The sequence below is a fragment of the Leopardus geoffroyi genome, chromosome A3 (genome assembly GCF_018350155.1).
Source record: "Leopardus geoffroyi isolate Oge1 chromosome A3, O.geoffroyi_Oge1_pat1.0, whole genome shotgun sequence".
Lineage (NCBI taxonomy): Eukaryota > Metazoa > Chordata > Mammalia > Carnivora > Felidae > Leopardus > Leopardus geoffroyi.
Genome location: NC_059336.1, coordinates 9,887,053 through 10,175,410, shown reverse-complemented (window position 1 = coordinate 10,175,410; position 288,358 = coordinate 9,887,053). Strand labels below are relative to the sequence as shown.

At 46.0% G+C, this 288,358-nt stretch overlaps 1 protein-coding gene and 3 long non-coding RNA genes across 10 annotated transcripts; 2 read left to right on the top strand and 2 right to left on the bottom strand.

The window, feature by feature from the left end:
- Positions 1-139,748: 139,748 nt before the first annotated feature.
- Positions 139,749-232,761, bottom strand: ZFP64 (ZFP64 zinc finger protein). 7 transcript variants are annotated; one of them, XM_045444206.1, is made up of 9 exons: positions 232,142-232,754; positions 228,411-228,644; positions 213,466-213,627; positions 212,340-212,402; positions 208,680-208,931; positions 153,898-154,044; positions 153,387-153,449; positions 144,382-144,633; positions 139,749-141,641 (listed from the first exon to the last, which is right to left on the bottom strand). In XM_045444206.1, exons 1-9 carry the CDS (start codon positions 232,185-232,187, stop codon positions 140,932-140,934), a joined length of 1,929 nt encoding a protein of 642 aa, XP_045300162.1. In that variant the 5' UTR covers positions 232,188-232,754; the 3' UTR covers positions 139,749-140,931. The 7 variants fall into 7 exon arrangements, with proteins under 7 accessions (XP_045300162.1, XP_045300161.1, XP_045300164.1 ...); XM_045444205.1 differs by having other exon boundaries at positions 228,411-228,650; positions 232,142-232,751; XM_045444208.1 differs by lacking the exon at positions 208,680-208,931 and having other exon boundaries at positions 228,411-228,650; positions 232,142-232,761.
- A 20,690-nt stretch (positions 232,762-253,451) lies between these two features.
- LOC123579997 lies at positions 253,452-269,710 on the bottom strand. The gene is made up of 3 exons (XR_006703061.1): positions 269,164-269,710; positions 262,083-262,152; positions 253,452-253,841 (listed from the first exon to the last, which is right to left on the bottom strand). It is a non-coding gene; the product is annotated as an uncharacterized LOC123579997 (long non-coding RNA).
- On the top strand, positions 254,484-258,399 carry LOC123579999. The gene is made up of 3 exons (XR_006703063.1): positions 254,484-255,880; positions 257,317-257,494; positions 257,862-258,399. It is a non-coding gene; the product is annotated as an uncharacterized LOC123579999 (long non-coding RNA).
- Positions 263,489-268,688, top strand: LOC123579998. Its single transcript, XR_006703062.1, has 2 exons — positions 263,489-265,275; positions 266,359-268,688. It is a non-coding gene; the product is annotated as an uncharacterized LOC123579998 (long non-coding RNA).
- Positions 269,711-288,358: the final 18,648 nt, after the last annotated feature.

Genomic DNA, 288,358 nt, shown 5'->3' with positions numbered 1-288,358 from the left:
GAAAGGAAAAAATAACAAAAACAAAAACAAGAATGAAACATAAAATAAAGTCCGAGGAGGTAGACTCACACCAAGGTGCTAAAGATAAGATGAGGTACAGACTTCTACACCTGGGCAAGTAAGGTTATTGTCTTTCCTTATCTTTAACACCTTCCTTAGCATTTTGTCTTGTGTTCAAAGAAAAGACTCAAGAACAGAGGCTACACTATCATTGAGTGAATGATCATAGAGATAATCAAGCATCAGATCAACACATGCCAGGTCAGGGTGTCTGAAATTCTAACCTCTGTGTGCTTACATGATCACACTTGGGAACCAAAATTATACTGTTTATCTATCTATCTACCCATCCCTCTAGCATCCATCCATATCCATCCACCCATCCACCCATCCATCCATCCATCCATCCATATCCACCCATCTATCCATCCATATCCATCCATCTATCCATCCATCCATCCACCCATCCACCCATCCATCCATCCATCCATATCCATCCATCCATCCATATCCATCCATCTATCCATCCATCCATCCACCCATCCATCTGTCCATCCATATCCATCCATCCATCCATCCATCCATCCATCTATCCATCCATATCCATCTATCCATCCATCCATCCATCCACCCATCCATCTAGCCATCCGTTAAAGATATGACATAACAGGGAAGGGAAGACAGTGGACTCTGGAACCAAATTTCTTTAGTTTGAAACCTGACTCTACATCTTATTAACTCTCTGGCCTAGAATGAGTGACTAAATTTCTTGGATCTATCCTCCGGACTCATGGATCTATATATTGTGAGTCATTTTTCTCTTCTCATAAAAGGTAGATCTTATTGGCAGCTAAGTAGTTTTGCAGCCTGCTTCCTGCCTGTAGAAGTTTGAGGGTTCAAAGGTCTCTTCATTTTGTATTGTCTCTATTCATTTCTCTTATTTAAAAAAAAATGTTTAATGTTTATTTTTGAAAGAGAGAGAGAGGGAGGGAGAGACGGAGTGTAAGTGGGAAAAGGGCAGAGAGAGAGGGAGACGCAGAATCCGAAGCAGGCTCCGGGCTCTGAGCTGTCAGCACAGAGCCTGACGCGGGGCTCGAACTCACGAACCGCGAGATCATGACCCGAGCTGAAGTGGGACACTTAACTGACTGAGCCACCCAGGTGCCCCAATAAATGGTATGTTTTAAAAAATGGATAAAAATTTGTGTGTGTGTGTGTGTGTGTATATATATATATATATATATATATATATATATATATATATAGCATTGGCCTCTTTTTGGAAATAAAATATATGCATGTACATTTGCACATAGCAAGAGTTAACAATCTGGAGCCCACTGGCCAAATCAGGTCCCCCTTTGGTTTTGTGACTGTCTATTAGCTAAGAATGGTTTTTACATTTTAATCGTGAAGTTAAAAAAAAAAAAAAGACTATGCAGTCATTTGGCAAGAACAGTTGCTTGAGGCGTTGAGGACATTGCCTCTTGGACCACAAAGCCTAAAATATTTACTATCTGGCCCTTTACAGGAAAAATTTGCTGCCCCCTGGTATACACCAAACAAACAAACAAACAAACAAACAAACAAACAAACAGAAGCTCTCATGGGTTGTATTGGAATAATGCAAAACAATCTCTCCATCTCAAGATCAGTTGAGAGGCAACCCTAAGTCCATCTGCTACCTTGTTTCTCCTTTGCCACGCGACGAAATATAGTCACGGGTTCCCGGGCCCGAGACAGGCACATCTTTGGGGACTTGGCGGGCTACGGAGAGAGAGCTGTGTTGCCACAACCAATAGGGTGCAGATTCTTTACAGATAGTATTTTGTTTAAGCCTATAAGGATCCTGGAATGTGTGTATCATTATCTCTACTTTGCACTTAAGGACGCTGAGGCTCAGACAGGTAAAGCAATTTGCTGAGGATCACACAGCTAGAGGGTCAGGGTTGCCTTAGAGGCCACGTCCGTGGGGCTCCGAAGTCTGGGTTCGCAAGCAGGCCAAGCCTGGCCGTCACTGACGTGTGCTGAGCAATCTCTTCCACTTACTGGCTGCACTAGAAAGAGTATGGAAGCCTCGGTGAAATTCAGTTGTTCAGCTTCGTAGGTTTAGGAGCAGAGACGAGTAAAGGCAGGGCACACTTCGAAAGGCCTGGTCTAAATCCCCCTGAGGCAATTGACGCCAGCTTTCTGAGCCTCAGTCAGCTTCCCAGGGGGGTAATGGGCCAGCTCCGCATCTTACCATCCAGGAGTGTTTGAGTCATTCACACAACAACAACAAAAAATAGTTACTCCTCTAGGTACCACACTCCGTTCTAGAAATTTCCAAAGCCCACAAAAGCAGGATCAGATCAATTTATTTGAACCATGTAGGTAATTTTGCCAGTAAGTTGTATTAATGATGATAGTAATGGTCAACGTGACTAAGAGTTCACGGAGCACCAGGCACTGAGCTACGGGCTTTTGCGAACATGGACAGTTCGGGATCGCAATTCATTCTAACAGCTGGACTTCAAAAGAAACTGCACACTTCCCTCCCCCTTGTTCAAGTGTGGTTATGTCCTTAATGAAACCCCAAATTAACAGCCAAAGAGCTCATGATCATAAGAAGAACCACCGGGCTTGCGGCAGGGCGAGAGGCTCCTAGTGGGACACTAATTCTCCCCATTTCCCGTCCTGGAGTTGAGCCTTTGATCTCCCAGCTCGCAGATGACGAGCTGCCTACGGTCATCAGGAATTGCTAAAGTGGGTTTCTGTCTCTTTGAGTATGAAGGTGTGCAGACACTCAGGGCTTTCTTGCTCACTCTCAGATTTTATGAGCGTTGAACTGTGAATTTCGAAGGCCCCGTCTCATTTCGGATTGCTCTGCTTTTTTGAAGTAAAAGCAGTTTGCAGCTGTCCTGTGCTCATTGCAAAAGGGGAGGGGGCACCAGGAATGTCGATGACCGAAGTGTTTTTTCCAGGGGACAACTCCTGCTTAAAACTCGTGGAGTCTCTCCTTGTTCCCAGCGTGGGCCCTGCTGGGACTTGCCATTTGACGTGTTCCCTCTCAGGATGAATTTATGACAAAGAGAGAGAGAGAGAGAGACAGAGAGAGAGAGAGAAGGAAAGAAAAAGAAAACAACCAAATTTTAGAAGTTTCTGGAACTTGCTAACAGAGTGGAGATGAAATGAAAAACAGCAGAGATCGATACCCTACAAATAGTTTTTCCATAATTTGGGGAAAACCATCCCAATCCTTTAGGCCAGCCTCTATATTTGGGGTGGTGCTGGGAACCAGCAGGGAACGCTGTTCGTTCAGAAACTCTTAGAAAATGGGTCCTGTGGGGGCGCCTGGGTGGCCCCGACAGTTGAGCATCTGAGTCTTGGTTTTGTCTCAGGTCACGATCTCGCAGTTTGTGAGTTCGAGCCCTGCGTCGGGCTCTGTGCTGACAGCAAGGAGCCTGCTTGGGATTCTTTCTCTCTCTCCCTCGCTCTCTGCACAGCCCCCCCCCCCCCAATAAATAAATAAACTTAAAAAAAAACAAAAAGAAAATGGGTTCCACCTGATCAACATCCAGCCATCCATCCATGCATCCACGCATCATCCATCGAACGACATGATGACTTCAGCTAAAAGCAGCCCGCCCAAAACAGCAAGAATAACTACCAAGCCCACATAACTCGGCACTGATACCTCCCAGTAAGAAAAAGGCACCTGGTTTTAGGTGCATCAACTCCACACCTAGCATTTAAGCCCACAAAAATCAGACCGGGGCGAGGGCACTCACCAATGCACTGTGAGAAAGACTGGCTACAACGCACCATTAATAGGACTGTAGGTGATTTTTCTCAGCCACTTAACTGCCTAGTTCCTCCATTTTCCCTGGAGAACAAGGACAGTCCAAATACTTATTGGTTGATGACGAACACAAAATAAATGAATGGTCAGACAGGGCTGAGAATTAGGCTGGGCACAGGCTACATGCTAATAATTATAGCCATTATTGTTATTGCCAATAATAGAAATCAACTTTTTTTAATGCTTATTTTTGAGAGAGACAGAAAGAATAATTATTAGTATTTTGTGTGCGCGAGCAAGGAAGAGTTAGAAAGAGGAGACAGCAGATCCGAAGTGGGCTCCCTGCTGTCAGCCCAGAGCCTGACGCGGGGCTCGAATTCACGAACCGTGAGATCATGACCTGAGCCGAAGTCCGACTCTTAATCGACTGAGTCACCCAAGTGCCCCTAGGAGTCAACATATTAAAAAAAAAAACAAAAAAACCCAACCCTATTTGTTTTGAGAGAGGAAGAGAGAGAACTAGTGGGGGGAAAGGCAGAGACAGGCAGAGAGAGAATCCCAAGCAGGCTCTGTGCTAATCAGTTCGGACCCCAGCTCGGGGATCAGTCTCCTGACTGGGAGATCAAGACCCGAGCCGAAATCAAGAGTTAGGCACTCAACAGACTCAGCCACCAGGGGCCCTGAAATCAACATATTTCTTAAACAGACCGAATTTGAAACATATTACTGAAATAGCCCTATTTATGGTTCAGTGAAAAAAGCCCACAAAACTCACAAATGGCAGATTATGTAGAATATGGTGAATCACATTTGTGCTTTCAACCAAGAACGGGCCTCATAATAGGTTTATTTGTAGATGAAGCACTTCAGGAAAGATATGCAAGAATTGGTGACCTATAAAAATGTTTCTGTTCAGACTCTACAGAGTTAATGTGAAAACACAGCAGAGAAATCTATGCTCTTTAAAAGGAAACATTTTTTTTTAATGTTTATTTATTTTTGACAGAGAGAGAGACAGAGCATGAATGGGGGAGGGTCAGAGAGAGAGGGAGACACAGAATCTGAAACAGGCTCCAGGCTCTGAGCTGTCAGCACAGAGCCCCACGCAGGGCTCGAACTCACGGACCGCGAGATCATGACCTGAGCTGAAGTCGGATGCTCAACCGACTGAGGCACCCAGGTGCCCCAAATCTATGTTCTTTTAAAGACATCTGCCGCCTACCAACACATCTCATTTATGGCTTATGACACATACAGGGAAGGAACAGTTTGAGTCTAATATGGTCTAATTTTACACTAGTGGGTTTAATTAATTTATGATTTGAACCAGTAACTAAGAAACACTAATAATAATACGTCTTAAGAAAAAAAAAACCCATACTGAATTCTACTCCTGAAATCAATATTGCACGGTACTTTAACCACCTAAAATTTAAATTTAAAAAAAGGGAGAAAAAGAAAAAAAAAAGAAAAAGAAAAAAACCATAGATAGCTTCACCGGCGAAAAGAATTTAAGTTTGCAAACGATTGCTGAATCGTGAACATTTATAAAATGTGGTACATTTCTGGAATTAAAACCTCTGAGCCCTTGAAGTACATTTTAAGTGGTCTTCAGCGTCCAACGCCAGGTACACATTAATGATAGGAAATTAAGGAAAATGTTTCTGTATAAGAAACTAGTCGTTTCTGATATTAGTTAGACAGCCGTTGCTTACATGCCTTACTGTATACAAATAACACAATTAAAAAAGGGGAGGAGCCTCGCGCAAAATGACGCAACCACGGTTGTGTGGTCGTAGTATTCGCTCATCCTTGTTCATCATCCCCCTGTGCTCGTTAGAGATTCTCCTGGGTGTGTGTGTGTGTAAAATCCGGGTCATTGTACCCACACAACGATTTCTGGGTCCATCTGAGGGCTCACCGTGTTTCCATAGATCTCTCCCCCCCCCCCCCCCCCCGCCGACCAAATTCGCTCCTTTTCTGAAACGCCGTTTGAAGGTTGTTCATTGTAAAGTTATCTAATGAAAAAATGCCTGTGGAGGGTGACTTACAAGCCATTTGGCTCCCTCCTGTCAGGGGAGGAAAAGAATAACACTGAGCAAGGCTGAAGGTTTTTATTATCACGTCGTAAATGGGCAAATGGCATCTATCAATACAAAGAGACTCCGAGGGCCCTGGAAAAGGAAGCTGCACTTGGGGGAGGCTGTCGAATGACAAAATGGATTTTTATTAACCTCCTGGTCCAAAATCTCTTTTCCTATTTTCTTTTGCCTCATTCACTTGGCAACATAATAATGCTGTAAAAACACCCAAACAGGAAGCTGATAACCCTGGAAACCGCAAGGCCCCCGCCACCCCCCACCCCTTACTGAAAAGCACAGGAGAGGCTGAAGGAGGCCCAGGCACTTAGAATTGTAAACAGGTATGCCAGCACTCATGCATGTTCCCATACAGGCCCTGCCTGCTTTGGGTTTTCCTTAGAAGATGTTGCTTTCCAAGAATAACACAGCCTGTTTGCCCCAGCGTTAATTCTCACAAAGTTTTCATATTTGGGTCATAAACATCTTTCACGACGCTGGTAAAATGGCCAAGGTGTTTATGAGCTGCAAGAAATATTTACACCAAATGCATAAAAACAGAAATGGAACCGGTGCACCTCAAACTGGGATAAACCGCACTGGCCTGGGGGAAGGGGGGGGGGGAGGAGGGAAGGGAACGAGGGCGGGGCCAGAATGATTTCCCTGCAGGTTGTGAAGGCGGAGGGCTCATAAAAATGTTTAGTAAATGTTAACAGTAATTCAGGCCTGAGCAGGTGTGAGAGCCGCACACACGGCCAGGGCGACGGGAGCATGAACGGGGAGGGGGGGGGGGGCCCAGCCGGCTCCAGAGAAAGCCATTCCTCTCCTTTGTGCCAGGGAGGGGCACAGACCCAGCAGCTCGGGTTCTGACATTCTGACCGTGCGGGCACATCAAGTTTTCCAGACATTTAGAGCCTGGGCTGAAACTGGGTTGCTATTTCCCCGGCAAGTCAACAGCTACAGTGTAGCTGTCTTACCGGAAACATTTTCACACTGCAGCAGGCCTAAGTCTGTTCTAATGTGGCAAGATGCCCACGGTTGTCTTTTTTTTTCTTTTTTTTAAGTTTATTTAGAGAGAGAGACCACGCGCACTCACGAGTGGGGCAGGGGCAGAGAAAGAGGGAGACACAGAATCTGAAGCAGCCTCCAGGCTCTAAGCTGTCAGCCCAAGAGTCCTATGCGGGGCTCGAACTCACCAACCCGGAGATCATGACATGGGCCACAGTCGGACTTAACCGACTGGGCCACCCAGGTGCCCCGAAAGGTAATCTTAAATATAATATACAGTTCAGAGCATCCTTTCGTGTTGTTACTGTTTTCAAAATCCTCAGATACGCAGAGAAAATAACCCCAAACATCACACTGGGTTGGACTATTTTGCCCTTTATATTTCTGTATTGATTGCATTTTTTAAATAGGCCATAAAGAGATAAAAATGTCATAGATCTAGGGCACCTGGGTGGCTCAGTTGGTTGAGAGTCTGACTCTTGATTTCTGGCTCAGGTCATGAATTCACGATTCACGGGTTCAAGCCCTGTATCAGGGTCAACGCTGGCAGTGCTGAGCCCCTGCTTGGGATTTACTCTCTCTCTCTCTCTCTCTCTCTCTCTCTCTCTGTTCCTCCCTCCCACTTGCACACTCTCTCTCTCAAAATAAATAAATAACTTAAATGCCACAGATCTGGGGATACCTGGCTGGCTCAGTCGAAAGAGCAAGTGACTCTTGATCTTGGGGTCATGAGTTCGAGTCCCACACTGGGTGTGGAGATTACTTTTTTTTTTTAATTTTATTTCATTATTTATTTATTTTTTTGGAGATTACTTAAATAAATGCTTAAAAATGTAATAGATCTACACGTAAAGACATATTAAAAAATTAAAATGAGTGCATGTCAAACTAGTGAAAACTGAGTAAGGCCTGTAGTCTCCTTAAGTATATTACGCCAATGTCAGTTCCCTGGATTTGATAAATGTTCTGTAGTTACAGGGGGATGCCACCATTGGGGGAAGTGAGGGGATGGGACCTTTTTGCGCCATTTTTATGCTTCTGGTGGTCTATAATTATTTAAAAATAAAAAAATTTAAGAGGGCGTCTCTTAGTTTGTAAAGGAAAGGATAAATACGGTGATTCGTACAAAGATGCCATAGCATCCTGTTGAAATTGGAAGATACAGACGGCAGAGTGGTGGGGACACAGGATGCACCCAGCAAGATGAAACACACGCTCAGCATAACGCGTGACGAAAGGCTGCTAGGATGCTAATAGTGATTCCGTTTGGATGGAAGCTTTTCATTTCGGGTGGGTACTTATTATTATTTTTTAACTTATTTTTGAGAGAGAGAGAGAGAGAGACAGAGCGTGAGTGGGGAAGGTGCAGAGAGAGAGGGAGACACAGAATCCGAAGCGGGCTCCAGGCTCCAAGCTGTCAGCACAGAGCCCGATGCGGGGCTTGAACTCACGGACCGCGAGATCACGACCTGAGCCGAAGTCGGACGCTCAACTGACTGAGCCACCCAGGTGCTCCTTGGTACTTAATTTTTTTTTTTTTAATTTTTTTAATGTTTATTTTTGAAACAGAGAGAGACAGAGAATGAACGGGGGAGGGTCAGAGAGAGAGGGAGACACAGAATCCGAAGCAGCTCCAGGCTCTGAGCTGTCAGCCCAGAGCCCGACGCGGGGCTTGAACTCACAGACCGTGAGATCATGACCTGAGCCCAAGTCGGACGCTCAACCGACCGAGCCACCCAGGCGCCCCAAGTACTTAATTTTTTAAAAATGTGGCTGTAGGTTACTTCTAACAGTACTTGTCATTTCCTTCATTCTACTCTCCTAAGGTTTATTTTTTCCCCCCAAACTTATACAAACACATACATGTACACACATATACGTGTGTGTTTCTGTACTGAATTTTTGCCCTAAGCAAGTTCTCCACTCACTGCCTACTCTTTCAGGTAAATCATCACTAAGTCCTTTTATCTATAAAAATGGAAATAAAGACTATTTATTATCTCATAGATTGGAACTGGCTACAAGCACTCTCAGCGAACTCCTGGCCTGGTATATACCATGTCTGATCTCTAAGGAGAAGGGTATCAAAATATGCTTTGGACCTACTGTGTGCGAGGCACACTACATCCTTTATCTTATTTGTTCCTCAAAACAACCTGATCGTGTAGATAGTTTTCATCACCTTTCAGCAGGCGAGGAAACTGAGCGCTTAACAGAGGTCACACAGCTAATGATCTGGGGAGCTGGGATTTGAACTCGGAGAGCTTAGCTTGGGTATCTGTGCTCTCAAGCACTCCTTTACACTGCCTCAGGATGGAAAGTTGAGACCTCGACATCATCATCATCATTGAAGTGACTTATAAATAATGGATACACTACTGCTTTTGGATCGATAACCAGTAACATAACCGATAAATGATAGAGGACCCAGCATTGCACACGGAGAATGCAGTGAGTAACTTAGCACTTTCTATTATCAGGCTATTCTATAGGAAAAGCAGCCAGATCAAGAGAATAACTGGGCCCTGCGTGGGCTCTGCGCACGAGAAACAGGGTCAGGGTGGAAACACCCACCTGAAGCTGCAGGGTCCCCTGCTGGAAACAGAGCTCCGGCAGGACAGGTGGGCAAGGGCAGAAGTCTCAGTGGATCATTCGGGGGGAAACAGGGGCAGAGCGTGGGGAAGAAATTTGCAGGGCTTGGTAGAGCAGAAGGCAAAATAATAGGGACTGTGGTAGGCTCAATAATATCCCTCCCTATGAGGTCCACATCCTAGGGGCGTCTGGCTGGCTCAGTTGGTTAAGCATCCGACTGCGGTTCAGGTCGTGATCTCGAGTTCGTGAGTTCGAGCCCCGCGTCAGGCTCTGTACTGACAGCTCAGAGCCCGGAGCCTGCTTCCGATTCTGTGTCTCCCTCTCTCTCTGTCCTTCCCCCACTCCCGTGCTCTCTTGGTTTCAAAAATAAACATCAAAAAAAAAAAAAAAGAAGTCCACATCCTAATTCCTGAAACCTGTGAGGATGTCAAAAGTGGCTTTGCAGATGTGCTTAAATTAAGGACCCTGAAAAGGTATCCTGGATTAGTCGGGCAGGTCCAAGGTTATCATGAAGAGTCTTTGTAAGAGGGAGGCAGCAGGTCAAAGAAGGAAATAGGAGATGTAACGACAGAAGCCAGAAGTTGGGTGATGGAAGGAAGGTTCCAGTAGCCAAGGGGTGCTGGTGCCCTCCGGAAGCTAGAGTAAGACAAAGGAAAAGGATTTTCTATTAGACACCCCGAAGGGAACCAAACCTGCGGGCGCCTTGCCTTTAGTCCAACGAGACTCCTTTTGGACTTCTGGTGTCCAGACCTGTAAGAAAGTAAACTCGTGTTGTTTCAAACCACTGAGCTTGTGCTGAGGTGTTAAAGCAGCAACAGGAAACTGATACAGGGACTGTGCGTGGACTGGGGAGAAGAGAGGAAGTCGTGTTAGTCCTTTTAAAGTCCCTTCTTTAAGTGTTGGTAGACAGGGGGGAAAAGGTAAGCCTTCTTTGTAAATTACCTTTCTGTTGCCTTTTTGTGCTTCTTTAAATGTGTCTCCTTGCATTGGCGAGACTAGGAAGAGCCTCGGGTTTTATTTGGGTTATGCAGTTGTTAATGAACCGTGGGCCGTAATAACCGAGCAGGTGAATCTACTTCACAGAGTAGAAAACCATGGACTACGCAAATCCACGCTTCTCTAAAGAACCAGATCTGAAGCTGTGTTCATATTGTGAAGTTTTGCCTTCCCTGTTATTTTATTTTATTTAAAAAAAATTTTTTTTTTAATGTTTGTATTCACTTTTGAGACAGAGAGAGACAGAGCATGAGCAGGGGAGGGGCAAAGAGAGAGACAGAGAGACACAGAATCTGAAGCAGGCTCCAGGCTCTGAGCCATCAGCACAGAGCCCAATGTGGGGCTCGAACTCACAAACTCGAGATCATGACCTGAGCTGAAGTCGGACGCTTAACTGACTGAGCCACCCAGGCGCCCCTGTACTTGCCTATTTTTGCAAAAAGGTGATCCTACTGCACAAACTTTGTTGCCGCCGCTTTGTGCATTAAACTATCATAAACATCTTTCCGTGTCAATCAATAAACTTCCCTAAAAGCATCTCCCAAAGTGGTTTCCAAAGAATGTTAACAGGTGTTGAAAGAAACTCTAGGGTGGGATTATGCTGCAACCCTGGGTTAGAGGAAGCTAGAGAATTTGCTGTAAGACTTCTCAGATGCTGTGGTGTAAGAGACGCGGCACACAGATCTGGCAGGCTACACGATGGAATGTTTCTCCAAGCTATCTCACCACAGAAGCCTCCCCCCACTTTTTTTGTTATTGAAAATAAGTACACATAAAATCAACCATTTTAAAGTGAACAATTCAGTGGTATCTATTACATTCGCAATGTGGTACAAACCCCATCTCTATGTCGTTCTGGAACATTTTCATCAGTCCAAAATAAAACCCTGTACTCATTAAACAGCTGAGTCGTCCTTATCCTGGGATCATGAGCTCCTGGCTCTTCCTGGTGTTTGTTGAGTGAATAAATAAAGATATGGTTTAAGACTATAATAACAGCTCTTTCGACTTTGATCTGTTGGGCTACCTATTTACAAGGGTACAAAAGCCTATGGACATAGATCCACACTCAGTGGTAATCCAAGAGTGTCATCTCTCAAACCCTAGAGCAAAAAAGAGCCTGCTAAGATTTGGGCTGTTACTACGGCAGCTCAACCAAACAATATATTTACCCACATTATTGAAGCCTAAGTAGAGACTATTTTTTCCAGGAGCATTTGGCAGATTATAAACACTCGAAAGGGCTACTTTTCACTCAACATACAAATCATCCTCGGCATCTACGTGGCTAGAAAACAGTTATCTTGTATCAAAATACCTCTCTCCATACAGGGGAGAGGAAAAGGAGGTGAGGCTTCATCGTCTCCAGCAGGAAATCGAGAGATTACATTCTTCAGTTGATATTCCACAAGCGGAGATGGAACCCTAACACTCAGATTTCAGAGGTAGGAATTAGAACAACTACGCTCAGGAAGAATTCAAGTGCTTTTCTCAGAAGCCTGAACCTGGGGGCGGGGCAGCCTTGTTTTTCATCATTAACCTTTCGCAGTTGATTGCGTTTTAATCACCAGAGGGGAATTCTTTCCCTTCAAATTGTTTTTTAGGTGAAGGGGGTTGAGAGGTATAGACTCCCAGTTATAAAATAAATAAGTCACGGGGATGTGAAGCACCAGCGTAAGGAATTTAAGTCAATAATATTGTAATAACTTTGTATGGCGACATGTGGTAATGAGACATATCCTGGTGAGCGTTTCGTAATGGGTATAAATGTAGCATCACTATGTCATACATTTGGAACCAATATAATATTGTATATCAACTATTTTTTTTTTTTTGGTCCATGTTCAGCTCTGTTTTTTTTTTTTCAACTATTATTTAAAAAATAATAAAGGTTTTTTTGTTTTTGTTTTTGTTTTAAAGAAATAGGTGCTTTGGGATGATAACAGTGGTACCTGATAATTTTGCTTTAGGAGAGTGCATGAGGGGCACCTGGCTGGCTCAGTCGGTGGAGTGGGACACTCTTGGCCTTGGGGTTGGGGTTCGATACCTGTGTTGGATGTAGAAATCCCTTAAAAATAAAATCTTTTAAAAGGGGGGGGGGAGGGGAGAAAAGTACATGAGATCTAGCCACATTGAGTTCCAGACTGAAGACAAGATAGCATAAAATATCTCCACAATGACACACAAGAAACAATGAGGCTGGTTCCTTCCAGGGCAGGGAACACTATGGCCAGAGCAGAAAAGCAAGAAGGGCCTTCACTGCACACCCTCTCATAGTTTTTACATTTTAGAAGATGCAGATATATTACTTTTTACAAAATGACCATTTTGGGGAGGAAAAAACGGCCCAAGGGGCCAGCGTTTACATTTATTTGCAGTCCTTCATTTCTATTGTTATAAAGGTATTAAAACGGATAAAAGTTACTACACGGAATCATAAAGTGAATTATTCAAAGCAAACGTGGCTAAATGTCAACCATCAAGGTGAAGGGAATGAACTTCATTTCACTATCCCACAACTTCAAGTTTTCCAATATAAAGGCTTGAGGGAAACTATTATAAAATTGAAACAATATGATAAACACCCAAGAAGCTTAAAAAAATCCTGGTGCTCAGGCCATACCCTGGAATAATAAAATCAGAAAATCTAGGAGTGGGATTCAGCCATTAGTATTTAAAAACAATTTTTGGAGGGGGGAGGCTGGCCGGCTTAGTCAGAAGAGCATGTAACTCTTGATCTCAAGGTTGTGAGTTCAAGCCCCACATTGCGTGTGGAGACTACTTAACAAATAAATAAATACGTATTCTTTCCTTCTTAGATGATTTCAACGTACAGCGAGGTAGAAACCAGTGCTCTAGAGAATTTCAAAAGGTTCGTTTGCTTTGACTTTTTATAATCTTTAGAGTGGTTTCCTGTCTCAGCAAAGTAAGCTCTGAGACACCCGGAATGACTCCTAACCTATATTCTGTTACTTTAAAGTAACAAGAGCAAATAATACAATGGTAATGTTAGAAGCAGGTACGTATCATTATAAGGAAACAAATAGTAGCCTGCTCTCTGAGACGCCACTTGAAGCAGACAGGTTTGGGTTGGATACCCAGTGATACCCTATATTTTTGTGTTTTTATTTGACCTATTGAGTTTAACAAAGTTCCCTTCTTACTCTGCTCCATACTCAGAGCCTAGAGAAAGTTCTAGATGTTTCAGTATTTTGGAGAAGCTGGAATGTGACGAGGGGTTAGCTGCAAATAATGGAAAACACAACTCAGCAGGGCCTGAACAATCAGGTCATTGATTAACCATCTATCAAGGATTTTCGCAGGGTAGCCTCCCCCAGGGCTGGTGATCTGGTTAGTTAATTTGGGAGCCTGGGTTTTTCTCTTCTTCCCACTCTCCCATCTCTAGCTTGTTTTCCGTCTGCCTCCCATCCAGGCCCCCAGGCTGCAGGGATCTGGGAGTCACAGGGGGATGGTGATGTCGAGGGGCAACAAAAAAAGTCCCCACGTTTTATCCCCCTTCGAGGGTGAGGAGCAAAGCCTCGTAGCAGGCTCCCCTTCATACCTGTTGGTCGAAGTTGTCTCATGTACCTTTTCCTAAGGCAATGACTTGGCAAGGGGAACAAGGCCACCATGGTGGGGCTCACATCACGGGAGTGTTGTCTACGCACACACACACACATACCCAAAATGATATAAATGACTTTATATTCCAGGGTCTTCTCTTTACTTTTTGATTTTAAGTAATCTCTATGCCTAACGTGGGGCTTAAACTCATGACTTCAAGATCAAGAGTCACATGCCTTATTATTGCTGTTTTTTTTTTTAATTATTTATTTATTTATTTTAAATGTTTTTTTTTTAATTTATTTTTGAGAAAGAGAGAGACGGAGTATGAGCAGGGGAGGGGCAGAGAGAGAGGGAGACACAGAATCCGAAGCAGGCTCCAGGCTCCGAGCTGTCGGCACAGAGCCCGACGCGGGGCTCGAACTCTCGAACCGCGAGATCATGACCTGAGCCGAAGTCGGACGCTTAACCGACTGAGCCACCCAGGTGGCCCCGTGATCTCACAGTTTGTGAGCCTGGGCCCCGCATCAGGCTCTGCAATGACAGTCTGGAGCCTGTTTGGGATTCCCTCTCTGACCCTCCCCTACTCACACACAAGTGCTCTCCCTCTCCTCCTTTTTCTCAAAATAAATACAAAATATTTTTCAAAATCTTAAAAACATAGGGGACCAGCGAAACAAGTTATGGTCCTCTGCACAAGAGGAGGGGGACTCTATGTGCTGATATGAAATGAGTTTCAAGGTCTATTGTTTATATATACAGAACTAGCATAAGCTACCATTTGTATATTAGAAAAAAATACGCACCTCTGTTAGATTATGTACGCATAAAATATCTCTAAAAGCACAGGTGAGCTTCGTTCCAGGGCCGATGGTCAGTGGGTAGACTTCATTCCCTCCTGTACCTTGCGTACCTTTTGATCACGAACCCTGTGAATTTTTAACGTATTCAAAACAATTAAGTTTATGCACACCCGGCTGGCTCAGTCGGTTGGACATTTGACTCTTGATTTCGGCTCGGGTCATGATCTCATGGTTTGTGGGGTTGAGCTGTGCATCGGGCTCTGCACTGATAGCGTGGAGCCTGCTGGCGATTCTCTCTCCCTCCCTCTCTCTGCCCCTCCCTTGCTCGCTTGCTCTCTCAAAATAAATAAATATTAGAAAAAAGAAAAAAGTTTAGAGGCACCTGGGTGGCTCAGTCGGTTGAGCGTCTGAGTTCAGCTCAGGTCATGATCTTGCAGTTGGTGAGTTCGAGCCCCGCGTCGGGCTCTGTGCTGACAGCTCAGAGCCTGGAGCCTGCTTCGGATTCTGTGTCTCCCTCTCTCTCTGACCGTCCCTTGCTCACGCTCTCTCTCTCTCAACAATAAATAAAACATTAAAAAAAAATTTTTTTTAAGTTTATGCACCCCCCCACACACATCATAATTGGCGGTCTGAATTTGTATATGAGTAAAATGTAATGTACCATAAAATAACAAACTGTCACAGCTACCCATGCCATCATCCTGTGCCGGTTGGTTTGCACGTGGCATCTCACTTAAGTGTCACCAAGTCAGTAATGGGATCCCAGGAACTCACAACATGCTTCTCTGTTTCTTTTGGCCTTTCCCACTCGACTCTCCCACAAAGGCACTCCAAATACACTTATCATTTAAGTATAAAGAGAAAGCTCATCACAGAAACACAGTTTCAAAACAAGCCCCTTGGGGCGCCTGGGTGGCTCAGTCAGTTAAACATCTGACTTTGGCTCAGGTCATGATCCCACGGGTTCGTGAGTTCGAGCCCTGCATCGGGGTCTCTGCACAGAACTCACTTCGGATCCTCTGTTCGCCTCTTTCTCTGCCCCTCCCTTGCTCCTGCGTGCCCCCCCCCCAAATAAACATTTAAAACAAAAACAAAATAAGCCTCTTAATATCTGCACTCCCACCCCCCACCCCCACCCCCAGCCCCACGACAAGACTGCAGCCCTGAGCCCCTTGCACACAAAACTCAGGCATGGCTGCGGGCTCCTTGATCATGATCCCTTTTTGCACAGATGAAACCTTTGGGGCTCTGATCAGTTGCATGGTGTGGCCAACATCATATAAATCATGGCAGTGGGGGTCTAAACGTGGTATGTGTGACCTCAAAGGCCAGGATTTCTCAAAGATTTCCTTGAAATCTGTTATTGAAAGTCATCTGATTTTCTTTAAGAAACGATGAAAAGAAGGCGTTGTGGAGGAAAGCGGTCATTCTAAAGTTCACTCTCCTGTTCCAGCATTTGGGAAATTGATATGTATATGTGCACACACGTACACATACACGTACACGGACTGGTGAACTTTCCCCCTTGTGTTTGGACTTAAATGGAAGTTAAAATGAGAATGACTGGGGAAATTAGTGGCATTTGATGAGAGTATTAAGGAAACTGCCTGCTTAGAAAATCACGCTGTGGGGGCGCCCGGCTGGTTCAGTAGGTGGAGCGTGTGACTCTTGATCTCGGGGTCATAGGTTTGAGCCCCACGTTGGGTGTAGAGATTACTTAAATATAAAATCTTTTCAATAAAAAAATCATGCTGTGATGCGGCCATACGCTCGGTCTCTGAAACTGGTGGGGAGAGAGCCCTGGGCACTCAAAAATTTCCAGGTCTCTGCCGAAACAGGGAACTATTCCTTGTACTTACAGTTCATGGCTAAAAGCAATTAAAACGCTTCATTCTTAAGCATAAATGCATTATTTGTTCTTAGTATTTAAATCTCTCAAAAAGTATATAGGTCAGGGGCACCTGGGTGGCTCAGTCGGTTAAGCATCCGACTTTGGCTCAGGTCATGGTTAAGTGCCTGACTTTGGCTCAGGTCATGATCTCAAGGTTCGTGAGTTCAAGCCCCGTGTCGGGCTCTGTGCTGACAGCTCAGAGCCTGGATCTTGCTTCGGATTCTGTGTCTCCTTCTCTCTCTGCCCCTCCCCCTTCTCAAAAATAAACAAATATTTAAAAAAAAAAGTACAGGTCAAACTCCCTGTCATCGTGGATTTCTTTTGGGGCAAAGAATTGAAGCCCACTCTTCCTTTCTATTTAGGTTTTTAATTTTTGTCAAGAGAAAAAGTTAAAGAAGGTGAGGAAAGCCAAGATTTGTGACGCAATGCATCTTTTCCCTGTTCCGCAGAGATTTATCCCTGAGCACACAAAGTGTAGAAGAAATGAACAAAAGATTGGAGCTGAAAACCTGAAGGGCTTGCTTTTTGCCCATTGAGCAGATAACTAGAACTATCTGCATTATCTATGCATATGGGGTTTTTATTATTTTTACCTAAAGGTGGCTCTTTCTGGTAATGACAAACGTGTTTAAAAAAAAAAAGAAGAAGAAGAAAAAGCCTGGTTTTTCTCAATACACCTTTAAAGGTTTTTAAATTATTTCATATCTGGTCAAGTTGAGATTTTTAAGAACCTCATTTTTGATTTGTAATAAAAGTTTACAACTTGTGATGTGTTCAAAAAGTCAACAAACAGCAAGCACCTGTTTAATAAATGTGTTAAATTAAAAAAAAAAAAGAATAAATTCTCTTGGGGATTCTCTCCCATCTCTGTAAGCAAAAAAAAAAAAAAAAAAAAAAAAAAAAATCATTATAAAATATCAATAATAAAGTTAATGCAGGCTCATTGAAGAAAATCTGAAAAATAAAACCTACCCAGAATCCCACTTCCAGAGATAATTATAGCAAATGTTTTGGTTCATTTTCTTCCAGTCTTTTTTCAAGGTGGGGAGAGAATGAGGGGGGATTTACAAGAATTTATTAATCAAGTCTCCACAGTTGGGAGCGTATTTGGATTGAGAAGCAAAATATATTATAAAATGAAAATACTCATTCAGTCCCTGTCTTTAAAAATTTTTTTTTTAGTGTTTATTTATTTGGGAGGGGGGAGGGGGCACAGAGAGAAGGAGAGAGAGAGAATTCCAGGCAGGCTCTGTGCTGTAAGCAGCAAGCCTGACGTGGGGCTTGAACTCACGAACCGTGAGATCACAACCTGAACCGAAATCAAGTCAGATGCTTAACCAACTGAGCTACCCGGGCGCCCCCATTCAGTCCCTGTCTTAGGTCACGTTTTCTAGAAGCAGACTCTCAGATGGAGACTCGCCCATGGAGTTTATTAGGGAGTGACTTTGAGCACAACACCTGCCAAGAGTGGAGGGAGAGGCGGACTGGCAGTGTGTTTGCCGAAGAAGCCTCAGCGGATCCCATTTGGGGTCTGGAACGGGGACGCCCTTCACAGCTGTCCCGAGGCTGCGTGTTTGTATCCAGTTTTTGGACGTAGGCTGACCCTGGGGACTGGGGTAGAAGGTCAGGAGAATCATCCGAATCCAGTCAAGAGCAATTCTGAGCACCGATCGCCGGGAATGAGGGTGTCGGTCCTTCCTGGTGCACAACATCCATCCTTCCCTGGGTGGTAACAGCCTCCCCTTAACCTCCATCGATCCAACATTCTCTCCCCACACGGCTAACAAAACAGTACAAGCACAAGGTTTGGTCACTAGCAGAGTGACAATGTGGATCTTAAGAAGAATGCAAGATTTCACGAAGTCAGTGAGAGTGAGGTTGGGAGCCATTCCGATTGTAGGCAAAGCCATTTCAGGGCTCCTGGGTGGCTCAGTTGGTTAAGCATCTGACTCTTGATCTCGGCCACGGTTTACGGGTTCAAGCCCCACCCTGGGCTCTGCAGTGACAGCTCGGAGCCTGCTTGGGACTCTCTTTTCCCCCTCTCTCTACCCCTCTCCCGCGTGTGCTCTTTCTCTCTCTCTCTCTCTCTCAAAAATAAATAAATAAAACATTTTTTAAAAAATAAAGAGGGGCACCTGGGTGGCGCAGTCGGTTAAGCGTCCGACTTCAGCCAGGTCACGATCTCGCGGTCCGTGAGTTCGAGCCCCGCGTCGGGCTCTGGGCTGATGGCTCAGAGCCTGGAGCCTGTTTCCGATTCTGTGTCTCCCTCTCTCTCTCTGCCCCTCCCCCGTTCATGCTCTGTCTCTCTCTGTCCCAAAAATAAATAAACGTTGAAAAAAAAAATAAAATAAAAAAATAAAATAAAAAATAAGGAAATGCATTCCTTGAAACAAACAAACAAACAAACAAGCCAAGCGATGATCTAGCCTCGTGGGACACAGAAGAGAAAAGCCAATAAGGACAATGAAGACAAGCGTTTTCTTCAATAAATATATTGCCAGGGTTCAAAAAGAGAGGGAGCCAATTTCTTGGACTTTATTTGGATCCCATTTCAAATAAGCAAACTGTAAAAAATAATGACATCGAGGAGACAGAAATTTGGATATCGATTGGATATCTGATGACATTGAGGAAGTGTTGGGTAATAACGCGTGGTGGTTCTAGCGAGGAAATAGTCCTTCTCTTTGCGAGATATATACTAACGTGTGCTGATAAAGCAATATGGTGTCTGGAGGTCTGTTGGTGATGGGGGGCTGGGGTGCCTAAGAGTGACACGGGCTGGTAGTGTTGAAGCTGGGTACATGTGGGTTCATATACTTGTCTGTCTACTGTTGCATGTGTTTGAACATTTTCCAGAATAACTTTATGAGATATTTTCCATTTTTTTTTTTTTAAAAAGAGAAAGAGTACAGTTTCAACCTGAAAAGATCACCAGCGTCCCTTAGGAAAACCAGTTATGCCTCTGAGTATTATTTTTTCAATGTTTTTTTCAAAACCGACCTTCTTTATGACCCAGCGCAAAATTGAATGTCAAGAGAATAAGATCCTGCGATATTAACTTCCAATTCCGTCCGGAAAAGTAGCTAACCCCCCAAACAAAAGAACAAACACCTTATTCATGCTCAAGGACGTCCTCAGAATTAATGTAGAGCTGTCATTACGAGCTGCATGCAGTTAAAAATAACATTAAATCGCTTATTTTTGTAGCCTTGATGTTCGTTTTTGGTTTTGGTTTTGGGTTTTTTTGATGTTCGTTTTTAAGATAAAGCCCCAATCAATTCCCCCCTTTATATATTAGAGAATTTCAGTCACCAAAGTGGATTCATTTGAACAATTATTCTCCAGAACAGACAAGGCATTTTGTCCCCCTGCTCTTTGAAATAGAAATATACAATCCAAGTATAAAACCACAACTCTGGATGCCTATTTCTTTTTGATAGAAAAGTACATACAACCAGAAACTATCTTCTTGAGTTTACCAGAAAATGCTGCTTTCCCAGATGCTCGCTCTGCTTTGCAGCTTTAACCCACGTGGGCTTTCGTTTTGTTTGTTGTGTGTGTTTTATTGCGAAGGGACAAGAGTCACAGCTAGCATTTCAAGGAAGTCAATGCCTTGTAACTTCTGTCTTCCTGTGACCTAATAACATAACCGAACACAGCAAGGTGAACGGTTAAAAGTCAGCGCACAGGGAGATTGGGTGACTTCGCAGGATTTCTTCCTTGCACGGACTGTATCTTTGCCAAGAGGTGATATTACATTCCATTTATTCCTGCCGAATATTGACATCCAGCCATGGAGACAAAATAATCTCTTTGCCTCCCCCACCTTCAGCACTCCTCCATCAGGAAGGCGATTGACAAACTAATGTATGGAAAGTGAATCTTTTGTACTCCTTATAATGACCAATTTTTCCTTGGGGCTCACCAAAGCTGTGCAAACAAGAGCTCCATTGTCCCTTTCAGCGGAGAATAATAGAAAACTTAAATGAAATCTGGAGGCCATTTGACCTCCTAGGAAACACGGAGGTAGACGTGCCGCTTGAAAACCGGAGCCTGTTAACACGTGACCTGTTCTATACCCTCTTATTTCCAGAGGACTTTCGATGTGCACGGAAGTTGTGGGAGAGCCATTTCCTCATTTCAGGATTCTGACTCTGAGCCACATCAGAGAACTCACCAGACAGACTTGGTCGGAAACAAAAATTAAAGGAATTTAACAGTGATCGTCGTAATAGTGAGTGTAATGACAGGTACCGTTTACTGAATGCTTAATATCTAACCCCCACTAGGACCCTGTGAGGTGGGCATGACTATCGAGCCCATTCTACAGACGAACAAACTGAGGCTCCGAGAGAGAAAGTAGCTCATCTAGGAAGTCTTAAAGATGGTTGTTAAAATCTAGATGATTTTGGAAGTTTCTTTCTTAAATTGTGCTGTTTTCTCTCGTAGACTTTTTTTTTTTTTTGAAATGTTAAAAGATTTCCCATGTATTTAATTACATAATAAACATTACTGCAAATTATAAGCTGGGTCCGTGAGTCAACCCATCTAGGAACCCTTGGATTGAATGCTGGCAAAGTACACAGAAAATCCATGAACTTGTAAGACCTTGCCCGTTGTGACTGGTTTCTCCTGAGTTCTCATGATTGTGATTCGGGTCTCTTAGTCCGTTCCGGGAGACCCTTCGGTCCAGTGCCCTCGTCCAGACGTTGACCAAACACAAGAGAGAGAGGGAGTCTTAGGGGAGAGAGGTCTATGGGACCTTTACAGGCAGGACCAGCCTTCCCTGTGGCAGAAGGAAATTTGAAATCGGGAGGATGAGCCTCACCACTCTGCTCTGACACGCTGGTGAGCAGAGAGGGGGGCATGGCACGGCAGTGCTTGGACCCTCCAGGCTGGCGGCATGGCCGAGCACAGCTCCCGGCTGCAGTCAGGCCCTCCCACTTTCCCAATGTCCCGAACACGTAATATCACTTGCTGTCTGTGCAGCGAGGAAGCAATTAGAAAGCACTGTTTTCTAGAACCTGGCTGGCTTCCCTCTCCCCCGGTGCTAATCATGGTCTCTCCTGGTTGCTGGACACTCGTTTGTGTTACAGACAGGGCACCCCTCAGGGTTCCGTGTGATCAGGTGTGGCCCACAGGACACTGGCCATCAGAGGAAGAGCTTCGGTGCCTATGGGACTGGGGAGGGCCTGATGCCCGCCACCGAAATGCCTTCCCCGTTGGTCCTGGAACAGGTGTGAGGTGTGCTGCTGGTGACGTCTGTAGACTTGAGGTCTCTTGGGGTTTCCCTGGGAGCCCCTGCTCTGTGCTGCTATGAGGTTTTAATACATTTTTTTTTTTTCAACGTTTATTTATTTTTGGGACAGAGAGAGACAGAGCATGAACGGGGGAGGGGCAGAGAGAGAGGGAGACACAGAATCGGAAATAGGCTCCAGGCTCTGAGCCATCAGCCCAGAGCCTGACGCAGGGCTTGAACTCCCGGACCGCGAGATCGTGACCTGGCTGAAGTCGGACGCTTAACCGACTGCGCCACCCAGGCGCCCCTAGAACCCCTCTCCTAAGAAACAGAGGGATGGAAGTCCAGGGGGACAGAAACTGCAAGTCGCAGGAGGAGGGCTGGACCACTCAACCACACAGATGCGGCAGATCCCAAACCAGAAAGGGAGCCGGTTGAATCCTTGAGTGGACCCCTACTGGAGACCGCGCACGGGCCCCATCTCCTTAAAGAAGGCCACGTGGAGGCTGGGAACTTGGAGGGAGAGGAAAAGAGAGAAGCAGGAACCCAGACTGTCTGTCGGCAGCTGAAGAGGCTCCCTTTCTGCTGCCAACTTAAAAGCGTCCGTTAACAGGCGCGGAGAAGAGAAGTCTCCACACTGAGCGAGCGTCTTCGCGGTCTGAGAATTCACAGCCCGAAAGTGACACGCCGACGCCTGAAACTTCACACGGTGCCCGGGTGACCTCAAGGGCAGGGAAAGCGGCTTCTGAGAAAACCACCCCGGGGAGGAAACCCGCTGCCTGGAAGCCGAGAAGAAACGGCTCCAAGCGCACAGACACGTGAACTCCCCGCGTCAGATGCGCCACGTCTGGAAGGAGGGCGCCCGCGCCGTCGACGAGGAGTCGCCGAGAACCGCCTTCTCCCATCCAAACAAGACGCTGTCCTCGGAGATCTGCTTCTCCGCATGCCCAAGCACGCGGGACACAGGGAAGGGGATAAATAGGGGCCGGGCAGTGCGTGGATGCATCTTGGAAAGACCCTTGCCGTCACGTCCGCTTCTGGGAAAGGTGGTTGGCAGCTTTGCCCACGGAGAGGAAGCTCCAGTGAACTAAGACGGGACAATGACCATATCAGACAACGACCGGCCAACGTCCAGGTCAGGTTCCAGCACTTCCCACGTGCAATTTGGCTGTTGCTGTTCCACCTGCAGCCCGGAGAGGCCCGGAGTACCAGGGAATCGCGGGGAAGGAGGAGGGTCATGCGGGAGGGCTCAGAGACCGAGGGTCACGCCCCGGTTTGATTCCAGCAGCCGGGCCTGGACACCCACAGCCGTGACAAGACGCCTGCCCGGGTCTTCTCTAGAAAAGGGATTTTGATGGATTTCTTCTTTCCAGTCTCACGGCTGGTATGTAATTCAGGCTATAATTGCTCATGATCTCGTTTTATAGCATGATAATGCCTGGGTGGTGATTTTCAAATAAAGATTCACTTAATATACTTACTTAAAATTTTTTTTAAGTTTATTTATTTATTTTGAGAGAGAGAGAGAGAGAGAGTGCGTGAGTGGGGTGGGGCAGAGAGAGAGAGAGGGACAGAGTCCCAAGGAGGCTTTGCGCTGTCGGCACAGAGCCTGACGTGGGGCTTGAACCCACAAACCGTGAGATCATGACCTGAGCTGAAATCAAGACTCAGATGCTAAACCGACTGAGCCACCCAAGTGCCCCATTTAACACAATTCTTGTGCATACATTATTTCCACATCATTGGCTCCTCTAAAGTTAAATAGTATAAGTATTGCATTTTGATTTCAATATAAGGTCCACTTTGACTTAAAGCATCATTGAAGTTTGTCATGGACAGAGACTTTAAAACAATAAAGGTTACCTCTGTAGGCTACGAGATGTTAGAAACTGGTAAAAATAACTTCATAAGTTTTAATTGTTTTATTAAGAAATGCACAGAATGGGGGGGGGGCGTGCCTGGGACGTTCTGTCGGTTGAGTGTCCAACTTCAGCTCGGGTCATGATCTCATGGTTCGTGGGTTCAAGCCCCGCGTCGGGCTCTGTGCTGACGGCTCAGAGCCTGGAGCCTGCTTTGGATTCCTTGTCTGCCTCTCTCTCTCTGCTCCTCCCCTGCTCATGCTCTCTCTCTCTGTCAAAAATAAAAAATATACACATAAAAAAAAAGGCACAGAAGGGAGCCTAGGTGGCTCAGTCAGAAGAGTGTGAAACTCTTGTTCCCGGGATTGTGAGTATGAGCCCCAGGCTGGGTATAGGGATTACTTAAATAAAAAAAAAAAAAACCCACAAAAACATCTAAATAACAACCCAAGCCCCTCCAATGGCTTCCCTCCACGTGCAATCTGGCTCTGACCGCCCTGGGCTTCCTTGAGGAGCTCCAACTCTAGCGTGTTTCCTCCTCAGGGCATCCGTCCTTGCTGCTTGTCTTCCTCAAGATGTTCGCATGGCCTTCATTATTCAGTTTCAGTTCAAATGACACCTCCTCCAGGAAGCCCTCCCTGACCACCTTGCTGAAAATGGTCCCCTTCCCCTGAGTCACTCTCTATCACTGTTTCTTCAGTGCACTTTTGCCGGCCAACATCATCTCCTTTACCCTTTGCATTTTGGGAAAATCCTTGCCATTAGGCACTTCTAGCTTTGCTCCAGTTTTTGGATGAGGAGACCGGGCACGCTTTGCCCAAGACGAGACGGTTCCGGGTGGAGTCAAATATAAGGGGTCCAACTCCAGACGCCCCACTTGACCATCTCAACTTCAAGGTGAGATCAGAAAGGAAAGGGGGGCTTCCCAGTTTGTGGGCCCCCACTTTTATCTGGCTTTCCCATTCTTTGCCCTTACCTCCATCTACCTAGAATTAGCCTTTCGCTCATAGCTCTGTCCTCTGAGAATTAAGCTATTAGCTTAATTAAATATTAGCTTAGGTGGCATCAATTAGAGTAAAACCTAGAAGGCTCAAGATGTCACCCATCAGAGATAAGATGTGCCTCTACCATTGAGACAATGTTGGGCTGTGTCAGATCAGTGATAGGATGTGTGTGTGTTACATTATTACATTATTATATATATTATGTTGTACTTATATTATTACAATATAATCTATTAATATACATTAATATTATATATTATATCATACACACACATTATATATTATATATAATATAAACACACTATATATCATATATAATATATATTTGTTACATTATATTTGTGTTTATATACACACACATATACACACATACAATGTAATACATATATTACATGGAATATGTATATTCCATGTAATACATATAATATATTACATGGAATATATATATTCCTCTTCCCCAGGAGAGTTATAGTGCCCTTTCAAAGCAAATGATTCTGCTGTATAAGACAGGAATCTAATTTGCCTACTTCGAGAGGAAGCATTCAGTGAAATGCTGGCTGTTATTATTATTCCTAGAAGAAGAGAAGGGCATTTGATTAAACACCTGTCAGAGGCAGTGCCAGGTACAAACAAGAGGCTCCAATGACTCTGCTGGGACACTTCTGTGCATATGAACCCACCAACCCTCACACCAGCCTCTGTGTATTCCTATCGTTCCCGTTGCACAGATGGGTACACGGAGGCTGGGGAGAGGTTCGACACCTTGGCGAGGACCACATAACCAGCGAGTGGCGAAGGTAGAATAAGATGCCAGGTAGCCTGTCTCTGGAGCACACACTCCAAACCAAGATCATCAAAGCGGGTCCTCTGCTAAGCAGGGTCAGCACTCCCTTGGAACTTGTTAGAAATGCAATTCCTCGGTTCACATCCCAGATTTACAAAATCTGAAGCTATGGAGGTGGGTTCCAGCAATCTGGGGTTTAAAAGACCCTCTGCATGATTCTGACGCTGAAGTTAGAGAATCACGGCTGGAGTCCTCCCCGAGGGCATCGATTTGGAATTTAACATGTCTTACAGCCTAAGAGCCGACTACTTGCTCAGACATTATCCAGGCTGAACACAACTCATGCAAGGCCTGAACCAGCTCTCCAGGAGGGTATTCACAGGGGGAGGGGGCGGGGTGAGAAGCATATGCAAGAACGTGGGACAATATGAATTGCCCCTCCCTCCCCTCCCCCATGTACCTCCTCCCTTCAGGGCAGCGAGGAGACATTTCACATCATGTTCTCATCTACAACCCTGGGAGGTTGGGACTGTTAGCATCCCCATTTGACAGACAGAGACACCGAGGCTTAGCGAGGTAAACATGCTTAAGTCGTACATATTAGACACATATCTAAACCCTACAGAGGGTGGTAAGGTTTAGATATGAACCCAGGACCAAGTGGTTGAAAAGTCTGTGAAGTAAAAAAAAAAAACCCACAAAAAACAAAATACAGACCAATTTGAATAGTAGGCTACCATTTGTAGGAGAAAAAGAAATGAATATTTTAATATATTTTGTGTGTGTGTGTGTGTATATATATATATACTTATATTCTTTTATACTTATATCCACTTTATTTTGTATACATATGTGTGCGTGTTTATTTATTTTGTATGCACCAAACATTTCCTGGAATATGTTTGAAATATATCTAGGAAAATGCATGTAAAAATAGGAACAGCGATTGCCCCTGGAGAGGAAAACTCAGTTCTGCAAGACAGGCTTTAGACGGGAATTATTTCTTTTTAACCATTCTCTAGTCTTGGGATTTTGAGGTATATGGATATATGCCCATGAAAAGTTAAATGACAAGAACATGAAATAATTTTAAACTCTTTCATGAGTATTCTTTTAAAAAGTCAACAAGTGAAATGTTATCACCGGCCTATCCCCCAGTCTTTGGGACAACTTGATTTTTCTTAATGGGAAAATATTTACTTGCCTCCCGTAAATAGTTTAACTGATGTAAAAAATGCAAGCACCTAACCTCTCCCCTCCTTTTCCTCACCCCTTCCATACCCTGGAGAGAACTCTTACTAATGATCCATCCGTCTGTCTGCCCACCTGCTAAGCATCCATGAGTAGGTTATGTAGCTCACACAGATTCACAATTTGCCTTTTAATTAGCAAGACAATGGATGCTTCTCCTGTTGCAATATCTTCTCATTCATTTTAGTGGTATTTTGTTGTTTGCACGGACCATGACTTTTAAAGACAACTCGAATGGATGTTTGGAACTTCTAGTCGGTCCCATTACAAATAATGCCTCAGTGTCAATCCCTGTGTACCTGTGGGTAGAATTTAGACCACCCTCATTTTTATGATGACATTAATTTAGTGGACTTGGGCAAAGTTTCTTTACCTCACTGTTTGTTTCTTTACTAAACAGAAGGACTAGCCAGACCTTTTTAAAACTAATGATAACCTCACAGATAGATGGAGGACCCAGCTAACTTTTACCAGGATCCGCGTACAAAAATGACTTTAGTCAGGGTCATGTTTGAGTCAACTACAGAACGCGGTTTAGGAACGCAAGCACAAAAGTGCTCATTGACTTCTCATTTATTTTAGACTTAAGCATACAGATGCGTCACTTCTCCCAGGTACTAAAAGAAAGAGTTTTTTGACAACAGAGAAAACGAAACAGAAGTAAAAGGAGCTCGCAACGGGCACACAAATTTAGACGTGCATCGTTTGCCGTAGGGAAAAACTGGAAGAAACTTGAAAAGCCACCAAAAGGGAAGGGCTTTTTGATGTACTATGTACATCACGGTGCGTCCAATCCTCGGACTATTACATACAAGTGAAAAAGAACGAGGCTGACTTACGGATGCCAAGTTGGAAAGACTGGCAAATCCAACTGTTAAGTGAAATGAAAGAGGCACCTGTGTGGCATGGCAGCATTAATTTTAAAAACAACCACACTAGGGGACCCTGGCTGGCTCAGTCGGTGGAGCACATGACTCTTGATCTCGGGGTTGTGAGTTCGAGCCTCACGCTGGGCGTAGAGATTACTTAAAATAAAATAAAATAAAATAAAATAAAATAAAATAAAATAAATAAAATATGAAATAAAAAACAAATAAAATAAAATGAAATGAAATAAAATAAAATAAAATAATAAAATAAAAAATGAAATAAAATAATAAAATAAAAAATGAAATGAAACAAAATAAAGTAATAAAATAAAAAATTAAATTAAATTAAATTAAATAATAAAATTAAAAAAAAATGAAAGGAAATGAAATAAAATAAAAAATGAAATCAAATGAAAGAAAATAATAAAATAAAAAATGAAATGAAATGAAATAAAATAAAAAATGAAATAAAACAAAATAAAAAATGAATCAAATGAAATAATAAAATAAAAAATGAAATGAAACAAAATAAAATAAAATAATAAAATGAAAAATGAAATGAAATGAAATGAAATAATAAAATAAAATATGAAATGAAATAAAATAAAAATGAAATAAAATAAAATAAAAAATGAAATAAAATAAAATAAAAAATGAAATGAAACGAAATAAAATAAAATAATAAAAGAAAAAATGAAATGAAACGAAATAAAATAAAATAATAAAATAAAAAATGAAATGAAATGAAATAAAATACAATAACATAAAACTACACTAAATATACGTATGAAAATGTGTGTAGATGTACGCACGCATGTGGGGAGCTATGTGCCTCCACGCATGTAAGTTCCTGTCAGAGATACAGAGAGGCACACACACTGGAGGGATAAAGAAGCCACTTAACATGAGGAGCAGAGGGGCTGGAAAGGGGCTTTTAGATTTACTTTGCAAAGGATTACAGCACTGGTCTCTTTTGCCTCTCACGTCTCACGTGTTATTAAGCATATTTTCACGTGCAGAGGAAGCACAGGTCGACAGCACTGAAATCAGACGCTTTCAATGCAAATACATTTCACTCTTCTAAAATTCATCCTTAATCATACCAGCCAGCCAGCCCATTCGCGGCTCGTTCATTTCTCCCAGAAAACCGTGAATGGACACAGCAGGATGTAAATGCATACGTCCGGAGAAGATGAACTTTTACACCAGTTCTGTCTTTTCAGCTTTCTCCAGTGTGGACCTTACCAATTTCTTTGACCTGCCTTTTTTTTTTTTTTTTTTTTTTTACCCTCCATTCCAATGCACGGTGGTGACAAGGCATTGAATTACCAGTTTGTCACTAACGCCATAGGCTTTATTATTCCTTTGAACAGAAGCTGGGCTTAAAAAGAAAAGTTTTTCTTAATAAGTAGCTGTTCATCCTTTGATATGCACATCTGGATCTGTGGTCTTATCTGCGGCATGCTAATGCTGCTTCCTGGAGATAATGATAAAAGAACAACTCAAAATAACAAAAAAGGAATAAAATGTGCCAGATGCCTAAAAAATAAGGAGGACAATGCATATAAAAGCAACTGGTTTTCAATCCTGGAGAAGAAACTCTATCAACAATTGAAGTCATCATTTTAGTGGTCACTGATGCAAGAATTTTTTTTTTAAGGGATTAGGAAGGAAAAAAAAAAAAAAAGGCAAACATCAGCTGACCAACCACCGCCACATTCTGTTAGAAATTAAGAGGGAAATAAACTTACGTCTGCTGTAAATCACTTTGGGGTTTAATTTTGCTTCTGCCCTGCTACGTTGTTTTTCCTTTCTTTCCCTTTTTCCTCATTTGGCTATATTAATTAAAGGCCAAGCAGAAAGGCTTTGATTCACATTTTTTTTTAAGGAATTATAAAATATTTCAAACCTACAGAAAAGCACCAAGAAATACATAAGGAACATTCGTGTACCCCCCATCCGGGTTTAACTACTTTTCCACTTTTCCTTCTTGTCTATTTTTTTAGAATACACTTCCCTCATGTTGAGAAGAAGCCCTTGCAAATGGGATTTTGCTTAATTTCGACGCCCTCTTTGTTCATCGCAAGAAGGCGTTTTTCTTATATGATTTTCTCAGTTTTGGTGATTCTCCAAGGAGCTGCCTTCCTCTCCTCGGTGTGTAAATGGGCCTGATGTTTTGAGACACAGAGCAGAATTGTTCTGTATTCAATATGCATATATGATTGATAGATATTATACAGAGTTACAATCAAGACGATATTCATTCGACTTCTTTTCAAAAGAATGGCCAACTTGCTTTGTCAATCCACGCATCCGGCATCGGTGGCCCTGTTGCTGATTGTAACTGATACGTTGGTAGACGGGCAAATAAAAACTTCTGCTTTACATAACTTGTTCCATCCACTGGAAGCTGGGGATTGTGGGGAGAGGATCAAGGCAAAGGTAGACTCTGCAACTCCAGCACAATCGCGGCCTGTGGTTGGGATCCTTTCTTCGCCTAACCGGAGAACGTTCCTGAATTGTCTCCGCATTAGCATGCGGCAAGCATGGGAAAATGATGAACTCCTATTACCACTGTCATGGCAACTGAAAAAATGGCTGCTTTGGGGGAGCAAGGTCCACAGGAGAAGAAAAGCAAAGACCCCATCTCTTTCTTCTTTTGACATCTGTTGTTTAACGTACAAAATTGTATTATCATGACGCAAGCTCGTCGGCCAGGACTAAAGCCTGCCTCGGAATTGTTAAGACCACACTCCCCCACTCCCACTGCCTGGTCTTTACCAGAAGAGTATATAATTTGACCCTGAACATTTTCACTGAGGGCTGTAAATTCCCCTCCCCGCTTCATCCCAGGTACAAAGTGTGAAGGGCCTTGGGAAGGTGGATGGTGGGGGGTGGGGGTAGGGGGGGAAGGGTCCTATGGAGAGGTGGGGGTGGAAGGGGGGGTGAGGGCAGATTATAAATGATAGAATAAAAATACTGCATTTACTTTTGTGGTTGCTTTTTAAATGAGTCATGCCTCTTTCCTCCCCCCCCCACCCCCAAAAAAACCACTTTGGAATTTTCTACCAGAGCCATTTAAGCACAGCTTGTGGACATGGGGAGACAGGATACCAGCATGATGTGGTTCGTGCGGGTCAGTGAGGAGCAGGCTGGGAGAGAATGTACCTCAGTGCTAAAGCTGGGACTTTATATCACCCTTGTCCAAAGTTTTTGATAAAGTGCCCGTATCCTTCAGGACCAGCAAAAATAAATACCCCAGTGTTTCAAATGGGGCTAGTCGGGGCCGACACTCAGGAAGGTTCCATGTTACCCCAACGGGCCGCTTGAAGCAAATCCTTTGTTCTTAGGTGCCTATGTGTACATATTTTAATAGCTATTTACATATGTATTTTAATTCATAACAACACACGTTTCATATGCGACAACATGCATATTCAAATCCATATGCATATATTTTAATGAGGACATTTACATGAAATGACTTTCAAACACTTGGCTCCCCGGCCCCTCACGCAGTTGTGTAAACAGAAGAAACCGGGGACCGTGTTGGGGTTGTTTTTCACAACTCAGCCTTGAAGCAGCTGGGGCCATCCTCAAATGGCTTGAAAGGTTCAGGAAGAGTGAGATTCAGCTCGTTGGCGGGAGAAGACCAGGTAAGTGCTTACAAAGGGAAGCACACAGCGCTTGCACCCTTGGCCGTCAGCAAAGCTGGCACCTGAAGGAGGTAAAAGGAAAAACCACAGACCGTGCCGCGGTGGCCCGCGTGCGTCTGGAAGCTTCTTCACAGTTAGTGCAGGTCACCACAAGCGTGCAGGCTCGGGAGGGTGTGCGGAAGCAGAAGAAATCTAAAAGGTCAGAACGGCTCTGTTTGTTTTCCCAAGTTGTCGGAGTAAAGTTACAGCCACCCGGGTGAGCCCACTCGCTGAGCACCCAGGAATGGACACGGTAACCAGGGGGATTTCTGGATCTCTCCGGGGCGCTGGCAACGCTGGAGGAATTTGCCTGGGGGGGAGGGAGCAGCCAGAAACCAGAGGATCGAGGGTCAAGCCCTAACTGAGCACCCAGGGTTGCTCAGAGCTTGACATGACAACGGTCTTATTTTTAATCTGTCTGAGGTAGGTATGGTTAATTCCCAGAATCCTCGTGGAGGTGGTGGGGTCGTGCCGGGAACCCTGGCACTTTTTACTTCACACATACGCCAGTATCGGGTCATTTCTGCTCCTGTTGTCACTTTCAGTTCCATCCGCATAATCTTTGTCAGAGGGTGGGCAGTTTTACATTTGCAATTCTAGACTTTTCTTTATGCTGGATTTCCGGCAGCCCACCGCTGTTGTTTTTACATATCTAGTGCACATCAAATGAGTCAAGCCCAAGAAGTGGTCCTCGGAGGTTTCCTGAGGATGGGGGGTGGGGGGTCCCTGGGGGATTTGTCCCTTTGCTGTTTAAGAGTTTGAAAGGCATGACTTTCTGGAGGGGGGGCGGTGGTGAGAAAGTTCTCGGAGCCCTCTTTTCAATTCAAATCTCCACTCACCTTCCTCCTTTGTCTTTTCACTGAATGTCTGCAGGTCACATGTGCTTCCTGAGCGTCCTCTAATAAAGTCGCTCCCCAACCTGACTGTTCATCGAATTACCCCATATGTTTTCAAAAAATGGGGATTCCTCAGACTTTGCTTCCGATCTCCAGGAGCAGACCCTGAAGGTCTAAAAACTATACTGGTTACAAAAAGGCCCTCACTTGAGTCAAAGATCCGAAGCAACTACGAACGCATTGCAATACATACAAACTTAATATCACGAGATTCATTGCGATTGTTGAACTTGAACAGGTCACAGCTCAGGGTGGATGTGTGTTCAGAGAGACCTCCAGCGTGCGGCCACCCCAGCCCTCTTCAATGCACGGAGCTGATGTCCTTTACCTGCCTGTTTATTGTCTGCTTCTGTCCACCAGAACAGCAGCCCCCCTGAGAGCTGGAGCCTTCTCCACGCTCTTCACCGTTAAGTCACATTGCCTAGATCAGGGGCCCCACCTTGCAGGTACTTGATTGGTTTGTGCTGGGTGATCCTACAGGTGAATGAATTGCTGGGACTGAGAGGATTTGATCATCAGGGAGGGACCCTGGCCCTTTCTAAGCTGACCCCCTTGCTGTATTATACGGATGCCCAAATGTCACAGCGGCCACTGTCGGCAACTTTCTGCTCCTAGAACACCTGAGATTTTGTTTTTTAATTTTCAAAGAAGTGTACTTTAGGGGCGCCTGGGTGGCTCAGTCGGTTAAGCGCCCGACTTCGGCTCAGGTCATGATCTCGTGATGCATGGGTTCGAGCCCCACGTCGGCTCTGTGTTGACAGCTCGGAGCCTGGAGCCTGCTTCGGATTCTGTGTCTCCCTCTCTCTCTGCCTCTTCCCTGATTGCACTCCATTTCTCTCTCTTTCAGAAATAAATAAACATTAAAAAAATGTTTTTAAACATGCTTAAAAAAAAGATGGGTACTGGAGCATTGTTAATGGTAGCAAAAAAGTGAAAACAAAAATGATAACTACTGGCACATTCATGGAATATTATACAGACATGTACAGTGAAATGAAACTGTAAGCATTGTATTAAAGGAACTGCCACTAAGTATTGCTGAATGACAAGAGTAAAATGCACAATACCCTGCTTTGGTAAAGCAAGGGGGTGATAAACTAGGATTACTGGAACTGGATAGAAACATACAATGATATGAACTTAACTATGAAGACAGATCCTGCACAGGGGCTATGGGGGGAGAAGGAAGAGTATATGGGGGGGGGGGGGGAAGGCAGAAATCAAGAAAGAAAGGAAAAAACGTAAAATGACCCTGATATTGAAAGCATCATCGTGGGCACAGTTATGCATAAATGTATATAAACAGGAGTTGCTTTGAAAAAATGTGGGATACGCTTGCCGTGATACAAGGAAAATACATTTCTTTAGGAAAGGAAAGGTTGAAAATAAATAAGCTAACATTTCACTTAGGAACTTAGTAAAAACAGACACACGGTAAATGCAAAGAACAATCAAAATAAAAGGAAATCCCTGTCCCTGGCATTTTTAAAGATGGGAATATCCTAAAGCAAATGTGAATCGTTAAGAGTTGTTGACTACGGGTGAAGGGTGCGGGGATGTTCGTTGTGTGATTTTTTTTCTACTTTAGTATATTTGTAACTTTCCTGTTAGAAGAAAAATGTGTCAAAAGACAAATTCAGGGGAGTGTCCCTATGAGAGCCATTCTGTTCTAGAAGCAGGAGGGTTGGCCCCTGGGCAGGAAGATACAGGGGTTCCTCACCCATTCTGTGGGCTGCTGTATCCCAAAGCAGGACTTCCTCATCAGTGGAGAATAAAAATTAAACAGGGACACCTGATTTTGATTCTCCTCTGCCTGACTTCACTTCTCTTCCTACTGCCCCCTTATGGAAGGCACTTGCCAGGGTCTCATCTTACATCCTTGTCTCAGTGGTTGAGAGCATCTGGGTCACACTTTTGCTGTCAGGGACTGGCTAGGGGTTCTCTTCAAGGAAGAAAGGGGGAGAAGTCAGGTGGAAGTGATCAGGGCGGTGCATGGCTCGGAGAAAGGAATGGTCCTTCTTCTTATCTCTTTGTTTTTTCTTTCTTTTCTTCTTTTTTCTTTTTTCTTTTTTTTTAGTAGGCTCCGCACCCAATGTGGGGCTTGAACTCACGGCCCTGAGATCAAGAGTCACATGTATCTCCCAACTGAGCCAGCCAGGCGCCCCCTTTCTTATCTCTTTAGACTTGACTCCCACACCTGAGTAAATAATTCTGAAATCTGTCTCCATTCCCAGTCTCTTAAGCAGCCTTATTTCCTGATAGTTCTCCAATATGGTACACGACCTGCTCTTACCTTAAAACCACACAACTCTTTATGAGCCAGGCAATGGGTGCCCAGCCTAGGAAAGGAAAATTCACACCCGCCTTCCTCATAGGCTCCACTGGGCAAGATAGACACTGACCCAAGTGGAGTTCAGGCGCCAAGGTCTTGGGCTAGTATGTTCTGCATCTTTCTAGCTGGCTCGCTGTGACAATTTGCAAATGACAATTTCCTTGAGACTCAGTTTCCTCTTGCATAAAACCAGGATCACAAAGTGGGTATATATTAAGAGTACGGTGAGGGTAAAGCTTTTTATTTGTTTCTTGTGTGATTTTCCCATTATGTCCATGAGGGCCTGGTCTTTGATGGTTTCCTTCACCATGGGTTTCTTGGAGCCTTGAATAGTTCCTGGCTCGTATACGTATTCTATAAATATTTGTAGAGTTAATTAATTACTTTTGTCTTCTGGTTCAAATTTTGAATTGGAAAGAACCTTTCCTTACTTCCCTAAGAAGAGATCTTTTAAGGGTTCATCCAAAAAATATAACTAAAGCCACCTCCTGGCTGGCTCAGTAGGTAGATTGTGTGACTCTTGATCTCAGGGTTGTAAGTTCAAGCCCTACTCTGGGTGTAGAGATTACTTAAAAAAATAAAATCCTTAAAAAATAATGAATATACCTTGACATAGAAGTGTTGGGTTGTAGGGAACCCGCACCTTCAACTTTAGGTGTCTTACGTTCTCCAAAGGGTTGTATAATACCCCCCACCAAATAAGAGTTTATAAGGGCCCCCCTGTTTGTACTTTTTCTAGAACATGGTATAGACTTTTAAATGCTTGGCCATGCTTCTTCTTTAAAGGGGAGAATGAAAATGAAGCTGTTCAGTTTACACAATACCATGGGTAAACCTTTACACGTTTTTATTTTTGGCCTTGTTGGACATTGACATTTAAGTTATCACCCTACACCTCAGTGCAAATGTCCTCTCCTGGGAGGCCTTTCCCGAATCTCTGTATAGGTCTGGAGTCACTCTCTGTCCTATCTCTGTTTATTTCCTTCACAGAACATTGAAATCTGAAAGCATCTTTGTTTTTTTAAGAGTTTATTTGTGGGCCCAATCGGTTGAGTGTCGACTTTGGCTCAGGTCATGATCTCACGGTTTGTGGGTTCGAGCCCTGCGTCGGGCTCTGTGCTGACGGCTCAGAGCCTGGAGCTGCTTCAAATTCTGTGTCTCCCTCTCCCTCTGCCCCTCCCCCACTCGCACTCTATCTCTCTCAAAAATAAATTTAAAAAATCATTAAAAATTAAAAAAAAAAAAGATTTTACTTTTAAGTAATCTCTACCCCCAAGGTGGGGCTTGAACGTACAGCCCCAAGATCATCAAGAGTCACACGCTCTACCAACCGGGCCACCCAGGCACCCCTGAAGGCATCTTCTTGATCGTATTTCTTTATTCCTTTCTCCCCACAGGTCCATGAAAGCTCTTGTCTGTCTTGTTTACCACTGTAAACCTGGCACAAGGTAGGAATATAAGAAATAGTTAGAGAAGAAATGAGTGTATGGCCTTTCTGAAAAGCTAAAGCCAATTTCTTTATTTTTAAATTTTTTATTGAATTTCTTGTTTATTTTCGAGAGACAGAGAGCGAGTGGGGGAGGGGCAGACGGGCAGGGGGACAGAGGATCCAAAGTGGGCCCTGCACTGAGAACAGTGAGCCCAACGTGGGGCTTAAACTCACGAATCGTGAGATCATGACCTGAGCTAAACTCAGACGCTCAAGCAACTGAGCCACCCACGGGTTCCTAAAGCCCATTTACACACTTATTGGATATCAGACTTTTTTTTTTTTTTTTTTTTGATCTTGACAGTAATGGACGGGTGTTCCAATCGGATAATCTCTCCCCTTTATTTTGCCCACATCCCCTTTATTTATTTTTTAGTTTTTTACAGTCTTGAAGTCTTTCATTTTTTTTACGTTTATCATGCCGTGAATTCATAGGGAATGGGGTCCAACAGCTCAGGCTCCTTCCCATTGGTTCTCACCAAGTGTGCTTCTCTGGGTGGGGCAGGCTGGCAGTTCGGTTGAACCCAAGTAGCTTTCTCCTTGGCTTCCTTCTTTTTCTGACCATTTTCCTTCACACGCTTCAGGAAGCTATCCCGGCTCTTGGAGTGCTTAATGTGCTCAACACGTACATTAGTTCTCTTAGCAAGAATCTTGCCCTTCACGTGTCTGTTTCCAACAATGCCAACAGCATGCTGGGTGACATTGTAGACTCTTCCGGTTTTGCCATGGTGACATTCGTGGGGCGTTCTTTTTGGAACAGCGCCCATTTCCTTGATGTCCACAATATCACCTTTCTTGCAGATTCGCATGTATGTTGCCAAAAACATATTTTCTAAAAGGCCCAGAGAACATATAGCGAGTACCTCTCCTCTTTCCCTTGTGTTGGTCGTTTTGGCGAATCATTGGAAGATGACAGTTCCGGCCGAAAGGCTATTTATTCATTTTTGAGAGAGAGCACAGGCGGGCAAGAAGCAGAGAGAGAGAGAGAGAGAGAGAGAGAGAGACGCACACAGAATCCAAAACGGGCTCCAGGCTCTGAGCTGTCAGCGCAGAACCCAATGCTGGGCTGGAACCCAACAACCCACAGATCATGACCTGAGCTGAAGTTGAGGCGTAACCAAGGCAGCCACCCAAGCGCTCCTGCCCTTATCCTTTTAAAATTGCAGGTTTTGGGGCGCCTGGGTGGCTCAGTCGGTTAAGCGTCCGACTTCGGCTCAGGTCACGATCTCACGGTCCATGGGTTCGAGCCCCGCGTCGGGCTCTGTGCTGACAGCTCAGAGCCTGGAGCCTGTTTCAGATTCTGTGTCTCCCTCTTTCCCTGACCCTCCCCTGTTCATGCTCTCTCTGTCTCAAAAATAAATAAATGTTTAAAAAAATAAATAAATAAAATTTCAGGTTTTGTAATTCATTCAACAAGTGTTTACCGATGGCTTGTGATGTGCCATCGACTGTGCGAGGAAACTGCTCAGGGGAAGAGGAGAGAATTCCAGGTCTGCAGTTTTGCTGGAAGTGGGCTGGGATGACTGGGGCAGAACAAAACGTGAAATCTGGCTTAAAAGAAAGAAAATTTTCTTTTAGTAGGGTAGTTGTGGTGGTAAAGATCAGAGCCAACATTTGTAGGATGTCTACTGTGTGCTAGGCACTGAACTAGTTGCCTTACATGATATGTATATTTAAAAAAAAATTTTTTTTTTTTCAACGTGTATTTATTTTTGGGACAGAGAGAGACAGAGCATGAACGGGGGAGGGGCAGAGAGAGAGGGAGACACAGAATCGGAAACAGGCTCCAGGCTCTGAGCCATCAGCCCAGAGCCTGACACGGGGCTCGAACTCACGGACCGCGAGATCGTGACCTGGCTGAAGTCGGACGCTCAACCAACTGCGCCACCCAGGCGCCCCGATATGTATATTTTAAAGTTTATTTATTTTGAAAGAGAGAGAGGACACATGTGAGTGGGGGAGGGGAGGAGAGAGAGAATCCCAAGCAGGCTCCGAGCTGTTGGTGCACAGCCGTGCGTGGGGCTCGATTTCAGGAAACAGGAGATCATGACCTGAGCTAAAATCAAGAGACGCTTAACCAACTGAGCCACCCAGGTGCTCCGAGTTATATATTTAATGATCAGAAAAAACATATGAAATAGTTACTATCAGAGTGCAGTCACCTCTAGGTGCAATTAGCCTCCCTGAATCCTGTATATGTGTGTGGGGAGAAAAGAGGAAAAAGAAGAATTATTTGAATTATATGAGCAATCATGTGCATTATTCCAGGGCAGAGCTTTGGTGGCCCCTCCCTCCTATCCTATGATAATAGAAAGGATGTTCAAGGTTAATTTTTTATCATATTTATTTTTCTTATTACACTGGCTTTTAGAACTCTTTTGAAAATGAAGGCTTAGAGGGGCTGAATGTCTTCTATTCCAAAGCTACACATTTGGAAAAGTAGATTAACCGTGATTGGGACCCAGACTCTGATTTGAATATCTCTCTTAAAAAAAATTTTTTTTTTCAACGTTTATTTATTTTTGGGACAGAGAGAGACAGAGCATGAACGGGGGAGGGACAGAGAGAGAGGGAGACACAGAATCAGAAACAGGCTCCAGGCTCTGAGCCATCAACCCAGAGCCTGACGCGGGGCTCGAACTCACGGACCGCGAGATCGTGACCTGGCTGAAGTCGGGCGCTTAACCGACTGCGCCACCCAGGCGCCCCTGAATATCTTTCTTAAATTTAATATGTTACCATGTTTTATTTCCTTGACACAGGTGCACGCTATGAGCACTTTGCTGTATCATTTATTATCTTTTATATGGATCGTTTCCTCCAAAGAACACAGAGGTAAGCAAACTCTAGGAGAGGTGCTGAAGATTGCAGTGAAGTCTTTCACCGGAGGGCCTTTTAAATTCCAATAGATGGGGGCGCCTGGGTGGCGCAGTCGGTTGAGCGCCCGACTTCAGCCAGGTCACGATCTCGCGGTCTGTGAGTTCGAGCCCCGCGTCAGGCTCTGGGCTGATGGCTCAGAGCCTGGAGCCTGTTTCCGATTCTGTGTCTCCCTCTCTCTCTGCCCCTCCCCCGTTCATGCTCTGTCTCTCTCTGTCCCAAAAAAAAAAAAAAAAAAAAATTCCAATAGATGGTAGACTGACTTAGATGTGTGGGATGTTCTGTTTGGAGACAGGGGAAAGAAATCTGGAAATTTATTCCAAACTCAAGATTCTGCAACTATCTCGTTGTGACACAAACTTTCTTGATCATGGAAATCACTTGCTAAAAAACAAGCACAAAAAATAAACACGCAATCAAACAAAAAATACGGTGCAGATAGTAGGTACTCAGTAAATATTTGCTGAAGAAATGATTGAAATAAAAGAATTACAATTTGGAAAAACAAAATGTAGGATCTGATTTTTGCTAACAACTCCCCAAACCATGTGTGTTTCTGTCTTTATGTATGTATACACACACGTCCGCCCCTACGCTTTTTTTTTTTTAATTTGAGAGAGACAGAGAGAGAGAGAGAGAGAGAGAGAGAGAGAGAGAGAGAGAATCCTAACCAGGCTCCACACTCAGCATGGAGCTCGACGTAGGGCTTGAACCCATGACCCTGGGATCATGACCTGAACTGAAATCAAGAGTCAGACGCTCAACCAACCGAGCCACCCACGTGCCCCATCCCTACAATTTTTAGTGTATGTTTGTATAATCATAGGTAAAATATTTAAAGGTGTTTAACAAACTATTTAAAATAGTCCTCTTTGGGGGCACCTGGGTGGCTCAGTCAATTCAGCGTCCGACTCTTGGTTTTGGCTCAGGTCGTGATCTGTCAGTTTACAGGATCAAGCCCTGAGTTAACTCTACACTGACAGTGTGGAGCCTGCTTGGGATTCTCTCACTGTCTCTATCTGCCCCTCCCCTCTCTCTCAAAAATAACTAAACATGTTTTAAAAAAAGAAGAAAAGTAGTCCTCTTGGGGGAGAAACTATTTTTGCTTTTAAAGTCCTTGGATTTTAATAATTTAACAATAAAAGTCAATGGTTTTAAGAGTCTCATGCTCTACGACTGAGCTAGCCGGGCAGTTAAAAGTCAATGGTTTTAATAGTCAACTTCAACAATTTACTACTGATGGTTAATAGTGTGGTACTTTCAATGATGGAGTAAATGGGATAATTTTAATCATTTGAAAAAAGAAATGTGGCGAAAGTGATGTTCTTTTTTCTACAGCTGTGAGCCAACTAATTTTCTTTTTAAAAAAATACACTTGGGGGGCGCCTGGGTGGCACAGTCGGTTAAGCGTCCGACTTCAGCCAGGTCACGATCTCGCGGTCCGTGAGTTCGAGCCCCGCGTCAGGCTCTGGGCTGATGGCTCAGAGCCTGGAGTCTGTTTCCGATTCTGTGTCTCCCTCTCTCTCTGCCCCTCCCCCGTTCATGCTCTGTCTCTCTCTGTCCCAAAAATAAATAAACGTTGAAAAAAAAAATTAAAAAAAAAAAATACACTTGAGAAGTACTCATCAAATGCCTGCTCTATATACTCCCAGTGTCAGTCATTCTTGGAATACACGGAAGCCCATTTCTGCCCCGGAGACACGATCTGGCCAAAGACGTGTGCTACTCCTGGGTGAAAACATAACAATATGCCATTGAAATCACACCTCAAGACGGCAGAAAGGAAGTCTGGATTACTGCCAGGGAGGGATGGCGGGGGAAAGGCATCCAGGTGGTGGGTAGGGAGAAACCCGGGAGGGATCAGTGAGAGAGACAGGGGTTTAAAAAGGCTTAGTCTAACAATCCAATAGAAAAATGAGCAGAGTGTCTTTCCAAGAAAGGGAAATTCAAGTAACCCTTAGACACAGGAAGACCCCAGCCTCACCGCAGCGCGAGAAGGACAAATAGAAACCACCGTGTCGGAACATTTCCCGTGTCTTCAGCGGGCAGAGGAGGGACCAGGGTTGACGCGTCCCATGAGCCTGAGACTCTGGGAAGCGGGCACACCTCCCATGCAGCCAGCTGGACTGTCAACGGGTAAGGTCTCCTGGGAGGATAACTTGGCAGTGAAACCCACATTAAACAGGCACATGCCCTCCGACCAAGAAATTCCTATCCTGCGGTTATTCTCTAGTTTACTTGCACATGGTCAACATGACCTATGCATGAAGCTAGTCATTAAGGCGTTCCTGGGAGAGCAAAGATTGGGGGAAGAAAAGCAAACTAAATGTCCATTACAGGGGACTGTTTCCATCAATTACAGTCGAGCCATGCAACGGGATAATTTGTAGCCACTGGAAAAAAAAAGTCTAACGTATTGAATGTGCCAGGCGTCGTTCTAAGTCTTATGCGATTAACTCATTTAATCTTCTCAACAACCCTCTAGAGTAGGAATTTTATTTTTTCTAAGTTTTTATTTAAATTTCAGTTAGTTAACACATATAACATAGGTAGGAGCGCCTGGGTGGCTCAGTGGGTTGGGCGTCCGACTTTGGCTCGGGTCATGATCTCACAGTTCGTGGGTTCGAGCCCCGCGTCGGGCTCTGTGCGGACAGCTCGGAGCCTGGAGCCTGCTTCGGATTCTGTGTCTCCCTCTCTCTCTGCCCCTCCCCTGTACGCATACTCTCTTTCCTCTCTCTCAAATATTTTAAAATTTTTAAAAATTAAAAAAAATCTTTTTTACTTAAAACCATTTTTTAATGTTTGTTTATTTTTTACAGAGAGAGAGAGAGAGCGAGCGAGTACGCACGAGCAAATGGGGAAGGGGCAGAGAGAGAGGGAGACACAGAATCCAAAGCAGGCTCCAGGCTCTGAGCTGTCAGCACAGAGCCTGACGTCAGGCTTGAACCCACAAACCGTGAGATCGTGACCTGAGTCAAAGTCGGACGCTTAACCGACTGAGCCACCCAGGCGCCCCTAAGGAGATCTTTTTTTTTTTTCTTCCATTTTTATTTTTGGTAAAAAAAAAAAATATTTTTTTAATGGAAGGGGAAGGAGCTGAAAGTCCTTCTTCCAGGTTCTCTCTCAAGTTGTCTGTCCAGTGTGGTAACCGTTAGCAACACGTGCCATGGCAGCACTTGAAATGTGGCTGGTCTGGATCAAGATATGCCGTGCATGTCAAGCATCCATCAGATTTCAAAGAAGTATGAATAAAGAAAAGAATGTAAGGGGCGCCTGGGTGGCTCAGTCGGTTAAGCGTCCGACTTCGGCTCAGGTCACGATCTCGCGGTCCGTGAGTTCGAGCCCCGCGTCGGGCTCTGGGCTGACGGCTCAGAGCCTGGAGCCTGTTTCAGGTTCTGTGTCTCCCTCTCTCTGACCCTCCCCCGTTCATGCTCTGTCTCTCCCTGTCTCAAAAATTAAAAACGTTAAAAAAAAAAACAAGAATGTAAAATATCGAATTAACAATTGTTTGTATTGGGGGTGCCTGGGTGGCTCAGTCGGTTAAGTGTCTGACTTCAACTCAGGTCATGATCTCGCGGTTCGTGAGCTCAAGCCCCGCGTCGGGCTCTGTGCTGACCGCTCAGATTCTGTGTGTCTCTCTTTCTCTGCCCCTCCCCTGCTTGTGCTCTCTCTCTCAAAAATTAAAATAGACATTACAAAATTCTTTAAAATAATTTTTTGTATTGGTCACATGCTAAGACGACATTTTGGCTATATCGGGTTAAATAAAATATATTACTAAAATTAACCTCACCTGTTTCTTTTTACCTATAGAAAGTTTAAAATTACACATGTGGTTCACATTATATTTCTCCTGGACGGCATGGGTCTGAAGGTCTCTTAAGGTCTACTGATAACACAAATGACGTCGTGATTTACATCTGAAAAGGGCTTGCCTAAAGACTATCTGCACAAGTCTTCTTTGCAAAACTCTGGCGAGATAGGAATTATTATTGCTGTTCCCCAGTTACAGAGGAGAAAGCCAGCGCTCATTCAGAGCCTTTTATGCGTTCTTTCGAGTCATACTTGCAACGCACACACTGAGCATTTGGGGAGGACGTGGACATTTGCAGTATGAAATGCAGGGGGACCTATTCCATTTAGTTTCTTTGTATCAGCTGCAGATAAAATAACTCTGGTGAGCGGCGACGCATGATAGAAACGATGCTTAATAAATTACATGTGTCCTGCTTCGTACTAGTTCGTCCCGTGGCACTTTGTCCATTTTTCCCATCAAGGTCTTCTTTTTCTTTTTTAATGTTTATTTACTTTTGAGAGAGAGAGTGAGAGAGACAGAGAGAGACAGAGACAGAGTGTGAGTGGGGGAGGGGCAGAGAGAGAGGGAGACACAGCATCCGAAGCAGATTCCAGGCTCCAAGCTGTCAGCACAGAGCCCCATGCGGGGCTTGAACTCACGGACCGCGAGATCGTGACCTGAGCCGAAGTCAGACGCTTAGCTTAGCCGACTGAGCCACCCGGGCGCCCCAAGGTCTTTTCTCTAACATCGCAGTAAAAGACCCAGGGCTTCAAACCGATTGTCATTTCAGGGCGGGGTGGGGGCACTGAAGAACAAGGTTTCACAAAAGCCGTTGGGTGGAAAGTTCCTATTTGTTTGCTGCCATTTTCGGACCAACCAGCTAAGCTCACGTTGGTCACCTTTTCTCACAAACCTGTTAGGGCTTGATTTTCACGGTTTGCTACAGAGAGGCAATGCTTGAGTTGGCTCACGGTGGTTTCCTTTTGATCTGTCTTTTTTTTTGTAATGAGTTTTTTATTTATTTGTTTGTTTATTTCGAGAGACAGAGACAGCATGAGTGGGGGAGGGGGAGAGAGAGAGAGAGAGAGAGAGAGAGAGAGAGTCCCAAGCGGGCTCCATGCTGCCAGTGCAGATCCCGACTTGGGGCTTGAACCCGTGAGACCATGAGATCATGACCCGAGCCAAACCAAGAGTTGGATGTTGAACCAACTGAGCCACCCAGGCGCCCCTGATTTGTCTTTGAATGAATGAATGTAGGTTTCATATAAGGAGCCTCCTACATTCTACCTTTCTTCAGGACATCTTGGTGAGGGGCAGCAGGAAGAAGGATGTCGAATATGGAAAAAATTCAGCCATGGAGAAGTTGATTGTCACGGCTGGAGCTGTGTGACAGTGAAATCTGAGTTGGGAATACATCCCCCAGATCAGAATATTCAGGGAGCGGACGATTTTGGCATGGACTCAAGTGGTTACAATCCCAGTTAGCTGACACTCACAATGGAGTTAGATTTTTGTGCCCAGGATCAAAGTCGGCATTCAGGGTAACAGTTGCATATATCATGTCATTATTTTATATGTCACGAGAGAAGAGAAAAAAGGCTTTCGATGAAATTATGACACACTATTGAGTACAGAGGTATCCTCATTTCAGAGTTGTTAAAAAGTGGGCAAAAAGGTTTGAATTGTGGGTCGCCTGGGTGGCCCCGTTGGTTGCACATCAAACTCTTGATTTCGGCTCAGGTCATGATTTCACGGTCGTGAGATCAAGTCCCACGTGGAACTCCAGGCTGAAAGCACAGAGCCTGCTTGGGATTGTCTCTCTCCACCTCTCTCTGCCCCTCCCTTGCTCGCATGTGCACGTACACGTGTGTGCTCTTTCAACGTACATAAACATTGAAAAGAAAGGCTTGGGGCGCCTGGGTGGCGCAGTCGGTTAAGCGTCCGACTTCAGCCAGGTCACGATCTCGCGGTCCGTGAGTTCGAGCCCCGCGTCGGGCTCTGGGCTGATGGCTCAGAGCCTGGAGCCTGTTTCTGATTCTGTGTCTCCCTCTCTCTCTGCCCCTCCCCCGTTCATGCTCTGTCTCTCTCTGTCCCAAAAATAAATAAACGTTGAAAAAAAAAAAAAGAAAAGAAAGGCTTGACTTCCACTCAGTGAAATACAGGGTCACAGGTACCTCTGAAATCCTCTTAGGAAGGCGCCCCGTTGAGGGAGAACAGCTCTGAATGATTGTCTCTGAACAGCCGCTGAGACAGGGTTGGAGAACGCAGTCATTAGGGTGCATCTTTTTTTTTTTTTTTTGTCTTTCAGTTTGCTCAAGTTTAATTTTTTTTAATGTTTGTTTATTTTTGAGAGAGAGAGAGAGAAAGAGTGCAAGCAGGGGAGGGGCAGAGAGAGAGGGAGACACAGGATCCGAAGCAGGCTCCAGGCTCCGAGCTGTCAGCACGGAGCCCGACGCCAGGCTCGAACCCACGAACCGTAGGATCATGACCTGAGCCGAAGTCGGACGCTTAACTGACGGAGCCACCCAGGTGCCCCAGTCTGCCCAAGTTTAATACACTGTGCTCTCTGCCCTGGCCAGTGGCATCTCTAGAAAGTAGCAGTACATCCCCATGGTTACTGGATACCGTTAGGGTGCATCTTTAAACACCTGGGCTGGAGGCGAGCCGCTGACGCCTGGAACCGAGGCTGCTGGAAGAAACAGCACAGTCAGAGGCTCTTCCTCCAGGGTCATGTCAGGGCATCATGTGCTCTGTAACTTTATTCTCTGTCTTGATTTTTCCCAGCTCCTGCGGTTGGATTTTTCCAGAAGTTAAACGTTCATGTGATGCAAGTATTTACCCTGTGCCAGGAACTCTATTAAATACCTTCCATGCTGATTAAATCATTTGATGCTCCCATATGCCTGTATGTGGTGGCTATCAGAACCCTCAGTTTACAGTTTACACTTGTTACAGAAGCACAGAGAGGTTAAGCACAGACCAAAAGTTGCACAGTAGAGGATTCAAGAGCAGGTAGGACAGGCCAAGTGCTTGATGCTCCATTTAAGGAAGATAGCATCCTGGGTGCCCGGGAGGCTCAGTCAGTTAAGCATCTGACTTTGGCTCAGTCCACGATCTCATGGTTCGTGAGCTGGAGCCCCACGCTGGGCTCTGTTGTCAGTGTAGAGCCCACTTCGGATCTTCTGTGCCCCCACCCCACCCCTCCCCCGCTCACGTGTGCTCTTTCCCTCTCTCAAAAATAAATAAACATTTTAAAAAATTTGGGGCGCCTGGGTGGCGCAGTCGGTTAAGCGTCCGACTTCAGCCAGGTCACGATCTCGCGGTCCGTGAGTTCGAGCCCCGCGTCGGGCTCTGGGCTGATGGCTCAGAGCCTGGAGCCTGTTTCCGATTCTGTGTCTCCCTCTCTCTCTGCCCCTCCCCCGTTCATGCTCTGTCTCTCTCTGTCCCAAAAATAAATAAACGTTGAAAAAAAAAATTAAAAAAAAAATTAAAAAAAAAAAAAAGGAAGGTGGTTTCTACTGGCAATGCCACGTAATCAAAGTCCAAAAGGCAAAACGTAAGAAAAAATATCCTCTGTATAGTCCTTCACACAAAAATTGTGGCAAATTTTAGAAAAGGGACAGTGACACTGAAGATGTTTTAAGCTAAACAAGCCTGAATGGCTAACTTTCACCAGCCTGGGGGAAACACATTTTTCTTTCTTTATGCAATAATTCCTTGATTGAATTTCGGAAGGTCATGAATATATCAACGGTGTGCTTGCTCAATAGTTGTAAGAGAGATAACAAGATGATTTGCAAATAACACATTGAGATTCTAAGATAACAGTCCCAAGATTAACGTACACATTATATGAAAGATATCCAGGAAAGAACTTGTAGCTGGTACCTGGGTGATACGGTGATGTTTGCTGGCTCAGCAGAAATGAATTAGAGGCAATTTTGAGCTTTTGGGGGACCTCTGGGTGTCGTTTAAACCTATAGTCACAGTAAAAAGAATACTAAAAGCAATCTTCCCTTTGCATTCTCAAGAAAGAATCATAAAAATAGCTAAGAATTATTTATACAGCTCTTTATTTTCCCTTGACAGATGATTATTTTTTCCTAAGCTACAACTTGAATCTCTATTTTTACTGATTGAGTGTATTCATGTTTAAAACCTAAAGAAACATGACTATGAAGAGTATATGATTTGCCAGCCACTGCTAAGTTCTTTACAAATATTAGCTCCCTCACTCCTCCCAATAACCCAGGAGACGTGGTCAGGTACAGTTTATGTCTGTTTCATGGATGGGGAGACTTAGGCTCAGAGAAGCTATGCAACTTTTCCAAAGTCACACAGCTAATAACTGATAAAGCTGGAATTTGAACCCAAATCGATATGGCTTAGAGGATCTTTAAACACTTTTTATTTATTTTACTTTTATTTTTTCTTGAGACAGAGAACATGCAAACGGGGGAGAGGAGCAGAGGGAAAGAGAGAGAATCTTAAGTAGGCCCATATTTAGCGTGGAGCCCGATGTGGGGCTCGATCCTATGACCCTGGGATCGTGACCTGAGCTGAAATCAGGGGTCAGTTGCTCAACGGACTGAGACACCCAGGCACCCTGACCTTTGTTTTTTGTTTACTTTTTAACAAGTTTTCCTACATTGTCTGCCTGGAAGCCACACAAACCATCTCTCCATTTGCTTTGAAAACAGTCAAAAATTATGGAAAATTTGAAAATTAGGAAATTGGTTCCTGCTATGGACTGAACTGTGGCCACCAGTGCAGAAGTCAGTTATGTGAATGCCTCAAGCCTGCTCTATAATAAGATGCCTTAAAGTTTAAATGAGCCAAGAGAGGGAGACACTATGAACATCCCTGCATCAGGATGTTTTCAACAAGTACAATGGATGGTCTAAATTTGGCTCAAATAATAGGGCCATGTTTTACTTCACTTAACAAGAATCTGCTCGAGGACTGGTTCAGGAGATCACCTGTACCATCTAGAAACCAGTCCCCTCCAGCCTTCTAGCCTATCACCTGCCCTATTGGCTTAGTCCCTGTGCATGTGTCCTCACGATCACAGGATAGCTGCTGCTGCCCCAGCACTTCCTCCCACTATCGGGTCAAAGGCAGGACAGGAGGCCTCTATCCTTGAGCACCCATCTTTACAGAGGAGGAAAACCTTTCTGTAAAGCCCCCTAGCAGGTTTCCCCTTTTATCTCTGCGGCCAGAACTAGGTTACATGCCCACTTCTAGAACTATCTCTGGCAGAAGGGCTCGATGGACGGGTGGAAACGTAGTGGGAGCATACTTTCCTTGAATATCCCCCTCCAGGTGCCTGAATTAAGTTTCTCTATCTGCTAGCGAGGAAAGAAAGGGGAAGCGGCAGGTGGGTACGCGACAACTTCAGCCACAGTATCGTTCCAGGAAAACCGCTGGACGATGGCAATTCACTTCAGAAGTCCCCAGACTCTCTGCTGCATTGTCCCATGTGTTCGTATTTCAGTCTTGACAATTACCTTCCTGCCGCCAGTGAGATAAGGTGAGGCTCTAACCTGCAAGGCAGGACCGCTCCATTACAAAAATATGCCCGGGAATGAAAACACCCAATTACAGAGAGTCAAATTTGTGAGACCAGCAAGGTATATTTTAACTAGTAACTCAATTGAGGTTACCGAAGATGGAAAGAGATAAGGTTAAAGAGCCTTAAGCTTGACAAAGAAAAGGGCATGGAATCAATTTGTATGTAAATCGCTCCCAGTCAGAAGTTTCCAGAAGGTGAGAGTTGCACAGAACGCATTTTCTTCTGGGTTAAAATGCTTCCCAAGACCGTCCTGCCTGTTTAAAAGTAGCTGAACACTGATGTCAGGAGTTTAGAGTTTAATTTTTAGTTTTTTTAAATGTTTATTTATGAGAGAGAGACAGAGTGTGAGTGGGGGAGGGGGAGGAGAGAGAGAGAGAGAGAGAGAGAGAGAGAGAGAGAGAGAGAGAGAGAATCCAAAGCAGGCTCCAGGCCCTGAGCTGTCAGCACAGAGCCTGATGCTTGAACTCAAGAACCTCAAGATCCTGACCTGAGCCGATCCGGCGCCCCAGTTTAGAGTTTACTTGTGGAACAAGAGAAATGCCATCTTTCTGGCTGGGCTACAGGGAACGAAGAGAAAAGCATGCGGGGCACTTTCCGTCATTACCAGTTCTCTATCCACGATGGACCGTGGTTCCACACCGTGGACCGCCATCCGCAGGCAGAAGTGATAAAAGAGGGCAAAGCACTGAACGGGTGATGGCAGCACCTAGTGTGTGGCTTGAGGCGACCCTTCCCTAGAGACATGACACGTACTTCATTGCAGAGAAGAGCGAATGGTAGTAAGATCGATGGTCGCGATTGTGGGAGCCAGAGCTCACGGTTCTGGAACACCTGCTAGAAGCCGGGCATTGTGCAAAGTACTTCGATGTGTAAAAGTGGCATCCCAACCTGGGTGCTATGAACACAGCCACCCGATGACGGGGGTCCCTTCGTTGGGCCCATGTGACAGATGAGGAAATTGAAGTTTAGCATGGGTAAGGAAATCCTAGGAGTCGGAACACTTCAGCCTCAGTTCTGGCCCTACTACCGAAAAGCTATAAAACTGTAGGGGGTTGAACTGTGGTCCCCAAAAGACAGGTCCAAGTCCTAACCCCTGTGAGTGTGACCTTTTATCCCTTGGAGGAAGGATTTGGGCACAAATAGTAAAGTTGAGGATCTCTAGGTGAGATGATCCTGGCTTCTCTGGATGGGCCCTAAATCGAACGACAGAGGCCCTTTAGAGAAGACAGGGGCTCCTGGCTGGCTCAGTTGGTAGATCTTGCGCTCTTGAACTCAGGGTCGTGAGTTTGAGCCTCCTGCTGGGTGTAGAGATCACTTAAAAACAAAATCTTAAAAAAAAAAGAGAGAGAGAGAGAGAGAGTGAAGTCAGAGATACAGAGACGAAGTCCATGTGAAAATGGACGCGACGGTCGGAGGGATGTGCTGGGAGCTGGAAGGATCAGGAAGGATTCTCCCCCAGAGACTTTGGAGGGAGCATCACCCCACCTCCACCCTGATTTAGGACTTCTGTTCCCCACAACTGTGAGAAAATAAACTGCGGCTGCTTTAAACCATCCAGTTTGAGGTCATTTGTGCGGCCCCCGAGGGAACCGACACAATATGACCACAGGCCGAGGCTCGGGGCTCTGGTTTCCTCCTGCGCAACGTGAGAGCGGTCGGGACCAGTGGTTCTGGGCGTGAGACCCGGACTGGGACCAGTGTTGGGGAGGGGCACGTAACATAGGTTCTCAACGGAGGGCGGGTAGGGGCATGCAAACCAGAGGTTCTCAATGGGGGGGTACAGGGGGAGGGGCATGCAAACTAGAGGTTCTCAATGGGGGGGTACGGGGGGAGGGGCATGCAAACTAGAGGTTCTCAATGGGGGGGGTACGGGGGGAGGGGCATGCAAACCAGAGGTTCTCAATGGGGGGGTACAGGGGGAGGGGCATGCAAACCAGAGGTTCTCAATGGGGGGGTACAGGGGGAGGGGCATGCAAACTAGAGGTTCTCAATGGGGGGGGTACGGGGGGAGGGGCATGCAAACCAGAGGTTCTCAATGGGGGGGGTACGGGGGGAGGGGCATGCAAACCAGAGGTTCTCAATGGGGGGGTACAGGGGGAGGGGCATGCAAACCAGAGGTTCTCAATGGGGGGGTACAGGGGGAGGGGCATGCAAACTAGAGGTTCTCAATGGGGGGGTACGGGGGGAGGGGCATGCAAACTAGAGGTTCTCAATGGGGGGGTACGGGGGGAGGGGCATGCAAACCAGAGGTTCTCAATGGGGGGGTACAGGGGGAGGGGCATGCAAACCAGAGGTTCTCAGGGTGGGGGGCGAGGGGGAGGGGCAGGTAAACCAGAGGTTCTCAAAGCGGGGGCGCAGTTCTACCCCCACCCAGGGAACACCGGCAATGGCGGCAGGTTTGGTTTCCCCAGTTGTATGAAAAGGGAGAAGGGATCACCATTGGCACTTGGGCAGAGGCCAGGCGTGCTGCTGAACCACAGGACATCCCACAACAGAGAGTCTCGCGACCCCAAATGCCCGCAGTGCTGAGACAGGGACACCCTGATGTATACTAGGCTAAAGTGCTTTCTTACAAGCAACGTCTTAACTGAATGTTCACAGCTGCCTTCTTAAGGCAGGGTTTATTGGTAGTATTTTTCCTATTTCACAGATGAGTAAACTGAGGCTAAGAGAAGGGAAGGGATTTAACCCAAGGCCGCAGAGCAAGGAGGTGGTAGGTAGAGCTGGTATTTTTGCTTTGAGATTTTTGCTTTGGTCTTTATTTTTTTTTTTTATTTTTTTATTTTTTATAATTTTTTTTTTTCAACGTTTATTTATTTTTGGGACAGAGAGAGACAGAGCATGAATGGGGGAGGTGCAGAGAGAGAGGGAGACACAGAATCGGAAACGGGCTCCAGGCTCCGAGCCATCAGCCCAGAGCCCGACGCGGGGCTCGAACTCACGGACCGCGAGATCGTGACCTGGCTGAAGTCGGACGCTTAACCGACTGCGCCACCCAGGCGCCCCGCTTTGGTCTTTAAAAAGTATATCTAGTTCTGTTTATTCAGTTTATCCTGAAATTGTCTTTCCCCCCCATTTTTGGTATTACAATACTGATTTTAAAAAATATTTTCTTTCTTTTTATTTATTTATAATATTTATTTATTCCTGAAAGAGAGACAGAGAGTATGTGTGTGAGCAGTGAAGGGGCAGAGAGAGAGAGGAGACAGAGGATATGAAGTGGGTTCTGCAATGACAGCAGAGAGCCTGATGTGGGGCTTGAACTCACGAACTGTGAGATCATGACCTGAGCCGATGTCGGCCACTCAGGTGGCCACTGAGCCACTCAGGCTCTTTTTTTTTTTTTTTTTTTAAGTTTATTTGTTTGAGAGAGAGAGAGAGAGAGCACAGCCACGAAATAGGGGGAGGGGCAGGGAGAGGGAGAAAGGGAATCCCAAGCAGGTGCTGCACTGGGAGGGCAGAGCCAGATGTGGGGCTTGAACCCACGAACTGTGAGATCATGACCTGAGCTGAAGTTGGATGCTTAACCCACTGAGCCACCCAGGGGCCATTTTTAAGTGGAATGATGGTGTTGGTAGATGCTACTCTTTTGATTTAATGTCCCTTTGGTTTGTACAATAAACAGAAATTCTATATCTTACAAAAAACATTTTTTGGGGAAATTCTAATGATCTGAGACATCCTGCAGTTCCGGGGGAACCACCCGAAGAGGTCGTCTATCCAGCTTCTTCAGGTTCTAACACAGAAAACATGTTTCTGCCCAGTTGAGTCTCCACAAGATTCTTTAGGACACTAGGAACTCTACCTGTAAGCATTTACCAGACATCAACTAGTGACCTGGACAGGATAACATCTATTTTGACCATCACCGACTTTATGAGAAATAAAGATGGCTTGTTTGGTACCAGATATCAAGAAAACCACTACTCAAATTTTGACTTTGGCTCATTCCAAAGTCAATTTTGTTTTCTCCTTTACTCGTCTGTTCGTTCATTCATTCATCCATTCATTCAGTAGCCACGACTTTTGGAACTCGTGTTTATGTGCCTGACCTTGTGTTAGGGCTGCAGACCCTGCCATTGTGGACTCTTCACTGAAATGCAGGAAGAGAAGATATAATAAGATCTTTTCAAAGTAATGAAATTAATTCAAACTGATTGTGCCTGGTCTTCTAAGCACTTTACACGTATTTACCCAGTTGAATCTCCTAATGACGTCTGGGGTAGGCGCTACGGTTGTTACCCATTTTACACATAGGAACCAAGGTACAAATGTTATTTCCACGCCATAACATGTGCAAATGCATCATTACTATTGTTGTTTTAAACAACTGACTATCTTTTTTTTTTTTTTTTTTTAATTTTTTTTTTTTTCAACGTTTATTTTTGGGACAGAGAGAGACAGAGCATGAATGGGGGAGGTGCAGAGAGAGAGGGAGACACGGAATCGGAAACAGGCTCCAGGCTCCGAGCCATCAGCCCAGAGCCCGACGCGGGGCTCGAACTCACGGACCGCGAGATCGTGACCTGGCTGAAGTCGGACGCTGAACCGACTGCGCCACCCAGGCGCCCCCTGACTATCTTTAATAGCAATTAAAAATGAGAAAACAACTGGGGCACCTGGGCAGCTCAGTCAGTGGAGCATCTGACTTCAGCTCAGGTCATGATCTCCCAGTTGGTGAGTTCAAGCCCCACAGGAGCCTTTGTGTGACAGCTTGGATGAAGCCTGCTTCGGATTCTGTCTCCCTCTCTTTCTGCCCCTCCCCCTGCTTGTGCTCGCACTCTCTCAAAAAATAAATAAACATCAAAAGAAAAGAAAAGAGAAGAACCCCCAAAAACAAAACAGAAAAAGAAAAGAAACTAAGGTACGATACCTTACGTATATTATTTAAGGTCCTGGTAGAAATAGTATTTAAAGCTGTTGTAATTGCACAGTCAACGCTTATAGCCACTGTTCTAACCCACCTTTCTGTATAGAAGGAATTATAACACAAGATAATAATTAATATCTGTTTTCCTTTGTTCACCTCTTACTACTGCCAAGAACATGCTTTGTTACATCAAAGTCTCACGGCATCTTGATGCCAAGTTAGCATTTGCATGATTCCCATTTTACAGATGAGAAGACTAAGGTTTAGAGAAGTTACGTGATGGCTCTCGAACCACCCAGCTCTGTAGAGGCATGAGCTTTGCTGTCCGCGAGCTGGGTTTAAACCCTGGCCGTGTCACTCTCTGGCAGTGTGACCTTGGGCAAGTTATTTACGCTTTCTGAGCCTCAGTTTCCACACCCTGCTACAAAAGAATTCCTACTTATAGCTTTGTTGAGAAGATTAGATTAGAACAGGCCAAGGCAGAGGCTCCTGGGTGGCTCAGTCGGTTGGGTATCTGACTTTGGCTCGGGTCACGGTCTGATAGTTCGTGGGTTCGAGCCCCGCGTCGGGCTCTGTGCTGACAGCTTCAGAGTCTGTCTCAGGCTCTCTCTGCCCCTCCCCCTCTTGTGCTCTGTCTCTAAAATAAATAAGCATTAAGGAAAAAAAAATTTTTTTCCATGGATGGGGAAAAAAATCAAAAGAAGAATAATATTTCCTAACACATGAAAATTATATGAAACCCAAGTTTCAGCGTCTAGAAATAGACTCTTACTAACCCAGAGCCCACCCCCTCCTTTACACACCGCCTTCGCCTGCTTTCACGCTAACAGCAGATCACACAGTTGCCACAGAGACCGTAAGGCTTGCAAAACTCACAGTATTTACTCTCTGACCCTTCACAGACAAAGTCTGCTGACCCCTGAATTAGATGACACATATAAAGTCCATACGAGGTACTCAATAACTATTATTATAAATTACAACAAAAAGTGATGTGGCAAGAGAAATTTCCTGTAGATCTGAAGTTGGTGTTTAAACTTACAGTGAAGTTTGGTAAGATTTGTCATTATTTGGAGAGAGAATGAGCAGTTATCCATTGAGTGACTCAAAAGCCCGAAGATACAGGGAATTAATGCTTATTTATTTATTTATAAAAAACATTTTTTTTAAGTTTATTTATTTTTGAGACAGAGAGAGACAGAGCATGAACGGGGGAGGGTCAGAGAGAGAGGGAGACACAGAATCGGAAGCAGGCTCCAGGCTCTGAGCCGTCAGCACAGAGCCCGAAGTGGGGCTCGAACTCACGAACCGCGAGATCATGACCTGAGCAGAAGTCGGACGCTCAACCGACTGAGCCACCCAGGCGCCCCAATGCTTATTTATTAAATAGAAATCTGTGTGGCCCCAGCTGTCAGCTCTTATCACATGCAAATATGTGCATTTTTACTCTTGTTGTAGGCATTTCTATAGCCTTTATATTTTTTAAAGACTATTTTCTTTTTTTAATTTGTATTATTGTTAGTTTTTTAACTATGAAATTTATTGTCATTTGGTTTCCATACAACACCCAGTGCTCATCCCAACCGGTGCCCTCCTCAATAGCCATCACCCACCCTCTCTCCCCTCCCACCCAAGATTATTTTCTTAAAAAAATTTTTTGAATGTTTATTTATTTTTGAGAGAGAGACAGAGTGGGAGCAAGGGAGAGGCAGAGAGAGAGGGAGACATAGAATCCAAAGCAGGCTCCATCCAGGCTCTGAGCTGTCAGTACAGAGCCCGACATGGGGCTCAAACTCACAAACAGTGAGATCATGACCTGAGCCAAAGTTGGACGCTTAACCGACTGAACCACTCAGGTGCCCCAAGACTGTATTTTGTTATGGTTTACCCCCAAATAAAAAGAAACCTCAATGTCCAACAATGAGGCAATAATTAAATAAGCTTGGGTACATCTGATATTCAGTAAAGTCATACGCACCTTCTATAAATGAGCATGAAGACAACTTCTTAGCAATATAGGAAAGTGATTATCGTATAATGATAACTGATAAAAATAGGATCTACATTTTGTAGAAACAGAAATATGTATATTTATATATGTATGAATGTTATGTATATAACATTAAAAGGAAATATCCACTCAAATGTAAATAGAAATTAAGAAGGACTCTGGGCGCCCGGGGTGGCTCAGTTGAGCGTCCGACCTCGGCTCAAGTCATGATCTCACAGCTTGTGAGTTCGAGCCCCACGTCAGGCTCTGTGCTGACAGCTCAGAGTCTGGATCCTGCTTCCAATTCTGTGTCTCCCTCTCTCTCTCTCTGCCCCTCCCCTGATGGCACTCTCTCTCTCTCTCTCTCTCTCTCTCTCAAAATAAATAAACATTAAAATAAAGAAAGACTATAAATAAAAAAAACAAAACCAGAATTGTTTTGTATACGGTAAGATTCAAAGGCTATGTTGTTAGTTTTCTATTCTAATTTTTTAAAGTTTTTATTTATTTTTTGTTTATTTAAGTAATATCTACCCCCAATGTGGCGCTTAAACTCATGACCTCAAGATAAAGAGTCACATGCTCCCCCAACGGAGCTAGCCAGGTGCCCCAGTTTTCTATTGTAATTTTAAAAAATAGAAAATTACAGGGGCGCCTGGGTGGCGCAGTCGGTTAAGCGTCCGACTTCAGCCAGGTCACGATCTCGCGGTCCGTGAGTTCGAGCCCCGCGTCAGGCTCTGGGCTGATGGCTCAGAGCCTGGAGCCTGTTTCCGATTCTGTGTCTCCCTCTCTCTCTGCCCCTCCCCCGTTCATGCTCTGTCTCTCTCTGTCCCAAAAATAAATAAACGTTGAAAAAAAAAAAATTAAAAAAAAAAAACATAGAAAATTACATCATTGTTGGTCCCCTATCTTAAGTCATTTTATTATTTAAAATGATGAATCTAGGGGCATCTGGGTGGCTCAGTCAGTGGAGCATGGGATTCTTGATCTCACGGTAGGTTTGAGCCCCATGTTGGGTGTAGATATGACTCCAAAAAAAAAAAAAAATCAATAAAATCTTTAAAAACATAAAATGAGGGGCGCCTGGGTGGCTCAGTCGGTTGGGCGGCCGACTTCGGCTCAGGTCATGATCTCGCGGTCCGTGAGTTCGAGCCCCACGTCGGGCTCTGTGCTGACAGCTCGGAGCCTGGAGCCTGCTTCGGATTCTGTGTCTCCCTCTCTCCCTGCCCTTCCCCTGTTCATGCTCTGTCTCTCCCTGTCTCAAAAATAAATAAAATGTTAAAAAAATTTAAAAATAAATAAATAAATAAATAAACACATAAAATGATAAATCTATATATTTTACTCACAGAAAAGTTTGTTAATTATTTAAGACAGCACAGTTTTAAATAGAAAGTTAAAATTATGCTCACGTTCTCCAACCTCCACGGTTTTTTAATATCACCTTTTTCTCTTACACAATTACAACCAACTGAAACTTACCAATTGTGCATTTTCAAAGAAACCTAACCTGTGCTACTAGTTTGACAAGTCTTACCCCGTCCTGGAAGCAAGGGGTGGGCTTTATAAATAGCCAGTTGTTACAGCTCAGAACTAAATCAAACCTGTTTTTCTGGGTTATAAGTCACCTTTTAATTATGCAAATAAAAGTACTACCGAAAAGTTAGGTCAGGAGAGGAAAGCCTGAGTAATTAATCCTGGTAAATACGTTATCTTTTTATGTGAGCCTGTATTTCACCAACGGGGCGACCTTAAAGTTAAAGCCAAATGGGGGCGCCTGGGTGGCTCAGTCGGTTAAGCATCCTACTTCGGCTCAGGTCATGATCTCACAGTCTGTGAGTTCGAGCCCCGCATCGGGCTCTGTGCTGACAGCTGAGAGCCTGGACCTTACTTCAAATTCTATGTCTCCCTCTCTCTCTGCTCCTCCCCCACTCATGCTCTGTCTCTCTCTCCTTCAAAAATAAATAAGAACATTAAAGAAAAATTTTTTTAAGTTAAAACCAAATAGACTTATCGGACAACACGATTAAGGACCTTAACATCCAGCTGAATGACGCCATAAAAGACTGTGTTCTTTTATACTTATCCGTAGGCATCCTGAGTTGAGCTTCTTTACTCTAAACCGCCAGTTAAAAACATTCGTGTTCATCAGTGTTCACAGAGAACTCTGATTTTCTAATGACTCTGTTTTTAGTCTCATCGTTGGTACCTGCTTCAGTGAACACTGACACGCATGTGCATGAAAATAACAGCTCGGGCCCCTGGGTGCTCAGTCAGTTAAACGTCTGACTTTGGCTCAGGTCGTGATCTCACGGTTCATGAGTTCGAGTCCCGCATCGGGCTGTGTGCGGACAGCTCAGAGCCTGGATTCTGCTTGGGATCCTGTGTCTCCCTCTCTCTCTGCCCTTCCCCCACCCCGTTCACGCTCTCTCTCAAAAATGAATAAACGTTAAAAAAAAAAAAATAACAGCTGTTACTACTGAGTGGTAGGATTTGGGGTGATTTTCTATTTCATTTTCCCATATTTTTCTAATATTCTTCTATGAACGGGTACTACATTTATAATAGACTAAGTAAAAACATAAACATAAAATACTTAATTGACCTATCATTTAATGCATTCAGCTACTCAGTATGGATCATCTTGTGTACCCCCTCACTTGTGCCTCTTTTTAGAAGAGGCTGAAAGCTCACAGAGAAATGAGCCGACACATAGAAAAGTATTTTGCAAAGCACAGATCCTTAAAAAAGGGGCGCCTGGGTGGCTCCGTCGTTAAACATCCGACTTTGGCTCAGGTCACGATCTCGCGGTTGGTGGGCTCGAGCCCCGCGACGGGTTCTGTGCCGACGGCTCGGAACCTGGAACCTGCTTCGGATTCTGTGTCTCGCTCTCTCTCTCTCTGCCCCTCCCCTGCTTGCACTCGGTGTGTGTGTGTCTCTCTCTCAAAAATAAACATTTTTTTAAAAACCTTAAAAAATGTGCTCATAGTCCGATGGGCCTGCCCAGGCCATTTTCCTTTCCTGGGTGAAACAGGTGGGCAGACCACAGTTTGCCGATAGTTGGATATGGAAATGTACCCATTGGCAGGCTATTAGCGCTGTTTGGGTCTCAACTCTGCCCTGGTGTGGAGAGAACAACCACAGCACCTCAACAACGTGTGCGGCTATGTGCCATTTAAAATGTGTTTAGGGGCTCCAGACCGGCTCCGTTGGAAGAACATGAGACTCTTGATCTCAGGGTTGTGAGTTTGAGCCCCATGTCGGCTTAGCGATTACTTAAAAATAAAATCTTAAAAAAAAAAAAAAAAAAAAAAGGAAAAATGTGTTTATGGACTCTGAAATTTAAACTTTATGTGATTCTCCTATATCACAAAATATTGTTCTCCTTTTGATTTTTTCCAACCATTTAAAAATGGAAAACCCGGGGCGCCTGGGTGGCTCAGTCGGTTAAGCGTCTGACTTCAGCCCAGGTCACGATCTCACAGTCTGTGAGTTCGAGCCCTGCGTCGGGCTCTGTGCTGACACCTCGGAGCCTGGAGCCTGCTTCGGATTCTGTGTCTCCCTCTCTCTCTGCCCCTTCCCCACTCATGCTCTGTCTCTGTCTCAAAAATAAATAAAAACATTAAAAAAAAGAAATTATTTTAAAAATGGAAAACCCGTGCTTAACCCATACATCGTATAAAATAGGTAGTGGGAGATAGTTTGTGGACCACAGTTCTGGAGTTCTCTCCTAAAAGACATAAAAAGGAAGCAGAAGGCCATGGGAATGGGAGGGCCTCCAATCCAGTGTTTCCCACTAGGCACCTTCATAATTTTTGCCAAATCTGAGTAGCTCATATTTTACTTAACATACACAAAACAGTTTAACTTGTGTTCTTTTACTTACACAAATGTATTTTATTTTTAAGTCAATTTATTTAGTTTTGAGAGAGAGCACGCACACTCTAGCGGAAGAAGGGCACAGAGAGGGAGGGAAAGAGAGAGAATCCCAGGCGGGCTCAGCACTGTCAGCGCGGAGCCCAACGCGAGGCTCAAACTCACCAACCATGAGGTCATGACCTGAGCCGAGGTCAGATGCTTAGCCCACGGAGCCACCCAGGCGCCCGCAAATTTATTTTCAAAGGAAATTTTACATATCACTACCACAAAGGAAGAAGTCAGTATCAGTTATCATAAATAGGAGATAATAGTATAAATACATTAAAGATCTGTTAGCATTACACACAGACTTTCTCCTTAATGTCATCAGTTTTTGAGACAGACAGAGAGAGAGAGAGAGAGAGGGAGGGAGAGAAAGAGAGACAGCGCATCAGTGGGAGAGAGGCAGAGAGAGGGGGACAGACCCTGACAGCTCGGAGCCTGGAGCCTGCTTCGGATTCTGTGTCTCCCTCTCTCTCTGTTCCTCCTCCGCTCATGCTCTGTGTCTCAAAAATAAATAGACATTAAAAAATGAACAAACAAAATAAAATCTGGCTGGTGAGTGAACCATATTTCGCATAGAATAAACGAGAGGGTCACAAATCCTCACTGAGTGCGTCTTAGAGAATAAAACAAGCCTGTTTTCCAGGGCAAAATGCGGATTCCTACTTAGCTTGTTTGTTTGGGGGAACAACATATGTGTATTAGGTTTAGGAAGTTCTTTGCGACCTCATTCCTCTGAGTTTTGGGGCCCCTTCCACACCTATTCTCCCACTTTGGGGCTTATAGCATTGAATTTACTGTCTGTGAGAGTTCTCCTCTATTTCTATTTTAGGGCCAGAGAATGCCTGGTGTTCCCCCCTCCCCCTTCTAGGCAAATGAGATTAAATTAGTATTTAAATTTTGTGTGAAGTTTACCAACATTTTCCGCTCTATTTTTGCTGTTGGTTTAAGAGCAAAATTTTGTCTTCTTCTTTTACATTGTAATTGCCACTTAGGATTCTAGGTTATAATTTTGCTGTTATGTAAATTACATCACTTCAGTAGTAAAACCCCCCGCCAATAGTATTTATTTCCTTCCTCTGCCTTTGGAAACTGATTCCTTTTGAAAAGAAATGGAGCAAGATCCAGTATCTCCCTAGATCTTAGCTTATCTGATTTTAAACCAGTCCCCAGAGGAAAGAACAGACAACATGTTGCAACACTAGCTAGCATTCTCGGCCCTTTCTGATGATCCAGAAGCAAAGCCACTAACATGTCGAATGGGGGGAAACAAAAAACAACAAACAAAAACAACAAAACATTTCCTTGATTAAAGTCACAATAACCTATTATGTGTAATAACGCAGGGTGTATGCATGACTCAGATTCTGGAAACGTTAGAAATTGGTGGCTCGGGGCGCCTGGGTGGCGCAGTCGGTTAAACGTCCGACTTCAGCCAGGTCACGATCTCGCGGTCTGTGAGTTCGAGCCCCGCATCAGGCTCTGGGCTGATGGCTCAGAGCCTGGAGCCTGTTTCTGATTCTGTGTCTCCCTCTCTCTCTGCCCCTCCCCCCGTTCATGCTCTGTCTCTCTCTGTCCCAAAAAAATAAATAAAAGTTGGAAAAAAAAAAAAAAAAAAAAAAAAAGAAATTGGTGGCTCAACAACAGAAACCAGCTAGCGGAGACCGCTCCGTTAGATGGGGTTGTGGGAAAAGCTTGTCAATTGCACACTGAAGTGGACCAGGAACCTCACTTAATTTTTATTCCAGGTTTAAGAAAGCGTATTACGTACTTGTAGCGGAGAGGGATACAGAAAACCCTAAAAAAAAACAAAAAACAAAAAAACCAAAACACCCAGTGCCTCACATAAGAGAGAAGTTTATTTTCTTTCCATTAAAAGCTAGGTAGGTGGTCTAAGGCTGCTATGAAGTCCCCGGACCTAAGCATCCTCTCCCTTCTTCTGAGCTCTGCACCCTCCGCTGACCTCACCGCCTGATTGGGAGCAGTTCTAGGCACTAGGATGCCACATGGGACGCGAAGAGAGCGGATCTACTCCCTGGACGCTTGCTACTTCCGTTTACTCCCTATTGGCCAGAACTTAGTCACGTGACGTTGCCTCTACTACAAGGGAGGCTTGGAAACCCAGTGTTTTTTTTCTCCGGGTGGAAGAAAGAGAGATGGGATCTTGAGGGACAACTCGAAGTTTCTACCACGACATAGCTGTCTCTCTGGGTTTAGCCTAAAGCTGTATGAATGAAAACATGCATTCATTCAGTTACTCATTCAACTGTTTGACTCCAGAAACATTTACTGAGCACCTAGTATGTGCCAGGCACCGTCCTAAGGGCGGGGCTACACGGGTGAACAGAACACAGTTCCCTGCCCCTGTGGAGCTTACCTTTAGCAGGAGGAAAGGTGATGAATATGAAGTGTAAGTATGAAATTGCATCGTCTATTAGAGGGTATAAATTATTAAAGCAGAAAAGAGAGACGAGGCGGGGCTGTAGGAGTGAGCGGGGTGGTTGCAATTTCACATAGGTGGTCAGGGCTTGGCCGCTTTGACAAGGTCATATCTCTGCACAGATTTGAAGGAGGGGACGGAATAAGTCCTGCAGACATCTGGGGCAAGATGTTCTCTCCCTCGCAGAGGGAACAGCCAGCGCGGAGGTCGAAAAGCAAGAGCATGACTGAGGTGTGCAGAGGGGCAGGGAGGCCAGAGATGGGGGGGGGGGGTGCAGAGTGGATTTGGAGGTAAAGTCAGGAAAGCAGTCCGGAAGCTAGCTCATCTAGGAGGACCTCTCAGCGACTCGGAGGCTGTAAATGAGTAAACACACCTACCAGATTGGGGAGGGGGCTAAAAATGTCCTAGCTGCTAGGCAGGATCTGAAGTTTGGACCCTGGCTAGACCTATTTTCTGCAACCGTGTGAGAAAAGCTGAGACATGATGGCATTTGGCTAGTTGAAATTTCACTCCTGATCAGAATATTTTGCTTATGGGGCACCCGGGTGGCTCAGTCGGGGGTAAGCGTCCGATTTGGGCTCAGGTCACGATCTCCCGGTTTGTGAGTTTGAGCCCCACGTGGGGCTCTGTGCTGACAGCTCGGATCCCGCTTCAGATCCTCTGTCTCCTGCTCTCGCTGCCCCCTCCTCTGCTTGCACTTCTCTCTCTCTCTCTCGCTCTCAAGAAGAAAGAAACATTAAAAAAAAAAAAAAAGAAGAGCTTATGAGCAATACTGGGCTACCGTGGGAGGCAATCATTGCATTCGTTACATTTACTAGACATTCACTATGTGGCACTGTGTTTGGCTCACCCTGTGGCATCCTCAAGACTACTGAACTATTACCCTCTGTTTTATAGCTGAGGAAACAGACAAGTAAAGTGTCTTGCTCAAGTCACACAGCTGGCAGGTGGTGAAGCTGTGACTGGACCCCAGGCACGTGGAGAGCCCACACTCTTTTTTTAAAAAAAATGGTAAATTTACATTTATTTATTTTTGAGAGACAGAATGAGACAGAGCACGAGCGGAGGAGGGGCAGAGAGAGGAGACACAGAATCCGAAGCAGGCTCCAGGCTCTGAGCAAGCATTCAGCACAGAGCCCAACGTGGGGCTCAAACCCACGAACGGTGAGATTATGACCTGAGCCGAAGTCGGACACTTAACCGACTGAGCCACCCAGGCGCCCCTTTTTAATTTTATCTTTAAGTAATCTCTGCACCCACTGTGGGGCTCGAACTCACAACCCTGAGATCAAGAGTCACACGCTCTGCTGACTGAGCCAGGCAGGTGCCCCAGAGAGCCGACACTCTTAACACTATGCCAAACTGGGTCTGAGATGATCCGGGCACATGGGGAGTCCTGTAACCAAATCAACGGAGCCAGGGAGTCAGGGGTGCCTAGTATTCAAGCCCGGAGGGAGATTAAGTACTGCTCTGACCAGCCACATGGGGTATCACCCACCTTTTCTGGTCCGTAAATTCTGATGTCTTTATGGTCTTCCGGGCCCACATATAAGAATTTGCGTGCAGAACTGGACATGCCCTTGAGGGTTGTAAGGACGGTCTCATATCAGCTGGTCTCCTTCGCAGGATTGCCCGCACGCACCCTAGCACACTGCCCTTCCCGTTCAAGCCACGCCTCCTGTAGGTACATCATCCTTCACCCTTGATGCTGTGTCTCTTACAGCTTGTACCACCTACTAGCTTCAACTAGCAGGAAGTATCGTGTCCAACTCAAATGCAATACAGAATAATGAGCGTGGGCATCATTTTGGGTCAGGGAAGACCTGGGTGTGAATTTCAGTGCTGTGTGACTTTGGGCGAGCCGCTTCACCTCTCTGTGCCTCAGGCTCCTCAGCGTGGTTCCGACCTCAAGGGCTGGTTCTGTGTCTCCTTCTCTCTCTGCCCCTCCCCCGCTCACGCTTTGTCTCACTCTGTTTCTCAAAAAGAAATACATGTAAAAAAAAAAAAAAAGTCTCCAGAAATTGACAAATGTCCCCGAAGGTTAGGGGGGAGGAGGCAAAAATTGCCCCTATTAAAAACGACTACTTAAAAACAAGTTTTTTGTTTTTTTTTTAAAGTAGGTTTCATGCCCAACGTGGGGCTTGAACTCACAACCTTGAGATCAAGCTGTACCAACTGAGCCAGCCAGGCTCCTGGAGAGCCACTGTTTTCACTATGTACAATTTATATCTTTATTTCCTTGCATACATGATACAGATTATGCAACATATTATGTACTTATGTATATGAAATATTTTAATAGAAATGTTTATGAATAACATGCATATAAAAAGTAAATATATATACTACATAGTATATAAATATAAATGACACCTAAATATTTATATAAACGTATATTAAAAAATATATTTATTTATAATTAAAGAAAGCATTGATGAGGAGAGTCAAAAACTTAAGAAAACAAACGGAAACTAGATACATAGAAAAAAAAAAAAAAACCCTAAGGAAACAGAGAGCAGTCCAAAATTCAAGCGAAAGTGATATGGTTTCTAGTTTCCACCAAAGCGAAATGTGGACCAGATGGGGGTCGGGGACAAGCTGGTCCTGTAGAGGAATGTGGTTTGCATGGAGGAAAATGAGCTGGTGTGTGCGTGCATGCGCGTGCAGGGGTGGGGGGAGAGGAGGAAGGGTGGCCAAAATGATTTCTTGGTCACTGCCTCTTGGAAAAGACGCACACAGTTGGGAACCACTTCTGGGAAGAAAACTGTATTTGTAGCTACACGGCCCACTTTCAGTTAAAATAAAACTCACTTTCCCCCTTAAACAAAAGGGGCAGGAAGCACTCAACCTGGGTGTCTCCCCAGGCTGGACAATGACTTTGGGCCACTCATTTCCTCTCCTTGTTCCTGGTCTGAGTTTTCCATTCATAGGGCCAGAGCCCAGATCTCAGGCCCAAACAACTGACTGCTTGGCAGGGAGACTGGAGGGCGAACTCAAAGCAGGCTTTGGGCTCTCTTGCTGAAGGTGTCTCAGAGGGTAGGGGACACTGAGCACATCGATGACGACATTTCCCCAGTACTTTTGTGGCTCCCGCCCTGTCCTGGGTACATGACATGAACTAGCCCCTTTTGTCCTCACAGACTGCCCAGGAAGACAGTAGGACTCTGCCTATTTTACAGATGAGGAGACTGAGGCACAGAGGGGAAAAGTAAGAGGCTCCACAGCTTGCAAAGGACAGGGCTGGGACTTGAACCCGGGCTGCCTCCAGAGGCCAAGCTTCACCCTAGACCAGCGAGTCTCAAACTTGGTGGGGTGAGTGTGGGCATTTGGACCCTCAGAGGACATTTGGAGGGCGATGTGTGCAGACATTTTCAGTTGTTAGAACTTGGCGAGAGCTACTAGAATCGAGAAGGTAGAAGCCAAGGAGGTTGGTGAATCTCCGACAGGACAGGCCCCTCGCTGAGTTATTCAGTTTATAGTGTGGCTGTTACCGAAACCCTACCTAGACTCTTTCAGGAAAAGACTATTGAGTGGCTCATTCGGTTAAGCATCTGACTCTTGATTTTGGCTCAGGTCACCATCTTACCGTCTGTAGGCTCGAGCCCCACGTCTGGCTCCACACCGACAGGGCCAAGCCTGCTTGGGATTCTCTCTTTCCCTCTCTCTGCCCCTCCCTTGCTCATGCCCTCTCTCTCTCTAAATAAACTTAGAAAAGAAAAGAAAAGAAGAGAAAAGACAAGACTATCATTCTTTCAGAACACTTAACATTTGTTTGTCTTCTAAATTACAAATAACTGGGGCGCCTGGGGGGCTCAGTCGGTTGAGCATCTGACTTCGGCTCAGGTCATGATCTCGCGGTTCACAAGTTCGAGCCCTGCGTCAGGCTCTGTGCTGACAGCTCGGAGCCTGGAGCCTGCTTCGGATTCTGTGTCTCCTTCTCTCTCTGCCCCTTCCCCTGCTCACGCTCTGTCTCTGTCTCTCAAAAAATAAACATTAAAGAAATAAATAAAATAAATTACAAATAATACATGCTCATTGGAAAAACAGAGAAAAGACACATGTTTATAAAGAGAAAGTGAAAGATTTTCTCGGCAGTCCCTTCCCCTGAGGTAAGACATTATGAACAGCGTAAGGGCATTTGTTAATCTGTCTCTTCCTCTGCTTTTTTCTATTTTTAGTTGCCAGAAATAGAAGCCATCTATATTTCACTGCACATCTTTCACCAGGGCTGGACTCCAAGCTGAAAGCCTTTACACTTGCTGTTCTCCCTCTCTGGAACCTTCTTCCTCCAGGTACCCACAGGCCTGCTTCCCTCCTTGTATTAAGATCTGAGTATCCCTTGGTTTCTCTGTGTAAACTCTAGTTCTCTTTTCTACCTCCATCCCTTACCTGCTTGATTTGTTTGGGTTTTTTTTTTGTTTATTTTTTTAATAATGTCTATTTATTTTTGAGAGAGAGGGAGAGACAGAGCGTGAGTGGGGAGGGGCAGAGAGAGAGGGAGACACAGAATCCGAAGCAGGTTCCGAGCTGTCAGCACAGAGCCCGACGCGGGGCTCGAACTCACGGACCGCGAGATCATGACCTGAGCCGAAGTCGGACGCTCACCCGACTAAGCCACCCAGGCGCCCCTGTTTTTTATTTTTATGATTATTACTTGTCTAGCCCTCACCTCTGACATCTGGGTGGAAACTTATTTACTTGTTAACTTGTTCATTGGTTGTGTCCTCCTTCGAATGTTGGCTCCAGGGTCACAGAAACGGTGTGCCTTTCATTATGCTCTGTCCTCGCCCCTAGAGTGGAGCCTGGTACACGACAGACACTCAATGACTATTTACTACGATCAACAAAGAGATAAAGAGATGAAAGGACACTGTATATCCTTATCATGTATATCCTTCAGTGTCCTTGGCGAGAGTCCCAGAGGTAGAAATTGTAGATCAAATTTTAACTTCTCATCTGAGTTGCTCCAAGTTGGAATTCAGGGTAGACTGCCCCTTCCCCCGTTCCCTCACCAGAACCGGATAATTAGAGCTTCCATTCACTGTCCACAGTGTTTGAAGAGCTTTCCATGCGTTCATGGAGTTATTCCTTAAAAAAATCCCAAGATAATAAGAAATATTAAAAAAAAATTTTTTAACGTTTGTTTACTTTTTAAAGACAGAGCAGAGCACAAGCCGGGGGACGGGGGGAGGGGGGTGCAGAGAGAGAGGGAGACACAGAGTCCGAAGCAGGTTCCAGGCTCTGAGCTGTCAGCACAGAGCCCGACGCGGGGCTCGAACTCATGAACCAGGAGATCATGATCTGAGCCAAGGTCGGATGCTTAACCGACTGAGCCACCCAGGCGCCCCTGATAAGAAATATTTTTATAGGACTTACTATATGCTAGACACTGTTCTGTTTTATACATACCATTTCATTTGGTCCTTGTAACAACTTTCTGGGGGTAGGTACTATTGTTATGATCACTTTACAGATGAGAAACTGAGGCACCAGACATTAAGTCCAATAATTTCTCCAGGGTCAGATAGCCAAAAAGTGGGATGACCTAGATCGAACCACAGCATCCAGTTAGAGCCCACACTGTTGTTGTTGTTTTTTCTTAAATGTTTTATTTATTTTGGAGAGATCTCGAACCGGGAAGAGGCAGAGACAGAGGGGGGACAGAGGATCTGAAGCGGGCTCCGCGCTGACAGCAGCAAGCCCAGTGCGGGGCTCAAACTCGCGAACCAAGCCGTGAGGTCATGACCGGAGCCGAAGTTGGACAGTCAACCGCCTGAGCCACCCCGGTGCCCCAGAGTCCACACTCTTAACCGCTCTGCTATCATGCCTCTCCGTGGGGTCAGAGCCACGATTATCCCCAATCTACAGAGAAGGAAGCTGAGATACGGACAGGCTAAGAAACTCGACCAAAAGTATCATCAATCTTTTTAATTGTTGCAAATGCGATGTGTGAAAAATGGGTGGAGAAAGGTATCTCTTTTTCTTTCCCTTTCTTTTTAAAATCTGACAACAGTTTGTTTTATTACTTGGGTAAGGAGAGTTTCTCTACTTAAAGGTCTGTAACATGGGAGTTCTTTGGCCATCTACATCTGACTGATTCCAGATGCAAGCTAAATCCAGACCCCCTTTACCCCCAAAATACCTCTTAAAAGGAATCATTTGTTAATTGTTAACTCAATAAGTTATTTTGGAGAGGTAAATCACAAAAACATTTGCATTTACAAGTTTATAATGCCTAAAGGCAACGTGGTATCCTGGATTGGATCGTGGGCAGGGATATCAGTGAGAACACTAGGGAAATCCCTAATATCTGTTTTGTTAATGGTATTGCCCCAATGTTAATGTCTTATGTTTTTAAAATTTTTTTTGTTAAGTGAATGTCTACACCCAACGTGGGGCTTGAACTCACAACCCGGAGATCGAGAGTCGGATGCGCCACCCACTGAGCCAGCCAGGCGCCCCTGATTTCTCAGTTCTGATGAACCTACAGGGGTTCACGGTAAGACGTGGCCGGCAGTGGGGCGACAGGCACTCTGCATTCACTCTGCAACTTCCCCATAAATCGAACATTATTCCGAATAGAAAGTTAAAAAAAAAAAAAGCGTTTCATGCTAATTTCTAGGTCCGTAAACACACTCCTAATGTGGCGAGGCCAACATGGGAAACACCTGGTGGTGGGCCACATTTTGGTGAAAAAAGAAAATCTCTGTTATCCTTCTCTGGACAAAAGGGTATATTTAGCTTCAGATTTTTTTTTTTTTTTTTTGTGGTGTGACCTTTGCATTCTGAAATGAATTAGAGGTTTATGTGTAAGAATGTCGAGCTCAGGAAATCAGGAAGTCGATGGGGTACCTGCTTTCCTGTCATATTTCACTTGTTTACGTGGACGAGCGTCATCAGGAGGAGAGATTTTGTTAGACTGTGTTGGCACAACCCCGTTCTGAGGTCTGAAATCAGCTGTGTGTCGCTGAACCCCGCCGCCTCGGCCACATCCCTTGAAATTCTTGTGTCACATGTCAATGGCATGGCGTCGTGGAATAATTATAATTTTAGTTAAATTATTATTTGCATGTGCCCTCTGTCTATGGCTATTTTGATCTAAAATAAATTGCTCTCTTTTATTTTGCAGACAGGAACAAAGTTTTTCTTTTCTTTGTTTCTTTTCTTTTCTTTTTTTTTTTTAAGATTTTATCTCTCCCCCCAACTTGGGGCTCGAATCCACAACCCCGAGATTAAGAACCTCCCGTTCCCCGAGCCGGCCAGGAGCCCTGAGTAACAGAATTATTTTTGTGTCTCAAATACAACATGAGGGAAACTTTGGAAAGCAAACCATGCCTCCCCCCCCTGCCCCCCATAACTTCATACGGCTGGTAAACATTGGAGAAGGGAGCATTGTCTTTATTTGCTAAGAAATGTAGCATTTTCCAGGCAGATAACAAAAAAGGCTAATTTCCAGAGAATTCTGGCTAGATTGCTCACTCCTCCCTGCCAGCGCTTAACGTGTTGTCTGGCACATTTTTGTGGAGTGAATCAAGGAAGAGAGACACAATTCACATACTCTTCTTGCGTGTAAGATCTTCAGCAAGGATAAAAACATTCGGTGCAGGAATGCTAAAGCAGCATACTTAACAATGTGATTAAAAGAGAACGTTCGCTGACTCGGCTATGCGTTTTTAGACGTTGTCTTTCTCCTAAGCAGTTTCTAAATTAAGAATGAGTAAAGGTGGATTACTTTCCATTTACTCAAATCCGACCAGGTTTGATTTCTCACAAATACTCCAATGCTTGTATTTTGTACTCATTCATGAAACAAATGTAGGGGTTTGGGCTGGGCTTTTCTCCAAATGGCATTTTAAAACGGGAGCATATGTTTCAAGGAGTAATTAGCGATTGTTTAATAGAACGACCCTTCAGGCCAGAAAGGCTGTGGGTCAGAATTGTTAACAGGCAAAGCAATGAAAAATAGTAAAGCATTAGCAGATAGCATAAATAGTCAAATCTGACCTCCAGAGGTCAAGAAAGAACTAAATAATTTGGTCACAGCGCTGGCTGATTTAAATCAATGCAATCCCAATTTCCTTTTTTTTTTTTTTTGTGCTGGTTTGCCTTTGGTATTTATTCCACGGTCGAGTACTCACCAGCGTCAGAAGGGAGATAGAGAGCAGGGGGTAGGCTGTGCTCAGCGATAGAATTTTACTAAATGTGGGTGGCTTCGAGGGAAAAAAAACCAGCCAGAAGTATTTCAGGAACCGAACGAAACTATTTAAACAGAACACCATTGTTGCCCCACGACTTGGTTTTGTTTCTCTAAGGATGATTTATGATGGTAACACCAATATAAATACATAATTAACTATGGAAGCATTTTCTATCTCAGCTTTCCCACATTTTTTTTTACTTTAGGCGTTTTAGATTTAAAATGATACACTTGCCCTCTAAGACGGAGAACCAGCAAAATCTGTTAAGTTGCTGGACCAAATGAGAAGTTTTCATTGTTTGTTTTTTTATTTTTATTTTTTTATTATTTTTTTTACAGGGAAGAGAAGACGAGCATTCTTTCAGATTTCCATCCCCCGATTTTTAAAATTACTCCCTTCCTCTTCACCACTTCTGCCTGCTTTTTTTCCACGAAGGATGATTCTCCTTTGTACATCTCCCATGTAGATAATACATGTGGCTGTTCACATGTATTTCCTTTATTTCTTAAAGTAATAAACCGATACCCAGTTTTGATTAGGAAAAGGCCATTTCAAGGAAAAAAAAATTCTTTTGGTGATGACAAAATCACTTTAAGACCCGGGGGTAACGATGCCTCAGTGACAAAACAAATTTGCCACAAATCATTGTACAAAGGAACAGCAAGATCTGAGCCTCGACTCCAGGTCTGTCCTTATTCATCGTTCATTTGTTTTGGAAACTCCACCCTCCTCCTGCCATGTTCAATATCTAATTGGCATTCTGACCCTTCAGATAACTCAACATCTGCTACTCGGATGCATCTTGGAAACGCTTTGTCCCCTCCAGGCGGAGTTCAAGGGGCTCTCTTTACTGATACACAAGATTCATGCATGCCATTGTATACGAACCTCCCGGAGCTGAATGGAGACAAAACTTCTGCAAGCCAATATGAAAAATTGAGCCACCTCCGTATTCTAACTCAGTCATATTCCACAGATGGAAAATTACGGATGGTTGGGGTACAGGGCCGCGAACTAACCAATTAAGCTAACTTCTTTAATAAGCAGCTCCAGGCGGCTGTCCGCCCATCTATTTTTACTTCAGCGTGTCTCTACATTTGGGCTCGATCATCTTTGCTTGTACCTGCTAGGAGTCGACGTCCGAATGAAAGTTTCATCTCCTAACATGGATTTCGGGGATATACACTGGGAACTTTTGGGGAGAGCCACGCAGATGACCGATTTTCTAACACATGCGTTCACTGAATCCAAAACACCACAGACTGTTAAGTTTCATAGTTGTTTGATGCGACGCTAAGAAAGACAAACCTCCACTAATTCACTTAGGACATGATTTCGTTTCCAAGACGCAGGCCTCGTATCAGAGATGTAAAAATGTGAAAAAAAAAAAAAAAAAGGTGCACCTGGGAACGACGAAGTGTGGTAGTAAGTGCACAACTTTGTACAGTTTTGTGGGAGAGATCGCACAATTAATGCTTCTGCCATTTAACTGGGAAATTTCCCATCCATTTCAGCTGTTTTTTCTCTCCCTCGGTGTCTGCGTTCTGTTAAGGGGTGGCCAGTGGTCGCCCCTCACCCTTCAGTTTTGATACTCATCGAAGGAAGGTCCCTTGAAATCATCCCCCAAAATGTTCCCTGGAGCCACCTGCTGGGATTGGGTTCCATGGGCCACAAGTCAGTCAGAACCACATGTACGGGCAACTGGTTTCCCTTTATTATTTTACTTGGTAGTTTGGTGTAGGGTCAGTAGGAGAAGATTTAATTATCTTCTGGGAAGAGCTAAAAGATCCACAATGAGCTGGGAAAGGTCTAGGTCTTTTTTAAAGTGCCAGCTGCACTTCTCCCAGAAATACCCTCTCTCAAGGTTTGGATCAGCCTGGAAGATTCTACTGCTCATAGTTTAACGCTCAGCAGAAGCCAACAGAAAGGCATACACTCCAACCAAACAATCAGGAGTTTGGGGCATCTTTACAAAAACTAAGCAACTGATTGGTTTTTTCTTTCTGGAAGATTCTACTGCTCATAGTTTAACGCTCAGCCGAAGCCAACAGAAAGGCATACACTCCAACCAAACAATCAGGAGTTTGGGGCATCTTTACAAAAACTAAGCAACTGATTGGTTTTTTCTTTCTGGAAGATTCTACTGCTCATAGTTTAACGCTCAGCCGAAGCCAACAGAAAGGCATACACTCCAACCAAACAATCAGGAGTTTGGGGCATCTTTACAAAAACTAAGCAACTGATTGGTTTTTTCTTTCCGTGGTTTAAACGGTTGTGAAGGGGCATTATTTTGGTTTCAATCTCTGCAGTGCCTTTCTAGCTGGGAGGCCTTGGGGCACATGTTTGAATTTATGAAATGGGGGGTAATACTCACCTCGCTGGCTTAAATGAGTTAATGCCTCTCAACTGTTTCGTTCCGAGTCTTGTACGTGCAATTGTACGATGATTTATGGTTTTGCTTGTTGTGAGATGCAGTCCTTTTGACCCAAAGTGGAAAAAATTTCATGCTAGCTCCCAAACCCAGGCAGCGTGCTCTCCCTACAGCCCGGAATCTCTCGGATTTCTAAGAGGGTAATCTATCACTATTGTTGTTCAAATTGCTATTGACGAGGCGCTGCTCTCCCATTGTTTCTGCCACTTCCTCCTTCACAACTGTTAAGCCAGTATTTATCTACCCCCAGCTACAGTCCCCGACGAGGGCTACAGTTCAGGGGCAGAATTCCCACATGGCTTCCTTTCCTACTTGGAAGGGCGGCTTAGTATATTCTAGTGCTCTTAGTGTTTCAGGGACAGTCCTTTCCCCTAACGAGTCGAAGCAGCCACATAACCAGTGGCCCGTTTTTTTTTTTTTTTTTTTGGTTTGCGTCCATCATCATTTTTTTTTTTTTTTTTACTGGTAACTTGCCAGAATTTCTGACCAGGAGGAAACACCCTGCTTGTCTGAGATGTTTGCCTTAGCTCGGCACTGAGATTAGGCCTTGCCATGTGCTAACAGCTGGGAGCATACACTCAAGGAGACAATGGTCTCTGCAGAAAGGCCCACGAGTGAGGGCTGAAACCCCAACTCAGCTATTTAATTGCTTTACTTTAAAAAACCTTTACAGTATGTCACCAGCCATCAACAAAGCAGGCCTGGGGTGAGCGTGGGGCAGCAAAGTCTAAGGGGCCCCAGAAAGCTCAGTAATCAGGGTAGACGGGATTTTAATGCAGTGTTTCAATCTGCCACTTTCTGGTGATGAGGCTTTGGGCAAACACTCACTTTTTGTGCCTCTGTTTCCTCATGTGTGAAATGGGAAGATATTGACCTCATCGGGTTGCTGAGGATTAAATGAGGCAATACCTATGAAGCTCCGTGCCTAAGAAAATCCATGAGGAACAAAGCAAGATTCTACTGGGTGATTTTTGGGGAAAAAAAAAAAAAATCTAGTGGGTCCCATGGGGCTAAATAACTACTCAATAATTTTAATTCCAAAGAAGGACAGGGCAGCAAGGCTTGTGAACTTCCTTCTTCCTTTCTCCTCACTCTTGTCAGGAAGTGGGTACCAAGCAGGGCCCAGAATCTAAAACTTGATTTGCCTTGGGTTTGAGCTCTGGATTGTACCCCTTCGGGGCTGGGTGACTTCGGGAAAATTACTGAACCTCTCTGAGCCTTGTGACGATTAAATGCTCTTATGCATATAGAGGAGGCAGTTAAGAGGGAGCGTGCATTACAAATAAGGGGGGTGCAACCCCAGATACAAGGCTGTCTTGGTTTCCTCAGTTTCCGCTTGTCACCAACGGTAATGGCCGTGGCTTTCAGGTTTTCTGCACCTCACCAATCAATGCAGATAAGAACGTGTCCACGATTCCGTGGGCTTCACGACTCCAACGGACCCAGGACTCACCCCACCGTGCCCCTCTTTGGAACACTTAAAAAAGCTTATTATTATTATCTGGGTAGAACGTTCCAATGTATCTAAGAGTAGAGGCCATTACCCCCGTTCAGTAATTACGAAGATTCCATACCCTTGCTTCAGGTAGGCTCCTCCCCCCTCCTCGGCATTCAAAGCTAGTCACAGACTTAAGTCACCCCCGCCCCCCCTTCAAGGCTCACGTACATAGAAACAAACTACCCCCCGCTCCCCGGAGAAAACCACCCAACGCCATAATCACGTCTCACGAGAGGAACACTGATTCCTCGGAGTCACCGGGTCCCTGTCCTGGGGGGTCCTCCTCATCTCAAAAAATGTGTACTTTGCTCCCGATTTGTTCGAATCCGGATCCCAACCAGGCCCGCCCACTGCATTCGGTTGTCATCTGAAACCCTTTTCTGTTAAGAACTCACAGCAGGGCGACCTGCTGAATGTCTAACATCTTCGGCTCCCCGGGGGCCCCCAAGCACTGAACAAAAACAACAACAACAAAAGTCCCGACCCATTTTTCAAACATGTTTATCCAAGAGAAGGGGTGGCCGGTGGAGAAGTGGAAGGGGGGGGGGGGTCAGGGAGTGTGTGTGCGGTGGGGGGGCCCGCGTCCGCTCGCAGTGTGGCCGGGCCTCCAGCCTCCCGTCCAGGTGTTGGGCCTCAAGCCCACTTCAGCCATTGTTTATCGCCCTCCTGTGGATTAATCCCCTGTCAGTCAGGCCAGAGATGCTCTCGGGGAGACAGGCCTGCGTAGCATCCCATGTGTCAAGGGCCCCTTTGATACACTTTATCTCCTCTTATCCCTCCAGACGCACCATGACTCCTCTGCCGGCCCCCAGCTTCAGCACCTACACACAGGGGCCTGACACCCCTCGTGGGGAGGGGAGGTGGGGGGAGTTCTCTTTCTTCCCGCCTTTCTTTTTCTGATAGAAATCATTGTTGATCCGATGAAATGGTGTTTGCAGCATCGAGCGACCCACGAGGGTGCCTGCGGTCTTGTCAAAAGCGGGACTGCTTTTTGCTTCGTATTATTATTATTTCTTTTTGGAGGTGGAGGGTGGTTCGGGAGGAGTGATGCACGGACAGGGTTGCAAACGCATGTGGGGATGAAAAAATCATCATGCACCCAAATTGCAATTCTAAAAATATCGGAACTATTCACTGAAGGAAAAAGACTCGCAGATTATCCCCGGCTGTTGTACAACAAATAGAAACATAGTAACATTAAACCAAGGTGCGTGGCTGAATTTTTTTTTTTTTTTTTTTTTTTTTTGCAGGGGCTGCTGCTGCTTATATTACTTTTTCTGCTTCTAGCGTGATTGTATAATTTCAAGATCAAATTTTAATGATGCAAGCAACGCGTGAATCCAATGCGGTAAGAACAGTCACACTTCAGAGATCAAGTGAAAGTTCTTGACCATCATTCCTAAATTCTAAGAGGTAGCTGTTGCTGGCAGTTTGCTATAAATAATCCCAGGCCTATATGTATGTTTGAGAGAGAGAGAGAGGGAGCACATGTGTGAATGGGAAGGGGGTAGAGAGAGAGGAAGAGACAGAATCCCATGCAGGGTCCATGCCATCAAGGCACAGACCCACGAGGGGCTCAATCCCATGAACCATGAGATCACAACCTGAGTTGAAATCAAGAGTCAGACACTTAATCCACAGCCACCTAGGCGCCCTCCGGGAAGAATTTAAAAATCGATGGGGTTCTCCGGGTGGCTCAGTCCATTAAAAGTCCGACTTTGGGGCGCCTGGGTGGCACAGTCGGTTAAGCGTCCGACTTCAGCCAGGTCACGATCTCGCGGTCCGTGAGTTCGAGCCCCGCGTCAGGCTCTGGGCCGATGGCTCAGAGCCTGGAGCCTGCTTCCGATTCTGTGTCTCCCTCTCTCTCTGCCCCTCCCCCGTTCATGCTCTGTCTCTCTCTGTCCCAAAAATAAAAATAAAACGTTGAAAAAAAAAAAATTTAAAAAAGTCCGACTTCGGCTCAGGTCACGATCTGAGGTGTGTGGGACTGAGCCCCACATTGGGCTCTGCGCTGGCAGTGCGGAGCCTGCTTGGGAATATGCTCCCTCTCTCTCTATGTCCCTCCCTCGCTCGCCTTCTCTCTCTCAAAATAAATAAGCTTTAAAAAACAAAAATAAAAATTGAGTCTAGGACTCCTGGGGTGGCTCAGGCGGTTAAGCCTCTGACTCTTGGTTTCAGCTCAGGTCAAGAACTCATGATTCGTGGGATCGAGTCCCGTATGGGGCTCTGTGCTGACAGTGCTGAGCCTGCTTGGGATGGATTCTCTCTCGTTCCCTCTCTCTCTGCCCCTCCCCTGCTCACACACTCTCTCTCTCTCTTCCGCAAAATAAATAAATAAACTCAAAAAAAAAGAAAACATCCTCCCTGGAGTCAGCATATGGGGGCTTAACAACTGTTGCCTGATAGAAATGATAGGGATGCGTTTCCAGGAACTTCTGCTACAAAGCGGCAATAGAGTGATTTATGGTTGATTACTGTATATTGTCTGGCCCGCTGCACAAACCTTCCTGGATGCGTACCCAGGAGAATCACTTCTGCTCCCTCACTGGACACAATTCCAACAGGATACCGAATAGCCACCGGTTAGAGGACAATGTTCGAAATGCGAATTCTCTCTCAGGTCCGGCTTTAAATCTTGGATTTCTAAAATTATATATCCACGTTGGATGAAAATAAGTTTTCCTGAAGCAGAGAGCCCCCCCCTTCACCTCTTACTTCTTCCCTCCCCCACTATTAACATTTTGCATTGTTTTGCTTTATTCTTTCTCTTCTACTTATTAAACATGTTGAAGGGAGGAGAGACTGGAATAGACCATTCTCAACCAATATATTGTGAGTTTTCTAGTGCAAAATAAAAGCGATTTCATTTAACCTATGACTTTTGTCTGCTGCATTCTTTGACGTTTCCTCAAGGTAAAAAAATTCTTTCTGACTATATACAGATTTTTTTTTTTAAGGTTTCATTTTTTTTTTTAAGCAATCTCTACACCCAGTGTGGGGCTCTAACTCACAGCCCGGAGATCAAGAGTCACGTGCCCTTCCAACTGAGCCAGCCAGGTGCCCCAATTCTGTTGGTTTTAAGCACTTGTTGCCGCGTGTTAGACTCCTGATGCCATAAATCCCTGTCATGAGATCAGGATCAGGGACTTAAAACATCCAAACACAAGGGCCCCTGGGTGTCTCAGTCAGTCAAGCATCTGATGATGCTTAAGGTCATGATCGTCAGTTCGAGCCCCACGTTGGGCTCCATGCTGACAGCTCAGAGCCTGGAACTGCTTCCAATCCTGTCTCTCTCTCTCTCTCTCTCTCTCTCTCTCTCTCTCTGTCTCTCTCTCCCCGCCCCTCCCCCACTCACACTCTGTCTCTCTCTCTCTTTCAAAAATAAATAAGCATTAACAAAATTAAAAAAAACGTCCAACCACAGATGCTTTAAATTCCCTCCCAACACAAATTAAAGCATCAGAAATCTGAGTTCACATAATAGTAGAATTAATCGTTATCGTGAATATTATCGGACGCTTCATGTGTTCTGCGCACCATCCAAAGCACCTTCCACATCTCATTGCTTCTCAGAGCAACCCTGTGAGACGGGCACCACTGCTGAAGACATGTTAAATCGAAGTACCAGGCAAACTGGACAGACCAAAACCCTCCCCTGCAAAGCTTACATTTTAGGGGCAGATGTCGATTAATTAGTAAGAAGACAAATACACACACCAGACCCTTTCAAAGGGTGAGCAGTGCTATGAAGACATAGTACGACCACCTTTCGTCTTAGAGAAACATGTTATGTGGCCACAGTGCCTCCTATCAGATGGGCCTTTTTATTATTTTTTTGAACTTTATTCATTTATGATTTCAGAGAGAGAGGGAAGACAGAGCACAAGCAGGAGAGGGGCAGAGAGAGAGAGAGGGGGAGACAGAGAATCCAAAGCAGGCTCCAGGCTCCGAGCTGTCAGCCCAGAGCCCGACGCGGGACTCGAACTCACGAACCGTGAGATCGTGACCTGAGCCGAAGTCGGACGCTTAATGGACTGAGCCACCCGGGCGCCCCCAGATGGTGATTTTTAAACCCAATTGTATTCTTTTTTCTTAAAAGATTTTATTCTACACCCAGTGTGGGGCCTGAATGTACAATCCCAAGATTATCCCATGCTTTACTGACTGAGCCATCCAGGCATCCCATAAACCCGATTTTACTCTTTAATTTTTCCTTCAGCACTGTCAATTGTGTGTTCAGATCTCTGCTTTCTTTTCCTTTTTTAAGTGTTTATTATTTTTGGGAGGGAGCTACAAAGAGCGGGGGGGGGGGCGGGGGGCAGAGGATCTGAAGCCGGCTCTGTGCTGTCAGCAGAAAGGCCCATGCAGGGCTCAAACTCATGGACCGTGAGATCATGATCTGAGCAGAAGTTGGACGCTTAACCCACTGAGCCACCCAGGCGCCCCCTGATCCCTGCTTTCTACAGATAAAGAAACTGAGGCTCTGAGGGAGTGCTCAAGGTCACATAGGCGACAAGAGGCATAACTGAAAATGGTTTCTAGAAGTTCGTCACTTTCCCATGCAACTTTATGCACAATATCGCACAGTTATTATTGTAGGCTTTCTCTCCTATCCCCCCATAGAAAACCAAATAAAGCTATTCCAACCCACAAACTATACTTTTTTTAAAATTTAATTTATTGTCAGGTTAGCTAACACGCAGCGTATACGAGTGCTCTTGGTTTCGGGAGTAAATTTCCACGACTCATCGTTACCCAGTGCTCATCCCAACAAGCGCCCTCCTCAAGACCCATCACCCATTTTCCCCAACCCCCCCTCCACTCCCTTCCACCCTCTGTTTGTTCTCTGTACTTAAAAGTCTCTTATGGTTTGCCTCCCTCTATAAACAATTTTTATCAAAGAGAAGGGGTCAACATATTCAACGACTCAACAGTGTTTGTTGAATGACTTCCGCGTGGTTAGTTGCCGGTCGTGATACAGTGAACTGGGAGGAAACACATAGAGTTTCACAGTCCAGTGGGGAATGCGGATAATAAACCTGAGGATCAATCAGTCCATCAATAAACAGAATGGTACCAAGAGCAATGCCTCTGATACAGACAGTACTTGGGCAGAAAATGACCAAATGGATATAGTACGACTAAGATGTATTCAGCCGTGATGGACTGGGAGGGCTCTCCCAGGAGGTGAATTCTGAGCTCATACTTGAATGGTGAGTTTATGCAAAACAAAAACAAAAACAAAAACAAAAACACAAAACGTGGGGAAGTGTATTCTGCGAGCAGAATTAGCACGAACATAGTCCCTGCTGGGTATGTTCAAGGGTAGTGAGGAGGGGGCCAGGGCCAAGGGGGCAGTGCAGCGGCCATGATTATGGCCGCTCTAAATCCTATGGAACTTACTCTAAGTATTTTGGGAAGCCATGGGAGGGACACAACCCAATGAACAAAAATCGTGCTACAACACATTATTGTACGGACGGTGTTCCCACAGAATACCCTGGAGAGTGAAGAATTTGGCACGAGAGCTATTGACTTCCAGGGTCTCGGAAAGAATTGCTTAGTACCAGCTCCTGTAAAACCTCTTCCTGCAGGACTCAGGGCATCAGAGTAATTCCTTCATGCAAACGTAAACATCGGAGGCAGGGCAGAAGAACTAGTAATGTATTACATCCCTCGGAATGTGGATTTCAGCTTTTGTTGGCCGCAGGACACTACTTTGGGCGATCCACCTCCTGCTAAAACTACCCTTTCAAATTAGAAGAAACCCAGAAGGGGAGACCTAAACTACATGTAATAAGAGCCTTTGGGGAGCATTTAAATGTGGTCTTGTACAGAGGAATGCCTGCTGATTGATTAAACTCACTGCATAATAGGGGCTCCCCTGGAAACTGGTTCTTTCGGTCACTTCTGGGGAGGAAGCCAGGAAACCAGGAATTGAGGGAGAACTTTCCTTTTATGCTTTTAAATTTTATACTATGAGACCATAATACCCCATTCAGAAAAAAACTGGAATAACTAAATTTACAACTCCTGTTTTTCTCAGTGAAACAGGCTTAACTTTCATTGGTCATTGTCTCAGATGTATCTAAAACTGGTTAAATGTTATTTTTTTTTAGATTTTGAGCATGCTTTTATTAGTATAACCTCATTATTACATTATCATAACACCATTAAGTGCCTACTAAGTACAGACCTTTTGCTAAATTCTTTTATAAAGCATAAACTTAAAAAAATTTTTTGAGTTTACTTATTGTGAGAGAGAGAGAAAGAGAGAGAATGAGCTGGGGAGGGGCAGAAAGAGAGAGAGGGAGAGAGAGAATCCCAAGCAGGCTCTGCACCATCTATGCTGACGGCACAAAGCCTGATGCGGGACTTGATCTCACGATTTGTGAGATCACGACCTGAGCCCAGATCAAGAGCTGGGGGCTTAAACGGAGCCATCCAGGTGCCCCCCCCCCGTTTTTTATTTATTTTTAAGTAATCGCTATCTCCACCGTGGGGCTCAAACTCACAACCTTGAGATCTAGGGTTGCCGGCTCCACTGACTGAACCAGCCAGGTGCCCTAAAACCTTCTTAACCAAAAATGAGACAAATGACGATTACACAAAAGTTAACCCACTGGCTGATGGCATGCCACGTTTAATCTACGAGGTCCCTCGATGGGTGTTTTTGTTGTTGCAGAGAATTATATGAAATCATCACAAGGTCTTATCGACTTGGAGTGATTTATTTGGGGGAGGGGAGCCAGAAGTCTGGGGTGGCTGATAACGCATGAAAAGCTGCTACTTTGCTGTTTGTTTTCTCAGGGTGTGTCAGGTGACGTTGACAAATATGAAGGGACCACATTATCCCGTCTTACTGACATTCCTGTGACTGATCTTTTTAATCAGTTAGTTGAAAATATGCACAAAGGAAGAACATTAAATAATAAGGCCTCAATGTGTGCATAGTTCAAGGAGTTACTTTAAATTTAGATTGCTAACTTACCCCTCTGTGCCTCTCAAAAGTTTTTTTTTTTTTAATTTTTTTTTTAACGTTTTTATTTTATTTTTGAGACAGAGAGAGACAGAGCATGAACGGGGGAGGGTCAGAGAGAGAGGGAGACACAGAATCTGAAACAGGCTCCAGGCTCTGAGCTGTCAGCCCAGAGCCCGACGCGGGGCTCGAACTCACGGACCGTGAGATCATGACCTGAGCCGAAGTCGGACGCCCAACTGACCAAGCCACCCAGGCGCCCCGTCTCAAAAGTTTTAATAACCACCCCCCACACCCACACTACACACACACACACACACACACACACTCACACTTACAAACCTAAAGGAGTACCATTGAGTCAGGAAAAACAAAACGAAACATGCTTTGGCCGTTTGGTTTGAATAAGTTGTACAATTGCTGTTTGTATATTTAAACAAATTCCAAATCTTATTGAATTAGGTAAGTGCGCTCTGATGAAGGCTCAGGAAACAACGGAACCACTTGTGTGGCTAATTGCAGAAATGTAAAGCAAACACAAACTTGGGAACGGCACAGGACACGCTTTTAAGGCAAAATGCAGAAAGGGGATGGGCTTTGGCCACTTGCTTGATTTCCCTCCGGTGTCCGTAGGGTCCTGCTGGATCACATTTCACTGCGACGATTCCCCAGAAACTGAGCCAGAAGCCCCCGAATTCCAGCACTGGAAGGTTTCTCAGTCAATGAATGAAACTCCCCCTCCCCCCCCCTCCCCCCCCCCCCCCCCCCCCCCCAGTCCACCCCTGCGCCTGGAGACTGGGAGACCCAGTGCACTGCTCAGCGAAGATCTATTTGCCAGCTTTGGGCTTATTTCTGCCTACGGCATCCCCTGCCCTGGGTGAGTTTCCAAGGTATTTGCCTCGCACACTTCTGCCCACATGGCCCCGTATCAAGGTGAAGTGCGGGTTGCACGTCGCCATCAGGATAACGGTGTCTTGGGGAACGGCTTCTCTCGTTTTACAGCGAAAGAAGCTGTAAAGCATAGAAGCTTCCAGGCCTTTCCGAGCTGAGCTTTATTTTTGATGTCTAGTAGCAGAAACAGAAAACTGTCGTCGGATCATCTGACTTGACAAAAGGTCAGCTCTCTGGCTTTGCACCTTCAGACCGAAGGATGTAATAAGAGCGAAAGTAGGTATTTATAAGCATAAAGTGGTGCCTCAGGTGGCCTTATCTGCGAGAGGACTCTATCTGGCAGGGCGCATATATATATATATATATATATATATATATATATATATATATATATATATTTTAATAATGGGAGCCTCCGCGCACACTTAGAAACGTCCCTGCGGAGAGATTTTCCTCCTTGCCTCTTTTAATGGGAAAAGAGGACTTTGATGGCTCCAGCCACAGGGCTGTGGGGCGAGGCCCCCCTGCGCTCAAATGCAGGCACCGAGGCTGTGTCAACATGACTAAAAATAGTTGAAAGTTGAGAGATCCAGTTAGTCAACACTTAGGGTTTGTGGAGGGGGGAAAATGCAATCAGTGACTCAGCTTGAGTCGGTTTCTCCACCTAATTAATTTATTATTATTTTGAAACCCTGTCGTGCCAGGCAGGGTTCTGAGTGTTTCACAAATGCTAACCTGCTTAGATCTCCTGGTGACTTTTCTTGTCCCCATTTTAACGAGGAGGGGAAGAAGAGCTGGGGAGGATTGCGAACGGCTGCTCGGGGGGCCACCTCTGACCCACAGATGGATTTTGTCTGACCTACAAGGAATTTGAAAGATGGCTAAAATTCACATAAAATTGGAGCTTCGGGCTTTTCCTGAAAAACGGAAAGGCTGGTGACTTTGCGCCTGCATTGCTGCATGGAGACCACTGGCTGGAGCACAAAGGTGAGAGCCAGAGAAACGCCCAGCCCAGCTGGCGGGACACATACACAGACGTGGTCCCTGGAGCCGGACCGGCTTTCCGGGCCTCCAGCGTTCCCACCTGGCCTCCTGCCCGCATTTCTGACCTGTGCCTGGGCCCCGAGGTCACCGGAGTTGGTGACCTCGTGTTTCAAGCTATTAGAGTTCACTGAAGGGGGCAGATCATCGATGGTGGTGGTGGGGCCGGGTGGGGACGTCGAGGAAGAAGAAACAGGACATTTGTTGACCGAGTGGACGGGTCCCTGGGCTTGAGGGCTGGCGTTGAGCTTCCTGGGTCTGGCAAGGACAGAGTGAGCATGTTTTTCCGCAGGAGAAAATACAAGGGCCGTCTTCATGGGGTGGCCTGCAGGGGATGGCTCTGGAGTTGGGCTGCCTGGGTTCAAACCCTGTGTGATTAGCGGCTACTCAGTGGTCTCTGGGCTTCAGTGTCCCCATCTGTCAAATGGAGCTAAGCAACGTAGCTGCCCCACGAGGTAGCCCACGAAATGTGCCAGGCACCACGCCTGGCATGTGATGTGTTCAACAAATGTTACTTACAAAAAGTCCCTGAAACATGCTCCTTTTTTTGGGCACCTGGGTGGCTCGGTCGGTTGAGTGTCTGACTCTTGATTTCAGCTCATGATCTCACGGTTCGTGGGTTCAAGCCCCACATCGGACTCTGCACTGACAGCACATAGAGCCTGCCTGGGATTCTCTCTCTCTCTCTCTCTCCCTCTCTCTGCCCCTCTTCCACTCGAATGTGAGCTTTCTCTCTCTCTCAACATAAACAAAACAAGGGACCAGCTCTCCTCTTTCTGCGCCGGGATTCAATGGTATCCAGGACTGTCATGCCAAATGAGGGACCCTTGGATTTGGGGCTCAAACATCTGGCTTCCCTCACCTCCCGGAGCTGTATCTCCTTACCCGTAACATGGGAACAAGTCAAGATAATATAAAACCGACCCCGGGAGACCGTCCATGCCCTTTTGTTTAATTTCGAATTACCAAATCACAAATGGCCTTGGTCAAAACGGGGTTCCACATGTAAAGTATACACGTGGCACGATTCTTATTTCTTCTGTCTTCTTGTTGTTAATCGTGGGGCTGAGATACCCATCAGGTCATACCTTCCAGCTCGATTACCTTCAGATTCCAAAGGACAATGCCCCTCGGCTGACAATAGCTGCTATCTCTTAAGGGGAGGATAAAAAAGAATGCCTAATCCCAGAGTACTAGAATACGAGCTTGGTGGGGGCAGGGACCTCGGTTAGGTGCTCCGTGAACATCCAAGGGACTGTAACAGAACGCAAGTCAAGCCAGGGACCGCAAAGGTCCTGCTCTTTCTGTCCCTTCGACCCAGACTACATGGCTTCCCTCAACCAGTTCAGAGCGGCGGTGGAACGCAGAGACAATGGATGTTAGTTACGGAGTTGATAGAAGAGCCTTGTTCAAATCCCAGCTCTGCGCCTTGCCATCTGCATGCCTCCGGGAAGCCGCTTAACATCGTTGAGGCTTAATGTCCTTATCTGCCACATGAGGACAATAAGTACCTATCTTGTTTGACATTATACGCAGAGAGCTTTCAGCACGGTGCTTAGGTGCACAGTAAGTGCTCAATAAATGTTAGCTGTTAGGATCAGGCGGCAGTCAACAGTCTCCATTTTCCTGTTTCTTAAATGTTTGGTAGAACTAGCCTGTGAACGTGCGTGTGCCAGGTGTGTGTGTGTGTGTGTGTGTGTGTGTGTGTGTGTGTGTGTGTTTGTGTCCACGCATATTAGCTCCTGCTTCGGTCTCCCCAGCAGCGTTAGGTCTATTTAGGTCTCTGGATCTCTTCACTCAGGTTTGGTAAATGATGCTTCCCTAAGAAGCTGCTAATTTCACCAAATATTCATGTTTTTTTTTTTTTTTAAATCATAAAACCTCTTATGGTATTAAGCTTCGATCACTCTTCTCTTCTGTATGTGTGGTTAAGCTCTCTTTCTGCTGCTGATTTTTTTATTTATATTTTTTGATTTGCCTTGATCCGTCGAGTTAGATATTTTTCTTAGATTATTAGTCTTCTCAAAGGACCAGCTTTTGGCTTGGCTACTTCTTTATCTCCAAATGTTTTGTTTTCGATTTTGTTATTTTTAGACTTACCTTTCATTACCATCTTCCTTCTGCTTTCTTTGGATTATTCTCTTTTTTGTTTTTAAGTGAAAAAAAAATTTTTTTAAGTGTTTATTTATTATGGAGAGGCAGAGCACGAGCAGGGAAGGGGCAGAGAGAGGGGGAGACACAGAACCCAAAGCAGGCTCCATCCAGGCTCTGAGCTATCAGCACAGAGCTCGACGTGGGGCTGGAACTCACGAACCGGGAGATCGTGACCTGAGCCGAAGTCAGACCCCTGACCCGCTGAGCCACCCGGGCGCCCCTCTTTTTTTTTCTTACTGTGTTCACAGCTTACCTATTTGTAAGAACTCAGATGTGGTGGAACCAGTAGTTCATATCTCACAGGATTCTGTGAAAAGTAAAGGAGATCCTGAGTGCTTGCTGATGCGACCTACCGGTACCGTCTGTAAGCCTCAGTTTTATCATCTGTAAAATGGGTCCTGTGGAGGATGAAATGAAATCGTCTGCGTGGAGTTTTTGGTTCGTGCATGTCCCTTGTGATCAGTATTATTCCCTGGGTGCACAGTATGCTTGTCATCACTTGTAACACTCACAGCTGTGCCCGGCATGAGCAAAAAGGCCTTGGCTTCCTCTCCCAGGACCAGCTACGGAACTGGCAGGGGCCAGCGCAACATCAAAGTGTAAGGCATCTTGGTACAATCTTAAGCACTTCAAGATGGCGGTGCGCCTGGGTCGCTCAGTCAGTGAGGCTTTGGACTTCGGCTCAGGTCATGATCTCGCGGTCCGTGAGTTTGAGCCCCGCGTCGGGCTCTGTGCTGACAGCTCGGAGCCTGGAGCCCGCTTCGGATCCTGTGTCTCCCTCTCTCTCTGTCCCTCCCCCGCTCATACTCTGTCTCTCTCTGTCTCTCTCTCCTTCAAAATTAAACAAACATCAAGAAAAAAAAAAAGAATTTCAAGATGGCCACGGCAGAGCATTAAACTCTGGGCACAGGGACGGGTTGCACCTCCCTGAAGTTGGCCCTGTCCTCTCCCAAGGTCACCTGGGCAGCTGGTGTTTGAGTCTTGGACGGTGAGTTTTACAAAAGCCTCTTCCCCTGTCCCTTCACACATGTGCATTCTCCAGTCTCCTAACTGATTCCAGGACCTTGGAATTGTGTCTGACCCCTGAGGCTGCCCCTAATGCAATCAGAGGGACACTAGATCCAGAGTCAGCTCCAAATCAAAGGCCAGGACAAAACCTTGGATAAATTACAGCTGGTTATAAAGAAGCCACCTTCTGCCTTGTTCTCATATTCCTTGTGTTTATAATCATAACTCAGTGAAGCCAGCAACATTTGCCATTGATAAACCTGGCTGGATAAGCAAGGCTGATGGGTTAAGAATAATAACTGGAGAAACTTAAAAAAGCAACAGGCTTCCGGGCGCCTGGGTGGCTCCGTCGGTTAAGTGTCCGACTCTTGGTTTTGGCTCAGGTCACCGTCTCGCAGTTTGTGGGTTTGAACCCTACATCGGGCTCTGTGCTGACAGTGCAGAGCCTGCTTGGGGTTCTCTCTCTCTCACAAAACAAATAAACTTTTTTTTTTCTTAAAGAAAGCAACAGGCTTGAATTTAGAGGCCAAATCGTCCTTCTAGATACGCAAAGATGTTTAAAAAACAAGAACGTGTGATGGTGTATATTTACGCAACTCAGAACGACATTTTCTCGACAAATATTTTTTTTTAAGTTTATTCATTTTGAGGAGAGAGCATCAGCAGGGGAGGGGCAGAGAGAGAGAGAGCAAGCGGGAGAGAGAGAGTCCCAAGCAGGCTCCACGCGGTCAGCACAGAGCCTGGCGTGGAGCTCGACCCCACGAACCGTGAGATCGAGACCTGAGCCGAAATCCAGTCAGACACTCAACCGACAGAGCCACCCGGGCGCCCCCTCCAAGAAATTATTTTAATGACTTTGCAAGACTAAGTCGGCCCGTGAGCCATAGGTGGGAGCAGACGAGCCTCGCTGAAATGCTGGTGCATTCTCTGTTGCCAGCAGTCCTTCTGTCCTGGTTGAAGGAGAGCCACAGCCCCCATTAGAAGGCTCTCCAGTGGCTGGCATCCCTCGAGCACTCACCTCGTGCCCTGTCCCATCAGGGGCTTCACGAGGGCGATCTCGTCTAGTTCTCTGAACTACTCTGTGGCTAGGTGCCCAAGTTCACTTAGGCAGTGGGTGAATCAGGTTTCCAACCCACCTTTCCGACCACAAAACCAGTGCTCCCGGCTCCTATCTCACGAGGCATAAATGTGAACGCAAAAAGAGAGACGGGAACGATCACGGAGTATGTCTGTATTTCGTACAAATTGTACTAAGGCCTTTACGTGGATTATTGCATTTATACCTCGTATTGGTTTGGTGAGGAAGCCAGGATTACCACTACGTCCGTTAGACAGATGGGAATCTAAGGCCTGGGAAGCTGAATGTTACAGGCCCCACAGCGAGTGATGGGTTCACGGAAAGGCTGCATAGGGAGTTGCCGTGGTCAGCTCGAGTTGCTGTAACAAGGGATCACAGGCTGGGTGGCTTAAACAACAAACATCGATTTCTCCCATTTATGAAGGCTGGGATGGCCAAGATCAAGGCCACAGACCTGGTGTCTGGGGAGGGCTCTCGTCCCGCTTTGCAGACCGTCACCTTCTCACTGTATCCTCACATGGCCAGCGGAGAGCAGAGAGAGACAGAAGGCAACTCTGTGTCTCTTTACATTTTTTTATTAAAAAAAATTATTTTTAATATTTTATTTTTCAGAAAGAGAGACAGAGCACAAGCAGGGGAGAGGCAGAGAGAGAGAGGGACACACAGAATCCTAAGCAGACTCCAGGCTCTGAGCTGTCAGCACAGGGGCGCGAACTCACAAACCATGAGTTCATGAATCATGATCTGAGCCAAAGTTGGAGGTTTAACCGACTGAGCCACCCAGGTGCCCCTCGTGTCTCTTTTTTTTTTTTTTAATTTTTTTTTTCAACGTTTATTTATTTTTGGGACAGAGAGAGACAGAGCATGAACGGGGGAGGGGCAGAGAGAGAGGGAGACACAGAATCGGAAACAGGCTCCAGGCTCTGAGCCATCAGCCCGGAGCCCGACGCGGGGCTCGAACTCACGGACCGCGAGATCGTGACCTGGCTGAAGTCGGACGCTTAACCGACTGCGCCACCCAGGCGCCCCTCGTGTCTCTTTATATGAGGGCACTAATTTCAACCTGGGGCCCCCACTCTCATGACCTCATCATGTCCCAAAGGCCCCACCTCCTAAAACCATCCCACCGGGGATTGGAGTTTCAACATATACATTTTGGTGGGGGGTGGGGGGTGCAAACATGTGGTCCGCGAGAGGGGTTATATCTTCAGAAATCAGAAAAGAAGAATTTCTTTAGTTTCTTCGTGGCAGTGGCGAACTGGGCTGTCAACTTTTACATTTTTACTATTTTTTTTTTTTTTCGCTCATCATGGAACATGTTTGGTCTTCAGTGCTCCAAATAGTAAAAAGGAGGTAGAGGAACTTGTAAACCTTAAAATCTTGAAGTCATACACACACACACACACACACACACACACACACACACACACACACACACGATGGCTTGATGCCAGTGATGAAAGAGTTAAAAATCCTTTTGATGGTCAGCCTCAGACATGTGCTGAACCAGGTCAGCAACTTTTTTTTTTCTTCTTCCAGAAAAGGTTATAAGTAAACACAGTATGTAATACGCGTGCACTCCATTCCGAGCCATGGTCAGCACTGGAAGGTTACAGGAAACACAGGGACAGACAAGACACAAGGACCGGGGGGGGGGGGGGGGGGGGGGGCGAAAGAGGTTTCCTTTCTCCTCGGTTACAATGGGCTTTTTCTTTTCATTTGGAGACTGTTCCAATCAACAGAAGGCAGTATCATAAACACCTATATTCCTGGTGCCCCCAGTCACCAAATATAATCTTTGTGTTACAATCTCTCAGATACTTTTTGAGTAAAAAATAAAACATACAAAGTTCAGCCCACTCTGCCCTTCCTCAAGCCCCCTCCACCCAAAAAGTTATCGCTCTCATGAAATTTGCTTCCTCCTAGCCCTACGTTACAATTTTAATACTCTATATGTGTGTATGTACGTGTCTACATACGTCTATCTCTAAAGGTTACATTACTTTAATGTACATAAATAGTTTCTTGTTCTACTTGTTTTGTTTTCAGATGTATCATGCTGATATGGATGATTCTTTTCAACTGCAGGATCGTATTCCCTCTCAGGAACGTATCACGTTCTATGCATCCTTTCTCTGGCTGGCGGATATTGAGTTTGTTTGCGGTATTTTGCTATTCCAGCAGGGCCGTGAGCCTCCTTTATGACCTCGGGCCTAAATTGTTAGCCCGTGTTCCTGGGTTGTGTGGTGTGGCCACGGACAGTGTTACCAGGAGCTGATCACAGAGAAACTTCTTCTCACTCTCCACCCCTGCCTTCCATTTCGGAAGTAACACCTGTAATGCATCCGAGCTCTTCACCCAGCCTCCGGGATTGGGTGGGAGCTGGCGGGCGCCCGCCCCTGCCTCTGCTCTTTGCCTTGGCCACTCTGCTCTTGGCATGGCCAACCCCTCTCCAGCCCCTACACCCTGTGCTGACTGGTCCTCACCCACGCTGCCCTTCTGGGGCTCCACTATTGTTCACCATCCCTGAGCTGGCCAATACTATTGCCGTGGTCCACAGTGGCCACCCGAGGACTTGGATTTCTAACTTTATTTTAATTAATTAAGTTTATTTATTTTGAGAGAGAGCGTGCACGTGCACGCAAGTTGGGGAGGGACAGAGTGAGAGGCACAGAATCCCAAGCAGGTCTACGCAGTCAGGAAGGAGTCTGATGAGGGGCTCGAACTCATGAACTGTGAGACCATGACCTGAGCCGAAATTAAGAGTTGGACGCTTAACCGACTGAGCCACCCAGGCGCCCCTAACTTGATTTTAATTTAGACTAACACTTCAAAACTCATACGTCACTCAGTTATGAGAACGCTTTTAAGGATATTTGGTTACAGTTTAGTAACTTGTCAGCTGTAAACTTTACAAAGCCTACGTTCAGATCAAATCTTTTTCATGGAAGTTTCATGTCCAAATGGAGATGTGCAGTTGGTGTAAAATACATGCCAGGTTGCAAAGAATTAGTAAGAAAAAAAAAAAAGATGTATAAATCTCATTTGTTATTTTTTTTTGAAAATCCTTTGTGACTACTGGAAAATTTTTTTATAAAAAAAATTGTTTTAATGTGTATTTATTTTTGAGACAGAGAGAGACAGAGCATGAACGGGGGAGGGGCAGAGACAGAGAGGGAGACACAGAATCCGAAGCAGGCTCCAGGCTCCAAGCTGTCAGCACAGAGCCCGATGCAGGGCTCGAACTCCTGGACCGTGAGAACATGACCTGAGCCGAAGTCAGATGCTTAACCGACTGAGCCACCCAGGTGCCCCATGACTACTGGAAAATTTAACATTACATGAAGTTAACGCTAACAACGTATTAATAAATGTAAAAATAAATGGAAATAAAAAGTTATAAAAACTAAAAACAAAATAAAAATTATAATAATGCAAATAAAGTAGGGGCATCTGGTTGGCTCAGTCGGAGGAGTATGCCACTCTTTTTTTTTTTAGTGTTTATTTTTCAGCGCGCGCGCGCCCGCAAGAGAGACAGAGAGAGAGAGACAGAGAGAGAGAGCGAGCATGAGCAGGGGAGGGGCAGAGAGAGAGGAAGACATAGAATCTGGAGGAGAGTGCCACTCTTGATCCAGGGTCCTGAGTTTGAGCCCCACGTTGGGTGTTGAGATTACTTAAATAAATGAACTTAAGATACAAAAAAATAAATAAATAAAACACATCCTTACAATAAAATATAAAAGAGCTTTAAATGGTTTCCACCCATTTCTTTTTGCCTCTTGAAGTCTGGCTACTGGAACACCTACCTAGCACTACGTCTGTGGCTTGCGTTTTATTTTGCCCGGACCACACTGCCTACATCTTCCTGAACCTGGCTCCTTCTCCTTCTGGACTTTGCTACAACGTCACGTTCTCAGCGGGGCCTCTCCTAAGCATACGTCTTCGAAGACCACCCTTTCGCTGCACAGTCCCCATTATGTTGTCTTGTCCTGTTCCCATCACCACGCTGAGGCTGCCTGACGTTGGGGAGTGTTGATGTCTTTGTTGTTTCGCCCGCGCCGCGACATGAACGAGCACCTTCTCAATAGACTTTGCGCTCCTGTTCAGCAGTCCCTTCCGGGCGGGGACAGTGTCTGCCTCAGGGTTTGTGCCCACGAAGACTTGTTGAGTCAACTCATCCTGATCATTCGAACGCTCCCAGGAACTGACAGGACACACACTATGGATTTGCACGCCCCGCCAACCCACGGTCTCAGGACGGCTTTGCCTGGAATCCAACGCAAGTCTGGCATTTTCTATTTTGCGTGCCAGGCGCCACTGGATCCAATGGTTTTTAATTCGTCACCCGGCCTTCCCGAAAGGTGGAAACTTGGGATGGGAGGGAGGGAAGGAAAGATACAGTTTGGATTTACGCAGGAAGCACGCTGGCCGGCAGCTTGACAAAAGATCACGCATGGCTGGAACCAAAGGAAGAAAAAACACACACACCCACACACCAAAAAACCCCCCCAATCAATCATTCCTTTCTTGATGGCTATTTTAAATATTTAGCTGAAATTGTCCTCATCTGGGGGTCAGCTGTTTTCTCTGCAAACACCCGTTACCCTCGCGCTCACACACAATGCCGGGGGTCTGTGGGGCCCCAGCTGCAGGCACCCTTTTGTGTTGTCAATTTAAAGCCTCTGGGCTGATAGTTCACATTAACATGGAAAGAAATATACAACTTGCACGTTGAGAAAGCAGTTTTTACTCATAAAAATCCTTTGATAGTTTAGCCATCTGGTCAGAGTGAAGCCTCGCATAAAAGAGGCCCAAAGAAGGTCAAAGGGCACTCTCTCTCAGGGTCAAGGGGGCCTACCGGAGTTTGCTCTCGTGGATGCCGCTAAAAGGCCGCCTGACAAATTATTGCGCATTCCATAGCCTTTTGCGTAAGTATTTGATTACAGTGGACAGGAATGTTGTTGATATTTTCAAACCCGAGCCGGGGAGGAGGGGGGGGTGGGGGACGCAGGCCTGCTCAGGACTGCTCTTTGCAGGACGCTGGCCCCTGCCGGGTGTGGGCAGACGTGCTCCCACATCTTTTACTGAGTGGCCCTCGCCGGGCCCTGCGCCGAATCAGCTCATTCGGAAGCCTTTTGGCTTTGGCAGTGAAGAGATGTTTTCGTCCCCCTTGGGGAGGAAGAAAGAAACCCACGGCGTTACCCTGAATGGCCAGGAAAGCCCCACCACTGTGTTTTTCTTGCCGTTCAGTAATAAAGTAGGAAAGGAAAGGGCAGTACTTGGAACTCTGTGGCTCCTTCCGGTGTGAATGTCAACAGAACTAACCGTATTTATGGCTTTATTTCTCAGGCGGGTGTGTGTGTGTGTGTGTGTGTGTGTGTGTCAGAGACAGAAAGGAATTTGAGGTGATTAAGTGTCATTTTCTCTAGAGGCCCAGACAAAAGCAGAGGAGATCACTGGATGTTATGGGGTCGTGGATAACACGGGTACAGTAAATGAACAGCAGATCGCTGCACAGCTCCAGGATTTCCAGAAAGTGCCAGGAAGGCCTCTTCTTCACCTGAGACCAGGGAGCGTGAAGACGTCATCTGCGAACACGTTTCTTGGGAAGGTGCAGAGAGTGATGGCCACGGTGCGTGATAAGGACAGCTTCGTTCTGGTAAAAGACACAGGCACCGGGGACAGCTTTGCAGGTCTTTTTGCATAAGGCTTTTTTTTTTTTCCCCCGGTTTATTTGTAGTTTTTTCAGCTTCCAGGCCAGGGGGAAAGGAACAGGTGGAGGGGGCAGGTGCAGAGGTCAGCCCCAGACGAGGCAAGTCTGCGAGTAGGGCCCCGAGTCCCTTCAGACGGAGGATTGGCGGTGGGATCTGAGTGTTGGGAACCCCTCTCCCCAAGTGTCCCCCGAAGGGACCAGAAAGTCCCTTGGGCCTTCTAATATTTTTTCTTGCGTTATAACACACATGATGTAAAGTTTACCATTTTAACTCTTAAATTTTTTTTTTTTAACGTTTATTTTAGTTTTGAGACACAGAGACTGAGCACAAGCAGGGGAGAGGCAGGGAGAGGGGGAGACACAGAAGCCAAAGCAGGCTCCAGGCTCTGAGCTGTCAGCACAGATCCCAACACGGGGCTTGAACTCAGTAACTACGAGATCACGACCTGAGCCAAAGTCAGACGCTTCCCTGACGGAGCCATCCAGGCGCCTCCCGTTTTAACTATTTTAAAATGTAAAATTCAGTGGCGTTTAGTGTATATTCACAATGTTGTGCAACTTGCAACACTCGTTCCAGAATATGTTTATTAACCAAAAAGGAACGCCCTCCCCCATGCCCATTGAGTCTCTCAGGCCTTTTAAAAAAAATAACAATTTTTATCCCGCTGGGGACAATGCGATATGCCCGTAAACAATGCTTAGAAGCTGCTCACTGGATCTTTTATTTACTGGACCCGTTTCCTTCACGGTTATAAAGTCAGAAGTGAGGAAATAAATACAGACATATAGACATGGATTTTTTAGCTAGCTACATATGTGTGTGTATATGACAGAGAGGGTTGAGCGGGGGAACAGATCAGGGACTGGGGAAAAGGGAAAAACCATCTCACCATTGCTGGTCATGTGCAATTTTTTTTTTCTTTCTTTTGAAGTAGGTTCCACATCTAACACGGGGCTGGAACTCACAACCCCAAGATCAAGAGTCACGTGCTCTACCGACTGAGCCAGCCAGGCGCCCCTGGTCATGTGCAATTTTAGGTTCTGCTGATAGTGAGAACCTCACGTGTCACCCAGTCCCGGCCATTTCACCACATGTCATTTTAAAACATCACGTTGGGAGGCCTCAGACGTTTAAGGCACCGAAAGTTTATGAGGATGAAAGTGACTGAGAACGTTAATAAAAATTAAAGAGAGAGAGAGCGAGCGCTAACAGCAATGCATCTAACTATGGGTCGGGCACGGTACTAGGTGCTTACAGGTTCCATCTCTTTAACGCACCGGAAGACTGAATCTGCAGAATGGGAAGAGTGGTCCATTATCCCATCTTACAGATTAGGGTGTTAAGGCGCCTACAGAGAGGTAAAGACACGGTTGAAGGTTGTATAGTTAATTAGTGCCAGCACTGTTGGGTCTAAACTCTTACACATGAAGCTCAGTGCCATGAAGAAAGTACATCTTTAATACAAATCGTATGACGATGGAGAAAATGACAAAACAAAAAATAGGTACAGGTGGTTAACTATACCCACAGGCTGCGTATACGCTGTGAGTTCCTGGAAAGTGTGGCAGACATTCTTGCTTGCCTACTGGATGGCCATTTCCTCTCAATCCTTGTAACAAGACCTTGATTTTGTGCAGACGAAATGGCGATTCATCTAAACTCGAAGTTTTCCAATTCGTTGATCTCAAGACGCCAACCGAGGCGTGAAAACTGAGGAAAACGGAGGCAGTGAGTTCTTTGATGCTAGCTATAGAAACATTCTTCTAGATATGTCTGGTTAGGCAAAGGGAAACAAAAGCAACTTAAACTCTTGGGACTACACCAGAATAAAAAGCTTTTGTACGAGGAAGCAACCCGTCAACAGAACGACAAGGCAGCCTAGAGAATGGGGGAAGATATTTGCAAGTGACATATTTGACAAGGGGTTAATATCCAAGATATATAAAGAACGTACGCCAGGGAACACCCAAACCCCAAATGATCTGATTAAAAATGGACAGAGGACCTAAATAGATTTTTTTTCCAAAGAAGACATACACATGGTCAACAGACACATGAAAAGATGCTCCACAGCACTCATCATCAGGGAAATACAAATCAAAACCACAATGAGATACCACCTCACACCTGTCAGAATAGCTAGAATCAACAAAACAAGCGACAAGTGTGGGCGAGGATGTGGAGAAAAATGAGGCCTTGCGTTGCTGGGAATGGAAACTGATGCGGCGATTACGGAAAACAGCATGGAGGCTCCACAAAATATTACAAACAGAAACACCATACGATGCAGTAATTCCACTGCTAGGTGACTTTGCAAAGAAAATGCAGTCACGAGTTCAAGGGGCACCTGGGTGGCTCAGGCGGTTAAGCGTCCGACTTCGGCTCAGGTCATGATCTCACGGTCCGTGAGTTCGAGCCCCGCATTGGGCTCTGTGCTGACAGCTCGGAGCCTGGAGCCTGCTTCGGATTCTGTGTCTCCCCCTCTCTCTGCCCCTCTGCTGCTTGCACTCTGTCTCTCGCGTTGTCTCAAAAATAAATGTTAAAAAAAAAAAAAGAAAAGGAAAAGAAAATGCAATCAGGAGTTCAAAAAGATATATGTACCTCTATGTTTACTGCAGCATTATTTACAATAGCAAAGATACGAAAGCAACCAAAGTGTTTATAAAAGATGTGCTATGCACACAGATGCACACGTACATATGCATACATATACATACATGTATGCACATATACACGTAATGAAATGTTATTTGGCCATAAAAAAGAATGAAATCTTGCCATTCGGAACAACATGGATGGACCCACAGATTATAATGCTAAGTGAGATAAGTCAGATAGAGAAAGCTGAATACCATCTGATTTCACTCATATGTGGAATTTTTTTTTTTAATCTCTATGCCCAATGTGGGGCTTGAACTCACAACCCTGAGATCGAGAGTGGCACACTCCACCAACCGAGCCAGCCAGGCACCTCTCACTCATATACAGAGTTTAAGGAACAAAACAAAGGAAAAAAAGAGACAGAAATCCAAACTCAGATTTAGTGGCTGCCAGAGGGAGGTGGGTGGGGGGTATGGGTGAAATAGATAAAGAGTTCACTTACCCTCATAAGAAAACCAAACAAACAAAAAGAATGAAAACTGAGAAAAATTAAAATGTTTATTAATTCATTTAAAACCAATAATAAATAATTCCATTCCATATTAATAAACAAGTCATTTTTATGAAATGTTATCAACAACAATATTCCCCCCCCAAAAAAAAAACCATTGAGTGAGAGGAGTGGCACTGAGGTTTTTACATTTTTTTTTTTTTTAAACATTTATTTATTTTTGGGACAGAGAGAGACAGAGCATGAACGGGGGAGGGGCAGAGAGAGAGGGAGACACAGAATCGGAAACAGGCTCCAGGCTCTGAGCCATCAGCCCAGAGCCTGACGCGGGGCTCGAACTCACGGACCGCGAGATCGTGACCTGGCTGAAGTCGGACGCTTAACCGACTGCGCCACCCAGGCGCCCCTGAGGTTTTTACATTTTTGCGATCTCTTCAACGTCTGGCTTTACCAGCCTGACAGCAGGCTTCTCCCGTCTGCTTTTATACCAACAGTACAGATGTCCACACGATGAAAATAGGCAAAAAACTTTTTAGTGTTATTATTTTTTAGTGTTTATTCATTTTATTTTGAGAGAGAGACAGCGAGCGAGCGGGGGAAGGGCAGAGAGAGAGAGAGAGAGAGAGAGAGAGAGAGAGAATCTCAAGCAGGCTCCACGCTGTCAGCACAGGCCCCGACGCAGGGCTTGATCCCACAAACTATGAGAGCATGACCTGAGCTGAAATCAAGAGTCCAACACTCAACTGACTGAGCCACCTAGAGTGTCCCACTTTTCAGTATTATTATGCAAACTGTTTGGCCCTGACAGCTCCCTGACTCAGAGGGACTCAGACACTGCAGGAGTCCATGGGCTATGCCCTGAGGACCAGCTGGTCCGTTTCAATCAGAGCAATTCTGTTGCCTTTTGCCAGTAATTCCTGTGGAGGAGCTCACGTGACCCAGCTCCTGCCAATGAGATGGGCATTAGCTGCGGGCCTCTAGAAAAGATTTTAGTCCCAACAAAAAGAAGAAGCCACGGGAGGAAAAAAAAAAAAAAAAAAAAAAAAAGCACCTTTGCCCCCACGCTTTGCTGTGTGACGATACCTTATTGGTTGTGGTGGCAGCCATCTTGTGACCGTGAGGTCAGACATCAGTAAGATGACGAGGAAGAGGAAGCAGAGGACAGGAAGAGCCCGTCTCCGGGAAGACATCTCTGAATTGTGTCAAACAGGAGGCGTAAGATTTTTGTTTTGTGAGGTATTTAAATATTGTTGCCTAAACCATACTGAGTGACCTTTGTATACAAATGCATTCTACATATCACATTACCAAAATGTCAGGAACTGGCAGTAAATTTTGGAAGGTACAACGTTAGAAATTTAGTTTATGGGGGCGTCTGGGTGGCTCAGTCGGTTAAGCATCCGACTTCAGCTCAGGTCACGATCTTATAGTTCGTGGATTCAAGTCCCGCTAAAAAAACAAAAGAATTAGTTATAAAAAAACAAATTTAGTTTATGACTTTTACTAAATTAAACAAGTTACTGCTTGAGAAAACATTTTGTCAAATGCAAATCTAGAAACATATGCACCAATTGTTCGTTTACATAGTCCAGGAACATTTTTCGAGGGGGCACCTGCGTGGCTCAGTCGGTTAAGCGTCCGACTTCGGCTCAGGTCACGATCTTGCGGTTTGTGAGTTCGAGCCCCGCGTCGGGCTCTGTGCTGACAGCTCGGAGCCTGGAGCCTGGAACCTGCTTCGGATTCTGTGTCTCCTCTCTCTGCCCCCCCCACCCCCACTTGTGCTCTGTCTCTCTCTATCAAAAACAAATAAATGTAAAGAAAAAAAAGTTAAAAAGAAATATTTACTGAGCCCTGAATGAGTTAGGACTCCATCTGGCTGTGCGGGAAAGAAAACCCAGTAACAACAGACACATAGACAGAATGCCAGTGTGGCGGTTCCACGGTAATTAGGAACTGAGGCTCATTCTATCTAGCTGTTCTGCTCTTCTCAATCTGTGGTTCCTACTGTGGTCCAACACGGAAGCATGAGCTCCAGGTAATCTTGGCAATATCTACCTAAAAGCAAAGAGTCAGAGGAGAGACCACATATCTTCCCTGAGGCCATTACTGGGAAGTGGCTTGTGACACTTTCAGTTACTTCTCATTGGCCAGAGCCTCGTATGAGACCATGCCTAGCTGCAAGGCAGGCTGGGAAATGTGGTCTTTGTTCTTCACAGCGGCGTGTCTTGCCATCAGTCAAGATTTTTTTTTTTTTTTAAACAGAGAGAGAGCTCAGGAGTGGGGGGGGGGGGCAGGAAGGGCAGAGGGAGAGAGAGAGAGAATGAGAGAGAATTCAAGCAGGCCCACACTTAGCACAGAGCCTGATGCCGGACTCGATCCCATGACCCTGGGATCATGACCTGATCTGAAATCAACCACCAGAGCCACCCAGGCACACCAGTTTTAAAAAAAAAATTTTTTTGAACATTTTTATATATTTTTGATAGAGAGCACGAGCTGACGAGGGCAGAGAGACAGGGAGACACAGAATCCGAAGCAGGCTCCGGGCTCTGAGCTGTCAGCACAGAGCCTGACTCGGGGCTCGAACTCACGGACCGCGAGATCGTGACCTGAGCTGAAGTTGGAGGCTTAACTGACAGAGTCACCCAGGCGCCCCTTAACCAAGCCTTTCTTATAACTACTAGGGTGTTTTGCTTTATTGTACTTTGCCCTGTGTCACTTTTTTTTTTTTTAACGTTTATTTATTTCTGAGACAGAAAGAGACAGAGCATGAGTGAGGGAGGGGCGGAGAGAGGAGGAGACCCAGAATCCGAAGCAGGCTCCGGGCTCCGAGCTGTCAGCACAGAGCCCGACGCGGGGCTCGAACTCACAAACCGCGAGATCATGACCTGAGCTGAAGTCGGACGCTTCACTGAGCCACCCAGGCGCCCCTAGGCTCACCAGCTTTTACGTATATACGTTTTTAACCTATAAACTTGTTGTAGTGTTCACTTACTACCTTTGTAATTTAAAGAAAAAGCCTTTATAAAACCACTTGGACTAATCCAAACCTGAGCGATCATGTACAAGGCAGTAAGGAAGTGAAGTACGAGGGGGCAGTTCGGAAAAACAACTCCTTCCAGAGAGGCTGACCCGGGGCCAAAAGTAAGTGGTTTGACAGATTTGGAGGCCGCCTGACCCAGTGATGGCGCATTTGAACATCGTCCGATTTATGGCCACGGCTTTAGCACACTGCGTCCAGCCCCCAGTCATCACATGTCACGCTTGCTTTGGAGGAGGCCGTCACCCTCCTAGTGGTTCCATTTGTCAGCAGAAACTGACATGTTTGGATAACATACTAGCCCTCACCATGTCGTCCAGCGCTCCCGGGCTCTCTGCCCAGTCCCTCCCCCACGTCGAACACGAAGAAGCTCGGTAATTACCCGTCTCTGAGTCTGATTGTCCCTCCAGCAGGTGAGCCCCTTGAGGGCAGGAGTGGCATTTTGCTGGGCCCACAAGGGGGGCCGTCATGCGATCTGTCAAAAGAATGACTTGAACCTTTGCTTGTACAGAAAGTGACCACTCACTCTTGTCGATTCTGCTCGTTAAGGAAGGCACCCATTTTCAAGCCTCAAGGTAACAAATAACAAACATACAAACCAGCAGAATACGAGAGGCAACGTTCAATGGTGAACCTACAATGTGTCCCTCCAAACCCCAGCTGAAGCCTCAATGTATTATTTAACAGTTTTTGCAGGGGCACCTGGGTGGCGTAGTCGGTTAGGCGTCCGACTTCAGCCAGGTCACGATCTCGCGGTCCGTGAGTTCGAGCCCCGCGTCAGGCTCTGGGCTGATGGCTCAGAGCCTGGAGCCTGTTTCCGATTCTGTGTCTCCCTCTCTCTCCGCCCCTCCCCCGTTCATGCTCTGTCTCTCTCTGTCCCAAAAATGAATAAACGTTGAAAAAAAAAATTTTTTTTTTAAATAAAAAAAAACAGTTTTTGCAGAAAAACCAAGCTCTGGCTATAATCGTTTCCTCTCTCCCTCCCTCCGTCCCTCCTTATCTGGCGAATATATACGGGCCGGCTCCTGTATCCTGGAACAGGTGCCAATCAATATGGTACCAGGAGGAATAAGAAAACCAGGATCCTTACTCTCGGGAGGCTGGATGAAACACGGTAACTGCCTCGGTGGATGGGTGCCGAGGAGGATGGGGTGGGCAGTGAGGGCTTCCTGGAAGAAGTGACTTTTTTGTTTTTGGATGCAAATATTCCATACGCCAAAGTCTGGGAGTATTATGGAAGACGACGCTGGAAAGACGTCCGATGATGATGATTCCAACCAATGATGGCCAAGGTTGGGTTTAGAAGCCAAGTGGAACAGGTAAAAGGAAGCACAAGGGCGTGCCTGGACGTAATTAGAAGAAGGAACAGTCTAGACTTGTATCAGATGCTGCACAACTTGACCTTCATTAGCATCGGGATAACAGGCCAAGCCAACTTACAGATTGATGCAGAGGACAAATGAGCACTGAGAGATATTCTTACAGATGAGCTACGGGTCCTACATCAACGCCCCTAAGACTTTAGAAAGTTGTGCAGGGCGCGAGATACCTCGGTGGTGGGGCAGGGTCCCCCATACTGAGGACATCTGTCATCCCTGGCTCCACCCACTAAGTGAAGGACACTTCCTATTTCGTGTGAAAGCCACAAGCACCTTGCAAATCTTTAAGACGCCCCTGCTTCCTGCCTAAAGTCCAGGGATTAGCTTAAATGTGGCTTTGTGACCAGGGTCACCAAGGGTGGGGTAAAGAGAGGATGGGCTTACGGGGAGGGGAACGGCTGCCAAGGGGTATAGGGTCTGGCTAAGCAGGCGTTGTGTTCTGAGTGGGAGACCGCGAGTGCCTCTCACAGTGTGGGTCCCACGGGACAGACTCTGCCCGTAACACACATGCCAGCCCCACCCTCCCTGGGACGCTGGGGGTCTGCACAGGGAGGGCCTGAAGGCGTCAGTCCATGCAGGGGAAGGGCGCATGGGGTCCAGAAGTCAGTACGAGAGGGGAGGCACCCTTTTTTTTTTTTTAAAATTTTTTAATGTTTTTATTTTTGAGACAGAGAGAGACAGAGCATGAGCAGGGGAGGAGCGGAGAGAGAGGGAGACACAGAATCTGAAACAGGCTCCAGGCTCTGAGCGGTCAGCACAGAGCCCGATGCGGGGCTCGAACTCACAGACTGTGAGAGATCATGACCTGAGCTGAAGTCGGTTGCTCAACTGACTGAGTCACCCAGGCGCCCTTCTTAAAAGGGCCTCCATTTCCTTGGGTGGGTCTCTCAATCTTGGCATTTCTGGTGCTTGGGGCCGGATCATTCTTGGGGGGGGGGGGGAGGGTGGGGGCGGGGGCCACTCCGATCCGCCTTTCTTGGATCTGCAGGATTAAAAGGCCGCTGGGGTGGCTGGTGAGGGGCTGGCTGGGGCGTCAGGAAACGGGTCTGGAGAGGCAAGCTGGGCCCAGCTCACCGGACTTTATTCAAGGGGAGGGGCTTAGCGTTTTATTCTGTGTTTTTTCTGATGAGCATCCTTAGAGGCCTATGGGGAGCGGAACAGCACGTTCTGCGTTTGGTGGAGGGCACAGTGTGGGGATCAGGAGCAGAAGCAGGGGCCACGAGGGGCTAGTGATGGGCGGCAGGGAGGGGACTGTGACCTGGGTATGGGCTCAGCCATGGTGGCAGCCACGGGGTGAGGTGGACGGTTCAAGTCCAGGATGACGGCCACATCGGGATGTGGGTCGTTGGCGGGGAGCAAGGCTGGGACCCTGTTGGGGGTGGGGGGCAGGAAGGGAAGAACCACTCCCAGCAGCTTGCTTCTTGCAATTGCCAGGATTGCAGATGCCCCTCCAGGAGGTCGGGAGCCCTGAGGGGAACAGGCAGGGCTGGGTGGGGGAGGCAGCCGGAAACCAACAATCAGCACCATTTTCTGTCATTTAGTCCTTTATACGTTGTTTGCTCTCAGCCAGAACCTTAATCTCTCTGAGCCTCAGCTTCCTCATCTGTGAAATGGAAATCAGAACGTCTATTTCACAGGGATGCTGTAAACCGTTAGGATCTTTTCAGGGGCACCGAACCACAGTCTAAATGCTCAGGGCATTCAATGATCTCATATAGCAAGATGCCTTGGAGGTAGGCGGCCCCAGGTGGGTTTGGTGGCTCAGTAAAGCCACCAGGGTTCAGGTGTCTCCATCCTCTCTCTCTCTCTCTCTCTTCTCCTTGCACTGGCTTCATCTTCAGACTTGTCACCACATCGTTACGAGGGGCTGCCACAGCCCTCATATCTCCACTCCATCCCATACAAAGATAGGACCAAAGGGAGTGGACGGAGAGGCTCTCTTCCAGTATTGAATCTCCCTGGCCACAGAGATTGGATTAAAGGTGGGCTCAGGACCCGCACCAGGCCAATCGGAAAAAAAACACAATGCAGTTTTTGTTCAGAACCTCTGATGCAACCTTTAGAGAAGATACACCCTCTTGGTGTTGATCGGAAGCTGGGAGGACAGAAGCCTGGTGCTCCTGAGGATCCTGCACAAAGAGGCCGTCTAAGAGAAAAGCAGGGCCCGTGGGATGGTATCTGAGCACCTGGATGCAGCCATGCCTGAAGCCAGGGCAGATATGGAGATATCAGTTGCCTTTTCAATGAAGTAATCTGACTCATTTCCTGTTTTGGTTAAGTGTATGTGAGCTGGGTTTCCATCACAGCTTAAGAAGCTTGGACTGATGTAGTTTGCAATGAGAGTGTTTCCTCCAATTCCATGGCCCCTGGAGATAAATACAGCTATGACTGTCTGAGTGAACTCAGGCTGCTACGACGAAACTATGACAGATAGTCTGGGTGGCCTATAAAACAAGCGTTTATTTCTCATAGGCCTAGAGGCTGGATGTCCAAGATCTGGGTGCCAGCACATCTGGTGAGGCCTGCTCCCCAGTTTGCAGACAGCGGACTATCCTTCTCTCTATTCTCACATGCTCTCTCTGGAGCACACTGAGAGGAAGCAAGCTCCCTCCTGTCTCTTCTTCTAATCCCATCACAAGGCCTGGCTCTGGGGACCTAATCACCTCCCCCAAACCCCTATCTCCTAATGCCATCACCCTGGGGCGGGGGGAGTAGGATTTCAACATATAAATTTTGGGGGGACACAGACATTCGGTATGCACACACTAACAACGACTCATCTTAGGAAATCCCAAGCCTTTTATAAAAATTAATTGAAAATCAGGGCACCTGCCTGGGTGGCTCAGTTGGTTGAGCGTCCAACTTCGGCTCAGGTCGTGATGTCAGGGCTCGTGAGTTTGAGCCCCGCATCGAAGCTCGCAGCTGTCAGTGCAGAGCCCCCTTCGGATCTTCTGTCCCCCCTTCCCTCTGCCCCTTCCCCGCTTGCGTGCTCTCTCTCAAAAATAAATAAATCTTAAAAAAAAATTAATTGGGGCGCCTGGGTGGCGCAGTCGGTTAAGCGTCCGACTTCAGCCAGGTCACGATCTCGCGGTCTGGGAGTTTGAGCCCCGCGTCGGGCTCTGGGCTGATGGCTCGGAGCCTGGAGCCTGTTTCCGATTCTGTGTCTCCCTCTCTCTCTGCCCCTCCCCCGTTCATGCTCTGTCTCTCTCTGTCCCAAAAATAAATAAACGTTGAAAAAAAAATTAAAAAAAAAATTAATTTAAGATAACTAAAAAAAATTTCTAGGGTGGCTTTGGAGTCTGATGTGCAGTGCCGAAGAGTTTTGAGAATTCAGGTGGTTGCTACATTTTGCTTTTGTATTTACAAACGGTCACTGCAGCATTATTGTCATAGAAAAGAGTAGAACCACGGAAATGGCGATAAGCAGGTTACTGGTTAAAAACATTAAGTAAAAACGTGGTAGGTAACTTTCTCCGTGTGGATGATGTGGCTCAATCTCTAAGAAACGCGTGCAAGGGGGAAAAAGTAAATACAGATCAGCCTAATAGGCTTCCTCTGCAGCGACAAATAAAAGACAGTATAAAACAATTTGTCTGTAAATGTGTAAAAAACCTCCAGAGAGGCTCCTGGGTGGCTCAGTGGGTTAAGCATCCGACTCTTGATCTCGGCTCAGGTCATGATCTCACGGTTCGTGGGTTCAAGCCCTGTATCGGATTCTGTGCTGACGGCGTTGAAGCCTGCTTGGGATTCTGTCTCCCTCTCTTCTCTGCCTCTCCCCCGCTTGCTCTCTCTCTCTCACAATAAATAAAAATAAACTTAAAAAAACAAACCTCCAGAAAGATATACAAGAAGCCAACAACAGTGGCTGCCTCTTGGATGGGGAAATGGTGGCCAGGCAAGAAAAGCAAATGTTTTCACGGCCCATCCCTTTGTACCTTTCGAATATCGAATCATGTGACTGAATGACCTCTTATTAAACAAGTCACACACATAAACGGCCAGAAATGACAAGCAAACATCCCAAACACCAAAATAACACAGGGTCTTCAAAAGTATTCTGACCCAACAAAATGAAGAAAGATTGGCTAAGAATTTGGCTCAGACTTTACTCCCCTTCTTACCAGAATCGCTTATGGGCTATTATGTCTTCTACAGATGTGGTATTGGCCCTGATGCTCAGGGATCAATTCCTTTAAAAAAAATTTTTTTTTAATGTTTATCTATTTTTGAGAGAGACAGAGCATGAGCAGGGGAGGGGCAGAGAGAGAGGGAGACACCGAATCCGAAGCAGGCTCCAGGCTCTGAGCCATCAGCACAGAGCCCGATGTGGGGGTCAAACCCACGAACCGTGAGATCATGACCTGAGCCCAAGTCAGACACTTAACCAACTGAGCCACCCAGGCGCCCCGAGGGATTAATTCTGAGCTCTGAGTTCTCCTTATAATAACCACATTCACTAGATGGGCACATCCCAGTGTCTCCGTGGCATTCCCTGTGCGTGTTGATACTCATCATGATTTGTTTGGATTCTTTGCACCTTTCAATTTTTTTTTTTTTTTTTTAATTTTTTTTAACGTTTATTTATTTTTGGGACAGAGAGAGACAGAGCATGAACGGGGGAGGGGCAGAGAGAGGGGGAGACACAGAATCGGAAACAGGCTCCAGGCTCTGAGCCATCAGCCCAGAGCCCGACGCGGGGCTCGAACTCACGGACCGCGAGATCGTGACCTGAGCGAAGTCGGACGCTTAACCGACTGCGCCACCCAGGCGCCCCTGCACCTTTCAATTTTTAAACATTTTTGTGCGGCCCATGTATTTGACAGTTAGGGGTGGGAGAAATTAATTACACTTAACATTAATGTGATGGCAACTAGACCCTCGTAAGAAAACGCACAAAAGCCTTTAAAAAAAAAAAAAAAAAAGTCTTCCTGCTGGTTGTGGAGAACGTAAGGCGTCTCTGTTCCCTCTTAGAAATATGAAGCTCCCAACAAGTGGATTAAAAATGTTACCCTCCATTGAATCCCGCAACATTGAAAGTGTAGGATCCATTTCCACGGAGGAGCTGTCATATTTCCGGAGGGGACAATGACCATGAATGCCTCTTGCATCTGAACGCTCCATTAAGCCCTGTTAGGAAGAATACTTCCAAGCTCCAAGAGACAATGGATATCTTCCTGGCAATGGCATTCTTTTCTTTTTTTTTTTTTCAACGTTTATTTATTTTTGGGACAGAGAGAGACAGAGTATGAACGGGGGAGGGGCAGAGAGAGAGGGAGACACAGAATCGGAAACAGGCTCCAGGCTCCGAGCCATCAGCCCAGAGCCTGACACGGGGCTCGAACTCACGGACCGCGAGATCGTGACCTGGCTGAAGTCGGACGCTTAACCGACTGCGCCACCCAGGCGCCCCCCTGGCAATGGCATTCTTGAAGGGACGAACGAGTAGGATTCTGGATACACGGGAGCAGAAAGCCATGCTTTCTGGGGCTCGGTATAAACACAATTCGGAAGTAAAGTTGGGGGGTCATAAACACGGGGGATTAATTACTTTAGCTGGGCATTTGTAACAGGTCAGTGGTTGCGTTTTAATTCCTTGGAGCGAAGGCCCAACCAACCAAGAAGGCGATGGTTTAGGAGGGTCCCCTTGAGAGAAGGGAAGGTCTTCATGACTTTCTCCAGGGTTGAGGACTCACAAACAACAACAGTATTTCTTTTCTTTTTTAAAAATGTTTATTTTTAAGAGAGAGAGAGAAAGAGAGAGAGAGACAGAGCGTGAGCAGGAAAGGAGTAGAGAGAGAGGAAGACACAGAATCCGAAGCAGGCTCCAGGCTCCGAGCTGTCAACACAGAGCCCGACGCGGGGCTCGAACCCACGAACCGCGAGATCATGACCTGAGCCGAAGTCTGAAGTTCAACCGACTGAGCCACGCAGGCACGCCACAACAACAGTATTTCTTATAAAAAGGGCAGAACCTCAGAACTAAGCTCTCCGTGAATCCCTAAGCGCCTCATCGCACGTTGCCTTACCCAGTGCGTTGTTACTACAGGAAGGGCGAACGACTCCCCCAACGTTGGGAAGAAAACTGGAAAGCAGCCACCAAATCTTCAGGGGTGTTTTTGTCCCACGGGGGGACATCTGGCACTGTCTGGAGACATTTTGGGTTGTCACGACTGGGGATGCTACTGGCATCGAAGGGGTCAGGAATGTTGCTAGATATCCTTCAATGCACAGAACAACCCCTACGGTAACGAATCATCCAGCTCAAACCTCCAGTACTGCTGAGGCTGAGACACCTTGGTCCAGGCCTGAGTGAAGGGCTGGTGGGGTTCTTCTCTCCCAATCCAACAGAACGTAAAGCCAGAGCAATGATTCCCTTTTAGGATGGTACCTAACCCGTGACCCATCATTTCGCTTGGGGAACAATTCAGTAACCTTGCCAGCAACCACAAAAGCAGTGACTGTCACCGGGGGGAGCAAGGACTGTATCGTTCGTCCCCCCAGTAAACAACCTAAGAGGAAATAATGTAAGAAATAACTAAAGAGGTGTGGAAAATAAGAATAAGACATTCAGTTCTCTCCTGTGGTCGAGAGAGTGTAGGGAAAATCAACACGCGTTGAAAGAGGAAATTTGGCTGCGTGGGTATCTAATTGGGGAACGTTCTTTAAAAGATGGACTTTGCACAGACCCTTCTTGAAATTAAAGGCAGAATGTAGTTTGTTGGGGCGCCTGGGGGGCTCAGTCAGTTAAGCGGCCGACTTTGGCTCAGGTCAAAATCTCACAGTCCGTGAGTTCGAGCCCCGCGTCGGGCTCTGTGCTGACAGCTCGGAGCCTGGAGCCTGTTTCGGATTCTGTGTCTCCCTCTCTCTGACCCTCCCCCGTTCATGCTCTGTCTCTGTCTCAAAAATAAATAAACGTTAAAAAAAAATAAAAAAAAAAATAAAGGCAGAATGTAGTTTGTATACACAGAGGGGCTGCAGCTTTCATTAGGTTCTTGGTGGGGTCTCTAACCCCCAAAAGGTTAAGAACCACGATTGCAAAGGGCTCCGACCACCACTTGTGGCTTCCCCCTGCCACGCTCCCCCTGTTTTTGAATATAAATCATACTTGCATATGGTGAAAATAAGCTTAAACGGTATGAAAGAGTAGCCACTGCTAAGGCTAGGATGAAGAGATCCTTCATTTGTCTTGGGCACAAAATTTAAAGGGGGGCCCCAAACCTCAGTAATCGAGATAAATAACCACTTTAATGCATTAAAAATAATGCAGATGAAATTAATGGAAATGAAAAAAGTTAATGGGAAAAAAATCCATTATGAACAAAATGTGAAAATGTTAAATAGAAACAGGGTCAGTCTAACTGATTTTTCCTTTTGCCTCGAGCTCCACCATGGATTCAGAAAGGCACTGTGACCGATCATGGCTGTTGTAAGTTTCTCGTTTCTTCCATAGACAGTCTATCCAAACGCAAGAAGATGTGTATGGATCTATCGCTTACACGCATATTTTGTTATGCGATGTATACCATTCTATACCTTGCTTTCTTCACTTATTACATCTTTGAGATTGTTCCATATCAGAATGGAACAAAATAAATCATGTATTTATGTTATATATATATTTCATATATTGTAATTAGGCAAGAAAATTCACTTATTGTCTTCTCTTAAAACTGTTTTTAATTTTTAAAGATTTTATTTTTTAAAATGTTTATTTATTTTTGAGAGAGAGAGAGAGAGACAGAGTGTGAGCAGGGCTGGGGCAGAGAGAGAAGGAGACACAGAATCCGAAGCAGGCTCCAGACTCTGAGCTGTCAGCACAGAGCCCGATGTGGGGCTGGAACCCACAGACAGTGAGATCATGACCTGAGCTGAAGTCAGACACCTAACCGACTAAGCCACCCAGGTGCCCCTTTAAAGATTTTATTTTTAAGTAATCTCTATACCCAACGTGGGGCTCGAACTCACAACCTCGGGATCAAGAGTCATACACTCTATCAACTGAGCCAGCCAGGTGGCCCTATTGTCTTGTCTTTTAAAGTACTGATCTAACCAATTGCTTTATATAATTATTCCTTTTTCAAAATATGTATGTATTTTAAAGTAAACTTTATGCCCAATGTGGGGCTCAAACCCACCACCCTGGGATCAAGAGTCACCCACTCCACTGACTGAGCCAGCCAGGTACCCCTGCTTTATATAATTAAACTTCCTTCAGCAAAGCACGACCTTCTCCTTTAAAATCCATTTCTCTAATGCAGGATGCTACATTTGTTTGCAAAGTCACATCACACACACACACACACACACACACACACACACACACACACACACACTCTTGAGAACTATACTTAATTAGTTTTCTATTTTTAAAAAGAGCATGCCTCCATTCCTCCCTTACTGGGGTTGGTCAAGGCCCTAGAAGTGGCGAGATTGACTTGGCGAGACTCCCAGGTAAACGGAGTGTCCTGAAGGGCACACTGGCCTCCTCAAGTTACTGGTCACTGCTAATTAGTTTAGAGAGTATAAACCCTTCATATTCTCAAATTCCGTTTTCAAAGAAACAGGAGGCTTAAGTCGCCACAGATGTGAGTGATGTCACCAGGAGGGACCTCGTGAGCTGTAGCTGAAAAGCATCTGAAGCTGGCAAGCAATGTGAACCGACGCTGTGGACCTCTGCTAATATAATTTAGCCAACTCAGGAGCCATCAGCATGTCCCTTCAGGAGCTCAGTGACCTCTAACAAATTCCTAAGAATACACGCTTGTTGTTTCAGTTCGTGATTAAGAAAAAAGAAAGTAAATAATAAAGTAGGAAGTCTGTCTTTCGTTGGATATTGACCAGCCTATCGTTACAGGGTATCTTCCTTATGCCAATAAGGGCATCAATTTAGCCAAACTTACTTTATGTAAGTCCCTTTATTTCTTTTTTTCATTTTTTAAAATGTTTATTTTTGAGAGAGACAGAAACAGAGTGTGAGCGGGGGAGGAGGCAGAGAGCGAGGGAGACACAGAATCTGAAACAGGCTCCAGGCTCTGAGCTGTCAGCACAGAGCCCATGCGGGGTTCCAACCCACGACCCGCGAGATCATGACCTGAGCCAAAGTTGGATGCTTCACCAACTGAGCCACCCGGGGTGCCTCTGATTACACATTTACTGCACACAATAATTCAACAAATTTATGGAGGGCTCCTGCCTAGCATTGCTTCCAGGACTGGTGATACAGGACAAAGAAGACAAGATAAACAAAAAAATTTGAGTGCTACAGAATCTGTTCTACAGGGAGGGGAGGCTATGGGCCCATCCACTCTAGGGATAACAGATTTCGCCAACTTTTTTCCCACGATGCACAGGCTAACATATAATATTTTACAACAGTGGGGATTTCTTGTGTGCATATGCACGCATTTCTACAGATGGACAGATATTCTCAATAATATCTGCGAGGGGAGTAAGAATCTCTCAGGTGATTTGGAAAATACTTCTTTTAACAAATATTTCTGTTTACCTTTAACCTACACACAGAATTGTCTTTAAAATTACTCAGACTTTGAACCATACTCTGTATGTAGGAGAATGTTCTGCCTTTGATCGTGGGTCCACTGTTGTCCCATTTATGCAAATAAAAGACAGCAGTGATGGTAATCATAGAAACAAAACTGTTCCATTACTTAGGCTGGCTGGGGCACCCACGCAGCAGCCGTGGAGGGTTGGGTGGTCCACCCCTCAGTGGAGAAGAGGGAGGGGGGCTCAGAGCAAGTGTTTAGCTGCTCTCACTACAGAGTTGCTTGGCTCCCGAGCACAGCATTTCCACTCTAATACCATTTAGGCAAAGAAAAGCATCCACAAAAGCTGTAAATCAACATGTAGAAAACTAGGTGTCACTTGTCAGCTGCTGTATTTATTTGACGGGATAAGTACCACTAGAGAGAAACGGTCAAGGTCAGGATTTCTAAGTCTCCAGCCTCGCGTTGTCACTAGAGGTGAGTTGGGTCCCTGTTTTGCGCCACAAAATGAAATTAATATTCAAAATGTGGACTCGCGAAGGGGTTGTATCTTACCGGAATTAAGCCAGAGAGTATATGTTAAAAAAAAAAAAAAGTGTGTAAATTTCATTTACTCATCTATTTCAAAGATTTTATTTTTAAGTAATCTCTATACCCAGCGTGGGGCTCGAACCCACAACCCCAAGACTGGCAGTTGCAGGCTCCACTGACTGGGCCAGCCAGGCGGCCCTGTACATTTTAAAATAGAAAATGATGGGGCGCCTGGGTGGCGCAGTCGGTTAAGCGTCCGACTTCAGCCAGGTCACGATCTCGCGGTCCGGGAGTTCAAGCCCCGCGTCGGGCTCTGGGCTGATGGCTCGGAGCCTGGAGCCTGTTTCCGATTCTGTGTCTCCCTCTCTCTCTGCCCCTCCCCCGTTCATGCTCTGTCTCTCTCTGTCCCAAAAATAAATAAATAAAAAACGTTGAAAAAAAAAGAAAAAAAAAATAGAAAATGATCTTATTATCTTACTGGTGTTTATATTCTATTATCTCACTATTTTTAAAAGATCATTTCATTTTGGGGCACGTGGGTGGCTCCGTTGGTTAAGCGTCAGACTTCGGCTCAGGTCACGATCTCACAGCTCGTGAGTTCGAGCCCCGCGTTGGGCTCTGTGCTGACAGCTCGGAGCCTGGAGCCTGTTTCCGATTCTGTGTCTCCCTTGCTCCCTGCACCTCCTTGGCTCGCTCTCTGACTCCCTCTCCCAAAAATAAACGTTAAAAAAAATAATTAAAAAAAAAAAAAGACTTTCATTTTTTTTTTCCTAAGTGAAATTCACGTGACATAAAATTAACCATTCTGAAGCGAACCATTAAGAGATTTTTAGTGCATTTCATGATGCCGTGCAACCACCAAAATATATTAACTTTTTGAGCACATATACCGCACATGACAGCTTTGGACACAAGTGGCTTCGCTACTATATCCTTTAGTAATTTAGTGCCCCTCAAGGACACTAGGTTCCTGCAAGAATCTCCCAGCCCTTAGGACTCTAGCTCACACAGGGATGCCTGCTACTTCTCAATCTTCTCATTGAATTTCAAAGCCTTACAACTGCACCCAACAAGCTGCTCTGGGTATTTGTGGCGTGTTCCTGTTTTACAAAGCAAGTGGATGTCTGGGTCTCTGATTGGCTACAAAGCCAAAAATAATTCAGGTTAACAAGAGGAAATTTAAATTATAACCACCCTCAGCTTTAAAGACACTCAAATACTTAATATTCGTACACAAGATGAAAATAACCCCCCTCCCACAGTGTGTCAGGCTGCTTGCTTTAGGGCAGACTCAATGTTTACGGTTGGAAACTTCTAAAAATAAAAAGCTCAACAACATTGACGACTTTAAAATGAACTGAAATACGGAAGCCAGCTCAAAGCTTTTTCCCTTTCTGATAACTGGAGCTATCGTTTCTTTTTAAATGGAAACAAGTTCTTCTGAGTATTAGAAAAAAAAAAATTAAACTAGATTATTTGCAACATTGGGCTGGATTCCTTTTAGAGATGATGAATGTTTCCACGCGGACCAGTCCTGTTTTAATTCCAGAATTTAATTTTGATTCTATAAAATGAGTTTTATAGATTCACACGTAAAGAGAGACCCCGGGTCTTTCTCTGAAGCCACCAACTCTGCGTTTCTGCTGGGTCCTTAGGACTGGCTCTGGGTCAGGCAGTTTGTTTGTGGCCACACCAATGGCAGCATCCAGTTCAAAGGAGGGGGAAACAATCTTAACAATGCAAGAATTTCCAAAAGTCCAAACATCCCTGGCCACGGGGCTCCCACAAATGGAAATGGTGTCAGATCTGCATCATAATTGATCCTCCAGATTTCCATCCGCAAAAGAAGGATGTGGTCGATAAGAACAAACAACACCAGGGGCAACAGAGACGCCTTTTTTTTGCAGACTTGCCCCTGCCTCTGCCCACAAGGGTTTAGCAACTGACATCAATTTCGGCGTAATCACTCAAGATACCATCACGCTGAGGTTTACGAAATGTTACCAAGAGCAGTGGACAAGCACATCTGTGTGCTTCTTGCCTCTCGGAGATGTGAACTGCTGATAAATATCCACGGTCGCGTTTTCTCCATAATTTTTTTGGTTTTTCAAAAGCGTAATACCATGCGAGCAGTCGAAGCTTTTCGCCCCTGCCTTCCACAAACACTGGGGGAGGGGGGTGGGAAGGGAGAACAAGAGAGTGAAAAATGAAAGGGAAGAAAGAAAGAAAAAAATTGATACAGATAAAAGAAATTAAGGGAGCCATAAAGTCTGTGCTTTATTTTAACTGGGTTGTTGGGTCCTGCTGTGCTGCCTATAATCCAGCTAGAAGAGGGGCTCCTGCTGGGTGGCTAATTAAAACAATTATAAATACAAAGAAGGTATCAATGGCATTCCAAGACTTGCACAAAGAGATAAAGCATTGAAGATTTAAACTGTCAGTGGCCAGTCTCTCTTTAGGGGGTTCTGAAGAAGCGTCTGTGTCCCCACTTCTCTCTGTACTGACTTATGTTTGGTTACCCGGGACAGTTCCTTCTGGTAGGTTTGCAGACATCAACATATTATCAATGATGGAAATAGGGGAAATAAATACATGTGAATAAATAAATGTACAGGCTGGAAAAGACTTAAGATATCCTGCATCTGAATTTAAAAATAAAATCCTATGGTGGGGAAAAGCGCCCCTCGGCCCTCCTTTTGGAATCAGTATTTTCAAAAACAGAACAGAAAAGCTGCTAAGACCTTTTTGTCCCAATTCACAGCGATAAAATGAGAGTTGATGTAAAATATGATTAGCGTTCTAAAAGAACTGCGGGCAATTTGAGGATTCTTAAACAGGTAGCGAGTGTGCTACAATGTTTCTTTTTTTTTTAATTAAAAAAATTTCTTTAAATGTTTATTTTTGAGAGAGAGAGAGAGAGAGAGAGAGAGACAGACAGAGCACGAGCGGGGGAGGGGCTGAGAGAGAGGCAGACAAAGAATCTGAAGGAGGCTCCAGGCTCTGAGCTGTCAGCACACAGCCCAGAGCGGGCCCCGAACCCACGAACCGTGAGATCATGACCTGAGCTGAAAGTGGACGCTTAACCGACCGAGCCACTCAGGCGCCCCTGAAGAATTCTGTTTGTTTGCTTATTTATTTATTTACAGGACATGGGTGGGGAGGGGCAGTGAGAGAGAGAGAGCAGAATGGATTGCAAACCAACATCTCCAGGTGAGGCTCTGGGGAAGAATGGTCCTTTTGCTCTCAGGAGGGGGATGTGACCAGGGGCGAGTGTGGCCCCTGGCTACGGGAGCAGGAGCCCCAAGCTTACCCTTAAAAGGAGCAATTCCTGTTTTCACCTGGAAAGAAAGAAAGTGGTGTCACAGGAAAAAGCCGAGCTGGAGTAAGGCAGTTAGGGGTGGAGAAGGCTGACAAGAGCTCAGTGGGGGTCAGAGCCCCAGGGGCTCCTTCTTTCTCCTTCGCTTTGCTCCTGCTCGCTCAGCTCCTCTCCTCCACCCTCCTCTCCCCTTCTTCCTGTATTTTGCTTCCCTTTGCAAGGGGATTGAGTCTTTCTTCTTTGGGAACACCAATGGTTTCCCACTCTTTGCCTTGTGTGTTCTTTCCTCCATCCAGTCTTTGGAAGCTAGGTCTCCTTCTCAGTCATCAATAAATATTATCAGTAATCAATAAAAAAGTCTGAGGGGCGCCTGGGTGGCGCAGTCGGTTAAGCGTCCGACTTCAGCCAGGTCACGATCTCGCGGTCCGTGAGTTCGAGCCCCGCGTCGGGCTCTGGGCTGATGGCTCAGAGCCTGGAGCCTGTTTCCGATTCTGTGTCTCCCTCTCTCTCTGCCCCTCCCCCGTTCATGCTCTGTCTCTCTCTGTCCCAAAGGTAAATAAACGTTGAAAAAAAAAGTCTGAGAAGACCGAAGGGACACATTGGCCCCAAACCTCTGCAACAAGGATGGTGATTAGTAAAAACAAAGAATTTGACCAGATTGACTTTGGGGGGAGGGGGGGTGGTGGATAAAAATGTTGCCTCCTAAAGCATCTTTGTTGATTATTTTTTTAAATGTTCATTTATTTATTCTGAGAGAGAGAGAGAGCACAAGTGGGGGAAGGACATAGAGACAGGGAGAGAGTGAATCAATCTCAAGCAGGCTCTGCACCACCAGCACAGAGCGGGATATGGGGATCGAACTCACAAAACCATGAGATCATGCCCTGAGCTGAGATCAAGAGTTGGACGCTTAACCGACAGAGCTACCCAGGGGCCCCTGTTGCTTTGTTTTTAAAAGATTATGTAACCAGAGTATTAATACACAGCCCAGAAACTTCTCTAGTTATGAAGGTTCAGTTCAGACTTTTTCATGATTTCAACGAACTCCAAGCAGAAGCAAAACTATGGTAACTCTACCCGATGCCAACAGAGGGCGATAGACACAGGCTGTGTCTCTGGAGTCCCGTAAAAAATTTTTAGGCTAAGGCAAGACCCAAACTCAAATGCACTCAAGGGTTAGAGACAAACAATTCAGCAGATTTCAGCCAAGGCCCGCAAAGTCATAAATCAACCTAAACAAATTTTAAACAAGTCATCGAATCCTCCTACGTTGACAAGTATATTCACAGTGACAAAGGCAAAGTGTGTGTAAAGCTCCTGAAAGTCAGAAAACTATCAAAGGTGGGAGAATTTCCTTATTATTGCACATCTGGTGTTCTGTGGTTGGTCCTCTGGTATTATTTGAATGAGTAACAAAGATAACTCGTAATTATTTATCCTATATTATTACGTTATCTGATAATTATTATATATCCCATTTCTTTTTGCAAATGCTTGCATTTCAATAAAATTATGAAATACACAGTTATAGCCAAGAGTTTTTTGTTTGTTTTTGCTTTATGTAATCTCTCCACCCAGCGTGGGGCTCACATTCACAGCCCTAAGATCAAGAGTCACATGCTCCACCAACTGAGCCAACCAGGAACCCCTACAGTCAAGATTTTACGTAATTTATATTCTATTGACCAGAGGTTGACAAAATATGTTTGTAAAGAGCCAGAGAGTGTTTTAGGCTTTGCAGTCTATATAAAGTCTTTCTCATATGTTCTTTTTTGTTTTACAAATCATTAAAGATTTTTAAAAATGTTATTTATTTATTTATTTATTTATTGAGAGAGAGAGAGAGAGAGAGAGAGAGAATGTGAGTGGGGGAGGGGCAGAGAGAAAGGGAGAGAGAGAGAATCCCAAGCAGGCTGTGAGCTGTCAGTGCAGAGCCTGATGTAGGGCTTGATCTCACAAACTGTGAGATCATGACCTGAGCCAAAATCAAGGATTGGATGGATGCTTAACTGACTGAGCCACCCAGGTGCCCCTGTTTTACAAATTTTTAAAAATACAGGGGCACCTGGGTGACTCCGTCAGTCAAGCATCCGACTTCGGCTCAGGTTATGATCTCGCGGTTTGTGAGTTCGAGCTTTGCCATCGGGCTCTGTGCTGACAGCTCAGAGCCTGGAGCTCGCTTTGGATTCTGCGTCTCCCTCTGTCTCTGCCCTTCCCTCACTTGTGCTCTATCTCTCTCAAAAATAAATGTTAAAAAAAAAAATAAAAAAATACAAAAACCATTCTTAGCCATTATGGACTAATCAGTGCAGAGCCTGATGTGGGGCTTGAACTCACGAACCATGAGATCATGACCTGAGCTGAAATCAAGAGTCTGACCTTAACAGGCTGAGCCACCCGGGCGCCCCAACAATAAAACTTTCAGGGCCAGCATTCAGTGTTCATCTAGATGTCAATGTCAAGAATCTAAGCATGTTCACCAAGCCCAATAGATAAGCAAATTTAAGAGTAAAATGAATTACTTAACGTTACCGAACGTTCCTCAGCTGCCACGTGCAACTGGCACCAGTCCCGTGCTCTGGGGAAGCGCGTCACCATGAACTTGGACGACAAGAGGGAAGGGAATGCTCTGGTGCTGCTGGGTACATGCCTGCACATGTATGTACCTGACGGGTTTATGCGACAGTGGGAGCTTCCAGTTAGTTCCATCCCTTTGCTCTTCCCTCAGCGCTTCTGCTGCTCGAGTGCTCCCGGCACCGCGGGGCAGGGTCTGTCTTATGTCAGGCACCGGATTCAGAAGCAAGTGCCTTGTGTTTTGCAGACATGGGACCAGAGATGGGAAGTGCTTCCCTAAGATCTGAACAGCGTCAGCCACGACCGCGGATGTGTGGTGCCCCGGACAGCACGGTGTCACTGGGTGTGTGTGTGTGTGTGTGTGTGTGTGTGTGTGTGTGTGCGCGCGCGCGGGGGGGACAGATTTGCCATGGTGTTTAGTAAATATTTCATGTATCTTACAGTCAGAGCCACAGCAGTGAGGGATCCAGAGCCTCTCTCGCTCAAGTCTAATGGGAGGCTGAAGGCTGGATTCAACAAACAAACAACTCAAGTGGGAGGACACAGGCTGCCGATATTTGGCGGCGGAATCCAAGAGACAGCAGGAAGTGGGCTGTGGTCATCTGGGAAGTCCGAGCCCCCGCTGGAAAGAACCGCCAAGATTCTGCCCTCACCAGGTACTGATCTGTAGGAAAGCAGACCTGAGGTTGCTGGACTGTCCCATTTCTCAGGATGCCAAATTTGGGGTTAATGTGGAAGAACTGATATTGTTAAATAATCCAAATTAAAAAAACTAAAAAACGGGGCGCCTGGGTGTCTCAGTCGGTTAAACGCCCAACTCTTGATTTTGGCTCAGGTCATGATCTCACGGTTTGTAGGTTCCAGCCCCACACTGGGCTTTGCACTGACAGCACAGAGCCTGCTTGGGATTCTCTCCCCACCCCGCCCCGTTCCCTCCCCTACTCGCAGGTGTGCTTTCTCTCTCTCTCTCTCTCTCTCTCTCTCTCTCTCCAAATAAAAACCAAAGAACTAAAAAGCCTGTTTCTGGGGAGATCGCATCTTTAAGCTAGATTTGTTCCCAAGGTCACCGTGATCAGCCTTCTGGTCCACTGCACGCTGCTATGGTTTGTGCTGGTTTTCAAAGTGTTTATGATCATTAATTCCTCATTTTGGAGGAGTATTAAAGCAGTGATAGAGTCAAGAGAGTGGAGGAAGAGGTCCAGGATGAGGTTAGGAAAGGAAGTGAAGGTTACACTTACACCAAGGGGTACATAGGATCACGTGTATTCTGTCACTTAGACTCGGCCGTACAGGGACGCAGCACTATTCTGCTTCTGAGTACAGAAGCCTCCCAAAGGGAAAGAGTTCGTCTGTTTTTGGCCCTGCCACGAAGTTCAGAGAACTTTTTAAAGAGCACGTCGTTGTACTTTCAACTTATTTTCGGTAGTAGCAGAGTGGGGACAAATGTGAGCCTGGAGAGCGGAAGAATGAGGTCAGAGATCTGAGAAGAGTGTTTCCAGGAGGCGTGAACATGCAGGACACGGGGTTACCTCCTGCGGTTCTGGAAGGGCCAACAGAAGACATCCGGCATGGGAGATGGGCCGGGAGAGGTAGCAAATCATGTTCCAGGCATTTGAGAGCACAAGTGAGACTCTGGCCACTGAGATTAAGAGGTCAGACTGTCCCAAGTTCAAAACCTGCTTTTAGTCCTTACAAGCTGGAAAAGCTGCTTTTCCCTCCGAGCTTCTGTTTTCATTGTTCGTAAGAGATGGACCATGATGACCTACCTCAGAGGGCTGCTCTGGGCCATCGATGAGTGCATCAAAGTCAAGGTCTAACACGCATTCCTCGACAGGTACTCCATATATGCTGACTCAAGCGATGAGAATGTGGAAGTCAGCTACAAAAAGGTGGATGCTTGAAAGGGGCGGGGGCACAGGTATTTAGGGGAGTGGCGGGAGGAAGCGGAGCCCACAGAGGGGTCAGAGAAGGAACAGTCAGGAGAAAGGCCCAAACCCCTGGGAGAGGGGAGATGTTTCAAGTGCAGATTCCCAAAGAGATGCCTCGGTAGTTCTGCGCTGGGACCCGGGGCTCTATGGGGATCCCAGCTGCAGACAGACAGGCAACGAGCCATATCTGGAAAGATGCCGTGTGAAGACCGAGCACGCAGCCAGGGAGAGGAGCAGAGTGGTCACCATCGTTTCAAGGCAATTAGTCAGGGCATACGTGGGTCGCACCCTCCACCACCCACGTAGTGAACAAAGCAGTCTCCAAGGCAAACGGGTTCAATGGCGAGTCAAGGAAGGGACCGTGGCTGGTGGTGTTTATTTCTCCTGCATATGTATAGTGGCCAAGGAGACTTGAACATCTGTGGCCCTGGGTTGTTATGGGTGAGTTAAATTGGTTGATTTGCATGCATTAAGCCAGCCTTGCATTCTTGGAATGATCCAGCACGGCCATAATGGATAGCGGGAAAGAGACGCATGGATCAGACCTCAGTCTCAGGTCCCAGGCTTCCTGGCCTCTCTCCAGACTTCAGGCACACGTGACCTTCTAGCCAAACCCCCCAACAGCTCCCTGAGACTTGGAAGTAAATACCACGGATTCTGCCACTTAGTGACCTTCAACCTGTTTTTCTCTTACACCATCTAAAGTAACTTTTAAGAAGTACATACTCCGGTAAATGTCGTAAAGTTGATATCTGAAATGTTTTCATAGATTTAAATAGCTTAAAAGGATTCTGGGGCACAGTAATTATTACATCGTGTATTTAAATATAAAGTAGCCTGAATACCACGTATCCTGGTCCATCCATTTAAATAACATACGCATAAGCTGTTGCGATTTGACATCATTACCGAAGGAGTTTTTCTCCTAAAACTTGTATTTTAATTCCACCTCCCTACAGGCTTTTATAGTCATGTAGTAATTATTCTTTGGCTGAGAAGTCTTGTATTGATCACCCTGTCAAGCTTCTTAGCAAGAAAATTTACATGGAAATTTTAAAACCCTTTTTAACTTCCTTTGATCAGATCCGAGTTCCGAGTACAAGGGTTATTTTAATGTAATTGATGAAATGATTATTTTTATGTAATTGATGAAAACAAGGTGACGGCATTACAAAATCAGAACGACAGAAGGTTGCTGACTGTTGAAGCTGGGTCCTGGGTACAGAGAGGGGCATTATGATCCTCACTACTCTGTATATGTTTGAAATTTTTCGTAAGAAAATGTTAAAAACACGTGGGAGAAGTACGCCATACATTCTTAAATTTTACCGGGAATGACATTTTAACAAGATGGATATAACTTGAATGGTCTCTTTGGTGCCAAATAACAACTGCTGTCACCAGGTTCTTGTGTATCTTTCCAGTGATAGTGGATGGACACGTGAATAAATACTTGTATATACTCTTTTGATAGGTAAATGGTAGCACAGTGTAAGCAATTCTGCATCCTTTTTAAAGCTTACGTACCTCCCCATGTGACCATGCCATATCATCACATACCATATACAGACACACATGTACATACTTGGTGTATATATACATATATATAAATACACAAAAAATGTGTATATGTATTTGTAATGTTTACATATATTTTATGTTTATTATCATTAACATTGTTTTATTATATATATTTTATAATGTTTATTCATTTTTTGAGAGAGAGACAGAGCACAAGTTGGGGGGGGGGGACAGAGAGAGAGGGAGACACAGACTCAGAAGCAGGCTCTAGGCTCTGAGCCGATACAGAGCCCGACATGGGGCTCGAACCCATGGACCGCGAGATCATGACCTGAGATGAAGTCGGACACTTAACCGACTGAGCCCCCCCCAGGCACCCCTGCTATCTATTTTTAAATGTCTTCAGAGACTTCCATGGCAAGGATGAACCCTAAGTTATTGAGCCAGACTCCCTGCATGAGGGCATTTAACTGGTTTCCAATTGTTTGCCTTTCACAATCAGTGCTGTGATGAACGACCTCCATAAAACTATGGTTCATCTCTTAGTTTACATTAGAAAAAGGAACACAAGTTTTTAAGACCTGTTTTCATAGAAAAAGGCCTCCTTCGATAGCCTGCAAAATACCTTTCATAGACTTAAAAACGGATCAAGAACGATTCTCTTGGCTTTCCAGCCAGATCGTTGTCCCCTTCCTGCTTTTCTCATTCGAGTGAGCTGACCTCACTGACCTAATACAAATCTCTCTTCTCATTACTTACTTGCCAATTATATAAGTACAGCCAATTGTTCCTTGTTCTGAAATGACAGAGAATGGGAAGACAGCGTTGAACGAGAATTCATGATGTGCGGGTACCGTGCCAGGAAACATGTTACATAAGATACATCACGGAGCCCTCACAACAACCCCACGGTGTGGACACTATTTAGAAATAAGAAAACTGTGGGGCGCCTGGGTGGCTCAGTGGGTTGAGCGTCTGACCTCGGCTCAGGTCACGCTCTCTCTGGCGGGGAGTTCGAGCCCCATGTCGGGCTCTGTGCTGATGGCTCAGAGCCTGGAGTCTGCCTCTGATTCTGTGTCTCCCTCTCGCTCTCTGCCCCTCCCCCGCCCCTCAACTGCTCCCACTCTGGCTCTGTCTCAAAAATAAACATTAAAAGAAAATGAAAAGAAAAAAAAAAAAGAAAACTAAGGGGCGCCTGGGTGGCTCAGTCAGTTAAGCATCCGACTCTTGATTTCAGCTCAGGTCATGATCTCATGGTTGGTGGGACTGGGCCCCACGTCGGGCTCTGTGCTGACAGTGTGGAGCCTCCTTGGGATTCTCTCTCTCTCTCTCTCTCTCTCTCCCTCCCTCCCTCCCTGTCCCTCCCACACTGTCATGAGCTCTCTCTCAAAATAATTAAAAAAAAAAAAACAACAACAAAATACTAATGCTCTGAGAGGTTAAGTCACTTGCCCAAGGTCACACAGCTGGTAAGCGGGGGGTGTGTGGGGGAAGAGATTTGTCCCAGGTCTGTTTGATTTTGGGAATTCTTCTACTGTGTCTGGAGTCCTACAGTATATACCCATGCCATCCGGGCCAACACTCTTATACACTTTTTTCAAGTGTAGCTGGCAAACAATATTATCAGTAATGCCACGTTTATACCCACCATGAAGTGACCCCCACGATAAACCCAGCTGCCATGTGTTGCCACACAAAGTTATTACAATATTGTTCACTATATTCCCCAGGCTGTACATTGTATCCCTGTGTCTTAAGACCTGAAGATTACACGGGTTAATTGTCTTACACTCTTAAAACTACCTTTAGATTTATGGGAACTCGTAACGATAGTACAGAGAGTTGTGCGTATGGCTCACCTCGCTTCTTCTAATGAACAAACCCCAAGCTTAACATTGCTACGCTATTTTTTAATTGTTTAAAATGTTTTATTTATTTTTGAGACACAGAGAGACAGAGCATGAGCAGGGGAGGGGCAGAGAGAGAGGGCGACACAGAATCGGAAGCGGGCTCCAGACTCCGAGCTGTCAGCACAGAGCCCGACGCGGGGCTTGAACTCGTCAACTGCGAGATCATGACCTGAGCCGAAGTTGGACGCTTAACCGACTGAGCCACCCAGGCGCCCCAACATTGCTACACTATTAACTAAACTAGACATTTCCTTTGTATTTCACTAGTGTTCCCCCTAAGATGCCCTTTTCTGTTGGGATCTAGGATACCACGTTGCCTGTAGGATTTTCTATTATTTTTACTTCTTTCTTGTATGTTTCCACTCCCCTGCTACTCCTTGAGAACAGAAATATTCCTTAACATTTAAGTCCATCCCAGGACCCTAGGGACAGGGCTGGACTCACAACATGGAGTCAATCATGAAGTGACATGATTTATCGGGTCTGGACTGATTTATTAAGGTTCTGGCTGTAGAGGAAAACAGAAGATTCCAGGGCTCCGGAATATCAGGTGTGCTAATGAACGTCCTGTAAAGCCGGGGGAGCACATCAGCACTTTGTCACCTTGTCTGCCAGGCACTGGAGGAAGTGGGAGATTTGTTCATAACACCGGTCATTTCCTCCCTTCCCTTCCCGGCCCCCCAGCCCTTTCAGCAAGAGCCCTGCAGACGCTGTGGCCAAGTCACTTAGTGACATCTTAAGGTGAGGCAAAGAACTGACAGGGTGTGCTGGTCCTAAACGCAGACGGGACCCTCCAAGTCCAGAGATCCCCTCCTTGGATGGCTTGCCACGTGGCAATATGGGGTGGGGTCTAGATGTTACATGGATATTAGAAAATACTTAATAAACAAAAACGTCTGCGATGCAATCTTATCTGAGCCCCACGATTATCTAGTACTTTCTATCCATATAAGGTTTTCTAAACGTGTGGGGTTCATTCATTTATTCATTCAACAATTGTTTACTGAATGCCCACTGTGTTCTAGGTACCATTTTAGGGGTTAGGTATAAGCAAGAAATGATAGTCCTAACCCCTTCCCTAAAAGCGCTTATATGGATGTAGGAAGCAGGTCAGTCATTGGTCAACAGTAAAGAGGCAAGTGAAATATTAGCCAATCGTGGTTAAGTGCTAAAGGCATTTAGTAAGTATTTGAGCACCTCCGTGTGATAGGTACTGTTCTAAATCTTGCACATATGACAAGGAACAAAACAGCCCTTTAGCTTTGAAAAGGCAGATCCAGGGGCGCCTGGGTGGCGCAGTCGGTTGAGCGTCCGACTTTGGCTCAGGTCATGATCTCGCGGTCCGTGAGTTCGAGCCCCGCGTCGGGCTCTGGGCGGACGGCTCAGAGCCTGGAGCCTGTTTCCGATTCTGTGTCTCCCTCTCTCTCTGCCCCTCCCCCATTCATGCTCTGTCTCTCTCTGTCCCAAAAAATAAACAAACATTGAAAAAAAAAATTAAAAAAAAAAAAAAAAAAAAAAGAAAAGGCAGATCCTAATAAAAGGGAGAGGATTTAAAATAAAGGGGTCAGGGAAGGCCTCTCCAAGACAGTACCCTTTCATCTGGGATCTGATAGAAAGAGCTAGGCTTGGGTGAGGGGAAGGAAGAGCATTCCAAGCAAATGGAGCAGCATGTACAAAGGTCCTGAGGTAGAAAAGAGGCTGGCAGACTTGAAGAACAGAGGGGAACATAGTGGAGTGTGTAATGATCAAGGGGAGGAGAAGGCAGCCATGGTGTGAGTGAAGTTTAGCTCGCAGGCAATGGGAAGCCACTGGGCTAAATTGTTGCCCTTTGGACATTTCCCAGAATCCTCTTCCCCGTGGGTTCCAGGTTCGAGACTGCCAGTGGGAGGCACTTGTAAGCAACCCAGCCCACAGAGGAAGAGGTTGGCTGGGGGCAGGTGCAGGCATGGGCTTGAGGCAAGGGTGGGGTGGAGAGGTTGAGGCAGCTTCCGGGAGAACTTCATATTAACTGTGGAGCGACCTACAGAGGGCTAAGAGTTCATAGTGCCTTCGGGCAAGGTTTTGAAATTAACACCTGCTAAAGCAGGCCAAATCCAGCTCATGTCACATTTTGTCAAGTTTTTCTGGAACACAGCCACGCTTTTAGTTGTACAGTGTTTATGCCTGCTTTGGGGCTACGACAGCAGATTGAACGGTCTGCAAAATTGAAAATCTTTACTTTTTGGTCCTTTACAAAAAAAGCGTGTCAACCTCGCACCAAGATGTGGCAGGCCGGTGTTGTTGGTGGCTGGTCTTGAGGAAGGCTGGCCATGCTCGAATGTGCAGTGTTCTGTTATCTCAACCCAACCTCGACACCCATCAACGGTTGCATGCAAAGGAATGATACGGTCCAAATAGTGTTCCAAGATTATTCCTGTTACCACCTGGAAGGTGAGTGGGAGGAAGGCAAGACCGGAAAGAGGGGACCCGGAAAGGCGCAGGATATAGTCTGGAGATACCCAGCAGCAAGAGGCACACTTCGTGCCCAGACTGATTTCAAATACTATTCAAATAAAAGAAACCCGGGCTCTTTTCAGAAACGGCCAATTCCAGGGCTGGGGCAGGAAATGTGCCGGACGAGCCTGGCACACCTTGTGGTGCCAGGAAGCAAGGAAGTGCTTAAAAAATGATGAGGGCAGGGGCGCCTGGGTGGCGCAGTCGGTTGAGCGGCTGACTCTGGACTTCGGCACAGGTCATGATCTCACGGTTTGTGAGTTCGAGCCCCGCGCTGGGCTCTGTGCTGACAGCGTGGAACCTGCTTTGGGATTCTCCGTCTCCCTCGCTCTCTGCCCCTGCCTCACTCGCTCGCTATCACTCTCTCAAAATAAATAAATTAAAAAAAAATGATGAGGGTGTGACGAAAAGACGCAGGAGCCAACACGAAGATGATCTCAATGGCCAAACACAAACCACTTTGAGCAACCAAATAAGTAATGAAAATAATAAATGGTTCAAGTCAATACTTGAATAAATAAATGGGGGGGGGGGGAGGAAGGGCACTGCTTCCTTACAGACATTCCAGTAAATAAATGATAAAGCAATGCCAGAGTTTGAAAAATCATCATTTGGCAAACACCACGGGAGTAACTGTTGCAGCCACGGAGCACTGAAGGGCGTTAAAGTGTGGGGCAGGGGGGCAGAAAATGTAGAGAAACAGGACATTTGCATGGCATCAAAGAATCTCCCCATAAGGTATGTATTTAAGATTTTTGAAAAACGTGTTTTTTTTGAGAGAGAGAGAGAGCACGTGCATGTGTGTGCATGAGTGCAAGTTGGGCAGGGGGAGAGAGAGGTGGGGACAGAGGATCCCACGCAGGCTCTATGGGGACAGCAGTGAGCCCGATGTGGGGCTCAAAACGCATGGGTCGCGAGATCGCGACCTGAGCCCAAACCGGAAGCTTAACCCACTGGGCCACCCAGGTGCTCCCCGCCCCCCCCCCAAGGTACAAAGGGGAAAAGGAAACTTCAAAGTGGAGGAAGCCTATGGACACCGCCTTGAGGCCGCAATGCAGCAAGCTCGTCGATTATGGGGACTGGACCCTTGTATCTCATATTTTAGCCCTTGTCAACACGTGGTATCACCAACTGGAAAACGTCTGCCGGTCTCAACGTTTGGAAATGGGCTCCCCTGTCCATTTTCCTGAGTCAGGCTCGGTCCAGCCTCCCGCATACCATACTGGCCAGGTGTCTGTTCCTGTCCACAGCCTTTGCCACATTTTCCCCTATTGGGTTGTCTTTTTCTTACCAAAAGAGTTCTTTGTGGATTCTGGATTTGTCATTTGTCTAATACGGGAGGCAAATACTTCACCCAGCATCCTGCTGGTCTTTTAACTTCGCTGTGTGCCTTTTTATAATCGGTATTTCAGATCTGGAGCTATCCAAAATCTTTCTTTGATGGCTTTTGTCTTTTGAACATAAATATATTCTTCCGTACATTCTTCCACAACCAGCAATTTTTTTGGCTTTGCTATTTAATCAGTGGGGATCTAGTTTTGTAAATGCAGAATCTAACTTTACTTCCCTCCACGCCCCAGTAATTTTCCCAACCACATTTATTGAATTGTCCTTCATCTTTTTTTTTTTTTAATTATATGTAAGATTTAAATCTTCTACAAATTACTTTTTTTTTTTTTTTTTGAGAGCAAGTGTGTGCGAGTAGGGGAGAGGGGCAGAGGGAGAAAGAGAATTTTTTTTTAATTCTTTTTTTTAACGTTTATTTATTTTTGATACAGAGAGAGAGAGAGAGACAGAGCATGAATGGGGGAGGGGCAGAGAGAGAGGGAGACACAGAATCGGAAGCAGGCTCCAGGCTCTGAGCCATCAGCCCAGAGCCCGACGCAGGGCTCGAACTCACGGACCGTGAGATCGTGACCTGAGCTGAAGTCGGACGCTTAACCGACTGAGCCGCCCAGGCACCCCAAGAGAAAGAGAGAATCTTAAGCAGGCTCTGAGCTCAGCGTGGATCCCAAGATCCTGGGATCATGACCTGAGCCGAAATCAAGAGTCAGATGCTCAACTGAGCCACCCAGGCGCCCCTATATATTACTTCTTATAATGATAAAATACAATTACTTAAAAGGAAAGGAATAAAATCATGTATTGAGATCTTTCTCGTATCTCTGTCATGCGCAATGCCAGGCACATAGTAGGTGTTCGCTGAGTATTGCTGAACTGAGGGCATCGACTTTTGAGTTCTCCTTAACGGTGTTATAAGTGACACAATCTTTGTGTTAACTATGGCACCCTTATGGGGGTGAGATCATACTCTTGAAGGTTTTGTTCTGTATTTTTTTTTGAGGGTTTTGTTCTCTTAGCGCTAGTTTTTCAGTGAGCTTATACAGGATCCCATTCGATGGATACAAAACCAGTAATGATGGGTGCCAGGAGTCTCTATCTTAAAAATGACATCAACAGGGGCGCCTGAGTGGCTCAGTCGGTTAAGCATCCGACTTCCGCTAAGTTCATGATCTCACAGTTCGTGATCTCATTACTTAGTTGCCAATTATATAAGTACAGCCAATTGTTCCTTGTTCTGAAATGACAGAGAATGGGAAGACAGCGTTGAACGAGAATTCATGATGTGCGGGTACCACGCCAGGAAACATGTTACATAAGATACATCACGGAGCCCTCACAACAACCCCACGGTGTGGACACTATTTAAAAATAAGAAAACTGTGGGGCGCCTGGGTGGCTCAGTGGGTTGAGCGTCTGACCTCGGCTCAGGTCATGATCTTGCTTGCGGTCTGTGAGTTCGAGCCCCACGTCGGGCTCTGTGCTGACAGCTCAGAGCCTGGAGCCTGCTTTGGATTCTGTGTCTCCCTCTCTCTCTGCCCCCTCCCCAATCGTACTGTCTCTCTCGCTCTCTCAAAAATAAATTAAAAAAAATTCAAAATAAAAATAAAAATATCAACAAACCATATATCATCTTTATTCTGTCTTACGTTCTTTTTCATTGATGGATTATCCCTGTCACACATTTTTCAGTTATTCTTTTTTTTTTTCCCCAGCTATTCTCAAACTAAGCTACTGTGCAAGCCTTGAGTCTTATCCCAAATGATCAAATGCAGTTACAGAAATGACAGCATGAGTAGCCCCTGATACTAGGTAAGTATTTCTTTTTTTATTTTTTTTTAAATGTCAACTTTGAGCGCTCGCTGGGAACAGAGTCTCCCCCGCTCCCCCCACCGAGGTTTCCATCCATTTTCTGACATAAGGAGCTTAATTAGCTGCTGCACACTTCCGATTTTTAGGCTGCCCTCAGAGTTAACTGAAATCCGGCAAAGCTGTACATTTGTTTTATTGCGGCCCCCACCCCCATACCCTTTCCCCGACCCGTGCTTTGTTCAGCTATCAAGATTACATTTAAATACAGGAGTAGAAACAGTCTTTGAGGCTATTAGCCATGAAAGATAATCAATGGAAAACGGGTCCGTGCTGGACAATTTTCAAGCCAAGTCATTACCAAAAAAACTAACTGTGCCGGCAACTTTGCTCATCATCAACATCACTGTCCGATTAGAAGTTACGGTCCTACGATGGATACACAAGCAGTATTTAATATCGATTAAGGAAATCGACACGCAGGGGATAAATTCCCAACGTGGGGGCAAAAAGTCCCGATTCTTAATAATTTCCCTTTCTGCTGGTTACTGCAATCATCATGTGCTAAATGAAGGGGTGAAATTGCAAATGATTTTATGTCTATACAGTGTGTTTTTTTTTTCTAAGATTTTTAAGGTAATTGTCACACTCAGTGTGGGGCTTGAACTCATGACCCTGAGATCAAGGGTTGCATGCTCTACTGACTGAGCCAGCCAGACGCCTCTATACAGTGCTTATTGTGCCCTTGGATTAAGGGATTGGTAAATTTTCTATTTGTGTGTTGGTACTATCAGGATACTCATCATTTTTCCATTTTATTTACTGTACTATATGTCACTTAAACTATGTAAAAATATGACCATGTATGGAGTTTTAAAAATCTGCTAACGCCATTTAAAGTTACTAATGCCATAAGGATAACTAGCTTAACTAAATTAGTATGGTGCTTAGCAAAATAACACCTAATTTTGGAGCAGGGGAAAGTACACTTGGCCTCTCAGTACCGTCGAGTGTAAGACTGGAGCAATCTTTGCGGAAAGCAATTTGGCAACATCTGGCCAGAGTCTTAAAATGCTAATAACCTTTGACACGGTAATTCGATTTCTGGGAATCTATCTGAAGAAAATAATCCTATCTTGAAACGAGCTTCGTGCATTAAGATGATAAATACGGCATTATTTTTGGTCATAAAAAAATGAGAAGAAACCCGAATGTTCACTGAGGGAACGACGGAAAGTAACGTCTAAGTAGTACACACGAGAACATGGGGGAATGTCTTGCTACAGTTTAAAGAAGGGAAGATAAAAAAGTCAAATGGTGCATGCGGTAACGCATTAGGCAATGATGTAAAAACACACCAAGAGGACCAAGCTCTACGAAAATAGAGCAACTGTTGCCTGTGAATTGAGGCCGAGATTAGAGGTAATTTTACTTTTATTGTTTTGTATTTTTCAAATTTCCTACAAGCATGGATCTAACTTGTATAATAAAAATGATCGTAGTGCAGTTTAAAAATTAACATCAACATTTTATTCTGGTGTGAAATATTTCTCCTGAAATATCAGTAATACATCGTGTCGTCTCCTAGTACAATATTACCTTTTTTTTTTTTTTTTTTTTTTAAATTTTTTTTTCAACGTTTATTTTTGGGACAGAGAGAGACAGAGCATGAATGGGGGAGGGGCAGAGAGAGAGGGAGACAGAGAATTGGAAACAGGCTCCAGGCTCTGAGCCACCAGCCCAGAGCCTGACGCGGGGCTCGAACTCACGAACCGCGAGATCGCGACCTGGCTGAAGTCGGACGCTTAACCAACTGCGCCACCCAGGCGCCCCACAATATTACCTCTTCTTAAAGGATGTGGTAAAATTCTTGAGAAATATTGTATCAGAGGGAAGCACAAGAGCGGGAGGTGAATCATCGACAGAATTGGTGTTGGGTGCTTGGGTGGCTCAGTCAGTTGAGTGTCTGACTATATACAGATTTTGGCTCAGGTCATGATCTCACATTTTCCTAAATTCGAGCCCTGTGTTGGGCTCTTTGCTGCCAGTGCAGAGCCTGTTTGAGATTCTCCCTCTCTCTCTCTCTGCCCCTACCCTGCTTGTCTGCACACTCTCTCAAAATAAATAAACTTAAAAAAATCAGTGAAAAGATCCACTGTATGACTGAAATTTTTTTTTTTTTTTCCCCAGACAGAAATAGGGCCAGCTGCTGAAATGACTACTGTGCTAATAGAGTAAATTCCTATTTTATCCTGAAATTAGTATCTCAGAAAGTAACAAAGAAAGGTGATCAATTCTTCCAGGCTCACGTTTGGAAAGAGGAGACTCTGTGCAATTCGCAAACTGCGTCATAAAGAACTTTCTCAGTTTGTTGTCCGAGGTTTCTCCAGATGCTGGCAGAAAGTGAAGTTAAAAATGTCCAAAGGTGGATGGTGAGGGGTGGGGAGACAGGTGCAGGGAGGGAGCAAAGCAAAATACGAGAAGGAAGACGTTCATAGGGCTTTTAAATTCTAAAGCATTTTACATGTTTAAATTAACGTATCGTATGTATTCAGAATGTGGACGTCAAAGGGAATAAATGAGAATGGGGAGATAAACTTAAAAGCTATTTTCATTATTTATGTAGGACTTGCTTGTTGTAAAGAGCCTAACAGAAGGCTAGTAAAGTCATAAAAGCTCCCCTCTCCTCACACCTGCTTCACTTACCAGAGACGGCCACCACTAAGGTTATTTTGTATCCTTCGAGACAAGAGCCACACACATAACCTCTTTTGTGAACACCAGTGGGGACAGGTGTTCTGTAACTTACTATTTGCTCACCTTCAACCATTATCCACATCAACCACACCTTTGAAAGAGGAAAAAAAAAAAAAGGCCACTAAGGTTTCTGCGGTCATCCACTTATGGAAATCTTGGCTGTATCCCGCTAAGTGGTCCCACGGACAACGCTGCCCTGAACATCTTGACCCGTAATCACTTGCATACTCCATTAAACTCATTCCATGGGGGAAATCCCTACAGGGAGAATCATCGGGTCAAGGAGAGTTGCATTTTATATTTTATTTTTTTTATTTAAAAAAATTTTTTTTTTCAACATTTATTTATTTTTGGGACAGAGAGAGACAGAGCATGAACGGGGGAGGGGCAGAGAGAGAGGGAGACACAGAATCGGAAACAGGCTCCAGGCTCTGAGCCATCAGCCCAGAGCCCGACGCGGGGCTCGAACTCACGGACTGCGAGATTGTGACCTGAGCCGAAGTTGGACGCTTAACTGACTGAGCCACCCAGGCGCCCCTATATTTTGGTAAATATAGCTGAATTCCTCTTCCAGGGAGTCTCCCCCTCACGGAGCACAAGAATCTCGTGCCCCCATCTTTGGCTGAGGAACTGAATTTTCTTCATAATAAAACAGATGATTTCTGTTCCTTCTTTTTGTCCATGTCGTTGCAAGACACAGGCATTTTGTACTCGACCAAAGATGAAAAAAGGCAAAATGTGTGGTCTGTTCCAATTCAAGTATGAGCATTGGAGATTTCTATTAACAAAATAAATCCAATGCAAACAGTATAGAATTAATTCCAAAGTCACACGTAACTGATTTGATCAAGGAAACTCTTAACACGTCCTGGTAGGCATGGGTAAAGGAGAACTGTCTGCAGTTATTAACTACTCATTTACAAACATAAATTATAATTAGGTAGCTTTTTACCTGGGGCTTATTATATACCAGGCACTAGTCAGCTCTATTACATACGTTAATTTATTTAATCTTTGTGACAATTCTGTGAGGAGACACTACGATTATCTTCATTTCATAAAGAAATAAGGCACAGAGGTCTCAAGTGATAGGACCAAGGTCATGAAGCTAATTAAACGACAGCCAGAGTTCAAACCAGGCATCCCGACTGTAGCCTTTGGGTTCGTAACCACCACGCTGTATCTGAAGTTCACCTTCAAGACCTAAGGATGCGCGGCGCCTGGGGGGCTCAGCCGGCTGAGGGTCCGACTTCGGCTCAAGTCATGATCTCATGGTTCGTGGGTTCGAGCCCCGCTTCGGGCTCTGTGGTGACAGCTCAGAGCCTGGACCCTGCTTCGGATTCTGTGTCTCCTCTCTCTGCCCCTCCCCCACGTGGACTCTGTTTCTTTCAAAAATGAATGTAAAACAAAACAAAAGCAAAAACAGAGTTCCTAAAAAAAATATGGATAGTTCTCGAGGACAGAACACTGTCGATACCAGAAAGTGGCTCATCTTTCCAAATGCCTCATCCATGCTCCCTACCAAGGGCCACTCGACATCAGGCGGGTTCACGTCCTCCCGGACACCAGAGGCAAAGTTTCAAGATTCCTGATCGTAGTGTGTCACGTCGGTGCTTTCCGCACTTCACATGCAAATCTGGAAGGTACCATACAGCCACAGAATTTAGTACCGACGTGAGCACCCTGCTGTCTATACGCCCAGTGGAGGGTATGACGTGTCCACAACGACAACAGCCACGATCCCCGCGAGCAGAATTTGACAAGAGCGACGTCTGCTTTGGGAAGGAAAAGGGAAGACAGAGTCCTTCCGGTCGGGCAGAATTAGGAGGTAGCGTTTCAAACAGGCTTCTCGGGATGGAAAGAGTTCCGATAGAGAATATAAAAGCCCTGTCAAGTGCTTCTGGTACATTCCTCTGACGTTCTGTTTTCATTCATCGGCTAAGCAGCACACAAGAGAACCTAAAATCCACTGGACCCATGACCACTGGGGACATGGCAGAAACACCTGGAACAGCTCAGGGGTTAATACGGGGGAAGAAGCTCAGTATTGGGGTGTCTGGGTACGAATGGTGACTCCATCACTCATAACATACCCTAGGCGTTTTTCGGCCAGTTCCAAAGCTTCAGCTGATTCATATGTAAAATGGGGATAAAAAGGCTCCCCACCCCCCACTCCCCCCTTACAGTTCTTGTGATGGTCACATGACTTAAGCGGGGAGGGGGTGGTGGTGGTGGTGGTAAAGCACCTGGGAAAACACCTGACACACAGCAATCACAAAACCAAGGCAAACTGGGGTGTGGCTTTTGGCTTGGTCAGTAAAGCATGAGCCTCGATCTCAGGGTTGTGAGTTCAAGCCCCACACTGGCTTCCCCCACAAGGGGGGGAAAAATAAATGAACCCAAACCAACCAAACCAAAGGCAAGCTGTTGCCAGCACACTGCACATCAAGTGTTGTGGGTTAGGGCAGGGTGGGCACATCTCCTGTGGAAGGACCACGGTCCTGGATATTTTGGGCTCTGCAGGACACAGGGTCTCTGCCTCTCCTCCGCCAGCGCAGGACAAAGGCAGCCACAGACAAAGGGAGTAAAGGGGTGTGGCTGTGTTCTGGTGCAGTGTTATTTATGCACATTTGAATTTCATGTACGTTTTTTAAAGAATTCTTCAGAGAGAGAACGTGAGTGGGGAGGGCAGAGAGAGAGGGAGGCTCCCACACAGGTGCCACATTGCCAGCACAGTGTCCGATGTGGGGCTCGAACTCACAAACTACAAGATCATGACCTAAGCTGAAACCAAGACTCAAGATGCTTAACCAACTAAGTCATCCAGGAACCTGAATTTCATGTAGTTGCCATAGATCATAACGTGTTTTTTTCTTTCAACCATTTAAAAATATGAAAACCGTTCTTAGCTCAAGGGTTGTACAAAAATGGGGGGGGGTCATCATTGGGGGGAAAGAGGTGAACTGTACAAGAGCTTGCCCTGTATTACTTCTCACGATCGCATGTGAATCTGGAATGATCTCGCCCACCTGCACAATGAGATGCCAATAACACTATCTGCGAAAACAGGCAGCTGGCCAGATGTAGCCCATGGATTGTAGAATGCTGATCCTTAGATTAGTCAACTGGTTCCTATTCTTCTCTAATAGGATGAGGCGCCCACATCCTTGGCTGTTGACCTCTGCAGTCCTCCCAGAGCACAGGACATGTATTTCCTCACCCCTCATGTTGGGCTTGCAGGAGCAGAGACTTTCACCAGCGTTGTGAGTTCTGCTTTGCCTCGTGTGCTCCTGGGATCAGCCATGAGAAGATCGTGACGGTCACTGACCCCAGGAGAAGATGGAGGTTCACGGAATAGACCGGAACCCAACCCCAAACCTGGAGTCCAGCTCATTTAACATACAACTGAGCTGCCGAGTCCACAAGTGAAAAGTAAATGTCTGCCGAAAGCCCCCATGTTTTGGTGGGCGGGTGGTTTGTTACGCAACATTGTCTCCAAAATAGCCGACTGCTACACCATCTAGGGTGTTGCTTTCCAGTTTGAGTGGCCCTGGTCAGGATGTAGGTTTCGTTCCCTCCACTGTAGTCTCTCTTTTTCCAGATAAAGCACTGCCGAATTCCAGTTTAGTCTGACTACACAAACGTGGGCTTATTTTAATGGTCGACCATGCCCACCAGATACAAAAAACGCAAGAAAGGTCAGGGGAGGTGTCCCATTATCCTACGCCTCTTCAAGAACAATTTTTGAAATCCGAATCCTCCTCAAGAGCTGGTCTTTAGGCCATGTGTCTTTATTGGAATGGCCGCTGGTCACGCACCAGGTCACACGCGTCTCTGAGGGGACTGCAGGGGCTACGCAGTTAGCGTCGTAGCGCGTGTCCGTCACGGATGAGGCCCCCGGGCAGATAAAGGAAGCAGAAAAGGAAGAGGGGATGGAGAGAGGTCATTCGCAAGGTGGGAGGCAAGAATCACCCCCGCTCAGCACGTGAGGCTAGACGGAGGACCTCTGCGCCCTGCCAAGGCACTTCCTGTGCAGACAACGGACGGAATCACAAGACGTCTGGAGACCACTCCCTGCTGGTGACTGATGACCGTTCTCCCGGAAGTCCGTTGGAGCCCCTGAAAAGAGTGGGGCCAGCATCACCCATGTTGCAAAGTTGCCGTGCGGAGCAGAGGTGTTGGAGAGCAGCACGCACCTGAAGTGCTCACAACTGTAAACCTTGGGCAGCGAACCCAACACCAAACCAGCGACGATGACAAATTTGAAATCAAAACTTGTGCGAAAACAAAGATCTTAGCTGCCTCTTGAAAGGGACAACGGGGGACCAAGGTGGGAGGGAGACTGCTCACAGCACATCGTGATACTGGTTTTTTTTGAGTTTATTCACTTATTTTGAGAGAGCGCGAGAATACGAGTGGGGGAGGGACAGAGAGGGAAGGAGAGAATCCCAAGCAGGCTCCGCACAGGCAATGCAGAGCCCAATGTGGGACTCGAACCCACAGAACCGTGAGATCACGACCTGAGCTGACATCAAGAGTCAGACACCCAACTGACTGAGCCACCCAGGTGCCCTGATACTGTTCTCTAAACTGTATGTATTACACTTTTGAAATATAAACAATAGTCATAAATGACTTTGACGATGATGTGTTGAGCTAATCAAGTGAACATTTGACAAACTCACTTCCTATCATTTAGACGCTTGAGAAACACAAACGATTATAGGGACCACTACATGGCACAGGCTTTTATATTTGAACTGTTAATATAAAAGCAATATTTGGGAACAGCACACATCAAAAGAATATTCAAATGTTCTGATCACGTCAAAAACAATCTAAGAAAGGAGAGACGTTTAAAAAATATATTTTCATGGGGCGCCTGGATGGCTCAGTAGGTTAAGCGCCCGACTTCGGCTCAGGTCGTGATCTCACAGTTCGTGAGTTCGAGCCCTGAGTTAGGCTCTGTGCTGACAGCTTGGAGCCTGAGCTTCGGTTTCTGTGTCTCCTCTCTCTGTCCCTCCCCTGCTCATGCTCTTTCAAAAATAAATATTGAAAATTTTTTTCAGCGTTTGCTTATTTTTGAGACAGAGAGACAGAGAATGAACGGGGGAGGTCAGAGAGAGAGGGAGACACAGAATCCGAAGCAGGCTCCAGGCTCTGAGCTGTCAGCACAGAGCTCGATGTGGGGCTCAAACTCACAGACCGTGAGATCACGACCTGAGCCGAAGTCGGACGCTCAACCGCCTGAGCCACCCAGGCACCCCTAAACAAACATTTAAAAAAATTAAAAAAAAAAGTTCGTAAGCTGTTCTGACCGGCAGGGGTTAGAAACTACAGCTCAGGGGCCAAAGCCAGCCAACTACCTGTTATTAAAATAAACAAACTTCCTATGAGAATTGTAGGTCCAAAGAACCAGAGATCCTGCGTAAACTTTGCCCAGGTTTTTCCATGGTAAGCCATCAACTTTTTGTATAATCCACAAACGAAGAGGGGTTCTTAGAGTTTTAATTGCTTAAACAAAAAAAGTATTTTGTGACGTGAGAAATTACACGAAACTCCTTTCACTGCCCATGAAGATTAACTGGAACACAGCTACACATTCCCTTACGTACGGTCTACGGCTGCCTCTACGCTACAAGGTCAGAGTTCAGTTGTTGCAACAGAGACCAAAGGGCCTACAGAGCCGAAGATATTTACTACCTGCTTTACAAAAAAGTGTGCTGACCCCTGGGCTAGAGACCAGGCTAGGGCCAGGGGAGAAAGGACTATCTGGAATAAAGATTTTTCTTTCAAAGGGGAAACCTTTCCAAAGGACATTTGCACCTCGGATTCCCTCAGACACGGAGAGCGGAAAGGTCTTCTGGCAACCGGGGATGTATGAACCACCCGGGAGGCAGATGGACCTAGTTTTTCTCAAAATCCAGAGAGGTGTTTTTTTTTTGTTTTTTTTTTTAAAGAACTATACGCAGGGAATCAATTTCTCTCCCTCCTGAAGGGATCACTTATCAAAACTCAAAGAAATGGAGGTAGGTTGTTTCACAGCCATAAGTAACCACCAATACACCTGAAACCCCATTCCCCTCCCAGGATGCTTAAAACAGGTGCTCGGGACACCAGGCTGAATACTAGAATTAACCGTTCCGTATTCACAGGTTACCCTCCCAGCCTTGGGCAAAAAGCCTACCTTTGGTATTAGGCTGAAGCCAGTCTTTTGCAGCCTTCCAAGAAACAGATGATAAAACGTGAGTGCGAGCAGCGTCTTGAGAACGTCAGAACGGTCGGACGAATGTACAAGGTATTTTCTAGGGGCCAAAGTCCCTTAGACTGACATGTGAGCACTGAGTCATCTTAAAGAACAGCCTATCAGAAAAAGACGGTACAAGAAGCCCATTTGTTGAAGCCTCCTAACGCAAGGTGTTTTGAGCAGGGGTACGGGGAGGGGGGACCAGTTTTCAAATGCTGGTGCTACCAGGTCAAGTTATGACAGACGTGCAAGTTCACCATGGACACCAGAGCCCAGAAATGGCATCAGCACTAGTGGTCTTCATATAGGATCAAGGGACCACGGATGGAATCCAGGAGGTCCGGGATTCGGACAGGAAAGAGGAGCTTCCTGCGCTAGGCTCCAACCGAGCCCGTCAATTCTGGACATAAAGTCGAAGGAAATCAGGCATTGTAACATCACGGCTCTAGTGATCTTGAAATACCATCACTACTGCAAAGGGAGAGCATTTACTAGGTCTGCTGCTAGAGCTTATTTAACGCAGTAATCGAAGCCTACATCATTCAAAAGGGGCGCCTGGGTGGCTCCGTCGGTTAAGCGTCCGACTTCAGCCCAGGTCGCGATCCCACGGTTCACGAGTTCGAGCCCTGCGTCGGCCTCTGTGCTCACAGCTCAGAGCCTGGAGCCTGGTTTGGGTTCCGGGTCTCCCTCCCCCCTCCCCCTCCAGCTCTCTCTCAAAAATAAATGTTAAAAAAAAATTAAGAATTTCAACACGGCAAGAACAGTCGAGCGTTGGCCCCTCCGTGAAAGCCTATGTGGCAGGTCCTCGAATTGGAGCAGCTGTCCCACTGCACCTTGGAATCACCTGCAGAACTCCCAGAGATACCAATCCCCCTGCCCCCAGATAGACTGCGAAAACCTAAAGCTTCCCAGGTGACTGTAGCCACGGTGGAGACCCACTGGACTAGGGTGACAGAAAACCTTGGATGAAGGCCAATAAACCCTGATAAGATCGAAGTGTTTGTGTGGAGAACACCGAGGGTTCAGGATCCAGACCAGGGGTTTCCTAGCAAAGCCACCTGCAACGTTTAGGAGGCCGCGTGACTGCATTACTGGTCAGAGAACACTCACGATCTGGGGTCTCTTTCCAGGTTTTAACTTGGCACAGGCTCTTCCAGAGCCACCACCTCTCGGCACCCTTTGCTACCGTGTGACCAGCTACGTAACTGGAGGAGGCGAGCAGAAGTTTACCTATAACTTCTCGGTAGTGTGAAGGGGACGGGGGATGGGCCTTTCCCACCTGGTGGGAGCTTAAGGGCCGCCATCTTGGACTACAGGTTGAAGATCCAGCCTGGGTGAGAAGACAGAAGCCACGATCCCCAATGTCAGAAGCTACAGTGCTAGTTCTTGGTCATTCCCCCATCTGCCTCCCCCCTGAACAAGAAAAGGACAAACAGGTAAGCCAACCTCGGTTTTGTTCTAAGCCGGTTGATCTTTATCATTACGCCAAACGCCTGAAGCGGCACATGCACAGGAGCAAACTGAGAATCTGAGTCTCTGGCTGGAGGTCAGCCACATGGCACTGCCAGAGGCTGGCCTCCCTCGCATCCTTCCTCCTCAACCCCATTCGCTTACATCAAAAGGTTTCCTGGGGATGGTGGTCATCACCCCGGCTCAGGTCAACTTAGTAGCTTAACAAGATTTTTCTCCGAGACCCAGCTTCGCACTCTTGTTAAAAACTCGGATTCTGGAGCTACCCTGCCAGCGGCTGAAACCCAAGTCTGTTCCAGGAAGTTCCTTCACCTTTGTGTTTCGGTTTTTGCATTTGGACAAGAGGCAGGAACCAGGGTGAGGTGGGTGAGATGGTCCCCTCAGGTGCCAATGCAAAGTGGTACCAACCATCTCACTGATCAAGGTCAGTATTTTAATGCAATTTTAAAGATAGGATCCAAGTCTGCTCCCGCTGGCTTGCCCTAAGTCCCAGGCCAACTTCTAATGCCACTTCACAAAAACAAAGTGGCTGACCTCAGCGCCGTAGCTCACCGATCAAAATATTTGTCGGTCATGTAGCTTTTGGGGCTCTGGGCAAGTGCCTCCCGCTCCCTGACTCCAGTCCCAGCTCTGGATGGCACCGGGAGAGATCAGGGAATGCAGGTAAAGTTTTAGCACAAGGTCTGGCCACGGCAAGAGGAATGGAGGTCCATCCTTTTAAGAAAGGAGCTAAATGCAGGGACAAAAAAAATCCATGGTCTATAGGGTTTAGAAGGCAGCAAGAAATCATAAGCAGACAAGAACATGAGGTCATCATCTTGATTTCTGGACTCCTCCCTGGAGATTTTATAGCCCATCTGAAGAAGAATCAGGACGATCCAGTTTTCCCCAGTGCCTACCACCTTGAACTCCTCTGTTGAGTGAAACGGCCCCTTCCTCGAAGGGACCCCAGGACATTTAGCCACCTCAGTAGCTCTTCTCCACGTTTTCAACCCGTAATCACTTACCCCGTTGCTTGCACTCAGTAGTCCAGCCCAGGGGTCAGCAAACTCTGGCCCTCCAAATCATGGCCCTTTTTGTAAAGAAAGTTTTATCGGCACATGGCCACGCCCATTTGCTCACCTATCGCCTCTGGCTCCTGCAGTTACAATGGCAGAGTGGAGTTGTTGTGCTACAACAGCATAAGGGAACACAGTGCGATAGTTTCATCAGAGACAAAGGCTGGCAGAGCCCCAAATATTTACTATCTGGCACCTGACTGAGAAAGCTCACCAACTCCTAGTCCAGGTGAAGTCAAACTGCCAACACGCTCAATTTCCCCCTTCAGACCAATAGGGACTTTGCAAACCGAGGCACAGAAACTTGGCTTTACCGGTCTGCACCGTCACGGAGGTTTCCGGTAGTCTTGGCATTGACTGTCCGCTTGAAGTCTCATCCTGGAAGGGATAGCCAGTTTACTCTCCCACCTCCTGAATTATCAAGTTTCTTTTTTAAAGTTTTAAGTAATCTCTACACCCCCCATAGGGCTCAAACCCCCGACCCTTGAGACTAAGAGTCACATGCTCTTCCAACTGGGCCAGCCAGGCGCCCCTGCGTCATGAAGTCTTATTGGAACACAGACAAGTTCATTCTTTTTCTTAGAGTCTATGGCTGCTTTTGTGCTAAAACCAGAGTTTCGTCACAAGGGAGACCTGATGGCCCCATGATGCCTCCAATATTTACCGTCTGGTCCGGAAGTCTTTGCTGACCTCTGCCCTATAGGGAATCCAAATTGCTGGATGATACCCAGGGTGGATCTTGGACCTCTGAAAGTCCATACAAAATGGGGGGAAAATAGGCCTTCTCAAAAAGGCTGTTCCTGTTTATCTGAAGAGCTGTGATACCAAAAGTTCGAGGAACGTTTATGATTTCGATCTATGGGTTCCCACTTGAAAAGTCAACAGCCCCCTGCTACTAGAACAGAAACACAGATAAGACTCGTGACAAACAGCAGAAATGTGACAACAGCATCAGTACAATGCACTGGCATTCGGTAACCAAACACTCCCTTGAATAGTGGAAAACCACAGACGCAAAGCAAGGATTAATTCTATCACGAGTTTCCATCATTTTCATCTTTTCTTCTGGCAACAAAGAGGTCCGACAGGGTTTTATCATTCACCCGATGCCACACCTCAATCAGATACGTTCAAACAACAGAATGCATAACAAAGTAAGCTACATACCTCTTGCTATTTCGTAAGTAAACCATTTATTCCCCTGTAAACAATCTATAAAAATTTTCACGTCCTTTTTTCCTAGTTTACCAAAAACAATGGATCGACTTAATTGGTTTTAAAAGCACAGACGTCTAACTTGATGAGGGCACAAAGACCGGATGTGAGGAAAGGTGTCAAAGAACAAAACAGCTTTGGATCAATTACATATCCACTGGCCTTCCAGAGCCCTCCGAAGTTTCAACCAAGCAAAATGTCCATCTACAAGAGGGTGGGGTTTCCACTTGTTGGCGCAGCAAATACCAAGTGCTTACTGGGAGGAGACTCTAAGCTCCGGCCATCTCATGCGTCACGTGTCCCAGAACCAAGCTGGGGCCCCACTGGGCCCCTAGTCTTTTCTTCACGAAGCACGGAAGCGGAGTTTCGCAATGCGTATGGCAGGCGCAGGGAGTGTTAGCTTGATCTTTGGTGCCACCTACAGATCCAACTGCATTGCACTTCCCTGAAGCAGAGACCTGGAGAAAGCCCGTGTGCATTCAGAATGCGTTACCCAACGGGCTGGGGCTGGGGCAGGGGCACCCCATGCCATAACCACTCTACTGCAAGGGCGTAAAGACAAAAATGGACCGTCCCTCTTACGTCATCCCACAGAGGAGTCTGCCTGTTTATTAGAAGACAACGCTAAAAGGGACCACACGAGCGCATAAGGCGAACACTCATCACCGCCACCCAGGTTAAGAAACAGAACTTTTCCAGCCGCCCCAGGCCCCCCACATACCCCGCTGTCCTCTTAACCTTCCCCACTGTTTGCATCAGTTTGGTTTTCCATGTCGTCTAAGTAGTTTAATAATCCCATCAGAGATGGATTCGTTTTAGGATCAGAAACCATCACGAAACCATCCCTACTGGATAGAGCCGTGCGTGATGGACGCCACCCCCCCCCCCCCCACCACCTCAGGACGCCTGGGTCCGCTTGCTTAGACGACGCTCGGAGGTTAGACGGCAACGTGGAGGGCAGTCTCCACACTGGTGCTTTGGCGTTGGTTCTCATGCCAGCGACTGCGGCCACTGCCTCGAGGGCCTGGAAAGTTGGGGCAGCTGTCCCCGGAGCTGGCAGCTCAAGTCTGGCTTGACGGCCTCAACTCGGAGGGCATTTGCCTGGAATCCAGACAGCTGACCACCCTCTTTGGCTGAACTAGAGGCACTGGCTGGGCTCCAGGGGCGTCTCAAGCTGCCCCGTGGAGACCAGGGGGCCGAGCTGCCCCGAGGCACTGCTTTCGGGCGGGAAGGTGACCAAGTCCGAGTTCTTGTTCTCACTCTGGTCGTTGTGCTGCTTCTTATGGCATCTCAGAGAGTCATCCCTGACGAAGGAGGCGCCGCAGGTCTCACAGCGGAAGGCCCTCTGGGTCACTATCTTGGCCACGTGCTGGGAGCTGCTCCCTCGGGGCCCCTCCTTGCCCTGCGGGGCCCGGTTCTCCGTTTTGGTCTCGTCCCTGTGCACCTTGTCAATGTGCTTGGCCAGGCTGCTGGGCCGCTTCGTGTCAAAGCTGCAGAAGTCACACTTGAACGGGCGGTCTTTGCAATGCACCCTGCTGTGCACGCGCAGGGCGGCCGCGCTGGAGCACGAGTAGCTGCACTCGGGACACTTCTCGGGGTGGTCGGCCTGGTGCAGCCGGCTGTGCTCCAGGAGGTCGGCCCGGTCCCGGCCCTGGAAGGAGCAGTGCAGGCACTTGAACGTGTGCTTGATGCGGATGTGCGACTTGAGGTTGGCTTTCATGGTGCAGCGGACGTCACAGAACTCGCACTTGAAAGGCTTCTCCCCCGAGTGCACGATCATGTGCCTTTTCAAGTCCGAGCTGATTTTGAACTTGGCGCTACAGAGCCAGCACTGGAAGGGGGTGTCCCCTAACAACGGAAGGTGTGTTTCCATTAGAGCGGGCAGGCGAAAGAGCTCCCCCCAAACATACGTCAGAATACCTGTAGCCGCAGAGACACTTGGGTCTTTGAACTCTACCTACCAGTGACTCCCTAACAGCACCACTTACCACGTCCGTGACCTCCTCTTTTCCTCACGACAATCTTAGGAGTAGGTACCATAACCCCCATTTCATAGATGGGGTAATGGAGGCTTAGGGAGGTCAAACAGCAGGGATTTAAACTCAGGCACCATGATATCCAAGTTCGTGCTCTTCATGAGGTCACTTTACTTTCGAATCTGACTCTCACGCCTCAAAGTTGGACACGGAAGGGGTACAATTTAGGTTACAGTTGTTCCAAATCCAACTAGGACCTAATCGCTTACTCTAGCATTTGAGCTGTATTATATCAATCGATAGGAAACTTTAGTAATATAAGCCAAAGTTTACGATTAGACTGAATTTTACTTATAAAATTAATGAGGGAATATGTTGCTCAGCAACAAGTCCTGAAAATCCATAGCCTCCTTCTGTACTCTGGAGGCACTGCTAAGGGTTTTTAGTGCTTTGGGAGGTTCCTACTTTAATCATCATCAGCTGAACCTAAGCAAAGATGAGGATCTCACTTATCCTACACACCCATCCTTCCCCCTACTCTCCATTATTGGGTAGGTGTTTTACTCTTCTGGTGTTACCTCCTACATTGGGTAGTAACTTCCCGACTTCTAGTCTATCAGCTTGAGAGGTTTCTTGAGGAGTCCTTCCTCTTCATCACCACACTATGTCTTCCTACTCGTCAGGATAGCTTTATTTTCACATTTAAGTTCCAGAACATTCGCATTCTGACCAGTGAATTCCCAGGCTTTAGCTAGTTGTTTTCAGTGTTAGAATCAAATTACAATTTGTGACTGGGTATAGGTCATATTCACCAGAGGCAAATACTGGACCAGAATTCTGTCCACCTCCTTAGAGGGTTACTGTCACACCTGGGCCGTGGGATAGTATCAAGGTCAAACTGATTCGCTTTTCTTTCATGCTTATTTTGGTTCACAGTTTAGCTTAATTCTTGACTGGACTACGCACTGAGGAAAAAAAGAATCTTGCCGTAATCTCAGAGTCATCCAGTCTTTTAATTATGTAACAGTGTACGGGAAATTTCTTGCGGGTTAACTTCTGATTTATTGAATTTTCTCTTAAACCTTCGACAGAGGAATTATCTGGAGATTTCTTTACTGCAAACTTAACTATATTCAAATACACATCAAGTATCTCATGCCAAATTAGGTCTTCTCCCTGGAGAACAGCCTATCTTCCAGTAACTTCCGCCAGCAGGCTGGCTGGAAGTCTTGACTTCTTGCAGACTGTGCCTACTTTCTACTTGCATACTTCAGGAAGTTTAGCTGGGTATAGAATTCTTCCTTCAAAACCATTTCCCAGCTTTGAGGACACTATTCCACTATCCCCTTAGAAGCCAACACCACTGAGAAGTTTTCCTAGGTTTGACACTCCCCATCCACCCCCTCTGTGCTTGGAATCTTGTGAACCCTGTCCATTCTCACAGCTCTCTAGAATTGGAAAATTCTTTCTCATTTGATTTTCTCACTTCTGTTTTCTTTTTTTCCTAGGCCTAGTTAGTGACTCCGAACTTCCAGCTTCTTATTCTCAGTTATACAAATCAGATTTTTTTCATCTAATCTCTGGGAAATTTCTTTACCTTTGTAGACAGCAGCTCTCGTTTTAATTCATACTTTGTTCTCACTGCCTTCTCATAGAACTCGTCTTGGATGCAACATTTCTGCTAGTGGGAAGATACCAATTAGGATGGAAACGATTACCCAAGTACTTGGTTAACTCCAGGATTGGTTCGCTTTGGTGCATTTTAGATCACTCGTTTCCTGCCGTGACTCATAATCCACAATTGACATTTAGATTTAGGAAAAGAGTAGACTGATTTAGGATTAGACATAGGTGTCATGGGTTTTATCTGCCACTGGGCAGTTGGGGCCATATTGCCAAATCGGCTTTAGCTTCTCCTCTGAGCTACGTGGCCTTGGCAGGTCTACAGGCCAGTTTCAAGTTCAGAGCTCTCAGGGCAGTAAGACATTGGCTGGAAGGATGGGCTCCCAACTCTATGTCTGCCTCCCATTTGTCTGCTGGAATTTACTTATTTACTTAGTTTCAGATGTCAGCATTTTCAGCCTGCTCACCATCTTCTACGAATTCACTGAAAAGTCTAATTTTCTCAGCCTCTTGAGCTTCCCAACCCCCATTTTTCCTGAGCCACCGTGAGCTGGCTGGTTCTATTGTTATTCAAAAGGGGTCTCACCAGGGGAAGAGCAAGCTCGTGGCAAAGTCTGATTTCCAGAAACTAGAAACTTGGGATTCGCAGTTCCCGTCAACTAACTTTGTCACATTTCTGAATTAAGGCATGGAATCGGTTTCTGTACAATGACGGAAATGCCTACTTTACACATCGGACTCTGGAGACACAGCCTTTGCTTAACTGCTGTCTTGGGTATTCCTCCCCAGCTGTGGTCTATGAAGTTAGAGAACCCAGCTGTCCGACTTCCATGTGTTACTGGAAGTTGTCTTCTTGGTGAAAAACCACCGAAAATTCCAATTCTTTTGCTTGGACCATCAAATCACCTCAGATGCTTGTGTTTTGAGGAGATGAAGGTTAAGAGGCTAGGTAACAAGTAAGGCACAGGTTTCCAAGGCCAGGGACCTACCTGTGTGGGACCGCAGGTGCACGGTGAGCTGGCTGGAGTTGCGGCTGGCGTAGGGGCAGAGCTGGCATTTGTACGGCCGCTCGTCCGAGTGTATCCGCAGGTGCTTCTTGAGGCTGCTGCTGTCCACGGCGGCGTAGTCACACAGGTGACACTTGTGGGGCTTCACGCTGGTGTGGCAACGCATGTGCATGGTCAGGTTGTCCTTCCGGCTGAAGCACTTGTCACAGAACTCACACTTGTGTGGTTTGTCTCCTTCAAACACATAAGGAAGATTCAAGGGGTTAAGGGTTTCTCTATGAAGAGGGTGGCAAAGAGATCTGACCAAGATGGTAGCCGGGGCATAGGGGTCTGCCTCTTTCTTCGGTCCAAATGCCCAGATAGGAAGATACCATAGTTCAGCGCACAGGGACACGAGAAGGTGGGCTCTTCGTTGATGGCTCACAAATTTTAAGGAATCTGAAGAAACAGATGAGCTAAAGTCAGACTGAAGGAGACCATCATAGGGCAAACCCGGTCTGGGAAAAAGCGAGGGATTATTAGAAGTATTCAAGTGCAGGTGTAGGGATCTTAGAACAGCTTTCTGGCTCAGCAGCTGACGAACCACACAGAATGATCGGGATGACTCCCTCCCTTACTTCTACCAAACCACAGCAGCAACGGTGTCTACCCCCAGGCTATTAGAAAGTGAGGGTGCTGACAACCACAGCAACAGTGCAAAGGCCTCAAGGAGCCAGAGAGATGCTGGAGAACAGAACCCTATTGCCAGAACATTTCCTCCAAGGAGTGCTCCAGCCCTCCCCTACAACCACTCCAGACTGATCATATGCAGGTTAAGAAAAAAAAAAAAAAAAAAAAAATCTACCCAACAAACAAAATGCTTAGGGGGAAAGCCAGAACCACAAAAGGCATGTCCAAGAACCTGAGGTTCTAAAAGCAAACCATTTTCATTTTCGTAACACTTCCTATTCTCCTAGGACTCTCAAGACTCCAAGTTGTCTAGCAGAAAGGTGGTCTCAAGAGGACTTAGATGATGGAGCGAAAGAATCTCCCAGAAGGCTGCCCAAAAGGACAACGGGGAAAGTACAAGACATGAAAGCCAGTTCTAGACGGTCTAGGACAGAACAGAGAAAACAGTTACTTCTCTACACGAAAGACAGCCACGGGTCTTCAGATGGCTTATGTAGAGGCGTGAGGAGGAGATCTTCCAGCTTTTAGAAAGAAATGCTCAGGGGCGCCTGGGTGGCGCAGTCGGTTAAGCGTCCGGCTTCGGCCAGGTCACGATCTCGCGGTCCGTGAGTTCGAGCCCCGCGTCGGGCTCGGGGCTGATGGCTCAGAGCCTGGAGCCTGTTTCCGATTCTGTGTCTCCCTCTCTCTCTGCCCCTCCCCCGTTCATGCTCTGTCTCTCTCTGTCCCAAAAATAAATAAACGTTGAAAAAAAAAATTAGAAAGAAATGCTCAGATCAGCTTATCATTCCTCCAACAACCCTGGATGGCAGCAAGAAGAGAGCAGTGTCTGCAAAAGTTCTACAGAAATTATTTAAATGGAGTCCTACACTTGAACTAGCATGGAGTGGGAAGAGAAAATAAAGCCAGTTGATGACTCAGGGCATCACGCTTGAACTGTGTACATCAGGAAACAAAAAGGAAGATGTGGGATGTAATAAAATGCAAACTATTGCTTCCAAACCACAAGAGAACCATAAAAGAGAGGCAAAAGAACACAAGTAAAAGTCAAACTACGTATCAGTAAAGATAAATGGATTAAGTTTCCCTGTTAAAAGTTTTAACGTGTTTAAGGGGTCAGTTTAATGCTCTTAAGGTAAATAAAAATGACAAGTAGAAACCTATTCTAGGAAACACATATTCTAGGACAGAAAAACATTGTAGGAAAAGTGCTAGAAGAGTATCGACTGTTAGGCAAAACAGAAATCATGGCGAAAGCCACGGAGAAATTCATACTGAAAAGATAAAACCAAGCAGATGGGACTCAAACTTCTGAAATGAATATGGTTTCACAAAAGGTTTTCCAAAAGTCAGAGCATATATTTTTTACTTTAAAGTTTATTTGAGAGGCAGTTTGAGTGGGGGAAGGGCAGAGAGAGAGGGCAAGAGAGAATCCCAAGCAGGCTCCGAGCTGCCAGCACAGAGCCCAATGCGGGGCCCAAACCCACGCCACCGTGAGATCATGACCTGAGCCGAAATCGAGAGCCAGACGCTCAGCTGGGTTGCCCAGGGGCCCCAAGAGCATATTTTAAAACTCTTTTTGTTCAAGAATCAAAATCAGATTACAAGCTCCCTAGAGATGGACAGGGAGAGAGAGCTCCATGGATCAAAACCTAGAGCCTATCCCTGTTTTCAGAGGAATGTTTATAGACTTGAGTTCATGGTTAACAAAAGGCTAAAGGTGAACCGTAGGCAATTTAATAAGCTAGAAGAAATTAGGATACGCAGCAGCTAATCCGTATACGCATATAACGGTTAAGAAGGGAGATCTGCTCAAGGAGAAGATGTCAATACCATAGAGTCTTCAATCTCAATATCACCTTTTTGGTCAAGTAGTTCTTTCCTGCAGGCTCTCCTGTGCACTGTGGGATGTTCAGCAGCATCCCGGACCACCTCCCACTAGATGCCAGGAGCACCTCCACTCCCAGTGTTAAGAGTCAAAAAGGTCCTCTGATTATTGGCCAGTGTCCCCAGGGTGGGGGTGGGAGACAAGACCACCTACCTGATTGACAACAATTCCACCAGACTCTGGGAAAGAGGAAGGGGGCAGGACGTCGAGCCCATCGTGACTTACGTAGAACTTTACCCCAATCAAATTAAGAGATTTAATGACAAGGATAATGGTTTAGGAATAGGTCAAATTACAACGTCTGAACCAGGAGAAAACAGATCAACGACCATTAAAATCGCTAGGTCAGAGATGTACCCCGAAGTGAACGATTCACTGCTCCAGTATTCATCATGCGCCCCTGCCCAGGAGAATTTTGCCTTCCTGGCCCCGTGACTGACCATAGGCTTAGGTATGGGTCTTGTGCCGCCCAAAGAAATAGAATTCAAGCTTAGGCGTTGCTGTCAGGCAAATCCTTTTTTTCAAGTTTTAAGTAATCTCTACACCCAATGAGAGGCTTGAACTCACGGCCCCAAGATCGAGAGTCACCAGCTCTTCGGAGCCAGCCAGGCACCCCCAGGCAAAGGCTTTTTAAAAGCCAGGGTGTGGTTGGTCACACGTTTCTCTTGCCCGGGATGACCAGTAACATTCCAGATCAGGGGTTCTTAATTCAGGGCTTGCGGGCAAGGTTTAGGGGGCCCAAGACCTTATACGGGAAGCAATTTTTACTTCTACTACCTCTAACTGGAATTTAGCATTCCTACCCACTGTGCAGTCAACACGCTATACTAATAATATAGTCATACTAATAATTGACCTGAGACCCCGGTCAATAGACAGGAACCATGTTCATACCTGCGGGTCTCTTGAAGCCTCATTTATGCTCATCACTACTTCCCAATTAAGACAGGATCTAGTAGCTGACCCGACATTAAACAGGGTTCCTTCTGGGTTCCTGCACATACTAATGCGGGGGTGAGGAAGGCTGCATCACTAGGCGGTTTTGTCCGGCTTGGAGATCTAACGAACAGGACCTTAAGGCATCCAGCGTGATGACTTAATACAAGAATATATCGAGAAAGGATCACCACTAGAAGTTTAGTTAGCACCTCCTTGACCTCAGAGAATTATTTTTTTGTGGTGACAACACTTAAGATCTACGCTCAGCAACTTTCAAGAACGTAATGTTAACTGAACAGTCCCCACACCGTACATCAGATCCCCAGGACGCGTACGTCTTGGAACTGGAGGTTTGCACCCTTTGACCACCATCTCCTAGTTCTTGCATCGAACTTAAAGAGTAAAAACGTAGTTTGCATCACGTCTGGGTTAGCCCCAAGATTCGGCCTTTTTAACAGATCCCAGGTGATGCTTTCACTTCTGGTCTTTACTATGGTTTGGAATAGAAAGGGTTAGTCTAGTAGAAGACCACACTGGGCACCCGGGTAGCTCAGTTGGTTAAGCTTCCGACTTAGGCTCAGGTCATGATCTCACAGTTCGAGCCCTGCATCGGGCTCTCTGCTGACAGCTCAGAGCCTGGAGCCTGCTTCGGATTCTGTGTCTCCCCCTGAACACTGACCAGTTGTACTAAAATATAGCTTAACGTCATTTTATTGCACTTAAAAACATTCTGGCAAGGGTCCACGGCAGGAAAGGGAAAAAAAAAAAAAAAAAAAAAAGAAAAGGTCAAGACCGACTTTATCTGGCAGGTTCCGGACAGAGGCTGCTGCATCGGCCGGGTCCTGGACAGAAGACGACAAGGCGAGAAGCAATGATGGACTCTGGGGGACACCGGAAGGGGCCGAGCAGTCTTAGTTGCCACTGAGAGGACATTGTCCTCATAGCCTAATTGACACTCCCCCCTCCATCTGCTGCAAGTCCTAAGCAGAGAGCATTGCTGGCATGTTCTATCAAGGCTCCCAGGAAAAGTGTGCACACGTTCAGTTAACAGTCTACTGGCAGAGGGAAAAAAAATGCCTCCACTCCTTTCATGACCGATTAACCTGCCACCACCAAGTGAGGAAGTAAAACCTCAGAACAGAAACCTTGTTAAGCCCAACTCCTGTTACGACGTGCTGCAGGACAGGGCCATCTTCACTTCGATTAAATATTTTCACCCAGGAGAGGGTCACGTGCGTGACTTAGCTGGCCAAGCGTTCAATTCTGGACTCTGGATTTCGGCCACAATCTCGCAGTTCGAGGGTCTGACCCCACGTCGGGCTCTGTGCTGACAGCACGGAGCCCGCTTGGGATTTTCTCTCCCCCCTCCTCCCCTTGCACGCTCTAATAAAACAAACACTTTTTCATCCAGGATAAACTGGCATTTGGGCTGTACAGACAAAACAGGACTTCTTTTTAATGTTTATTTTTGAGAGAGAAGGAGGATGGATGAGTGGGGAGGGGCAGACAGAGGATCCAAAGCAGGCTCTTTGCGGACAGTGAAGAGCCTGGTGTGGGGCTCAAACCCATGAACTTCGAGATCATGACCCCAGCCAAAGTCCTAATCTCAACCGACTGAGCCACCCCGGAGCCTCGAGAAGATGTAGCTTTAGGATAAAGGTCATAAGATCCACGATCAAGGTCTGGTTTTCCAAGAAGTCTCCAATGTGATCACAGCCAGCTTGCTAATTTACTCTTCCCAAATAGAAGTCCGCAGCAAGCCCACATTCTGGGTACACAGGCCCCCCGTTCCGAGCCACTCCTGTGCCTGCGGCACCCCCACCCTCCTGCCTTTGCCTCTCCAACTCCGCCCTCTACGGTTCTCAAAGTGCAGTCCGTGAGTGCCCGGGGGTCCCAGAGTCTCTTCTGGTAGAGCCCGTAGTAGTATGGAAATACCTTTGACTAAGGGGGGACTTTGTTTTCATTGTTGACCTTTACACCTGCCCCAGGAGTCGCTGAGCAGAACTGCAGGTGCCCGAGTACCGACCATCAGCTCTGCCAGCGGTACGGATGCCCTTCACCCCATGCCCTCCCAGGGAGCACAGAGCTCCTTTCACTTAGGAGTAGCTTTTCCCAGCAGCAAATTGCTGATTAAGCCACTCCCCCTGAAGCTTTTTTTTTTTTTTTTTTAACACCTTGTAGCGAAATACGAAGTATGCAGAAGGCACTCCGCCGTGAACCCCAGTACCCCGGTTGTCTGGAGAACAAGCACCGTCACGTGGCTGGGATGCAAGCTAGTCCAAGTCCACACCCCTTGGACTTCAAAGAGCAGACCAACTACGGGTTTTTTTCCTGCCCCAGGTCTGGCATCTGGCAAATCTTCAGAACGAACTAAGTGAACCTGTCATTGCAAGGAAAATTACCAACGGGGCAAGGGTAACATCCCAGCTCTGAGCGCAAAGTTGAGACGTCAGAATGGAGACCCTCCCCTGAGGGCACAGCTTCCTGGTTCTTAGACTTTTTTTTTTTTTCCCCAGGAGGCCGAGAATATGAAGGGATTTTTTTCCCTACAGGATCATGAAATGGGTCAATATTTGGAAGAATCACGTGAGTGGGTCAACCGGTATTTTCAAGAGACTAATGCAGGACATCTAAAAATTCAAGCAGGGGTTAAGAGCCAAAGTAATTACAACAATGGATTTTTAGTTTAACGGTGTGAAAAGGTTATGGATATGGCTACAGATTCTACACAGCAACTAATCTTTAAGAAACCGCCCTTTGTCGGGTTGGGTAGAATAAAGAACGTTATCTGAAATGGCGATCAATATTCCCATCTCAACCACATGGGAGAGGCCAGATTTTCTTCCGACACCTCAAAACACACGGTGACGGACTGACTACAGGCGTGAGAATCCAGCTGACTTCAACAAGGAGATTTGCAAAGGTACAGATAATGCCCCTGGTCACATTTTTGGGGGAGTTTTTATTCAAGTTTTGAGAGACGTTCTTAAGATTTTAAGTAATCCTTCCACCCAAAGCGGGGCTTGAATTTACAGCCCCAAGATCAAGAGTGGCATGCCCTGAGTCAGGCACCCCGGCTGTTACTTTTAAGCAGATATTTTAAAGTTTTTTTTTTTTTTTTTTTTTTTAAGTTTATCTCCAAGAGTGTGTACACGCACGTGCGTGAGCAGGGGAGGGGCAGAGAGAGGGAGAGAACCCGAAGCAGGCTCCGCACCATTAACACAGAGCTTGACGTGGGGCTCAGATCCACGAACTAGGAGATCATGACCTGAGCCAAAGAGTTGGAGGCTTATCTGACTGAGCCTGCCAGGTGCCTGTGGTTTTAATTTCTAATGCAGTAACTGTAGATAAAACACAAACTTGGGGTGGAGGGGGGGAAAGTCTTCGATTTTTAGATGTAAAAGCAGCTCTAAACAGTGCTTTGAGAACCACTGTTCTATCCATTTGGCAAAGGTCCAGCTGAAGCCTTAAATGATCACCTGCACACGTCACCACCCCTGCCTCTCAGATCTGTCGGGGATGCCATCTGGCGCATGTATCAGTTCTGGGTTTTTTGTAAACAACCTTTTATAAGCTGGCCAAAGTCTTTGTCAGCCTCCACTTCCACCGCTAAAAGTAGCCATATGATGAAGTTTTGGCCCATCAGACACGAACCCAGGTGACATGTAGCTTCCAGGATGTACCTCGAAGGGGCAGGAAGCCTCCTCAGCCCATGCCTAGGTGAGCTACATCCTTGGGGTGTCAAAGGGACAACAGAAGAGCCTGACTCCCCGGAACCATGGGGGTTGTCCACCATACCTAATTTGGATGGTCACAGGATAGAAATACCTTGGTTTTAAAGCCACCATTAGCTGGCTCTCACTATTCCATGAATCATGAGGGATACTACCTTCGGGGTCATGCCCTGAGGGAGAGACGCTGTGAGCGCCCAGACCCCTCTGCTATTTTGCCACTGGTGAAGAGATTCAGACAACTAGAACATCTGCATTGGACACAAATAGCCTAATCATCCAATAGGGAAGCCATCTGTCCACTCCCCCTTCTGGATAGATCACAGACTCTGAACCCCAAGGACAGGGCCTTACCTACTTCCTGTATCCCCAACACGCTCTGTATTTTTCCAATAGATTATTAGTCTAGTCTCTGGCAGCTTTCTCGGTCCACCCTGGCACTGTTCCAGGTTCTTGTTGCCCTCGTGCTTGCAGCATACCCCTTTCCCCCTTTCAGGACCTACCCTTCCCTGGTGAGGAGGAGCCTTCATTCTCGTTTGCACTGCACAATGCCCACTTCTGGCAGAGAGGACTCATCGCCCAGAAAGCAGCCTGCCTATTGGAGCTCCCAAGTTCAGCTGGGCAGGAGGCTGTCCTTCTGGAAAGGACTTCCCAGCCCTCCTTGATGCTGGATGTGGCCATGACCAAGTTCTGCTTCCATCCCAGGAGTCATCAGGGATTCTGCTTGGGGGTGGGGCAGGACATGGCCTGAGGGAGGGATGCTTTAAGCCCCTCCCCTACTTCTGCTTCCCAGTGGTTAACTGAGCCGGGAGTGGGAGAGCAGTTGCCTTGGAGATGAAGCTCTATATTAAGGATGACAGGGCTATTCTACCAGCTGGGGAGTATTCCCTTCTTAAGTCGTACTCGAGAGAAAGTGGATCATGTTTAAGCCACTTCAGTTTCTGTAAGAGCCAAAAGACCAGTAATTTTTTTAAATTTATTTTTATTCTTAGTCCTTTCTACACCTAATTTGGGGTTGAGCTCACAACCCCAAGATCAAGAGTCACATGCTCTTCCAAAGGAGCCAGCCAGGCGCCCCACAGACCAATACCTTAACTCCCACGGACTAGGACCCGAGACCAACGGTGGGCAAAGTTTTTGTAAAGAGCTGGATAGTAAATATCTTAGACATCTGTGCACCACAGTCTTTCTAGTGACTACTCAATGCCCACCGTGGGGCCAAAGCAGCCACAGACGACAAATGAGCTGCACAGGTTAGATCTGGCCCACAGTGTACAGACCCCAATTGTAGATCATGGAAACTCCTCTACTCCAGCCCATTTTCTGTGTATTCTCAGCAGCTGGCTGCTCTCAAGAAGGAACCTTTACGAAGCAACCTCATTATGCTCATCTGACATTTACTAGGGCCATAGGGCCTCCGCGGAGCCTTCCCTCCACTCATTTTGTGCCTTCTAAGCCCCCGCCCCTGCTGCTCCCTCTGCTGGAATGTTCCTGGTCTCGTCTGGTTACGGAGCCATCTTTCATACTTTAAGAATCTTCAGGAAAGCCCTTCACGAACAGCCTTGATCCAATCTCCTGGAACAGGTTTCCCGGCACTTTTCCCCTAGCTTCTGACCTTTGAGGTCACAGCCCACCCCACCAGACCACTTCACGAGGCATCGACTCTTCCTGGCCTGCTTACCACATTCTACACCAACACTTAAATTCATATCCTTTTTTTTTTTTTTTTTAAACCTTCAAGCTTTGAACAAACAAACGGATACCTGTGTGGATTCTCAGATGGCGGTCCAGATCTTTCATGCCATGAACAGTTTTGAAGTGGCAACCTAGGAGGGGAAAAAAACAAACAGCTTTTCTTAAAAAAGAAGCTGGGCAGGTCTGGGTGGCTCAGTCAGCTGAGCATCGGACTTCGGCTCAGGTCATCATCTCAGTCTGTGGGTTCGAGCCTAGAGCCTGTTTCAGATTCTCTACACCTCCCCCGCTCGTGCTCTGTCTCTCAGAAATAAACATTAAAAAGTTTTTGACAAAAAAAAGTTCACTAAAATAAATACATAAATAAATAAAGCTCCAAAAGGAAGCTACCAGAAATCTGAAGTTCTGGGAAGTCACACTGAGCTCAGATGCCATACAGGATACTTAGAACACACAGAACGCTCCTGTGTGCCAGGACCATGTGGGAACACAACACAGGGGCTCAGCGGGTAAAGTGAGGCAGAGCTCGTCCGCCAGCACCCGGTACAGAGAAGGGGCTCCACGCGGCACGTTGGGGTTCACCTGGATAGCAACAGTTGAAGGTCCTTTCTCCAAGCATCACGGTTTGGTCCTTCGACTCTGGGGCAAGGGCCATGGCAGGGATTTTCTGAGCATCACCGCCATCCACGGCGGGACAAGTTGGTTTGGGGTCATTATCTAATTCTGAAGCTGAAATGGAGACAAAAAAAGAAAAAAAAAAAAGCGTTACTTTCTCAAATGGAACCACCATGGTGCGTCTTAGGCTAGAACAGCCTTGGGGGGGAAAAAAAAGACGACGCATTAAAAACAAAGCCAAGTATGCTCTGGCCTTATAGAAGTCCTTTCTTGAACTACCAACTTCCAGGAAACACAGGGGACAAGGGAAATGGTAACATGACAGGCAACTGGCAAGATCCAGGAGGCAAAATTTGCAACAGTGCTTCTCAAATGACCTAGGGAAAACTTAGTTTGCAGACGTTTTCTGATCACACGTGGACATTTTTTATAAGTTGTAACACAAATTACAAGTGAAATAGGACCAAAAAGGCCAAATGTTATTTGAGAGGAAAGCTGGGTGCCTTGAACACATCAAGCTATTTTTAAAAGCTTTCTCAATTTCTGAATTTGCTTGGTCTCCATTCAGTAGGTCACAGACCACACTTCCAGCACCACGGAACTCCTACACAAAGACCATGGTTTCAACACCTCGCTTAAAGATGGGGGGCAGGGAGGAACCAGAGTCAAAGGCTTGAGATGATTTCTGCGATCAGGAGTTTCTCTGAATCTTGATTTGTACACACTTTAAGAGCCAGTCAAGACCACGAGAAACATCAACACTCAAAGCTCGATAAGAAAAAAAAAAATCCCTTCAGATTGCAAAGATGAAATCAGTTTTGAGAGCATTCTCATCATTTAGGGACAGATACTTACAAGGCCTAGGTATCAGATTCATTTCAAAGTAATCCAGGGCAGGGGAATAGTGGGACAGAGGAAACCAGACTGGCCACGCTGTCGTCTTTGAAGCCCAGCACCAGGTACGTCGAAGTTCACGGTATCCTTTTGCGAGGATGGCACAATCACGCCAAACGGACATTTTTGTGGGCCAAAATGGTCCCAGAGTTTCATGTGGTTTGAGCTAACGGGGAGGTTTAAGAATTTGTCACAAGGACCAAGTATTCCTAAAAGGTAAAGTGATTTCTCTCCAAATAGATTTAAACCCAAGGGAAAACAAAAGCTGTCAAGGTCTGCGGTCTTAAAATATATATGCCTTGACTCCTGTAGGAATTAGAGGCCAAGAACTGGGACTCTTTCGCTCCTGGGATACAAGGTGGATTCCATTCTCCGGGAGAGATTTGTCAAGGCGAACCTCTTACCAGGAGAGGCCGTTGAGCACACTGGGAAGGACATCAACTCCCGTACAGGGCTTGCTCAGCAACTTGCTAACCGAAACTTCACCTTTCTGAGCCTCAGTTTACCCTTGCAGAAGGGATCATTGACCTGTCGGAGTTGTAGGGTTAAGAAATGCACAATGTAAGCTCTCAGTACGTGACCCAGCTGGTGCCATATATACACTATTCAGGAATCAAGGCCTGCAGAGGTCACATCTGAATAGGGTGGTGCTCAGAGCCCCTTAACAGGATGTGAACAAGTGACCTAATCCTGTGGCTCTCAACGGAGGGTCATTTTGCCCCCAGCGGACATCTGGCAATGCTTGGGGACATTTGACTGTCAGATGTGCACACACATAAGGGATAGTGGCATCTAGGGAGTACAGGCCAGGGATGTTGAAACCATCCTACGATGTACAGGAGAGCCCCCACACCTGTGTCAGGATCACCTGCATCGTGGGTTTTATTTATTTTTAAAACATTTTGAAAGAGAGCATGAGCCAGGGTTGGGGCAGAGAGATGGGGTGGGGGTGGGGGGATCCCAAGCAGGCTCCGTGCTGTCAGCACAGACCCTGATGCAGGGGGTCAATTCCACAAACTAGGAGATCATAACCTGAGCCTACATCAAGGATCGGTTGCTTCATGGACCGAGTCACTCAGTCGCCCCAGGAGTTGAAGGTTCTAATGTTTTTATTTTTGAAGCAGAGAAAGAGAGCATGAGCAGGGGAGGAGTAGAGAGAGAGGGAGCCACAGAATTCAAAGCAGGCTCCAGGCTCTAAGCTGTCAGCACAGTGGCCAATGTGGGGCTCGGACTCATGAACCAGGAGATCATGACCTGAGCCAAAGCTGGACACTTAACCGACTGAGCCACCCAGGCGCCCCAAGGAGTTGTAGGTTTTAAATGTACCTTCCCAGTGCTCATCGCAGATAACTAAGGGTTGGGGTTAAGGGCAGATCCCAGGAACCAAAAAAAAAAAAAAAAAATTAAGTTTGAGAGAGGAGAGAAAGATCAAGTGAGGGCGGCGGAGGGACAGGGAGTGAGAACCCCAAGTAGGCTCCACGCTATCAGCACAGAGCCTGACACCAGGCACGGTCTCCCAAGACAAGCGTGAGATCAGGACTTGAGCCGAAATCAAGAGCTGGATAATCCACCAACCGCCACCCTGGCATCCCGGAACCCATACTTCTAAAACAGGCCCCAGTGATTACGGCATATACTCTAAGCCCTTGCTACTTGAAGGGTGGTCCCAGAGCTTCTACTTATCAGCGTAACTTGGAAGCTTGTTAGAGAAGCAGAACCTCAGGTCCCAGACCAACAGAATCAATCTGCCCCTTAACAAGATCCCCAGGTGATTCCTGTGCACATTAAATAGGAGCCCAATGCCAAGACAATGCCAAGCTTCTTAAGTGCTCCAGGATTACCTGGAGGGCTTATTAAGTCACAGGTGGCTTGGGCTTCATCTTTAGAGTTCCTGATTCAGTGGATCTGGAGTAGAGCTGGTGATTTTTCGTTATCTAACAAGTTCCCAGCTGATGCTGATCTGCCAACCACACTTTAAATGTTTATTTTTTTTAATGTTTTATTTTTGAGACAGAGAGAGACAGAGCATGAATGGGGGAGGGTCAGAGAGAAAGGGAGACACAGAATCTGAAGCAGGCTCTAGGCTCTGAGCTGTCAGCACAGAGCCCGACGTGGGGCTCGAACTCACGGACCGTGAGATCATGACCTGAGCCGAAACTGGACGCTTAACCGACTGAGCCACCCAGGTGCCCCTAAATGTTTACTTTTGAGAAAGGACACACGCGCCCATGCACGGGAGGGGCAGAGAGATAGACCTAATCAGAAGGCGGCTCCACGCTGTCAGCACAGAGCCAGGGCTCTGTAGAGATGGGACTCACAAATGGAGATCATGGCCTGAGCTTAAGTCAAGAGTTGGATGTTTAACAGGCTGAGCCACACAGGCACCCCTGGCAACCACACTTTTGCAAGCCCTGAGGGGCTGGCTCAGAGGAGATGCTGAAGCCCAGGGGGCTAGAAGTCTTCCAACTGATCAGAACCCACACCTGCCGGATCTGAAACCCATCACTATGTGCCCTGGAAGCAAACCCCAAACCTTGCACTCTAGCAATGCATATTAAAGACAATAGTCAAATTCTGGAGGGTTTTTAATCCCCCAGATACCAAGGAAGATTGAAAAGTGAAATCTACGTGAGAGATCGTAAGGCGCCATAGTTTCGGGAACTGATCGCGAAGCCAGCTGCAAAGTTTCAAATTTTGGTTCTATCATTGATTAGCCTTGTGGCCCCTGAGAAGTTGCTCCGCTTCCCTATTCCTCAATTTCCGTATCTAAAATGGGGATCACAGCTCTGATTTCGTAGGTTTAGGTGAAGGTTAAGTCTTAGTATATATAAAAGGACCTGTTACATAAGTCATTAAATCATCATTATGGTTTTTATTGACGTGTATGCATGTGAGCCACGATTCTCCACGGGAGGGAGACACATCGTGCCATGAAGGTGTGGCAACAGGCTGAAGAGACTGAGGGGTGAAAGTGGTAACAAAACTGTCCAATGGTAGGGGCGCCTGGGTGGCGCAGTCGGTTAAGCGTCCGACTTCAGCCAGGTCACGATCTCACGGTCCGTGAGTTCGAGCCCCGCATCAGGCTCTGGGCTGACGGCTCAGAGCCTGGACCCTGTTTCCGATTCTGTGTCTCCCTCTCTCTCTGCCCCTCCCCCGTTCATGCTCTGTCTCTCTCTGTCCCAAAAATAAATAAACGTTGAAAAAAAAAATTAAAAAAAAAAACAAAAAACTGTCCAATGGTAGAAAGGGGCATCCAGGTAAAATGTGGAGTGGCATGGAAGGGCCCCCCAAAGGGACTTCCTTCTCTTTTAAACATCCAGGAAGCCAGTGAAAGCTCGAAGCCCACATTCTCCTGAGCACCGTGCAGCTGGGACAGAGTCCCTTCTCATCTCAAAGTGGGAGTGGGCCACGTTTGACAGGACCCCGTTTAGCACAGCGGGCCCTTTAGCCCTAGGAAAAACTGCCGTTCCTTTTAGAAGGTTACTCTCGGGGCTTTTTTCTGTTTGTTTGTTTGTTTTAAACTGGTCACCACTGAAGTCTACCAGGTGACCTGCTGTATTTTTGTTCTTCCAAAGCCTATCTGAGTTGCAAACCCATTTGCCAGTTAACCTTAAGGCAAAGTAAGACCTCCACAAACCTCAAAAAGGAGGTGGGCCTTTTGTTCAGCTCGACAGACCTAAGATGCAGGGGAAAATCCGCATCAGTCGGAAGGTTTTTTGTCTCCGCAGCGGTGGCTAGTGTTTAGTTCTGATTATGCCCTGCTCCCACAGGGGCACCCCAAGTACTGCACGGTACAGACCACCACAAGCCTTTTAAACAGAGGAGGGTCTCTACACTATACTCAAGAAAAGAGGCCCATGGCACTGACCAACAGCCAGGGGTCACTCGGGTTATGCTCTTTTATAATGGCTTCCCCCAAAAGATTCAACACCCCCCAGTTCTTCTTTTAGAAGATCAGCAGGGGGCCTGCTCCCCCCCCCCCCCCCCAGTGGCAACCTGGGTCCATCACGGTCCTTGGGCACAAAGGTAGTTAGGGAGTTTTGGTTAATGGGAATACCATCCAGCCAAACTTCAGTTTTAGATACTATCATTTGAAGAGTAGTTTCCTTAAATTTCTCCCCTCCTCCACCTCCTTGGATACGTGGTTCTCAAAGCCCACACCAGAACGATATGCACTGCTGGACGTCTGACCCGAGGTCCCTTGCTCCCTTCCTGGGCCGAGAAAGTGGAGAGAGAGGGAGAGAAGAAAGTTCGTTTGGGACTAAGGAGATTTTCTCAACGAACTGCGGGAGAAGGGCAGGGAGAGGCGATCGAGTGAGAATTTACATTACCTTAATCCGAGTCCGAGATTATCAGAACGGAAGCGCTTTAGAAATGCAGATTCCCCAGCCCCGCCTCACCCCAGAGATTCCAATGGGGGCGGTGCCCAAGGGTGGACGCAGGAATTTAGCGAGTTAGCAAAGCTCTCCACAAGCCGAGGCTCCACGAACCATAAGGCCCTGAGGGCTTAGGGTAGTCGGGGGGCCTCGTAGCTTCGCTCCGAGCCCCTCCAGCCACTCTGCAGCTGGCTCGGCCCGCTAAGTCCTACCGTGGCGCTGCTCTGCTCAACACACCCCTCCCTCCAGGGCCTCGCTTAGAGTAAAAGGTGAAGTCCTTACTGGACCCGCCCCCCTCCCCCCTCCCCCACCCCAGGCTGCAACCTCAAGGACTCCCCCCGCGGCCCCCACTGGCCGTTCCTCCTACCTGGTTCCTCTTCCCCCAGCCACCTCCACGCCTCTCCCCCACACCCTTTGACGATGCCCACCTCGGGGAGGCCCTCCCCGGACCATGTGAAATACCTCCTCCCCTGCTTCAGGTTTGCAGCCGGCGCTCACCCCTAACGCACCTTACGCCTCACCGCTCTATCTCGAGTCCCATCTTTCCCGACCCCACTCGGCCCTAAACTCGAGCAAGAGCGGGAGTTTTGCTCGTTCGTTGCTGTGTCCCGTCCCCCACCCCGGGCCCTAGCTCCGGGGTGCTGCGGAAACTCAGACGTCTTTCGGAAATCCCCCTGGGCTCGGGACGCTGCACTCAGAAGACTCACCTTCCAGGCGCCCCGCCCCGGACCAGCGCCAAAGAAGCAGGTCCAGGACCCGGGCACCGGCGCACCCCGAAGACAGCCTCGGACAGGGTCTCGGGGCGCCCGCCCAGCGCCTTGGAGAGAAGATTCGCGATTCGCTAGCGCTCGCGGGGCGCGGCGTAGTTCGCCCCGGGAGAGAGAATTCACAAGGAGGTGTAATTTACAAAGGCGCGCGGCGGGGGCGCCGAGGGCTGAGCCGCCGCGCTAGGCTCGGGGGCCTCAGCCGCCCTTCCCCGCCCGAGGCCTCGCACCCACGCGGGTCCCGGGACCGTCCGAACAACCGCCCGCAACCCCCGGGCGGGGCGCCCGCAGCGCTACTCACCCGACAGCCCCACCCCCTCGGGGGCAGCGTCGGCGACCCCCGGGCGCGCGGGCCGCGGCTCCTCCGAGTTCAGGTGCTGGGGCTTGGCCTGTTTGCGCCGCGACATGGCGAGCGGATCGCGGCCCCCGGCGCCGCGCACGCCAGTGGCCCGCCTCTCCCACGACCGCTTCCCGGAGTTCGGAAATTTCCCCCCAACCCCGCGACCGGAGCGCGCATGTCCCGGCAATTTTGCGCCTCGGCCGAGCAGGGCGATTTATCAAGAACCCTGACGGCTGATTGGCCCGGCGCCAAGGCCTCGGGGGGTCCCGGGGAAGCGCGGGCCGCGCCGCTGCAGCCCACACCACCCGAGAGCTCGTTAGAAATGCAGACTCTCGGGCTCCACCCCAGACCCGCCGAATCAGAATCTGCATTTTAACAAGCTCCCCAGGTGATTCGCATGCACATTAAAGTTGCAGAGACCGTGTCTGCATTTTAACGAGATCCCCAGGTGATTCGCTTGCCCATTAAAATTTCAGAAGCACAGCTCTCCTCCAACTTTCCTGCGCGCACGAATCACTGGGGATCTCGTTAAAATGCAGATTCTGACTCAGTGGGTCTGGGGTGGGGCCTGAGCTTCGGTATTTCTAACGAGCTCCCAGGTGGTACCACTGCCGCTGCGGCTGCACCGGCCGTGCTCTTAGATTCTGACTTAATTGGTCTGGGCTGAAGCCTGGGCATTAGTGTACATATATATATATATTTTTTCTTAAGCTCCCCAGGTTATTCTGACGTGCAGCCAAGGCTGAGAAGCACGACCTCCAGCATATTCGCATTTAAAATTTAAATGAGGCCAGAGAGTCTCCAACGGCAGATGAACCACTTTATGGAGGAGCTTATTAAAAATGCAGATTTCGGAAAGTTTTGGCTTCAGGCGGCGGAGCCCGGTAATCTGTATTTCTATACGGCGCCCCCAAACCCCGTCCCTCGTCCGGTGACTATGGCGCCCCAGGTCTAGGACCACACGCGAGAAGCCTCGGGGCCAGCAGGGGAGTGGGCCTGCCTAGCAGGTGACTGAGGCGTGGTCTGGGGAGGGGAGGTGTTGAGCTAATTGGCGTTCAAGCTCAGACTGGCTGGGACCTTGATGAGACCCGAGGGGGACCCGTCCTTCCATCAGGTTAACACGGGGAGCAAGAGAGCCACCTACACCGCTCAGGTGTTTACTTTCTACAAATTGGGGAGTTGCTCAAGGCGGGGCTGTACCCTAAGCTTGTCCAAACCTGCGAATCACGAGAGGGCCCTCGTTAGAAAGGACCCGGGCTCGGCTCTGAATCCGTGGGGACGGGGGCCTAAGGATCTGCGTTTCTAACAGCCAGGATGGTGAAAGTTTACTTTGTGGCTAGGGCGGGCCCCGTGGGGTTCGGCAGCCGCCTGTACTACTCGTCTCCTTGGGGTTACCGTTAGCAAATCGTGGGGTAGGGCCTGCGGGATGAGCATTTTTACTTTTCTCAAAAACTGAGCTGTTCTCCAACTTCCCGCTGATTTTCAAGTTCTGAATTGACTTTAGGGATGGTTGTGTAATGCCAGCTGAGGTCACTCAAGGTTAAATTACTTATTTATGACTTAAAAAAAAAAAAAAGCAATCCCTACCCCCAACGTGGGGCTTGAACTCACCCCCCAGAGATCAAGACTCGAGTGCTCTATGGACTGAGCCAGCCAGGTGCCCCAGGATTAAGTTATAGAGCCAATTTTTTTTAACCTTTAAACTTTTCTTTCTTTCTTTAATGTTCACGTTTATTTTTGAGACAGAGAGAGACAGCATGAGCAGGGGAGGGGCGGAGAGAGAGACACACACAGAATCCGAAGCAGGCTCCGGCCTCCGAGCTGCCAGCACAGAGCCTGAGGCGGGGGCTTGAACCCACAAACTGCGAGATCATGACCTGAGTCCCAGTCGGATGCCCAACCGACTGAGCCACCCTGGTGCCCCAACCTTTAAACTTTTCTTTGGGATGTGCGTGTAGTTACACATACACATGAAGCCATTTGAAAACCTATTATGTGCTTACTTTTATTCTGTCTGGTGGAACGTCTCAAGAGGATACTGGATAAACTGGGGTCAGTGGTGTTGCCTCTGGAGAAGTGCCCCCAGCCAGAAGGATGGGAGGTCGCTGGTACCCCGTTTATACTGCCTGTGGTGTGTATGTGTTTGTATTTGATATTTATATGGCATTTCATCAGCTCAGGTGCCCAGGATTGGATTAATCCTTGGTACGTGACACCTAGTCATTACTGGTCATTGCTGGCTTGAACAGTGGCTTGTTTGGTCCCTCGCTTATTAGGATATAAGAGATACTAGGGAGCCCAAAGCTGGGAGCATCAGTGTTAGGTAGAGTCTCTCCTATGGCCCCCTCCTCCAATTTCACGGCTGTCAACCTAAACCCCATACACTTCATTCCTTTGCTTTCTTTTCAGTAAGTTCTTTTGCACGTGCATGTAATCTTAAAAGACACAATTTTAATTAAAAAAAATTTTTTTAACGTTTATTTATTATTGAGAGACAGAGTGTAGGCAGGGGAGGGGTAGAGAGAGGGGGAGTCACAGAATCTGAAGCAGGCTCCAGGCTCAGAGGTGTCAGCACAGAGCCCGACGTGGGGCTCGAACCCACAAACTGTGAAATCATGACCTGAGTTGAAGTCGGTCGCTCAACCGACTGAGCCACCCAGGCGCCCCACAATTTTAGTTTTTTTCAAGAACTAAAAAAGCGTATGTAATTTTCTAGGAATCCCCCGTATTATATTGCTAAAAGCATCCACATTGCTGTGAAAATAGCACAGTTTATTCATCTGCCCTCCTGGTGGTGGGCACTTGGGTTGTTTCCCAGGCTTTCTGAAGCGTGTGGGTATCATCTGTGACCCTTCTAAGAAAGTGTCAGAGTTTGGGGCCCCTGGGTGGCTCAGTCGGTTAAGCGTCCGACTTCGGCTCAGGTCATGATCTCACAGTTCATGAGTTCGAGCCCGGCGTCGGGCTCTGTGCTGACGGCTCGGAGCCTGGATCCTGCTTCGGATTCTGTGTCTCCCTCTCTCTCTCTGCCCTTCACCCATTCACACGCTGTCTCTGTGTCTCTCAAAAATGAATAAACGTTAAAAAAATTTTTTTTAAAGGGGCGCCTGGGTGGCTCAGTCGGTTAAGCGTCCGACTTCGGCTCAGGTCATGATCTCACAGTTCGTGAGTTCGAGCCCCGCGTCGGGCTGTGTGCTGACAGCTTAGAGCCTGGAGCCTGCTTCAGATTGTGTCTCCCTCTCTCTCTGCCCCTTCCCTGCTCATGCTCTGTCTCAGAAATAAATAAACATTAAAAAAAAAAGTGTCAGAGTTTAAGTGAATGTACACATTTTTGGATTGCAGGTGACCCTTTAAGAGATTATGCTAAAGTGCTGGCACCAGATTACATTTTTGCCAGCAAAGGGAGAGAGAGATACTGTGGAGCCACATCCTTTCCTATACTCGGTATTATCAGACATGTGAATATACAATGATATTTCACTGCGGTCTTGATTTGCATTTTCCCTGCATGCATTGTTTCCAACACAAAAAAAACAAAGGCAAAATTATTGTTTTTCACAAAAGTAATGACAGCAACTGATAAAATTTGTTTCATTTTTTTGAAGGCACCGTTTTATGATTTTTTAAACACATCTATTCAAAGTTACTGTGTAAATTAAGTTTATTACCATGTATGGTTTTAATGGCTTGACTTGAAGGGTCTAAATGAAAAATTGAAAGAAAAATGGAGGCACGCCTGGCTGGCTTAGTTCGTAGACCACTCAAATCTTGATCTCCGGGGGGTGAGTTCAAGCCCCACGCTGGGTATGGAGCCTACAAAAAAAAAAAACAAAAAACAAAAACCCAAAACAAAAAAAAACACACAAAAAACCCCCCAAAACTGAGGTGTCTGGGTGGCTCAGTCAGTTAAGCGTCTTGGCTCAGGTCATGATCTCACGGTTCGTGGGTTCGAGCCCCACGTCAGGCTCTGTGCTGACAGCTCAGAGCCTGGAGCCTGCTTCAGATTCTGTGTCTCGTCTCTCTCCCTCTCTGCCCCTCCCTGGCTAGCGCTCTGTCTCTGTCTCTCTGACTCTCTATCAAAAATAAATAAACATTAAAAAAAAATTGAGGGGTTCCTGGGTGGCTCATGTGGTTAAGCGTGTTCACTCAGGTCATGGGACTTTGGCTCAGGTTATGATGACACGGTTTCTGGGTTCGAGCTCCGCATCAGACTCTTTGCTGACAGTTCAGAGCCTGGAGCCTGCTTGGGATTCTATGTCTCCTTCTCTCTCTGCCCTTCCTCCACTCACACTGTCCTCTACTCTCTCTCTCAAAAATAAATAAATGTAGGGGCGCCTGGGTGGCTCAGTCGGTTAAGCATCCGACGACTTCGGCTCAGGTCACGATCTCGCGGTCCGTGAGTTCAAGCCCCGCGTCGGGCTCTGTGCCGACTGCTCAGAACCTGGAGCCTGTTTCAGATTCTGTGTCTCCCTCTCTCTCAGACCCTCCCCCGTTCATGGTCTGTCTCTCCCTGTCTCAAAAATAAATAAAACGTTAAAAAAATTAAAAAAAAAATAAATGTAAAAGAAAACAAAAAATATAACTCCTAGATTAGAGATCTACGTAAAAGCAGGGTATCACTCAATGGCTATGAGAAATCATACTTCTCCTCCAATTCCATTCACCAGTTATACAAATTGACTATTTTCTTGACATCCAGCTCATAAATTTTCATCTTCCCTGATAATCAAACCCGAGGCTTTTGCAAATTAAACTACAGAGGGCACATCACTACGTCTTTAACAGATGGATTTCAAACCACTGTGCTTGGACAATGTTTAAACAGATTAGAAAATTCTATCGCTAAGTTTAAACACGCAGAATGAGGTTTTTTTCCGGGCGACACCTTTTCATTGTCCTTTGGCAACAAAATCACAGAACAAAGAAACTACGGTCAAACATGCATTTCAAAATACTTCCTCCACAGGGTGTTTCCCTTCCAGAGAAAGTCAAATTTTCAACCCTTGCCACTTTTTAAAGGGAAAATGGAACATATCTGTAATTTTGATCACTTAAGTCTTTTGCCAAGAGCTAAACGGTGCCCTCTGGGTTCTACAAAAGATTCTCCTTATCCCTCTACATCTCTTTACAGAGCATCATAAAGATTGAGAGGCAGTAAAATGTAATAACACCTGGACTAGAGCCAGCCTGAGTTGAAGTCCTGGCTCTGTTACCGTGTGACCTTGGGAAAGCTGTTCTGTGCTCCCGTTTTCTCATCAGTAAAATGGCAACGCTCATATGACTAGGGCAGTCGTGAGGATGAATGGGTTTCCGTATGCAAAGTACAGAGAACAACGTCTGGTGCCGAGGGAGTAAGAGTTAATCACTATAACGGAGTACGAGTATTAGTTTACCAGTACTAGTTATCATGTATAATAAGAGCTCACACTCACCCAGAATTGGTGGTTCCAATTAATGAGGCGCAGACGCTGTTTTCCATGGAAATAAATGGGAAGCAAAGGAGACTGTGTTGACTTTACGGAACCCTCAGGAGCTGCAGATTTTCCCTGCTTTCATAACACCTTCAGTATAGGTATATTAAACGAGGAATTCAATGCTACTCATTGAATTTGGCGCAAGTAATTGCTTTCTGTTTTAAGAGAAAAAGTCATTGCTCATCTCAGTGCTGTCCTGTCCCTTACCTTTTCTCCACTATGGATACAGGAATGAAAGAACGGGTAAACGTTTTCCAGGTACAAATGGTTCCCAAACAGGAAGTAAAGGCAGACAGGAGCAAGTCTGACTTCTTCATCTGCCAAGAATTTATTTGTTCAACTGATTATTTTTTGACTTCTCGTTGTTGCATGGCTCCGTTCCAGGTGTTGGGTACAGAGCCACACGCAAGACAAACGAGATCCCGCGGGGCAGCTAGAGGACGAATGAATGAATGAATGAATGAGGGCAAAAGGTCACTTCGGATGACAATGGGTACCACAATCAAGATGACATGGGGTGGTGTGACCCAGAGTGGGTGATGCAGGGGAGGGTAGCTGAGTCTGGCTAGAAGAGACCTACGAGCTAACACCTGGTCTAACAGGCAGCCATGGGAAGAAGCAGAGAGAGAGCATTTCTGGGAGAAGAATCCATAGCAAAGGCTCTAAGAAAATCAGCTTTGGTATGTTTGAAGCAAAGTAAGAAGCATCCGTGGCTAGCTGGTCGCAAGAAAAATGTATGGCTTGTAAGAAGTTGGAAAAACAAAGTCCCAGCTCACTTATGAGCAAAGAAATGCAAGTTAAAATAAATTGAAATACTGTTTTATATGCTCTCTTAACAGAAAAGATTAAACCCACACACGTTATTAGCAAAGGTGAGCATGTGCTTTTTCTCCCCCACACTGCACTTCTCAGACTTACTGTTCAGGAGAATCACCTGGGGACCTTGTTAAATGCAGATTCTGACTCCAGCGTGTCTCAAAATGTAACATGAATACAGATCACCTGGGGACCTTGTTAAGGAGTGGATTGTGATTTCTCAGACCTTAATGTGCAGAAGAATGACCTGGTGATCTTGTTAAAAGCAGATTCTGGGCAACAAACCTCTAAGAGTTATACAGCCTCACTGCCTCGCTAATTATAAGGGAATGAATATTAAATAACCATCAATTCCACACACAGCCCCCCCCCCCCACATCAGATCAGTGAAAATTAAAAATGCTGGTAACATCTACCGTTAGCAAGAGTGCAGGGAATTTGGTCTTCTAACGCGTTGGTGGTGGGAGCGTGAATGTTCATAGGTGCTGCAGAGGGCAATTTAGCAGTACTTTTAAAAAAAAAATTTTTTTTTAAACGTTTATTTATTTTTGAGACAGAGAGAGACAGAGCATGAACGGGGGACGGGCAGAGAGAGAGAGAGGGAGACACAGAATCGGATGCAGGCTCCGAGCCATCAGCCCAGAGCCCGACGCGGGGCTCGAACTCACGGACCGCGAGATCATGGCCTGAGCCGAAGTCGGACGTTTAACCGACTGAGCCACCCACCCAGGTGCCCCTAGCAGCACTTCTTTAAACGTGCCCTGCCAGTGATCTATCAATTCTGCTTCCATCTGTTCTCCAGAGAAACGTCTGCACATGTGCGCAAGGGAGCAAGGATGTTTGTGGCAACACTAATATCGTAGCAAAAGAAAACAAAACAACCCCCCCAAAACCAAAAACCCACAAACCATTGAGAAACAACCTGACAATGCCCAGCAACAGGGGACTGGTTAGGTTAAACTAAGGTTTAACCATACCACGGAATACCAGGCAACAAATGGAAGTAATCATCTCCCCCTCTCTCTGCCCCTCCCCTGCTCTCTCTCTTTAAAAAAAAAAGAAAATTAATGTTTATTTATTTTTGAGAGAGAGAGAGAGAGACAGAACATGAGCGGGAGAGGGGCGGGGAGAGAAGGAGACACAGGATCCAAAGCAGGCTCCGAGCTGTCAGCAAAGAGTCCAACGTGGGGCTTGAACTCACAGACCACGAGATCATGAATTGAGCTGAAGTTGGATGCCCAACCGACTGAGCCACCCAGGCGTCCCTCTCTCTCTCTTCAAATAAATAAATAAACTTAAAAAAAATAGGGACTGTATTCCCATCCTGCTTGATAGTTAAAAAGTAATAATTAAAATACTTAACTGATGGTTTTTTTTAAAAAAAATGTTTATTTATTTTGAGAGAGAGAGTGAGAGCACGAATTAGTGAGGGGCAGAGAGAGAGGGACAGTGAGGATCCCAAGCAGGCTCTGTGCTGTCAGCACAGAGACTGATACAGGACTTGATCTTGTGAGATCATGACCTGAGCTGAAATCAAGAGCTTAACCAGCCGGTTAACCAACTGAGCCACCCTGGTGCCCCAAGCGATGGTTGTCATACAATGCGATACATTTTATATGACCATAATAGACAATAACGTATTTCTCTGTGTGCCAATACAGAATATTCTCAAGATATGTTAAGTGAAATATTCAAAGGACAGAAAAGTAGATAAGTTATGCTATTGTGTGTATGTATGTATGTATATATGTAAAAACATACATATATAACAGCATCTCTCTATTAAATTTCACACACACACACACACACACACGCGCGCGCGCGAATGCAGAGACCAGGGAACTAGGAACATGCATCATCCATGGGGACAGGACATCAGTTGTCTGAATGACATCCTGATATATACTTTTTGGCAATCTCGTAAGTTACAACATTTTAAATCATAAAATTTGGCACACCTACAAGAGCGCATAAGATGCAAATATGCAGCTTATGGAATGAAACAAACATCCTTGTAACCACTGACAACTTAAGGTCTTAGTACCAAAGATAGTGCTTTTTAAAATTTTTTTTTCATGTTTACTTATTTATTTTTGAGAGAGAGAGAGAGAGAGCAAGCAGGGGAAGGACAGAGAGAGAGAGGGAGACAGAATCCCAAGCAGGCTCTGTACCATCAGCACAGAGCCTGATGCGGGGCTTGAACCCACGAACCTGAGATCATGACCTGAGCTGAAACCAGGAGTCGGAGCTCAACTGACTGAGCCACCCGGGCGCCCCTCAAAGAAATGCTTCACATGCTCCTGTCCGTTAGCGTCTCCTGCCTTCTGCCACCTTCTTTCAGTAGTTCTAATTTTGGGTAATTATGACTTAAAAATAGTTTTTGTCACTGTACATCAACCATACTTCAATGAAAAACAACAACAACAGTTTTGTCACCTAAATAATGATGCTTAGTTTTGCCGCCTTTTGAGCTGCATGAGGAATATTCCTTCAAGTGATTCTTGAAGTGTGTGAGATGCGCCGTGGTGAGGCAGGCAGCTGGAGTCCACGCTTGAATATACCACATTTTACACCTTCGCCGCCAATGGGCGGTTTCCAATTTGGTAATTATGAGCAATGTAGCCATCGACACTCTTGCACAGATCTCCTGATTCTTGGGTGTAAATTGCTCTACGCCCAGCATCTGCCTTTAACAAGATCCCTAGGCGATTCTTCTGTACCTTATGGTTTGAGGAGCACTGAGGTCAGAATCTGCTTCTTAACAAGGTCTCCCGGTGATCTGTATCCGTGTTAAAGTTAGGGACGCACTGGAATCAGAATCTGCATTTTATTTTTATTTATTAAAAAAAAAATTTAACGTTTATTTATTATTGAGAGACAGACGCAGAGTGTGAGTAGGGGAGGGGCAGAGAGAGAGGGAGACACAGAATCCGAAGCAGGCTCCGGGCTCCGAGCCGTCAGCACAGAGCCTGACACAGGGCTCGAACTCACGAACTGTGAAATCATGACCTGAACCGAAGTTGGTCGCCTAACCGACTGAGCCACCCAGGCGCCCCTCAGAATCCGCATTTTAACAACGTCCCCGGTACGGCTGAGACGTGCAGCGGTGGGGGGGGGGGGGGGGGGGGAGCTGGATCACAGCATATGCTCACCTGCAACTTTCCTAGGAAGTGCCAAACTGTTTTCCAGTGTGACTGTGTCAATTTACATTCCCGGCAGCATATGTAACTTTTAAGATGAAAATGATTGGGGGGAAAAAAGGGAACTAGTTAAAAAAGTCACCAGGGCACAGTCTTATTCGAAAATGTTCATAACGGGGCGCCCGGGGGGCTCCGTTGGTTAAGCGTCCGACTCTTGATATCGGCTCAGGTCATGATCTCGTGGTTCGTGAGATTGACCCCACGTTGGACTCTGCACTGACAACGTGAAGCCTGCTTGGGATCCTTTCTGCCCCTCCCACGCTTGGTCTCTCTGTCTCTCAAAATAACCATAAAAAAAAAATGTTCAAAACCACTACTTGCATCCCCACATCTCTCCTTTCTGCTCCCACACCCCAGCCCCTCCCCTTCATGGATTAGAATCTGTGATGAAATGACGTATCAGAGGAGGATGCCGTGTAGGTGCCACAGTGTATCAGGGCCTTTATTTATAGAGAACACGGCCTCCAGGTCACCTGCTGATTCCTACAGGTTTGGTGGTTCCTGAACTATAAAGGAATGTTGTCTAAGAGTAAGACTTCTAAGCTTCTAGGGGCACCTGGGCGGCTCCGTCGGTTGAGCGTCCGACTTTGGCTCAGGTCATGATCTCACGGTTCGTGGGTTCGAGCCCCACGTCGGGCTCTGGGCTGACAGCTCGGAGCCCGGAACCTGCTTCGGATTCTGTGTCTTCCTCTCTCTGCCCCTTCCCCGTTCATGCTCTGTCTCTCTCTGTCTCTCAAAAATGAATAAACATTTTTAAAAAAATTGAAAAGAAAAGACTTCTAAGCTTCTAGATCTCGGGCAGGGTGTGGCAACATGGGTTGTCGGTTGTCTTAGCCAGTCCTGAGAAAAGTGAGTTTCCAATCCCTTTCCAGCAACATCGAAATTACCCAGACCAATTGTCACCTGCAGATTCTTTTCATGTTTCCATGTCTTAGGCCACAGTCTCCCTGACTCTGACGTTGTCCATTAGGGCTTGCCCCAGAGCCATTCACTTGTTGGCCAAACATTTATGGGGTTCTCTCCGGTTTTGAGGCACTGTGCTAACCTCTAGGAATGCACCAGCAGGCCTTTGAGAAAGTCACAGATTAACGACGATGGAAAATAAGGAAACAGGCAGTTACAAGACAGTGCGATAAAGGCTCACACAGTGGTCAGGGAACGTTTCCTGCCACAGGCCGATTTGTAACAGGGTGAGTCGGTCTTGGGCAGGTACAGAAGTGAGGTGAAGAGGGTCACAGACACAGCGACAGCCTGTGCAAAGACCAGGAGGTAAGAGATAGCCGTTTTGAGAAGCCTCAGTCTGGCCGGAGGTGGGCGGGACGCTGGCGATAGGGCAAAGGAGGCCGGTGGGAGGTCGACTCCATGGCCTTGTATGGCAGACAGGATACATTCAACCGTTTCCTGCTCCCTCTTTCCCTTCTCTTCCTGTTCGGCTTCGGACACATCCAGAGGCCAATTCCAGGCTTGGTTTGACAAGGTGAAGTTACTTCACCTCTCCTCGCCCGAGAAGCAGCCATGCCGACAGTGGTAATGACTCTGACCACGAAGACCGTGAACGCTCACTGATGCTAAGGCCTAGTCTCACCGGCGCTTCGCAGATGTGTGCTTTGTATAAGCCTCTTAACCTCTCGAGCCTCAGTCTCATCTGTAAAATGGGGATAATAATTCAACCTACCTCAAAGGGGTTTCCTGAGTATTCAAAGGGAATGTATGGAAAGGGATTGACAAGCAGTACGTCATGAAGAATGTTACTTGTCATTGTTATCGGCAGTCACCCGCCTACTCCCCTTACATGATACTAACTTTGAAAACTATTGCACAAGATAACCTCACACCTGTCAGAACGGCTAACGGTAACAACACAGGAAACACCAGATGTTGGCGAGGGTGCGGAGAAAGGGGAACCCTCTTGTACTGCTGGTGGGAATGCAAACTGGTGCGGCCGCTCTGGAAAACGGTATGGAGCTTCCTCAGAAAGTTACAAATAGATCTGCCCTATGACCCAGCAATTGCACTGCTAGGTAGCAATTTAGCCAAAAGATACAAAAATACAGATCTGAAGGGCAACATGCACTCCGATGTTTACAGCAGCATTACCAACGTAGCCAAACTATGGAGAGAGCCCAAAAATCCATCGACTGACAAATGGATAAAGAAGATGTGGTATATATACGTATACAATGGACTATTACTCAGCCATCAAAAGAATGGAATCTTGCTGTTTGCAACGATGTGTATGGAGCTAGTGGGTATTATGATAAGTGAAATAAGTCAGCCAGAGAAAGACAAATACAATGTGATCTCGCTCATATGTGAAATTTAAGAAACAAAACAGACGAACACATGGGAAGGGAAGACAAAGAAGGGGGAAGCAAACCATAAGAGACTCTTAACTATAGAAGACAAACTGAGGGTTGATACGGGGAGGGGGGGTGAGGATAAGCTAGATGGGTGATGGGTCCTAAGGAGGGCACTTGCTGGGCTGAGAACTGGGTGTTATATGTACGTGATTCTACTTCTACTAAATTCTACTCCTAAAACCAATATTATCCTATATATTAACTAGCTAGAACTTAAACATTTGAAAAAGAAAAAAAAAACTATTATAAAATATAATAACAATTATTATAAATGCTGATTTTACTTAATACCTACATTGCGCTGGGAGTGCTGGGGATACATTGGTGAAAAAGACAGAAGGGGCTGTGTCTGGAACACTTAGTGTTCAGCTGTACTATAATGCAGGCCGTGATGTGATCCTGTGTTTAGTTAGGCTAGTGCTTTGAGTTTTTTCTTTTTTAACAGAGACCAAATAAAAGTGACGAATGAAATAGAAGGTTTACTTCTGGCGGATGATGCTGCAGGAGATCAGCCGGGGACCCGTGTCCTAGTGGATTGCTGTACGAGCCCCTGGAGTGTTTCTCTCAAGGTGAAGATCCACACCTGTGATCCAGTCCATGGGAAGGAGCAAAAAGGGAGAGGAAGGCAAGCAGCTGTCTTTTACAGAGTAACCCAGAGTGTGTATCACTTCCTGGTTGTCTCCCATTGGCCAGCATTTAGTCACATGGTCACAGGTAGCTGCAAGGGAGTCTGGGAATGTGGATTTAAAAAAAATTTTTTTTAATGTTTATTTATTTATTTATTTATTTATTAAAAAAAAATTTTTTTTTAATGTTTATTTTTATTTTTGACAGAGATGGAGACAGAGCATGAGCGGGGGAGGAGCAGAGAGAGAGGGAGACACAGAATCGGAAGCAGGGCTCGAACTCACAGACTGTGAGATCATGACCTGAGCCGAAGTCGGCCGCTCAACCGACTGAGCCACCCAGGTGCCCCTATTTATTTATTTTTAAATTTTTTAAATATTTTATTTTATTTTTGAGACACAGAGAGGCAGAGCATGGATGGGGGAAGGTCAGAGAGACAGGGAGACACAGAATCTGAAGCCAGCTCCGGGCTCCAAGCTGTCAGCACAGAGCCCGAGGCGGGGCTCGAACTCACAAACTGCGAGATCGTGACCTGAGCCAAAGTCAGTGGCCCGACCAACGGAGCCAGCCGGGCGCCCCAGGGAATGTGGATTCTAATAGGGTGGATGTGTGCCCAACTAAAACTTGGGGAAGACTTCTGGGAATTTATCCTGATACAGAGGCACACGCACAAAATGACGCCTCTATGAGATCCTTCACTGCAGCACTCTCTGAAATTGCAAAAGCCAGGAAACAACCCAAGGGTTTGTCCACAGGTGAGATGCTGAGTAAACTGTGATAAAGCCCCACGCGATGCGATACTCTGCAGCTGCTAAAAAAAGTAAAATAAAAAAGAATGAGGAATCCCTGTTTTACTAATATGGTAAGATTTTCTGAATATATTAAATGAAAAAAGCAAGGGACAGAACTGTCCCTTTTTTTGTTTTGCAAAAGGGAAGGAGGTAATGGAAGAATATTTTCGTTTTTTTTAAATTATTTTTATTTTTATTTTTATTTATTTATTTTTTAAATTTTTTTAACGTTTATTTATTTTTGAGACAGAGGGAGACAGAGCATGAACAGGGGAGGGTCAGAGAGAGAGGGAGATACAGAATCCGAAACAGGCTGCAGGCTCCGAGCGGTCAGCACAGAGCCCGACGCGGGGCTCGAACTCACGGGCCGCGAGATCATGACCTGAGCCGAAGTCGGACGCTTAACCGACTGAGCCCCCCCGGTGTCCCTGCACCTGCATTTCTTTTTCTGGGGTTTTCTCTGTTTGCGAGCATTCACGTTGCCCCCCAGTGCAGCAGCCTGAAAGGCTTGGGCTGTCAATCTCTTCCTACTACCTCAGGAGCAGCTCTCAATCAGCAAATGCGGGGAGTTGGTGGATGAATACCTCAGCATCCTTGCCCCACAAATGGATAACTCTGGATGCGTCGGTTCCTTCCTGCCCCCCCAGCGGTTCCAGCAGGAGTAAGTGTCAGATGCCCACAGCAGCAGCTCCGCCAATCACACACTCTGTATCAGCTCTTTCCCTCCTCTGTCTCACTCCCGCACCCACCTGACTCTGGGTGTTTCCTGGGATCACCTCCCAAATAAGCTCCTTGCTCTCTAATCCTTGCGTCAGGGTCTGCTACTGGGGAAACTGCAATAAGACAAAGAAAAGAAGAAGGAAAAGGAGGAGGAGGAGGAGGAGGAAGAAGAGGAAGGGAAGAAAAAGAAGAAAGAGAAAAGGAAAGAAACAGAGAGAGAAAGGAAGAGAGAGAAAGAAAGAGAGAAAAGAAAGAAAGAAAGAAAGAAAAAGGAAGGGAAGAGAGAGAAAAGAAAGAAAGAAAAAGGAAGGGAAGAAAGAAAGAGAGAGAGAGACAAAAGAAAGAAAGAAAGAAAGAAAGAAAGAAAGAAAGAAAGAAAGAAAGAAAAAGGAAGGGAAGAAAGAAAGAAAGAGAGAGAGAAAAGAAAGAAAAAGGGAAGAAAGAAAGAGAGAGAAAAGAAAGAAAGAAAAAGGAAGGAAGAAAGAAAGAAAGAGAGAGAAAGAAAGAAAAGAAAGAAAGAAAAAGGAAGGGAAGAAAGAAAGAGAGAGAAAGAAAGAAAAGCAGTTACCCATAAGGAGCAGGAAGGGAACACAGGATGAGAAAGAGACATCTCAACGTATACCATCTTATGTTTTGTTTTGCTATTAGGACACTGAATGTATGAATTATTCACGACAGGCCTCACAAAAACATTAGTGACTCTAGTCTTACAAAGAACACATTGAGGCACCTGGGTGGCTCAGTCGGTTAAGCGTCCGACTTCGGCTCAGGTCATGATCTCACGGTTTGTGAGTTTAAGCCCCACGTCGGGCTCTGGGCTGACAGCTCGGAGCCTGGAGCCTGCTGCAGATTCTGTGTCTCCCTCTCTCTCTGCCCCTCCCCTGCTCTCTCTCTCTCTCTCTCAAATATAAATAAACATTAAAAAAAAAAAAAAAAAGAACACATCGGCTGATGGGGGAAAGTGAACAGTTTTTGCCGGAGTACCCTATTCATGCTATGCTCATTTCTGTTCGATGCCAAACCACTTGCCATCTTGCAAAGGTGTAAGTCCCCCCAACTCCTCTCCCTCTTGTGTTAGGGGCATGAGTCCTAGGTTACACATGGAAGGGGGAAGTTGAACGAGGGGAAGGCATGGCGAATCGTGCCATCGCCTGTCCGGCAGTGTGCAGCGTGGAATGGCGGTGAACCCATGAGTTTTGGGTCTCCGTTCCATCACCTAAGAAGTGGGCACAATAAATACCCACACTATTTCCCTCTCATCGTTGTAAGGGAAACGCTGGATCTAAAAAAGTTCACCCTCAAGAGGTCTGCGTGCCTGACACGCTTATGGACTGCTAAATCAATCCATCGACCGATCACTCAATATGGCAAATGTATTTAACTTGAGGTGCTGGGCTTACAAGAGTCTAAAACAACTTTTCACCAGGGACACTCACTGAGGAACAATGTAGCCTGAAGAATACTCAAAGGATATAAACTTTCGTATCGGAGCTGGCCACGTCATAGCTCTATGGCTTGGAACAAATGGCTTAATATTTCCGGGCCTTGGTTTTCTCATTTGTAAAAAGAGCATTATTGCATTGTCTCCTGTTTAGGGCTGCCATAAGGGTTGATGAGATACTAGTTGTAACATGCTTAGGGCATTACTTAGCACAGAGGGAGCAGTCAATGAACAATGCCTGAGATACCCAAGGCTTCCTTCGACTCAGTTTCTGTAATGGAGGGTCTATTAGTCAGGATTGTACGCTTGCAAGTAACTAAACACCCTTTCCTTTTTTCTTCCCCCTTAAGAAAGAAAAGAATTTGTGCCAAAGAACTGAAGGCTGAGAGTACATTTGTATTCCAGCTCTGGCGTGACCCAGGGGCTCAAACATCACGCCATCTTGGTTTCTCTGCTCCTCTACAGCAAAGCTTTGCTGTGTGTTGGGTTTAGTCCCAGGTGGTTCTCTCATGGGGTAGGCAGCTTCTGATGTGGCCCCTAAAGAGCCTGGCTTCCAGAAATGCTTGCTCTTGGCTAATCCCCTCCCCGTGGCCGGACCTAGAGATGCACTTCTAATAAGCTGAATTGGCAAGTGATGAAATGTCACTTACAGAGACTGTCTTCCTTCTCGCTCACCCTGTCTTGTTCTCTCTTGCTGGCTTGCTCTGATGGAAGCCAGCTGCCATGTTTTGAGCTGCCTTATAGAGAAGTTCATGAGGCAAGATGTTGATGATAGCGTCGCGCCAACAGCCAGTGAGGTAACAAGGTCTTCAACCCAATGGCCCATGAATCACTGAATCCTGTCAACAACCATGTGAACGAGCTTGGAAACAGATCTGTCCCCCTCATCTGAGCCTTCGGAGGAGACCCCAGCCCCGGCCAACAACTTGATTACAGCTTTGTGAGGAACCTTGAGACAGAAGTCCCAGTTAAGCTATGCTTGGACTCCTGACCCACAGAAACCCTGAGGTAGTAAATATTCTTTGTGTTAAGCCACTAAGTTTTGGGGTAATTTGTTATATAGCAATAGATTAATAATATATCTCTACTGGAAGATTTGGGGCAGGGCCAGCCTTATATCCTCAGAGCTCCAAGGAAAAGAAAGGTAGAGAAAGTGCCCTTTTCCTGATCATTCAAACAGAAGCCCCAGGATTTAGCCCCGGTTAGGCTTGATTGGCTTGTCTTGGGTCATCTGCCCATTCTTTAGACCAGGAAATGGCAACCTATGGTCTGTGGGCCAAATCTGGCCACTGCCTGTTTCTGTAAATAGGTTTTTTGGGAACACTGCCTCATTCATAGATGTTTATTGTCTATGGCTGCTTTTGTGCTGAAACCACAGAGTTGAGTAGCTGCGACAGGGATTAGATGACCCCCTACATCTAAAGTATTTACTTTTGGGGCATCTGGGTGGCTCAGTCGATGGGTTAAGCGTCCGAATCTTGATTTTGCAAATTAATTTTTTTTTAACATTTATTTATTTTTGAGACAGAGAGAGACAGAGCATGAACAGGGGAGGGTCAGAGAGAGGGAGACACAGAATCTGAAACAGGCTCCAGGCTCTGAGCTGTCAGCACAGAGCCCGACGCGGGGCTCGAACTCACAGCCCTCACGGACCGCGAGATCATGACCTGAGCCGAAGTCGGCCGCTCAACCGACTGAGCCACCCAGGCGCCCCCGAATCTTGATTTTGGTTCACATCATGATCTCACGGTTCGTGAGTTCAAGCCCCACATTGGGCTCTGCGCTGACAGAGTGGAGCCTACCTGGGATTCTCTCTCTCTCTCTCTCTCTCTCTCTCTGCCTTCCCCCTCCCACTCTGTCTCTCAAAATAAATAAATAAACTTAAAGAAAACTAAAAAAAGAATTTACTATCAATTATTTCTGTTGAAATCAGCAACCATTTCTGTTGCTTTAGCAAGAATTTGCTGGTGCGCCTGGGTGGCTCAGTCGGTTGAGCATCCGACTTCGGCTCGACTCATGATCTCTCGGTCTGTGAGTTCGAGCCCCGCGTGGGGCTCTGTGCTGACAGCTCAGAGCCTGGAGCCTGCTTCGGATCCTGGGTCTCCCTCTCTCTCTGCTCCTTCCCCACTCATGCTCTGTCTCTCTCTGTCTCAAAAAAAAAACAAAAACAAAAAAACAACAACAACATTAAAAAAAAAAAGAAAAAGAAATAAGTTGCCGACCCTTCCTTTAGACCAGTAACTTTGACCAAGATCACGGGGTACTCTGATTGGCCAAGCATGTGACACACCCCTTCCCCTCATGCAGGGCGTGTGTCAGCCCCACTTGGAGCATATGGACTGAAGGTGGGGGCGGGGCAGATCCCTAAGGAACATCTAGGAAATGCTAAGGGGAAGAAGTACTTAGCAGAGGGAGCAGAGGCTTAAGGCCTCTGCAGTGAACGTTTATGGTTTTGTATAACCATGCTACCCTATTTCGTCCGGGGAGATGGTTCTTGTTGGACTGGCAGAGTTAGGGGAGGTCACGGAGAGGATGTGACCACCGGTTGGCCCATGCGCCGGACCCCAGCCATCGGAGGCTTCTTCCTCCCTCCTCTCTACTTGAAATAGGGGTTCTGTTTGCCTTCCCCACTCCCACAAGCCGCCCCAAGGACGCAGCCTTGAGATAGTGATGTGGTGCTTAGACCGTCTGGATGGGATGGTACACGACTGAACCCAGTGAAGGCTTCCCTATAAACTTTTGAGATTTGGCAGGAGGGTGTAGAGATCTCTTTGTCTTGCAGCCGCCCAAGACAAGTGTTGTGTGTATGTTCCCTTGCATATTCAAGCTACCACCCTCTAGTATGGAGTGGCTTGACTCTTCAGTCTCTCCTTACCCTCCGGTACAGAGCTGGTTTCAGATTATACCCAGGAAGCTCCCAAGAAGGTTTTGCACAGACAGCTAGTTATGGAAAAGCCACAGATGGCCAGTGGGCAGGATGGGCTCGTCCTAGCTCACTGTATCGTCCAGACCACAGAGCGGCTCTAGGATTGGGCGTGTGCCTCAGCGGAGGGCCATTCCTGGGCTATTTATATACCAAAGCAGAGAGAGAGAGAAGGACTGCCCTCTGGGTTTGCTGAATTGGGATGATGTTAAAGCCGGAGCTGCTGTGACCATATCCTTCTGCCAAGTACCAAAAAAAAAAACCAAAAAACAAAAAACAAAAAAACCCATCTGCCGGAGGAAAGCATAAAGCCAAGCCAAGGTCAGCTGTACGGGCGTGATCATGAAAAAAGATGCCCACAAAACCACCTCCCTGGTGTAGGTCCTAAGTTCCCTGGGGCTTAGCCCTGTGTTTCTTTCTTAGATTCTGGAAACTACCCACTGTCCAAAGTGTTCTTACTTCTGCTAGTTTTAGTATGTTTCCTGTTACGTGTAACCAAAAGAATGTTGAAAATATCTGATCAAACTGGAGACAAAGACCGGACAGGGGCTTCTGAAGTCAGGAGAAAGCAAAAACCCAAGGTGGAAGCCACGGGGTATGTGAAAGAGACACTGAAAAAAGAAATCCAAACAAACAGATCCACGGGGAATATCTGAGTCTCATCTACGGCAGAGAAAATACCCAAGAATTCCCAGAACTAATAAGCTGTACCTACAGCCTCTGATCTCCTCAAGTCCAGCGGCCAAGCTTTCACTGTTTTGTATTACACAGACCTTCTCACATTTTTGTTACCACCTGGGTCTTACCAGCTTGTAAACGCTGGATTAAAAGTCCCTTTGGGGCTCCTGGGTGGCTCAGTCAGTTAAGCGTCTGACTTGGGCTCAGGTCATGATCTCGTGGTTCGTGGGCTTGAGCCCTGCATCAGGCTTCATGCTGGTGGTGCAGAGTCTGCTTGGGATTCTCTCTCTCTCTCTCTCTCTCTCTCAAAATAGATAAACTTAAAGGAAAAAGGAGGGCCTTTAAGAATGAACCAGTTTACAGGTGCCTGGCTGGCTCGATTGGGACTCTTGATCTCAGGGTTGTGGGTTCCAGCCCCACGTTGGGATTAGAGATTACTTAAAAATAAAATCTGAAAACAGAATGAACTAGTTTCACATGAGCTGATACGGAATGATTTCTGAATCTTCAGCCCCAGAGGGTGGTGTGAAATGATTCCACCCTGTCAGGGTGCCTGCTGTCTAGAAAAAGTGCCTGGCACCTAGTAGGTGCTGAATAAACTTTACAGAATAAACCCTGAAAGATATATTGTTAAATGGAAGAAAAAGAAAAAAGGAGAAGACCCCTACAGGACAGTATGTCGAGTCAGGGCCCACTGAAAAGAAGCAAGAAGAAAAAGAAACAAAACTACACTTACAAGCATGTGTTAGCGCATGGTTGCTTTGGGGGAAGGGAGGCGAGAATCCGGTGCGGTAAGGAGAATAATTTTTCATGAGATACCACATTGAAACGTTTGAATTTTTCCAGTGTGTGCATGTATTACCTTTTCAATGAATAATGCACTGTAATGGAAAGATACTCCATAGAGCAAATACAGGGGCGCCTGGGTGGCTCAGTCGGTTGAGCGTCCAACTGGCTCAGGTCACGATCTTGTTATTTGTGGGTTCGAGCCCCATGTCTGGCTCCGCGCTGACAGCTCAGAGCCTGGAGCCTGCTTCAGATTCTGCGTCTCCCTCTCTCCCTGCTCCTTCCCCACTCGCGCTGTCTCTGTCTCTCTGTCTCAAAAATAAATAAACGTTAAAAAGCAAATATAGTAACATGGTGATAGAATCTTCATGCAAAGCCTATGGGTATTCACCAGAAAATCCTTTCAGTTTGCTGCATGTTCGAAACTTTTTACAAAAAAAAATTGGGGGACGGAATTACTTTAAGAAGTTCCCCTTCTGTGATGAAATCAAAGGCTGGCCGTGAAGCTGGGAGGCGAGATCCCATGACAGTGGTGGGGGGCAGCCTTCTGCCTCAAGGTGCCAAGGTTTACGCCTGAGCTGGCTCAGTGCCGGCAACAGAAACCGTTGGCCAGTTGAACCAGAACCGGGACTTACTGGCAGCTAAGGGCCTCGATGGGCGTGGAGAGCTTGGCCAGGGTGATGAGCAGAGGGGGAGGCGGGCCAGACAGGTGTCACCATGACACGTTCCGTGGGGACCATCTGCTTTGGGTAACGCAGGGAGACTTCTCTGCCACTGACGCCGAAACCCCGAAGCTGGACCCCACGCGGCCCCCATCCCGCCATCGCACCCAGTGTACACGTCCGCTGAAACGCTGCCACTGTGAGTGAATTCCGATCCCTCCCGTCTGGGGCAGGAGCACCCGGGGGGCCAAGCCCAGGTCATGTGCTCGTCCTCCAGCTCCAAGGAAGGGGTGGGCGTGGCCGATGTGCACCGGCTGGCGCCGTGGCAGGTAGGGCACTGCCCTCCACCCAGGTGAGCGCGGGGACCGCACAGGGCGGAGGTGGCTTGCGAGCAGCCCTGACAATGACGGGTGCGAGGTCTGGGTGGCTTCGCCAAGGACGCATGTGCGCTGAGCGAGCGGCTCATTAGCGCTGCTCTATTAGGCTACATCAATTGACCGCCTACTGTGTGCCAGCTTCTCCACACGCATTAGTTTATTTAACCCTACTTTACGAGGCTCTAAGGTAGGTACTGTTATTATTCCCGCCATACAGGAAAAGACACTGAGGTTCGGAGAGGTTAGGTCTCTCGCTGGGTCAAATATCTGGGAAGATGCCGAACCGGGATTTGAGCCCAATTCTTTCGGACTCCAGGGCCCCTGTTCTTTTATTTTTTTAGTTTCTAATTGGTAAGTTCTCATTGAGCCTTCGACATACCCATCTTTTATTTTTTTGATGTTTATCATTTATTTTTGAGAAAGAGACAGAGTGCGAGCGGGGGGCAGAAAGAGAGGGAAGACGCAGAATCGGAAGCAGGCTCCAAGCCCTGAGCTGTCAGCACAGAGCCCGACGCGGGGCTCGAACTCATGGACCGCGAGATCGTGACCTGAGCCGAAGTCAGATGCTTAACTGACTGAGCCACCCAGGAGCCCCAACATACCCATCTTTTAAACTGTTTGTCTTTCTGAAGACCCTGGTAAGTGAGAGGTAGCTCGAAACGAGCAGAATCCTCTGTGGGAAGGTGTGGAGTCTCATAAAAGTGGAGGCATCTCCAGCACTACGTTCCTTCTGTGCGTCTGCTCCTGGGGGGTGCTGGGTCTCAGAGCCAACCGGCAAAACGCTGCCTTGAACAAAAGATGCCCTATGGAGGCCAACAGGTCCTACGTAGATTGGGGGGGGGGGAGTCCTATGGGCAGGTGTCCTTGCCCATGAAAGGAAAATGAAATTAAAATTAAAAAAAAGAAAAAAAAAGGAAAGAAAAGGAGGCAAAACAAGATGGGAGGAGAGACCTGATATATTTATATCCAAATGGTACTTTTTCATCACACTTGTGTTGAAAGTGATTTTATTTTATTTTTTAAAAAACATTCTTGAGAGAGAGAGAGAGAGAGAGAGAGAGAAAGAGAGAGCAAGTGTGAGCAGGGAGGGGAAGACAGAGGGAGACAGAGGATCCCAAGCAGGCTCCATGCGGACAGCACAGAGCCTGATGTGGGGCTTGAACTCATGAACCACGAGATCATGACTTCAGCTGAAGTCTGACGCTTAACCTACTGAGCCACCCAGGTGCCCCAAAAGTTATTTTAGTCAAAGGCGAAAGATTTATTTGATCTGAAGAGAAACCAGAGTATGAAAGCTATTTTAAAGTAGGATTGTAGGGAAAACATTATTTCACTTATTCAAATAAATACTGAATACTGGATATGGTAATTCTGTATTCGATCATACATTGACGTTTTCACTCATCGTTTCCTGTATTAGTCTTTGCTGGTGTAACAAACAAAAATCTCAGTGGCTTTCCACAACAAATATTTATTTTCTTTTTTCTAGGTCTGTGAGTTCATCGTGGCTCTGCTGGCTTTGGCTCTAGGCTGAGGGTTGGGTTGAGGTCAGTTCCATTTGTCTGCCCGTTTCTGCTTGGGCCATCAGCCACACAGGGCACGTTCTTCTCAGGACAGGTCACTTGAGAATAAGAGGATAAGCCGAATCGTACAGGCACGTTAATGAATGTGAGATTTTCCCCATCAGGTCCACTAGTACTCCATTAGCCACAGGAAATCACATGGCTTTGCCCCAGATCAGTGGGGGTGGGGAAGCACATTTCACCCACCATGATGCCGATGGGCGAGGGTGGATGCATAGAATTCAGTCCCAGGGAGGGGGTGTCGAGTTGGAACAATAACCTGATCTACCGCAGCTGTTAACATTGAAAACTGGAATACAATCACACAGTGAAGCATAAACAGATTGGTAAAGGCTGACAGAGACATTTATACTCCTAATCAATTCATGTCTAAAGCATCAGGTCAAAGACCCAACCTTTGATCAGCTTTGGGGCATGGGACTTGTTCTTTTCTTCGGAAAACTGACCCGTGGGATGCGACACTCTAATATCTGCCTTGTGTTGCATGGCTGCATCGTACTGCTGGGGCTAAGCTCTAGTCATTAGCTGACAGCTTCTGGCCGTGGCCTTCCGTCAGTCACAACGGCACAGTGGAAGCTGATTCACACCTGCTCTCCCAACATCATTCGCAATGGTGCCCCTTCACTCCCACAGGTGTCCCAGTTACGTGTGGCATTGTTTTCTCCTGCGATAAACAACCTTCCCAGGCGCCAAAGGCACCACGAAGAACACCAATCTGTGTTCTTCCTTTTTCCCCTTTCCCCTTCTGGAAAAATGCTCCAACCGCAAAGGACCCCTCTCCCTCCAGACCTTCGTATGTTCCCGCCCCCCCCTTAGAATTGCTCACTGCCCATTTCCTAGTTCCTGCTTTTCACCTGTGGCTATTACTGGGCATTTTGACCTTCCGTAGGCAGCCTCCCCTGGGCGGTCCAAACCTGGGTCACCTGGCTTCCTCGTCATGCTTTCGTGTCCCCCTCGAGAGCACTTATGTGCTGTCTGCCTTATGAGACCGTGAGCTCCCAGAGGGCAAGGGTCCTGCCTGCCTCGCAGCACCAACAGCATATTTGCAGAGTGAATGCAATTTCTATTCTTGTTTTAATTTTTATCATGATATATGTCAGGCACGCACAAGGCATAGAGAAAAATTCTCGCATCATCCTCGTTGTCTACTGCTGTTGTTCGTTTTCTCCCTTTTCCAGCCACATTTACACCGAAAAGCACTCTCGTGTTTAGCTTAGGGTTTTTCCACTGGCTTTTCCCTCTGGAATTCTCCTCCCCTTGGTAACCACATGGCTTCCTCCCTCATTCCAGTCTTTGTTCTGATCTTAACTTCTCAGGGAGGACTTCCCCGACCACCCTATTTAAAACATCAACCCCTCGGGGCGCCTGGGTGGCGCAGTCGGTTAAGCGCCCGACTTCAGCCAGGTCATGATCTCGCGGTCCGTGAGTTCGAGCCCCGCGTCAGGCTCTGGGCTGATGGCTCAGAGCCTGGAGCCTGTTTCCGATTCTGTGTCTCCCTCTCTCTCTGCCCCTCCCCCATTCATGCTCTGTCTCTCTCTGTCCCAAAAATAAATAAACGTTGAAAAAAAAAAAAAATTAAAACATCAACCACTCTCCCCCTACCGAACTCCCCCTCCCCCCCCCAGCACTCATCACCTCCTGACACTGTTATAACACACTTACGTATTCTGTTTGCTGTGTATTGTCTGTTTCCCCGCCCTGGAAGGTGGACTCCATGAAGGCAAAGATCACTCTCTGCTCATTGATAACCCTCAAGTTTCCAGAACTGCATCTGGCACATGGTAGGTGGCCAAAAAACACTTATTGTATGAATGAATGAATGAATGAATGAATGAGTTCCATGAACATTTACTGAGCGCTTTTTCCGGGGGTGCAGAGTGGTCAGGATCAGTCTCAGCCCTCCAGACCCACAGTTTTGGTAGAGGAAACGATGGTGCCCTGGACAATAAACACCTTCAAGGCAGGGGCTCAATCATTCAACCCGGTGTCTTCCACCCCCTGACCTGTCCCTCATTCTGTACATGCAGCCGGAACGATTCTACCAATGACCTGCCAGTATCATAAGAGTGGATGGGATCCAGAACATTCGCTCTATAGTCTCCCTTGTTCTAAGAACTAAATAACATCTAGTTCCACCTTCAGAATCCCGTGCAGTAACTCTCAGGGCAAGGATAATACTGGAAAAATGTAGTCCAAGGTAAATGACCATCACCATTGCTCAAAACCACACCAGCATTAAAAAAGTAACTTCCTAATTCTTCCCAAATGTCATAGTTAATTTTTGGGAAAAAAAAAAAAAAAGAGATTGATGTCAGGAAGAATAGTCAAAAGTACCACCGGACTTGTAATTTTTCCGTCCAAAAAAATCTTGACTATCCTAAGAAACCATGTTTTAAAAATACGAATAAATGTATCTTTGTTAAAAAAAAAAAAGTAAATATGATATGAGTATGGAGGGATGTATTTCCTGGGGGCTCAGGGATGCCAATGTTGTCGCCAGAAGAAACCTCAGAGCTTTCTTCTGGTCCATTCTTGATTTCGGGGGAGTTGGTGGTAGGAGGCGGCAGTTAAATGCTTAGCAAGTACCTGGCCTGCAGTAACTGCTCAATGGACGTTAGCTTAGTAGGAGAACGGAGCACCTCCTTGGCCCGCCACCTCCACCTGTCCTACTCACCTGAGCGAGAAATGTCCCATCCCCCTGCCATGCCCTCCCATTTTCATGTTGGCCCCTGGGCTCGAATCTACTGCTCTGTCTTTGTGTTCAAGTGAAGGTGGACGGATGTGCCCTGCTGTTTACTGGATTTCTGACGCGGGATTCTGGCTCCAGAAGAAGATCTGAATCACTGTGTGATTCAAATCAAATCAAATCAAATCAACTAGCTGTGGGACCCGGGGTCAGCTGCTTACCCTTTCTATCGCTCAATCTCATCAGCTCTAAGATCATGAGGGTAATAACAGCTCCTTAAGGGGCTGCTGGGGACGTTCACTGAATTAGTGTGACTGACCCAGAGTAGTTGCTCAATACGCAGCGGGTATCGTGATCAAAGTGCACAAATAATTCTAAAAATCTGAATATATGAATATCTTACAAACAAGGGCTAATAGGAAAGCAACCTAAATTTCCACCAACTGGTGAACAGATAAACAAAACGTGGCCTGTCCAGACGGTGGAATACTATTCAGCACTGATACATCCTACAACACGAACGTTGACAACGTTACGCTGAATAAGAGCCATCAGTCGCAAAAGATCCCGTATGGTGTGATTCCAGGGATGTGAAATGCTCAGAAAAGGCAAAAACGTAGAGCCAGAAAGCAGATTTGTGGTTGCCAGAGGCTGGGAAGAGGGAGGAACGGAGAGTGATTCCTAAGGAGTTGGGGTTTCTTCTTGGGGTATGGAAAATGTTCCGCAGTTACATACTGGTAATGGTTGCACAATGTTAGTGAATATACTAAAAATTGTTAAATTACACAGTTTCAAGGGTGGGGGCACCTGGGTGGCTCGGTCGATTAAGCATCCGACTTCAGCTCAGGTCATGATCTCACGGTTTGTGAGTTCAAGCGTGTCGGGCTCTGCTTCGGATTCTGTGTCTCCCTCTCTCTCTGCTCCTCCCTGGCTCACGCTCTTCCTCTCTCTCAAAAATAAATGAACGTTAAACAAAATTTAAAATTATACAGTGTCAAGGATGAACTGTCTGGTATATGAATATTGTCTTAATAACGCTTTTGTAAAAGAAAAAATAAAATAAACTAGGGCAAAACAAATACAAGTGAGTATCTTTCTGCCCAACCCATGTCTTCTCCCTGTAGAACGAACCTTCTCTTGCATTTCTCATGTTGGTTATAATCTCCCAGCCCCGGGGCTGACTTTTCCATTAAGCTCAGTGGGCATGATGCTCAGAGTCCATGAAAGTGCTTTAGAAATCAAAAGAAAATGTTATTTAATATGATCCAGCCTGGCTCATCCATCTTTATACCCACACAGTTGTAAAATATAATTTTAAATGTGTGTGGGGGGGGGGGAAAGGGGCTTATGTAGGGGAAAAGTACCCACAACCCAGGACAATAGCAATGTGACCTTGCTGGTTCTTAATAAATCAATATTAGACTGTTACCTTTCTGGGAGCCTGTGTTCTCTGTTTTGGGGACTTTTGGGGGGCCCTGATTTGCTCCCATAACAGGATGAAGTCAGAGGCACCAAGCGAAATTAGAAAGCTAAACCAAACAGAGTAAAAAAGGTAATCTTGGCTCTGAGCGTTAGCCACTAGCCGGGTCCTCAGGGCTGGGGAAGGAAGTGATGATGTATGAAGCGGGCTGGGCTCAGGGGCCATCAGGCCAGTCACCAGCAGAGGGACCTTGGGCGAGTCACGTGATCTCTGTCTCACTCTGTTTTCCCATCTTACTGGAAGCACAGAAATAAGTAGTGAGAGACCATTTCAAAGAGTGCAGGGTCGGGGCGCCTGGGTGGCTCAGTCGGTTAAACGTCTGACTTCAGCCAGGTCATGATCTCACGGTTCGTGAGTTCGAGCCCCGCGTCGGGATCCGTGCTGACAGCTCAGAGCCTGGAGCTGGCTTCCGATGCTGGGTCTCCCTCTCTCTCTGCCCCTCCCCCACTCACTCACTCTCTCTTTCAAAAAATGAATAAACATTAAAAAAGATTAGAAAAAAAAAAAGTGAAGGGTTGGTTTAAACGAGAGTTCACCCTTTGCAGCCTGTGTTGTTGAACCTGTCGTTCGTGGGCTAAGAGCGGGGAGTCCCGTGGTGGGAAAGCCCTACGGGGTTGAATCTGGTTCCTCAGACCACCTCGGATAAGTTCTTTTCTTTTTTTAATGTGTTCTTTATTTACTTTGAGAGAGAGACTTAGAGTATAAGCAGGGGAGGGGCAGAGAGAAAGGGAGAGACAGAGAGAGAGAGAATCCCAAACAGGCTCCATGCTGTCAGTGCAGAGCCTGACGTGGGGCTCGAACTCACGAACTGTGAGATCGTGACCTGAGCCGAGACCAAGAGTCTGACGCTTAGCCAGCTGAGCCACCCAGGCGCCCCGACCTCAGATCATTTCTGACCTCCAGAAAGGACAGCAGCACAGCACTGAAGGAACCAGGAAGGGTGGAGGAGAAAACCACTGGCGTTTTCGGTCTCTACTGAAATCGCTCCCAAAGATCCAAATCTGGCTAATGGATTGAAGAGAAATTTCAGTTGCAAGCATTTCGTTTTTACTTCTCCAAGGAGAATTCTTCCGAAGCCCAAACCGGAAAGGATGAGTTACTGAAAAGAAAAAGCGTTCAGGAGCTAGGATGCACGCGGTCACCGTGTCCCAGGACACAGCCCTTGGGTTCCTGATCTCCTCGAGAGAACTCGTGTCACAGTACGGGTGTGCATTCACCAGCTCTGCTCAGCCGGGCGGAATGAGCACAAATACGACATGGAGGCATTTGGCTGTGCCCAGGTTCACCGCAAAGAGGCGAACTCTGAGTTCCCCGAATCATACTGTAAACTAAGGCGCAACAAAATTAGATCCGTCATTCACATCTGGGGGTGGGCTCGGCGGGCACGCCAGGAAAGCCTGCCCAGTCTCACTCAGTATCCCACGAAGGTCCCTCTGCCCATGGATTCCTGCAAACAAGCCCTGATTTAGCAAGCGGGCTGAAGGTCCTGACCAGCAAAAACACACTGATTAGAACGAGGGCAGGTCACTTGAGTGTTGGCTCTAGGTTGAAACTTCTTAGGGCTAACGGCTGTGTGACCTGGGGAAGGTCTCTTACCTTCTCTGAATCTCTGGTTCTATACCTTGATGTTTCACAACTGCCTGCCTGGATATCAGAAATATCCCCAGAGGGGCTAGATTTTCTTTTTTTTTTTATGTTTATTTACTCATTTTAAGAGAGAGAGAGAAAGAGTGCAAGCACAAGCAGGGGAGGGGGAGAGAGAGAAGGAGAGAGAGAATCCCCAGGAGGCTCCGCACTGTCAGCGCAGAGCCTGATGTGGGGCTCGAACCCACAAACCACGAGCTAGATCATGACCTGAGCCGAAATCAAGAGCCAGACACTTCACCGACTGAGCCACCCAGGCGCCTCCCAGAGGTGCTAGATTTAAAATACAGGGGCGCCTGGGTGGCGCAGTCGGTTAAGCGTCCGACTTCAGCCAGGTCACGATCTCGCGGTCCGTGAGTTCGAGCCCCGCGTCGGGCTCTGGGCTGATGGCTCAGAGCCTGGAGCCTGTTTCCCATTCTGTGTCTCCCTCTCTCTCTGCCCCTCCCCCGTTCATGCTCTGTCTCTCTCTGTCCCAAAAATAAATAAACGTTGAAAAAAAAATTAAAAAAAAAAAATACAGATTATCAGGACCCGTCCAGAGGCACCGTATTGGAGTTTCTGGAGCTGGGCTGTGTCCGTGGGCACTTAAAGCACATTTTTCAGCTCATTCTTACGCCAGGCCAGTTGAGAAACACATCCTTCCCAGCACAATGTGAGGGATAACACTACTGCCCTCATGGGTGGAGGGGAGCGTTAAAGGAGATTATTGCGTACAGCATTCAGCCTGGAGGTGGCACATCGTGGGTCAAGAAATCTCAGCTTTTACCACTGAAAATCATTCCTGCCGTTTATTTAATAAATATTTATTATGCACCTACTCTGCGCAGGGTCCAGATCAAGGGTTGGCAACCTACGGCCCAGCACCTGTTTTTTGCGGGACCTGTAAGCTAAGCACGGTTTTCAGAGTTTTTTTGAATGGCTGAAAAAAAATACAAAAGGAAAAGGGTATTCCCTGACATGTGACAATTTTATGAGATTCAGATTTCGATGCCCATAAGTAAAGTTTTACTGGAACACAGCCACACCTACTCCTTTATGTACCGTCTATGGCTCCCAGGATACGTGGCGGAGTTGAAGAGTCGTAACAAAGACCATGTGGTCCACAGAGCTGAAAATAGTTGCTATCTGGCTCTTTACATGGAAAGTTAGAGCTGAACCACCGCTCTAGGGACAGAGACTTCAGGTAAGGTTCTTGTGTGTCAGGAGTAAACAAAGGTTTTTCAAGAGGTTTATGGGATTGATGAAGGAAATCAATTCTCAGATCCTTGATTTCTGTGTGTACTTTTTCCTAACCTTGATCATTTGAGAACTCATCGTGAATAATCTGTACTGAATCAACGCACAGGGCTGTAAAATTTCTGGGATGCCAGAAAAAAAAAAAAAAAAAAAAAAAAAGGACAAAATGTGGGCACTTACGGTGTCAGTGTTGAGAGGGTAAGTGCTCCATGCCTGGGAGAGAAATCCCAGGCGGTTTTCACCTCTTTGCTTTTACCCAAATGGACCCAATTAGTTAGGATCAATCATTATGTGATTTTCTAGCATGTAATTCAGAAGGCATTAAAATAGTTGAGAAGCATCACTATAACAATACAATTTCTGTTTCCATATCCTTATGTGAAAGAGACTTCTCAGGGTTTACACCAATTAAAAAGAGAATAACTGAAAATTACATGTATCTTATTCCAGCAGTTGGTAAAAAAAAAAATTTTGTTTTTGAGAAAGGTAACATTCATCAAGGATATATAAGCTGATTTAAAAAGTAGGCCTATCTGGGGAGTCTGGGTGGCTCAGTCGGTTAAGTGTCCGACCTTGGCTCAGGTCATGATCTCACAGTTTGTGAGTTCAAGTGTGTCGGGCTCTGTGCTGACAGCTCGGAGCCTGGAGCCTGCTTTGGATTCTGGGTCTCCCTCTCTCTCTGCCCCTCCCCCACTCATGCTCTGTCTCTCTCAAAAATAAATAAAACATTAAAAAAAAATAAAAAAAAAAAAGGCCTATCTAGCTCATCAAGATATATATTACCAGTAAGATTTTGCTTATCTTTAATAATTACTTATCAAAATGTATAATATATTTATGTAGTTTACCACATCCCAATAGAAACATTTTTTTTTAAGGTTTATTTATTTAAGTAATCTCCACACCCAATGTGGGACTTGAACTCATGACCCCGAGATCAAGAGTCACATGCTCCTCTGACTGAGCCGGCCAGGCGCCCCCCACCCCCCCAAATTATTTCTAGTGATGATCTGATGTAGAAAAAAAATGTTTAAAGCTTGGAGCTCTAGCCAAATGGGTGCGGCCACCATGGCAAACACTGTGGAGTTTCCTTAAGAAAACTGAAAATTGAGCTACCATGTGGGTATTTGTCTGAAGAAAATGAAAAAAACACTAGCTCGAAAAGATCTGCATCCTCACGTTTATCGCAGTGTTACTTACAGCAGCCAAGTCATGGAAGCAGCCTAAGTGTCCATCAATAGATGAATGGATAAATTCAAATGTGAATATTACTCAGCCATAAAAAAACGAATGCTTGCCCTTTGCGGCCACAAGGATGGGTCTAGAGGGTCGTCTGCTAAGGGAGATGAGGTCAGAGTGAGAAAGACAAATACCATATGATCTCACTTACATATGAAATCTGAAAAACAAAGCAAATGAACAAACAAAACAGACTCATCAATACAGAGAAGAAACTGATGGTTGCTGGATGGCAGGTGGGTGGGGAGATGGGCAAATTAGCTGAAATGGATTAGGAGGCACATCCTTCCGGTTAGAAAATAAATAAGACAGGGGGATGTAACGTACAGCATAGGCAATACAGTCAGTAATACTGTAAAAACTTTGTATAGTGATGGATGGTAACTTACGTTGGGGCTCATTTTGTAACATGTATGTATATTACATATGTAACGTATATGTATGTATGTGTAATATACATGTAACAAATCATACTTGAAACTACTATAATATTCTGTGTCAATTATACTTCAGTTAGAAAAAAAAAAGCTAGGAGCTGCATGGTCATAGGGAATAAAAAAAATGCAAATTTCAAATGAGATAACCCTACTTTTGTTGCTGAGCAGTAGGAGGGCACGTGCGACAAAAAATTTTTCTAGATCGTAACATTTGCCACGTCCAAGCCCTTCGGGTCCCCCTACTCTGGAAGCTTCAGAGACTGGTTCTGTCACTCTGATTGGGCGAGGGGAGTGAGGTGAGTTTCCACGTTTTTCCCTAGTGACACTGACATTTTGTCTCAGCGTGGCTGGTCCCTGGATCTAGGGCATCTGCGAATTGGATGAGATCAGTATCAAACTTTTCATCTCCACTAGAACAGACTTTAAAGATCACTGGAGAGAAAAGAATCCCATGTCCAAAGCTATCTTTCATCTGCCAGGACCAGGGGAATGCCCACTGAGGTGCCCGTTCTGAAAAACATACTCAAGAAAGCACTCTTAACGGAATAAGGATCAGAGTAAAGATGTGAAAGAGGAGAAGAGGAAGACTAATACAGGAAATGATGGCAAACAATGACCATTGTCATCTCTGGCCAAATGTAAGTGGGTGATAATAATGCGGGAATTGAGACAAACCACAGGACAAATCTTAACAAAAGCTTGGAAATAAACTCATGAACTGTCTCAGCAAAACTCAGGATTTGGGGAGGGGGTTTTTGGAAGACATGAGGTCCAAGGGTCCCCTGTCATGGGGGAGGAGGTTTTTTGGGGGAGGTTGGGGCATGGTTAATATTTATATTTGAGACAGCAATAGAGAAATGTAAATTTATGTATTTTTTAAGTTAAATATTTATTTATTTAATGGGGGGGGGTGCAGAGAGAGAGAGGCAGAGAGAGGGAGAGAGAGAATCCCAAGCAGGCTCCATGCTGTCAGCACAGAGCCATTCATGGGACTCAATCCCATGAACCACGAGATCATGACCTGAGCTGAAATTAAGAGTCAGACGCTTAACCGACTGAGCCCCCCAGGCGCCCGGAGAAATGTAAGTTTAAAAATGATCCGTAAAACTTGGAAAGTAACTGTTAGCAGAACAGAGACGTTTGCAAGAACTTTCAAGAGAAAAGAGAAAAGCTAAAAAGGAAAAGGGAGAAAAATCACAAAGTTTAATAAACAAAATATTCAATAAGACAGTAGTGAATGTACGAACGATAATTCTCCTACCAAAGAAAAAAGGAAGCTGCTAAAAGATATTAAATAACAGAGAAGGCAAAAGTAAGCCAGGCACATGTAAATAAAAATAAAATAGGACTTAGAATATTATTATGATATTATAATATATAATATTATAATTTAAGGTCAAAAGCTACTGAATGGAAAGAATTGGTATAGAAAAGGAAAAAAGGTAAAATTGACAAAGAACATTTAACAACTCGTACTCTGCAAATGACATAGGGCAATGGGGCGCCTGGGTGGCTCAGTCGGTTGAGCAGCCGACTTCGGCTCAGGTCATGATCTCACGGCTCTTGGGTTCGAGCCCCGCGTCGGGCTCTGTGCTGACAGCTCGGAGCCCGGAGCCTGCTTCGGATTCTGGGTCTCCTTCTCTCTCCGCCCCTCCCCCACTCATGCTCTGTCTCTTTCTGTCTCAGAAATAAATAAACATTAAAAAAAAAAAAAGTGACACAGGGCAAAGTACAATAAAGCAAAACACCCTAGTAGTTATAAGAAAGGCTTGGTTAAGGGCGCCTGGATGGCTCTGTCAGTTAAGCCTCCAACTTCAGCTCAGGTCACGATCTCGCGGTTTGTGAGTTCGAGCCCCGCATTGGGCTCTGTGCTGACAGCTCGGAGCCTGGAGCTTGCTTTGGATGCTGTATCTCCCTCTGTCTCTCCCCTTCCCCTGCTCACACACACTCTCGCTCTCAAAAATAAAGATTTTTTTTTTTTTTTTTAAATTTTTTTTTTCAACATTTATTTATTTTTGGGACAGAGAGACAAGAGCATGAACGGGGGAAGGGCAGAGAGAGAGGGAGACACAGAATCGGAAACAGGCTCCAGGCTCCGAGCCATCAGCCCAGAGCCTGACGCGGGGCTCGAACTCACGGACCGCGAGATCGTGACCTGGCTGAAGTCGGACGCTTAACCGACTGCGCCACCCAGGCGCCCCAAGATTTTTAAAAAGAAGTAAAAATACTTCTTTCAAAATTTATCAAATAGACAAAAAGTGAGAGAGGATTAGAGGAACTGAATAGCTCCGTCACCAGGCTTACTTCATAGATAACCCGCCAGTCCGAGCAAAACCTGGGCCCGTGCGTGGCCTTAAAGAAAACTAATACATTACAAAAAGCATGTATTTCACAGATCACACGCTCATTCTGAACATCAGAAGCTATAATCCAAAACACAGTTTCACAAATTGTAAATACTCGAAAAATAAGACACGGGTCTCTGTATAAACCCTTGGATTCTGTTCCGACAACCCACCAAACCAAGCAACCCACCCTAAAATTGAAATGACAAAGCATCTAGAAATTTAGGAAAGAAGGACACTTCATATAAGAATCTATAGGGGGCCCCCCGGGTGGCTCAGTCGGTTGAAGCGTCCGACTCTTGGTTTTGGCTCTGGTCACGATTGCATGGTTTGTGGGTCTGAGCCCCGCATCAGGCTCTGGCCTGCTTGGGATTCTCCCACCTTCTCTGCCCCTCCCCCACTCGTACTCTGTCTGTCTCTCTCAAAAATAAGTAAATAAACTTAAAAAAAAAAATCTACAGGGATATGGACATCACGGACATTTCTGGAAGACCCCGAAATAGGCAAAAATGATTGCTGGGTATCCTGTCTGTTCCCAGCTCTGGGTTATCGAATTCTCGACAGGTTAGTGCCTTTTGTTGGTTTTGAGATATTTGGCAACTTTGTGAGTCACAGGAACATATAATAACGCAAATACCTCATCCACAGGAATGCAAAGGCACTTTGTCAGGTGGAATGCAGTGGCTTTTGCCCATGACACACTGAGCAGTGGTGCCCGTGTCTGTGAATTCACTGTAGCATTTCTGATCGGGTATGTGAGTGTACGTGCACCGAATTCTCCTTCGCACCTGCTGTAACCTGTGGAAACCAATGCCCTCGTTAATATTTTCGCTACGTTTCACTCATGAATATTTTATGTTTGTGCCACGTCACGTGTGACTGTCATTTGTGACAGTCCTGATGTAAACCCTTTAAAAAATTTTTTTTTTTCAACGTTTATTTATTTTTGGGACAGAGAGAGACAGAGCATGAACGGGGGAGGGGCAGAGAGAGGGAGACACAGAATGGGAAACAGGCTCCAGGTTCTGAGCCATCAGCCCAGAGCCCGACGCGGGGCTCGAACTCACGGACCGTGAGATCGTGACCTGGCTGAAGTCGGACGCTTAACCGACTGCGCCACCCAGGCGCCCCATGATGTAAACCCTTTAAAAGATTATCTTTTTAACAGAGGTGAAGTCACCGTGGAAAATACATAGCTTTCGATGCTTTCATTATGAAAGGCTGAAAAGAAGTGAACGCGCAGGAAATTAGAGGAACAAACTAAACGGAAAGAAAAGTAGGAAAACGAATGAATAAAGAGAAAAGAGAAAATAATAGAATGGAGGAGGGTAAGGCAAGTAAATAAAAGCAAAAGCTTTTACTCTAATATTTTAACTTTTACTTTAATACAAGTGGACAACAGACAATCCCTTTGGCAAACTGAGGAGCAGACTGAAAATACAAAAAAAAAAAAAAACAAAAACAAAAACAAAAAACAAAAACAGAAACACCCCCTAGAAGCCAGTAGCAATAAGAAAGCTGGTGGGGTGCCTGGGAGGCTCAGTTGGTTAAGCATCCAACTCTGGCTCAGGTCATGATCTTGTGGGTCCTGGGTTCAAACCCCGCATTGGGCTCTGTGCTGACAGCTCAGAGCCTGGTGCCTGCTTCGGATTCTGCGTCTCCCTCTCTCTCTGCCCCTACCCCACTTGCTCTCTCTCTCTCTCTCTCTCTCTCAAAAATAAATAAACATTAAAAAAATTAAAAAAAAAAAAGAAAGCTGATAGATCTCCCCCAAATGCCGAAGATTTAAAAATAATTTTAAGAGGATGTTGAATAGAATTATAGAGCTGGCGACTTGAAAGCTAGAGCAAAGTGAATGATTTTTTTTTTGCAAAATATAAATGACCAAAATCGAGCCACAAGGGCTATAAAACCCGCACAGACTGGTAACTGTAGAAAAAGTTGGGAAGTTTTGTTAAGGATGTGCAACGAAAAAGGGCTTGCAGCCCACACAGTAAACAGATCATTCCCGAGATAGCAAAATTATTGCTAAGTCCCTGAAAAAGAAGAGTGCCAATTTATCTTCAGAGTAGCATCACCCACCAGGAACAAGCAAATATGAGCACAAAAAAGAAACCCAGAGATCAATGGCGCTTATGGTTAGAGTTCTAGAACTTCCAAGTGAAACAGAGTAAATGCAACTGAGCAGTGTGTTACAAGACTCAGCCAATGTGACCGAGATGGCTCATTCCGGGAACGCAAGGTGATTCAGGACCAGGCTATACGAATTCACTACATCCGCGTACTTACGTGCAAACCCCAAAAAGCTATGTCAAGACACTCCAAAGATATTTGACAAAATTCAGCAAACTACCCCGATAAAAACTCTAAGTGAAAAGTGCAGAACAAAGTGACCAAAGTGCTAGAAAAACTACCGCTCAAAAGAAGAGTGTATATTATATTAAACGGGGAAATTCTGAAGCCATTCACATTCCAATTGGAGACACAAAAAGATGCCAGCTGTATCACCTTTTCTTGGAGGCTCAGGCTAATTGCAGCTGGACAAGAAAACAAAGTAGCAGAAATATTACAAGATGAAAGAACCTAGAAATGAGATGACTGTATTATGACCATCGTAAATTATATATATGGGAGACCAAGAGTTTCTAATACTGATTGTCAATTAATACGATTTTTTAAAAGATTTTATTTTTACTTATTATTTTTTAATGTTTACTTTTGAGAGAGAGAGAGCATGAGCAGGAAAGGGGCGGAGAGAGAGAGAGAGGGACAGAGGATCCGAAGTGGGCCCTGTGCTGACAGCAGAGAGCCCGACGTGGGGCTTGAATTCACAAATCGTGAGATCATGACCTGAGCCTAAGTCGACGCTTAACTGGCTGAGCCACCGTATGATTTTATTGAATAACGGTTACCACAGGATTTGAATAAAGGTTTTTGGGTGTCAGAGTTAACATGTTTTAAAAAGTCATTCTGTTTACAGGTGCAATATCACATTGACACATTTCTTTTTTTTTTTTAATTTTTTTAACGTTCATTTATTTTTGAGAAGAGAGAGACAGAGCAGGAGCGGGGGAGGAGAGAGAAAGAGGGAGACACAGAATCCGAAACAGGCTCCAGGCTCTGAGCTGTCAGCACAGAGCCCGACACGGGGCTCGAACTCACGGACCGTGAGATCATGACCTGAGCTGAAGTCAGACGCTTAACCGACTGAGCCACCCGGGCGCCCCAACACATTTCTAATAAAAATTCTCAAAAGGTTTCTTTCCTGGGGAGGGGAGCTGAGAAGTACTGTATAGTACAAACAAACAACAGCTCATTTGGAAGAAAGAATATCTAAGAATCGCTAAGAAAATCTTGGAACAGAATAGCTGAGGGAGGCTTTGTGATTCTAAAAGACAGTAAGGCTTATCTTAGAGCTAATATAATAAAGTCTGTGCTGCCGGCAAACCAGAAAAGACATTAAAGATCAGTGAGACAAATCAGAGTTTCCAGAAACAGACCCAAGTGTATTCGAGAACTTGGTCTACAGGTGAAATTAGGATTTCCGTTCCGAGGAAAAGAATATTTTATTTAACAAATGGTCCTGCACGTGTGAGCCACCAAATTCCCATGTCCTATGGGCATAGCTAGGAATTTTTGCTGCAGTAACTTGCTAACTAAAAACACACCACAAAAATATTAAAGGAAAAAAAAAGCCCTTTTTTCATCTCAGGGGAAGAGAGGACTTGTCCTAGATAAAACAGGAGTCACAAGAGAAGCAACAGAAGATTCCGACTATAGAAAAAGATAGTGTTTCTTTTGTACGGTGATGGCATTGCGAGAACGGTCCCCAGACAGAGGACAGGAGGGAAGAAAACTCAGCAATATGTAACAGACATGGGGTTCGTGCCTCCAGTGCCCAACAATCCAAGGAGGAAAGTGAGGGAGAATGCGTTTAAGGTCCACAGACAAGAGAAATGCAAATCACCAACAAGTCTATATAGAGACGCCACAGAAAGGCAGATGAAAACGCCAGCTGGCGAAATGCACACAGAAATGCAGAAATGAGAAATGCTCATTTCCCTCGCCAGCTTGACAAAACTTGGAAAGATTGCTAACGCCCAGGCTTGGTGATGGTGGGGATGCATACCACGCGTGAGACTACCGTGTCGAAAAAGTAATCTCAAACTATGCCAGTACCAGCCACGGCCACTCGCTGGAACTCCGAAAGCACAACTGAACGTGAGCGATCAGGTAGGACGTTTACCGCTGCCGTTTGTAACGGCAAACGAAAACGGAGCAACCTGCACGTCCACGAGTAGGGAGATGGTTGAATAACGTGTGGTATGTTCATCCTACTACCTTTTGCTTAAGCAGAAAGTTAGAGATAGCTGTATTCACCTGCAGTACTGTGAATACACAGCATTGTAAGAGCAACTTACAGAGAAATATACATAGTGTGATACAATTATGAGAAAAATAGGAAAAAAAACCTTTTCTGTTATTTTTTGAGCCTATGTATGTTAGTATGAACGCAGAGAAAACTTAACATTACTAACCTCGGGTAGGATGAGAATAGGAAGGGGGCTGGAGATGATTGGCTTGGTTTTTGTACCATTCTATAGTTTGTTGCAAGGAACACATTTTGCTGTTGTGGTTTGTTACAAAAAAAATCCAGATATGCACGTGTGTGTGTGTACATAGGCATGTATATGTGTATATAGAGGGCAGCAGCCAGGCAAGGTGCAAAGATTTAAAAAGAAATAGAACATATAAACAGAAAACAGCATGTTCAATTCAAACCCAACTCTATAACTGGGGTGGAAGGCATACCATACATAAACATAGAAACAAAGGAAGTCCATCAAAAAAGAAAATCCATCAAAATGGTCACAATTTTTATGTCTGGGTGGTAAGAATACTAGTAACTTTTAATTTAAAAAAAAAATGTTTGGGGCGCCTGGGTGGCGCAGTCGGTTGAGCGTCCGACTTCAGCCAGGTCACGATCTCGCGGTCCGTGAGTTCGAGCCCCGCGTCGGGCTCTGGGCTGATGGCTCAGAGCCTGGAGCCTGTTTCCGATTCTGTGTCTCCCTCTCTCTCTGCCCCTCCCCCATTCATGCTCTGTCTCTCTCTGTCCCAAAAATAAATAAACGTTGAAAAAAAAATTAAAAAAAAAAAAATGTTTATTTATTTTGAGAGAGAGAGAGAGAGAGAGGGAGAGAGAGAGCACACAAGTGAATGAGCAGGGGAGAGGCAGAGAGGGCAAGAGAGAGAATCCCAAACATGCGGGGCTTGATCTCATGAACTGGGAGACCATGACCTAAGCCCAAATCAAGAGTCGGACATTTAACCGACTGAGCCACCCAGATGCCCCTAGCAACTTTAATTTTTAAAAATAATATGTGTTTCACATCTTTTCTACCTTGAATGTACACTGCATTTCTAATCAGGGGAAAAAAAAAAAAAAACTCTTTAAAAGTTGAAAAAGAAAAGGGGGGGCATTCTGGGAAAAAAAAGAAAGAGATAGAAAACAAGTTCGTGGTACTAGAAGTTTCCCGGATAAAACTGAATAGCTACATAGTTATTTATTTAAGTTTACCTAATTAGAGAGAGAGAGAGAGAGAGAGAAAAAAAAAGGATGAGTGGGGGAGGGGCAGAAAGAGAGGCTCCCAAGCAGGCTCCCTACTGTCAGTGCAGAGCCCGATGCGGGGCTTGAACCCACAAACCGTGAGATCATGACCTGAGCTGAAGTTAGATGCTCAACCAACTGAGCCACCCAGGCGCCTCTAGCTAAATAGTACGCTAAAGAGCTGTAAGCAAGAATTCTAAAGCAGTGAAATTAGTAAAATATTAACATAGTATGCTGGAAACTTTTTCAATTTCTTACCAAATCATGGTTAGTGGCTCACTATATCCATTGCTAATAGGAAAATAAATTGTGGCAAGCCCACCACCCCAGAACCTTCAGAATTATGTTCAAATATTAAGGATCAAAGAAAGCTCAAACTCTATAGCTATTTCCTAAGGGAAGCTGACTTTCCTATTTCCAACAGGCAAACCCTGAAGGTTTCAGCATCACCATTGTGTGTATTTCCTAAGTTTGTTACTGGCAGAGAAAAAGGGGGGGAGGGTAATATCTTTATGCACAAGTGAGCTGATCCGCACGAGAACTTTGTACACCAGGGAAGTCAAAGTGGTGAGGACTCTGGAAAAAATGTGTTTTGGGGGCACCTGGGTGGCTCAGTCGGTTGAGCATCCGACTCTTGATTTTGGCTCAGGCCATGGTTTCATGGTTCATGGGTCTGAGCCCCACACAGGACTCCACACTGGGAGTGCAGAGCCTGCTGGGGATTCTCTGTCTCCCTCTCTCTCTGCCCCTCCCCTGCTCTCTCTCTCTCTCTCTCTCTCTCTCTCTCAAAATAAATAAATAAACATTACCAAAAAAAAAAAAAAAAAAAAAGTTAGGGCACCTGGGTGGCTCAGTTGGTTAAGCATCCAATTTGGGCTTGGGTCATCATCTCAGTTCGTGAGTTCGAGCCCCATGTGGAGCTAGTTGCTGTAGTCACAGCCTGCTTCGGATCTTCTGTCCCCCTCTCTCTGCCCCTTCCCTGCTTGTACTCTCTTTCTCAAAAATAAATAAGTCTTCAAATAAATAAATAAATAAATAAATAAATAAATAAATAAATCTTAAATATAAGTTAAAAAATGTGTTTTTTCTAACATTGTAAATGTGTTTCTCTCACAAGAGAACCCTCCTCTCCTCCCCAATCCTTTCTGACACTCTGTGAGAGCATGTTTCATTCGTTCAGTATATACTAAGAGCCCAACATGAGCTGAAGATCATGCTAGAGGCTGGAAATTAGAGGTAAGCGCCCTGAAGTTCATGTCTTTGGGTGGAAGCCTGAGTGATTCTAGCTTGCTCTCTGGTGCCACCTACTGATCAAACAGCATTTCAATCCAACACAATAACCTTTAAATTTCCCTTTCCATCGTAGAGCCTGCGCTTTCGAAAACCCTAAGTACTTTCCCAGTGCCACTCATCTGGTCCCTGGGACTGCCCGTATGTTGATATTTAAAACAATCGCATCCAAGAAAACTATCCTAAACGTAAGTAGGAACTCACATCACATTTGCATCTAAACAGAAACGTCAGGTTCTTCAATCTCAGGTTTCGAAATGCTGTAGTTGGGTCACTTTGGACACCATGCATACTTAAGTTGACTGGTATGTTTGTATAATATTTACCAGGGGTCTAAAAACCTTTGCTTCTTCAAATTCTCTTTAGTCATAGGATAATTCACACCCATCATGCCCCAGTCATACTGTGGCTCTAAAGAATCATTAACATTCAGTATATTTTACTCACATATCAATTTATTAGGAAACCATTCCTTTTTTTTCTGATTAGCACTAAACATTTTTTTTTTTTTTTGGTGGGGGGCGGGGGGGGGGGCCAGTATCCATGTAACATTATGTAGAAAATGGTCCTCACGCCGATAGATTGGTATCCATGTACTAAAACACTAATAGCCCAAACTCGAAGGAGAATTTCAGAACCGTAACTTAAGAGAGGTCGGGAAGTCCCATCTCGTACACAAATTTAATGAGATTGGAAAAAACCCTTCTCAGAACTGGGAAATCAAGCTGGACAAAACAAATGTACTCACGACTCACTGCATTTAATTCCAACCCCTAACTGGAATCATCTTGGGAACATTTCAGAATCCTACAACAGCTAAATAACACGGCGATTCAGAGGTGACCTCAAAGTTATTATTACAGCATTAAAAAATTATAGTTAAGCAGTATAAAATTACAATTTATTACGAGGGGAGGGGTTTCACAACAATCCTTAAAAACATTAAGAGCAAACCTCTCACAGAATTCTATTTACGACTTCCTGTTTTGTCAGTCCTCTTTTCCCCTTTCTTTTGGTTTTTCAGTTCTAATCTGGTATGGAATCCGCCGGACAGAGCAAGGCTGGGTGGGCTCCCCCCTGAATGATGGAGTAAGTCTGCTTGGGTAATTCTTGTTGGGAAGAGGAGGAGAATATAGGCGGGGCCGTGGTGGCCACGGCGATGTTCTGACCTCCGTCGCTTACCACGGTCACTTCGGTTGTCCCCTCCTGAATCAAAGCGTTAAGGCCTTCAAAGTCAGTGCATGTAATCCCCGAACTGGTGATAAAAGTCTGGTTGCCGGAGCCTTCCTGCGGGCTGCCTGGGGTCGCGGGGATGAGAGTCTGGTGCAGAGTGGCTCCGTCGGCCTGGTCGTGAGCGGTCAGCAGCACAGCCGGCTGGGTCATGGCGCCCGCCTCGCTCGGACACCCCGAGGGCTGGGGGGGGGCGATCAGATTGACCTGGCGCAAAATCTGCAGCCGGCTGTTCCCCGGGAGCTCCTCCGGGTTCTGCGCCACCAAGGCGGGGGGCACGATGTTCACCGCGGCGGCCGCGGCCTGGATGATGGTGTTGGCCTGCGGCACTTGATGACCAACGATGATTTTGACTCGCCCCTCGCTGAACGGGGGCACTTGGCTGGGCTGCAGGGGCACCTGCAGGTGGCCCACGGTGAGGGGCGCGGCCGGCTGCTTGCTGGGGTCTATCTGGAACTGCAGGACGGTCACATCCGAGTTCTTGTTCTCGTGGTACTCACTGTGCTGCCTCTTGTGGCTGCGGAGCGAGTCCTCGCGCATGAACGAGGCTTCGCACATATCGCAGTGGAAAGTCTTCTTGGCGTCCAGCTTGGCCACCTGCCGGCTGCTCTGCCGGCCCGAGTCCTTCCTCTCCAAGGCCTCGGTCTTGACCACGTCCGCGTGGAATTTCTTCACGTGCTTGCTCAGGTTGCTGGGCTGCTTGCTGTCGAAGCTGCAGTACTGACACTTGAAGGGCCGGTCGGTGCAGTGGATGCGCTCGTGGACGCGCAGCGCCGCCTTGCTGGGGCACGAGTAGCTGCACTCCGAGCACTTCTCGGGATGCTCTGACTGGTGCACCCGGCTGTGCTTGCGGAGGGTGGCCTTGCTGTCACCCAGGAAGTCGCAATGCGGACACTTGAAGTTATTCCCGCTGTGCTTGATGCGGATGTGCGACTTGAGGTTGCCCTTCATGGTGCAGCGGACATTGCAGAACTCGCACTTGAAAGGCTTCTCCCCCGAGTGCACGCGCATGTGCCTTTTCAAGTCCGAGCTGATTTTGAACTTGGCGCTACAGAGCCAGCACTGGAAGGGGGCGTCCCCTGTCAACACAAGGTGAGTTTCGATAAGAACAGGCAGGCAACAACCACAGCGGATCCCCCCGAAGCACACACCAGAAAATCGCTTATACCAAGGCGGGCGGGTGGAGACCTTCTAACCGCAGCTGCTAGTTTCTGACCCTGGGAGAAAAAAAAAAGTGGGGGGTGGGGTGGGGAGGGGGACGGGGGCTTCTTTTCTTTCCCCAAACCTGAACCACCAGGACCGTGACAAACCCCACGGGAAAAACGGGAGATTGAAAAGAGCTATTCCACTGTCCCGAATAAGAGAGTATTTGTGAATATAACTTCTGTTCTTTAAAGCAATCAAGCTAGCGTTCATTTTGCTCAGGTGCCCACTCTGCTAGTTAATGGTTCTCAGTTGCGGAAACTTTGCACAATCCGTAGATTTCGATCGAGTTACGTGGCGTAACGGGTTCGAGGCCACATTTTGGAATCAGCTCCACACTCACTTATTAGAATAGTCTTTTACAAAGTGATCGAAACGCCCAGCTTACACTTCATGCAGAGTTTTATTAACAAAGACGTGTTTATCGCGCAAAACTTATTTATCCCACATTGCCAGCTGCGTTCTTTGCTTGTGAAGTTACGGAATCCAGCTGCTCGATTTTTGTTTTGTTTTGAATTCATGTTCGCGGAAAGATGAGCAGGGGAAAGTGAAATTGCAAACATCTGAGTGCACGTGATATTCCAAATGTATTTCCTCAATGAATGGCACGTCCAAATCATCTAAGGCACTGATAACTCACGCGAATGGGTGACCCCTGCCCATTTTACGGGTTAAGCAAGCAAAGTAGCAGCTGACATTCTTCCGTTGCTTCCAGGACGGCAGGCCCTCTGCTGAGCACTCCACAAGAATGGTCTCGTTTGATGCTCCCAACATTCCCGTGAGGTGGGGACTATCACCACTATCATTCCTAACACTACCGTACGGATGAGGCCTAGGCAGACTACGTAACTCGTTCGTAGCAGGGCCCAGTAGTACGTAGCAGGGCCTGGATTCGAACCCAGGCTGCCTCCAAGGCTGGTATTCTTAGATGCCGGGCAATTATCTGTGCATAGGACGGATGTGTGCTTTCTCGGGCCATAAACTCAGAGAAGGAATCGTGTTCCGGCTTTTTGGTATAAGGCCTAAAACGTCACCATAAGCGGCTTATTCATAAATACAAATGAGTGAAGATGGCCGGGGGCAAATTTAACAAGCTTCTATAAAACTGAGAGGCTCGAGCCTCAACGATGCTTTGTAGGACTACACGCCCCAAGATCGTGCACGCTAAGCTCTAGAACCAGGAGTGGTAAGCTACAGCCTGTGGGCCAAAGCCAGCCCACGGCCTGTTTTTATAAATAAAGTTTTATTGGAATCTAGCCATGCACAGTTGTGCGTGTGTTGCTTCCGGCTGCTTTATGCTCCAAAGGCAGAGCTGAGCGATTGCGACAGCAATTGTGCTGATACAGTTTCAGCAACTGTATGGCCTGAAAAGCCTAAAACACGTACTGTTTGGCCTTTTACGGAAAGCTTGCTGACTCCTGCCTCGGCATTTTATGCCGAACCTCTCTGATGCTATCAACTCTTCTCTGGCAGGTGAGTGAAACCCCTGGACCCTTTCTTAGGACACTGCTTAAATACACAAAGTAAACTAAAACAAAAATCAACAGGAATCCAAAAGAAACCAAGTATTTTGAAATAGTTACTTAAGAAATGAAAAGGAAAAATTCACGCTATGGCAATGTCGTGTGCTTTATTAAAATCTGTTTTTTAAAGTGATCTCTACACCCAACGTGGGGCTCGAACTCATGACCCCAAGATCGAGGGTCGCACGCTCCACCGACTGAGTCAGCCGGGTGCCCCTGTGCCTGTGCTTTATTAATGCATTAAGATGTAGCGGCGGGTCTAGAACTGTAATAATTTCTAAACAGAGAAGAGCGGAAGTGAGATTTCGATCTATCTACAACAAGCGTCCTGAAAAGATCTGTGATCTCTCCTGGCGACAGGTCACAGGCACTATTCTCACACCAGTTGCCTTTTTCGTAATTGAAGGACACGGCAAATTTCAGTACCGTTAGTGACAGGGAAGGTGGACTTTTTTCCCCCATCCAAGTTCACGGACCACCGAAATTCTACTCATGCATCACCGAGCGGAGGCATCTGTGGACCCAGAGTAAGACTCTCTACTTCAGAAAAGTCTCCTAGGTTTTCCGGTCGTATCCCTGCCCTAATGACTGACAGTCTTTTCGCTTTTTTTTTTTTTAAAGCCATCAGCTCGGGGTGAAATCCAGAAACACCGGATAACCAAATCTCACAGCTGAGGTGCAGAGTTTAACAGCACTTGTTGATACGAAGGCAAAGGTCCTAAATCCCTTTGTCATCTTTCTTCCTTTCTTTTTTTTCTTTAACCACAGATTTCTTAACTGAGGCATCCTGGTTAGTAATAGATGCACGGGGCCATACGCTCTCCAAAGCTAATGACTACATTTATTTCTGCCCACTATGGGACCCTCGCGGTGTCTAGGACCTAGCAGGGACTTCATGAACGTTGCCGAAGGAATGAGCAACTGATCTTAGCCGACAGATCTTTTCTCAAGTTTACGTTGCTGCTCCAACCATGGATGATGGAGTCAATCTAAGTGATGACAGGGTAAAAACCAAATCCTATCAATCTTACACCCTGTAAAATCTCGTAAGTGCCGCAGATTTATAAAAGGGAAATGAACCTTCTAGGGAGACCCTGCGTACACGGCACACGTTTAAGTTCTTGGAGACTTCACCTTTTCTACACCAATTTGAAGATGCTACTATCAACGGTAAGTTTATCTTTCTAAGTGAAAATGATTCTGAACCCTTTCACATATGAATCCTTCGGCTCTTGTCACTTAGGCTGGGGGGAATTCTGAAGAAACCCACTGACCACCAGTTATGCCGATGTCTTAAGCTGCTGTAACAGGTTACAAAAACGGTCCCAAATCTTGCCACCTCTCCTCCCTCCCTGTAGCTGCGACCTTTGCCACGTGTGGAATCACGCATGGTCTCTCGACAGGGGCAGGACGACCTGCCGTGACCCTTGACACCACGTCATTAGATTTTGGCTGAGGGTAGGCTAACTGGGCTTGATACGCCTAATGGCTCGAAATGCGCCTGTGCGTTGGGATTTGCTCGCTTGTACCTCCGTCAGCCGTCGCCGGGGGAAGATCGAGGCTGGCTCAGCCCTGGTCCCAGGAGGAGGATGACAGAAGTGTGGAGCAGTGCTGGATTCCAGCAACCAAGACCAGTGGACGGACAGCCCGCAGCGAGCAGATTCTCAGACATGTTAAGTGAATCCAGCCAAGATCAGAGTTGCCGAGGTGACACCCAGCTGATCCCCAGCACGTGAACAGAAACGGCGTGCTGTCACATCTGCTGAGGTTTTGTTAATGCCGCATTACTGTGATGACAGATAGCTGAGCCGGATATTGGTATCTAGAAACAAAATGCTGCCGTAACAGAAAACTAAAATCTGTAGCATTGGCCTTGGGACTGGGTAGCAAGCAGAGACCGGAGACATGGCAGTTGCACACTGTTTAACGGCAAACATTTGGTAAAACTGTCACCTGTAGCCACTCAGAAGACAGAGAATGCACCTACTGAACTGTGGACGCGAGCAAAGAGATCAATTCTGGGCAGAACCGTGAAAGCGTCTTACAAGCTGCATAGGATGATGTCCGATAAGGAAGAGACAAACTCAAAAAAGAAGTGGCCATTTCCTAAATGGAACTCAGAGAGAATACGGAAAACCAAAGATGCGCTGGGTTAGAGAAGATTTCTCATCTCCAGTCAGTAAAAGGTTTTCAGAGTAAGACAGAAACTCGGGGACTGAAGATCAGATCCAGGAAAGTGATCTCAGGGGGAAGACCGGATGACAAGCGAGGGGTGTCGATGTAAAGTAAGGCTCTTCGTTAAAACCTCCGAAAGAACGAAGTTGGCATAAGTAGGTTCTCCCGCTGGCCGCGATTCCTGGGAATCTCCAGGGATTCAACAGCAGAAGGTTTTAAGCCAAAAGTGCCTAGAATTGGGTTCGGAGAAAGGAGAGCCTCCGAGAGAATTGCGGGTGTGGCTTTTGGCACAAAGATACACAGGAAACTCACAAAGTCTTGCTGATGGCTCTACTAGCAAACTTGTCACCACCCTAGAGTCAAAGAGCCGTACCTTTGGGTGGGCAGGAAGCAGGCTGAGAAAGTTCCTCAAAGGAACATTTTCCACCGCTTTTCAGAAGTGGCTCAGGCAGGTGATAGGAAGGATGCTGTGGTGGGGAGGGTCGGGAACTGGGGAGCTGAGCCAAGGCCTAACCAGGAAACATTTCCTGGCCCCAGAGTGAGGGGACCCGGGGACATTTGCCCAGAGGGATCTTGGAAATCTGTGGAGCAGGGACCGCCAAGGGCTTCCCATTCTTCCCCTTTTGACCAGCAGGATTACTGGAATTATTCTGGCTCTGTGTCACCACTGCACATTGGGAACGTAGGAACACACCCCTTGTCTTTTCATCTCCAAGGTCTCTAGGTTAAGAGAAGCCATATCCAAACCTGGTGGAGATCACGGTATCCCGGCCTTTACTCTTGATCCTGTGACTGGGTGTGATTTATGTGGGTCTTGGGAAGGTATGACTCTATCTTCACGTCAGCGATGTGAGTGATGGCGAGCTGGACTACAGTTGTTTGCAAAAATGGCCCCGATTCTTTACCCTTCCTCCTACCTCTGGCCTCTGCCGTGTAACCTGGCGGTGACCTCCCACCGTGGGTGAGCCCAGTCCCATCTGTGACACCAGGCCCAACCATATAGCCTGCTTCAGCCAGTGGGATGAAGGCAGAGGCTTGACTGGGGCCTCCCCACTGGGGGGTGCCGGCTTGTACCCTGCCACGGCCATGAGAAGGACAAACCTGGGGTAGCCCACTGGCCCCAGAAAGAGGATGAGAGGCATGAGGAGCAGAGCCAGACTGCCGCAGCTAAGGTAAGTCTACAGCCAGCTAACCCACAGGCAGCAGATCCCCAGCCAAGGTCAGTGGACAGACACCCAGCCTTTCCCCACACATGCGACTGAGCCCTGCCGAGATCAACACAGCGTCCAGCCCACCGGCTAGACCTGAAGTACGTAAGCAATGAACGCTTATTATAATACGCCACTGAGGTTTTGCAGCGGTTGTTACACAGCATCGTTGTATCGATAGCTGACTGATAGACTCGCCCAAAGGAAAACGCACACGCTTGGTTAAGTTACCTACTCTGCTGGGTTCTTCCATGAACCCGTGCCCATGCTGAGCGAATCCGAGCATACTTCAAAAAGGATGTAAGTAATACGGAAGCTCTGCAGAAATGGATGAAAAGTGCATTGTTTATATTTGTATCTCTATTTCATTTAGCTCACCTCCTCAAGCAAATACCTTAGAAGTGAAGAAGGTAGGAAGCCACATAAAGATATACACAAGGTTATAAACTCCACGTTCTTCCCCGCTGGACCGAGCAGAGGCGTTTCTGGGTGGATGAAAAGCAAACCCACGAACGGTGCAATGACCACACGTCCCCAGGTCGCTTACTGCGTTTGTGACTCGAGGCTCTGGGGTGCTTCTGACTCAGGTAACAGGCCGTTACGAGTGCAGCGTGAGAGGCAGCGTGAGGGACCTACCTGTGTGGGACCGCAGGTGCACGGTGAGCTGGCTGGAGTTGCGGCTGGCGTAGGGGCAGATCTGGCATTTGAAGGGCCGCTCGTCCGAGTGTATTCGCAGGTGCTTGTTGAGGCTGCTGCTGTCGGCTGCAGCGTAGTCGCACGTCTTACACTTGTAGGGCTTCACGCCCGTGTGGCAACGCATGTGGGTCTTCAGCTTATCCTTCCGGCTAAAGCACTTGCCGCAGACTTCACACTTGTGGGGCTTGTCTCCTTCAGACACACACACACACACACACACACACACACACACACACACACACACACACAGATGGCATCAGAAAACGATACTGAAAAGGAAACAGGCTTATTTCCCACTGCCTTACGAGAAGAGGAAAACGCAATCACCGAAGAACATTCGGGAAAGCCCCAGAGCTACGCGGAACACGGGCAAAAGAGCTGCCCAACTCGTCAGGAGAGGGGGAGTTCCTTCGCGTTTGCCTACTGGCATTTTCTAACTTCTCCTACATCGAAAAGAGTTCCTTGTTAGTTGAGCACAGAAGGCGACTCAAGTTGTTAAAGTACAGCTCAGTAAAGCAAGACGCTGTTCTCACAGAGGTCTCGCTCCATTCCGTCCTGTTCCCTTTTCTTCACGGACATGCCCTAGCACGCGGAGGCTCACGTTTTAGGGGCGCTCCCAGCCAAGCAGCTCAAGGCTGCATTTCTCAGCCTCGCCCGCAGCGAGGCGTGATTCGGCAGCAGAGTCCCCCTCACTGATGTTGCAGAGGAGGTAAAGGTGTCCCTTTTGTAAAAGGACACTGCTTGCCTTTTACTTTTTGCTTTCCACCCTTCCTGCCGGCCGTTTCCAAGACGGGGGGGGGGGGGGGTCGTGAACCGGCAGGTGCGGGCAGCAGGTGTGTGGATGGTGTCACGGGACACGCACCATAACGGTGTAGAAGGAAGCGAGGTCCTCAGATGACCTCGTAGGACAGAGCCGCCTGCCTGCCCTAGACCACCTGCCTTACCTCCGGACAGTTACGTGAGAGACCCACAAACCCCCACCGCGTACGAGCCGCTGTTTGGGTTTCTTTGTGACAGCAGCTTAACCTGTCCTCACTAAGCACAGGCCAACTTACCACCCATGAACAGCTGCTAACTTTTCGATGGAGGTCTCTGCAACTATTTACGTGCGTCTGTGTGCGTATCAGGCACAAAAAACTTCTCGGCTGACGTCAACTCGAATACTGTTTCCGAGGCACCGGGCCTCTCAGGGACTTTTCTCAATCCTGTCAGCACCCGGGATTAGAACCCACGACGGTCTTGCTTTCTGAGCCAAATGCAATAGTGCCTCCCCACTGACTACTTCCTGGCACTTGAAATAATTTCCAACGTCTCGTCACATCATTAAATGGCCACAACACAATTTTGAAAGCTGACGTAGTTCACTGTATGGATGGAGCGTAAATTATTGAACCAATTCCCTACCTGGCCACTGAAACCAGTGAGGTAGGTATACTTGTATGGACAGATGACCACTATTGAATGGTGTTTTCCACTGCAGTTTGCAGTGATGGCTTGGATGATATCAACTTCATAAAGGATGGGAAAAGTTAGATTTGGTGTCTTTGTAGCCCCAGTACAGGGATGCCAAAATTTAAGAATAAGACACAGGAGACCATTAAGACTGGTGACTTTGGGTCTATATGGGATAAGGAAGTGGGTGGTGAAGTCAGGATCTCCCCCTTTTACTTTATGTATTAAACATGACTTTTGGCCAAATTCTAAGTAGCCAACTGTTAAAATCAATCATCGGCCAAAGTCGATCACTCTTGTCTTACAGCAAACATCTGGGGTTTAAGAATACATCTAAAAGGGTATGAAAGAGGGGTACCTGGGTGGCTCAGTCGGTTAAGCCTCTGACTTCGGCTCAGGTCATGATCTCGCGGTTCGTGGGTTCGAGCCCCACGTTTGGGCTCTGTGCTAACAGCTCACAGCCGGGAGCCTGCTTCGGATTCTGGGTCTCCCTCTCTCTCTGCCCCTCCCCTACTCGCACCCTGTCTCTCTCTCTCTCTCTCTCTCTCTCAAAAGTAAACATTAAAACAAGTTTTTTAAAAAGGATATGAAAGACTATAATTTTATGATTGCAAGTGCTAGCCATCAAATTTAAAAGTCCATGAACAGTAATTTCTCATGGTTGTCAGCTGCTGATTAGCTCCTGTGGTCACCATCCTTCGTATCTGCCACACTGAGCAGGTGCCGGAAGCTGGGGAAGAAGGATGGTTTCCGGCCAGAGAACAGCCTGCTGTCGTTGCTCCTGGCCACGCCCTCCTCTCTGAAAGTACCTGAGGTGAGGACGCCTTCTCGTCAACTCTCCGACTTGAAGATGCGATTGGAGATGCTGCAGTCACCTAGAAACTATCCTACAAACCTAGGCTTAGCTAACCGCGTGCCTCAGGTTTCCCCTACGGACCTGCAGAAGACTCAAGGTCATTGCTTCACTTAAGTATTTAGAGTGCTTCCTCAATCATCATTAATGATGACAGCACTTCACTCTGGCGATGATGAATATGCTTGACTGATGACGTTCACATCAAACCCACACGGAGAGATCCACTGTTTGTTACCTCGAGAAGGCTTACCCATTCTTGAGACTTAATAGCTTAACATTCCACTAATTGGAATGAATCCAAATGAGGTTGGGGAGAATATCACGATGACCCCACTGCAACCAGGCAATCATTGGCCGTGGCCAACAAATTTCAGAAATAATTGCTGGATATTTCATCTTCCAAAGGCTGAGGCTACGTGGCAGACTTGGGGCAATTAGTGACGCCCCAGCTACATTTCAGCTTATCCCTGTCTTACACACATTGACACTTTCTGTGTTCGTACTGTATCGTTTGAATTACGAGTATCTGATGCTTTGTTAAAAATAGTCTAAATGCAGTTCCTTCTCCATCCAGAAAATCTGGGAGACATAAAAATGTATATTAAAGAAAATTAAAATCACCAGAAATAATCACGTTTTTCTTTTTCCGTGCATCGCTCTTTTCCTCTCCTTTTGCTTTGTTTTTAAAGTAATCTCTACACCAATGTGGGGCTCGAACCCACGGCCTCAAGATCAAGAGTCACAAGTCACATGCTCCACCGACTGAGCCAGCCAGGTGCCCCATCAATCTTTCTTTCCCTCTTTTTTTAAAAAAAGTATTTATGAATTAAATTTCACCTTCAAAATGGCAAAAATAGCACACGTACACCCTGTGTCCAGTGATATGACGTAAACATAAAAATGTTTACTATCCTTCCCTCTCTATCAGTCGTTATGCACACACACACACGCACGCACACACGTACGCACATTTATAGGATCATCTCAAAATGAGAAGAATATGTACATTTAAATTTTAATTAATTCTGGCTGATTAATCATCAAAAATGCAGTTCACATTTCCACTAGCTAAGCTTGCTCATATCTGTTCCAGCACTGGATTTTATTGCTTCAAACATTTTCTGCCAAAACCATGTGCGGAAATAGCATCTTATTTTTATTCAATTTGTATTTGTATTCCTGTGACGACCAGTGAGGTTCTGGGTCCTATCACATGTCTGACTCATCTGGATCCCCGGCTCCTGGCACACAATACATGTCCCGGGCGAACGAGCCGAAGAAATGTTACTTACCAGTGTGAATTTTTAAATGACGTTCCATGTCCTTCATGCCGTAGGCGGTCTTGAACTGGCAACCTTATAAAGGCAAGAAAAGATTAATTACAAAGGGAAACATAGTAACTTAAGGGTGGAGAAGGCTGGCAGAAACTTCTTAAGCAGGTGATGAAAGTTAACCCCACAGTACACAGGACAAACAGGTATCACGCGCCTCCTGATACGACGCACCAAGAAGGACACGTATCACTTCTGTGCTTCCTGTCCGAACTGCAGAGCTCCAATCGGATCGGGAAGAAATATCAGGCAAACCCACACTGAGGAGCATTTTACAAAATAACTGTGCTTGGCAAAATATCAAGGCCACGGAAGACAAAACTTTAGGATTAAAGGAAACTAAAGACGGATGAAAACGCAAATCAATTCATGAACTGGATTGTAAACCAGGGGAAAATGTTTTTCTTCTTCTAATTTCTCACGTTACTGAGAAACTGGTAAGATCTTAATAAGGTCAGTAGTTTGATAATAGTGTGTATGAGTGTTAATTTCCTGATTTTGATGATTGTACTGTGGTTATATAAAAGAATTTCCTTGGTTCTAGGAAACATAAATTGTGGTAGTTAGGGGTAAAGGGACATCATGTCTGTAACTTAGTCTAAAATGGTTTTGGGGGAAAATATTTATATACAGAAAGAATGACAGAGCAAATACAATATGTTAACATTTGGGAAATCCAGATGAAGGGCATACGTACATTTTTTTGTACTATTTGTGCAACTTTTCTGTAAGTCTGAAATTATTCCCAAATACAAAGTTTCGCTTTGTTTTATTTTTAAAGGAAACAACAATCTTTCTGGATGTCTTTGTAAGCTACAGCACAGGGAGAAAAATTCACAGTCCCTTGGATACTCACGAGTTTCATTTCAAAGCCCATGGTTGTAAAGGTTTAGAGTCCACATGCACAGTAACCAGGGACAGCGAGAGAGAGGTCATATGTGATGATGTAAATACTATGGGGCTCTGATTTTTAAGCCAGACACTTTGGAGCACGTCTCTGTCCACTTGTCAGGGATTCACCACCGAGGGCCCTGGAATCGGCGAATGTCACATCCTTTACACAAGCGGGACCCAAGGCTGCCTTTACCTGGATAGCAACAGTTAAGCCTTTTCTGAGCAGGCGGGGCTGTGGGCTTTTTGGCACGTGACTTGGCAGGGAGAGAGATGACAGTGGCTGTCTGGTTTTCATTGCTTTCCGTGGGCAGATAAGTTTGATAGCCATGTTCAAACACAAATTCTGGAGCTGAAACTAAAAGATAGGATGGTTGTTAGCTCTCATCATATGAATACCCGACAGCTCTTCCCTTTGCCTACCCTCCTCCAGAGAATGAGCAGGTTAAATTGCTTTCCCGGTTTCCTTTGCTGTTTAGGACTGATCCTGTGACCCTTTTCTAGCCAGTGAGACACTAGAGAACATCTGTTGAGGGGCTTCTGGAAGAGATTTTCTTCCTGATTTAAAAATAAAAAAAGAGGCAGTCGAGGAAAGCTCATTCTTACTGGCCTGGTTGTCCTATTTTCTGTCTTGGGATGTGCTGGAGTAAGGATGTGATGCCTGGATCTGTGGCAGCCATTCTATGACCATGAGGAAAGAGCAAGGAAATCTGATGTTGAGCCAGAACTCTGAGACTATCCAAATCTAGACTTATTAAATAAACAAGAAATGTGCCTATCATTTATACCAGGCAAGCTTTCTATTATCTCTGGCCAAACGCACTTGGTACCTTCATAAGTTTTATCACAAAATCCTAACAAGCAATTGGAGAGGAACTGATCAAAGGAATTCTGGCCCAAACTACAAATACTCTCTAAAAACACAAGTATTCCAAAAACAAACAAACAGACAGACAAAAACCAAAAAAAAAAAAAAACAAAAAAAAAAAACCAAAAAAAAAAAAAAAAAAACAAAACAAAACACCCCAAAAAACAAAACAAAAATCAAAAACTCCTTGTATTCTTACTGAAGTTTTTAGGGGAAAAAAAGAAACCAAACATCTTTATCATCTTGATCTTTGTTTTTATTATTATAAAGAATAAAACAGGCAGTCTCAAATTTCTTTTCCTGCTTATAAAAACTTTTGTGACTACTTCACTAACTACAGTTATGGTTTTGGGTTTGGAAAGATTTTCTTCCTTTATGACACATAATTTGTTACATGGAGACTTGGTTTCACAGGAAGAGTCAATATGACCAGTGGCAGGTCTGTTCGTTGGGTGTATTTTTCAGGCTGAGAGGTCCTAACGATGGCGAAACTGTGAACTTGTTGAATGAATTAATTTCGATTTCTTTGGACATTTTGAGGAAACCCAGGCTTCTTATCTCCACCTCTTAAGGACCTTTGGCAATGACAGCATGAACCCCAAGAACGCCTGGGTTCCAGCAGCACTTGCTATGCAAGTAAATGGTTTCACGGTTTCAACTGCAATATGCAGAGGGGAGTTGAGTGGCTTTTTAAAAATTTTTTACTATTTATTTTTGAGAGACAGAGAGAGACAGAGCATGAGCGGAAGAGGGGCAGAGAGAGAGAGACACACACACACACAGAATCCCAAGCAGGCTCCAGGCTCCGAGCTGTCGGCACAGAGCCCGACGCGGGGCTCGAACCCACGGACTGCGAGATCGTGACCTGAGCCGAAGTCGGAGGCTCCACCGACGGAGCCACCCAGGTGCCCTGGAAGTTGAGTGGCTTTTGTTTAAAGTTGGCCAAAAGATTCTGACAAACCGATATCCTGTCTGCTCGCCGAGTCCCTTGGATGCAGGTACCAACCACACTTGCTTCTTGTTGCAACGTTTCACTTACGCTGTGGGATTTTGCTTCCAGCACTCTGCTCAGTTCTCAAAGTGTGGTCCTCAGCCAGCAGCCCTGGACCCACGGCGGAGCTTGCTACCAAGGCCGATCCTCGGGTCCCGCCCCAGCCCACGGACTCAGAAACCCAGCAACCTGTGTTCTAACAAGCCCCCCAGGTCGTTCTGATACGTGGTCAAGTTTGAGAACACTCTCCATGCGCCTCAGTAACACTTAACGCGGCTTTGTCTAACTGAGGGAGTTCATCTCTCTTGGTTGTTGCTTTGCAAGAACGGCAAGCACCGCGTTGTTCCTCCAACAACCATCCGCGTCATTAGTATCAAATTGACCCCCTGCTACTCTTTGCGGGTATTTCTGCGTACGCGGTTACTTTTCATCTTCAACCCGGTTCATCATGCAACATCTTGTAAGATGTTTAAACAATGAAGCTCCATATACGTAGTCCCCCCAAATGCACACCCTTCTGCTGAGTGATAACAAGGTGTTCAATAGTGCTCAAGTTTGTTTGCAGGCTCGCAAAGACATTTGGGGTTTAAAAAAAATTTTTTTAAATATTTATCTTGAGAGAGACAGAGCGTGAGTGGGGGGAGGGGTAGAGAGAGAGAGAGAGGGAGACACAGAACCCGAAGCAGGCTCCAGGCTCCTAACTGTCAGCACAGAGCTGGACGCGGGGCTCGCGCTCACGAACTGTGAGATCACGACCTGAGCCGAAGTCAGATGCTTAACCAACTGAGCCACCCGGGAGCCTCTTGGTTGCCTTTTTAAAAAAACATGTTTAGGGGCGCCTGGGTGGCTCAGTCGGTTAAGCGTCCGACTTCGGCTCAGGTGATGATCTCATGGTCCGTGAGTTCGGGCCCCGCATCGGGCTCTGTGCTGACAGCTCAGAGCCTGGAGCCTGTTTCGGATTCTGTGTCTCCCTCTCTCTGACCCTCCCCCATTCATGCTCTGTCTCTCTCTGTCTCAAAAATAAATAAACGTTAAAAAAAAATAAAAAAAAACATGTTTATTTATTTATTTTGGGGGGGGGGGGCAAGGGGCAGTAAGAGAAGGAGAGAGAAAATCCCAAGCAGGCTCTGTGTGGTCGGTGCAGAACCCGATGTGGGGCTCGATCTCATGAATCACGCGTGAGATCACACCCTGAGCCGAAATCAAGAGTCAGTTGCTTAACGGACTGAACCACCCAGGCACCTCAAGGTTGTCTTTTCAGCCTTGTTTCCTCTGATGCACAGAAGTTTGATGGATTTCCATTTGTCTATTTCTGCCTTTAGGCAAAATAGACAAGTTGCCGGTGCTTTTGGTGTCCTGGGGGAGGCAGCAGGAAACAAAGGGAGCCAGGCACCCAGCTGCAGGGGTCATTTTGGGGTGGGTCTAATGACACATAATGAGTGAGTCATCCCAAAGTAGCCGGGTCCAAGACCAGAAAGGGTTTGCTCAAGAGCTTGGGCTCTTAAGTCTTATCTCCTTGAGCCTCAGTTTCCTCACCTGGAGAATGGGTACAATTTCTATTCCTACCTCCTAGAGCTATTGTGAAGAGTAGAAATCAGGCATGGAAAACTGCTACCGCTGTTGTCATTTTTCATGGACTTATTCAGCAAATATTAAAAAAAATTTCTTTAATGTTTATTCATTTTTGAGAGACAGAGACAGCATGAGCGGGGGAGGAGCAGAGAGAGAGGGAGACCCAGAATCCGAAGCAGGCTCCAGGCTCCGAGCTGTGAGCACAGAGCCCGACGCGGGGCTCGAACTCAACAGCCGCGAGATCGTGACCTGAGCTGAAGTCCGACGCTTAACCGACTGAGCCACCCCGGCGCCCCAGAGCAAATATTTTTTTAAATGTTTGTTTATTTTGAGAGAGAGTGAGAGTTGTTTAACTGACTGAGCCACCGAGGCGCCCCTCGTTTATTAAGCACCTACTGCGGGCCAGACACCGTTCTAGGCAGTAGAAACACATCAGTGAGCCAAAGGGACAAAAGTCCCTGCCTTCGTGCCTGGGTGGCTCAGTCGGCCGAGCATCCGACCCTTGATTTTGGCCTAGGTCCTCACCTCCCAGTTCGTGAGATCAAGCCGCGTGTCGGGCTCTGCGCGGATAGCATAGAGCCTGCTTGGGATTTTCTCTCTCCTTCTTTCTCCGCCCCTCCCCCCACTCAGAAAAAAATCCCTGCCTTCACGGAGCCCGCACTCTAGTTGGCGCAGGCAGTAACTTACCCACACGCCATATAGCTAATACAGATATATAGCTAAACGCTATGGAGGAAAATACGCAGAGAAGGGGTCCGGGGAGTGCTGGGGGGCCGTGCAGTTTTAAGAAGGGGGATCCGTGAGGGCTTCAGGGAGAAGGTGACATTTCAGAACACGGAAGCCTGTTCACAGTGCCTGTTGCAGGTGCCTGGAATTCAACACGTGAGAAAGGAGCACTGGGGTCTCTGGTTACCAATCTTGCTGGAGCCTCTGGGCTGGCTTTAGAAAGGTTCCCCTCCCCCCCCCCCCCCCCCCCCCCCCCCCCCCCCCCCGTCCCTGCCGCCGCCTCTGGCTTCTTTCTAGGAGGTCCTGGGAATACCAGGGCCTACAGATACCCAGGGAAAGGCTTCAAGTGGCCTTGGTCACTGGGGGGGTGGCCTCAGGCCCCTTTAGGTGTCTGTGTGTGATGTGACACGGAGTAGCCATTCATTCCCAGGCGTTAAGGGGGTGTGAACAGTCCCACTGACCCGAGGCCAACTTTTTGCATGCAGTTCAGGGCCTCGCAGCCTCCTCCTCTGGCTTGGCTATGAAAGTCAAGTCCCACGTTCAGGGAGATCTGCCCCCTGTCCCCACACCCTCCGGCAGCTCACAGCCTCACACACCTGCTTTGGGCTTTCGGGCTTGTTTCTTGTCCCTGGGGGACTTCCCTGTTCTGGGTGCCAGATGTGCACCCGAGAGCCTGTCTGTTGTAAAGTCCCGGTTTGTGGCCAGAGCACCGTGGGTGTTGGGTTACTCAGTTATGAGGCTGCTTAAAATATAAGACTGTTAGATGAATGTTACAGAAGCCAAATCTCTCAGAGGTCACGCGCCTCAGTGTCTTAACCCACTGGGCTCACGTGGACCAGCGGGAGCTCCTTTTCCGCAAAACGGCCCTTCGGATATCTGACGGCATTATTCACATCCTCCAGCCCTTTTGGCTTCTCCCGTCTCTCCTTCAATTTTTAAAGACTCCCCTTTTTATCTCTTATTTTTATTAATTTTTTTTCAATGCTTATTTATTTTTGAGAGACAGAGCGCAAGCAGGGGAGGGGCAGAGAGAGAGGGAGATACAGAATCTGAAGCAGCTCCGGGCTCCGAGCTGTCAGCACAGAGCCCGACGCGGGGCTCGAACTCACGAACCGTGAGATCATGACTTGAACAGAAGTCAGACACTTAACCGACTGAGCCACCCAGGAGCCCCTGTATTTTTTAAAATTAATTAATTAATTTTGAGAGAGGGAGAGAGACAGAGAAAGGGAGAGTGGGGAGAGACTGCAAGTGGGGAAGGGAAAGAGAGAGAGGGAGAGAGAAAATCTCAAGCAGGCTCTGCACTATCAGCACAGAGCCCGACGTGGGGCTCGAACTCACAAACTGAGATCAGGACCTGAGCCGAAGTCAGACGCTTAAGCCACTGAGCCACCCAGGCACCCCTGTTTTTTTTTTTTTTTTTCTTAAAAAAAATTTTTTTTTTTTCAACGTTTTATTTATTTTTGGGACAGAGAGAGACAGAGCATGAACGGGGGAGGGGCAGAGAGAGAGGGAGACACAGAATCGGAAACAGGCTCCAGGCTCTGAGCCATCAGCCCAGAGCCCCACGCGGGGCTCGAACTCCCGGACCACGAGATCGTGACCTGGCTGAAGTCGGACGCTTAACCGACTGAGCCACCCAGGCGCCCCTTTTTTTTTTCTTTTTAAATAAAAGTAAACATTAACTGTAGAAAATCTAGGGAGTACAGAAAAAGCACAGAGAAGAAAATAAAAACTGCCAAGGCCATCAACATGGCAATATACATGCGTGCATTATGTGTTCATTACATTCTGTAATTTTTTCTCTAAAGCACTAATCTCTACTGTGATCAGATAATTACTTGGGAAATTATCTAATCGTGGTCCTCCCCTCCCTCTGGTTGGATGAGACACCCGAGGTCACACCTGTCCTCTCCATCTCTGTCTCCCAGCAACTAACACAGAACTTGGCAAAGGGCAGGGGCTCAAAAAATATTTGTGAATTAACGATCTACCTAATGGCTAACACATTCTTTGTATGTAGATTTCAAAAGTGTAAAACTGGGATCATGGCTTGAATCATTTACAGTCCCCTTTTGTTAAAAAATGTCACCATTTGAAGCTGTTGGCCAGGCTATCATTCACCTAAGTCACAATTTCAAATGGCTACATTCTATTCCTTCATTTTGGTTGAGCTGTATCATCCATTCCCCTGTTTTTAACACTGAGTTGGCTTCTGGGTATTTATTTGTATAAATAACACCTACCCCAAATTAAAAAAAATTTTTTTTCATGTTTATTTACTTTTGAGAGACAGAGACAGAGAGAGAGAGAGAGAGAGAGAGAGAGAGAGAGAGAGAGCACGAGCAGGGGAAGGGCAGAGAGAGAGGGAGACACAGAATCCGAAGCAGGCTCCAGGCTCTGAGCTGTCAGCACAGAGCCCGACGCGGGGCTCAAACTCACTAACCGTGGTATCACCGCCTAAACCAAAGTCAGTTGCCCAACTGACTACGCCACCCAGGCACCCCCACCCCAGATTTTTAACTGACCTCTGGATACTTTGGATACATTCCTCTAAGTTGCAGGATTGGTCAGAATGGTATGGACACCGTGTTCCTTGGTGATACGTGATTATAAGATCCTTTCTGCAAATCTAAATCAATTTACATTCTCCCCTTTACTTTTGCTAGCACATCAGCTATTTGACAGAACAAAAGGAGATCATTTTAGTTAACCCACATTTTTTTCAAACAACTGGTGAGGATGAATTCCTTTTGACATTTTTTTTTTTTTATCCATCCCTGTATATTCTGTAGTGAACTCCCTGTTCATGCTATTTTTTCTTTTGTGTTTTTTTCTTTTTTTTCTATTGAATTTCACTTTTTTCTTATTGACTTGTACATGAGCTTTACAGATTAAGGATATTGTTACATTGTCATATATTCAAATCGATTGTACTTTTCTGTTTCTTCCAATGTTGTCCACGCGTACGATTGACATTTAGGGTTCTGGAACCAAATGCAAACTCAAAATTCATCTCCTAAGAAAAAAGGCCACTCATGCCCCTCCAAAGGGTTTTCACGCATGTCCGACGTGAGGTCCCAGCCTGACACCGCCCCCTCTCCTCTGCCGCAGCTGATTGGTCCAGCAGCAGATACCTGCAGGGGCTGAGCCAATCAGACCCGCTCGCCCAGAAGGTAGGATCCCGCAGTTTGGTGTGAACTTTCCTTTTGTGGGGGAAAAAAAGGCATAAAACCTGGGGGCAGTCATGCAGATAGCTTCTTGGGATCTTGGGATCTGGGGATAGATAGATCTGGGGATCTCTGTAAAACGCAAGCCTTCATCGGCTGGTTCAAATTCCCAGGGCCCTTTCCGAGCCACGGAGATGTTACCGCCAGGGGAAGGGGATCTGGATATTTCCACGTTTCACCGAAGTTTCAGGGGCTTCTGAGGCACAGACATGTTTGGGAAACACTGTCATGAGGGTGTTCTAAGGGCTGGTGTGTAAGTGGTCAAGTGCACAGATTCTCTAGCCAGGTGGCTTGGATTTGCTACTTTCTGGCTCAGTCAACTTGGACAGCTATTTAACCCCTTTGTGCCTTAGCTGGTTATTGGTAACATGGGGATTAATCATTCTTCGCATCTAATTTATGGCTCACATGCAGTGCTTAGAAAAGACATGGTGAATAAGCACTGTCATAAGAATTGGCTCTATTATTGTCGGATTCTTCCAGCAAATCATTATATAGTTTATCTTACTAAATTGCTCACCTGCTCAACAACCTTCAATGGCTCCCCGGTTCCTTCGGAATAAAGGCCAGAGCTGAAGCATGGTTCCTAGCACATACACTCTTTGTCACTCCAGCCACTGTTACCAGATACTGCCTGGAGCTTCTCCACATCTAAAGCACCATTAGGAAATGCCCCCTTCCCACCATCTTCCTCCCAAAGGCCAGTGAGTCTTTCAAGGACTATTATACATTTGATCTCATTTTCCCCCCTTGGCTTTCCCCACTGGGACCAATCTACTCCATTAGCTCTTTGCACAAGGCCAGACTTGTCACCGACGGCTGGTTTTGTATGTCTTGCAACTAAATTCTCCTCCCCCGTGGGCTTGGAATTCTCCAGGGGCAGGCATCTCCATTATCTCGGCTCCCGAGTCTGTCGCACAACAGTCTCACGGGACTGCCCTCCCTGGACCCTCAGGATGGGGCAGACACCAAGTCACATGCTACACGCACATTAATCTAATCCTACAGCTGCCCTTTCCCGTGTCCCTTCCAGAACTGTTTTATTGAGGGTCTCCGGTGTGCCAGGTCTGGTGCTAAGGGGACAGGAAAGCAAGACGATTAGGTCCCTGCGGGCAGGGAGATCTACAATCCAGTAAACAAGAAATTAAACCACTGATTGGGGGCCCACGGGCCAAACTGAGCCTTCGGATTCTCTTTCAAGGCTTCCAAAACCAGCTAGGTGGGCTGGACCTTCCCTCTATCAATGTCCTCTGGCCAGAGACCACTAGGGACATGCCTGTGGTTGAGTAAGTCTGTCACTCATTGCGTCAGGAAAGCGTCATTCCACGAGAGCCACGGGGCATCTCAGTAACCGGTGGCTACAAAGGACTTCTTACTGGTTTGGGGCTCACGTTAAGCGAGGTTTGGGGACGCCTGAGGAAGCCGGCCTGCAAGCCGTCAGAAAGTGGGGAGAAGCCTAGGATTTGGTGTCTTAGTTAAGACTGAGGAGGAGAAAAGACTCACCTGTAATAGGCAGAGAAGCAGCTGTCACCCCGATGCGTGGGGGAGGGGATGTCGGGTATCTGGCGTCTCAGGAGGAGGGAGCGGTCTAGTTGTGGTCCTGTCGCCCCATGGTCCCAGAGCGGCCCAGCTCATGCTGGCCTTCTGGGAACTGTTTCCCAGGAGAACAGAGGACAGGGGACCAGCACAGCCTGCCTGGTAGAGCCAGCCCACCTCCTAGTCATCCCGAGACGAAGCTGGTGCCGGTTCCTGGCCATCGGGAAGCTTTCCTTCCCCAGCTGGTGGTCCCCGGGCCCTCCCACTCCCCATCCATCCCCCGTCCCTGCCTGCCCTCTGACAGCATCTGAATCCACTTCTCCAGCTAACTAAAGACTGCTTATCCCCAAATTGCTAGTGAATCACAAGCGAGATAAGTAAGTGCCGGGTGGGGAAGCGGTGAAACATGTAACCTCGGGGGTGTGAGGAGTGAGAAATCACGGAGAGCTTCTAGGTGGAGGTGACCTTTAGCCTGGGACCCAAAGGGTAGGAATTAAGTAGAAGGGGAGAGAAAGAAAGATCCTTCTGGGTCAAGAGATCGATTCAACTACTCTTGGCTGGGGGCTTGTCATGGGCTGGGCCCTGCAGCCGCATTTTCTGTGCTGTTTCATTGCGTTTTCACAGCCCTCGGATGTGGTTAAGTACGAGGGGCTAACACTGACAGCTCTAAGCGTCTTCCATGGGGGAGGCCTGGCTAGAACCCTCTGAGGTGAGTACCGGCATGTTATATAGCTGGGGAAACAGACACTGAGATCCTGTTACCTGCCCAAGGTTACCTGACCGCAGGTGGGGGCGGCTGGGAATCGAACTCAAGGCAATCGGACCCAGACTCTTTAACTATCAAACCCCGTGGCCTTTCTATCTATTCTTATCCCCACTTCGAAAACAAGACACCAGGAGCTCCTATAATTTGCCATGGTCACGGCCGGGACTCCAACTCAGGGGCCTAACTCCTAAGCCCCGTGATTTTTAGAATCTTAGAAAATGTATGTGGGCTGCTCACTATTTTTTTCACCAGCGTCAATATCTACTGTTACTGCACCTGTAGAAAAGTTCTTTAGCCAAACGCCAGACAAAAGGCAGCTTTCAAAGCAGGCAGAGAATCAAGTTTACTTTACATCCACCTACTACTATGATTCTCTTTTACATTCAACTATATTATTGGACAGAGAAGGGACAGAGATGAGTTGAGCGATCCGGAAAGGTTTGGCGTTAGTCAACGACTGGGAGGCACAAACAAGTTTGGACAGTGTCTGCATGAGAATATCTGGAGAAATCTGCCTGTCGGGGGTCAGACCGTGGCCTCGAGCAGCGAGGGACTCTCCAACTTGGCTGAGACGTGGAATCCCTTAGGAGCTTGTTAAAAATACAGATGCCTGAGCCTCGGCCCCAGAGACTCGGCTTCAGGAGGTGGGGCCCGGGGATCGGTATCTTTAACAAGCTCCCCAGAGATTCTGGTCCACGGGCGGGTCTCGGAACTGCCACTAAATGGAACAGGGAAGCCCAAGCTTTCGGGGAGTCAGGCCCAGAAGACCAAATGAAACAGTGTGAAAGAAGGGGGGAGAAGGCGGGCTTTCGGTTGTTCTGCGGCACAGAAGCAGGAATGATTAGGCAGAGACGGAACAGACTGCAGGTCTCACGTCCATTCACCACCTGTTCATAAAAGCGGTGGTTTACTGAGCCCAATGACTCCGTCCCAGACCCTTTATGTGGATTATCAGAGTCCTCCAATAACACAATGATTACTAGGTATTAGGCACCTAATTCTATTACCTAACAGCATTAGGTGCCACCGTAACCTCTTTTTGCACACGAGGAATATTAAGCAGCGAGCAGAGAGCAGCTTGCCCGCGGTCTAGGGCTGGTGGGTGGCAGACAGGGGTGCAAGCCTGGCAGTCTGTCTCTGGAGCTCGGAGCTCCCTGCAGCACCGTGAGCTGGGCACACAGGGGTCTCCAGGCCCAGCCTGAACGTACGGGGCGGCCGGCACCACCCAGGCATGGCCAGCGTGAGGGATGGCAGGGTAGTAGAAATGCCAAGGAAGGGTAAGCGTCCTTGAGCAAAGACACAGGACGCAAGAAGGAGCAGGTCTGTGGGTGTGGGATCAGCCTCACGACGGACGGGAGACTGGGGCAGCTGGTCATTCCCTGAGCAAAGGCTGGTGCTGGGGATCCGGTGGTGGACGGGAGGGGTGCTACCCTTGACCTCACAGTGCCCATGGCTCAGTGATGGGACAGACCTGAAGTTTGTTCCCCAGATATTCATTTAATTACAGGGACCTGGCCTGGCTCGGGGGAACAGCGTGTGTGTGTGTGATGTTCGAGACGGGATCTCCGAGGACATGCCGTTAAGCTCTGCTCTGGCGTCTGCGTAAGAAGGAGTCCCACGCAGAGGGAACAACACAGTACGAAGCCGCCAAGGCAAGGAAACGGGGTTCATTGGAAAACAGAGGACTTCGGCTGGGCTGCCGCCAGAGTGAAGGGAGTGTCCTGAGATGAAACCAGATCCTCTGTGTGGACGGTCATGCCAGGTAAAGGCAGGAAAAGTATTTCAGGCCCAGGGAACAGCCCGAGGAAAGGCTCAGAACCCAGAAAGGGGCCATGGCCACAAGTAAAGCCTCCTGAACCCGAGGCACTGTTCTACAGGCTTCGTACCCAGTGTGTGGGGTGATAGGAGTTTGCGAGGACAGTGAACAGGGACAGGGCCGCTGGGGTAAAGGCCGAAATGTGGAAGTCCTGGGACTGTCCTGAACTTGTGGTGGCCGCTGGCCGTGTCTCCTCCCCACTTACAGCTTCCCTTGGACCAGCAGTGAAATCAGAAGGTTGCCCCCTTAAGGCTTGTGAGCGATCAGATCATTATATTTCAGTGTTTTAAAAACTCGGCAGGGGGCACCTGGGTGGCGCAGTCGGTTAAGCCTTGGCCTTCATGGTCTCGCAGGTGACAAGTTCAAGCCCTGCATCCGGGTCTCTGCTGTCCGCGTAGAGCCCACTTCAGATCCTCTGTTGCCCTCTCTCTCTCCCCTTCCCCCACTCGTGCTCACTCTCTCTCACTCAAAAACAAATGAATTTTGGGGAAAAAAAACCTCAGCAGAAACATTCTTCTGGATGCGTTAAGAAGACAACCACAAAACTTTGCTTATTGCCAAAAAAATGGAAACACCGGGGCGCCTGGGTGGCGCAGTCGGTTAAGCGTCCGACTTCAGCCAGGTCACGATCTCGCGGTTCGTGAGTTCGAGCCCCGCGTCGGGCTCTGGGCTGATGGCTCAGAGCCTGGAGCCTGTTTCCGATTCTGTGTCTCCCTCTCTCTCTGCCCCTCCCCCGTTCATGCTCTGTCTCTCTCTGTTCCAAAAATAAATAAACGTTGAAAAAAAAAAAAAAATGGAAACACCAACACAGGACAGAATCAGCAAGGTGCAGGTTGGTGGCCCGCCCCCCACCATCAGACAGAACTCCATTCCTCAGCTCCAGGTTAACCACCTGCTGAACAGTGTCGGAGAGAGGCTAGAAGAAGCCTCAGACTCCGTCAACCTTATAGATGTATTTTGTTTGGCCAACGAAGTTTGAAAATGTAGGACATTTTATATTTTTCAGCCTCTCCGAAAAACCCAAATATCTAAGTGACCGGATCCAAAGGGCAGCTGTACCTTTGGAGGAGTCGCGCACGCTTTTTTTCTATGCTTGTTCTCTACCACAGTCCCCCCGCCCCCAGCAGTGCCCGTCACCTGACGCACAGCTTCTATCATTAACATTACCTACCTCATTTCTCTTCTAGAAGCCTGCCTTGAATACTATGCTTGTATGCATATGTATGTGTATTTTTTTTTTTTTTACACTTACCCTGGGAATCTATGTCCGTATAAAGATCTAGCTCCCCTTTTCAAGGCTAAGTCATACTTCATTGTCCAGTTGTCCAAATCTCTGATGTCTACTCATCTCATCATCTCCTGATGTATACATGTATATATACAAAGGTTCCACTTTCTTTCTTTTAATGTTTATTTCTTTATTTAGAGAGACATGGGAAGGGCAGGGAGAGAGAGGATCCCAAGCAGGCTGCATGGTCGGTGTAGAGCCCGACTCGGGGCTTGAACTCATGAACCTCGAGATCGTGACCTGGGCCGAAATCCACAGTCGGACGTTCAACCGACTGTGCCACCCAGGCACCGCTAAAGGTTCCACTTTCTTGACCGTATATACCGTAAATGAATAAAATTTTACAGGATACGTAGGTTTATAAAATTTTACGGGATAAATACCGCAAAGTGGACTTACTGGGTAAATGTGTTACTGTACATTTTAAAATTTGAAAGATTTTAAGTTTAAAGGATATCGCAAAATTGCCCAGGTTATATGAATTTACATCCCCGGGAAACGAAAGCCGTTTCCTGTCCAAAGTCTTTTCACTTACATTTCTTTAATGACTAAGGTGACAGAGCATCCTTTCATGCTTGGTGGCCCTTCGTAGATCATCTGTTGCCCTTTGCTGACTTTTCCATTTGGTTCTTTTTCTCTACTTTTATCAATTTTAGGAGTTCTGTCTACGGCCATACCACCCTGAACGCGCCCGATCTCGTCTGATTTTAGGAGTTCTTTGTATATGAAGGACATTAGGCCTTGGCCATCGATGCTGCAGTTTCCCCCCCACCCCACCCCCAACTGTGGGTCTTTAATTTTATACATTGTTTTTACTTTGGAAAAATTGTAACTTTATTTGTAGCCACATACACGATTCTTTTCCTTTTGCTAGAGGATTTAAGTGTATTTATTTTGAGAGAGAGAGGCAGAGAGAGAATCCCAAGCAGGCTACACACTATGAGCACAGAGCCCAAAACGGGGCTCGAACTCTTGGAGTCATGAGATCATGACCTGAGCCGAAACCAAGAATTGGACACTTAACCGAATAAGCCACTCAGGCACCCCTATGTATATATACGTATATATATATACACATATATATATATACACGTATATATACGTATATATGTATATATATATGTATATGTTTTGTTTATATATATATATATATATATATATATATATATATAGTATTTTTCAAGTCCTTATTTTTAAGAATTTCTATACCCAATGTGGGGCTCAAATTCACAGCCCCGAGATCAAGAGTTGCATGTTACACCAACTGAGCCAGCCAGGTGCCTCACAGATTTGAATTTAAAAACCTGAATGCTTTTAACTAAAGAATACATTCTTTATTTCCCCACAGGATTCAGCAGTGTTTGTACTATGTCCTCATAAATGGGTGACTTCATGTTTTTAAAGTTGTCTGTCTAGTCCCTTGAGGCAGATTATAGCAGTATAAGTATAGATATATGTTTGTGCACAAGTGTTTTTATGTGAGTGTGTATGTGTGTGTATATATTTACTCTAGAACTTTTATGGTTTCGTTGTGAAATGAAACCATTTCAATTCTGGACCCATCTGCAATTTTTTCGAAGTAGGCTTCAAGCCCAGCGTGGAGCCCAGGGCGGGGCTTGAACTCACGACCCCGAGATCAAGACCCGAGCTGCGACCAAGAGTCGGTTGCTTAACTGACTGAGCCCCCGGGGGGCCCCTGCGATTTATTTTTGGTGGAGTAAATGAACACAACCGAGAACTAGGACGAACTTTTCACAGGGGAGGGTGGACGTCAATGCCTGCTGGCAGATTCAAAACAAACCTGTGTTGTTTGTCCCTTTATAAAAATGAAGCAAATTCTGGGATGATACACATAGTCCCACCACCCAAAACAACTGCCTTTTTCCCATGCAATGTATTTCCTGCAAGGACTTTTGTTTCCTTAGTATGTATAGGTTTTTGTTTCAGAAATCTGTTTTTTGCCTGTTTCAACATGTGACAGCATCTCTCACTGCTAACACTTGACGTTTTCACCCAGCAGTTCCCAAACCTGGCCGGGCAGCTGGCTTCCCAGTGGAGCTTGTTTAAAAAGAGTGAATCCGTGGGGTGCCCGGGTGGCTCGGTCGGTTAAGCGTCCAACTGTGGCTCGGGTCATGAGTTCGAGCCCCGCGGCGGGTTCTGTGTCTCCCCGTCTCTCTGCTCCTCTCCTGCTCTCCCTCTCTCAAAATTAAAAATAAATAAACATTAAAAGAAAGAAGAAAAAGAATCCACAACCCCACAGGGTGGACCCCGGGAATCACGTTTTCAATGAGTTCCGCGGAGGTGCCTGGGACATAAGCAGGACGCCTCTCCCGTCCCCCCGGCCGTACCTGTGATCGTCTGGGTCTCGGAGGTGATGGTCCTGGTGGTGGCCTGAGTCTGGGTGGCAGGCACGGTTTCTTCAGACACAAACTGGACCGTGCTGGGGGCGGCCCCGGACGAGCCAGTCAGCGGGCAGCCGCTCTGCTTATGAGCCACAAAGGCATCCAGGTTGTTAAACTGCTGCTTGCAGATGCCGCAGATGTGGATGTCCGGAGTAAGTTCCACCAGCACCGTTGTGCCACCTGGAACTCCATGGGACAAAGGGAAAGTCACAGATTAATTAAGCGGTCAATTCCAAACAGCTTCAAATCGCAACACCGACCAGACTCGCGGCAGCGAGGGCCAGTTGTTGGCGCAATGTCCGTTCTGCTCCCTTCTTTTGTCCCAGCCAGCAGCAGCGTTCCCAGACCCAACTTCCGGCTCCTGGCACCTTTGCACCGTTGCCCGTGGGGACACCGGTGGCATTTTACGCAAGAAAGTTCTTTGGTGTGCAGGGCTGCTTGCACTCTGAAGGACCAGCAGCTAGTCCTATCCCAACAAAAGGTAGTTGTACTTCCCAGTCATTAGGAAAACCAACCCCTCCGCTTGGACAATCCTCCCGCCCCCATCCAGGAGAACTACTAGTCTAAATAATCTTGGTCCCTTACATACTTGGGAACTTCTGGGAAAATCTGGCTTTCGTGATAAAAAGGGATTAGACATGGTTGGCACTGGTCCCCTGCTCTTCTGGCCTTGCATGCGGATGTGATGCCAGGAGCTTCTGCAGTCATGTTGTTACTATAAGGAAAATGCTAAAACCCCTACAGATGCTCATCCTTACTTCATTGATCCCCTGAATCAACCAATCCCAGACTTTTCATTAGGCTGGGATAGTTCAGTTTGTTACCTGTAGCCAAAATTCACTCCTAACTGATAGGGGTACTGTTTCTCAACAGTCCATAATGATACCAAAAGTTAACACCGTGTTAACATTTGCAAAGCACTTCCCACAATATCTGGCACTGTATAAGAAAGTGCTATGTAAATGTTTGCTAAATAAATACAATCAGGTACCTGGCTGGCTCATACAGTTAAGCGTCAGACTTCGGCTTGGGTCATGATCTCACAGGTTCGTGGGTTCAAGCCCTGTGTCTGACTATGTGCTGATGGGGTGAAGCCTGCTCGGGATTCTCTCTCCACCCCTCCCCTGCTTGTGTGAGCACACACGCATGCACACACTCTCTCTCTCTCAGAATAAATAAAACTTAAAAACATATAAAAAAGATACACAATCAATGAATGAGCCTCTAATAGGACTACCTTTATTTTTATTTTTAAAATTTTCTTTGCCTCATCATAAGGAAAGTCATGTTAATAACAGAAAATTGGGAAGAGAAGAAGCAGAAGGAAAATCACTCACGATCTTTCCACCTCTGGGTACCATGGACATTACAAAACATTTTCTTCCATTCATTAACGCTTAAAAATTAAGATCATAATGTACTGTAAAATTGGTCTTTTCCCCACATAATATCACATAAGCGTTATGGCTAGATCACTAAAGTTTTTATAAATCTTATTATTTAATAGCACACGATCATATGTTATCCATGCATCATAACCTCAGTACTTATAAGGTCTTTATATTATTTCTAATTTTCCTCAAGTCTAAATCCTATGAAAACTACCTTTGTGCATATGTGGTTGGTATACATGCATCATAACTTTCTGAAAATTTATAAATATTTCCATTATGTTCCATTTTCCCCCAAGGTGAGCAAAGGCAAGTAACCTCTGTGTGGAAATACAATTTGGTTGACTTGCTAAAGACACAGGCGCTGGGCTGTGCTGTCACTTTTTTTTTTTTTTTTTTTACTTTTTTTAGGTTTATTTATTTATTTTGAAAGAGAGAGAAAGAGAGCGCATAAACGGCAGAGGGGAAGAGAGAGAGGGAGACAGAGAATCCCAAGCAGGCTCCACGCTGTCAGTGCAGAGCCCGATGTGGGGCTCGAACTCACAAATCGTGAGATCAAGACCTGAGCTGAAGTCAAGATCTGGACACCCAACCGACTGAGCCACCCAGGCACCCCTGTGTTGCCACGTTGTATAAGCCGTCTTGCAGAGTGCCGTGTGCACTTAAGTACATCAAAGTCGATGGATGGAAGAAAGGAAGCCTTTTCTATTCCTCTGGAACACTGCCTCCCTGTCGCTGAGGTGCCCATGAGACTAACAGGGAAACAGGAACCAGGAAATGAAGTGATTTGCATGGATGAGGATTCCTTAATGATCGAACAAGACTGATACCCAGTATGGAAGGGTCTTAATAACAATGGCTCCAGGATGTGGCCAAGTGTACAGGTCACGACCGAGACTTGCCTTAGAATCCAGACACTACGATTTACAGTGACTCGGGCTTCGTCTCTCTCGTCTGTAAAATGGGAAGTTTCTGTTGCAGTGGATGGTGCCAAGGATTAACCGAGATGGTGCTTGTAAAAGGCCAGCACAGGGTCTCCATCCCCCGGCAGGAGTCTGGTGGTGCACTGTTACCCCATTTGAATGTGAGGGTATCCCCCTCTGAAAACTTGGGACTGATTTTAAAATATACCTAACCTCCTGCATTTGTAGTGAGAATTAACAGACCAGATAAAAAACACTGGGCACGGGCACAAGCTTTTAACAGCAACGAGAAAGAATCCCTTTATCTTCACTCCATACTCCAAATCTGTCTCAGTATCAGAAAAACCTGGGGGTGTGTGTGTGGGGGGGTGTTAAACATGGACACATCTGAGCCCCACTTTGGAGATACTGAGTCATAAGGGAGGTGGGCGCAGAAGGGGCTGGTGTTTAGAGAAATCTGGGCTTTTCACAAGTTATGCAAGGAATACCCAGCCAAGTTTGGGAGGCAATGTCTTCAAAACAGCTAAGAGAAGCGCTTACTATGCGCCCGGTATCTGCAACCCCCTGTGCCAGAGGTGGGTTCTCTAGGCTGTGTGCGTCCGAATCGTTCAGGGTAAGGCCAAGGATCCCCTCCCCCACGTCCCCCATCTCATGGGTGGGGCCCAGGGAGCTTTTTTTTCTTTTCTCTTTTTTTTTTTTTTTTAAAATAAGCGCTCGCGCTCCCAGGTGGCTGGTTTGCGCTCAGGCTCCGGACCCCACTTTGGGAAACAATGCAGCGGGAGAAATGAGGTACGTGAATCAGGCTGCTGTCCTCGTCAGGCAAATTCAAATGAATCCCAAACTCAAAGAAAGCGACCACCGCCCCATTCCCCATTCAGATCTCCACCTTTCATGCGTAAAAGGCTTTGCAGCGCCGCGGCCAGCCCAGCCCGCCAGACCTCATGCAACCCTCGGATCCCCAGACTTCAATGATTTTTGAGCCGCCAAGGCAGAAGTTTTCCCATCAGCGTAATCGCAGTTACCCCCCAAGCCCCCCAAACTCCGCCCGAAGGGGGGCGGGGAATACCCCGAGGGGGTGGCGATTGTCTGAACGGCGTGCCCTCCCCCACCGTTCCTTTGCAAGGGGTCTCGCCAGGCTGGAGAGCGCCCCCCGCCTTCCACTGGCTTGGGTACCCCCATCCCAAGCCCACTCCGGCGCCCCCTGCCCGGCGCGCCCGCCGCGGTGCCCGAGACGCCGGCTCCGGGCCGTCACCCCGATTTCGGGGCCCCGGGCCTGCTCGCTGCGTCGCAGACGTGCTTGGGCCCGGGCCCCGGAGCGCGCACTGGGCCCCGGAGCGCGCACTGCGCCCGGAAAAGCACTTACTTTGCACCGAGCCCGGGAAGCTCTCGCCCTCGCTGGTCGCGTTCATGGCCGCAGACTGGGAGGTCCCCGGCCGGCCGGGGTGCCAGGGTGGGGGGCGCTGATCTACATGGTGCAAGCACTTTTCCTTTTATTTTTCCACACCCCCCCAGCCTTCCTTCTCCCAACTCCGCCAGGCGGGGAGGACGGATGTAAAGCAAGCTCCACTTCCGCTGCCTAGAGGGCGCTGGCCGGGCCCGGCCGCCCCAGCCTGGCTTTGCATCAGCGGCTCCCGGGGGAAGCTGCGGGCCAATCCCGATGCCCGGGCCGCGCGGCCTGGGAGCGCGGAATCCCCCGGGATCTGGACCGCGCACCAGCGTCCCGGCGGGTTGGGCGACCGCGGGCGGCGAGGGATGCGCCCCCACCCCCGGCCGCCGCCGCCCGGCCCGAACCCCTGCGGTCTTGGCCGAGGAAGTCTGGCCTCCCCGGCTCGGTCGCTTTTGCACCTGCCGCCCTGGGCGTCGCTCCCGGATCACGGGGGCGCTTTGCAGAGGGGACCGCGTCAAGCTGCGGTTGGGGGGTGGGTGCGCGGGGCGCGGCGGGCTGGGGAGAAACCCCAGCTGAGCGTCAGCGCCCGGCAAATCAGCGAAGCGCTGGGCGGGTCTCCTGCCCAGCTAGTGAAATACCGAGGACCGTGATCACGTGGATCATAAGAGTAACAACTGGGCTCGAACGCCCACCCCCGGGTTCTGCACACTTTATCGCGCACGGTCACCTGGCGGGCCCCTCCTAGAACGCCGGCTGCGGGGTCCACCCCAGAGTTTCTGACTCAGTGAAGTCTGGTGTGAGGTGCGAGAACAAGCATTTCCAAGTTTCCAAGTGAAGTCCCAGTCGTTGGTGGACGCAGCCCTCCCTGGTCTGTACCCGCTCGGTGGACCTCGTCTCCTACTTCCCTCGGGCTTCAGCGGCAAACCGCTCACCAGCCTCAAGTCTCCTGTGCTCTACCGTTCTCTCCTTATCCACCTGCCACTCCCTACTCTCTTCGGGTCTTGATTCAAATTCACGTTCTTGGGGAGGCCAGTCGTGGCTAACCCATTCTCTTCAAAAACTTTTTAATGTTTATTTACTTTTTGAAAGAGAGAGCGTGTGTGGATGGGGGAGGGGCAGAGGGAGAGGGAGACACAGAACCGGAAGCAGGCTCCAGGCTCTGAGCTGTCAGCACAGAGCCCCACACGGGGCTCGAACTCACGGAGTGTGAGATCATGACCTGAGCTGAGGTCGGATGCTTAATCCACTGAGCCACCCAGGCACCCCATTGGCTAGCCCATTCTAATATCGAAGCTTCCTCTTCCCTCACCCGACTGCTCCCTGTCTCTCTCTGGTCTGCCTTTTCTTTCTTCTCAGAACTTATTACAGTTGGCGTTATGTATCTGTAGTGTATCTATCCATCCATGGATCCGTGGATCTAGGAGATAGATAATTGTGTATTACCTGTTCCCCCTTACACATTCAGAAGCTCCCAAGAAAGTGGGATTAAAAAAAAAATATCTCTTTGCTTCACTGATATATTTATCCCCAGCGACTTGGCCTAGTGCCTGGCACATAGTAGCTTCTCAGTAAATATGACTGTATAACTAATGGAACTTCCCCTGCTGCCTCCTTTAAGGATTTGTTCATTCCTCCAATTATTTCTGTGTAAGTGTTGCAATGTGCCAGGCACTGTGCTAACCCCTGGAGGTACGAGGGTGATCCAAATGATTTGGTACCTCTCTAATAGAACTTGGCGAGTGGCTAGTGATTTAGCCAACACTAAATATAGTCCTATCAGCAGTGTGATTTCTTAACAGCGATAAAGTCTCAGGAGACATAAAACAAGGCTGTGATAATGGCTGCAGGAATGGTCAAGGAAGGCCTCTCTGAGTAGCTAACAATCAAACTGAGAGCAGGTAAGATCTGTTGGTGGTAGGTGGAGGGGAGCAAGGGCCCTGAGGCAGGAATGAGCTGGATGTGAATTGGCCAATCCCCGCCCCCTGCACGCCTTACCACTCTCCTCTTGCTTTGCTCAGGCCAGTGCCATCTGCCATCTTGCTGTTGCCCCAGGGCCTCTGCATCTGCACCACCCTCTGTCTGGAATCTTTTCCCAGGACTGAATGCTTTCTGTCATCCAGGGCCAAAAGGAATGTCCGCTTCCTAGGGCGATTTTTCCTGTCTCTTATCTAAAGCATCTGCCCCTCTCGGCACTCTACCACACCACCTTCACTATACCTATCCCAGCTAACAGGATCTAGAAAGGCCCTCCCGCTTAGGGCAATGTTTATTTTCGAATGCTTGATTAATGTGAGCCCAGGTGCACACCTCAATCAGCCCCACCCGGATCAAGATGCAGACGGTTTCCAGCCTTGCCACCATTCCCGGTCAATGATGTCCCAGCTCCCCAAGCCCGGAGAGCTGAGCCCCCAAGCCCCTCTGCGTCTGTTGCCACAGATTCCTTTTGTTGGGACCAGAATTCTTCATATTTGCCTGCAGAGAAGAAACTCCTGGAGAGACCAAATTCTCAAGTCCCAGTCTGGACCTACTGCAGCTTTTCCTAGGGCAAGACCCGGTAATTTGCACGTATTTCACAAGCGCCGCAGGTAATTCTTATTGAGATAAAAGCCTGGGCTTTACCAACTGGTGGTGAAGTCGGTAGGATCTGGAGGCAGACCGCCTGTTCCACGGCCACGTAAATCCGGGAGCTGCTTCGCGGTGACTAGTTGGGTGACCTTGGGCAACTGCTCTGTGTCTCAATTTTCTGTAAGTGGAGATAATAGGAGTAGCTACTTCATTAAGTTGTTTTTCAGAGGAAGCCGGTCCATACGTATAACGGGCTTACAACAGCGCATGGCTCGTATAACTGGGCAACACATCCCAGCTCTCATTACTTTTTTTTCTTTTTAATTCTGAAATGCTTATTTATTTTTTGAGAGAGAGAGCGTGAGCGGGGGGAGAGGCAGAGAGAGAGAGGGAGTCACAGAATCTGAAGCGGGCTCCAGGCTCCGAGCTGTCAGCACAGAGCCCGACGTGGGGCTCGAACTCATGAACCGTGAGATCATGACCTGAGCCGAAGTCGGTCGCTTAACTGAGCCACCCAGGCGCCCCTATCTATTTTTCATTTCTACTTGGTTATTATCTATCTCCCCACTGGCTATAAGCTCCAAGAGGGCATAGACCTGACTTATTTTATTAACCTTGTATTCTCAGAGCCTAGGACAGGGCCTGGTTCACAGGTGGCCTCAATACATTTTTTTGTTGTTGAATGAACTTGTGTATGTTTCCATCAGCTCGAATTTAACCATTTGCTACTACGCCCAGCCATACTCACTCTTGTACATGTAGATCACTGCAGTGGTGTTTTTTCTGGTCTTAAAATTCCTTCTTTCCTTGTTTTTTCTTTTTTTCTTTTTTCTTTCCATGCTGTTTTTCTTACTGTAGGGGTATTACAGGGTCAGTGTTAGAAATTTGGGGGAAAAAACCAGAAAAACATAAGGAAGAAAATAAAACACATTTATAATATAGTACCCAGAAATAGCATTTCTTTAAAAGTGAGCTCTACCTTCACTGTGGGGCTTGAACTCACAACCCTAAGATCAAGAATCACATGCTCTACTGACTGAGCCACACAGGCACCCCCAAGAAATAATATCTGATTGATAAATATACCTAAAGTCTTTTTTTTCTTTGTGTCTATGTACATCTGTGTATATGTATATATGCATAAACACACACGTTGTATTCATATATTTTATAAAAATGTGATTTTAACTTACATGGCATTTTAAGCTCCCTTTTTGGGGTATGTATTATGATCATTATTTTTAAAAGTTATACAAATGATATATGGCTACCTGAGATCCCACCATCCAGAGATAACCAGTATTCACTTATGTACTATGTATCTTTTTAGATTTTTCCATAGAAATACAATAGAATGAATCGAATGAACTGCTGATGTTTGTCTAATTTTAACTTAAAAATGTTAATTTCATACGGTTCAAATCAATACGAGTCACCATATTAATATTAGACTTCTGGTAGGGAATGCTGTTTATGTACAATGGTTGTCTCAAATTCGTAGTTGCAGAATGTTTGATTTGCAGCTGAGTGCATGGCCTCCTGGAAAAAGACTTTTTCCAGCCTCCTTTGTTGCCAGACATGGATCCATGACTGCATTTTCACAATGTAAATGAAATGTTGTGATGGAACTTCCCAGAAATCTCCTAAACATAACAGTGGACGTAGCCATTTGCCCCTTCTTCTTTTTCACCCCCTCCCGTCCTTGCTTGGAAAGAAGATGTGATGGCTGGAGCTTTAGCTGCCATTTTGGACTATGAGAAGGAAGTTATACTCTAGGTATGGCTGGTTAGGTCCCTAACTTCTTTGTGGAGCTGTCAGCTGGACTGCTGACTTCTGGGCTTTGTTTACAGGAGAAATGCACTTTTATTTTGTTTCAGCCACTGTTACTTGTGTGTGTGTGTGTGTGTGTGTGTGTGTGTTTGTGTGTGTGTGTGTTTCTTTCACATGCAGTGGAATCAAATCCTCATCAAACTCAATACTTTGCGGACTGTTTCATAACTGGCTTTGATGTAGAAGGGTTTTCCCGGTTTGGTTGGTGCATTAGAATCACCCGGGAAGTTGCGAAATATGCAGATTCTCCCGGACTGGCAGGAAGCTTGGGCGTCTTTACGCTCGACGAGCTCCTTGGGTGATGGTGATGTTCTTGGTGTGTGCAAGCCAGTGCTTCTCACTGTTAGTTTTAATGGTTGCATGATATTTTATTATAGGATTGCATCATAATTTATTTGATGTGCTATTGGATGTTGTTAATTACTTTTTAAATGTCATAAGGCATACGCTCAGTGGCTTTTTTATTGGCCCAGGCGAACCCATTGCCTCTCTCTGCCAGCCGTCCTGAACAGAGCGGCTATGAGAACTTGTTTCAACACCATTTGGAAGAGTTTTTCCTCCCCTTTTCTTTTCAGATCATTTTCTCAATATGGTTTCCTTCCAGATGAATTTCTGGGTTAAGGATTACATTTCTTAGGGGCACCTGGGTGGCTCAGTCAGCTAAGCATCTGACTTTGGCTCAGGTCATGATCTCGCGGTCTGTGAGTTCAAGCCCTGCATCGGGCTCTGTGCTGACAGCTCAGAGCCTGGAGCCTGCTTCGGATTCTGTGTCTCCCTCTCCCTGCCCTTTCCCCACTTGCACTCTGTCTCTCTCTCTTTCTCTCTCTCTCTCTCAAAAATAAATAAACTTAAAAAAAAAAAAAAAGAATTACATTTCTTAAAAAGGCTTGGCCTGACTAGAATGCTCACGGTCTCTTCTGTTCTTACGGTTTTGACTACTTCTCACTTAATAAAATACAACCAAACAATGGCAAACTTCCTGTAGGTTTTAGATTTAATCCTGCTACAGGTTGGAAATCTAGACTCTAGAATAAATTTAAATCTGTTGTCAATCCCGGGGCGCCTGGGTGGCGCTTAACTTACTCCGTTAAGTTAAGTAAGTTAACTTACTCCGTTAAGTATCTGACTCTTGGTTTCAGCTCAGGTCATGATCTCACAGTTCATGGGATCGAATCCCATGTCAGGCTTTTCACTGACAGTTTGGAGTCTGCTTGCGATTTTCTCTCTCCCTCTCTCTCTGCCCCTCCCCTGCTCACGCTCTGTCTCAAAATAAATAAATGAACTTTAAATCTATTGCCAATCCTTAAAAGATGACAAATTTCTCAGAAAAATAGGGATTTATAGCATTCTTTTTTTTTTTTTTTTTTTTTTTTTTTGAAAAAATGGAGAGATCTGACAAATCTGGGCCTGGATTATCATATGTGTATAGCAGCACTTGCCTGGGTCTGAGAAGCCTCCCCTTCATATAAAGCCCGGCCTCTCCAATTTACCCCAGTCTCCACTCTTCCCTATTACTTCTTGATATCAAGATTGAGTTTTGGTCCCCTAGATCATTGCCCTTGTGCTGCATGTATTTGAATTTACCCAAAATTTCCAATATGTTTCTGATAGAAAAAGGGATTTGTCCTTTCCTATGGTTTAAATATTTCTTTTGACTAAAAATCTCTGCCAAGGAATTACCTACATTACCTGTGTTTGTCATTTAACCCTCAGAACAACAGAGGGGTAGACACTATTGTCATGATTTTATTGATGTAGAAACGGAGTCTCATAAAGGGTAAATAGATTTCCTCCAGTCAGAAGGCCAATAAAGGATGATTTTAGGTTAGAATCTTTGAGGACAGGTAACATAAGCTGCAGAAGAACCGAGATTTGCACAGTGTTTCAAAATCGATCTATAAGAATTATTTTCTTACTTAATTTCTGGAAGGAGATTTTCAGATACTTTCTTAACTTATTAAGAGAATATACATTTTTAAATCCTGGTAATGTTAATTGTAACCAGAATAACAAGGTCATAATCACTGGATTAATTGTCATAAGTTTTTTTTTTTTTTTCAACGTTTATTTATTTTTTTGGGGACAGAGAGAGACAGAGCATGAACAGGGGAGGGGCAGAGAGAGAGGGAGACACAGAATCGGAAACAGGCTCCAGGCTCTGAGCCATCAGCCCAGAGCCCGTCGCGGGGCTCAAACTCACAGACCGCGAGATCGTGACCTGGCTGAAGTCGGACGCTTAACCGACTGCGCCACCCAGGCGCCCCTAATTGTCATAAGTTTTATGAGCAAAGATAACCTTCTCTTAGCAAGATAGTTCATTGTTTCAAGTAACCGATTTTTTTCTCCCATTGTAAACATTTTTCTTCTTCTTCTTTTTTTAATGTTTATTTATTTTTGAGAGAGAGAGAGAGAGCATGAGCAAGGGAGGGAGGGCAGAGAGAGAGAGAGAGACATACACACAGAACCTGAAACAGGCTCCAGGGTCTGAGCTGTCAGTACGGAGCCCGACGTGGGGCTCGAACTCACAAACCGTGAGATCATGACCAAAGCCGAAGTTGGACGTTTACCTGACTGAGCCACCCAGGCGCCCCTCCCGTTGTAAACATTTTAACAAAAACAGTTTGCTATAGCGATCGTGCACAATCCACTAAAATGTAAGTTCTCAGGACAGCAACTTTTGTTGATTTTCTTCCTTACTTCATCATCTATAATAGGGCCTCGAACGTAAAAAGTGACGGACAGATAGATAGTATCCAAGTTCCTTTGGAAGATCACTATTAGAGCAAACCTTTGGCCATCAGAAGAAAGCATTTTTCCCTTTTTAGTGAAACATACAGACAAAAGTGTGATACGATGACTGAGTCTAGAAGAATTTCCATTGAAAAATTTTCCAGTGAAAATTGAAACATTTCAATTGCCACTGAAACTGTATGGTAACTGGTATGCAAATATTTTTAAACCTCCCTTATTTTTCCAGACAAAGGCTAACAAGAATGGCCAACCCAGGGCTTTGTACTTTCAAAAGCACTTGTATGAACCACGTCTCCGCCCAGAGTTTGTCACAATTGCACAGAAAATCATGGCGCAAGGCATCGGCTATATATTTAATCAAAGGAGGGGCGCCCCGCCCTGGGTCTGTTGTCCTCTGATCCATTGTCTGCTTGCCCTGCTCAGCTCTCCCTGTCAGGGCAGCTGACCCCCCTTTGTATTTTCCAGGCTTTTAGGACTTCTGGCTTCCCGCTGGGTTTGGTTAATGGACAGAAGGGAGAAGCCAGAGGATTCCTTCCCGAACCTCTCTACCTTGGGGGCTGTGGCTGCGTCCGCTCTGTGGCCCCAGATCCCAGACAGGCCACTGTGGTCTCATCTTCTGCCAGGTGACACTACTCCCTTGTCTCTGAAAACACCCCTTCTCCCTTTGTCCCCAGCTGCATCCCTGGGGAGGAGGGGTAGTGGCTTGCAGTCATTATTAATCTCTTGGTTGGCTAACTGCCCCCGTTTGGCTTTTCGGCTCCATTATCCTGAGTGTATCAAATTCCCTGCTTTAAATTTACACCTAAATCCTCAGAGTTTGCTTCTCTGTTTCTGGTTGGGCCCTGACTGGAGGAGCTGTAATAAGGCTTGCAGGGCTTGCAATTTTGTTGCTTTTCTGGATCCTATGGCGGATTCCTAACTGGAGAGCGCCTCCCACTCTCCACGGGAGCTTGCTGGGAACTCACAGGCTCAGGCACCACCCAAAGGCGCTGGAACGGAATCTCAGGGCGTACCGTCCAGGCACGCAATGTGGAGTCACAATGTGGGTGACTCTAACCAGCACCCCCTGACCGCATCACTGAAAGCCCATCTGAAATCTTTGAAGGGGCCCAGGGCAAAATGTATTCCAAAATTGATTCACTAGCGATATTCAGCCACAGCCCTTACGTAAACATAAAAGTCCACGAAGAAAAAGAGGACAGTTAAACGAAGCACTAAAACCCTGTGTGATGGGGTCCGCTCAAGACTCAACCCGTTGTGCATTAAGTGGTGATTCACAACCAATTATTTTGAGGAGAGTTGGCTTTGAGTCTTGCCTGGCCCCTAACCAAGGGTGGCACACCTGTGTTTTAATAGTTATATTGACTTAGATAATTTCAGAGGAGCAAGCGTACACAGGCCTTGCTTTTTCTTCCCCCCACTCCTTTATATAGTTAATGCATCAACATGAAAATACTCCAACAGCATAAAAGAGTATACGGGGAAAAGTGGGTTGCCTTCCACCTCCCTCAGGCCCCCAAGTTTCCTTTCTTAGGAAGCAGCTGCTATGATCAGTTTCTTGGGCGTTCTTCAGAAGTTTCCTACGTATGTACAAAAAAGTTTATGTATACTCATCCATTTCTGTTTTCCAAATGACACCATAATGCAAACAACATTCTATATCCCCTTTTTGGCATGCCAACGTATCTTGGGAAACACTGGTTCGTAGGGGTCCAGATCTGCCTTATTGCTTTAGGAAGAGTTCACTTGTCCATTGTACACGTACGTATGGTAAAGTGTATTCAAACCATTTCTGTTAATGGACATTTAGTTTGTTGTCAGTTTCTTTGCTACTGCAAACAAAGCTGCAACAAATATCTGTGTCTGTTTTTATATCGGTACAGGAGAGAGTATATCTGTAGAATACTTTCCTAGACTAGAACGGCTGGGTCCGACGCCGTTTAAAATTTTGATGCGATTCTGATGGGGTTGTGCCACATAGAGCTCCTACCAGTAACTTGTCAGAGCACCAGTTTCCCACCTGCTCACACGATATTGTCACATTTCTGATCTTTGTCAATCTGAAGGGTAAAAAAAAGGCTAAGTTGTAGATTTCATTTGCATGTCTTTAATTATGATACAGGCCTGAATTTAAGCAAAATGAAAGCAATTTTTTTTTAATGTTTATTTATTTTTAAGAGAGAGAGACAGAGTGTGAGTGGGGGAGGAGCAGAGGGAGCGGAGACCCAGAATCCAAAGCAGGCTCCAGGCTCCGGGCTGTCAGCGCAGAGTCCGGCGCAGGGCTCGAACTCACAAACCAATGAGATCCTGGCCTGAGTGGAAGTTGGACGCTTAACCCACTGAGCCACCCGGGTGCCCCGAAGGCAAATTCTCAACCCTGATCTCCAACAAAACCAAACCCTGTCGTTACATTCTGTGTAATTATTGACTTATAAGAGGTTCAAATATAATGCATATATGACGGGAGAGACACTTTGTTCCAAAGTTTGAACTCCAAAGACGGAATCTGAAAGCGAACCTCCTGGGGGTCCTCCGTGTGTTAAAAGTTAGCATGTAACACATCTGGGTGTGCCGTTTTCAAATGGTGTTAATTATACATTAAAGATGAAATTCAAATCAGGTATTTGCTGAGCTGTTGGAACACCCTTTGTGACACTAAGGTTTGAAAACTACTGATCTAGTTCTCATTTCACAGAGAGGGAAATGGAGACCCTCCCATTCTTGTGGGAATCCAAAACTATTTGAAAAAAAAATTTTTTTAAACCTTTTTGGGAGATGTTTTTATACCCTTTTGTCATGATATAGTTTGAGCCCCCAAAAGTTGTGAAACTTTCATACCCTCGTACCCTTCACCCAGCTCCTGCCAAAGATCGTTTCATAGTCTTGATATCTCCGTCAGCACAGAGCCCGACATGGGGCTTGAACTCACGAACAGCCATGAGATCATGACCTGAGCCAAAGTCAGACGATTAACCGACTGAGCCACCCGGGCGCCCCCATACAGTGATCCCGTTTATCTGGCATTCTCTAAAAGACAGTGACATCAGTGCTTACCAGGGTTTAACAGGAGGGGGAGGGGTTGACTACATGGAGGTAACATGAGCCAATATTGTGGGGTGCTGGAAACATTCCGTGTCCTGATTGGGGTGGTGGTCACCCAAATCTATACCTGTGTTAAAATTCACAGAACTATACACGGAAAGAAAAAAAATCTCATTGTATTATAATATAAAAAACCCATTCTATATTAAAATTATAGTTGATTCTTATTATTTGCTGTAGTTGTGTTCTATAGTTATCATAACCGTTGAATTACAGAGCTCCTAGGCGAAAAACAAGGTTGGGTCTCTTGAGGCTCTGCTTATGACATTTTCATCAATGCATAACCTTATGTGTGCTTCTGTTTAAAGACATTTTATTTAACATATATTGTCGATTCGTTAGCACTGAACTCTGCCAATAGCATTGTTACTTATGCCTGAACAAACCTTACCCAACACACCAATGTTCTCTGTAAGGATGTCACAGCCTCCCTGCCTGTAGAGTACTAGACGTCGCTTCGGCACTTTGCTTGGGGCCGTTTTATTATTGTTAATTTTATTAAGGAATGTCTGTGCCCAACGTGGGGCTCGAACCCATGACCCCAAGATCAAGTCACATGCTCTACCGACTGAGCCCGCCAGTTGCTCCTGCGTGGGGGCTGTTTTAAACAGTTTGAGGGGTGCTGGGGTGGGTCAGTGGGTTAAGCGTCTGACTTTTGATTTTGGCTGAGGTCATGGTCTCATGGTTCATGGGATTGAGACCCTCATGGGACCCTGTGCTGGCAGCATGGAATCTGCTTGGGCTTCTCTCTCTCTCTCTCTCTCTCTCTCTCTCTGTTCCTCCCCTGCTCTCTCTCTCTCTCTCACACACACACACACTCTCTCTCTTTCCCCTAAAATAAATAAACATTAAAAAAAATGAACAGTTTGAAATCACCAACTAAAGCCACACACAGTGTGTAAAACGTGGCACAAAACAGACCATGAAGACCCTTGCTCAGAGAACGAGGGCAGAATTGAGGAGGCAGAACATCACCTTGGTTTGCTTGACTTCAGCTGGGAAGGTGGTGTCCCATGACCCAAGTTTCTTGCCCCTCTGCGCATGTCCCTGAATGACCAGGAAAACGTATCGAGTATTGATTTCAGTGTGAAATTTGAGCCAGCAGGTAAATTACAAATACTGAATTTGGGAATAATGAGATCTACTGTAATCACCTCCGTGTCGCTGTGTTTCCCACGTCCCCGAAGACCTAAGTGTGAAGCCATTCTCTGGTCGTTGTGCTGTTAGATGAAGACTTCTGTGTGTTCTCACTAGCTTTTAGCTGCTTTTCCTTGTTTCCTAGTAACCTAGAATTTGGTGACAATGTTCATCGGTGGGTCGATGTCCGCCTGTGGCACGGGGTACCCAGAGGAGCCCTGTCATCTAACAACTAGTGTCCTCTGTCGTGGGTTCTGGGACATTGTATCGACTTTTTCTCTTCCCCCGTTTTCTCTGTTCTCTTGCTAGAACCCCCGGCACTTGGAAGCGGAACTCCCTCCTGCCTTGGTCCTGTCGTTACGTATCATTTCTCTCTAACTTCCGTGTCTTGGTCTTTTTGCTTTGCCTTCTGGGATATTTCCTCTACTGTATCTTTCAGGCTTTCTATGTCATCTTCCACTCCTACTCTCATGCTTTTTAATTTCCCAGGACTCTATTTTTGTTATCTGGATTAAGAAAATGCCGCCTGATTCTTATTTTGTGGATGCAATAGTTTCTCTTCTCTGAGGATGTTGATGTTTGGGGGAGGGGATTTTTTTCCCTCTCACTGAGTTGTGGTTTCCTCCGTGTGGCCTCACACTTCTCTGTTCAGCTGTTTTTGCCTTGGCCAAGGTCCCATGCTCCTTGGCTACCCAACCTTACTGTAGAAAGAGGCACGAAAGCGCTGATTGGCAGTTCTGAGCGCAGGGGGGAGGCTTGGCTGCTTGTCAAGCCTGAGCATCATTGTGTCCTTGCCTTCACCTCCTCACACCCACAGGTTCCTTTTTCTATGCTGGGCAGATTTCCCAGAGGATACGTGCCACCCAGCTGCTGGAGGATGGCCGCCATCTTGCCTGTGGTCTTGGGAGGTGGTGGTGGGGGGAAGGTCAAGGGACCTCAGCAATCAGTTTGTAACCCTTCTCTTGTCCTCTCTATTTTCAGTTTAGTCCCTGTGCCTAAAGCTCCCTGTCCAGAGACCTTACCTAACAAAAGGCACTTTGCAGATGTGATTAAATGAAGGGTCTTGAACTGGGGAGATTGCCCTGGGTTGTCTGGGTGAGCCCAGTGCAATGACAGTGACCTCACAAAGGGGAGGCGGGAGGGTCAGAGTCACAGAAGGTGTGGTAATGGACAAAGAGGTCAGAGAAGGACCTTCAAGCTGCTGGCTTTGAAGATGGAGAAAGAGGCCACAATCCAAGGAATGTGGATGGAACAGACGGGAAACAGATTCTCTCCTAGAGCCTCCAGAAGGATCCAGCCCTACCAACACCTTGGTTTGTGGACTTCTGACCTGCGGAACTGTAAGATAATGAGCCACTTCGTGTTTTAAGCCACACAATTGGTGGCAACTTATCACAGCAGCGGTAGGAAACTACTACACCCCTACTGGCACATTCATTTCAATTCTTCCTGATCTGGGCATAGGTCTGTTCTTTGGGTCCTCCTTTGAATGAGGTCCAACACCTCCCAAAGGGACCAGCCCAGTGAGACTGCGTTTGGACTATAAGATCCTCATTGCTGCAAGCCTCTAAGTTCATGGCAATTTGGTGGAGCAGCGGGAGGAAACTGACGTACTTCCCTCGGCTTTGGCACGCACAGGGCATTTTAGCACCGTGTGCCTGGGATGAAAAGGTTGGCGTGGAGACATTCTCGAATAACTCACTAACTTAATAAATAACTCAAAAGGAAGCCCGCAGCCTGCAGGAAAAAAGCCAGCTTTTATTGCACCAGGATCACTTCTATGGTTTTTGAAATGTATGCACGTCCCCGCGCTCCTAGTAACGTAACAGAAATTGAACTTAAAGTGTGAGAGCCAGAGATCCTGTTGGGTCAGCGCGAATGTCTGCCCGCAGGACTTGAAAGGTTCCCGAGGCCTCCTGTAGTCACAGGACATGAAGTCGGTGTTAACAAGGCCACGTCCGGGAGGTGTCCAAGGCAGAAGGAAGGCGCACAGTGAGAGCCACTGCTTTTAATCTCCTTTCCCACATCGCGAAGGTGACTTCGCAGTTGAAACATCACAACTGACTTCCTCTTTGATTTTTACCAGAGGTTTTGCCTCCCTCTTCATTTTTTTTTTTTTTTTTTTGTTGTTGGCAGTTATGTGACATATTTTTTTTCCAAAAGAACTTATTCAGCACTTCAAGGTGTCATGACTCGTTACTCCAGTGTCCTAGTATATTTGGCTCAAGTTAAAAAGAAAAAAAAAAAAAAGGGGGTTGACTTTGGTCCGTGCACTTGGCTGACCAGGCCTAGAATGAAAAAGAAAAAAAAAAAAAAAAGAACAGAATTGACTAAGAAAAGTCACTGAGTTCTCATAGCGGCTCATTTTTGGCCTAAGTTCCACATATTTATTCCTTGTTTGTTTTTTTTTCTTAATGGCCTCCTACTTGGGAACTGCTTAAGAGACACATGAATAACCTAGTTTAGGGTCTGGATCCTGTCGTGGGTTGAACTGAATCCCCCTCTAAAATATGTTGAAGACTTTACCCCTGGTACTTGTGAATGTAACCTTATTTGGAAACAGGGTCTTTGCAGAGGTAAGTAAGGATGAGGTCAGACTGGAGGAGGGTGGGCCCTTAATCCAACAGGATTGGTATCCTCATAAGAAGAGAAGAGACACAGACAGACAGGCACACACACACAGGAGAATGCCGTGTGGGGACAGAGGCAGAGATTGAAGAGATACCGCTACAAGCCAAGGACGCCACGGATTGTGGGCAGCACCAGCAGCCAAGAAATAGACACGGTCAGATTCTCCCCTCCAGTCTTCAGAGAGAACACGACCGTGCTGCCATCTTGGTTTTGGATTTCCAGGCTCCAGCCCCGTGAGAGAATTCATTTCTGCTGTTTTAAGCCACTCAGTTTGTGGCTTAATGTTATAGGAGCCACGGGAAATGAATACAGCTCATCAACCGCAGCGCTCTTGACGTTTGGGGCCAGATAATTCCTTGTCACGGGGGCTGCCCTGTGGATTGTAGGATGTTTAGCAGGATCCCTGGCGTCCACCCACCGGATGCCAATGGGACCTGCCCATTTGCGACAGCCAAAAGCGTCTGCAGATATTGTCAAATGTCCCCTGGGGACCAAATCACCCCTGTGATTGTGGTTGAGAGCCACTGGTTTCTCGTTTAGGAATCTTCTGTCCATTGCAATGATAGGGGTGTAGCCAGTCGCGCTGATTATAACGAACCCTGTTCATTCTTTTGACCGATAAGCCACTTTCTAGTTGCTGACGACTCTGGGTGCAGTGTTTCTTTCCCACACAGCATCCTCAAGTTCTGCGTTACCTCCTGGCGCGTTTCTCCCCTCTGGGTAATGGGGGGACTTGGATTCTCTGCGTTTCCCTCCTTGGGCCACACAGGAGGCCCATTAGGCAGCCATGCTTGAATGTTCAGAACGACACCTGCAGACCCTGCCTTGCACCGTCTCGGGGGCACAACTTGGTAAGAGTGCAGATTTCTGGGCAGAGAATGTTGACTCTGAATATACAAGGGTGGGACCCCAGACTATGTATTTTCACCAGCCTCCCCAAGTGACTGCCAGGGGAGACACACGAAGTGTGTGAACTGCTGGCTCAAGAACCAGAAAACACCATGAATTTTGTTGTGCTCGTTTCTGCCCTTCGTATACATGAGAGAGGACCTTCTGGGTCACACTTGTGTTGTACAGTCCCTTCAGACTGTTTGTAGACATTTGTCCAAGATTTATTTAAATTTTTAAAGAATTTTAAGTTTACTTAATTATTTTGAGAGAGACACAGCACGAGTGGGGAAGGGGCAGAGAGAGAGAGAGAGAGAGGGAGAGAGAGAATCCCAAGCAGGTTCCGTGCTGTCAGCACAGAGCCCGAAGCGGGGCTCGAACTCACGAACCGTGAGATCACAACCTGAGCCGAAATCAAGAGTCAGACGCTCAACCAACTGAGCCGCCCAGGTGCCCCTGTCCAAGATTTATTTAGAGGGAGGCTCAAGGCTGGGGGAGAGGAATGGTGAGGATTAGCAGTCAGTCCCTCTGAAATGATTCAAAGCCACTTACTCCCTTGGATCCCACCGGCCGCAGGTAGCAGAGAACATAAGTGCTGGTGGATGCAAACCTGAAGGTGGCTGTGGCTGATTCTGAAGAAGCCTGGATGCAGGTAGCCTGTCCAGGGACAGGCTGCTTCATGTGTCCCCCGGAGACTGGGCTTTCCCCAACCTTCTGCCCCAGCTGGCTCAGCACCTGGCTTTTGTCTGTAAGTTGCTCACCTGATTCTTTTCCAAACGGCCCTAGCTGCTCACGGCACTTGCTGGTAGGAGCGTGTCCGCAGACGAGAGGCAGAGAGGTGACTAGGGGGAAGGGGGGGTGCATGGCACCCGAGGACTTTGTTCCCTTCTTACAGTGATGCCGTTGCTGACGGGCACCCAGGCTCCCGCTCCTCCAGCCAATCCCCCTTACAGTGTTCCAGTGAAATAAGAGATAAAAACCATGTCAGTGAAAGGAAATAATTTTGAACTTCGTGGTAAAAAGATTTTCTGGGCAAGTCTAGATTTTATGCCAGTGAAGACTTGCCAACGTCTGTTTTCTGTCTTCCCGTAGGGCATCGCATTGTGTCCCGAGCCCACATGGGATGGAAAGAGAGGCCTGACTGAAACAAAGTAAAATCAAGCAAAACTCACCAACTAAATACAAGAGTACACGAAAAAGTGCCCCAGTAACTAAGGACATAAATATAAAGACAATTAAATAGTTCTAAAGCTTAAAGGAAACTTAGGGATCCTTTTTCTAAAAAAAAAAAAAAATTTCTTCTGTTGATATTATCTTTACCTTAACTTTCTTTTTTTTTTATTTATTTATTTTGAGAGAGAGAGAGAGAACGAGTGGGAGAGGAGCAGAGAGAGGGAGACAGAGGATCCCAAGCAGGCTCCTTGATGTCAGCTCGGACCTCAACCCATGGGCTAGAGCTAGAGCCCATGACGTCATGGGCTCCAACCCATGAACCGTGAGATCACGACCTGAGCTCAAATCAAGAGTTGGACACTTAACCGACTGAGCCACCCAGGTGCCCCTAGGGCTCCTTTTAAAAAGAGATTTTTAGGGGCGCTTGGGTGGCTCAGTCAGTTAAGCGTCCGACTTTGGCTCAGGTCATGATCTCATGGTTCATGAGTTCGAGCCCCGTGATGGACTCTGTGCCGACAGCTCCGAGCCTGGAGCCTGCTTTGGATTCTGTGTCTCCCTGTCTCTCTGCCCCTCCCCCCACCTCTCTCTCTCTCTCTCTCTCTCTCTCTCTCTCTCTCTCTCAAAATAAATTAACTTAAAAAAAATAAAGGGGATTTTTAGGGGCACTGGGGTGGCTCAATCAGTTAAGTATCTGCCTCTTGATTTTGGCTCAGGTCATGATCTCATGGTCCCTGGATCGATCCCCACATCCAGCTCTGCATCAGACTCCGCAGTGAGCGTGGAGCTTGCTTAAGATTCTCTCTCTCTCCCTCTGCTCCTCTTTCCTGCTCATGCGTGCTTTCTCTCTGTCTCTCTAAATCAATCAATCAATCAATCAATAGATAAATAATAAAAAGGAATTTTTAACTGTGTATGTGTGGGGATGTGCACGCATTTTGGGAAAGTTTTATCGATATTTGGAGATGCAGATATATACTTCTGAAGACTGTTCACGATTTTCTTGCTGCCCCGAATATCTCCCCATTTTAATGGTATAAACATGCATTTTTTCTTTTGGAGAAATTGGATCTCCTGTGTTGCAGGAAGTCTTGGTAGGATCATTAACGAAGATGCCCTTCCTTCCCAAGCCAAGGGACTGATCAGACATTCATCTCCTTCCTGTCCTGCTGGAGACCAAGGATGGGGCTCCTTCCTTCCAGGGACTGGACTCTCAGCCGTCAGTCAGGTTGTTTTTGTGACCTTGTCTATCAGTCAGGTGAGAGCCCTCTTCCTGATTCAAAAATAGTTGCCTCTTGCTATATTTTCACAAGGCCGAGAGAGAGACAGAGAGAGAGAGAGAAATTCTCTTGTGTCTGTTTCTGTTAGGGCACTAATCCCATTCATGGGGGCTCCCCCATCATGACCTAATGACCTCCCAAAGGCCCCACCTTCAAATACTCTAATACTGGGAATTAAGGTTTCAGCATATAAGTTTGGGGATGGGGACACAAACAGTCCATAGCAGCTGTCTAGAACTGCTCTGTTTAAGACGGCAGCCACCAGCCACTTGTGGCCACTGAGCTCTTGAAATGTGGCTAGTCCAAACTGAAATATTCTGTAAGGGTGAAATACACACCAGGTTTTGAAAAACGCGGTACAAAAAACCAAGAATATAAAAGATTTCATCAGTAATTTTTAATATTGACTACATATCGAAATGATACGTTTTGACTGTAATGGGTTAAATAAATTGTATAATCAAAATTATTTCATGTGTTTGTTTTTACTTGTGTAAACATATAGCTACCGGAAAGCTTTAAATGACCCAGATGGATGATATCGTATTTCTAGGGAGAGAACTAGTTTATACCCTTGCACCTGTCGGTTAAGGACAGTGGCTAAGGCATTTCTAGCTCTACCCGATCCCAGACAAAACTGGCATCAGAAGCTTGAGATGGACAAAGACCCCAAGTGCTTGGTTGTCAGGAGTGGGAACACACTGGGGGTCTGTGCAGGTCAACAGGAGGCATTCACGGGGGTACAGCGGTATGCTGACGTCGTCTGCTCTAATCCGTGTCCTACTTGTCCCATGAGTTAGTTATATTTTCATTTATACAAACTTTTTTTTAATTTTTTTATTTTTTTTAATTTTTTTTTTCAACGTTTATTTATTTTTGGGACAGAGAGAGACACAGCATGAACGGGGGAGGGGCAGAGAGAGAGGGAGACACAGAATCCGAAACAGGCTCCAGGCTCTGAGCCGTCAGCCCAGAGCCTGACGCGGGGCTCGAACTCACGGACCGCGAGATCGTGACCTGGCTGAAGTCGGACGCTTAACCGACTGCGCCACCCAGGCGCCCCCAAACTTTTTTTTTAAAACAAGAGACCATCAGGGCGCCTGGGTGGCTCAGTCAGTTAAGCGTTCGACTTCGGCTCAGGCATGATCTCACGGTTCGTGGGTTTGAGCCCCGCATCGGGCTCTGTGCTGATGGCTCAGAGCCTGGAGCCTGAGAAGGATTCTGTGTCTCCCTCTCTCTCTGCCCTGTCCCTACTCGTGCTCTGTCTGTCTGTCTCTCTCTCAAAAAAATGAATAAACATTAAAAAAAAAATAAAAATAAAATAAAACAAGAGTTCATTGTAAGCAATAATATTGTGGCATCTCAGGCTTGGTACACTAATAATATTTCTTTATTTAATATATTATTTTTTTTGAGAGAGAGAGGGTGCGAGTGAGGGGCAGAGGTGGGTGGGGGGGAGAGAAGTGGGCTCACCTGGGGCTCAAGTTTTGCCCAAAGTGGGGCTTGAGCCCACCTGATGTGGGACTCAAATTCATGAACTGTGAGATCATGACCTGAGCCGAAGTCATGCTTAACGACTGAGCCACCCAGGCGCCCCATCTCTAAGACACATTAAAATAAACACAAAACTATTAAAACAGAATCATGTTTATCTCCTGTCCCACCTGTGGTGCACATTTTGGAACATTCTGGCAAAAGCCGATGTTTGTTAATCTTCAGCAAAGGAATTCATTTGAAAGAATAGTTCATCATTCTCTGATATGTGTAATTATGACTTTCCTTCTCTTTGATTTTATGAAGCCATTTGAATTCCTCCGATGTGTTCCTTTGACACTTAATGCAATGTTTATGCAACAATCATAAAAATTAATTGTCTTCCTTCTTGAAACTATTTAAAATCCTCATCCTTGGCTTGCCTTATTGACATGTGCACATTAAAGTATGACTATGTGACAATAATAATTTTACAACAATGAATAAATGTCAAATTAATTATGTTAAAATAGTAATTTGTCTGCCTCCTTTCAAATGTATATAATTATTAATTTGGGGGAAGTGTGCAGGAAATATTAAGTATATTGTTAGAGCTGAGGTTCAGTCTCTGAAATGGTGTTTATTTTTTCTTCTGAAATGAATTATTTGGGAGTTTCCTTTTTTGTCCAAATCTGTTCCTTGATGGCCAGTGAGTTTTAGGGAAATTCCACACTAGGTCTTACATTTCAAACCAGTGGCTAGGAGGTGTCAATGGCCATATGACCAGAACTTTCTGTTCATGGAAACTTTGTAGGTTTTCTTGATGTGGGTAGTTGGGGGGGGGGGGGTTGAGAGAGGGGGCAGGTTTTTTCCCCTGATGATAAGGATTGTACCATCTTCGACTTTTGTGTGTTTACCAGAAGAGCTATGCAGCTAAAACTAGAAAGCACATATGGTTCTTTTTATTTTTCAAATATTGTCTTCACTATACATCTTTAGAGAATCCTTCCCAATTAGGCTGAACACGTTTGGTAGTATCCTGTCTTCATCTCAGGTGGTATAAAGAGATGAACTGAATCTCTCTCTCTCTCTCTTTTTCCCGTTTTGTAATGATACTTAATTTAGAACTTTTACACAAATAATTTTCCATGCATGTATTTTCACAGTACCCGGTAAGCGGATTCTGTGAAAAGCCCTGTGGCGGTATGTGGGGTTTGTGGACAGAAATGGGGACCCTGGCGGGTTGAGGTTTAGCTCCCCAATGCCCCTACTGTAATATGGTCATATTGCAAAATTTCTTACTAGAAATGACAGGGCCCAACGTTCGGCATGATTTTCCTGAAGGCCTGGGAAACAGGAGACAATGAGAGCTGTTCACGGTGGGCGTGTCTTGGGCAAACCGCTCCTCTCTCTCCTAGGCTAGGACTTGCCTCTGAGCGGTATCTCTTTCTCTTCCTTCTTCCTTCTTTTCTTCCACCCGCACTTCCCCTCTTAGAAGGCAGGCTTGGGACTCGGAGCCCAGCAAATGGAGGGGTGGGTCCTGTCCTTACTTAAATTTTTGATATGGGTTCATCATGGAATTTTCGCATCAACTTTGATTTTAAAAAGTATTGCATTAAATATTATTTATCTTGATTAGTGAGCTCTTTGGTGTCACCTTAAATGTTCCACCTGTGGCAAATGCTTCCCTTGCCTCACCTTAATCCCCTGCCCTGCCCTGAGCTCTTTCCTGAGAAACTAAAGGACTTGCCCCAAAGTCTTGATGGTCCCTGATAATTACTGGATCTGAGTAATGAGTATATGGGCCGTCATACCATCTGTGTATGTTTCTATTTTTCCAATAAAAAAATACAACTTTACAAATACAATACAGATACATGTATCTTTATATAATAGAGAAAACTTTGTTATATTGCTTGATATATATTATATGTAAATATAAGTATTAATAATAACATTTTTCCTTATATTAAAATTCTACATTTACATCGTAAAAATGTGGAAAACAGTTGTCCAAGAACAATGAAAAAGATGAACGTTACTCTTAAATTCCACATTCAGAGGGTTACTGATAACATTTTTATGTATCTGTCTCATCTTTTGCTTGTGCGTGTGTGTGTGTGTGTGTGTGTGTGTGTGTGTGTGCGTGTCCATCCATGAGACACATCAACCAGAGGCAGAGGAGATCAGTTGGAAAAGCCCATTAGCAGGGCGATTTACGACTTCAAAATTGGTCGGGGCGCCTGGGTGGCGCAGTCGGTTAAGCGTCCGACTTCAGCCAGGTCACGATCTCGCGGTCCGTGAGTTCGAGCCCCGCGTCGGGCTCTGGGCTGATGGCTCGGAGCCTGGAGCCTGTTTCCGATTCTGTGTCTCCCTCTCTCTCTGCCCCTCCCCCGTTCATGCTCTGTCTCTCTCTGTCCCAAAAATAAATAAACGTTGAAAAAAAAAAAAATTTCAAAATTGGAGATCACTATTTTATAACATATGCAACTGACACCTTTCATTCTTGCTTTTACTGTATGATGTCATTAACCACTCATAGAAGGCTTACAAATAAGTGTTTGCGTCTAGTTCTGATCCCAAAAGGAATCCATGTTAATTTCAGAAAAATCCCATGTTGGTATGTGAATGTGTGCTACCAAATCACCACTACACTGGACATGCTATGTTGCATTATATACTTTTATGTAACAAGAAATCACAAATATTTTTCCGTGTCAGTGATATGCCATCATCTCTAACGGCTACCTGGCATTCCATCAGTGAATACAGATCAGCGTGTCCGTTTGAGATCGCAGGCTGTGTCTTCTTGACTGCCTGGGTCCGTTCCCTGCTGGAGTTCTTACCAGCTGTGGATCGGGGACAAGTTATTGGAATGACTCGTGTCTCTGCCTCCTCACCCGTAAAAGTAGAAAGTTACAGTGCATACCTCGTGGGTTGTTAAGGAGAGTACGTGAACCAATGTCCATTAAGCCCTTGGAACAATGCCTAGCATACTGTAGGTAACCCATAAAGGTTTAAAAATCAATTGGTTATCTAATCCTCTCTGACGAGATGTTTATGTTGTATCCCACTCTGTTATTTATTTATTTATTTATTTATTTATTTATTTATAACAGTCCCAAGGTCACCTTATTAATCTTAGAAACACTATTTTCAAAGACAAAACCTTCAATAAGCAATACATAAATATATTACTTGTATAATTTGAACTAAAAATATACAAAGCAGTTATGTGTTTTGCTTAGGGATGTACTCACATCCCTGGAACCCAGTCTTTTTTATTTGTATATATTTTTTATTTTAGAAAGAGAGAGAAAGTGTGAGTGGGGGAGAGGGGCAAAGGGAGGGAGAGAGGGAGAGACAGAGAGAGAGAGAGGGAGGAGAGGGAGAGAGAATCCTAAGCACGCTTCATGCTTAGTGTGGAGCCTAACTTGGGGCTCAATCCCAGGACCCTGGGAACATGACCTGAGCCAGAATTGAGAGTCAGACGTTCAACTAACCGAGTCACCCAGACCCCCCTCCCCGCCCTGTTTTTTAAAGTCGTGCTGTGAGCATCATCTTTTTCTTAGGTGAAATTCTTGGAAGTGGAACTGAAGAATTCTTGGGCTGAAGAACACAGATGTTTGTAAAGCTCATGATATACAATACAGAAGTGCTCTCTAGAAAGGTTGTGTGAACTCCTGTTCCTGCCATCAGCTGAAATATTTTCAGTACCCTTTTTGCCAAGTTAGATGGTAGTATTATTGTCATTATTATCTTACATTTCTTTCACTAGGTATTTGTCTTTTCCCTTTCCTAGTCCCTGGTACACACGCCTATTTTAGTATGATCCCCCTGAATCTCATGTAAATGACATTTTTTTTCATTCATTGCTGAACGAGTGTTTAGACGAAGTGAGTATTGTTTAAAGTGGTAGTGTCTTTTGTTTAAGTAACTCAGGTAAGAGTGAATGTTCTTTCCCTCCTGTCCTGCTCACTGCAATAGCCATGAACACGTTGTTTGGTATTCTTCCGGACCCTTTAAATAATCATTTAAAAATAATACGATGGCTGATATGTTCTTGTTGTAAAAATGCAAACAGTATTCAAATGTATCTATGAGTTCTTATTTCTGGAGGACATCTTAGTATTCTCATTAGTATTCTCTGAATGCAGAATGCTTTTTATGTTTACCACTAGGACACGGATATGTCCACACGGGTATATGCTGATCTGTTCAATTTTTCAAAATGTCTGCAAAGCACTCTCTGTCCTGCTTATCTGACTCTAGTCAAAATTGATTAGCTATTCCCTGTTGATGGACGATTGTCTCCAACTTGTTAATACTGTAATTTGGTATATTCAACACCTTTTTACCTATATTTTTGCTCATTTGTATGTGGATAAATAGCTCAATGTCCAGTTGTTGGGGTGATTTGTTTAAAAATACTAATGCGGTCAGTAAACAAAGCCAGATAAAGTTAAGATTTGAGACAATACAGTTGTAATCTCTCTTCTTCCCCCAGTGGTTGACTGAGGTATTCCAGCATAAATAATAAATGTGCTTAATTAAAAATGAAAATTAACCAAGCAAAAGAAGCCCGGCTTCAGTTTTAAATTCCTATTTACAAACATTAATTGTGTCTTGTTTTTTTTTTCCCTGCCTTCACTGTGAACTTTAATTTTTAACTGTAACCCAAACCACCTTTAAAACAAATCATTTATTCCAAAGGTTTGCGATGTCATAATTGCCTGGTTATTTGGATGATGGATGTGTCATATCTGAAAACAAACTAGTTATCTTGCAAAATTTATTTCAACATGCATTATCCGAACCACCAAAGATGGGAACACTGCATGGATAAATATGATAAAAACCATGATGGATTTAGAAGCCTGGTGCTCAGGTTTGGTATTTCGTCATTTTTATTATATCGTTGGGTCAAAAATGTAGAAGGCCAGCAAAGGAACCGTTAATGTGCCTTTTGGAGTTTTTTTTTTTTTTTTTTCCTTGACTGGGAAGCAGGTAATTCTAGCCTAGAAGTGCTCAAATGCTTTACAAGTAATAGGAACCAAGTGGGAAAAGCATGTTTTATATTTTCATGCTGACATCCTCATAGAAAAAAAAAAAAAAATTAAAGATTCAGAACACTTGGCTGTGATTCAGTACCTAAACACTTCCTGGTGTTTTTCAGAATTCCCTAGAGACCCATAAATGCTTCTGTGCTAGAGGTACCATTGTTGCCTCACACTTGGGACAGTTTATCAAACTAACGAGCTCAAGAGTGATGCTATTTCGGGTTCAGCTCCACCAGGGAGGGACGGAGAGAAAACAAAACCAAAATTCAGACAGGAGCGTAATCCTAAGGGCCAACGTGACAAAAAATTTATTAACTCATACGCACCAAATCTTACCCAGAGTAATACTCTCGGTGGAGATTTGACTCTACAAATCTTATGCCCTTTCCTCAAGTCAAAGCCTTTATGGATGAAGCAGTGGTTTTTACCCTGGGTGATGTTTATGGGTCGCGACTTAAAAAAAAAAAAAAAAAAAAAAAAAAAAAGTACTGTGTGGCTTTCTCCAGGAACAGAATATTTGCAAATAGCTGTGGAAGAGGGAGAATGTGTTGTTCTCTTGTTAGGCGCCTAATGCTTCGTTTCTAAATTAACAGAAGGGGGAGGAGGTTCTAAAATTCATTTAGAGAGACTTTTCCTTTCCTTTGGGATTTGGGTGACGGGTAAGACTGGGGGCAAATGGTGAGTTTCTGTGTCCACTTGTATTGGGACGTGAGCTACTCATGGGATGCCTGGGTGGTTCAGTCGGTTGAGTGTCTGACTTCAGCTCAGGTCATGATCTCACGGTTGGTGGGTTCAAGCCCCAGGTCGGGCTCTGTGCTGATGGTGTGGAAAGACTGGAGCCTGCTTTGGATTCTGTGTCTCCCTCTCGCTCTGCCCCTCCCTCGCTCACACTCTGTCTCTCTCTCTCAAAAAGAAACATTAAAAACATTTAAAAAAAAGTTCAAAAAAGATCATGAGATAATACATAATGAGAAAAGAAAATGGAGCTTATATAAATGTGTATTTTTTTTTTATTATTTTTTTATTATTTTTGAGACAGAGAGAGACAGGGCATGAGCAGGGGAGGGGCAGAGAGAGAGGAGCACACAGAATCCGAAGCAGGCTCCAGACTCTGAGCTGTCAGCACAGAGCCCGATGCGGGGCTCGAACTCACAAACCGTGAGATCGTGACCTGGGCTGAAGTCGGACACTTAACCAACTGAGCCACCCAGGCACCCCTATGAATGTGTATTTCTTAAAAGCTTTGTTACCTATGCTTTTCTAGGTGAAATCAGACACGTGTTGGACGCACTTGTATTGATGGTAACCTAGCATGTGATCTGAACTGGTAAGGCCATCTTACCCGCTTGCCTCACGCAATGCTGAATCATTTTCAGATTCAACGGGTGTTGGAATGGACTCTTCACATATTATCAATCAAACCTGAAAACATTTTCTCACAGGTGACTTACTCCAGTTTGGTTTTACTATTCCCAACATAACCAAATTTGAATTTTTGAGTTGTAAAATGGTTACGTTAGCGTTACAAATTTGGGTTCTTTTTTCTTTGTTTTCATTTTGTCTCTTCTCCCCGCCCTCTTCCTCCCCACCCCTGTCCTTTGTCAGCAACTTCACAGAAGCAAGAGGCCTTCTGTATTAATTATATTATCTGCTTCTTTTTGAAACTTTTCTTTGGGGCACATTTTCCACATATAATTAGAATGAGGCATGAAGCGATTTTAATTAGTCCTATACTGTTTTCTTGTTCTACGGCAGGAAAACCAAAGCAGCACAAACAAATGAAATCTGCTGATATTTCTTACCCTTTAGATCTGTGCCCAAGAGAAGACATTTTTCCTGGAATGGCATTAAAAAAAGAAAGAAAGAAAGAAAGAAAGAAAGAAAGAAAGAAAGAAAGTCAAGTATAATGTATGTAACTCTTGTGTTCTTGGTTACATTTTTTTTTTTTAAACCTTAAGACATTATTATTGACATTGATGTTTGAAGTCTTTCCTCTTGAGGAACTACCTATTACTTTTTTCATAACGGCCTAGGCTTCAACAGTAATATTTTGTGAATGATGATGGCAAAATTTATGTTCTTGGAACTTCAGACTGTGATTTATTCTATTTTGAACCTGAACGGGAACGATTCTTTCCCAACGGAGTGGCCATGCCTCACATTTACCCTAGCCACACCATCAACGAATTTTGTCTTAAAAAACCATGGTTGCCTGATCGTGTTTTATCATCAGTAATTTCATCTGAGTCACGAAGCCCACGGATTTCCTCACGCTCTGCATACACTTATTTATTTACCTTTTCGCTTGATACTTTGGGGAAGAAGAATTTGGATTTAGGATAAACAAAGCCTAGGTGTGCAATGAAGTGTGTATATATATATATGGCGTCTCTATATATATGTATATATGCTATAATGCTGGAAACGCAGTGCGAAAAAGGCCTTCAGGGAAGCAAATGCTCACGTGAAATGTGTAGAGCAGGGCTTCTTGGTAAAAAGGGAGAAAAATGGGAACATTACCACTATTTTACATTCCCGTAACCTTTTATGTCATAGCCCACATTTGTCTCCCTTTTTCACCCCTCAGCTGTCCCCTTCCCCCTGCTCTCACTGTATCCTGTTTTCTTTTTTTAAATGATCTTTCCTCCCTGAGCATGGCCAGGGTATTCTCACTTCCCACTACGGAGGCCACGGAGGTCCCTTCCCGGAACTACTTATTCCCGCGCAGCCAACGCTGGGCACGTGACCTAAGGCCAGCCAATCAGACTCTCTCTCCCAGGACTTTGCACTGTGGGCGTGACTCAGAGATGGTCCAAGGACCGCGGTCCCTCAGAGGTGTGCTGCGTGAGGTCCTGCCCCGTTCCTGATTTTTGTTCACGTCTGATTTTGCAGCCTTCCCATAAATTCTGGAGGCTTCTGAATATCCTTCTGGTGAATTTCCTTTCTGCCTTTGCTAGCCAAGCTAGAAAGTGGCCGAACACTTTCTGCTTTTGCCACCAGAGAACCGTGAGATGCTACGGCATGCGTCTCTCGTCGCCCAGGTTGGAGTGGTGAGCGGGGATCACCATCCCCTTTTTAAATATTGGGAACCGTGGGTTCAGAGAGGTTGAATGACTTCATGGCCCAAATCTCACAGCGAATAAATGACAGAGCCGTGATCCGTTCTCACAGCTTTTACCTCTGCTTTGGAGGCACCTCTTCAAAGGTAATTTCGATTTCCTTTAGTGGCAAAAAGCTTGACTTCAGTAGCAGACAGCCTCGTGTTTGCCTCTCGGCCAATGGCCTGAACGTTGAGCTTTATGAATGGGGAGATAGTAGTATCTATGAATTGGGGTAATAATACCTATGAACGGGGACAGTAATGCCTACTCCAAAGGACTGTTGTGAGGACCATGTAAGGTGATGATCTCGGAAAGCATGTAGTGTAGGGCTTGGCATGCAGTACGTGCTCCGTAAGCGTAATTCCAAATGAGTAGCCACAACATTAAAATTCAAGCTCTCTAGATAACTGTATGGGCAAGTCTAATAGAAATAAAGTTCCTTAGTAATGGAATGGCTGGTAAGACGGAGAAGAACCCTCAGAACAACAGCCCACGCTGGGTTTAACCAGGATGTATGATCAATTGGCTGGGCCTTTCCTGTACTGGGTGCCCGCTTCCCCTGACCCCTTTGGAGCCACAGGGGGTACTCACGTTCCCCTCCTTACTGGGGGCGGGGGGGAAACCAAGGGCGAATTGGCACAGCTGTTCCCCCTGAAGATTTTTTGCAAGACTTTGTTGAGTCAGGACCTTGAGCGATCAGATTTATTGCACGTAAAGAATATGAGGCGACGGGATGGGGTGGCCGGAGCCGAGGTCTTGGAATTTGAATCCTGAATCCTCCCCTTTCTGGCTCTGTGACTTTAGACCAGCAGCTTAAACTTGTGAGCGACAGTTTTCTCTAGTGCCTGGGTTTGTGGGTGTCCAGCTTCCCCTTCGGTACTTTCGTGAGTCTCTGGGAGACTTTGATCCAGATACCATCTGCTGGAAGAGGAGTAAGCAGAAGTCTTGAAAAATGAAGTCTCCTCAAAAGGTTCTCTCAAATGGGAGTAGATGATCTTCAAGCTAGCAGAGACTGTGATACCTTAATGGAGGAGTCTGTTTACTTTTTCCCGACTGCGGGCTCCAGACTTGGGCTGTCCAGGGGAACCATCTGTGATGATGTACATGGCCTATGTCGGCACCGTCCAAGATGGTAGCCACTAGCTACGCGGGCTATGGGGCGCTTGAAGTGTGAATTAGTGTGACCCAGAAAGTGAATTTGTAATTTTACTTAAATTCAGTTAAGGACAATGACATCGATACAGTCACATGTGGCTCATGGCTATTGTGTTGGAAAACTAAGCTCCAGAGGAAAAAAAAAGGCAGTTATAGGAAATAAGGATGCTCTCCTTACTTGGAGTGCTGGAGTTTCAATCAGTGATCCTGAAACGTTTGGATGGGACTTTATTTTTGAGCTTTTGGTGGAAGAGCGTACATTCAGACATGGACCATGAGCCTGGACAGAAATGGTGAATAGAGAAGGATGGAAGGCAGTCCCCAGAAGCAAGAAACGGAGGGCCGTGGGAAATGATCATTAGGGTCTGCTATGGACTGAAGGTTTTTGTCCTTCTTTTCCTTCTTTTTAAAAAAAATTTTTTTTTTTCAACGTTTATTTATTTTTGGGACACAGAGAGACAGAGCATGAACGGGGGAGGGGCAGAGAGAGAGGGAGACACAGAATCAGAAACAGGCTCCAGGCTCCGAGCCATCAGCCCAGAGCCCGACGCGGGGCTCGAACTCACGGACCGCGAGATCGTGACCTGGCTGAAGTCGGACGCTTAACCGACTGCGCCACCCAGGCGCCCCTGAAGGTTTGTGTCCTTCTACAGTTGACGTATTGAAACCCTCATCCTCAATGTGATGCTATTTGGAGATGGTGGCTTTGGGAGGTCATTAGGTCATGATGGTGGCTTTGGGAGCTCTCAGGATGGGATTAGCACCCTTGTAAGAAAAGACAGGAGAGACCTCGTTTCTCTTCTCTCTCTTAGCCATGTGAGGACACGCAGAGAAGGTAGCAAGCCAGGAAGCGGGTTCTTACCAGATACCAGATCTCCTGGCACCTTGATCTTGGATTTCACATCCTCCAAAATGGTGAGAGATAAATGTTTCTGGTTTAAGCCCCCCAGCCTATGGTAATTTGTGAGGGGAGCCCGGATGGACTAAGACAGAATTCCTTCCTGGGTTATTAATTTTTTTATTTTTTATTGTTATTTATTTTTTTGAGGGGTTTGATGTTTATTCTTTTATTTTTATTTTTTTAAATATAATTTATTGTCAAGTTGGCTAACCTACAGTGTATACAGTATGCTCTTGGTTTTGGTAATAATTTTTTTAAAGAGCCAAACCTCTTTGCAGAGAGGAAGTTGATCTTCGAGAGCAGGTCAGGGAAACACCCAGGAGAACCCAACATTTAGCCAGAAGAGAGGGAAACCTACTGTTTTAAACCAAGAGTGGCTGGATTTAAGTCAGAAAGGACTGAAATGCCGTAGTTAGCTAGTTTTAAGTTTTATTTCTGCAAGCCTTCCTCATCTGCCTGCCGGATTGACTCAGGGGTTGGAGAGTAGGACCCAAATGCATTGCAGAAAATAAGGGTACATTTCCCCTGCACATTCGAACGTAACATGCTAAATATATTTTTTACCTTGTTTACGATAATTGCGTATTTGTTTGTTTAATTATTCAATTAATGTCTATCTTGCCCTCTTGACTGTAAGCCCACCCCCCCCCTCAAGGGCAGGGGTCGTGTTTGCTTTCCTTAGCTGTTGGATGAAACGCAATTCTCTGCCTGTTCAGTGGCCCACACCCCGCAGCGCACAGCAAGTTAATATTTCTGTCCCCATGTAGTAAGAGCCTTCTAAATACAGTAGCCACAACGTGTTTCCAGTCACTGCCGCCTAACAGAGACTGTTGGATCCATTTGTCTGCCGTCCCGACTAATAGGAATTCTTACCTTTAATAAGTTCAGCGGAATGAGCAGGACAGTTGGTTAGATCTCTAGCCAATTAAATCATGGAGCTTACCTAAAAATGAGAAAAACATATGATTTCTAGCATGGTCTGTATAGCTCGGTTTCTCCAAACTTCTACAAGACTTTGCCATGGATATGCAACCTGTGAACTATTTTTTAATTATTTTCGCTAAATGAACTCATTTAAGTAAAGTGTTTTAGTAAAGTATTTTAGTAAAAATACCCAAAGGCCCTAGCATCCCCTTTGATTTGAATGTCTATAAAAGTACAGATTTGCTGTGTTAAAGTTCCCTGAATACACAGTAAAGTAAATGTATCCCTGGTGGAGTGTGGAATCAGCCTTTATGTCCCTTGAGTAGGTAGCCGGGTTTGGGGACACCCCAGCTGCTTCAGTATTGAAGTGATGTTTTATAGATTGCCCCTGTTTGTGGCACGTGGGTGGTCAGGGGCTCTGTACTCAGAACTGTGTGGCCCCCTCCACAGAGGAAAGATGGTAGCCGGCTCGGGGGGCCAACTGGTCCCACTTGGCTCAAGGCTTTTCACCGCAAGTCCCAACTCCTGGGAACCCCCTCAGTTCTTGGCAAACCAAAATGATTGGTCACCATCCAGCTGGCATACTGATGACTTCAAGCCACCATCTTTTAGTGTATTTTTATTTTTTTATTTTTAAATTTTTTACTTATTTATTTTTTAAAGTTTATTTTTGAGAGAGACAGAGAGTGCAAGAGAGAGAGGGGCAGAGAGAGAGAGGTGAAGGGAGGGAGGGAGAGAGAGAGAGAGAGAGAGAGAGAGAGAGAGAGAATGAATCTGGAGCTGTCAACAAAGACCCAGGAACCCAGGAACCATGAGATCATGACCTGAGCTGAAATCAAGAGTCAGATGCTTAACTGACTGAGTCACCCAGATGCCTCTTAATTTTTATTTTTTTATTTTTATTTTTATTTTTAATTTTTTTTTCAACGTTTATTTATTTTTGGGACAGAGAGAGACAGAGCATGAATGGGGGAGGGGCAGAGAGAGGGAGACCCAGAATCGGAAACAGGCTCCAGGCTCTGAGCCATCAGCCCAGAGCCTGACGCGGGGCTCGAACTCACGGACCGCGAGATCGTGACCTGGCTGAAGTTGGACGCTTAACCGACTGCGCCACCCAGGCGCCCCTTAATTTTTATTTTTAAGAGAGAAAGTGTGAGCAGGAGAGGGGCAGAGAGAGAGAGAGGGGGGACAGAGGATCCACAGCGGGCTCTGTGCTGAGAGCAGTGAGCCTGATGCAGGGCTTGAACTCACGAACAGAGAGATCATGGTCTGAGCCGAAGGCGGACACTCCACTGACTGAGCCACCCTGGCACCCCTAGCGGAGGGCACTGCGATGGAAACACCCGAGGGCCCAGGGCGGGCACCAACACGCTGACCCTTCTTGAGTTTTGTTTTCTCCAATCATGTGAGAAGCTGGGGGTCAGTGAAGGCTTCCTAAACTGTGACTTTGGACCACTTAGCACTATGGGAGGTGATTCTGGTGCCACACTAGTTTCAAATGACACGGAACCACAGTCAGATTCCTGACTCTTGTCCCGTCCTGGAAACACGGACAAGAATGGCTCCATTGGGTGCTACTTTCTCCTGAACACCTGCAACCTTTCCTTTTCAAACAACACTGAGCAGGCTTCAGCCTCAGCACAAACCCCCGTTTCTAGAATGTAATCACCCTGTTTTCTTTGAATTGTATTCATTTGTGTCATGACATGTGATCTTGAGCTTCCTTTCAACAACAATCAAGCTCGTCAAAGACAAACATTAAGTAAAAGACAGATGGGATGTTAATGTGGTAAGAGTGAAGGGGAGACGTTGCGTAAGATGACCCCTAAACTCTCTCCCGCTTCCAAAGTTCATTGTTTCTGTGTTTCTTTGAGAACCTTGTTTTCATGAAATTCCTCTTGTCGACCTTTCTGGATTCTTAAACTGCTTGGTGTGTTGGGGTGTTAGAGTCTTTCCCTTTCCCCTGGACTGGTGTGTGCCGAATCGGGAGGAAATATGATCAATGGTTGTAGAAAGGTCGCCTGTCCGGGCCACTTTTCTGAAACGGGCTGTGGCAGGTTTCCTCAGCTCCTTTCTGTTCTGCCTTGAGAGGGATTTTAACTCGGTGTTTATCCCTGTCTGCGTCAGACCACAGGGAGGCGTTAGCAGATTTGGTGCTGAGGCCAAAGAAGTTTTTAAAAGGGACAGAGGTGTCCCCATCTCGTCTTCATTTGAAGTCGTGTTTGCATTCAAAGATTCCGAGACAAAGAAGGGCGTTTTGATAAGAAAAAGTGATTGTGGTCTCAAGCCTTGATGTGCTGTGGGAAGGAAAAGCGATTTGCAAGACTAACCGACTGCGTTTAACTTAATAGTTGAAGAGAAGAAATATAAAAGAATGCAGTGGCTTTAACCAAGAATGCTGTGACTCGAAGCAATATAATCTAAGCAGGGTCTATTTTATGCATAGCAACTCTGAGATGCAGCATGTTCTGGAAATAGGTCAAACTGAGTATTTTGTATAAACACTGTCTCCCACTAGAGGGCGCTCTTTAGTTGTCTATTTAACACTGTCTTCCTTTTTTGCAAAAATAATAAAAAAATGACTATAGGGCTATGAATTCTGATACAATTCTTGTTGAGCATGTTATGAAATTTTCTCCCAGACATTGTTTTATTTTCAGCTTATATGTGTGAAATTCCACTTTGAGAGGTATAACATGATTCTGAGTCTTTCAATATGTATAAAAATCCCCACGGTATTATGGTACAATAGAAGCAAAAGACATAAGTTTAAATTATTGTAATCCCATAGGTCTTTTGACTATTGTTTCTCTATATATGTTACTGCACAAAGGAAATTTATTGTTAATATTAATACCTTCTGCTTAGATCTTTCGTGAAAAGACAAAGGGAGGCAGTGTGGCCTAGGTGGGGGATTCTGCTGGCTTTTCCAGAGTGGTTTTTGTTATCTGAAACAATTTCCAGGACATTCTTTTAATTTGCTTTTTTAGGATTTCAGTCCATTTAGACTGTATTGTCTTAGATCCATGAAAATCACGGCCTACTTTTCTCTGATTCCATTCTTCCAGATTCTTTGCCTTTCTTGTTAGATTTGAGCTTCTCATACCATACTGTATGAAAGGCTGGTGTTCTGGAAATGAATGTATGCCACCCTTAAAAATAAATGACGACTTGCCCCTCTGTTTTCAGAAAAGAAAAAATAAGTCAATCAATAGGAGTTTCTCAATTTATTTCACTGCATTACGTTTTCCTTAAACTGCTGCAGTTTAAGGCTACAGTTTAATAAGATATTGACATACAGCAGACATGCAAAATTTCGTTATTTAAAGTTTCATAAATTGATTTCCATGGTGTTCCACAAAAGACTTCATCTAAACACGTTTATGAATTCTAATGTGACCCTGATGCTTTTTTAAAAATTTTATAATTTCACATATAGCTTAGGAACATACTCTTTGATAAAAATTCAAACAATAAATATTTCATTTTACTTATAGCATAGCAGTAAACATTATAGTCCCTCTTTATCCCTTCCAGAAATTCCTCTTCCTTCTCCAGAGGTAATCCCTGTTCACATGTAAACGTGTATCCTTTAGACACTTCCTATGTATGTGTGAAGTTTAAAAAGAAACTGCTAGTGGGGCATCTGGATGGCTCAGTCCATTGAGCGTCTGACTCTTGGTTTCTGCTGAAGTCATGATCCCAGGGTCATGGAATCGAGTCCCGAGTCGGGCTCTGCACTGAACGTGGCGCCTGCTTACGATTCTCTCTCTCCCTCTGCCCTTCCCTCGCTCATGCTCTCTTTCTCAAATAAAAAATAAACAAATAAGAAAATAAAAAGAACTGTTGGTTTTTATTACTTTCATCTAATGGAATCATGCCCTATGTGCTGATATATTGCCTTTTCTAGTTTGCAGTTGGTTTGGCGACCTTTCTCTTTCAACACCTTTAGATCTAGCTCCTTCTTTGCAACCACTGGATAATATTCCATGGTCTATATGGATGTCTTTTCACTTATTTACCCAGAGAATGAGGTTGTACGCAATTTTTAAAGCATTTCGGACAACCTTGCAGAAGACATCTCTGCTTACATATCCTTGGTGCCCGTGTGCGTGGGCCTGTAGAATGGGTCTCTAGCGAGTCTGCGGCTCACGCGGGAAGTTTGCATTTTTTGTTGTCAGCATTTCTACTGTCAGAATGGTATTGTCCCACTTCTCATCCCCAGGAATCGCCTAATAAAACTCTGATCTGGAAAAGGGTCACAGAAGTTTCTGCGAGGATCCCCTGAGGCTCGTGAGAATGTGGCCTCCAGGTGTGGATTTCATGAAAAATGTCGGCCTCCAGTTCCTCGAGGATGTGCCAACTCCACACCGATTTAATTTCTTAGAGGTAAGTGACATTTGAGACCATTCTTCTGATAAGGCAAACTTCCCTTGATTAAAGAAAAAGGGAGGGTTCAACTCTGTGAACATTGGTTGAGTACCTAATCTGTGTAAGCGACTGTACCAGTCATGGCTTGAAATAAAGTAAGTTAAATAGAGTCTGTGCCCACAAGGACGGATGGCAATAGCAGGGCAGGAAAAGCAAGACACTAATGAAATCTAATCCCACGTGAGACAAGTGAGGGACAGTGGAGCCAGCCATTTTGTATTGTGGGGGGAGGGGAAGAGAGAGAGAGAGAGAGAGAGAGAGAGCATCCAGCTTGGAAGAGAAGCAAAGGCTGCTGAAGGATGTGGCGTCCCTGATGGGTCTTGCAAGATGGGAGATCTTCCACCAGTGACGATGAAGGGAGCAAAAGGTAGGTGGGGTGGACGGAAGAGGGTGAACTATTATTTAAAAATGAAATGCATACAGACTGGCTCAGTCAGTAGAGCACGTGACTCTTGACCTCAAGGTTGTGAGTTCAAGCCCCAAGTTTGGTGTAGACATTGCTTAAACACAAAACCTTAAAAAAAAAAAAGAAAAAAAGAAATGCATACATATAGGAGAAAAACTTAAAAACACTTAAAAAAAATCCCATTAATTTGACCTCCCAAAGGCAACCAGTGCTATAAGTTTGACATATTTCTTTTGGGTATTTTTTTTTCCAATGCATATTTTGTAACGGAGGGTCCACTTGGTCCCTCTCGGGGAGTTTTTAGTATGCTTGGCTCAACTGATAAGAGCAGATGTAAAAGCCCCTCCCTGCCACCCTTGAGAGCTATCTGGGAGGGGCCCGACTGCCTGTTAAAAGGAGCTCTAGTTGCTAACACTATAAAATTACACACTCCTTCCTCAAAGCTCCGTTCTTGGGACACACGACCGGCTGGTCGCCGTTTCTGGGAGGCACCATCCAGCGTAGCAAAGGCAAAGTCAAACAAGCTGAAGGTACCGATCAAAACATGTTCACATCCTTCTATACTTGTCAAGACATCAATCAACACCATTAGGCGATTTTTCTCCATGGGGCTCTATCACTGCAGCGCAGGAAAAGTAGCAAGGGATGGTTGGAGGAGTTTCAGGTTAAGGAAGATGTTTCTATTCGTTCATTAAGCAAACTTTTTTTTTTTTTTTTTTTTTTTTTTTTAAGCCCCAGAAAGAGATCATGTCTGTTTTAAGATGTTTGTCTTCCATCCTGGAGAAAGTTATTCTTCTTAGAAGAATGGGCCAAGTGTCTCCTTCTAAATCTAGCAAGAAAGAAGCAGAAAGCAAGTTGAGGTTTTTCTTATCAAAGACAGTTTGAAACTTCCGATTCTGCGATGTGTCTTAAGCGTAGTTTTTAATGGGGTGTGGCCCGGACCAGCAGGGTTTTGACAGGCAGAAGAGAGAGAGCGTTCCAGAAAGAGGCATCAGGGTATGTGAAAATGGGATAACAGGTGTACTGGGGAATGAGGAGGACTCAGTTGCCTGATTCGGATGGAACAGGTGAACGTTTCTGAAGATCCGAAGGTACCTTTGGAACCCACATGGAATCCACTCTGGTGAGTAAAGTGGGACCTCCATCCAGCTGCAGGGGCTTAAGGACAGTGTCCAGAGAGCACACAGCAACGCAGGTGGTATAAGCTTCAGGGTCAGGAGGGGGACCCGGTTGGTCCCCCAGGACCATTCTGCAGCGCTCCCATGGGCATTCTTTCTGGCCGAGCTGCCTCTGAGTCTGGTTCTCTGTCGCTTGTGAAGATTCTCTGACCACAAAATCTCCTTTATCAAATTCTTTTTTCTACCCAGAATAGCCCGAGATAGTTTCTGTCGCAAGGCCGAGTCCTGATTGTAGGACGAGTACGTTTGAGGAAAGGTGGGAGGAGAGGCGGGGTGGGGTGTTTGTGATGTCATCTGACATGGGACACGTGTCAATCAGAGCACTGGCTGTGGTAATATAGTCTCATTTCTCAGACAATTCGTAAAAGAATATATTAAGCATCTGAAAAATGATGTAGCTTGAGTAATAACAAAATTGCAAATAAAATCAGCGTGATGGAAGAGAGTAAAAAGGAAATGCTCCGTGCTGATAAAGATGTGAGGACGTGGACATTTGTCATTCCGTGACATAGACTTTCTAGAATAAAATCTGGCATTAAGTGCGTGTGTGTGTATAAAAATCACTATACATAAAAATTATATATATAAATATATATTATATATACATTATGTAAATAAATATAATATATATAAATCACTATATATAAAGTATATATATAATATATAAATTATATAAATAAATAATATATAAATTACTATATATAAATTGTATATAAATTATATAAATAAATATATATTATATATAAATTACTATATAAACTATATAAATATATAATATATAAAAATTACTATATATAAATTATATAAATATATAATATATAAAAATTACTATATATAAATTATATAAATAAATATATAATATATAAAAATTATTATATATAAAATTATGTATAAATTATATAAATAAATAAATATAAATTACTATAAATATGGTAATCATATATGTAGTATATCTATATAGTAATTTTATGGATCCATGTCCCGTGCTCTAACAGTTTCACATCTAGGAATTTACCTGGGGAGATAATCGGATAGGCAGAAAGTCAGACAGATGGAGACGAAAACATCAGCTTTGTTGCTGATGAAACCTTCTTGGAAGATGGAGCTTAGAAGCGCATCTTCCTGGACCCAGCGCCCCCCCCCCCCCCCCCCCCCCCCCCAGGGAAAAGTTACGCTTCTCAGAGACCGCTGCCTCCGACACTGCGTGGTTCTGGGGCAGAGAAGAAAGGGCGCAAATTGGAAGCAGCCTGTTGGCACGTTCCTCACTCATTTGAGCAACGTGGACCCATAGCTTCCGCCCGTGCATCAGTGAACTCCCTCCCCTGTGGGGGTGGGAGCCCGAGTGTTACTGTGATAGTGGTTCCGCCACAGGGAAACAGGGCAAGGGGACCCTAAGTGTTCCCTGCCCCTAACACTATCACGCGATTCCCTTTTTGTCTTAAAAATGCGTGTCGGTTTGCGGAAATAGATGTAAAAAGAAGCTCGAGATAGAGGCGTGAGAAGTAGTTTTTCCCTGTAGGTCGAGACTATGAGAGAGATGTTCCGTTTTTCTTTATTGCGTGACTTTCAAAAAACGAACGAGAAGTGTTTTCCGTGAGACACAAACCGGAAATACGTTTCTATGAGGAAATGAGGTTTCTGTTCCTGGTGTGTGTAATTCATACTTTATGTAAATGACATTTAATCACGCAGCAAGTGTCTTTCCTCTTTAGCTTAAACACTGACGATCAATAGACACGGTTTCTGTGATGGAGTAATTACTGAGATTCCTCACGCGTTCCCTGTGTCCTTTCGACGTTCCGATGTGAACCGAGTGCCTCTCTGATCGCCCTTAGATCCCCTCTCCCAACCCGGTTTATTAAAACCCATTTCTCATGTTTTCATTGTACCTTGAGTGAGAAGTCATTCTCGGCACGTTCATTTACTGGCAGACGCATGAGTTGCAGGTAGGTATCAGGACTGAAAAATAAAGCCGTTTACAGATAATTATCCTTTGGGGGGGACCTGAAGGCAGTAAATCTGAAATCTGGTGAACCCGAATCCTGGATTTTGCTGGAGTAAGGGCTATTTCAGAGGCACTTCAGCTCCATTAAAATAAAAACTAGAAAAAAAAGAAAAGAAAAGAAGGCAAGTGTTGCCTTCAGAAGATTACTGGTCTCTTTCACTTACCTTTCCATTTTTCCCCTGTTGAATCACTTTGCGTTTAGGACTAAAACCAAACCGATTTAAACCCATACCTGAAACATCAGTGAGCTTCAGGACATAAGGACAAGGAGGGCCATATCTTTCATTTTCAGAATTTCAGCATCCAAGCCTGCTCCTTCTACCTCAGTGCCAGCTGTCAAGGTCCTTCCTACCTTGTCACGAGCACATGGAAGACAGGGCTAGTGGTTCATCCAATGCCTGCTCCCTTTTCTTCCTCGCGAGCAGAACCCCAAATCTGTGTGATCTGAGTAATGTGACACCACGCACAGATCCATCATAGGCATGTGAACACCCGTCGCCGATTTAGGGATGGGTTTAGGGATGGGCACATGACACAATTTTCGCCGTTGTTCACATGGCTGGGGAGGGGTGTTCTATTTTTCATTAGAAAAATAGGCAAGTGGGGCGCCTGGGTGGCGCAGTCGGTTAAGCGTCCGACTTCGGCCAGGTCACGATCTCGCGGCCCGTGAGTTCGAGCCCCGCGTCAGGCTCTGGGCTGATGGCTCAGAGCCTGGAGCCTGTTTCTGATTCTGTGTCTCCCTCTCTCTCTGCCCCTCCCCCGTTCATGCTCTGTCTCTCTCTGTCCCAAAAATAAATAAACGTTGAAAAAAAAAATTAAAAAAAAAGAAAAAAAAAAAAGAAAAATAGGCAAGAACAGTTGGCCGCCCTCCTGCCATCATATGGACTCAGTCATGCTGAGAGAGCAGCCAACGTAGGCAAGGTTGGAGCGAAGAAACAGAGCTCCCAGGTCCTGAAGAGATTTTTGAGCCCCCAAATCAGGCTGGGTTAGAAGCCAGCTCAGTCTTCAACATTTTCAAATATTTGAGTCAGTTAATCTCTTTTTCTTTCTTAAGTCTGTTTGAATTAGATTTTCTGGCACTGACGGTCAAAAGGGTACTACCTCTCATGGTAGTAATAGCATACTGTCCCCAATGAAACGATGTGGGATCTGAGCTCCAGGATGATGTAATTTCCCCAACGCACCCAGTTTTGAACTCAGGTCAATATGCCTCCAAGACTGGTCAGTATTGCCACTAAGAAATCGCTTACCTATTTCTGTCCACGCTGGTCATGTCCAAAGGTGGGAGCCAAGCTCCACCATCTTGGTATTGAATCTGAATCTGCGATTCTCTTGGGACGCAGGCTAAAAACACTGGTTGAATCCGGGCAAGAAGAAAAGGAATATTTCCTCGAGCAGATTAATTTTTGGACTTGGTATTTATAATTAGCTATTTTGGAGTTAGTTACAGCAACCTCCGTGGGTTATTTATTTGATCGCCCATGACTGAAGAAAAACAGCTTTGATTTGGTTTCCCAGTGACCCAGATGAACTGCATCATTAGGCAGTTGGTAGAGGTCTTCCTAATTACAAGAAATAAAAAGAAAAATCTGAACACTCCTTCTTCCCCCTCCAACATTCTTTGCAAAACAGGCCTAACTAGGCCCTGGACTAGTTCACGAAAATGTGTCAGTAACAAAATATCGAAGAGGCAGAACAGCCTGATGGAAAAAGTTTTATTGAGTGCCTCGGTGACAAAAATATCTTCAAAGGGAGTTCTATCAATTTTATTAAGGTACATTGTGCACTTTTCCATGACGAGCATATCAAGCACAATAGCATTTGAATTAGCAATCAAGTTTTAATAGTATTTGACACTTCCCCACCTTGTACTGGCAGAAGCTGTCTCTCTGAGGAGAGATGCCATGAGAAGAAAAATCAGCCTGCAGCAGAGAAATGGGGTGGCGTCCGAAAGTTCGTTTGTGAATTTGTCGGTTGTTGCTCAGGACACATTTTCCCATGGTAAGAATGACATTTAGTGTCCTGTGGGGACACATGAAAGCTGGTTTCTCTTGTTTCACCGCTTAAGAGGCTTTGGTTTCTAGTGATAGAAATGCACTGTGGTGAATTTGAGCCGAAGGGAGTCACTGGAAGACTGTTGGGAAGTCGGAATCAGTGGGAAGGGTGAGGGACCAGACTTTGCAAGAGGCAGCCTCAGAGTGCTACAAAGCAGGCCCCACCGCGATGGCCGCCATCTTAATGGCCTCCTTCAGGTTCTCCGCCTCCGATAGGACCTGCATTGGCCCAGTTCCTCAGACCCAATATGGTGGAATTATCCTCGACTCTCCTATTTCCCCCACACTCCACATCTTGTCCTTTGGTAAATCTGGTTAACTCTACCTTGTTAATATATGTGGAATCTGGCTACTCCTCACAAGCCCCACACTCACACCCTGGGTCTAGGTATTTCGTTTCTCACCTAAAACACTGCCATCACCTCCTCGCCGGTTTGGTCGCCTTCCTCCTCCTCGTGGTCTCGAGGGATTCTGTTGAAACCTAAGCCAGATCACATCACTCCTGAAAGTTACTCCTGTTGTAGCACATGGCTTCATCTGACTTGTCCGGCTCCTGCCACCTCTCCAGACTTCTCATCCACCATCTTTCCCTTCCATCCTTCTGTTCCAGCCGCACTGACTTTCTCCTCACTGTCTCTTTAATACGCCAAGCGTGCCCCTGCTTCAGGGTCCTGGCATGTGCTCTGACTTCTGCCTGGCACACCCTTGCCAGACCCTCTCTGCTCAAACACAGTTTTGTTAGTGAAGCCTTCTCTGGTCATCCTCTAAATATAGGAGCCACCCTTCCCCCATTCTTGTAACGATCTGTCCCTTTCATCCCGCTTTATTTTTCTTTGCAGCCCCATTACCACCTGATACTATATAAGACATTGACCCGTTTGCGTCTAAGTCCCTCTCCTAGGATGTAAGTTACTTGAATTTGCCTCTTGTCTTTCATTCTTTGATTGAATAATTTTTTTAAGGTTGATTTTTTGAGAGAGAGAGAGCGAGAGAGAGCAGGAGAGGGGCAGAGATAGAGGGAGATAGAGGCTCCGAAGCAGGTTCCAGGCTCCGAGCTGTCAGCACAGAGCCTGACGCGGGGCTCGACCTCACGGACCGCGAGATCGTGACCTGAGCCCAAGTTGGATGCTTAACCGACTGAGCCACCCGGGCGCCCCTGCCTCTTTTCTTTAATTCCATGTCCCCACTCTTGCACATATTAGTGCCTCCCTAAATATTTTTTGGAACGAATGAATGAACGTGTGCACGGGTGAATATGGGAACAGCCCTGTGTGGGGAAGAGTCTAACGAGTCAACCCTCTTCCCCTGGAAGAAGTGAACTCCAGTAACTTCCCGTTTCAACAACCAAATTCCAGGGAGGAGTTTCTGATGAGTACAGGAGGGCTAATGCACCCAACCTTCGCTAAAAGAGAACCAGACGCTAGCCCCACGGGTTTGCACCCAAAGGAAAGAGACACGCCCAAAAGGAAACTGCTCTCGATGTTCAACCACCGTAAGGATTCTTGGTTCATAGATGAGGGAGCTCTACCCACCAACCCGTGAACTAGTGCACAGAAATGAAATAACTTCCTGTCTGACGCATACTTGTGGCTTTATGTAACCAAACCCCAAGTAGTGGTAGCTTAGACATACAAAGGCTTGTTTTTTGCGCACACCAGTTTGTGAGAAGGCAGTTGCTGGTGCCGGTTCAGTAGATCAACGATATCAGAATTTGGGCTGGCATCTCTGTGAGCCTGTTGGCCTTTCCCTCATGGCCACAGCATGGCAGCCGTGTGTCCAGGGTCTCTGCCCTCACACATTCTTCAAGGGAAGAAGGGGGTAGAGGACAGGCGGCAGAGTTTTTCCTCACGCTCGTCTTCGTAGTCACAGAAGGAAACACCTTCCCTAGGGACTGTCCGAGACTTTCCGTTTTCTCTTCTTAGCAAAACTGTAGGGCCCAGGGCAATGCCCATTTCGCCTTTCGAGTCCTTGTATAAGGGTTGGGCGCTGAGTAGGTTGCTGGGGATGTTTTGGGTGTCTGCTCCAGATCACACAGCTAGAGGGTAGGGGAATTGATTTGGTTGGGGTTTTGTCTGATGCCAGAATCTATCGCTTAGGCACTAAATCTCATTGCCTCTTGGGAGGACGGCCTTGTTTCTCTGATTATTTTGCTTTCTTTTGTTTTTACATGCTGTCTAGATGGCGAGACGCAAGGGGCTACGTATCGCAGGATTCTGTTGATATTAAATGGCTGGAACGGGCAAACCTGTAGAGACGAAAAGTAGATCATTGGTCGCCAGGGGCTGGGGCTTGCAAGAATGGGGAGGGGTGTGACTGCTAATGGGTGGGGGTTCGTTTTTAGGGGTGATGAAGATATTCTGAAGTTTGACAGCGGTGGTGATTGCACAACTCTGCGAATGTACTCAAAATCACTGAATTGTATACTTTGAAATGGTGAATTTTATGGTGTGTGAATTATAACAAAGTTGTTATTTAAGGAAAGGCAAATGCTAAACATACACGATAATTTTTGTAACCTCTTACATTTAAAAATCTACCAAGAGCTTCAAAGAATCAGCGTGCCCCAGGCCCCTTCTGTCGTCTCCGAGTGTCGGGCACGTTCACCCCTGATGAGCTCCTCGCGTTCTTATCTGTCCATTAACTTCCCTCGCTCTCCTTTGGCAGATCAGTACTCATTTTCTCTTAGTCCTTTTGAGTCTCCTTTCTAGGTATTTTCCCACATGTACTCACATATGAAAAACAATTTATTTCCCTTGCACTCTCATGACCTCATTAAATTGCAAATTCCATGGGACGGTACTTGACATGATAGCTAATATTGTTTCTATATAGTAGTTGCTCATGTGTTGCTAAGTGGAGGGCCGGATTATGAAAGTATTTGAGAAGGACTTTAAGAAGCACCATAGCTGCGGGGGGGCCTGGGTGGCTCAGTCGGGTGAACGTCCGACTTTGGCTCAGGTCATGGCGTTGCAGTCCGTGAGTTCGAGCCCTGCATCAGGCTCTGTGCTGACAGCTCGGAACCTGGAGCCTGCTTGGGATTCTGGGTCTCCCTCTCTCTCTGCCCCTCCTCTCTCTGCCCCTCCCCTGCTCGTGCTCTGTCTGTCTGTCTCTGTCTCTCTGTCTCTCTCAAAAAAAACCAAAACAAAATAAAAAAGAAACGCCACAGCTGCTTGTTGTGTTAGGATGGAGATTCTCAACCGAGGCTGCACTTTGGAATCTCTGAGCAGCTTTTTCAGTGCTGGTGCCTGGGCTCCATGCCGGAGGTTCTGAGTCATGGGGATGGGGGAGGGAGGTCAAGGCATTTGAGCTCTCCAGGTGATTCTAATATGGAGCAAGGGCTGAAATATTGGGTTTCAGCCGAGACTGAGTTTGCCCTGTGGGAACATTTGGCAATGGCTGGAGACAATTTTGGTTGTCACAGCTTGGAGAGAGGTGTGTGGCTACTGGCATCTTGAGGAGAGAGATCAGGTTTGGTGCTAAACATCCTCCAATGCCCAGGACAGCCGCCCACAGCAACAAAGAATTATCTAGCTTCAAATGTCGGTAGAGCCAAGGTGGGGAAACCCTGGGTTACCGGAGTCAGAAAAGGCAGACCAGCTGCCTCATCATGAGGATTCTGACTTTGGGGCAGGGGGTGGTAGGCTGGTACCCAGGTAGCCAAATGGGTAATCATCGGGAGTCAGAGCTGTGGTTCAACCTGACTTTGACTTTGATCTCCTCATGCATTCCATAGATCCAGACCTCCTTTTGTTGACAATCTCATCCGAAAGCAAGACAGAAGTTAAGTTGTTAAGATTCTTGTTATTTTTACAGACATTCTGCAGCTGAAAGCCATCAACTGTCAACCACGATGAGCAAATGCCTATTCGCGTTCAAAACGAAGAACTTTTGACAACTACCATGCGTCTTTATTCCTTTGGCACGCTTTCAGAATTATTGCTTTCATTATTGAGCAAAACTTGGGCTACAGTCTCACATTCCAGAAAACAGCACACCATTATATGTGATAAGGAGGGGACAGTAGATAAGAACCAACGCCCATAGTTTCAGGAGAGAAGTCTTTGTGGGCTGGAGTGAACACTCGAATCCGATGCATATTGTGTGTAAGCCACAGAAGCAGCCAGAAGCCTCTACACCTTGGGACAAATGTTGACTGGGTGGATTTTTGTTTGTTTGTTTAAAACCAATCACTTGATATGTTCTCATAAGCTATGCGAGAGATTGCTATCGTGGATAAGGAAAACAAAATGACAGGCAGATAAATTCAGTTGCTGTTTAAGAAATCTTGTAAGGTATTCTCAATAGTATAAAGATAAGGAAATCGCATAATTGAAAGAGCTGAAAACAGCATTAGCACTAGAGCATATAAGGAGAGCAAGGAAATCAATTGTGGAATGCAGGAAGGGAGGGGAGTTCAGATAACGCCAAGCTCCCTTCGATGCATAAAATTGCCCACTATGGAAGCCAAACGATCTAGCCCACTGGTTTTCAACCTAGGCTGCACAGTTAAATCCCCCGGACAACTTTAAAATCCCCAATGGCCAGGCTATCTTCACACCAATACAATCTGAACCTCTGGGGTGGGACCAGGAAGCAGCCTGGTTTAGACCTCCAGAGGGGATGGCAAAGGGCGGCCATGTTGGAGGCCCACTGGTACAGGCATGGCATCTTGGCTCGCCTCACATCATCCCCTGTTGTACTTAACCTTGAGCACATAGAAATATTCCATTTGTGGCACAAATAGAATGTGTGGCAAAGACATCGGACGGTGTTGCGAACCCAATGGCACCCAAGTCTAGGAGCAGCAGTGGCCATGGTACTTGGGGGGTGGTGTCTTAAGGAGAATGTCTCTTTGGTTCCTCTGATACAACTTCCCTTGGTTCATGCTCATGTTTCTAGCTCTTTTTTTCTAGGTATTTCCCTCAGTTGGGGAGACTTCCTGATTTTCTGCCAAGAAATTGCATTTCTCCTAAGTTAACCAGATCTGGTTTCTGTTGCTTGCAGCCAACATTTATTGAAGGCTTTTTTTTTTTTTTTAAATTGTCAGATTAAAAAAAAAAACATTTTAGCTTCATCTTAAGTAACCATACCCATGAAATTCCTTTAGATGTGTTAAGTACTTTTTTTTCCTGAATATACGTGAAAATAAATACATAATTGTTAAACGTAAAACATTCCTATACTACCTAACACTGTCTTGACTCCCACTGGCCCTTGTGTGACCCTTTGGGAAGGTCTCAGTTATGATTCTTTTCGTGCATTTAATAGAAGGCAGATCTGAATAGCTTAAGCCAAAATAAGGCTTTTTTTTTTTTTTTCCGTAAAATCAAGGCAACAGTCATGGGCATGGCAGCCATTGGGTGGCTAGGGACTTAGTGAGGATTATGGCTCTTCTCTGTCAAGTGCTCACAATGATGTTCTTTAACTCCAATGTCTCCAGTTGAAACTTGCAAACATATGGGAGGAAGAGGTCTGGCTGTGCCAGGAAGGGCAGGTCATGGAGTCTATGCAGCTGCCGGGGACCCTGGTCTGGGTCTAGAGGCAGTCCCCAGGGCAGAGTCACTGATTTGAGCAAGGGTAACCATGGGAAGAAGTGCCTTTCACATTACAGGAACACACTCATGAACTGTGAGGGACAGGCCATAAGGCAGGATATGTCCAAGTGCAAGTGACAATGGAACAGACAAATTGACCTAAGCAAAATGGGGCTTTATTGACTTGGAAAACTGGAATATCTAGGAATGAGAGCCAGTCTCAGTCATTGCTGGATCCAGGGCTCCAAGTGATGGTATCGGGACTTAGTTTTGGTGGCCGCTTCTCTCTCTCTCCCTGTCTCTCTCTGTTGGCTATATTCTCGAAGGGTTTTCTCTGCCTGGAAGCCCAGAAGTTCTGGGGTTCCTTGTCATCTTTAGAGACAGGCATTTCAGGGCGGGAAGCACCTCTCTTCAGCAGTTTCAGCAATAGTCCCAGGAGAGATTCTCTTTGGTTAGGCAGGAGTAACATGCACACCTACCAACCAATCGTTATGGCCCTGAGAGGCTTGGACTACACTCAGTGGCCAGGCTTGAGCCAAGTGCCCACCCTGAGTGGGCTGTGGGTGGGGTCAACTGCTGTCAAACCACGTGGGCTGAGATGGTGGGTGAGCTGGTAAATATTTAACACCTGACTCTGGGGGTGGGGGCAGGTGACATTTCCATGCACAAATATTCCCACCACGGTTGATTTCAAATGATCTGCATAATCTCACACAGCTTAGAATGTTGCTAACAATTTAACAGTTAGCCTTCATGAGCTGGAGAGGTAATTTCCTCAAGGAAAACTGTCATACTATAGTACCAACATCAGGGTCATGGGGAATAGGAGTGGGGCAGGCAAGTTGAACAGGTGCCTCTTACAGAATGTAAAGAATCTTCGGTTTATTTTGCTAAATACCTATTGAGGTCTATTTCCACAAAAGCACTAGGAATTAGGTTCTAGAAGAGAATTCATTGATCCTTCAGCAAATATTTGTTGTCTACCAAGGACAGAGTCTACCTTGATTCTGGGATATAAAAAAAAACCCTTATCATTTAGTTGGGGAAGCTGCCACGTAACAAGAGGTTGTAAAACATATAGCAAGAGCTCTAACAGGAAAGGTATTAGTGGAAGAACATCCCATTAGCAGCATGAATGGGAGGAAAAGGCTAGGGGAAGTGTCACAGAGCAGGACTCGTTTGTGCTGGTTCTAGAAGAATGAGTGGGGATTTGTTAGATTAACCACGCAAGGAGGGGTGGGACATGCCAGGCTGAGGGTACAGCTTTTGTAAAGTCATGGGGCTTTGAAATAGCTCTAAGTGGTTGGATGCAGGTGGGAGAGAGGAAGGAGATAGTCTAGGGCTGAATCTTGTGTGGTATGTTAAGGACGTTGGATTTTATCCTGCTTGTATTGAGAGGGTAATGAAGGTTTTTCAAGCAGGCAAAAGGGTCATAATCAGATTGGCATTTTAGCATGGTCTCCCAGGCAGCTGAGTGCAGAGGACTGATTCCAGAGGAAGGAAACTGAGAGCAAGGAGATCAGTAGGAATGCAGATGAGAGAAAGTGGGAGGAACAAGGAATGGAATCAACATGGTGGCTGATTGGGTGCGAGGGAGAGGCAAATCCACAAGAATGCTGTTCAAGAGTAGTTTTGGTTCAAGAGTAGTTTTAACCCATTGGGAAACATGGGGTCATACATAGGAGAGAAATGTAAAACATACATGCCAAAGAAGCAAGGACTTAGAAATAAAAAGTACCTTGCTGTTTTAATATTATGAACGGAAACAGTTAGTGATCAGGAAAGAGAAAGATCAATTCTGATTGGCACAACTGAAAAAAACTTCAAAGAAGCAGAGTAGGATGGGCTCTAACTGGTAAAGGTTGCATTTGCCAGAGTGAACCACAGACTGTGGTGCAGACCGTGTGCCCACAGTCCTTTGACTTCTGGGTCCTGGGCTCAAATGATGATGTCGGGAAGCCATCTTCCCTCTCCCTGCCCTCTCTTTACCTCTGGGTTGGCATCATTCCTAGATAGGCATGGACCCCCTTTCTCTGGAGAAAAAGAAGACCAGGAAAAGTTCTGAGGTATTTTCTGGATACAGGAGGTCTGGGATTTCAATTTTTGAGGTATTGCAAGTTTAAAAATACATTTATTCTGTCTTTCACCATGAAATAATTTGGCTGGGTATAGAATTCTTGGTCGGAAAGAAACACTCTTACATTGGCATTTTGAAGAAATGTGTCATCTTTCAGTTTGTAGCATAGCTAGTGTGCTGTGTGATGATGCTTTTATTATACTTTTTAAAAGATCTCTCTGTGGAAGGTTGTTGGGATTTGAAATTTCACGATGGTATAACTTGATGCGGACTTTTCTCACTGCGCTTGCGGGTGCTTGACACTGGCGTTCTTCAGTTTGCGGAAATTTTCTTGAATCATTTCTTATGTTATTTCTCCCTTTCTCTTCTTAATTTTTGGTATTGTTGTTTTCTAAAACTCCTACTATTAGCTTCAACCTGCTTGCTAATATGTTCTCTCTCCGCTGTCCATCTATTTTTTTAAAGTTCTCTTTTCTGGGAGCTTTCTCTTCATCATCTTCCTAGTGATCTTCTCAATTTTTTGTTGCCACACTGTCACTGTATCTTCTAACTTCCAAAACTAGTGACCATCCTCTGACTTTTCACTTTTATGCATTTTGTTCATGCACACCATATCTTCCCAAAGATATTTCAGTATGTTTGACATTTTTTTCTTGCACATTACATACTCTTTGTTTACTCACATTTCCTTTTTTCTCCTATTTATTTTCATCTCTGAATTTCAGCTCAGAGGTTTTGATCAAATACATGCTGATGCTTGGATGTCATTTTGTTTTGAAGTGAGACACTAAAAGCAGACTCCATGCTTTGTGTTGGGATTGATCATGTTGACTGGTGGGGCTCTGAGTGGGGACAATGGGCGATGATTTGCCTGTTTCATCAAAGGACCCCAAAATGTCAGTGTCTGTAGTTTCTTTTTCCTTTTGGACATACTGGTTTTCTTTTTTCTTTTTTTTCCGAAATGGAAACAGTGCATCTCTCACTTGGGAGGGAGGCAAGTATTGACTAGGAGCCCCGACTGGGAGCTGAGCAGAAAAAGGATCTGTCAGTGTGACTGCTTGTGTCACTCTTACCCTCCCTTCTGCTCTGGTGTTGTCCAATCCAGAGCCGTTAAACTCATGCCCCCACATAGTCCTTCCCTTCTGCAGGAGGAAGGTAGGGGAGGAACACCTTAGAGGTTTCCTGATTTCACTCCAGTTTTGTCTGGTGCCTCCTGGTCTCGAAGCTCTCCAGGATTCTGGTGCTTGGACTGGCTTCATGTTGACTTCCCACCGTTCAGTCTCCAGCTGATGGAAAAGTGCTGGAAGCCCAGCCACCTGCCACTTGTTCATCCAATTCCCTTCCATTTTTCAAAATTTGGCTGACATTTCTCCCCGTCACTGTCTTTTCTCCCACTGTCTTTGTCCTTGTGAGTTTATAATTCTTTAATCCCCATACTGTCATTTTCGTGGGGTTTTGAGACAGAGAGAAGATAAACGGATGAATTCAACCCACCATTTTAAACCGGAAGTCCTTTAATATACTTTCTATTCATTTTTAATGTGTCCATCCATCCCACCTCAGTCTTCACTGCTGCTCCAGACTGTTCAGACACCTTGATTGAGCTGTCCTTGATGACTTTCTTTTGAGTCTTTTCTTGTTGAGTATATCACAAGGTCAGAATGCAGGAGTGCTAAGGTCACCCCCCCAAGTGCGCGGTAATAACAGCTTTGGAAGAGCGCCTTGTTCCTTGTGACTGCTGCCTGGCTCATCCTTACCCCCTCTCTTTTCCGACAGCAGCTGGGAGAAGGGGGAAATGGGGCAAGATGAAAGAGGCTATATAGATCTTGGTGACAGATCCTACAGTCTTAAATGTAAATGGGAGCCACAACATGGCTTTCCATTTTGCAGTTTTATGGTATTTTGAAAAGACTTTAACTTTTTTTCTGATAAAACCTTTTAAACATACTCATTCTAAAAATACTCCAACAGCATGGAAGATCAACATATACTTCCCTAGTCTCTTTGTCTTCTCTTCCTGTGGCTGATCTGTTATGAACTTGGTATGTATCCCTCCATACTTTTTATTTATTTATTTATTTATTTATTTATTTATTTATTTTTTAAATTACAAAAAATTTTTAAAGGTTTATTTATTTATTTGGGAGAGACAAAGAGAGTGTGAGTGGGGAAGGGACAGAGAGAGGGAGAGAGAGAAAAATCCCCAGCAGGCTCCGCCCTGTGAGATCACGACCTGTGCCGAAACCAAGAGCGGATGCTCAAGCAACTGAGCCACCCAGGAGCCCCTCCCTCCATACTTAAAAAAAGTTTTCTTTAATGTTTCTTACTTTATTTTGAGAGATAGAGCATGAGCAGGGGAGGGGCATACAGAGTGGGAGAGAGAGAATCCCAAGCAGGCTCCACACTGTCAGCTCAGACCCCAATGTGGGGCTTGAACGCACAAAATGTGAGATCATGACCTGAGCCAAAATCAAGAGTCAGACGCTTAACCAACTGAACCACCCAGGTGCCCCCATAGTTTTTAAATTATGCTTGTGCCAGCATATGATCATTCATTCATTCATTCATTCACCAAATGGCTTTTGAGTCTCTATTATGTGCCAGGCACTGATGTGGAGAGGAAGTGGCATGTTGACGAACAGGATGGGTCCGATTCCTTCCCTCATGGGGATGCACATTCAGGTGGATGTATTAAACTTTAATTATTCAACACATGCATACCCAGCTCCACAAAGACAGACGGACAGACACACACACACACACACACACACACACACACAGGCCATATTATACACAGTGTTCCATACACTACTTTTTCCTCCACTTATCATCTGGTACATTTTTCCGTATTAGCATCATAGATCTCCTCTATTATTTTTAATGGTTGTGTGACATTTCATTATATGAATGCATCATTCACTGCTCTCCTCATAATGATCATTTAGATTATTTCCGATATTCTGCTATTACAAACAGTGGATCAAGCGTGATTTGTTCAAATATTCTCCTATTGATCAACCTTGAAGTGTTTCCAGACTTCTATTACAATTTTTTTTATCACATAGACAACTTCGCGAAATTGGTTCTGCGCCTTTAGCTTTGTACCCATGTGCAAGACTATCCAGACTGTGTACGTTCCTATAAGGAGAACACCGGGGTCAAGTGGAAAGGCATTATACATTTTGGAAGCTGTTGCCAAATTGCCCTAAAAAGTTTGTACTTACTTACCTTCCCACCAGTGGCAGAGTGTGCCTGGTTCGGAAAAAAGGAGCTGTTGACTGTGCTGTGACTTTTTTCATTTTGCCACGTTGCATTTCTTACCACTTCCCTGGTTAATGTAAATGTGACTATTGCGGGACAGTACGCTTCCAGCCGCGGCTCGATTTATGTCATCTGAGATTTCTTATCGGACTCTGCAGCGCCTTCTACTCTCTCCCAGCGATGTGGACATTGATATCTTATCATTTTCCTTCCACCCTGAACAAACAAGTTAAAGAATCTTTGTCTCAGACCTCTCTTTGAGGAAGTCACTTAATGAAAAAAAAAAATCTAAGAAAATCCCCAAATGGTATAGCTACAAATCTGCCTAAATCACTTTCCATCCATAACAACGTGTTATCCTTCACTCCATATTTAGAAAAGCAAAGGAAATTTTGTGTATAAGGTCATCTCTATCCACTATCTCAAAAATAAGCCTTTTCAAAGAATTTTATGCAGGCTGTGGCATGATTTGATTATAAATGAATATGCATTACTAGACATGAGAACTAAAGACATCCAAATCTGGTGACAAGGCTAGGCAATGCTAGGCAACATAATACTAATGGCAGTCTCTCAGGCCGTCTTCTGGGAGTCCTCTCCAATCACCTACCTTCATTTTGGAAACGATTTGTTTTGTAAGTTTCCTCAAATTGGATCCTCGCTCCTTTAATCTATTTTTCTCTAAGCACGGCCAAACTGTGCTTGAGTTAACCAAGCAACTCTACTTTAATTCATTGGCATGATGGGATGCATAACCCAAATGGATTTTTAGGCTCATCAAATGTCTATGCTATTTGGTGCAAAAGCAGAGTGACCTTTACAACTTGGACTGTGCATTGCAAATCTAAAATTTGAGACCGAGATTGGAAATTCTCACACTATTTTCATTTCATTAGAGGAGAAAACAGAATTCAGCTGGACACATGCACTAAAATTAGATTCTTAAATAAACAGCCCGGATCTTAATAATTCATGCAAAGACGCAGGGGAAAAATGGGGAAAATAATTGAGCGATGGCAGGCAAATACCATGTCGTTTTGTACTGCCTCAAACTAATCATCAGTACTGTATATCTCTGATATACAGGTTTATTAATGAAACAAAAAGGCATCTAATATGGATAAATAATACATCATATGGAATTCACACTTCTAAGTATAATAGAGATCAGTGATACCTATCAATTCATTTTAAATCGGGTCATGCATATTTCGCTCAGTCTGCAGGTTGTCAATCTCTCCTTTCTACTTAATAGATGCCGTGGTTTTGCTCTGCTTAAAAAAAAAATGCAGTGTCGTGAGGAACCAGGTGAAATATAAAAGTAATTACAAGAAATCAGCAAGACTAACTCTGCCCTCATAAAGGCAGCCTAAACGGTGATATATTTGTGCACTTATCATAACTAACATGAGCTTGGCTTAGAGATGTAGTGAAAGAATTCAGCAGTGCCATTAAGGAATGAAGACATTTTGCAAACTTCCCTTGTTTTTTTTTTAAATTTCATGAACGTATTAGGATATTTATAGCTGCGGCTGAAGAAACATTAGTGTCATCAACACGAAGGAGTTGTCAGGGAGGTTACGGAAGCCAAGGGTCAGCAGGTGGGGGGCAAGGAAGAAGGGAAGAAAGGCATCATCCAGACCGAAACTAGATTGAATAGAGGTTTCTAAACACACACACACACACACACACACACACACACACGCAAAATATAATTAGCGGTATAACATAAATAGACGTCATTAGCTGTAGTAATGTCTATGGCAAATAAATAACAGTTGAAAACAATAAAACTCCTGGTAATGTACTGTGTTGTAATATTGATGGCCGCATGTGGGAAGCCTCTGACAGCTGTTAAACAGATGTGGCAATTAGCAAACCTTATGGTCATGCCGGTAAGATTATTATGCAACACATTCTCCAGCAAAATTAGACGACTTCCTTCTTTGTGTGGCTTTTATCCACGTGGCGAGTCAGCGCGTCTAACGCTCAGTTTAAGCGACGTCGTTAGCTGGTACCTCCTGAGCCACATACGTATGTGTGTGTGAATATATATATATATATATATATATATATATATATATATATATATATATGTATTTCTTGATGGCTTCTGAAAGATTTAGAGAAATTCAGAATTTAAACAAGAACAATATCAATTCAGCGGTGTAGCAGATACTTCAATTATAATCGCTAATGGACAAATTGAGAGATAAAAAGACTTTTCTATCATGTTGAAATTCAATGAACAGTTTTCAATTAGGCTCGGGATATAAAAGGGAAAAGAAAAGCGACTTTTCCTTGATGTTAACATTGCTGAGAAAGATGAGAGGAACTTTGCTTTTTCATTATACTGAAGAGATGCATATAATGCCGCATATTTAAATTATAAATCAGGTCGCTATCTGCCAACTGAAAGCAATATCAATTAGAACTTAGGTGGATTAAGCTTTAAAATGCCTTATATTTAATGACAAAAGCATGACTGTTAATCTCCGCAGCCATCAAAGGGATAATTTAAGGCAGCAAGAAATCAGAGAGTGATGTCACAAAAATAGGCCCTTGCAGCTTTTTGGATAGTATTATCGTAATTAATGTACTTCGAGTGACTTTTTTGTGGGTTATGGGCTTTCACAAAAGCATTTATCGCGGGCATAAAATATAAAACTCTAAAGAGTGGGTTTGACTAAGGTTGACTGGAGGGTCCTTACCCTTTCTGCTACAGTAATTCCTGTAAAATAATAGTTTCATTTACAGGCGCAATTTATAATGTTGAATTTATGCCAGTTCATCTGATATAAATCATGGTAATAGCATGATCTATTGTATGTCACTTGAGCGAATGCAAATTAAATATCGTTAAATTAAAGAAAAACTGTTAAAATAACATTAGGTTGGAACTAGGGCTGCGGCACTGAAGGCAATGTGGGGTTAAGGACGAAATTTCACGACGGTGGGCCCTGATCTAATACTGGGGAGTGTTGCCCAAAGCAAATACACAGACACAAATAAATAAATAAATGAGTCAACGGTAACGAGGAATTACAGACCAAGTCATAAATCCATTCCAGGGTGTTCTTTGCTTTTAATTTCTAACAGAACTCTAAAATTTAAATAGCTGTTTTTTTTTTTTTTTTTCCTGTTGGATTTTGCTTTCTGCAATTCTGTAATGTCTTATTAGGCAATTGGAAATGAGGTTTCTTTTTTAATTACTTGGTTTTTTTTTTTTTTTGGACTCAGACTTTTTCTTTTCTTTTCTTTCTTTCTTCTCTCTTTGTTCTTTCTTCTTTCTTTCTTCTTCCTTCCTTCCTTCCTTCCTTCCTTCCTTCCTTCCTTCCTTCCTTCCTTCCTTCCCCCAGAAGCATTTTTCACAAAGCTGTAGTTGGTTTACTTCTCCAGACCCCAGCATCTTCCTGTTTACAGGCCCAGGGAGCAGAGAGGGGTTCCCTGGTTAGACAGTTTCCCTGGATTTTTTTCATTGCTTCTGAGTGAGACCGAATCGGAGAGCTGATTACAGCTTTGATTCTTTAATGTGGTTCTAGAAAGCCTGGCCATTAATAAACAGGAGTGATGACAATGCGTCTGTCAGACAAATCTACTTTTCACAGATCAGAATTCTCTTCATTCCACTGCAGAAATTGATTACAACTCATTTTCAAAACCAACCATAGCCACCGTGTTAAGATAAATATGAGGTGGGGGATGGTCCAGAGAGAAAGAGACAGAGAGAGAGGGGGAGAGATATTAAGAAACAACAGTGGGTACAGGCAATATTATTTTCCTTTTACCCAGAAAAAGCATACTAGAAACGGTATCATCAATGGATTACACTTGGTAAGGATCCAAAAAGGTTGGGGTTTTGGTGTGTGCGTGCATGTGTGTGTGTGTGTGTGTGTGTGTTCTGAACCTAGCACATTGTCAGAACTCAATAAATGTTGATGGATGACAGGGTGACATTATAACATCAATTAATATGCTGTCAAGAAAAAGTGGGCCCTTCAAATTATCCAGCCATAATTGCCTTGGCTTTGCTAACTTTTCCCCCCTCCATAGCAGGTTATGTGAGTAGTTATCAACACATATGCCTCAGAAATATTCAATAAAGGGCTGCATTTTTTCCCCACATGCCAGGATAGGGGGGAAAAAGATATAATTTATTGTGGTGACTGGTTACCTGTTAAGATAGGAATATGTGGTTATCCTGATGGACCAAGGAAGCAGGGTGGGGGTTGTAAAAAAGAACGCTGGGGATAGGGCTGTATAAACTGGGTTTGAAGACGAACTGTAAAGCCGACATTTTTTTAAGCACTTGGTTGGTTATGGACCAGGCATATACTAACCAGGACTGGGGTAAGGTAAGTGAGGCATCTGCCGTGGGTACAAAGTTTGGGGGGAAAGGGCATTTAAAAAATTCAGTAATCGAGGGGCGCCTGGGTGGCTCAGTCGGTTGAGCGTCCAACTTCGGCTCAGGTCATGATCTCACGGTTTGTGAGTTCGAGCTCTCCGCGTCGGGCTCTATGCTGACAGCTCAGAGCCTGGAGCCTGCTTCGGATTCTGTTGTCTCCCTCTCTCTGCCCCTCCCCCACTCTCACTTTGTCTCACTCTGTCTCTCAAAAATAAATAAATACAAAAAAAATTAAAAAACCAAAAATTCAGTAATCGACATCAATCATATTTCAATGCAATATTAAAAAAATCAAACTTAACATAAAAATCCATAATGAACAAAATATCAACATTTTAAATAAAGGAAGAATCAGCAACAGTGCTGTGTGAGTCCATTTTGGAGCCTGAGGCTCCAATCATGATTCACGCAGCACTGTTACTGATGCTATTTTTGTGTATTTTGTATTTTGTTCATCACGGATCTTTTCTTTTAATTTTGATTTCTAAAAAATTTTGATCACACTACGATTTCTGTTGATTACTCAGTTTTTTGTCATCCCCTTAGATTCTTTGCCTAAGGCAAGCGCTTCTCCTGCCTCGCCTAGTCTCATTCTTAATGCGCTTTGCGTAGTATTCATTTAATCTTTCAATACACCCAGAGGTAGGCGTTCTTATTATGTGTATTTTGCAGATGAAGAAGCTGAGTGGTAGGACCTTTGGGTGCCCCCAACCCAGTTCTTAGGCATTCCCTGGTCTACCAAAGGCTTAATGCCGGCCCCTGTGACTCTGCCCCTGTGCAGAGAGCTGCCCCTCTCTGCCCCTGTGACAGAAGGTAAATCTCCCAGCCCCCTTGCCAGGTGGGGCACCACTGCCCTGTGTTGTAATCTCCTGCG

Bases quoted from the DNA above. Each gene is read 5' to 3' on its own strand.
- ZFP64 (XM_045444203.1), bottom strand. From the start codon at position 232,187: ATGAACGCGACCAGCGAGGGCGAGAGCTTCCCGGGCTCGGTGCAAA. The intron at 213,628-228,410 runs GTACGGCCGGGG...CCTATCTTTTAG, and splicing joins CGAGACCCAGACGATCACAG to TTTCAGCTCCAGAATTTGTG. The intron at 203,014-208,679 runs GTAGGTCCCTCA...TTGTGTTGACAG, and splicing joins GCACCTGCGGTCCCACACAG to GGGACGCCCCCTTCCAGTGC.